The 278,964-nt window shown below is 35.7% G+C and overlaps 8 protein-coding genes and 153 non-coding genes across 169 annotated transcripts; 157 read left to right on the forward strand and 4 right to left on the reverse strand.

Annotated features, from left to right (window-relative positions):
• Positions 1-794: 794 nt before the first annotated feature.
• LOC123716166 (unc-112-related protein-like) lies at positions 795-43,600 on the reverse strand. 3 transcript variants are annotated; one of them, XM_045671771.1, is made up of 13 exons: positions 43,347-43,600; positions 24,289-24,294; positions 9,951-10,184; positions 9,566-9,801; positions 9,156-9,379; positions 8,459-8,672; positions 6,873-7,069; positions 5,770-5,793; positions 4,620-4,758; positions 3,289-3,387; positions 2,765-2,989; positions 1,798-2,034; positions 796-1,683 (listed from the first exon to the last, which is right to left on the reverse strand). In XM_045671771.1, exons 1-13 carry the CDS (start codon positions 43,486-43,488, stop codon positions 1,483-1,485), a joined length of 2,178 nt encoding a protein of 725 aa, XP_045527727.1. In that variant the 5' UTR covers positions 43,489-43,600; the 3' UTR covers positions 796-1,482. The 3 variants fall into 3 exon arrangements, with proteins under 3 accessions (XP_045527729.1, XP_045527727.1, XP_045527728.1); XM_045671773.1 differs by lacking the exon at positions 43,347-43,600 and having other exon boundaries at positions 795-1,683; positions 24,255-24,289; XM_045671772.1 differs by lacking the exon at positions 5,770-5,793 and having other exon boundaries at positions 798-1,683.
• A 213-nt stretch (positions 43,601-43,813) lies between these two features.
• LOC123716180 lies at positions 43,814-46,000 on the forward strand. 2 transcript variants are annotated; one of them, XM_045671787.1, is made up of 3 exons: positions 43,814-44,090; positions 44,151-45,188; positions 45,508-46,000. In XM_045671787.1, the coding sequence occupies exons 1-3, from the start codon at positions 44,036-44,038 to the stop codon at positions 45,861-45,863; spliced, it is 1,449 nt and encodes a 482-aa protein (XP_045527743.1). In that variant the 5' UTR covers positions 43,814-44,035; the 3' UTR covers positions 45,864-46,000. The 2 variants fall into 2 exon arrangements, with proteins under 2 accessions (XP_045527743.1, XP_045527744.1); XM_045671788.1 differs by having other exon boundaries at positions 44,166-45,188; positions 45,508-45,999.
• Positions 45,593-50,784, reverse strand: LOC123716182 (mast cell protease 1A-like). 3 transcript variants are annotated; one of them, XM_045671790.1, is made up of 6 exons: positions 50,441-50,784; positions 49,881-50,069; positions 49,565-49,707; positions 48,228-48,320; positions 47,681-47,849; positions 45,593-45,711 (listed from the first exon to the last, which is right to left on the reverse strand). In XM_045671790.1, exons 1-5 carry the CDS (start codon positions 50,705-50,707, stop codon positions 47,687-47,689), a joined length of 855 nt encoding a protein of 284 aa, XP_045527746.1. In that variant the 5' UTR covers positions 50,708-50,784; the 3' UTR covers positions 45,593-45,711; positions 47,681-47,686. The 3 variants fall into 3 exon arrangements, with proteins under 3 accessions (XP_045527746.1, XP_045527745.1, XP_045527747.1); XM_045671789.1 differs by lacking the exon at positions 45,593-45,711 and having other exon boundaries at positions 47,549-47,849; XM_045671791.1 differs by lacking the exons at positions 45,593-45,711; positions 48,228-48,320 and having other exon boundaries at positions 47,549-47,849; positions 50,441-50,778.
• Positions 46,496-47,490, forward strand: LOC123716183 (ATP-dependent Clp protease proteolytic subunit). The gene has a single exon (XM_045671792.1). The coding sequence runs from the start codon at positions 46,753-46,755 to the stop codon at positions 47,488-47,490; it is 738 nt and encodes a 245-aa protein (XP_045527748.1). The 5' UTR covers positions 46,496-46,752.
• Positions 50,785-50,898: 114 nt separating the features above from the next.
• LOC123716616 (neuroendocrine convertase 2) lies at positions 50,899-96,791 on the forward strand. The gene is made up of 14 exons (XM_045672450.1): positions 50,899-51,536; positions 77,037-77,141; positions 79,607-79,841; positions 80,271-80,308; positions 80,819-80,895; positions 82,197-82,285; positions 86,558-86,733; positions 90,053-90,165; positions 90,625-90,825; positions 92,133-92,208; positions 92,620-92,777; positions 93,906-94,070; positions 95,273-95,390; positions 95,563-96,791. Exons 1-14 carry the CDS (start codon positions 51,381-51,383, stop codon positions 95,734-95,736), a joined length of 1,881 nt encoding a protein of 626 aa, XP_045528406.1. The 5' UTR covers positions 50,899-51,380; the 3' UTR covers positions 95,737-96,791.
• Positions 96,792-99,538: 2,747 nt separating this feature from the next.
• LOC123716394 (putative epidermal cell surface receptor) lies at positions 99,539-140,419 on the reverse strand. Of its 2 annotated transcripts, none has more exons than XM_045672116.1 (18): positions 140,291-140,419; positions 127,611-127,730; positions 115,649-116,100; positions 113,945-114,125; positions 112,943-113,072; positions 112,440-112,581; positions 110,676-111,042; positions 109,704-109,920; positions 109,112-109,320; positions 106,229-106,520; positions 105,471-105,669; positions 104,694-104,839; positions 103,642-103,832; positions 103,200-103,419; positions 102,523-102,626; positions 101,603-101,770; positions 100,840-100,911; positions 99,539-99,803 (listed from the first exon to the last, which is right to left on the reverse strand). In XM_045672116.1, the coding sequence occupies exons 2-18, from the start codon at positions 127,711-127,713 to the stop codon at positions 99,796-99,798; spliced, it is 3,201 nt and encodes a 1,066-aa protein (XP_045528072.1). In that variant the 5' UTR covers positions 127,714-127,730; positions 140,291-140,419; the 3' UTR covers positions 99,539-99,795. The 2 variants fall into 2 exon arrangements, with proteins under 2 accessions (XP_045528072.1, XP_045528071.1); XM_045672115.1 differs by having other exon boundaries at positions 100,840-100,923.
• A 1,246-nt stretch (positions 140,420-141,665) lies between these two features.
• Positions 141,666-141,784, forward strand: LOC123716936. The gene has a single exon (XR_006754761.1). It is a non-coding gene; the product is annotated as a 5S ribosomal RNA (ribosomal RNA).
• A 136-nt stretch (positions 141,785-141,920) lies between these two features.
• Positions 141,921-142,039, forward strand: LOC123716777. Its single transcript, XR_006754617.1, has one exon. It is a non-coding gene; the product is annotated as a 5S ribosomal RNA (ribosomal RNA).
• A 136-nt stretch (positions 142,040-142,175) lies between these two features.
• Positions 142,176-142,294, forward strand: LOC123716789. The gene has a single exon (XR_006754628.1). It is a non-coding gene; the product is annotated as a 5S ribosomal RNA (ribosomal RNA).
• A 138-nt stretch (positions 142,295-142,432) lies between these two features.
• On the forward strand, positions 142,433-142,551 carry LOC123716843. The gene has a single exon (XR_006754677.1). It is a non-coding gene; the product is annotated as a 5S ribosomal RNA (ribosomal RNA).
• A 137-nt stretch (positions 142,552-142,688) lies between these two features.
• LOC123716863 lies at positions 142,689-142,807 on the forward strand. Its single transcript, XR_006754695.1, has one exon. It is a non-coding gene; the product is annotated as a 5S ribosomal RNA (ribosomal RNA).
• A 136-nt stretch (positions 142,808-142,943) lies between these two features.
• LOC123716828 lies at positions 142,944-143,062 on the forward strand. Its single transcript, XR_006754663.1, has one exon. It is a non-coding gene; the product is annotated as a 5S ribosomal RNA (ribosomal RNA).
• Positions 143,063-143,200: 138 nt separating this feature from the next.
• On the forward strand, positions 143,201-143,319 carry LOC123716802. Its single transcript, XR_006754639.1, has one exon. It is a non-coding gene; the product is annotated as a 5S ribosomal RNA (ribosomal RNA).
• A 137-nt stretch (positions 143,320-143,456) lies between these two features.
• Positions 143,457-143,575, forward strand: LOC123716814. Its single transcript, XR_006754650.1, has one exon. It is a non-coding gene; the product is annotated as a 5S ribosomal RNA (ribosomal RNA).
• Positions 143,576-143,710: 135 nt separating this feature from the next.
• Positions 143,711-143,829, forward strand: LOC123716826. Its single transcript, XR_006754661.1, has one exon. It is a non-coding gene; the product is annotated as a 5S ribosomal RNA (ribosomal RNA).
• Positions 143,830-143,967: 138 nt separating this feature from the next.
• LOC123716847 lies at positions 143,968-144,086 on the forward strand. Its single transcript, XR_006754680.1, has one exon. It is a non-coding gene; the product is annotated as a 5S ribosomal RNA (ribosomal RNA).
• A 136-nt stretch (positions 144,087-144,222) lies between these two features.
• On the forward strand, positions 144,223-144,341 carry LOC123716840. The gene has a single exon (XR_006754674.1). It is a non-coding gene; the product is annotated as a 5S ribosomal RNA (ribosomal RNA).
• A 136-nt stretch (positions 144,342-144,477) lies between these two features.
• LOC123716838 lies at positions 144,478-144,596 on the forward strand. Its single transcript, XR_006754672.1, has one exon. It is a non-coding gene; the product is annotated as a 5S ribosomal RNA (ribosomal RNA).
• Positions 144,597-144,731: 135 nt separating this feature from the next.
• On the forward strand, positions 144,732-144,850 carry LOC123716850. Its single transcript, XR_006754683.1, has one exon. It is a non-coding gene; the product is annotated as a 5S ribosomal RNA (ribosomal RNA).
• Positions 144,851-144,986: 136 nt separating this feature from the next.
• On the forward strand, positions 144,987-145,105 carry LOC123716862. The gene has a single exon (XR_006754694.1). It is a non-coding gene; the product is annotated as a 5S ribosomal RNA (ribosomal RNA).
• Positions 145,106-145,243: 138 nt separating this feature from the next.
• Positions 145,244-145,362, forward strand: LOC123716874. The gene has a single exon (XR_006754705.1). It is a non-coding gene; the product is annotated as a 5S ribosomal RNA (ribosomal RNA).
• A 136-nt stretch (positions 145,363-145,498) lies between these two features.
• On the forward strand, positions 145,499-145,617 carry LOC123716842. Its single transcript, XR_006754676.1, has one exon. It is a non-coding gene; the product is annotated as a 5S ribosomal RNA (ribosomal RNA).
• A 136-nt stretch (positions 145,618-145,753) lies between these two features.
• LOC123716886 lies at positions 145,754-145,872 on the forward strand. Its single transcript, XR_006754716.1, has one exon. It is a non-coding gene; the product is annotated as a 5S ribosomal RNA (ribosomal RNA).
• Positions 145,873-146,010: 138 nt separating this feature from the next.
• LOC123716884 lies at positions 146,011-146,129 on the forward strand. The gene has a single exon (XR_006754714.1). It is a non-coding gene; the product is annotated as a 5S ribosomal RNA (ribosomal RNA).
• Positions 146,130-146,265: 136 nt separating this feature from the next.
• On the forward strand, positions 146,266-146,384 carry LOC123716897. The gene has a single exon (XR_006754726.1). It is a non-coding gene; the product is annotated as a 5S ribosomal RNA (ribosomal RNA).
• Positions 146,385-146,522: 138 nt separating this feature from the next.
• On the forward strand, positions 146,523-146,641 carry LOC123716901. The gene has a single exon (XR_006754729.1). It is a non-coding gene; the product is annotated as a 5S ribosomal RNA (ribosomal RNA).
• A 136-nt stretch (positions 146,642-146,777) lies between these two features.
• LOC123716903 lies at positions 146,778-146,896 on the forward strand. Its single transcript, XR_006754731.1, has one exon. It is a non-coding gene; the product is annotated as a 5S ribosomal RNA (ribosomal RNA).
• Positions 146,897-147,034: 138 nt separating this feature from the next.
• On the forward strand, positions 147,035-147,153 carry LOC123716904. The gene has a single exon (XR_006754732.1). It is a non-coding gene; the product is annotated as a 5S ribosomal RNA (ribosomal RNA).
• A 135-nt stretch (positions 147,154-147,288) lies between these two features.
• Positions 147,289-147,407, forward strand: LOC123716905. Its single transcript, XR_006754733.1, has one exon. It is a non-coding gene; the product is annotated as a 5S ribosomal RNA (ribosomal RNA).
• A 136-nt stretch (positions 147,408-147,543) lies between these two features.
• Positions 147,544-147,662, forward strand: LOC123716829. Its single transcript, XR_006754664.1, has one exon. It is a non-coding gene; the product is annotated as a 5S ribosomal RNA (ribosomal RNA).
• Positions 147,663-147,800: 138 nt separating this feature from the next.
• On the forward strand, positions 147,801-147,919 carry LOC123716906. Its single transcript, XR_006754734.1, has one exon. It is a non-coding gene; the product is annotated as a 5S ribosomal RNA (ribosomal RNA).
• Positions 147,920-148,057: 138 nt separating this feature from the next.
• On the forward strand, positions 148,058-148,176 carry LOC123716907. The gene has a single exon (XR_006754735.1). It is a non-coding gene; the product is annotated as a 5S ribosomal RNA (ribosomal RNA).
• Positions 148,177-148,311: 135 nt separating this feature from the next.
• On the forward strand, positions 148,312-148,430 carry LOC123716869. Its single transcript, XR_006754700.1, has one exon. It is a non-coding gene; the product is annotated as a 5S ribosomal RNA (ribosomal RNA).
• A 135-nt stretch (positions 148,431-148,565) lies between these two features.
• On the forward strand, positions 148,566-148,684 carry LOC123716864. Its single transcript, XR_006754696.1, has one exon. It is a non-coding gene; the product is annotated as a 5S ribosomal RNA (ribosomal RNA).
• A 136-nt stretch (positions 148,685-148,820) lies between these two features.
• Positions 148,821-148,939, forward strand: LOC123716883. The gene has a single exon (XR_006754713.1). It is a non-coding gene; the product is annotated as a 5S ribosomal RNA (ribosomal RNA).
• A 138-nt stretch (positions 148,940-149,077) lies between these two features.
• LOC123716908 lies at positions 149,078-149,196 on the forward strand. Its single transcript, XR_006754736.1, has one exon. It is a non-coding gene; the product is annotated as a 5S ribosomal RNA (ribosomal RNA).
• A 137-nt stretch (positions 149,197-149,333) lies between these two features.
• LOC123716771 lies at positions 149,334-149,452 on the forward strand. The gene has a single exon (XR_006754611.1). It is a non-coding gene; the product is annotated as a 5S ribosomal RNA (ribosomal RNA).
• Positions 149,453-149,587: 135 nt separating this feature from the next.
• Positions 149,588-149,706, forward strand: LOC123716909. The gene has a single exon (XR_006754737.1). It is a non-coding gene; the product is annotated as a 5S ribosomal RNA (ribosomal RNA).
• A 138-nt stretch (positions 149,707-149,844) lies between these two features.
• LOC123716910 lies at positions 149,845-149,963 on the forward strand. Its single transcript, XR_006754738.1, has one exon. It is a non-coding gene; the product is annotated as a 5S ribosomal RNA (ribosomal RNA).
• A 137-nt stretch (positions 149,964-150,100) lies between these two features.
• Positions 150,101-150,219, forward strand: LOC123716913. Its single transcript, XR_006754740.1, has one exon. It is a non-coding gene; the product is annotated as a 5S ribosomal RNA (ribosomal RNA).
• A 135-nt stretch (positions 150,220-150,354) lies between these two features.
• Positions 150,355-150,473, forward strand: LOC123716914. The gene has a single exon (XR_006754741.1). It is a non-coding gene; the product is annotated as a 5S ribosomal RNA (ribosomal RNA).
• A 138-nt stretch (positions 150,474-150,611) lies between these two features.
• LOC123716848 lies at positions 150,612-150,730 on the forward strand. The gene has a single exon (XR_006754681.1). It is a non-coding gene; the product is annotated as a 5S ribosomal RNA (ribosomal RNA).
• A 136-nt stretch (positions 150,731-150,866) lies between these two features.
• Positions 150,867-150,985, forward strand: LOC123716841. The gene has a single exon (XR_006754675.1). It is a non-coding gene; the product is annotated as a 5S ribosomal RNA (ribosomal RNA).
• Positions 150,986-151,121: 136 nt separating this feature from the next.
• Positions 151,122-151,240, forward strand: LOC123716915. Its single transcript, XR_006754742.1, has one exon. It is a non-coding gene; the product is annotated as a 5S ribosomal RNA (ribosomal RNA).
• A 135-nt stretch (positions 151,241-151,375) lies between these two features.
• Positions 151,376-151,494, forward strand: LOC123716916. Its single transcript, XR_006754743.1, has one exon. It is a non-coding gene; the product is annotated as a 5S ribosomal RNA (ribosomal RNA).
• Positions 151,495-151,630: 136 nt separating this feature from the next.
• LOC123716917 lies at positions 151,631-151,749 on the forward strand. The gene has a single exon (XR_006754744.1). It is a non-coding gene; the product is annotated as a 5S ribosomal RNA (ribosomal RNA).
• A 138-nt stretch (positions 151,750-151,887) lies between these two features.
• On the forward strand, positions 151,888-152,006 carry LOC123716918. Its single transcript, XR_006754745.1, has one exon. It is a non-coding gene; the product is annotated as a 5S ribosomal RNA (ribosomal RNA).
• Positions 152,007-152,142: 136 nt separating this feature from the next.
• Positions 152,143-152,261, forward strand: LOC123716855. Its single transcript, XR_006754688.1, has one exon. It is a non-coding gene; the product is annotated as a 5S ribosomal RNA (ribosomal RNA).
• A 136-nt stretch (positions 152,262-152,397) lies between these two features.
• LOC123716844 lies at positions 152,398-152,516 on the forward strand. Its single transcript, XR_006754678.1, has one exon. It is a non-coding gene; the product is annotated as a 5S ribosomal RNA (ribosomal RNA).
• A 138-nt stretch (positions 152,517-152,654) lies between these two features.
• LOC123716919 lies at positions 152,655-152,773 on the forward strand. The gene has a single exon (XR_006754746.1). It is a non-coding gene; the product is annotated as a 5S ribosomal RNA (ribosomal RNA).
• Positions 152,774-152,908: 135 nt separating this feature from the next.
• LOC123716846 lies at positions 152,909-153,027 on the forward strand. Its single transcript, XR_006754679.1, has one exon. It is a non-coding gene; the product is annotated as a 5S ribosomal RNA (ribosomal RNA).
• A 138-nt stretch (positions 153,028-153,165) lies between these two features.
• On the forward strand, positions 153,166-153,284 carry LOC123716830. The gene has a single exon (XR_006754665.1). It is a non-coding gene; the product is annotated as a 5S ribosomal RNA (ribosomal RNA).
• A 138-nt stretch (positions 153,285-153,422) lies between these two features.
• On the forward strand, positions 153,423-153,541 carry LOC123716839. Its single transcript, XR_006754673.1, has one exon. It is a non-coding gene; the product is annotated as a 5S ribosomal RNA (ribosomal RNA).
• A 138-nt stretch (positions 153,542-153,679) lies between these two features.
• Positions 153,680-153,798, forward strand: LOC123716920. The gene has a single exon (XR_006754747.1). It is a non-coding gene; the product is annotated as a 5S ribosomal RNA (ribosomal RNA).
• A 138-nt stretch (positions 153,799-153,936) lies between these two features.
• LOC123716865 lies at positions 153,937-154,055 on the forward strand. The gene has a single exon (XR_006754697.1). It is a non-coding gene; the product is annotated as a 5S ribosomal RNA (ribosomal RNA).
• Positions 154,056-154,191: 136 nt separating this feature from the next.
• On the forward strand, positions 154,192-154,310 carry LOC123716831. Its single transcript, XR_006754666.1, has one exon. It is a non-coding gene; the product is annotated as a 5S ribosomal RNA (ribosomal RNA).
• Positions 154,311-154,448: 138 nt separating this feature from the next.
• Positions 154,449-154,567, forward strand: LOC123716921. Its single transcript, XR_006754748.1, has one exon. It is a non-coding gene; the product is annotated as a 5S ribosomal RNA (ribosomal RNA).
• A 137-nt stretch (positions 154,568-154,704) lies between these two features.
• LOC123716923 lies at positions 154,705-154,823 on the forward strand. The gene has a single exon (XR_006754749.1). It is a non-coding gene; the product is annotated as a 5S ribosomal RNA (ribosomal RNA).
• Positions 154,824-154,958: 135 nt separating this feature from the next.
• Positions 154,959-155,077, forward strand: LOC123716849. Its single transcript, XR_006754682.1, has one exon. It is a non-coding gene; the product is annotated as a 5S ribosomal RNA (ribosomal RNA).
• Positions 155,078-155,215: 138 nt separating this feature from the next.
• LOC123716851 lies at positions 155,216-155,334 on the forward strand. The gene has a single exon (XR_006754684.1). It is a non-coding gene; the product is annotated as a 5S ribosomal RNA (ribosomal RNA).
• A 136-nt stretch (positions 155,335-155,470) lies between these two features.
• Positions 155,471-155,589, forward strand: LOC123716925. The gene has a single exon (XR_006754751.1). It is a non-coding gene; the product is annotated as a 5S ribosomal RNA (ribosomal RNA).
• Positions 155,590-155,725: 136 nt separating this feature from the next.
• On the forward strand, positions 155,726-155,844 carry LOC123716926. The gene has a single exon (XR_006754752.1). It is a non-coding gene; the product is annotated as a 5S ribosomal RNA (ribosomal RNA).
• Positions 155,845-155,979: 135 nt separating this feature from the next.
• On the forward strand, positions 155,980-156,098 carry LOC123716927. The gene has a single exon (XR_006754753.1). It is a non-coding gene; the product is annotated as a 5S ribosomal RNA (ribosomal RNA).
• A 136-nt stretch (positions 156,099-156,234) lies between these two features.
• Positions 156,235-156,353, forward strand: LOC123716928. Its single transcript, XR_006754754.1, has one exon. It is a non-coding gene; the product is annotated as a 5S ribosomal RNA (ribosomal RNA).
• A 138-nt stretch (positions 156,354-156,491) lies between these two features.
• LOC123716929 lies at positions 156,492-156,610 on the forward strand. The gene has a single exon (XR_006754755.1). It is a non-coding gene; the product is annotated as a 5S ribosomal RNA (ribosomal RNA).
• A 136-nt stretch (positions 156,611-156,746) lies between these two features.
• LOC123716857 lies at positions 156,747-156,865 on the forward strand. The gene has a single exon (XR_006754689.1). It is a non-coding gene; the product is annotated as a 5S ribosomal RNA (ribosomal RNA).
• Positions 156,866-157,001: 136 nt separating this feature from the next.
• On the forward strand, positions 157,002-157,120 carry LOC123716893. Its single transcript, XR_006754722.1, has one exon. It is a non-coding gene; the product is annotated as a 5S ribosomal RNA (ribosomal RNA).
• A 136-nt stretch (positions 157,121-157,256) lies between these two features.
• Positions 157,257-157,375, forward strand: LOC123716930. The gene has a single exon (XR_006754756.1). It is a non-coding gene; the product is annotated as a 5S ribosomal RNA (ribosomal RNA).
• Positions 157,376-157,511: 136 nt separating this feature from the next.
• LOC123716931 lies at positions 157,512-157,630 on the forward strand. The gene has a single exon (XR_006754757.1). It is a non-coding gene; the product is annotated as a 5S ribosomal RNA (ribosomal RNA).
• Positions 157,631-157,768: 138 nt separating this feature from the next.
• Positions 157,769-157,887, forward strand: LOC123716932. The gene has a single exon (XR_006754758.1). It is a non-coding gene; the product is annotated as a 5S ribosomal RNA (ribosomal RNA).
• A 136-nt stretch (positions 157,888-158,023) lies between these two features.
• Positions 158,024-158,142, forward strand: LOC123716870. The gene has a single exon (XR_006754701.1). It is a non-coding gene; the product is annotated as a 5S ribosomal RNA (ribosomal RNA).
• A 138-nt stretch (positions 158,143-158,280) lies between these two features.
• Positions 158,281-158,399, forward strand: LOC123716934. The gene has a single exon (XR_006754759.1). It is a non-coding gene; the product is annotated as a 5S ribosomal RNA (ribosomal RNA).
• Positions 158,400-158,534: 135 nt separating this feature from the next.
• Positions 158,535-158,653, forward strand: LOC123716935. Its single transcript, XR_006754760.1, has one exon. It is a non-coding gene; the product is annotated as a 5S ribosomal RNA (ribosomal RNA).
• A 136-nt stretch (positions 158,654-158,789) lies between these two features.
• Positions 158,790-158,908, forward strand: LOC123716890. The gene has a single exon (XR_006754719.1). It is a non-coding gene; the product is annotated as a 5S ribosomal RNA (ribosomal RNA).
• Positions 158,909-159,044: 136 nt separating this feature from the next.
• Positions 159,045-159,163, forward strand: LOC123716937. The gene has a single exon (XR_006754762.1). It is a non-coding gene; the product is annotated as a 5S ribosomal RNA (ribosomal RNA).
• A 135-nt stretch (positions 159,164-159,298) lies between these two features.
• Positions 159,299-159,417, forward strand: LOC123716871. Its single transcript, XR_006754702.1, has one exon. It is a non-coding gene; the product is annotated as a 5S ribosomal RNA (ribosomal RNA).
• A 5,952-nt stretch (positions 159,418-165,369) lies between these two features.
• Positions 165,370-165,488, forward strand: LOC123716891. Its single transcript, XR_006754720.1, has one exon. It is a non-coding gene; the product is annotated as a 5S ribosomal RNA (ribosomal RNA).
• A 135-nt stretch (positions 165,489-165,623) lies between these two features.
• Positions 165,624-165,742, forward strand: LOC123716872. The gene has a single exon (XR_006754703.1). It is a non-coding gene; the product is annotated as a 5S ribosomal RNA (ribosomal RNA).
• A 138-nt stretch (positions 165,743-165,880) lies between these two features.
• Positions 165,881-165,999, forward strand: LOC123716938. The gene has a single exon (XR_006754763.1). It is a non-coding gene; the product is annotated as a 5S ribosomal RNA (ribosomal RNA).
• Positions 166,000-166,134: 135 nt separating this feature from the next.
• On the forward strand, positions 166,135-166,253 carry LOC123716873. Its single transcript, XR_006754704.1, has one exon. It is a non-coding gene; the product is annotated as a 5S ribosomal RNA (ribosomal RNA).
• A 136-nt stretch (positions 166,254-166,389) lies between these two features.
• On the forward strand, positions 166,390-166,508 carry LOC123716939. The gene has a single exon (XR_006754764.1). It is a non-coding gene; the product is annotated as a 5S ribosomal RNA (ribosomal RNA).
• A 138-nt stretch (positions 166,509-166,646) lies between these two features.
• Positions 166,647-166,765, forward strand: LOC123716940. The gene has a single exon (XR_006754765.1). It is a non-coding gene; the product is annotated as a 5S ribosomal RNA (ribosomal RNA).
• Positions 166,766-166,903: 138 nt separating this feature from the next.
• On the forward strand, positions 166,904-167,022 carry LOC123716941. Its single transcript, XR_006754766.1, has one exon. It is a non-coding gene; the product is annotated as a 5S ribosomal RNA (ribosomal RNA).
• A 135-nt stretch (positions 167,023-167,157) lies between these two features.
• Positions 167,158-167,276, forward strand: LOC123716772. The gene has a single exon (XR_006754612.1). It is a non-coding gene; the product is annotated as a 5S ribosomal RNA (ribosomal RNA).
• A 136-nt stretch (positions 167,277-167,412) lies between these two features.
• On the forward strand, positions 167,413-167,531 carry LOC123716892. Its single transcript, XR_006754721.1, has one exon. It is a non-coding gene; the product is annotated as a 5S ribosomal RNA (ribosomal RNA).
• Positions 167,532-167,667: 136 nt separating this feature from the next.
• On the forward strand, positions 167,668-167,786 carry LOC123716773. Its single transcript, XR_006754613.1, has one exon. It is a non-coding gene; the product is annotated as a 5S ribosomal RNA (ribosomal RNA).
• Positions 167,787-167,921: 135 nt separating this feature from the next.
• LOC123716875 lies at positions 167,922-168,040 on the forward strand. The gene has a single exon (XR_006754706.1). It is a non-coding gene; the product is annotated as a 5S ribosomal RNA (ribosomal RNA).
• A 5,952-nt stretch (positions 168,041-173,992) lies between these two features.
• LOC123716894 lies at positions 173,993-174,111 on the forward strand. The gene has a single exon (XR_006754723.1). It is a non-coding gene; the product is annotated as a 5S ribosomal RNA (ribosomal RNA).
• A 135-nt stretch (positions 174,112-174,246) lies between these two features.
• Positions 174,247-174,365, forward strand: LOC123716876. Its single transcript, XR_006754707.1, has one exon. It is a non-coding gene; the product is annotated as a 5S ribosomal RNA (ribosomal RNA).
• Positions 174,366-174,503: 138 nt separating this feature from the next.
• LOC123716774 lies at positions 174,504-174,622 on the forward strand. The gene has a single exon (XR_006754614.1). It is a non-coding gene; the product is annotated as a 5S ribosomal RNA (ribosomal RNA).
• A 135-nt stretch (positions 174,623-174,757) lies between these two features.
• LOC123716877 lies at positions 174,758-174,876 on the forward strand. The gene has a single exon (XR_006754708.1). It is a non-coding gene; the product is annotated as a 5S ribosomal RNA (ribosomal RNA).
• A 136-nt stretch (positions 174,877-175,012) lies between these two features.
• On the forward strand, positions 175,013-175,131 carry LOC123716775. Its single transcript, XR_006754615.1, has one exon. It is a non-coding gene; the product is annotated as a 5S ribosomal RNA (ribosomal RNA).
• Positions 175,132-175,266: 135 nt separating this feature from the next.
• Positions 175,267-175,385, forward strand: LOC123716879. Its single transcript, XR_006754709.1, has one exon. It is a non-coding gene; the product is annotated as a 5S ribosomal RNA (ribosomal RNA).
• Positions 175,386-175,520: 135 nt separating this feature from the next.
• LOC123716776 lies at positions 175,521-175,639 on the forward strand. Its single transcript, XR_006754616.1, has one exon. It is a non-coding gene; the product is annotated as a 5S ribosomal RNA (ribosomal RNA).
• Positions 175,640-175,775: 136 nt separating this feature from the next.
• On the forward strand, positions 175,776-175,894 carry LOC123716861. Its single transcript, XR_006754693.1, has one exon. It is a non-coding gene; the product is annotated as a 5S ribosomal RNA (ribosomal RNA).
• Positions 175,895-176,032: 138 nt separating this feature from the next.
• On the forward strand, positions 176,033-176,151 carry LOC123716778. The gene has a single exon (XR_006754618.1). It is a non-coding gene; the product is annotated as a 5S ribosomal RNA (ribosomal RNA).
• A 136-nt stretch (positions 176,152-176,287) lies between these two features.
• On the forward strand, positions 176,288-176,406 carry LOC123716780. The gene has a single exon (XR_006754619.1). It is a non-coding gene; the product is annotated as a 5S ribosomal RNA (ribosomal RNA).
• Positions 176,407-176,544: 138 nt separating this feature from the next.
• LOC123716781 lies at positions 176,545-176,663 on the forward strand. The gene has a single exon (XR_006754620.1). It is a non-coding gene; the product is annotated as a 5S ribosomal RNA (ribosomal RNA).
• Positions 176,664-176,799: 136 nt separating this feature from the next.
• Positions 176,800-176,918, forward strand: LOC123716782. Its single transcript, XR_006754621.1, has one exon. It is a non-coding gene; the product is annotated as a 5S ribosomal RNA (ribosomal RNA).
• Positions 176,919-177,054: 136 nt separating this feature from the next.
• On the forward strand, positions 177,055-177,173 carry LOC123716888. Its single transcript, XR_006754718.1, has one exon. It is a non-coding gene; the product is annotated as a 5S ribosomal RNA (ribosomal RNA).
• Positions 177,174-177,309: 136 nt separating this feature from the next.
• LOC123716783 lies at positions 177,310-177,428 on the forward strand. The gene has a single exon (XR_006754622.1). It is a non-coding gene; the product is annotated as a 5S ribosomal RNA (ribosomal RNA).
• A 136-nt stretch (positions 177,429-177,564) lies between these two features.
• On the forward strand, positions 177,565-177,683 carry LOC123716784. The gene has a single exon (XR_006754623.1). It is a non-coding gene; the product is annotated as a 5S ribosomal RNA (ribosomal RNA).
• A 138-nt stretch (positions 177,684-177,821) lies between these two features.
• LOC123716785 lies at positions 177,822-177,940 on the forward strand. The gene has a single exon (XR_006754624.1). It is a non-coding gene; the product is annotated as a 5S ribosomal RNA (ribosomal RNA).
• Positions 177,941-178,076: 136 nt separating this feature from the next.
• On the forward strand, positions 178,077-178,195 carry LOC123716786. Its single transcript, XR_006754625.1, has one exon. It is a non-coding gene; the product is annotated as a 5S ribosomal RNA (ribosomal RNA).
• Positions 178,196-178,333: 138 nt separating this feature from the next.
• LOC123716787 lies at positions 178,334-178,452 on the forward strand. Its single transcript, XR_006754626.1, has one exon. It is a non-coding gene; the product is annotated as a 5S ribosomal RNA (ribosomal RNA).
• Positions 178,453-178,588: 136 nt separating this feature from the next.
• LOC123716788 lies at positions 178,589-178,707 on the forward strand. Its single transcript, XR_006754627.1, has one exon. It is a non-coding gene; the product is annotated as a 5S ribosomal RNA (ribosomal RNA).
• Positions 178,708-178,845: 138 nt separating this feature from the next.
• On the forward strand, positions 178,846-178,964 carry LOC123716791. The gene has a single exon (XR_006754629.1). It is a non-coding gene; the product is annotated as a 5S ribosomal RNA (ribosomal RNA).
• A 135-nt stretch (positions 178,965-179,099) lies between these two features.
• On the forward strand, positions 179,100-179,218 carry LOC123716792. Its single transcript, XR_006754630.1, has one exon. It is a non-coding gene; the product is annotated as a 5S ribosomal RNA (ribosomal RNA).
• A 136-nt stretch (positions 179,219-179,354) lies between these two features.
• LOC123716832 lies at positions 179,355-179,473 on the forward strand. Its single transcript, XR_006754667.1, has one exon. It is a non-coding gene; the product is annotated as a 5S ribosomal RNA (ribosomal RNA).
• Positions 179,474-179,611: 138 nt separating this feature from the next.
• Positions 179,612-179,730, forward strand: LOC123716885. The gene has a single exon (XR_006754715.1). It is a non-coding gene; the product is annotated as a 5S ribosomal RNA (ribosomal RNA).
• A 138-nt stretch (positions 179,731-179,868) lies between these two features.
• Positions 179,869-179,987, forward strand: LOC123716837. The gene has a single exon (XR_006754671.1). It is a non-coding gene; the product is annotated as a 5S ribosomal RNA (ribosomal RNA).
• Positions 179,988-180,122: 135 nt separating this feature from the next.
• Positions 180,123-180,241, forward strand: LOC123716880. Its single transcript, XR_006754710.1, has one exon. It is a non-coding gene; the product is annotated as a 5S ribosomal RNA (ribosomal RNA).
• A 135-nt stretch (positions 180,242-180,376) lies between these two features.
• LOC123716866 lies at positions 180,377-180,495 on the forward strand. Its single transcript, XR_006754698.1, has one exon. It is a non-coding gene; the product is annotated as a 5S ribosomal RNA (ribosomal RNA).
• Positions 180,496-180,631: 136 nt separating this feature from the next.
• Positions 180,632-180,750, forward strand: LOC123716833. The gene has a single exon (XR_006754668.1). It is a non-coding gene; the product is annotated as a 5S ribosomal RNA (ribosomal RNA).
• A 138-nt stretch (positions 180,751-180,888) lies between these two features.
• Positions 180,889-181,007, forward strand: LOC123716793. Its single transcript, XR_006754631.1, has one exon. It is a non-coding gene; the product is annotated as a 5S ribosomal RNA (ribosomal RNA).
• Positions 181,008-181,144: 137 nt separating this feature from the next.
• LOC123716912 lies at positions 181,145-181,263 on the forward strand. Its single transcript, XR_006754739.1, has one exon. It is a non-coding gene; the product is annotated as a 5S ribosomal RNA (ribosomal RNA).
• A 135-nt stretch (positions 181,264-181,398) lies between these two features.
• LOC123716794 lies at positions 181,399-181,517 on the forward strand. Its single transcript, XR_006754632.1, has one exon. It is a non-coding gene; the product is annotated as a 5S ribosomal RNA (ribosomal RNA).
• A 138-nt stretch (positions 181,518-181,655) lies between these two features.
• On the forward strand, positions 181,656-181,774 carry LOC123716852. Its single transcript, XR_006754685.1, has one exon. It is a non-coding gene; the product is annotated as a 5S ribosomal RNA (ribosomal RNA).
• A 136-nt stretch (positions 181,775-181,910) lies between these two features.
• LOC123716795 lies at positions 181,911-182,029 on the forward strand. Its single transcript, XR_006754633.1, has one exon. It is a non-coding gene; the product is annotated as a 5S ribosomal RNA (ribosomal RNA).
• Positions 182,030-182,165: 136 nt separating this feature from the next.
• LOC123716796 lies at positions 182,166-182,284 on the forward strand. Its single transcript, XR_006754634.1, has one exon. It is a non-coding gene; the product is annotated as a 5S ribosomal RNA (ribosomal RNA).
• A 136-nt stretch (positions 182,285-182,420) lies between these two features.
• On the forward strand, positions 182,421-182,539 carry LOC123716797. Its single transcript, XR_006754635.1, has one exon. It is a non-coding gene; the product is annotated as a 5S ribosomal RNA (ribosomal RNA).
• Positions 182,540-182,677: 138 nt separating this feature from the next.
• LOC123716881 lies at positions 182,678-182,796 on the forward strand. Its single transcript, XR_006754711.1, has one exon. It is a non-coding gene; the product is annotated as a 5S ribosomal RNA (ribosomal RNA).
• Positions 182,797-182,931: 135 nt separating this feature from the next.
• Positions 182,932-183,050, forward strand: LOC123716868. Its single transcript, XR_006754699.1, has one exon. It is a non-coding gene; the product is annotated as a 5S ribosomal RNA (ribosomal RNA).
• A 136-nt stretch (positions 183,051-183,186) lies between these two features.
• On the forward strand, positions 183,187-183,305 carry LOC123716835. Its single transcript, XR_006754669.1, has one exon. It is a non-coding gene; the product is annotated as a 5S ribosomal RNA (ribosomal RNA).
• A 138-nt stretch (positions 183,306-183,443) lies between these two features.
• On the forward strand, positions 183,444-183,562 carry LOC123716798. Its single transcript, XR_006754636.1, has one exon. It is a non-coding gene; the product is annotated as a 5S ribosomal RNA (ribosomal RNA).
• Positions 183,563-183,699: 137 nt separating this feature from the next.
• LOC123716799 lies at positions 183,700-183,818 on the forward strand. The gene has a single exon (XR_006754637.1). It is a non-coding gene; the product is annotated as a 5S ribosomal RNA (ribosomal RNA).
• Positions 183,819-183,953: 135 nt separating this feature from the next.
• Positions 183,954-184,072, forward strand: LOC123716800. Its single transcript, XR_006754638.1, has one exon. It is a non-coding gene; the product is annotated as a 5S ribosomal RNA (ribosomal RNA).
• Positions 184,073-184,210: 138 nt separating this feature from the next.
• On the forward strand, positions 184,211-184,329 carry LOC123716853. The gene has a single exon (XR_006754686.1). It is a non-coding gene; the product is annotated as a 5S ribosomal RNA (ribosomal RNA).
• A 136-nt stretch (positions 184,330-184,465) lies between these two features.
• LOC123716803 lies at positions 184,466-184,584 on the forward strand. Its single transcript, XR_006754640.1, has one exon. It is a non-coding gene; the product is annotated as a 5S ribosomal RNA (ribosomal RNA).
• Positions 184,585-184,720: 136 nt separating this feature from the next.
• On the forward strand, positions 184,721-184,839 carry LOC123716804. Its single transcript, XR_006754641.1, has one exon. It is a non-coding gene; the product is annotated as a 5S ribosomal RNA (ribosomal RNA).
• Positions 184,840-184,974: 135 nt separating this feature from the next.
• On the forward strand, positions 184,975-185,093 carry LOC123716805. Its single transcript, XR_006754642.1, has one exon. It is a non-coding gene; the product is annotated as a 5S ribosomal RNA (ribosomal RNA).
• Positions 185,094-185,229: 136 nt separating this feature from the next.
• On the forward strand, positions 185,230-185,348 carry LOC123716806. Its single transcript, XR_006754643.1, has one exon. It is a non-coding gene; the product is annotated as a 5S ribosomal RNA (ribosomal RNA).
• Positions 185,349-185,486: 138 nt separating this feature from the next.
• On the forward strand, positions 185,487-185,605 carry LOC123716807. Its single transcript, XR_006754644.1, has one exon. It is a non-coding gene; the product is annotated as a 5S ribosomal RNA (ribosomal RNA).
• Positions 185,606-185,741: 136 nt separating this feature from the next.
• Positions 185,742-185,860, forward strand: LOC123716896. Its single transcript, XR_006754725.1, has one exon. It is a non-coding gene; the product is annotated as a 5S ribosomal RNA (ribosomal RNA).
• A 138-nt stretch (positions 185,861-185,998) lies between these two features.
• LOC123716808 lies at positions 185,999-186,117 on the forward strand. Its single transcript, XR_006754645.1, has one exon. It is a non-coding gene; the product is annotated as a 5S ribosomal RNA (ribosomal RNA).
• Positions 186,118-186,255: 138 nt separating this feature from the next.
• On the forward strand, positions 186,256-186,374 carry LOC123716809. Its single transcript, XR_006754646.1, has one exon. It is a non-coding gene; the product is annotated as a 5S ribosomal RNA (ribosomal RNA).
• A 135-nt stretch (positions 186,375-186,509) lies between these two features.
• On the forward strand, positions 186,510-186,628 carry LOC123716882. The gene has a single exon (XR_006754712.1). It is a non-coding gene; the product is annotated as a 5S ribosomal RNA (ribosomal RNA).
• A 5,952-nt stretch (positions 186,629-192,580) lies between these two features.
• On the forward strand, positions 192,581-192,699 carry LOC123716810. Its single transcript, XR_006754647.1, has one exon. It is a non-coding gene; the product is annotated as a 5S ribosomal RNA (ribosomal RNA).
• Positions 192,700-192,838: 139 nt separating this feature from the next.
• LOC123716895 lies at positions 192,839-192,957 on the forward strand. Its single transcript, XR_006754724.1, has one exon. It is a non-coding gene; the product is annotated as a 5S ribosomal RNA (ribosomal RNA).
• Positions 192,958-199,359: 6,402 nt separating this feature from the next.
• On the forward strand, positions 199,360-199,478 carry LOC123716811. Its single transcript, XR_006754648.1, has one exon. It is a non-coding gene; the product is annotated as a 5S ribosomal RNA (ribosomal RNA).
• A 138-nt stretch (positions 199,479-199,616) lies between these two features.
• LOC123716813 lies at positions 199,617-199,735 on the forward strand. The gene has a single exon (XR_006754649.1). It is a non-coding gene; the product is annotated as a 5S ribosomal RNA (ribosomal RNA).
• Positions 199,736-199,874: 139 nt separating this feature from the next.
• Positions 199,875-199,993, forward strand: LOC123716858. The gene has a single exon (XR_006754690.1). It is a non-coding gene; the product is annotated as a 5S ribosomal RNA (ribosomal RNA).
• Positions 199,994-205,937: 5,944 nt separating this feature from the next.
• On the forward strand, positions 205,938-206,056 carry LOC123716815. The gene has a single exon (XR_006754651.1). It is a non-coding gene; the product is annotated as a 5S ribosomal RNA (ribosomal RNA).
• Positions 206,057-206,195: 139 nt separating this feature from the next.
• On the forward strand, positions 206,196-206,314 carry LOC123716859. The gene has a single exon (XR_006754691.1). It is a non-coding gene; the product is annotated as a 5S ribosomal RNA (ribosomal RNA).
• A 5,923-nt stretch (positions 206,315-212,237) lies between these two features.
• LOC123716836 lies at positions 212,238-212,356 on the forward strand. The gene has a single exon (XR_006754670.1). It is a non-coding gene; the product is annotated as a 5S ribosomal RNA (ribosomal RNA).
• A 139-nt stretch (positions 212,357-212,495) lies between these two features.
• Positions 212,496-212,614, forward strand: LOC123716860. Its single transcript, XR_006754692.1, has one exon. It is a non-coding gene; the product is annotated as a 5S ribosomal RNA (ribosomal RNA).
• A 5,923-nt stretch (positions 212,615-218,537) lies between these two features.
• On the forward strand, positions 218,538-218,656 carry LOC123716816. Its single transcript, XR_006754652.1, has one exon. It is a non-coding gene; the product is annotated as a 5S ribosomal RNA (ribosomal RNA).
• Positions 218,657-218,792: 136 nt separating this feature from the next.
• LOC123716817 lies at positions 218,793-218,911 on the forward strand. The gene has a single exon (XR_006754653.1). It is a non-coding gene; the product is annotated as a 5S ribosomal RNA (ribosomal RNA).
• A 136-nt stretch (positions 218,912-219,047) lies between these two features.
• LOC123716818 lies at positions 219,048-219,166 on the forward strand. The gene has a single exon (XR_006754654.1). It is a non-coding gene; the product is annotated as a 5S ribosomal RNA (ribosomal RNA).
• A 137-nt stretch (positions 219,167-219,303) lies between these two features.
• On the forward strand, positions 219,304-219,422 carry LOC123716819. The gene has a single exon (XR_006754655.1). It is a non-coding gene; the product is annotated as a 5S ribosomal RNA (ribosomal RNA).
• Positions 219,423-219,560: 138 nt separating this feature from the next.
• LOC123716820 lies at positions 219,561-219,679 on the forward strand. The gene has a single exon (XR_006754656.1). It is a non-coding gene; the product is annotated as a 5S ribosomal RNA (ribosomal RNA).
• A 6,496-nt stretch (positions 219,680-226,175) lies between these two features.
• Positions 226,176-226,294, forward strand: LOC123716924. The gene has a single exon (XR_006754750.1). It is a non-coding gene; the product is annotated as a 5S ribosomal RNA (ribosomal RNA).
• A 136-nt stretch (positions 226,295-226,430) lies between these two features.
• LOC123716854 lies at positions 226,431-226,549 on the forward strand. The gene has a single exon (XR_006754687.1). It is a non-coding gene; the product is annotated as a 5S ribosomal RNA (ribosomal RNA).
• Positions 226,550-226,687: 138 nt separating this feature from the next.
• LOC123716821 lies at positions 226,688-226,806 on the forward strand. The gene has a single exon (XR_006754657.1). It is a non-coding gene; the product is annotated as a 5S ribosomal RNA (ribosomal RNA).
• Positions 226,807-226,941: 135 nt separating this feature from the next.
• Positions 226,942-227,060, forward strand: LOC123716822. The gene has a single exon (XR_006754658.1). It is a non-coding gene; the product is annotated as a 5S ribosomal RNA (ribosomal RNA).
• A 6,468-nt stretch (positions 227,061-233,528) lies between these two features.
• Positions 233,529-233,647, forward strand: LOC123716824. The gene has a single exon (XR_006754659.1). It is a non-coding gene; the product is annotated as a 5S ribosomal RNA (ribosomal RNA).
• Positions 233,648-234,750: 1,103 nt separating this feature from the next.
• On the forward strand, positions 234,751-234,869 carry LOC123716825. Its single transcript, XR_006754660.1, has one exon. It is a non-coding gene; the product is annotated as a 5S ribosomal RNA (ribosomal RNA).
• Positions 234,870-235,005: 136 nt separating this feature from the next.
• LOC123716827 lies at positions 235,006-235,124 on the forward strand. Its single transcript, XR_006754662.1, has one exon. It is a non-coding gene; the product is annotated as a 5S ribosomal RNA (ribosomal RNA).
• A 136-nt stretch (positions 235,125-235,260) lies between these two features.
• LOC123716887 lies at positions 235,261-235,379 on the forward strand. Its single transcript, XR_006754717.1, has one exon. It is a non-coding gene; the product is annotated as a 5S ribosomal RNA (ribosomal RNA).
• A 311-nt stretch (positions 235,380-235,690) lies between these two features.
• LOC123716085 (chromosome-associated kinesin KIF4) lies at positions 235,691-259,724 on the reverse strand. 3 transcript variants are annotated; one of them, XR_006754513.1, is made up of 22 exons: positions 259,551-259,724; positions 258,831-259,182; positions 258,370-258,471; positions 258,053-258,244; positions 253,858-254,017; positions 252,597-252,808; positions 252,063-252,225; positions 251,363-251,876; positions 250,203-250,391; positions 248,415-248,588; positions 247,833-248,036; positions 246,648-246,802; positions 244,042-244,190; positions 243,482-243,726; positions 242,481-242,606; positions 241,896-242,078; positions 240,881-241,108; positions 238,500-238,549; positions 238,016-238,135; positions 237,676-237,759; positions 236,592-236,671; positions 235,691-235,873 (listed from the first exon to the last, which is right to left on the reverse strand). XR_006754513.1 is itself a non-coding variant. In XM_045671631.1 (21 exons), exons 2-20 carry the CDS (start codon positions 259,072-259,074, stop codon positions 236,599-236,601), a joined length of 3,483 nt encoding a protein of 1,160 aa, XP_045527587.1. In that variant the 5' UTR covers positions 259,075-259,182; positions 259,551-259,724; the 3' UTR covers positions 235,691-235,873; positions 236,592-236,598. The 3 variants fall into 3 exon arrangements, 2 of the variants coding, with proteins under 2 accessions (XP_045527587.1, XP_045527588.1); XM_045671631.1 differs by lacking the exon at positions 237,676-237,759; XM_045671632.1 differs by lacking the exons at positions 237,676-237,759; positions 238,016-238,135 and having other exon boundaries at positions 259,551-259,723.
• Positions 259,725-260,056: 332 nt separating this feature from the next.
• On the forward strand, positions 260,057-263,786 carry LOC123716396. The gene is made up of 3 exons (XM_045672125.1): positions 260,057-262,402; positions 262,693-262,896; positions 263,263-263,786. Exons 1-3 carry the CDS (start codon positions 260,285-260,287, stop codon positions 263,341-263,343), a joined length of 2,403 nt encoding a protein of 800 aa, XP_045528081.1. The 5' UTR covers positions 260,057-260,284; the 3' UTR covers positions 263,344-263,786.
• The last annotated feature ends 15,178 nt before the right edge of the window (positions 263,787-278,964 follow it).

Below are 278,964 nucleotides of genomic sequence, written 5' to 3' on the forward strand. Positions count from 1 at the left end.
TAAAATATGGTTCTAGAAAAATCATCCATCCTTTGTTATCAAATAATATACTTAATTTATGTAGTTCTTGTCTTTATTATTTCGAGACGCCAATTCTGAACAACTTCAATATTCTCTTTAAGTACATTGATGACTCGTTAGTAAAGTGATCTCTCCATATAATTTTGATTAACTTTGTATAATCACAGAGTATGCTCCAAGAGTGATCCTAATATTGAGATATTGTATATGTTTGCAATGTCAGTTCTTATATTCTTTATAATTTATTAATAACTTGACTAATACTGTAAAGAGTGAGTTCAGTAACATCTAAAAGACTAAGCCATAAATGTTGTAAACTAATGATAATTGAATATTCTGTGTACATATAAATATATTTATGTTTATATGCAAACTTATAAGTGATTATTGTAATATTTTTTTAAGACTTTTAAACCAATTAAAAATATTGAAAGAACTTACATCAAATTTTTTTCTTAGTTCAATGAAATTAGGGAATGAGTGCCAAAGACAGCTAATTCATTACTATTGAAAACAATTAGTTTTACACAGCGCAACGCTGTTTTAACATTCAATTCAATTCTTGTTTATGGCTTTTATTTGTGCCAACTGGGCACAAGGTAATTTGCCAGATGTACGACATGTCATGTAGATGGAGAAGGCACAAAGGAGATTGATCGGTGAAAATAATAATAAAGTTATTTTTTAACCTTAAGTAAATATTTATTTTATGACATTGATAAATGTCAGCAGTAAAAAATAAAACTAAATTTGATATTAATTTACATTTATTTTAACATTCATTTACAAACATAATGTATTTATAATTTGTAGTGTACATATATTTTGTACAATAGTTCTATATTAAAAATAGGCGAAATATTGTTAATTCTTAACTATGCAATTCATTATAGCATTTTATGCGATGGAGACAATATCTCAAACCTTATTCTACAGTATACAATCTCTGAAAAGCTGTTAACCTTAGCGTTAGATTCAACTTAAGATGGCAAACTTATTAAGGCCACACATTTAAAAATAATTTTGAAGCACCATTTGTCTTGTCCTAAAAGGCATTAACATCGGTCATAGTTTGTTAAGAGCTTATTTCTAGAGAAGTGTGTTCAATAAATGTAAAGTATAGAAACATTTGTTTGGTAAACTCTGTGAATGTATGAAGATAGTTTTGAGATTCAACACTGGACTATATCCTTAAAAACTGCTAGCCGTGATGTGTAAGTGGAATTCTATTTGGTATTAGACGCTTAAGACAATTATTGGAAGCACTATATAGTAAGTATATCTAGTAGAATATATTATCGTAATTCATATTGTGCTTTTGCAACACAAAATAAAGTTTAATTCAAATGTCAGTGTACAAAAATATATCCACATAAAAAAAAAGTGTAGTCATAAATTAAAATTGCTAAGACATTGGTAAAATTCAAGGCACATTCATATAAATCTGTATAAATCAATGGCTTATGTCCATCCACCTGTCAATTTATGGAATAATTCTTCATCTAAATTCTGGTTAGCGTCCTTAGAACGCATAGAGAGGAATATGTATCCTCCAATAAACTCGTGGACCACCTTGCAGTCAGCCGATTGAACCGAGAAGATGATACTTCCTTCTTCAAATTGTACCATCATGTGTTTGATCTCCCAGTTGACATTCCAAGCCTGAATATAATAGATATTTTAATTTATATATATAATTTGTATTATTATATAATTTGTAATTTTATTTATATATATAATAAAATTACAAATTGTTCAAACATTTATCAATATTACCTTCATAGTACTGAATCTCCAAGTCTTAATATGGTCTCCGGTACTGGGATCAAGTCTCATAATACGGTTATTGGCGATGCTGATGATTTCATCTTTACGGTGCCCCATGAAACGGACAACAAATAAAGTTTGTCCGTAGTCTGGAAGATTTTGCCAGGTCTTGATGTATTGGAGCTTCGCCTCCAGCAATGGCAAGTCTTTTACGTTCGCATGACTTTCCAGGACGCGTTGGGTGAACTATTGATTAAATATTTTATATTAGAAATATCTTATATCATTTAATTGTTGTCTTTATTTTTACTACACTGTAAACTTTAAAAATATTAATAAAGAATATAGAGTATTTAAGCCTATATAATATAAAATAAATTGCCAAAATTTATTCATTAAGGTGAATTTCTATTGATTCTTTTTGCCAAACTGTCACAAAAATATTTAATAATTGTTAATAAATTTGCATTTTCCAGACCAGTCGAGCAATTGCGGCCGTAGTTTTTACTCGATAATAAGAATACTTGATTTTTTTTTAGAAACTATATAATGTTTTATATCATATAGATTTTTGTCAATTTAAGTGTCTCTGAGGGCAATTAAGAAGAGCAGTGTTGGCCTAGTGGCTTCAGCGTGAGAATAGGTGATATTTTAAAGGCATTGGGATATGCTAAATATCCGGTTAAAAAATCATGTGGTATATATTTTTATAGCTGACCCGGCAAACGTCGTTTTGCCATGTAAATTATAGAGGGGTGACAATTAAGGGTTGTATATATTTTTTTATATTGTCATAAAAAAAAATTAAATTTTGGGGTGGAGAATGACGAGAATGTTATATATATATATATATATATATATATATATATAGATAATGTAGTTTACACGAACCTAAATTAACGAATATGAACGAGTGTGTCACAACTCGAAACAATTATAATGATTAAAGCTCGTATTGATTTTCACTAAAACTTACCTTGCTCTTGAGTTTCTTAAGAAATCTCGGCGCCAAATAATTCTCCGGCTGCAAATGGTCCAGATGTGGGAGGCTGTGTTGGTTTAAGGCAGCACCTGGTTGCGGCCTTTGGAGGGCGAGTAAAGACTTGACTGTCGCCACTTCGCTCGAGAAAGACGCATCTGCTAAAGACCGACCACGTGAGCCCAAACGGCAGGCTGCCACCCACTCAGCGTATTGGTCTTCCTGTTTTAATAGATATGTTCCACTCAAAAATACTATTAAATAAAATAATTTTTATTAACAAAATATATATACTAACAAAAATGTCCAACAACACAAATACATATATAACAATATGTTCATGTTAAGAGTACTAAAAAACTATTTTTCTATTTATTAAAAAAATTTCTCTACCGATATAGATAAGGTTTTTTTTCGTCGGGCATCATATGAAGTTACTCGACTACTGTATAGTAAAGAAATTAATATTTTTAATATACTAGTATTTTGTAAAATAAATCTCCCCACTGTACAGTACTAACATTTTCACATTTCAGCCAGACTTCCTGCATGGTGTCTTCGGAAGGTACCTCCAACTTGATACCGTATCGACCTGAAGCGGGATGTGCATCTGGTGTCACCTGTTAACAATTATGTTTGATAAATGAACGTGATAAAACAGTATGTCAAGAATAAATATTTTAAAAATAAAAAGTATCCTTAACTTCGGTCCTGAAGTATTTCCATAATATTTATCTTAATATAGTCAGCATTAAATTGTATAATATATAAAAATAAAATAAAGTCGACTCTCGATAATTTGATAATAACCAGCGTTTTAAATAATATTTTGATCAATATTCATGATTTATTATTATTAGGTATTAACAATGAAATAAAATTTCATAATTTTTTTTCGAAGAGTCCATAATCTTTTTTTGTGTGAACCACTTCAGGCTCTCATAGTCCAAAGAATTTTAAACACCAATTGACAGGTCTATGCATGATATATATATGTCGCAGTAAAGTAGTTAAATTAGAGAGTTAATTGAATCTCTAGACAGTTAATAAAATGTCGATTTAAGATTATATAAGAGATTCAATTAACTCTCTAATTTAACTACTTTACATTACAGGAATTTATTATTCTGCCTCGACGTCCGATGCTGAAACTCAGCTGCAGGTATTAATCCGAACAACTCCTCTGAACACTCTCCATGGTAAATGCGGTATAAGATGCAGAGTGACCCCACATCTCTACGCAACGCCAAAGGATCGAGCCGCTCGGAGAGGGATTGGTCATCGACGATTCGAACCACTCTTCGCTGGATACGGTCAAGTGGAAGGAGCTGGTACTGGGGAGCTCCCGCCCAGAGGTGAGAACAGTATTCCATGTGGGGCCGAATTTGTGCTTTATAGAGTTGCAAGCGGTAGCCCGGAGTGAAGTACCGTCTCGCCTTGCAGACCACACCAAGCCTTCTGGAGGCTAATTTAGCCTTTCCCTCCAAATGACCGCGAAACTGAACGTCGTTCGATATGTCGATTTTACATTTACTGCCAGTTCTCAAATCAAGGGCGTAGAGCGGAAGAGAAGAACTGGCAATAAACTCTCCGCCACTCTTTTTAATCGCCAAGTTTTTTTTGTATTACACGTGTGTAAAGGAGCTGCAACCATCACACCATGTTCCACATGACATCAGCAGGAGGCATGGTGAAATAGGAACACACACTTACATTCTCGTGGGAACAACACGCAAATACATAGTCAAAATTACTCAACGAAACTCAGCTGCAGAAATCCGTATTTTCAAGGGTCAGGAACAAAATTTCAAACTATCGAGAGTAAACTGTAGTAACTATAAAAAAAACAAACCTCAGCCCCCCTCAACTCGAACTTGTATGACGGCGCGTCGCCCTTAGCGGCGGAGTCAGAGGAGCTGTGTATGCGCAACTCGCCGTCCCTACACGACACCCAACCGCGCTTGTACGCGCGCAACGTGAAGCGCTGACGACTGGAATAAAAAAAATGAGTTAAATACAACACTAGGAGGCCAATAAAGTTTTTAGATCAGATAAGACTCAAAAAAGTTCACTTTTTCATACAAATTTTTAGTTCCCGTGTGTCGTTTCAATGATGTATTTTGTTAATAAATAAATGTATGTTACATATGCATTAGCACTCCCTTCGTATCCCCCTCCCCGCATAATCAATAGCAGTACATCTTTGACGCAACACCGTTATAAAAGGAAATGGACATCAGATGTCGGAAGCGATGCGAAAACCCCATCGCAGCCCTCATCAAGGGCTATATGCCCGCCCCCGTACCGCCCTGTATCAGCAGGGCGCGAACCATCGCACCACCTGAAGGGGGCCTACGCCCCGAACAGGGAATAACACCCCCCTCGCGAGGGAGGGTGTAGCATTAATATCGGAAGCTTTTGATCGGATACCTCACATCAGACCGGTCAATTCTCAATTAGGAATAAGTCTCTAATATAGATCATTGAACGTGCATCTCATATTGGAAAGATTCAATTTTCATATTTTTTTATATAATAGGGGGCAAACGGACAGGAGGCTCACCTGATGTTAAGTGATACCGCCGCCAATGGACACTCAATGCCAGAGGGCTCGCGAGTGCGTTGCCGGCCTTTTAAGAATTTGTACGCTCTTTTCTTGAAGGACCCTAAGTCGAATTGGTTCGGTAATACTTCAGTGGGCAGTATTATATTACTTATTTAGCTAAGTCTTAATTATTGTTGTAATTTAATTAAAGCTATTTAAATACATTTTGTTTTTTTTGGATTCACCGCTGGCCCTCACTTAATTTGTATGTAAACCTGAATATATATGTATACACTATAAGCTATACACATATTTACATAATTACAAACAATACAAAAAAGGTTAGTAACATTAAAAAAATCACTCAAAAATGTTAAGTTAATTTTGTCGAAATAAAAATAGTTTTAGTGTTAAATTTTGTATGGGATACATAGAGGGGAAAATAAATAAATCTTACACACAAGACTCGCTGTGAAACCTTCTGTGGCACGCCGCAATTGGTCAATGTAAAAATATATAAAATAAATACATATATAATATACGAAAATACGGGGTGGTTTGGCTTGCCTGCCAGATTCATAAAAGTCACTTTAATTCTAACCATATTTCCTAACCAAAAGATGTAGAAGATTTTTGTATCAGTTTTCTAATCAGTCTTTTAAATAGACTAAGTCTAAGGCTTGCCAGTTTCCGCACGATGGTTTCCTCTTGGGAAGAGAAATAAAAATCTATTGCAGCGATCACACCACCTCAGAATCAAAATTATAAGTACTTACAGCCAGATTTTTTTTCTAAAAAAAGCATCAATAAACTTTATATATGACTACACCGTCTCATTCGTGATATGAAATAAAACTAAAGAACAATATTGTATTGTGTATGAATTATTAAAAATAACTAAAGGCCTTATCACACTGGCGATTAGCGAGCGATTTGAAAGCGACGCGATTGCGCAGCGTGCACGCCGCCACGACATCGCGCTGAGGAAACACTACTACTGTAAGTGTACGATTAAAATTGTTGCTTATAAAGAAAACACTTTTAAACGGATTGAAGCTATGTATTATTATTATAAACTAATAATTATTTACATAACATCCGTTTAAAAAGTGTTTTCTTAATAAGCAACAATTTTAATTATACACGTACATATGTAGAAGCTATGTTAACAAAAGACAATACAATTGTTGCCTATTTTATTTTAAAAAGTACCTTAAATTGAATTTTTTATTGAAAAACTAAAAATTACTTTAACTCGTATGCAGAACAGCTAATAGTCGCTGGTCCCAGTCGATTGCTTGATAATGGATTCTCCCATATTTGTTGTTGTATCAGTTTTCGCTTTCCCTTCCTGCGTCTACGAAGTAACAAAGCCAGCACTAGTGTTTCCTCGTCAAAATCCATTTTGCCACTGAGTGTACAGAACGCGGAAAGTACGTCGCGGCGTGCACGCTGCGCAATCGCGTCGCTTTTAAATCGCTCGCTAATCGCCAGTGTGATAAGGCACTTACACTTATTTATCAACGCTATCTTGTGGTCGATAAAAAAGTAATAACTTACCCTCTATACTTCAAATAGCCAGCTAACTCGGGCACATGAGTGATATCAGGTCTGGTTGGTGGTCCACCTTCGAGCTGAACCTGCAATTCGCTTAGTGCTGCATCGATTTCGTCTTCGGGCGCCACCGACACATTCGCGTTAGTCCCATCTGCTGCTTCCAAACCGCCACCTGCGAGGGTCTGCAGCTCTATTTGCAGCTGTAAAAACAAAGACGTGGTCACGATCCTGGTAACAATATCAATAATCCGTCTGGGGCCCGATCAAGTATAATTGTACGTTCATTTATTGGGAAGCTGGTTCCACATAGTTATTAAGCAGCAGAACTGCAGTTGTGGAACGACGGCCGTCGAGGTGATACGGGCGGAATTTCGTATTCTGGCTTAACGTCAAATGATCAACAGCTGCAGGTATTAATGCGAACAACTCCTTTGAACACTCTACATGGTAAATGTGGTAGAAGATGCAGAGTGACCGCACTTGTCTGGGATCAAGCCACTCTGAAAAAGATTGGTATTCTTCGATTCGAACCGCTCTTCGTTGGTTACGGCCAAGTGGAAGGAGCTGGTACTGGGGATCTCCCGCACAGAGGTGAGAACAGTATTCCATGTGGGGCCGAATTTGCGCTTTATAGAGTTGCAAGCGGTGGCCCGGAATGAAGTACCGTCTCGCCTTGCTGAGCACACCAAATTTTTGAAGGCTAATTTAGCCTTTGCCTCCAAATGACCGCAAGCAGAACGTCGTTAAATTAGAAGTAAAAGCATCTTGAGCCTATACCAAATGCATTCCTAACTTGGGATGCATCTGATACCGATATATGGGCCATTTTCCGATGCAACGATAGTTTTCAAATTAAAAAGGAATGTAAACGCACAACTGGTTTGATCTAGTTCAATGCAAACGAGGCACAGACTATCTATGTCCGGGGAATCACCGCTTTTCATTCAGTTTGTTGTCTCTCTCACTCGCTTTGTCCCCGTGTATTCCATTTCGCTAGATACTTTACTTGGCTTTAACTAGTATCGCGGGTAGTATTTTTTCGATACCAATTTAAACAAAATACAGAATTACAAAAAAAATTACAATGTTAATTTTAAGTATTTATTTTATTATAATTTAATTATTATTCTTAATTTTGATAACTAAACCTTTAATCTTATTCAAAGTTTGTCACAGTTTATATTTTGTTTAAAAAAAAATTAACTGATTTTAATTTTAATTCAATTAGTATCGATATCGGTTTATTTATTGCCAGCTCTTCTCTTCCGTTCTACGCTCTCTGAGAATTGGCAGTAAATGTAAAATTACAAGAATTTAATGTAATTTTTATGTTGTTGTGTGTGATGTTCATAAGTGTACACTGTGTTACCTATATGAATAAATGATTTTTGACTTTGACTTCGGGTATCGGCAAAAAGGGGTACCGATGCATCCCTATTCCTAACATTGACAGTCATTACAAATGTAACCTTTATCTGTGGCAATACGCTCTGCGTGAAGCTCTATAAAAAAAATCAAATGTTACATTTACTATTTAAGTCCTAATCATACTTGTAAGTCAGATAAAATAATGATTGTGAAAATTTTACCTGCAGAGCTGCGAATAAGAGCATCTCCTCTTCGGTACAATGAACCTCCTGGTTCAGGATCTGCCAACGGGCCTGTTGGTACAACTGGTTCAGCCTTGAAGCGTCTTGGGCTCGTGGGGTCAAGTCAAAGAATGAATAGAACTTGAAGCGGAGCTGAAGGGTGTCCCACTCACGGACATACTGTTCCATTATGGAGAGGGATGAGTCGAGCCAACTGGAAGATATTATGAAGTCTATATAGTAAATAGATTTTGTATATATTTAAAAAAATCCTTTGAGTAGATTTTGTTATAAAACCAACGGACAGGTTTTAATTTAAGGACATTTAATATTCAATGATAAACAATGGAAACTACACAAGACTCACGAGTGCGTTGTCAGCTTTTTCAAAATTGGTTCGCTCTTACATTTTGCTTAAGGGAGCGTTCAAGTATTACGGCACGCAATTTTTGGAGATTTTTGCCTCCCCCCATGAAACGTTTCTGTATCCAATAGTAAAACGTTTCGTGACCATCCCCAGTGACACTTTATACCCAAAACTTACCATTATGTGGTGTAAAGTACTGGAAAGTGGAAAATAATATTAACAATAACGCGTAATTCAATCTCCGCCCCGCATCGTAACGTTGTACAAATGGACCCCCCCCCCCAAAATTGAACGCTCCCAATGACATTAATGTAATAATTAGAAACTTACCCAACATTCATTCTGGCGCGTTCCATCAGGCTTTTCGGTGTGAGGAGCGACTCGCGCGACTGGCTGTCCGGTTCTAAGGGTGAATCAGCCAGGGACAGATCTGCTAAAGAGTCGAGGGCATCCATTGAGGCTGCCCTGGGCGGAGTACCACAGTAGCCTCCGTCGCTGGAGCCGTCGCTTTGTGTACTGTAGATGTGCCCACCGTAGCGGCGTAAAGTGCCATTCTGAAAAATTTGGCTTGCATTTGAAGAAGAGAAGAAGAAGTATGTTGTAAATTTTGTATGAGTTCGCTTGAGTTCGTGCTTATATTCATTGACGATACATAAACAGATAAAAGCAAGCAATTAGAAAAGGGTCGTAATAATCTAGTGGAAATTGAAAGTAGTGGAATTCGAAATTCAAAAAAATACCTGTTGCGAAGCTACAGGAGTAGCGGATAGTGATCTCGGTGGGGGTGGAGTAGCAGGACAGGCCAGGGATCTGTCCAGGCTATTTGACGAACCACGGGTGGCCGCTATAAACGTGTTTGTGTCAGGTGGCTGCGAAGCCTTTATCTTCTTCGCCTCTTTCAAGTTCTGGTAGTTTTGCTTCAGGTGGGACGGCTCTAGGGGGTAGCACAGTGATAGTTCTTCTGGGTGCCTTATACCTGGAAGCGTTAGATATTTCTATTTACATTTGTTACTAAGACTTTTATCACTTTGGATCCGGATACACTAAATAAATGGATGTCTCTGACCACTGACCATGTGCTGGGTAAAGGTCGGGGACCTGTTATTGATATCATAACGATCTTACCTAGACTCTTGCACAACTGGACAACAGCGCTAAATGTGTCAATTGAGAAATCAATCTTGCAGTCAATGTATCGTAGGTCCGGTAACTGGATCCGCAGTGGTTTGTGCATCGGCGTAAAGTGTAGTGCCGCGTCCGCGTGAACTCCGTACTGGTCCAATGTGTGCTTGGGACGGGATAACCATTTGTTACGTGTGGGCCACCATAAGGCGTGGTCGGACCAATCCTTTTTGAAATCTGAAACGAAAAAATTCAAAAATGAAAATTGTCTTAATCCAATATTATACAAATACCTCAGGTCCCAGTTCTTATTGTTAATCTATCTTTTAACTAGTACTAGTTAATACTTATATTATTATCCTGAAACCTCTCAGGCATCAAAAGCATATCCACCAAGCCATCATTGATACCGCTAACAAAATATAAAACTTTATCTGTCGTCAGTGCTTAATTTGTTAAAACGCAATACAAAAAACAAAACACGCATCCGGTCTCGGGATAAAACACGCAAAAAGTGCACTGGAGCTTCGTCACACATGACTTACGACCAGAGAGAGAGCCCCCTTTGTGTCACTCTGATACGTAACGCGGAGGGAGGCGTGGTTCAACGTACGCTGGCTATTTCATGACTCATCAGATTGAATTCTAACTTAATACATAGATGAATCACAACATGAACTAAAAATCTGTCTGCTTACTCGGTTACTTTCATTGAGAATGTATAACAATGTCAGCAAGGTTTAAAAAAAACTAACAGTTTACAAATGAAATATGTCTTTAGGTATATAAGAATTTGTGTTTTGGTATAGGATATGGTTTTAGTTTGGGTAGGACTCAATGGCCCTAATGTCAGTGGTAATATGCGACAATGGTGGAATGACGAAACTCGTAATATAGGGGTACGATTTGCCTACACACGAGGCGATCTAGCATCCTAACACTTCCCCGTTATCGTGTCTAAATTTAGGTCCGCATAGACGCTTTTAGCAAAAATAGCAAACTACTAAAAATAATGTATACAAAGTAAATGTTTTTGAATAACATCAAAAATAAGTGGTGTCTTGACTATGAAATTTTCATTTTAATAACTTCCGATGCTTGGTTGCTAAACCCTTGGTTCGATATCAGGCAAAATATTGTTTGCCTTGTTGAAAGGCATCTACCTAGTTGCTCGAAAATATGAATCAAACAAAGAAAAGGTATCACAAGCGGGCCTATGTGACTTCTTAAATTTGACAAATATTAATTATCACACACCTCGTAATCAACAAATATGACAGTACTATATTTAATTAAAAACATAAATATTTTTTACAACTTCCAAAGACATGGGGAGAAATTGGTTATGTCAAAAAATTTCTGGAATTGTACAGGAAAAACACTTTTTGTATGGCAATTAAGGTTTCTAATAATTTTCACTTAATTTAATTTAAAACATTCAAAGATCTTCCTTTTAGATAATAAAAAAAATAATTAATATTATTTTAATAATGTACTATGCATGATTGATAATTTAATGTAACTACTAAGTAAAATTCTACCTTTTATTGATGTAGTTCAAATGTGCAAAGTTTTGATTGTACCACCATAATATTTTTGTATTAAATTCTTGCAAATAAACTATTATTATTTTGATAAACATTGCAACTTACCTTCAATATATTCAATATCTATCTCTTAAGCTTTTTATTAGGCTATAAAAATGTTTACGACTCTGTGATAACTGATTTCAATGCCAGCCAGAGTTATAGACGAACATTTGCTAGTGTAATGTACAATGTAGTCTGAACATAAAACATATACTAGCCCACCCAAACCACAAATTTATTTGCCAATTAAAAACACGCCTCCAAGCTTTTAAGCTTTAGAGGTTCTATTGCTACTTGCACACGCACCTTTATGCTTATGAAAAAAATATATTGTCAATAGAAAAATTATGACGGCTTGAAGTGCACGGTCGCTCTTAGCTTATAATACCGGTTGATTGTAAGTACCTAGGATTATACATAGATTTTATACTAGCGTCGTAAAAATAGCTGAAGTAGAAAAATGGCGTCATACTCGTAGATCATACAATGTATATATCGCAGCCAACTAGCTTAATAAGCCGATCAATTAACAGCCAAGCCTTTTAACTAAACAGCTCCGTATAACTAGCGTCCAAAATATTGTAAATATACAATAATGTAAAATGAGTTTTGACTCTCTTGTCCATTCTTCTCCATATGCAACCTTTTGGACGGGGTAACTAGTTATTTATTTTTAAAAATTTTAACTTGTAATTTTGACTTTCAAAAGTGTATTTTTATCGTCCAAATTGATATGAATGATTTTATCTTATGTGCCGCAGATGGGGGTCTAAGAAATAGAAAGAAGAGTCAATGCGCTCGTAATTTGAACGCACGACCTCAGAATTGAGAGCCACTGTAGCCCTTTTAACTAACGTGTAGTATAAAAATATCTGGAAGATTTACAACGCCATTATATAATAATAATGGCCATGAGAAAGCCGCTCCACAAGCGTGACTCATACGCCAAAAATATTGCAGTTTTGTTCATTATAAAAAGGTCAATATATAAGGTCAACCAGACAATACCTAATACCTAAACTAAAACTTTTATACAATATTTTCACATTTATATGATGGAGAAAACTTTATTTTACTTTAAAATAATATAATAGTTATTTCTTTTATAATCCAAAATCATCGAATTAAAATTTAACACACATAGCGTCTTTTCCTCAGACTAACAAACAAATCAAATGATACATCAGTTAATACACAATAGATAATTAATCTAAAGAATCTAATCTAAGAAATATATTTATTATTTTACACCGTACAACAACAACATACAATTTTTTTAGGATTCTATGCACCTAAAAAAAATTAAAATCAACACAATTTTTCGACAAAATCTTATAAATAAAAAATATAGTATAAATATAATAAAATATGTATAAATTTCCTAGTAATATCTTCCGGCGTCATCTATAAATTACGACTGGGACATCCAATAACTATTCAAAGCTTATAGTCGTGTATGAGTGTATCGTTATATCGTTTGGTTTATAATATGTGTATGTCAAGCCATGAATCACTTAGCCAGTTACAATATATTATTTAAGTATTGGCTACTATATTACATATATTATTATTTATATATATAAAAATGAATCCATATCCCTTGGTCACGGCATCACGCGTGAACGGCTGGATCGATTTCGAAAAAAATAAGAAAATGTAAGAATACTTAACCAACATATTAGGTTATGTTATTGTTGTATATGTATGTTATTATGACTTTTGTTTCGATAGCAATTTTTTTTTCGGTGCATAGCGCTTATACAATTCAAACTTATTTCATGTACTTATGGCGTTTGACATTGACAGAATGCGTGCTGCATATATTGTCAAAGAAAATGTAAGAGAAATGGATATCGTTATATTAATAAAATAGACATAAAATAATTACAGTCGCTAATTGTTTGTGGCATTAATCTTGAAAATCCATGTTTTTCACATGGCCTGTTCCCATGTCGGAATACCAACAAAACTATTTATATACTCGCCAGAAAAACAAACAAAGAATGTTGTATATCATAAAGCATTTTTAGTTAATTATAACAATTCGAAATCAATATTCATAGTTAAGACAGGACAACGTCTGCCGGGTCCGCTAGTTATAGAAAAAAAATTCAGTATTTGTCCAATATTTTATTAATTATTTGCTATTGCGAACTAATTAATTTTTTTACTATGCCTACCTTTTTGTTAACTATATACATATACCAATATATTGAACATTTTGCCGGAAATAAACATACTATACTAAATTTTCTCTCCATAAAACCTACTCTGAATTGCAGTCTTCGATCGCATACATGCATATATGCTTATTCATTTTTATTGATTCAGATACATAGTATTTTAAATTGTATGTTTATTATTACAATGTAGGTTAAGAAAATTGTAAATACTGTATATTTGATTGTAAAGATTACTAATAAAAAAACATATAAATAATTAAATTTTACATAACATCTAGATGAGATTTATATAGGTTTTCTAAACCAATTTATAAGTTGCCCAATAACCACCACCTGTAAATCACTCGAAACGTTATTAAATCACTGTGAGCAAATCACATTTATATTCGTTAATGTTTTATTTTTGTCTCATACATGTCATATTAATTAATTGCAATATGTAGACGGTTATGCAAATAATACATTGAAGGCTCATAAATACTTCACATACCACGGAAAAAAACCACAGATACTCGAGTATATGATGCAGTTGACTACAATACAATAATGTTGTTTTATGTATTGTATGAAAATATATATATAGTACAGCCTGTTAAGATATGCCACGCTCCGGTCTATAATTTATTTATAGATGCACAAATGTGTCCCTTCGTGCCCCATTTGGGTCTTCAGTTGCAGTTCAAAATACGACTTAAACGGAATTTAATAAAAATATATGAACACGAACTGTCGTAATATAGAAAAAATTTTGTAGTAAGCAGGCTGTACTGTAATTGTATGTAATTTTTCATAATTTAGTTAAAGTTAAATAATATTATCATTTTCACTTATTTATTTGCTGTTTACAATACGTAGTTAATTAATCAACGAATAAGTATCGCAAGACAGCGAGGAAACGATGCATCAAAGGTACACTGCCCCATGGACCAAACTTTTACAATTTCTTTTAATTATCACTATGTAGGTAAGAAAATTGTAAACACTTTATATATATGATCACATATAGTCGATGTCGAGTATTTTAATTGGTGCTTATGTAATTAACAGTCGTTGTTGACTCGAGATTAATTAATTATTCCAACAGTCGTTTCTTATATGGCAACACTGTCAATGTCGAAGTGGCAAGGCGAGCCATAATGGACCACCGCCTAGATTCAATTTCTATGCATATTAAGTTACTTAAAGAGACGTACAAGGTTTCTTAGAAAGTGTAGAATGACTTTTTATCTAAATACTCGGTATGACCATAACCGAGTTGGCGATTTATTTCAGTGCGAAAGTTCTTCTTTGAATTCCGGGAATTAAATTTGAAGCCACTAAGGGAGCTGTATTTTTTGTTTATTTAGTTAACGTTGACTATGCAGCAATAGGTTATTAAAGAAACTCTGTTTACATTTGCTGATAGCGTGAAGCAGGACATCGGCCTAAAATCTTTATAGAATTAAATTAAATTTCTTAAGAAATCGTTTATAAATAGGAATATCTTCTACGGCCTTTACCATGGAGAGTGTTCAGAGGAGTTGTTCGGATTAATACCTGCAGCTGAGTTTCATCAGGACGTCGAGGCAGAATACAAAATTCCACCCGTATCACCTCGACGTCTGTCGTTCCACAACTGAGCGTTTTCTAAGGTCACGCACCACCGCTATGTGGAACTAGCTGCCCACTGAAGTATTTCCGAACCAATTCGACGTAAGGTCCTTCAAGAAAAGAGCGTACAAATTCTTAAAAGGCCGGCAACGCACTCGCGAGCCCTCTGACATTGAGTGTCCATGAGCGGCGGTATCACTATTATTATTAAATTAATAAGAGCTGGATTTACAAAAGTTAAACAGAAACGAAAATTCTAAGTCTAACATTCCACTCTCTTATTTATTCTACTCAATTTAAATTTTACAATCATTCAACTAATTAAACACCATTACACCGGGAAAATCGTCACGTGTCAACCATAACCATAAAATTAAGCCTCATAGAATTTGTATTTAAAATATACGAAATTTATTTTTTTCAAGGAACTCTTAACCTGGCTGACTCTCTCTCTATCTTGATGTTTCTCCCAACCTTCCCCATCAACTTCCACTTAGAAGGGCATTCCACATACTCCTGTGTGAGTTGGAATCGACTGTTTTTGCGTAGTCTATAAACGCCAGATACTATATAAAAATCTTTATTTTTATTTTCAATAATTACCCACAACATATATATGATCAATTGTTTAAAATCCTCGATAACCAGCTTATTCTGTGGTCTGTGGCACGAAGCAAATAATTTATAGAGATTATCGGTCTAACCAAATGAAATAATGATATATATTTACTTTACATATATTTTATACATTCGTCGGGCAAATGATTTTCTTTTCTATCTATTAATGTATTAAATTTCATCTAAACTTCTATATAATTAATATTCCGTTCTACATAACGATCATTTAAATATAAAACTTATTTATTCACACTATAGTAAAAAAAAAATTGGTCATAATTTTCTAATAAAAGCAAGCTTTTTTATAATAAACTGTTGATCAACCACAATTGAACACAGCAATACATGTAATATGCATAGTATTATTGTCTTTACGAAGGCATATGTATGTAGGACACTCGATTTATTTCTGTCATCAGACAATTCAGCCAGACTTACGACTCCACTTTACAAATTATTTCGCAACATAAGTCGATAGTAACTGCGGTTGGATTTACACAAACAAAATTTCAATCAAGCGTAATTTTCGTCTGGAATATTTGGCCATGGAAGTTCGCGTATATTATTTGCATCATTTATAAGACACAATGGTTGGTTCTCTGTAGGCGTAATAGAGATAAATGATTATATTAGAAAATTATTTATACAAATTGTGCCATACGGATATACAACAATATGGTCCATTGTAAATTTGTAAACAACATCATAACTCGGCGATATATTTTATACAATTCCGATGTACCGATTTGAGGTTTCGCACGGCTAAACATTTGTTTTGCCCCCCAACGTGGGGCCCACGACCCACAGGGGGCAATTTGATTGTTAAGGCGCTATTCAAAAATTTCTTAAAATAATTTAAGAGTTTAAATTTAAGTTCATTATATGTTTATAATAGTTATTTACTGAGTTTCGTTAACAATTCCAAGTAATTTCCTCCTAAACAAATAAAAGGCCTCAGATTTCTGTATCTGCTTCATGATCATTTGTTAATCTAATAGGCAAGCGGTGATCAGCCTTTTGTGCCTGACCCTCGCTGTCAAGTGTTGACTCTATGGGTCTAAGGCAAGTCAAGTAAGTCAAGCATCACCGTTCGAGCGAACGTTAAATTTATTTCTAAAACCGCAAACAAATCAATTATTTTAAATTAAAAAATTTGTACGTTACATTAGGGTTATAAGAAATTTAGTAAGGCTGAGGAATGGAACCAAAAAGTTATACTCCAGCATTATACTTGTGAAAGAATTTTCGAAAAATATGACGTTTGGATAACCACATACAATCTTTATACTACTCTTATCTTAATTACTTCACCGATACAAATGTTAATTGAGCTTCGTTGCACACCAAGACGGCTAATACAGCAATCACAATTATTCATGGTCATTTTTTGTGACCGCCCTTCTAAATTTACTCTTGTAAATGTACAACAAATGTTATTTTTATTGTAAATTTATTGGAGTCTAGTGTATTTGTAAGTCTTTAAACGTGAGGTATATATCAATACTATGTTAATATTCCATTGTATTCATTTTTAATTTAATTATTTATAATTACTATTTAATATCTGCTATTCAGAGACTGGGTGAGGAATACCCACTAAAACCACCACCACCTCGAGTAGTTCCTACAGAGACGCAATACAGAGGCTCCAAGGTCGCTCCTGGATCCTACCGTGTACCTCAAGTGTTACACTCTAAAACCTCTGATGCCATAAACACTATATTGGAGGTAGGAGATTATTATAGGCGTAACTTTACTGTGATTCCAAAATATTTCCAAAAAATCAGTGCACTGCAACGAATAAAAACATCGAATGGGACTTTCGTTTTAGAATACCTGAGTATAGACCAGCAGCCTTGCATTGCTTACCGATGCTTCCATTGCTTGCCCGTTACGGTTATCATCTGACCAGCGAGCTACCAGGTATTACTCTATCGCCAAGTCACAAAAGTTTGATGCTACTGAAACCTATCCGACGCACTGCGCCCTTAAACCAAAACCCTCTTGAATACTCAGTGTATGGTAACAGTAGTGTAAACAAATGGGTAATTAAACGAACCGTTATCTGTAGAAATAAACAAATCTCGCACAACACAGCAAACAGGCTACACAATGTTTACTTTCACGAGTGTTTGACATTTATTTTGCAGTCGAACGTGCAAACGAAATAAAAATCATCGTGTCACAGATAAATGAGAAACAAGTGTTCGATGTCATAGAATTAATAATAGCGATTGATTAATAGTTTATTTTTATTTCCGATTCGACTAAGGGTCCTTTTAGGAATTGGTACTTTAGAAATGTACTTCAATGGACAACTGATGTGTGGTAGTGCGCGGCATAAACTGCCTTAAAAAACGCTCAATTGTGGATCGACGGTGATACGGGTGGAATTTCGTATTCTGCCTTTACGTCCGATGATGAAACGAATGAAAAATATTCAAGCACAGTGAACACAGTGTATTGCCTTATTCAATACATTTAATAAATTCGAAATACACGATCACGACCAACTAAGGTGAAAGACAGTTCCTATTGTATTTTTCAATGTCCTTATTTGATGAAAAATGTATGACATAAGCGATGCGTGGGCGCGCAATAGATCTCTGATCTCCACCCACCGCTTCCGTCGCGGAGGCGGTCCACCACCTGATGAAGCAATCCTCGGTTAAAAATGTCTTTGTCGATTCGGATTACCATTACTATTACAAACTAATGTTAGCATCAAGAATGTTTGTTACTATTTAACGTTAAAAATACGAGTAACACATAGTACCTATATGTTAGTTAAGCTATTAATATTTTTACTGATATATTGGTAAAAGAACTACACTATACTATCTTTAATGTGACAAACACTTATAGGCAAATATCACATCCACGATGAGATAACACAAATATTAAATAAAGCAATAAAAATTACAAAAACAAAAATATTTTAAAGTGGAGGGTCCAACTATGGATATCTGGATCCAGACCTAGCTCGTTTATCAGAATGCTCTATCTGAGTTTTGACCAAAACGCGTACAAGTGTAATGTCTTTGAATAATAGTGTTCGAGCCAGACCTTTATATCTAACTAAGACAGCTTTATCTTAGTTTTAGAATGGCATTGAAGCCGCTATTTGCTCTAAACAATAAGCCTTATATTGTATTCTTAAGCTACAAAAAGATCAAATTCAATTTCACTTAACTAGCTTAGGTAATGTCTCAGCAAAGACAACTTGCAACTTGCAAAGTGCAAGTGTAATCTGTGTTGTATATTTGAATATAACAATGGGTGCGATTGACGGTTACTGGATTGTTAGAAAAACTCAAGTTAATATCCAAGTACGTTTCTCGACATTGATTGATGTTAATTATTAAAACAAAATTACTTCGTTTGAATTGTATCAAAAAAGTTTTGAGCAGCGTTGGCTTAGTTAGTGGCTTCAGCATGCGACAAACGTAGGTTCGATCCCCAGTTGTGCACCAATGGACTTTCTTTCTATCTACGCATTTAACAAACGTAAGGAAACCATAAAAGACCCAAAAACTCGGCGTGTGTCCATACTTATCACCCACTTGCCTGTTAGATTGATAAATGGTCATACAACAGATACAGATATCTGAGGTCCATACCTAAAAAAGGTTGTAGCGGCACCGATTGTCAGTCTTATCTAGCCTAACAATAATTGAGACACTCAAAAAGACATTTTAAAATACATGTTGATGATATCATATATAGGTGGTTACATTAGGTAAACAATTTCGTATGTTACGTACATACCACACCATCCGTTTGAATTAAACACTAATTACCGAGTTATGTAATCATATTTTTAGGGCATCACACCCATCCTGGCCAAGTGAATATTGGATGTTTATCGTTGTCAACTTAGCGCGAACTATGACATATAATTATTGAGTCATGTCGTACGTACGTGTTATATCTCGACTCTGATTCATCCAAGAACCAGTACTAAGGGAGCGTTCAAGTGTTACGTAACGAATTTTGGGGGGGGGGGTCCGCTTGTAAAACGTTACGCTGCGGGGCGGGGATTGAATTACGCGTTATTTTTTATATTATTTCCACTTTCCAGTACTTTACACCACATAATGGTAAGTTTTAGGTATAAAGAGTCGCTGGTGGTGGTCACAAAATCGTTACGGTGCGTTTCATGGGGGGGGGGGGGTGGTCAAGAATCTCCACAAACTAACGTTCTAAATTAAGATTCGAGACTTACACTTCTGACTCCCTCCCAAACTTACGTCAAAAATGTATTAAATTATTGTTATTTGCCTAGCTATTTCATCAAATGGGTGATTACCAGTTAGTCCCAGAAAAAGTACGGCGCTGTTTAATAACGAAACTAGGCTGTTGATTCAACTGTTAATACAACATAAACAAAACATAATTTCAAATAGATAGACCGACCTTTAGTCAGCCTCGACCATTTTATCTCGCCAATGCATACTAACCTAGTCCGCATATATTATTATGAATTCCTTTTATGATCTCATCAATAACTACTTCCATGTTGCATACATCGTGGACTCGTGTCCGCTTAGAGCTTCTACTACTACATATTATTTATTTATCAATAAGGAAACATGACGGACACATCACAATACAAAATATGAAGAAAAAAAACAAAATATATATTTCAGTGGCGCTACAACCTTTTTAGGTAAATATATATGTTAAAGTATATGTGCAAATTCCACTGATTTATTTATTTCTATTAAAGAGTGTCGGGGAGTGTCTAATTTATTAGTAATCTAACCGCTAAGTGCTAACAAACATATTATAAAACACACACAATATACGACTACAATACATTGATAAACAATATACAGACAAACATATGTACATTGATAGACAAAAAGAGATGCTAGATTTTTACTGCTAAACAATCTCAAAGTCGTCCCACCTCTTCAAATATGGTTAGAAAGTTAAATGTTAGAAAAAATCCTTGAAAGAATTCAACTTAGCGAGCGATATTTATTAGCGTTTATACATGAATCCCTATTTCCCTTGGTCACGACCTCACGCAACGGCTGGAGCGATTTAATTATTTTTTTGTTGCGTTTGTTATTGTCAGGGGAAGGTTCTTATGAAATAAAGACAATTGAGCGGAAATGTAAGAATACCTAACCACCATATTAAGTAATCATAACTTTTACAATTCAAACTTTTTTCATATAACCTTATGGCGTTTGACATTACATTGACAGAATGCGGCCAAAAAAACCAACAAAGAATGTTGTTCAAACACTTTCCTTCTGAAATATTTTTTTAGTTATTTATTACAATATTGATAGTTGAGACAGGACAACATCTGTTGGGTCCGCTAGTTTATTTATAAGATCAGGTTAACGCTCGCCACACTGAGTCATATTGGTACAGGAACAATTTTTAATGAGCCTTATGACAAGCGCTTGTAGGAAATCTTGACATACACGAAAATATTATATAAATATTAAACAAAACAATTAAAATTACAAAAATTAAACGAATATCAATTTTAAAGTGTAGCATCTAAGGGTATCTTAGCTCGTTTATCGGAAAGTTTAGCAATGTTGTTCATGACGTAAACCGCTTAATCAAAAGCCTCGACTGTCCTACACCTATATTAAAAAAAAATATCAATGGCGCTACAACCTTTTTAGGTCTGGGCCTCAGATTTCTGTATCTGTTTCATGATCATTTGTTAATCGAATAGGCAAGTAGGTGATTAGCCTTCTGTGCCTGACGCACGCCGTCGACGTTTTGGGTCTAAAGCCGGTTTCCTCACGTTGTTTTCCTTCACCGTTCGAGCTAATGTTAAATGCGCACATAGAAAGTCCAGTCAAACTTGAGATCTCAGGGGTGAGATCTGGCTGAAGCCACTAGGCCAACACTGCTGCACCTATACCTATATAGTAGGTCTATAACTTGATCAAAGTACTTAATTTAACCATTACACAAAATGTTACGGTAAACTAAATTTCTTTATTACCATAGATAATGACCACACATAATGTCAACGGCAAATCGGAGACCACAAAACTAATAAAATGGATATCCATTCGAATGAGTTTTGCTACACGCAATCATGGATCTTAAAACTTTGTTATTAGGATTCGATATTGTTTAATTATGAAACTACTTAAGCAAGATAGTTGTAATAAATACAGTATTTTATTAGTTGGATCGATAACACGCAGAGGAATTGTCAACAAGCTCACAACAACAAAAAAGAGATCATCCTCTTGCACGGTGGGCTGACAAGATTCAAATAGTCGGTGGAGAAGATTGGTAGAGAAATGCTCATGATAGAGAGAGATGGACCCAGTTGGAGGAGGCCTATACTCTATGTCGGATAGCCCGGGTCCTTTGGGTGGAATGCCTTGGCAAACCCCGAGGGCCCATCCTAACAGCTTGTGGAGGATTGATGTGTTTTAAGTGCGTACGGTCTCGCTATACCTCTGAATACCAGAAGGCCTTGAGACCCAGCCCCACAGCCGCCGCGTCATGCTCGACATGGCGCGGGCCTAAAGCGGCGGGCGTAAGGAGCCGTTCAAGTATTGCGTTAGCAGATTTACTTGCAATTATTCCCCCCCATTCCTCCTGTAGCAAAAGTTCTCAAAAACATTAGTACATACAACGTATTTGTTTTTTGTAGGAATCCTCAATAATGCATTTCGTTTTCAAGCATGAACAGTGTGTAAAAAAGTAAATAATTACTTTTGATTAATTCATAGACCCATAGTGCTTGCGTAATATTTGTACGATACCTAAGGGCAATAATAAACCACATTAAAAAAAAAACAAAGGCCCATACTCTATAATAGGTCTTTAAAAAATATTATTAGAAAAGGAACTTATTATTACAATTAAAACGGTGCAATAACAACTCAGAGCGTGATAAATTTCTACACGTGTGTTAAGGTGTTTCATAATATTTTCAATGAAGAAAAATTATATTAAAAACAGGTTATTTCGTAAATCCCCATTGTAAAACACGAGCACGTATATTGTTACGAAACGGAAAACAACATTATTTAAATAATCCTAGGTGTGAATCCTAGGAGCCAAGGCTGTACATTTTGCTCACTCAGGCTTTCTTAGTTTTATAAATGTGGCGTTTGCTGAAACGTCGGAGTTACGCCCCGAGAGTATAGCCAAGCGCAGGCTCTCTCTTCAACTGTTACATTGCATTCATTCGTTTCACACCAATTAAAATTAAAAGGCCGGCAACGCACTCGCGAGCCCTCTGGCATTCAGAGTGTCCATGGGCGGCGGTATCATTTCACATCAGGTGAGCCTCCTGCCCGTTTGCCCCCTGTTTTATAAAAAAAAAACTATCATGGGAGTTACGTTATGACCCAATAGAGCAAATCTATTTAAAAATAACCCAACCTTAGAAAAAGGAGATATTATAAAATGACGTCTAAGGTACTTTGAAATATATTTAAATTATATAAGGTAACAAAACTAAGATATATGAGCAATGTTGGCCTAGTGGCTTGATCGTGCGTGTTTGTATCCGTGAGGCCGTAGTTTTAATCTAAAGTTTATTACCTAAACAATAAGGTTACACAGAAGGATATCGTCGCAAGGCAGAAGTCGCTATTTGCTACATTCTTGGTTTCTTGCATCTTTGCAGCTGATTTTATGGACAAAAGTTGTTAATTTTAAAATGTTACAATAAAACTTTTTTGATTGTTATAAATTATATAAAGCAAGTGATGACAATAATTTAACAAAAGTTTGACGTCCAATTCAACCTGGAGTCTCAGTTCAGACAGGTCATAGGATTGGACGGTGAAGGATTCATCAACATCGTAATTCAGGCACCAAGGGCTGAACATCTACTTGGCCATTAATAAAATATTACGCCAGGATTAGGACACACGAGTCACAATGTGTTACAATTAGCAAATTACATCAGTGAACGCGAAGCGGTACAGAAATATCATAAACAGTCATCTTAATTTGACCAAATAATATCTAAAAAAAACCCTGCATCAATGTAAAGCTCTGCGTGATCTTACTATATAACAAATTATAGACCACACAGGCAGTGTCCTGAGAGCCGTCCAGACGCACCCAATATTACAGTCATCAAGATTTGTTTTGCGTCGACCATATATGAAATTAAGTCTAAGTTTACTTACACTCAATACATTGTGTTTATACTGTGATGGACACAGACAAAAGAGCCATATAAATTACCTTTCAATTATTTACTGATATTCCAACGTTATTTTGTACTAAACCTTTATAGCCTGATGTGTTCATATCATCAAAACCAATAATAATTACCAATAAAACGGATAAATAAATATGTTATTTGCTGTTACCTTCATTTTGAGTATGTAATTTCGTTCTGCATACCTTTTCCTGTAACAAAAACAAAAATAAATTAATACCGCGCACGCAAAATATTAATTAACCTAAGTAAATAGCGGCCTATGCCGGCCTCGCAAGGCTGGACATTTTGTTAAATAATTTGAAAATTGAAAGCCTCAGAGTTACTCAGAGATAATGTAGCATCCTGTCCATGGGTAGAATGCCTGGCGAACTTCAAGGGTCCATCGAGACGTAAGACGTGTGAAGATCTGAGGTGTTTTATGTGGGTCTCGCTACTCCTCCGAATAGCAAAGGGCTGTGAGTGACCCACAGTCCCCGTGTTTGAGTTTGAGTTTACATACATTCCAAGCTATTCGTTGAAAACTAAAATGTAATCTATAATAATATGTCAAGTCAGTCTAAATAGGAATTGACCAAAAATGTCGAAATTTTAAAATAATAAGATGCAGTTCCTCTATACTATAGACGTTAGAAATACCAATAGTATATATATAGTATATATAATATAGTCTATCTCTATAGACTGCATTAAATAGGTCTTAAGTAAATCTTGATAAACATATAAATTTATTCATTAAACATATTTTTAGACGCGCTGCATATGTTATATTATTACTTATTGGAATGCACGCCCACAATGCAAATAGTGGGTGAAGAGTGAAAGTGGTCTCATGTATTATGAATTCATAGATTCCACTTTAGAAGTAATAGTTCTAAATGTTACGAGATAAAACTACATTTAACAATCCACATTCAACGCCAAGAACGCCTTCTATATTAATAAATCCAGATTGATGGACCGATTTCGCTACTTATGATTTTGAAATATTTGTGAAAGTTCAGAGGTTTAAACGGTTATATAAAAAAAAACAAAAGCATGCATTATTTAACTTTTAACACTGTCTTTTGCTTTGTTAGAAATAGAAAATTGTCACGTGCCAAATATGCTTAGGCTCATTCAGAAATTCGTGTTTTCCATAGACATTTTACATAACTATAAGTAAGAGTCACCGAGTCATCTAGATGTGAATCGCATAAACATCGCAAATCATTTCCTAATTGTAATATTTAGTCTCTACATACAAAAATTAAAAAAAAAGAAAATTATAACATTTGGTTATTTATGATTATGACAAATATTACCTAGGTAACATTGAAAATGTTTAGAAAATTAAAAACGGCTTGATGTATAAAGTTGCCGATACTTTTATTGTTTTTCGAAGTAATCTCCGTTCCTCTCTACACATCGTCGCATTCGATGGAACCACTGAGAAAAGCAGTGGGCCTATTCTTCCTTAGGGGTCTATGCTATGGCATTTTCGTACGTTTTTACCGCAATTAATTAACAATGTTTCTAACTGGCGGGTTTTAAATATTTTCAGTGCTACCAATGTATAAAGTATGTATCAAAAAATATAAAATACAGTTCTATAGGTTGTTTAGTATAACCTTCATTGCGAGATCACTGACCGTATTCCAACTAATTATACAGTCTGCAATTAACAATTCTAGAGCAATTATCAATTGAGGCGCGATCTTCGAAGCCATAAGCTAACCAATCATCCCCGCGAAGCCTCAAAACCAAGTCAATGAACCAAATATAGACTAATTTATTATAAGCTCAATGAAGAAATCTCGGCCAAGTCAATCTGTCTGATAAGATGAAAGTGGAGCGGCAAATTATCTGTTTCTCACGTTGTCATCTATTTTTTTAACATCATATTTTGAATAAATATAGCATTTAACAACAGGATTTTGATAGAGTACTGCGGTGTCCTAACATAAATAAAATAAAAAGTCTCTATTCGAGTGCTAAAAAAAATGCAGAGTGAAGGTCTCCTGAAGGAGAATATTCGTTTTGACATATTCATCCATTTGTCTCTCATCTTCACTTCTATTCTCTAATCTTTTTTATATGCCCGATATCTCTTTCATTACTTCTTCCCAGGTTTCTGGTGGGCGTACTTTCTGTTTTCTTCCATTGGCCACTGGCCATAGGAAGAAAATTACGTCTTTTTGGAGCATCATGACAAACGCGGGCAATGTGACCTTTCCACTTACTGTATTGAATATGTTTTAATCACACACACGGCGTGTGTGTCACATTCACGCACAAAGCGTGTGTGTTGTGTGTTATGTTTGTAAACCTTTGTATTACATTGTTTTTTACTTTCTGTAAAATTTTCAAATAAACACATACTAAATAAAAATATTACTTAAGTGAAATAACTAAACATCCAATAAACATCTCATTTTAATAAGATCGCAAACAAACAAACAAACTTCAATTAAAATCGCGCGGTCTTCAGTAAATCAAACAAATTAATGGCATGCAAAGTGCATCCAATTAACTTTACCACATTGACGTCATTAATATGGTTACCAGCTGCTGCAACATATGTTATTGCCGCATCATCTAAGATCATAAAATAATAGTTGCCTCAGAGTTCTGTATCCGTTTTCTTAATTCTCCTTTATTTATGATTCCTTTTTCCTGTCGTATAAACGTACGCAGATATCTGGATCAATATTTCTGGACAGAGTCTGAAGTCATTTCGCTCATTTTTTTTTATAGAACAGGGTCCAAACGGGCAGAAGGCTTAACTGATTATTTCAGTATAATTGGTATTATTATTATTTTCTTATGCAGCCAAGTTCACATTTCAAAGATCGTCATGCTCACTTAAATGTCATTGCTTGTGGCGGCGTCCATGCATCGTGTTCTCTCTCTCCTTAAAATATGGCGAGGGGGCTGATGACTTGCCATGCGTGATACTAGTCCGTACTTGAATTCGTGTATGCGGTGATGTTAGTTATTTCGACTATGTATTTGCGTGTTGTTCCCACGAGAATGTAAGTGCGTGCTCCTATTTCACCATGCCTCCTGCTGATAGAGGATCCTTGACAAATCTTTGTTTTTAATTTATTTTATTATTATTTATTACTTAAGATGTTACGTGGAACATGGTGTAATGCAGCTCCTTACAAACGTTTTGTAATACAAAAAGAAACTTGGCGATTAAAAAGAGTGGCGGAGAGTTTATTGCCAGTTCTTCTCTTCCGTTCTACGCTCTTGATTTGAAACTGACAGTATTTGTAAATTAGAAGCATTATTTCTTTTTTTGGCGTTCATAAGTGTACATTGTTACCTATATGAATAAATGATTGTTGACTTTGACTGATATTAATTGATACCGCCTCGTCCATGGACACTTTTCATGCCAGCGGACTCGCGAGTGCGTTGCCGGCCTTTTCCTTCCATTAGTTTAGAGATTCGCTAGGACTTCATGAGTTGCACTTCGAAGTGGATGAACTGAATTAAGATTTATTTGATTCATCAATATTTTTTTATGTCCAATACGTTACCTACACGAACAGGTTTAATAAATTTTGAAACCCAGGCCCTGCAGATACGCCATTTTTATTACTACCACACACCGTAATGATGACATAATGATTATGGGCAGCTTTCACTATTAATTACATGGCTTCGAAGCAGCAACGACAAGTAATATTTAAATTTGGAACAGTCATTATCTTGTTGTTAATGTAATTTTAAAGGCTATGGTAAAATGTCCCTAAATTTCTACTTCCTGGCCAATAAAATCGATCAAAAATATTTAAATTAAGAAATAGTTTCGGAGCTATTGACATGGTCAAAAGGCTATCTAAAGACTTAATATTAAATATTATAATTAATATTAATTTGATAACGTAATGATGTGATGATATGATTGACATTGTAGTAACTACTATGTAAAATTGTACCTTTGAATGATGTAAGACAAATTTACACGCCATTATGTGTGACAATATGCGAACCTTAGATCGTACCACTACAACATTTTCGTACCATATTCTTGCAAATAAATTATTATTATAAACATGGCAATTCCGTCAATATTATTAATGAATAAAATTGAATTACGAAAACCTAGTTCTTATTCTCGTTAGCAGTTATATCCATAGAAGTATATATATAACGTTATGAGGAAAGCTGTGTTTGTATGGTGAAAACGCAAGTAGTATGTCAGCAACATAGCTAAAAAGGTGAGAAAGGTCCAACTCAATCTGTGAGAGAAACCGACACAAATTCCTTTCATGTTCGTAATTGATGTCTTGATACAACTGACAAGTAGCTCTATAGAAGATTGTCAAAGATGAAAAAAAAGACAATGGCGCTAGCATTGACCTAAGGAGTTTTTAATAGGTACCTGAGTCACAGAAGACATTAAAAGGTGTAACGAACTTGCCAACAATTTTCTTTTACAAGATGCTTTCAAGACGCTGCAACCATAATCATTACACCTTGCTCTACAGAAAAACAAATAAATAAGTGGCGCTACAACCTTTTTAGTTCCTCTTCAGATTTTCGTATCTGTTTCATGATCATTTGTCGATCTAATATGCAAGTAGGTGATCAGCTTGTGCGTGACACACGCCTTTGACTTTGTTTGCTGCGCACGTTGGTAGTTGGCCTAGTGGCTTCAGCGTGCGACTCTCATCCCTAAGGTCGTAGGTTCGATCCCCGGCTGTGCACCAATGGATTTTCTTTCTGTGTCCATTTAACATTAGCTCGAACGGTGAAGGAAAACATCGTGAGGAAACCGGCTTGCCTTCGACCCAAAAAGTTGACGGCGTGTGTCAGGCACAGGAGGCTGATCACCTACTGAGACACATAGATTGAGAAATATCTATGTGTCTCAGTAGTCATCATGAAACAGATACGAAAATATGAGGCCCGCACCTAAAAAGGTTATAGCGCCATTGGTTTATTTTTTAGTTTGCTGCGCACAAATAAATGCGCATATAGAAATTTCATTGGTGCACAACAGGAGATCGAAATAACACCTCTGCCTGGCCAAAATATAAAAGCAAATCAATTCTCGGCAAACAACTCCTAGACACTGGACTTCAGCCTTTGCAGTAATAAGTGCTTTCGATTCGTTTCATTTATTATAACTAGGCCAACCAAGATGACCACCAGTTCTGACTTGAATATTCATTCTGAATCATCGTTATTTCGATTTGACATCATTCGTACTTCGTCCGTTCGTGACGTCAATAAAAGAATCCAAAATAACAAGAACCGTGACCTAATTTTAAATAATGAGAAGCAAACTACTTTATAATCTCCAAATTGTAAGTTTAATACGACAGTAACAGTAAATGTAATTATTTTTTTTTTACTTAATAGTACGCGCACTTCATGTATTACATTATTTAATTTAATATTTAAGTTATATTTCGTTTAATTTATTGCAAACAACACCAGATGGCGTGTTCAATGTCACCGAGTTGAAATAAACAGTTTTAACTTTGTGATTACATCATTTCGGGGCGAGCCTTGTATGTTTTACCTTAACGGTTATTATATATTTACAAGCGACATTTAATTCTCTCGATAACTTTAAGGTATTGCAATTTTTATCTAAAGTCGCTGTCATGTTTGTTTTGTTCATTGGCAAACTTCAAACAGATAACGACCCGGTGGGTCGTTATTTAGAAACTTAGCTTCTAGAGTTTTACAAAAGCCAATATTTTAAAGTATAAGCCTCAGATTTCTGTATATATTCCGTAATCTTTTGTTTCTGTTAGTAGGATCAGCCTTCTCCCTGAGGTTGTAGGTTCGATCTCCCGCTGTGCTTCAATGAAATTTCTATTTGCGCATTTAACATTTGTGCGCAGCAAGCTGCTGACACACGCGGTCGACTTTTTGAGTCTTTACGCGCAAATGTTAAATGGGCACATAGAGAGAACTCCATTGATCCATAGCTGGGATTCGAACCTACATCCTGAGGGATGAACTTACCCAAAAAAAGGTATTGTGCAAAACCTTTGTTGCTGGAATTAGACCATAAACCTCATTATCAGAGTTATACGCTTTTCTTCACAAACGCAGTCAGCCTAATTGCGTCGTTCTAATCATCTGTGTCTTTTCTTTACAGGGTCAATATAATTCGATAAAAAGATACGAAAGAGAAGTTCGTCAATCGTGCAATTCGACTCATAATTTGTATGAATTAAGTTAAAGGCATTACTTTTCAAATATGGTTCAATTTAGAATATTTCAAGGCTAAGAGCTGGCTGAATGAAGCTACAATCCCCACAGATCGTAACCAAGTTCACATAAGGACAATACTATTGTACGATGAATATTATTAACCACTAGAAAACAAGTGTTTATACGGTAACCGATTTGTTAACTTTTGTGCAGACCCAATTTTGTAATGTTTTCTGAACATATTAGAACGCTTAGAGCAAACAACGCTAAGTGTGGGAAAGGGCGTGAGTGTATAACCGGAATATCAGTTTTCCATCAAGCATGATTGATGTTTTGCATCCGTGAATGGCTTTTAGTAAAAGCAGTCCAACTTACAATCACCATACGGCGAAATTAAGTTCAGCAAGAGAAGGTCATTATAACATAAATCAGTGGCGCTACAACCTTTTAGGTCTAAGCCTCAGATTTCTGTATCTGTTCCATAATAAGGTGTCAATCAAAGGCGACTTTTTGGGTATAAGATGAGATGTTGTCCTTAACCGTTCGAGCGAATGTTAAATGCATATAAAGAAAGCCTAATGGTGGTCATCCGGTGATGGAACCTACGACCTCAGGGATGAGAGTCGCACGCTGAAGCCAAGAGGCCAACACTATGCATCAGAAGCAATACTAGACTATAGATGGCGATACAATTTCGATGTTTTCTCAATATTCTTATATCGCAGCCTCAAGGCGATCAATCACGAGTTAAAAACTTAGTATTGAAGTTCAATCTCAACCGCTATTGGAAATAAGAGTACGTTGTGTTTAGCGTGCCTACTTTTGAATCAATGTTATTTAATAAAAAAAACTAGGCTTATAGGTAAAAATATTAAACGCCTGATTGAGTCGAATCAAAGGATTCATATCGAGTGGAAGGCGAGATGATGATTGACAATATTGTTAAGAACTACTCTTTAAAATAGTTTAAATACATGTACATAGACTTTATTTACATCACAATAACACAAGACAGGAGAAGTTCCCAGTTCCAGTTCTGGTAGTATATACCTGCAGTATATATACTAATCGCGATACAACCTTTTTTTAGATTGGGATTAAGATTTCTGTAGGTATCTGTTACGTGATAGTTTCTAATAGGCAAATGGGTGATCAACTGAAGTCGACTTTTTAGGTCTAAGGCATGAGCGGTGTCACGTTTTCTTTCACCATATCAGCAAGTCTTAAATGTGCACATAGACGGAAAGTACATTGGTACACAGCCGGGGATGGAACCTACGAAGTCAAGTAAGACAGTTGCAGTTGAAACTAGCCCAACACTGCTGCAATACCTGCAGTATACATACTGTATTTGTCTCTTCAAAGCCTTCAACCATGTTCCTTTTAGCTAGTATTCCATTAGTAATAATCACATAAACAAATTATTAATTATTATTGATCGTTTAACATCCGCCGAGCCAACAAGGAAATCCTAGAGGAAGTATCCACAACCATAAACGTCTAGTTTTATCGATTATGCATAGATCCAATTATAATGCCCCAAGTGTACCTACAGCAACACCACGGCGCCATATTTACGCGTTCGGCGCGTGCGCAGAACGGATACACAGAGTATAAATAGACGTTTGTCTATTTTGGAGAGCGCCACAGGGCGGCCATGTGCCACTAAAGATGATGTCTGGGATCCTATTTATTGTAATTAGATTCTGTACCAATGACGCATTTATGTTTTTAATGCGTTGTGTCGATTCAATTGCTTCTATTAAGAGGTGGAACATAAAAATCAAACAGATGTTTTAGTACAATTATTTAAATTACATACAGTCGACTCGATAATTTGAAACTCAATGGACCAGAGATAAATTTCAAAATAACTAAGAAATTTTATCGAACACAAAAACTATCTACAAAATCATTAGCAAAAACATGTTTGTCTTGCATTCCAAGCATTCCATTCAATGAATGCAAACCCACGCGCACAAATCCATAATACCATTCAAAATACGTTGCTTTGTGGTAGGTTGTTAAGTAACTAGGTATCCTTGTGCCTACTTTATAGGATCTAACATTGGTCATGGTAGTGTAACGAATTTTATAAACATAAAATTCCACTGATAAGGGTGAGTCGAAACATGCAGGCAGTTTTTGCCGCGCACCACCAATGTGGAACCAATTGCCCACTGAAGTATTTCCGAACCAATTCGACTTAGGGTCCTTCAAGAAAAGAGCGTACCAATTCTTGAAAGGCCGGCAACGCACTTGCGAGCCTTCTGGCGGTGTGAGTGTCCATGGGCGGCGGTGTCGCTTCACATCAGGTGAGCCTCTTGCCCGTTTGCCTGCTATTACATAAAAAAAAATGCATCATAGCTCACTCTTTACATTTTTTAAATTATTTTTTTTACATGTACAAAAACATTTCAACATCATCAATGGCTGTACAGCACCTTATTGTTCTTAACAAGAATCTTTCGCTATATCAATCTATCTCGTGCATCCAATTTAGAACACATTGTTTCGAGTTCTTTGACAACTCCTTTTCCCACCAACGCAGCTTCAGTCTACCGGGTTTTCTCTTACCAATAGTTTGTTCGTTCAGTTCTCTCGTCCGCTAATCGGCGCAAATGTCCCAACCATTTGAGCATGTTGATTCCTATGAATTGTTGTATTTCTGTGATCAAGCACCGTCATCGCAATGAGGGTCAATTTTTTCTTAAAGAAACTTACGCACGAATATATAACCTTCTTGCTAAGGTTTCAGAATGATAAGTAAGCACTGGTCGTACTGAGTTTTGTACAGAACAAGATGTTCTTTCTGAGAAGTTACGATCGGAAGTATTTACTAACGCCAAACTAGCAGCGATTTGCGTTCATGATGCGCCTACTGGTGAACATTTAATGATTCTTGATTAAGCGCTTAAACACTATCCTATGCAATACTATCGACTATTTCTTCAACACCTAAAATAGTTTGGATGCGATGACACATCTAAGAATATACTTATTACTTATGCTTATTCTATGCATAACTTGCATCTATTTACAGTAATGGCGCACTAGTGTAACTTGAAAGGACTCTAGATAGGCAAGTATAAAATGTATTTATAGTTTTATCATCAATTTATATACTTTAATATTACCAATCTCAATGTAACCCAATCCCCATCATCTAGAGAGTACTGGACTATAAATATGCTATTATGAATTTTGTTATATATTCAATTGCACGTTAACAAAGCCGTGTATAAATAAATAAATAAAAATAACAGGGTGTGTAATTTTTTTTATCTACTAATTTCTCATTGGTGAAATGTAAACAAACATGAATAGATAAAAAACATTTTCCATAGATTATACAAAGACAGTAAACATCTGTTTTCATTTGGTATAACATGACACGTCACAAGTGTATTCGAGGTATATTTAAACAGAGATCAATGACCTTACATCGACCCCTGTCTGCAAGAGGGCTCCGCAGATTACTTACGAATTTTATTAGAAAGAAACAAATATAACTATTCCGTTATACGATTTAATTCTTTATCTTTCAGAATCAAGACGATATTTGAATTTTGATATACAGGATTCCACTTAGCGCAATCTGTCGCCTCTTATCCAAGCTTTAGTACTGTAATGTTGTGACTTTAAATCCCGGCTGCGAAAATTGAATCAGTCGAGAAAATTTAACAATTATTTTTTGGGACGGCCGAGTTTATTATTACTTGACAAATAATAAACTAGTGCTAGTTTTATACATTTACGATACCTATACAATAATTATGGCTAATAAGTAATATTATGTTGACTTAATTTTCTACAATACTAATAAATAGGTTAAACTAAGGTAATGTTCATTAACAATCTTAGTGTTTTATAATGTTTTGACACTATGTTCGTGTGTCCGAGATACCTAATTTACTTAGTTTATACTCACTACACTAGTTTTAGTAACTCAAAAGGTTTAGACGTCTCGCTGCCGTTGTATCAAGAAGTTGGATTGCCTCATTCATGGGTTATGAATTATAGCAAAGCATCACATGGCAGCATAGATATTCTTAGTCTTAGAAACGTTGCAGTTTCCTTATCGTATCGTTAGAGGTAAAATTGTAACGATGCCCGATGTCGCAATGCTAGTTACGAAATTACGGCACCACATCGTAAATGCGTCGGCGCACGTTAAATTAGAGCAAGGCATCTGGTGAGAAAATCAACTTGTAACCAGGACATTACCGTTTCTATATACTTCTAGTGTTATCACTTATGGCTTACGCCTATGGACTTCACAATGCCAGTGTGCGTAAGTGCGTTGCAGGCCTTTTAAGAATTGGTACGCACTTTTCTTGCAGGACCCTTAGTCGAATGGGAATCAGATTCACGTGAGTTTAGTGATAAATAACATGAGCTATCTATCACGCAATGTAATGAATTACAGTGATGTACGAGTCCATTTAAGCATAGAAGTTGTGCCTAATCACTCAGTAATATTCAGTCAGTCAGTCAGCTTAGATAACGTATGCTTTTTCCTCCTACGTACGCATAAACATGACTGGAACATAACCTTATAATACGTTTACGTACTCACGTACGCAATGTGAGCTTAAAATCATTTTTTTTATTAATAGAACACGGGGCAAACGGGCAGGGGGTTGACCTGAATTTAAGTGACACTCAATGCCAAAGGGCTTGCGAGTTTATTGCCGGCCTTTTAAGAATTTTTAGGCTCTTTTCTTGAAGGATCCTAAGTTGACATCTTTCGGAAATACTTCAGTCGGCAGCTGTTTCCACGTAATGGTGGTGCGCGGCAAAAAATGCCTTAAAAAACGCTCAGTTGTATAACAACGGACATCGAGGTCATACGGATAGAATTTTGTATTCCACCTTGACGTCCGATAATGAAACTAGGAATGTATGGAATATTTAAACAATACATTTCTTGTCCACAGGTACATATTATCTCTTATTTACGCACGCATTACATTTAATTATATTCTACATCCTGACATGCTAAACTGGACTATTTTGTAATAATTCAAAACATTTTATCACATAACGTGCTATTTTTACTGCAAAAACTAACGTTGAATATACGAACACAGTAGAATAAATTTATTGGTCTCCTGATAACGAAGATAATGATGCATAAAAAGGATGTATTCAAGAAACTTTGCGAACAAAGGTCTGGACAATTGAACTTAATGGATTGATAAATAAAAGGAGTGGCGGTGATGCTATGAACCTCGACCTATAAAATGGTACAAACAAATAAAAAATGATACGCAAATTACGTAATGATGTACGTTACTTGTTGTGTTTTACGAGTTTGAAGACGAGATACGGTCTCAAATATGCGTCTGCACCAAAGTCAAAAATGGAAATTTTGCGCTTTCTATGTTTTACAAAGACAATATTAGTGATAAATAGTATTCGCCACCGCAAATCGATATTTAGTGCGCAAGATACAGTTTGCATAATGGCGCTTTCAGGCGATATTTTGAGACTTATACAATGCCTCTCACTCATATAGGCGATGTATAATTTTATTACACACTTGTATTTGTGACTACAATTACGCTGACGATAATTATTTTATGAAATTAAAAGTTCTATAACCCTCCGTTATTTACAAAATCATGAACTTAAAGTTCATAAATGAATCTGACAAAGGAACACTATTATATACATTATCGTTATTATAGTTTCATTACGTTACGTATATATATACCTTCGTAATTTAAAATCTGACAGTTTTGAAATTTTTCATAAAATATAATTGTGGAATTCCTTTTGATATGATTTATAATATAGCGACCATAGTGGCTGTTTCGGCGCAGAGGAATCAGTCACACACGTAATCCTATAATACGAGGCTGTGGCGTGTAATGTATAGAAATTCTCGGACCACTGAGGTCGCTCCGTGAAATCTACGAAGGGCCGAGGAGACTTATGGTGACTCAGCTGGGTGAAACACCGCTTAAAAATAATACTAATAATAATTAATATACGGTTACTATATTATTAACCAAGCTCAGAAATGAGGGAATAAAGATATGTGTGGAAGCATGTATTTCGAGTGAGTTGTCAGAGTATTATAAATAGGAATTAGAACAACTCACGCGCAATATGACTAACTACCAAATTAGTTACGAGGTAATAAACATCCTTACAAGAGGAATCATCTAACAGTTACAAATTTTCAAATCAAAACATAATATTCGCATACATATTTTGTTTTATATTTTAGGTACTTGTAATATTGATATTGTCCTGTCAATGGTGTATTATTAATCAAATTTGTAGGAATAATTTATAAAAACACACCTTAAACAATGGGTTAGGGTATGTATGTGGGGTGTGCTCATGATGTAGGTGATGTTACAGATCAAAAATTTCATCAAAAGACGCGTTGTATAATGTAACTAAGAAAAGTAGGTATTTACAATTTTACGGTGACATGACTTTGTGTCTCCGTTTATACGTTGAAACAGTTTTAGTATTTACCAAAAAGGTCGAATCTTTATAAGGTTGTCGTTACAACATTGACCTTTATGTGTCAGCGAATTGCAAACTGTTTATACACAAGTGTAAAATATTTGCGCATAACGTCTTTGGTAAATTTAACAGCGTTTCAAATGTATGGTCCAGCCGTCGATGTAAAATTAACATACTATGACAGAGAATTTTATTATAAACTGAACATCGCAATAAAATATTTTATTTCCTTGGAGTTCAAGAGCTTGAGTAAACGCTGGCTTAGTGGGTACTAAAAATAAAAATAAACAGATAGCTAAATGACCTTTGGACACGGTCATAGGTGACGTCATCAATAGCAGAAAAACCGGTCCAGATCATGCGTGACCACGGACGCTTGCGCACTCCTGAATCATCCGATTGTGGTTAGCTCACGTAACATAAGTCTCAATACGATATAATTTCAATGGGAATAACAAATCTGTGCTCTTTCATAGACTTAATCAAGGAAACCTTAATCGTTTTCAATGAGTTTTATTTAGTGTAATTTATCCCCCCCCCCCTGTCAGCAATAGTAAGCAAAGCTCTCAAAAATAATAGTCCATAAAGGTGTTAATTTTTTGTAGGAATCCTCGAAAATGCATTGCGAAATTTCGTTTTCAAACAATATGTGGGTAATACGTGTAAAAAAAGTAAATAACATAAAACCTCTTGACATAATCACCAAATAAGCAAATCAAAGACCTTTTAACATATACTGTAGATATACCACCAAACTTCAAACATTTACAAAATGAAAAAAAAACAATACAAAATATTCAATACATTTAACTAAGTAATACCAAATTCGGCTGTGTTATGTGATGGTGTATAAGTGAGGGTATGTACGTATGTAGTACGTGTGGGTACTAGGGATGTGCAAGCATAATGCAAGTGATTTAGTACTATATATATTCTTAGTACTTTTAAGCATATTCCACGATAGCTTAAACAAGACAAGGCTTAAATATTGGTCGTTGATGGGTGTATGCACGTGTGTGCGTGAATCATACGAAAATGGCTCCCGTCACCGTAGAACGTCTCACCTCAAACCATTTAAGTGATATTATAAGTTAATAAGGCAAATTATGTTGAACGCGACAATTATTATAAATACCGGTCACCATTACTTCGTAATTTGAATTGCAACATGGGATTACTGGTTGATTATGATTTTGTAATCAATATAAGTGGGAAGAAATTACTTTAGCTTTCAATCACTTTCTGTCAGTTTCGTATTCCTCTGTCTCACTGTCATAATTTTTTATAATGTTTTTTTTTCTTTCTCTGTTTTGATAAGTTTATAAGTTATTATTTGTGTTAATTAATATTAAGATGTCATTGTTTGAATTATCATTATTATTAGTCTTATATTAAAAATTGGATTGCGCTTCTTCTTCATGTAGCGACACGCGTTGCACCATGTTCCTCTTTTTTTTCAGTGTGTAAAACGTGTAAATAAATATATATATTTTTTTAATTACTGAACGACACGGATTTCCACTTCACGCCAAAGTTGTGGATATCTCCTGGATCCTTCTCCTCTCTACGCCCATTGTTGGTTTGACGATTCTTGCCACAGCATGTATCCTTACAGATAGCTAGGAAGATCGGGTCCAGTACTTGCAGGGATGGGTCACCATCTCTTTTCAATAGGTCCGCAATTTTTTTTAATGAGGTGAAAATGCACTTAAGCAGGCCCGCGCCAAGGATATCGAGCTTGAAGCGGGGCTGTGGGGCTGGGTCTACACTCATATCCCTCTGCTATTCAGGAAGGTAGCGAGACCCCACCCACAAAAACATCTCAGCCACACGTCCTTGAGATGGTCCCTCGGGGTTTGCCAGGCATTCTACTCAAGGTCTCAATAGGTCCGCTGTGCCAACCCAGCCAAACTCCTTCCAAAAGCACAAAACACTGGGCGACCTCACTGTTCCGTAAAAATATATTAGATCATTGGATATATGAAATAGATAGTCGTCTCGTTTCTGATCCTACTAAGGTGAGTTTAAAAATAATTTACATACAACAAAAAAACGTGTCGAGAAGGAAATAATTAGATTAATAGCTCTATTATACATTCGCTGACTAAAATGGTTAGAGATTTGTGCATAAGAAGCAATTAGCCGGTAAGGCGAAGGGAAAGGGGGCGGAATGCGAGATACCGTTAGTGTCCGGCAACAGCCCTAGTTGGTCACTCCTTCCACACTGCAGCTCGATTTTGTTGACAATACAACAATTTTCCGTTTATGTTACTAAGAAACAATTCACATAAAACAGCTCGTTGACTTCTTCATAACATAGGTTTGTTAATTAAGGGTTTATTTAAACAGATTTAATCACTAATAGGAAAAAGGTTCACGGCCCTGTGACACAAAATATGTGCATCACAAAAACTGAATGAAAAATGTTGACCAAATATCGAAACCAATTTCTCTTTTGGCAACGCATAAATCAGCCAGTACGAAAGAATTAATCCTGGGATTACCCGTTGTCATACGAGTGAGTGGCCGTCACTTGACATGCAATAATGCGGGCTTTGACGTAGGGGCTTATGTCCCGAGTGTCATTCAATATAGCCAACCTTTTAAGATAAATCACGATCACCCCATCAGTGATCCCCAACGATTCGACTTTCTATATAGATGACATTATCTTTTAAATTACAAAAAAATGCCCATCAATCGATATAAAACCAAGGTTTACATTTATACAATTAATGAAAATCTAAAAAGTTTGTATATGTGCGCAAATTACTGGCGGAAATAAAAAAAAATATTGTGTTAGTGCATTTATGGAGGACGACTACCATCGACTAAAAAGGGTAAATTGTAAGAGATATCTCCACAGTATAAAAGAAATCTCGCTTCCCGCCGTCTTTACACAAGACAATGAGACATGAACGACCTTAAATATCGTAGATATTTTGCATTCGATTTTCAAAAAATTCTAAAATCGAGTATTCACCATAACAATATATTTTCTTATATACATGTGTCTTCACTACGACATCATGGAACATTACGATCTAGCCTAGCTTAAGACTAATAAGTAATTTAAGTCGAACCTAATTAACTAAAAAGGATTGTTATCATAAGTAAGTGTCCAATAACACTACTTATAATCTCTATTAAAGGGAAAACATCCTGTCCTTGTGTTAATTTTTTTTCATTCACTGCTTAACACTTAACATTAAAGTCCACTATAATAATATGACAAGAAAATCAACAGGTAGCGGGTATATTAAAAGATTGGCGATTTGCGCAAGACAAGAGACATCACACTTTTAGCAATTAATTAATTAATTTCCAATACCTATATGGCAGCTTCGCGTTTTCAATTTAATTAAAATAATTAATATGACGTATTGCCTTTCTTTCAAAATATGTATTATGTTACTTAAGGAGATTTTTTTAAATCCATTCTTTCGATTGGCATCATTAAAAAAAATGGGGTTTTTTTCACATTTGAGTCGGTCCGTTTCCCAAACGAAACAAATATTTTTTAGATAGCCATTGAATGTAGTTATTCATACTTGTTTTTTAAAATAAAATAAAGTTTTCATTCAGTAAAATATCCTATCTAATGGAACTTCTTTCCCTTGATGTCCGATAGTCTCTCAATACTAGGCAGTATATATATGTATATCTAATACATTTTTAACATACGAAAGACATCTAAGTCACGCAAACTCTCGACTCTGGATCAGAGTTAGATGTTTTTCTCTTTCCATGTGCACAAAGCCTACCGAGTTATAGTTTTTAGATAAATCTTTTATTTTGACAACAGCTAATGTCAGCATATGTACGATTGAAAATAATTAGACTAATATACAGCATCATAGGGGCTAGCCGAGGACTCTCAACCCTGAGGTCATGTGTTCAAAACCCAGTACTCAAATCAGCTTGTACACCGATGAGTAAAAAAATATTTTTCCCAACTAACAAGATTGACAAAACGTTTAGGGAGCTAATTGCCTTTGATAAGTTATTATGCAGTACCAAATGGAAAATAGTCATGATAAACTCGCCAACTCATAAGATGTACGTCTGCTAATTTTACTCAAGTCAGCGACCCGGAGCAAGCATCAAGTCCCTCGTGCATAGAGGAACAATGAACGGATGATAACGTTATCTATGTCTGGCGGGGAGGAGGCGCCGGAAGTGTACTCGATATAACTCCTGGTAATACATATCGAGCAAGAAAAGGGACATATAATAACATAAATATTTTAACTGTTTAGTATAAGTCTCGTCAAAACGGAATCGATTTTGAGAAATGTCAACTGTCAAAGTTAGGTTACGCTCATAGGGGACAGGAGGCTCACCTGATAATGTGATACCGCCGCCCATGGACACTCAATGCCAGAGCGCTCGCGAGTACGTTGCCGGCCTTTTAAAAATTGGTACGCTATTGTCTTGAAGGACCCTAAGTCGAATTGGTTCGGAAATACTTCTCTAGGCAGCTGATTCCACATAGTGGTGGTGGAAGGTCTTAGAAGCGTCGTTAGCTTACATACAATCTTTTTCAAACGGTAACACATTAAAAATTCATCTTATTTTCAACGAAACTGCAAAATAAGATGAAGTGGCAACATAGTGTAGGAGTATATAGAATTAATTTTTTTTTCAACATTTTTGTTAGTAATCTGAAATAGTAACAATTAATGAGAGACGTGAATATTGAGCAAGAAGATACTGTTTTCTAAGTTTATTGTAAAATAATATTATAAATATAGTTTATAAAAAAATATATGAAAACTTCCTTTGCAGTGGTAGTTATACAGTATTACCTCTTTATGAATCAGGTACAGATTATGTAAGTGTTAATATTATCTGGGGCCTAGACCACGCAGTTCTTTTGCTTGTAAATTACGATACTAATTGATCGACAAGGAATATTAATAAATACTTTACTTAAATTTAGAATATCAGAACAACTACAATTGGAAATGATAGGGTACCTATAGCAGTTTACAAAGACCATAAAGTAAACAAGAATGAGTTCGATTTTAAAAAAAACGGCTTCCATTCCATATTTCATTAAATTTTGATGAAGTTTTTGAAATTAATCAGATTTTATTTATGATTAAAATAATATGTCTAGTTCACACACACTGTGGTTTAAAATCTTGGATAAATAACCGGAGCTGATGTACTCTAGTTGATTGATATCTTCCGTACGTCCATAAACGTAGCGTCTAACACATGAGACCCTCGTTTGTTAGGAAAATGTAATTTATAAACGACTGCTAACTTTGTAGGTAACTATAAAATGACGGAACTCGAAAAATCAATTTGACTACCCTCACAGTGGAAGAGAGTAACTGGGGTTCTGCGTCTTTTATCAATAGCCAATGGCACAACTAAAACCCCGTACTTTATGAGGTAAATAGTAACTTTTGTATAGGAATTATAGTAGATGCTTTATGTGACGTCAATTGATTTTAAAATGCTGTAACTGTTTTCCTTTTTTGGTACAATAAACCACAATTCGATTTCCAATTGAATGAACACGCGTAACGCGTTCTAGACACACATGATTATTACGTAGTGATTCGAGATTAATATTATCAGATAGGGGGACCAATTAAGTGTTGCTATGTACAACACAGGTAAAACTATTCAAGCCACTAAAAACCAGGTGTATGGCACTTGATAATCAAGCCGTAATCAACCAATTAACATATAAACCCTATGCATGATCCAAGACGTGTCTTATCTCCGGCAATTATCATGTCACCATCGGTAGTTCACCTGTGCTGGTGGAAAAAACTTGCTCAGTATAAAAAACTGTCCGCGAAGGACGCGTGCCTGCGTACGCACATCTTGCGTCTCTTTCACACGGTAGCCCTTGCAAATCAGGTATTGGTGTTGCTTTTATTACTGACAAACCTGTTAGGTCTTTCCCTATCAAATGATTATGCATATTAATAAAGATATTTTGTGACAACATTTTCTTTTCTAATCCTAAATATTTGGGCTCGTGGAAACTCAGCCAATAGGAAAATGTTTGAAAGAATGTTGTCAAATTGGGCGAAGTTTGTAATTATGTTTTAACTTTAATGAGACAAATTGCATAAGATTGCTAGAGGTTAATTTTTGTACATATTAATAACTCTTGTTAAAACACACAATGATGATAAATCCTGTTTCATTCAAAACAAACATGCTCATTATTTGGTGTGATAATCGCCACACAAAATATTACTAGTAAATAATACGAAACTGTTTTACAGTCAAGTTTATAACACTTGCAGATTCTTATATTGCTTCATTATCTTGTTATCAATTCATATCAACTTTGAAGATGTCTTGCAGTTTAAGACAATTATTTGGTAGTTTGTTGTCTTGACATAATAGTGAACTGATGATAAAATGCTACGCGCAAATTGATCATTCACAGATAGTTGATAAAATTTAGTTATTTTATCATGAGTTTTACTTAATACACGAATTCATAGACTTTATCCAATTAAATATTACCTACAAATCACAACTTAAACAAATGCTAACAACATAGCAGCTTTAAGATGATATGAAAAATATTTGAGTAGATGAGTAATGCCTTTCTTACCGAAACTCTCTGTTAATTTTAGCATAACCCCGCCGATATGCATGTCACCCTTCACAACCATTGTACGCTTTTCATTCATGTCCGTCACGTAAATGGTGAGGTTCCACGAACCATCCCCAACTATTTCACCGTCTGCCAACATTTTGCACTAGTTTTGTACACTTAAACACCAAAAAAGTTTTTTCTTTTAGCACATCGCGATGGAAAGAACACGTTCAACTGTTTATAGAAATGACATTCGACTGTTGTTAGTCAATCTACAATCGGAATTCGTTCTGACTGATTAATGATGAATCATCACTCATCGTTCCCAACTTCACATATTATAGTTCAATAAAACTCACATCATTGACCGATTTGATGCTTGTCAGTTGTCAAATTGGAAGTAGCAACTGCTGTTTCATGTCACTGCCAGTTTTGAAAATTAACCTTTTTATACTTCATATTTCATACCCAAGTTACGAGTAGGCAAGTAGATGTGTTGTGGTTAATACTAAATAACATTAAGTATCAGTAAAACAATTTTGGCTTTTGCAACACCTAACTTATTTGTATGAAATAACATTTTATCAAAATATTCAGTACAATTATTACTTTGTTGTGATGTAGATCAGTTAATATGCCTTGGTGATCAATACCATAAGGATATTTTATAAAATAGTATAGGTTTGTGTCTTGTTCTTGTCTCTATGAGCAAGAGAAAAGTTTCAACAAATGAGATGGTAGCTAAAAGTGAAAAAAAAGGTAGGTTCTGGAGTGTCTAAAATGGATAGGTATGCGTGTTCATTAATCGAGATTTTAAAGCCTTTTTCCTTTCAGTGCTAGCGTGTTCTACGCCAGAACATAGATTAGAGTCGCCGTCAAGAGACAGCGATTCCATTTGTGATTCAGACGCTGGGAGTCCAGTGCCTTTTTTGTGTACTCAAGATGGAGCAGAAGGAGAAACTGATGTTGTGTGGAATTTCTACACACCTAAATCTGATAAAGGTACATCTCGATCAAAAAATACAACTCCCCTTAGTAGAAAACCAAGAAAGACGAGAAAATTAATAGAAAAACCATTACCTAAACGAAGAACAGTAAGACCATCACAAAAGAAGACTGAATTGTTTCAAGATCTTATTGAATTAAATCAAAATTTACATGAAATAATAGGGAAAAAATCTAAAACAAATTCTAATAAACCAACATCATGTAGTGAAGAAGACATTTTTAGTGATACCAGTGAAAGTTCTCCAAAAAGTGGCTTAAAGACAAATAGCAGATGCCTTAGAAAAAATGTTTTAAGTTCAAAATTCAAAAAACAAGAGCCTGAGAATTGTTTAGAATCAGACGATTCTATGAATGAGTGTCTTTTAAAAGCCAGCCAGGTTGTTGAAGAGAACATAATCAACTATGATCATTCTGCACCAAAAAGGCCGTGCCGGGCAATATCTAATGAAAATAGTTTTAAAACCAATGTCAATACAACAATTGATCAAGTTTGTATGGATACAATTTTAAGTAACATTAAATTAGAGTCACCTTGCCTGATTAAAGCTAAGAAATGTGGATCTCCAAGATTTAATAATGATTCTTTTGATAATCTGCTTGGAGATTTAAATGATAGTGCTTTAGAAAAATTATCACAGATGCCTGTCAAAGATACAAAGAAATCAAATGCATATGATTCAATTTGGGCATTACAAGATGAAAGTCTGTCCTTTAAATCTATGTTTGCCCGACATAATTCAATGCCAGAGTCCCCATCTGTAAAAGAACTAAATCAACCATCAACTAGTGGTATGGCTTTTGGTAGATACAGTTCAATGCCTTTTAACAAAAGTGATGAAAAAATCATAGGTAAGCAATCAAAACTGTCACTTACACATTAGTGTAACATATTAATGTTATGCTTAAAGGTACTATAAGCATAGTAAATTTGTTGGATAATGTTTTGTTACATTTATTAAGAAAGATAAGGTTCTATCTATCTAACATTTTCATGTTTTTTTTAAGCGTTTTTTTTTATTAAACTAACATCAAGAATTAGGTAAATTTTTAAACCATTACGGAATAAGGTTACAATAAAATACTATATATTTGAACCAACCTATATTTAATTTACATTTAAATGTATCTAAAATAAAATGTGTGGATTGATACATAATTGACTTTTTAGTTCCAGGTGATTCACCAATAAGATGTACTCCTGATGAAATAAAGAAAAAGCATCAGCTGGCACGGGAGAGATTGTTGGCTAAGAGACTTCTGCCATTTACAGCATCGCAACAATGCTCCCAATTAGCAAATAGTCTCACTCAGCAATCTATAGATACCTTGCCAACAAAGAAATCTGTCTTCCAGCCAAAAGTTGCAAGTGCACCTACAAAATTATTGAATCAAAAAAATATTCCTAATATGAATGATAGAAAACCTAAACTACATGTAAAAGATGATGCTGCTGACCTTAAATTATTAATTGAAAAGAAAAGACAAGAAGCACTAATGAAGCTGAGACGAAGGCAACCAAAATAAATACACTACTATTGCTAAGCTCAATTTGTTAATGAATCAATCAATGTGATAATGGTGTGTTATATTTTACAAAATATATGTTTCAATAGGTATTATGTAGATATAAATATTTTAAATTTTAATGAAGACAATGTGATTTTTATCTGAAAAATGTTTTATTTTGCCACACATATTTCATAGTAGTTTGGTATAACATAAACATACAGATATAATTATAATGAGTATTATTTGCTGCAAGCTGAATACGCCTTAGCCTAATTCTTTATATAGTATGTAACATTTTTTAAAAAATATTGGAGTATTGATCATTTATGCATTTCATGTATGGCTTTGACCTTTAGCTTTGTTGGAATTTGATGGTAGGTTTAATGTAGCCTTAACACATCTTAAAGTGACATCTAGCTTCAAAAGTAGTAGTTTTGAAGTGCCAAATCATTCACCATTCTGTAGATAAGAAGACGCTGATTTTAAAACAATATTTTTGAACTGCCAAAAAGATGGTATAGACTTCAAATATTGCAATAAATATAAAATAATTAAATAATGGTCAATAAGCTCAGGCCTCACAATCTATCTTCTTTGAAGTATTCGGTTATCTGCAATTTCCAAATCTGGGAAATGACAACGACAAGTGCCGATTTGTCTAATAAAAATTCAAGTGCCAACCAGATACCAAGGTTAAATTCAGAAATTTAAAAATCTTGAAATAAATTCTATTTAGAAACTGTTCGATTTTGTTAATAAAAGCTCTGGGAGAATATCATCATAGCAACACAAGATAGATCACGTAGTATGATACTACCCATAGTATCAAGGAGAAATATTTTACGTTGAGTCTATTTGCCACTGGTTTATATTTCCCATTTATTTATATATATTAATCTATAAAATGGCGTTAAAAATGGTACGTAAAGCTGTCAAAACTATATGTTTACGAGAAAAATGTTGTGGATACCAAAGAACTTTAAGCACTAGCGAACCCGTAAGGTTGGGTATGATCCCTATTGTTGTGGAGCAAACTGGAAGGGGTGAGCGTGCATACGATATTTACTCTAGGCTCCTCCGTGAACGAATAATATGCCTAATGGGACCCATAAATGACGAAATAAGTTCATTGGTTGTGGCGCAACTTTTGTTTTTGCAATCAGAATCTAGCAAGAAACCTGTTCATTTGTATATTAATTCGCCAGGTGGTAATGTAACAGCCGGGCTTGGTATATATGATACTATGCAGTATATAACTCCACCAGTTGCAACTTGGTGTGTTGGTCAAGCTTGTAGTATGGCATCTCTACTTTTGGCTGCAGGAGCACCAGGTATGCGCCATGCCTTACCTAATTCTAGGATTATGATACATCAACCATCAGGTGGTGTAAGGGGTCAAGCTACAGATATACAGATACAAGCTGAAGAAATTTTAAAACTAAAAGCTCAAATTAATGGCTTATATGTTCGTCATACTGGTTTGTTAATTGAGAAAGTGCAGTCATCTATGGAACGTGATTACTTTATGTCTCCAGTTGAGGCTAAGAGCTTTGGCTTGATAGATAATGTTTTAGAGCATCCACCATCACATGCTTTGGAGAATGAAACTGGTAATTCAGGTGGTACAGCAACAAGTGATTAAGTATGTGATAGACTCATATTGTTTTTAATTAGTGAAGATATAAAATATATTTCTTATATAATAACATGACAGTTTATTTTCCCGATAATATAACACATAATTGATAATATATTTACATGTTTTTTAATTGTTATCATTCATGGTACTTGTTTAAAATAAATTCTCTCAAATAAAACAAACAATTTCTCACATCGAGTTATTCAATAGGACATAATATTTTTGCTGCCTTCTGATGTATCCAGGAATAATAGTGAGATACATTTGTATAGACAATAATAGCTGGATAAGAGGTGACCAAATGTGATACAATGCCAACTATTTGATAATCCTTGCCAATCAGTCCGCTGCCAGAGTCGCCTCTGGAAAAATATTTTAATTATTAAAACCTATATTTAATCCATGAAGTTTGAATTAAATAAAAACTTAACTACCCTATTTCTTTATAGCGTAACCACAGTTTGACAAAATGAATGAGAGTGTAAGTAGTTGAAATGATACAGTTTTTATGACTATTATTGTTTATGTCCTATATGAATAAAGTATAACATGAGGGAATGAGATTAGAACAAGCTAATTTAGACTAGGGAAATTATTACTTATATTAATTCATGTTTCTTTTTATGCCTTAATTTCACAAAAACTGTTAAAATTAACCCAAGAAACAAATATAATTATATTTATTTTTGGGGTTTGGTCAGTCCACATGCATTTGTAGATTTCGTAATCATTAGTTTTACCGTATGACGCCTGGTGGGGCGTATTTCACTTCTGTTTGATCTACTTTCATGGCGCCAGAAGCTGAGATTGTTGCACTTGCTTGAGACCGGTGGCTACAAAGACGACGTAAACAGATAGGACTAGCCCTAGACTAGACTAGGATTATGTACCCTGCATTGTAGTAAAAGCACTCCTTAGAATTTGGATAAGACTCCCCGAAGAGCAAGCAGTGAGACAACGTATGTATAGGGAAATAGAGGCCTAAGAATGGTGGGACAGGGTGGAAGAGGGTAGCCAAGGAGACCGCGAAGTATTATAGCGCTATTGTATGTTTGCATAACAGCGTAAATGATTTATTTAAAATTCACTTCCCTTTTAAACAAAATTTGTCTGCTTCTAACTTTAAAATAGCTGGATAAAATATAAACACTTCTACAAAAAACAATAAAGAGCCAATCCTGCGAACTTCGATTTTGAATCGTCAAATTTCAATAAAAAAATTACATTATCATATAGTATACAGATTTCGATTACGTAAGACAATTAAACTTCCTTAGTTCCCCGAGTTTTTACAAAAGAATATATAATTACTATAGATAAGTCTCAGCCAACTAGCATAATCAGCCGTTTAATCAACAGCCTAGCGTCTTAACTAAACATCGTTTAACTAGCGACCTGAAAGATATTAAGCCATGTTAAATTTAGTTACACTTTATACTCCATCTTACGAATCGTATCGGTCTTAACATATGCCAGTTTATTAAATGCTATAACAAACAATATAATTTAATTTGAATGGTTTGATTGTTATAAATTTACAGTTTATATGTCACTGGCCTTAGTATATATATATATATATGTGTGTTAATGATTTAATTATGTTCGACGTCCTGATGGATAGAAAAACTGTGCACAGTTTGTGTTTCCACCACATCAACTTCCTTTATATTAAGAACACTTATACAATAAATAAATAAATAAACGGCTAAATATCTTTCAGGCCTTTAGTTAAACGGCGCTGTTTAGTTAAAAGGCTAGGACTGTTAATTGAACGTCTAATTAAGCTAGTTGGCTGCGACAGCTATTATATTTAAGCTATTGTGACCTAGTGGCTTCAGCGTATGACTATAACCTAAGGTTGTGCGTTCAAATCTCATATCTATGGATAATCAATCAATCGTAATGGTGTATCATTGGACATTTTAACGGTAACGCTAAACATCCTGATAAACCCGGCATGTATACCTATATTAGATCGTCTACTTGTTTATACTAAAAAAATATCAAAGGAACGGTTTCAATCTGAAGCCAAGGGGATGAAGCTCCGTTGGATTATTACTATTAATTTGTTAATTACTTTGATGGCCTTGAATGATTAGAATTGAAACTTCCGGCACATATCATTCCCTTGTGCAATGTACCAATTCGTGAACAGTCATCTTTGGACCTCAACTTCTGCGAGACACACTTCAGCTTGTAATCAAATTCACTCATCTGGCTCTAGAAAATTATGTTTGTATGTATTTTACTTGTTTCCTAATAACCAGCAATTTAATAGATTTTAGTTTTATTTCTATTAATCCTGGGCCTTCCATTCAGCCCTCTATGTTCTCCCATCCGCCGGGAATCAAGTTCAAGACTAGCCATAGTGTGTTTAATTCATACAAACTTACATTCGTTGCTCCCCACCCAGCCAATATTCCGACTTCCTTGTGGATATTTGGTCGCAAAATCACACGCTTAATAAACTCCCCAAAAGGTAAGGCGTGCTTAAGTTTTATCAAAGCAATGTCATTAGCTATGGTTTCGGAGTGGTAAGATTTGTGACGATATACAGTTTTCACCAGTCTCACTAGTTTCACCTATAATTCACACAGTAAACATCAAAACAATTTACTCAATATTCACTTGTCCGAAACATGTACTTAATTGGAACAACGCGAAAGAGGTACAGACTAATTGTGTTAACTAATTTGTTTTATTTCTTACGATTGTGTTTAGAAACGATAGCTTTGGGGACACACGGGCAGAAGGCTAATCTGATGTTAAATGATACAGCCCCCGTCGCAACTCAATGCCAAAGGGCTCGCGAGTGCGTTGCCGGTATACCTATAAATACCGAGCAACACATATTATATCAGGAACTTTATGCTTATTTTAAAAATTTATTATTATTTTATGTGTTTATCATTGCATGCCTCAAATCTCAATAAATATCACCAGAAACACATACCTGAAAAATGTCATGATGTCCCGCATACACACCTATAATAGTACGTTTATCTATTAGCTCAAAACAATGTGCGGCAGACACTAACAATAGTTGATTCAACACAGAAGATCCACAAATATATGCCTCATAGTCTACGTTTATTTTCAAAAATGCTACATGAGGAAAATTTTTAATTGTTGCATATTTCCCACCAATAACTTTCCCCTCAAAACTACTGCCTAAAGAAAAATCGACTATAAGCAACAGTATAACAACGTCAGTACTCATATTCAAATATAAAATGGGCCAATAAAAGAAGATTAAAAGTTTTTATAGGTTTAATTCCGTTGTTATAGGACCGTAAAGTTTGCAATGACGAACAATAATTGAATGAAAATCTTGGTACGCAGCTATGTCGTAACTTCGATTTGAATTTTAATTGTGATTTATTTGGTAAAGGAAACAAAGTTCGAAACTATATACAACAGAGCTTGCTTTTAAGAAAACGTAAACTACAACCGTAATTACCAGTGGCGTCTGCGTGGAATGAATTGGTGGAACTAAAAGTAGCAAGTGCCAAATTTCATCGAAATTGGTTAGGTAATTTAAGGCTAAAATAATAATTAGTACACGGAAGCGTAATTTAGTGCCGTATATAGAATCTGAATGCACTAGTTTGGATTATTTGCATAGTTTGCACTTAAGATTATGTGTAGGAGTTTACGCGATGGCAATCTATTAGTATACTATTTTAATATTTACGGGGGCAGTTATTAGTCCCTTTGAACTTCACGCCATGTCAAGATACATACAAACAAGGTCGACACATGTGGGCTGCTACATCAAAACAATATTCCTTTATAATCTGTGAATTATATGGCGCATGCGCGGTTCCTGGGTCGATATTTAGTGACGTCAACGGGAGTCCGACTTCAGTCAGCCGCCGGTGGTCACAGAGATCATGTGGCTGCAATGTATCACCGTTACTGTACTGATCGCCGCGACTTGCTCCCGCGAAGTTTTCACCAACTCCTTTCTGGTGCGATTCAAGAGGTCCCTTCGTCACGAGGAGGCCCACAATATCGCCCTTCATCATGGCTTCGACAATCTTGGCCCGGTAAGAGCATGTGATTTATGTAAACATAAGCATAGTTAGTACAATGGTAGCGGGAAAGTTATGATTGAGCGGATACGTTACTTATCATTTTCGTGGGAACCTTACAGGGGATTCCTATATCTTTATACAAGTATTTTAAATAATATAATTAATTGTATATAAAACAATTTTGGATGTATAAACTCAAATTGAATTGATCAAAACCAATTCTTTTATGTCAGGAAAAAATCGAATTAAACAACGAAAATTCTAATATTCTAAATTCGGCATCAATAACATAATATATTAAACAAAATGAATTCAATCAACACAAAAACTTTTACACGGTCGAGTGTGATATGTTGTGAATTTGTTTGACGGATTTCATTCTTAAGGATTTAAAAAAAATTAGTTAATTATGCGTGCATTAAAAAAAATTTTTTTAAAATATCTACATGTTATATTAACGATCCTTAAATTTTATCCTTGATCTTCAATTTAAATAAAGAATAGAAATAAAACTGCACAGATTATACAATCCGCTTGTCACGAGGTAATATGGATGACGTATGTCACCCCAATTCGTCATACCATAATATTCATTACCTCGATAACCTGTTGAGTGATAAGCTCATGTATCGCTGTATTGGACAGCTTTGATAGCGAAACAATCTGAGCGATACATATTAATTATTCATAAAGAGGTAAAGGCCCAGTTATTCATTTATTTATAATTAAAATGTCGTGGCGTCTAGTACGTTTTATTACTCCCCTAATGTGTGAGTGTGAGAGTGTGTACGGGTTACTTTCCCTCACACAATTGGGTTAATAGGTTGACACAACAGTGGCCGTTTCATATTTTTCTATTAATACTATATACAGTCGACTACACAGTCGAGGGACCAAAGATAAATTTCAAATTACCAAGTAAAGAAGAGTTTGATCCTTAACATTACAATTATTCACCAATTTTTATTTCGAAAAGAAGGCCGTAACCTCTTTTGAGTGAGCGACTTCAGCCTTACATTATCCAAAGAATTTTAAGAAATTGGCAGGTATGATAAACACTTCAACTCATAGTGTGTAGGGAAGCCCGATCTTCTGAAATGTAAAAGTTAGAGGACTTTCGAATTGAATCTACTTACCTAACGAATTTTTCAATATGCCAGCATTTGCCTGCGTCATACTTGATTGAACGTTGCTGGATAAAACTAAACTTATATAATAAGAAGTCTGTTAAATTCAATAAATAAAAACTGTTCTATATGCAACAAACATAAGTCACTAATATTTACGCTCTAAAAGTTAATACGAATCTACTTTTGATACGTTATTTAAAAATGTAACATGGACACCTTGTGTTAAATTAAATAACTATAGCAGTTGAACATATAATAATGGTCACGAAACACTTCTGTATTGAAAGCTTGGGAAACGCTCAGAGCACGTATTATGAATTAAACGACAGAACGTACATGTATAATTCGAATAGAATTCCTTACTAAACCTTACTTATTGTATGTAAAGTAATATTAGTGTTACAATATACTTGAACCGTCAATTAGGCCGGGGTAAGGAACGCACGGAGTTGTCACAATTTAACTTGAATTCAATTGTATTGAATCGTAAATAGAATAAGTTTTGGTTAAGAGATACTATCAAAAATAAATGCCAATTGCCACACCCGACAATGTACATTGAACCGCCCGTATTAAGTACAGATCAATGTCACGGTGTCGTTAACTCGTCATCAATTTGGCCATTTGTATTTGCGATAAATAAAGACAATATTAGTGACTCTACATTTATGTAGAGCAGTGTTGGCTTAGTGGCTTCAGGGTGCGAGGGACTTATCTACTTACACCTTTACTTACTATGTACTTTCTATGTACACCTTTAACATTCGCTCAAACGGGGAAGAAAAACACGTGAGGAAACCGTCTTGCCTTAGACTCAAAAAGTCGACGGCGTGTGTCACGTACAGGAAGCTGATCACCTTTACTTTCTTACATTGACAAATGATCACGATGCAGATGCAGAAATCTGAGGCCCCTACTTAAAAAGCTTGTAGCGCCACTGATTCATCCATTCATTCCCATTTATCTCCACTCGAACAAATTCAAGAAAAGAGCGTACCAATTCTTAAGAGGCCGGCAACGCACTTGCAAGCCTTCTGGCAATGTGTATTTGGTGAGCGTCCTGCCCGTTTGCCTCCTATGACATTAAAAAAACGCAATTGATTTGTTTCAAACTGAGAAATTTGTTTCATTACCTTCAACAACGGCATTGCCTCAATACAATACAATACAAGTATAGAAAAACTCACGCAATTCGCATAATCGACTTATTGTAAGTGGTAACTGTGCATTTATGGCTATTGCCTAACTGGGTTATGTGTACAATATGTAGTATATTCTGACCTAAATCCGTCCTCCCATGGGAATAAAGGCTATATGAACGCGGTTTTAACGAACGAAAACGCTCATTATATGTCACCTATAAATACGGTGATTTCCAATCGTAACTGGGGCATGTTTTGGAGGCTGTATCGTAACTGAATATTACTAATAATACTATATTTTTATTTTGCTTAATACCATGCGGTTCAAATTTGATGCGGTCATAGCGTAAACAGATGATCCTACACAGAATTATAATCAATAGTTTGAACTTATTGTTTCGTATGAGTAAGCACAGCCTCAAAAGATATGTTTAATATAAAATTAAATTTCATTTTTTTTTGTATATGCTATATCCTATCTACCTCCAGTACCGTCGATCGTAACTTCCAAATGACTCTATCTCTGGCTTTCTTTCTCCATTCGCTCCCTGCTTCCGTTTTTATTTCTATACACCTCTTTTTGGTGCGCCCTCTTCTCCTTCTTCTCCTTGGTCCTTTCCATATGTATACTATATATCTATATACCTTTTATCTGTGTATCTTGCTATATGCCCCGCCCATTGCCACTACAAAAAAATACTTAAAATAAAAAGCTCAAAATACGACGAAAAACAGAAGTGAGCCTTACATCATGTTCTCATCGTTATTATTTCACAAATAAGCACTTTAATGTACGTCTTAAGGGTATTTTTTTTCAAGACTTTCACGAAAATATAAAAGTCTTAAGACTTTGATTACATGAAGATAAGAAGATTAGCTTTCTACGATGTATTTTCAGTTCATATGAATGAACCACATTAGGATTGTGTACGCTTTGCTGAGTGCCTTATTAATCCTTTGATTTCTTTTGAGTGAAATGAGATATTGTATGTCAAACATTATTTTTGTGTACTTACATATTATTTGGCTTTGATCGAAATAACTACGATGTCTAGAGATTGGAGGATTCGAAGATTTTAGTTCTTTGCTGATTAACGATAATGTGTGCGTGACTCCAGAAACACAAAGCAAGCGGTGATGCGAAAACCTATCGAAGGTATTCAATATTAATAGAAGCCTTATATTTCAGAAACTAGGTACCTTAAAATAGATTTATCATTCTATTATCTATGTAACACTATGTATTCCTTGGTATCCTTTTTTGGCTAATTCCTCCCCCAAATCTCGCCTTTTCCGACTGCACTTGTGGACTCTGACATTTGCTTCGCACTGTTTTCTTAATCTGGAGAAACAGAAAGAAGCCTAAAAAGACAACTAAATAAAACAGACGCCCTTGCGCCATTTTATAGGATTCCATACTCAATGTCTGCTTATTCACGTATTTCTTCATAAACAGTTGGCAGTCGTTATTTTTTAAGTATTTTTCGCATACTGGGGGCAAACATTCCTGCGTCTAATTCATTGATCAGCGCGGGTAATCTGTAACTCCTAAAGCGGTAACGTACCAGACCTAAGTATTGTACCGTGTCTTGTGTCTGTATCGCGCGATCCCATTTTTGCAATAACCGCCCTACAGGAAACTGTAATTATGTACCCTTCAAAATTTGGGTACAATCTATTGATTTTTTGGGCATACAGCGTTTCTAGCATCATTTTATAGAACTAAGCATTTATAAACTTCAATACATCGTTTAACTGAGCGATAAATAAGCAAAGTTATTGAAATTTTATTTAAAATCAAGACTATTTTGATCTTTATTTTAACAACTGTAAAAAAATAGTCATTTTAGAACAATTCATTATAATGTGTCATATTTGGGTACCCTTTTAAGTAAAAAAATATCTCTGCCAAGATGGCCAGCTTTTCCATACCAAACTTAATAAGTAATTCTATAAAAAATATATATGTATATTATTAAACTTTTTTAGAAAAATATTTTTCTTTTTTCAACTGTGAGTGTGGATGCATGTGAGTGTGAGTGAATGAAATGTATAACTACATATTTGGTCTCATTTCCAAAATTGCGTAAGGTGTTTTCATGTCTTTAACATTAATCGAACCCGACTTGCCTAAGACCCAAAAAGTCGATGGCATGTCTGAAACAGATACAGAAATTTGAGGCCCAAACTTAAAAAGGTTATAGCGCCAACGTTTTTTTTTGCTGTTCACAATGAACTCCAAACAAATTTATCACCAACTTGTACTATGCAAATTGAACCCTTTTTCGAGTGAATAGCTGAACAGCTGAAGCTGAACTTTATAAACACATTTAAGGAATTGACATTTATAATTTGTTGACGTGATGGGATATGGGTTCACGCGTTTTTCTTTTTGTTTGTGTCTCTTCATACAAGACAATTTTTACCAGGAATCCAATAAGGTGGATTTTGTAGTAATTGTGAAATTAATGATTAAGTGACGATGCTGCTGTTATACGTAGTCGGTCCCAAAGTTCGGTCATAACGATATAAACAAAAGTACTGATCAGTTTTGAATGAGTGATATATCAATTTATAGTACATTAATAAGGGATAGACATATCATTATTTTTAATACAGGCCCTTAAAAAGGCAGCGGCCAGCTGTCTATTGCAACACGCACCATATTCCACCTGACTTTAGATTCTCCAAATTTTTATGGGGTTTATCACAGACCTTCCTCTCTAAGACTTTCCAAATTTTATAGTCCAAAGGACCGGGCCGAACTGGAGGAAGGCTCATGTCTATCTATGTCGATGTTTTGACGCTCAAACCAGGCTTGAGTGGTCTAGGCTTTGTGTGCAGGCGCAGAGTCCTCTTGGAACACGAAGTAATGTCCCGCAAATAGCGTGTTGGGTCTTTGACCAGCCGGTCCAAAACCGTCTCTTGGTACACTTTTGCACTGGTTATGACAATGTAATAGGACCCTCCCAACCAGACCATTACTGATGATGGATGATGTTCCAGCTTCTTCAGAACATTCTATCTGTCTATTGTACTTCTCTTTATTATCGATAATGATGATTCCGATAATGTATGTTAATTAGTTATTTTTTTTATAAAGAATAATGTAAAACCTATAGTTGCAATATTTGTAAATATGTGTGAAAACCATGTATCTACATAATAAGATTATCTACTGTATTGTTTATTATAATACCATGTGCCTATTTTATTTTAGTACGTATATAGTAGGTTTTTTTTGTCCTAGGTACGTTCTTCACATATAATTATCAAATCAATGTATACAACATATTGTAAAAACTGTTTGAAAAGAGTAAGATGGAGTTTCTTGCCTTTTCTTTCCCATATGAACCTTTTGGAAGGGCCAACTAGAGTCAATTTTTAAATATTTTAAACTTGTAATTTTGACTTTCAAAAGTCCCTTTTTGGCCTAGACATAAATGATTTGACATTGACTTTGCTGCGACATCGTAGACGCTCTACGCTCGTTGTAGAACTACGAATATATGAAATTTCTAATATAAATGTGAACACCACATCTTAATCTACATATTTACAAATTTATTTATCTTCGTTTATCTCGCTAAAACTCGAGAATGGCTGAACTAATATGGCAAAACATGAATTTGAAATATTTGTGGAAGTTCAGGGAAGGATTAAATGGGAAACAAATAATAAGGAAAATACTAAAAACGACAATTGTATTTTCCAATAAAAATTGTTCTTCTTTTTGTTTTTTAGTTATAAATATTGTCACTTAATTGTCATATATATATATATATATATATATATTTATATATATAAATATAAATATATCGTATATATAGCCTTCAGAAATTTGTGTTGTGTAGCTGTAGTATGATAGATCTCTTTGGTCTTTTAAAAGCTTAAATGAAAATCGTTATTTTTACAATTCTTGTCTAATCTATTAAATATCATGTTACTGTAATATTGAAGTATTACCTATTTTTTTATCACTTAAGGCGTAAATATGTCATCCTGGTGATTTGATTGAATTAATTGACGAATGATTGTCTCTCGTCTCGTACGTATTTCAAAAAATATCTATGCAACATGCAGCAACGTCTCTACTATTAACCATTTAAGATGTTTTGGAACGTGAAGAAAGAACTGCATTGTATTTGGTAAAGTAAATAAAATTGCCACACATTACACAAAATGATACAGTTGTTAAAATAAAAATAATATTAGTTACTGTATTATTATACCTTCCAGTTGAACTACAAGACTTAGTTATTTCCAAGTATCCTTTGTATATCGTCAATGAAAATTACCAAAGTTGTACCTTTACACGTTTCTGAAAAGTTTTAGCAATTCCCTTGTTAAGAATTTAAATTACTCAAGAGTTTGACGTTTGACCTTTTATTGGATATATCAAAATAATCTTTATTTTAATAAATTTTCTGAGTTCTCGATAAGTTAAACGATGTATGCTTTGTGTTCCCAAAAAAATCATAGATTCGATGCCAATTTTCAACGGTAATAATTACGGTTGAGTTCGTTCAACAGAGCGGAGGTTGCAAACTTGGAATCGCGCGCTACAGAAACTCAATACCGAGGTCGGGGTTGTTATCGCTATTAGGTGTTACAGAGACTTGACGCTGAACAATGAAATAGACTCTGGAATACGTTTGCCCCAGTTTTATACGGAAAATAAACAACTTAAAAATGCGATTAGTTATTTTTTATACAAATACGCCAATAAGTTACCACATTACTTGTATGACACCCCGTAACGTAATAGGGCATGTAGGTGACACATTTCTGTCTGTTTAATTTTTTTGCCATCTTTCACCTCATTAAGGAAACACCGCGAAACATATGTCATATGTATATCCGCACAGTGCAGATGGAAAAGGCGAGATTTGTAAGAGGAAGTTGTCAAAAAAGGACACACGATAAATAGTGTTTATGTAACACACTCTATATAGTATAATGATAAATTTATTTGAATATACCTAGTATGAGAAAAATAAGGCTTCTTTTAATGTTGAGTATCTTCGAAAGGTTTTCGGATCACCGCTTCCAAGTTTGTATTTCTGGAATCACGCACTTATACACTTATTATGTTAAAATGATCGGTAATTCAGCAAAGTAATAAAAATCTTTGAATCCTCTGATATCCAGACACAATGGTTATTTCAATAAAAACCTTACCGATGTAGTACACAAACGTTATTATTGACGTACAATATCTCATTTCACATAAAGGAAGTCGAAAGTATGAATAAGGCACTCGGCAAAGCGTACACAATCATAATGTGGTTCATTCATATGAACTGAAATACATCGTAGATGTGATCAAAGCCTTAAGATTTTTATAATAACACTACACTGAATGTTTTACAGTAAAATCGAGACAAAGGCCCAACAGCCACATCTAATTTAACTATATATTATTTATTAATTATATTATTAATAAAAACGTTTTCATTCTGTATTGTATAGGTTCTAAATTTGATATGAATAGTTTGAAAAAATGTTAAGTAATTAACATAATCGAAGGCCAAAATCATTTTCAAAGTTATTTATAATATTAGTTTGTATTAAATATTCAATGAGCATAAGCATAAATTAACATTGACGCAAACAACGTTAATGCTATTAATAAATCGAGATATACCTACGTTTATGTCTAGACAGATGTCAATAATTGAGAAGCCATTGTAAACATCAGAGCGTAGATAACAGTGGGTTGATATAAGAATATGCCTGTGACGTCTATACCACGACATATTTTGGTAAACAGGTTTTAAATATTCAAAAGAATCCTGTTTCAGCTTCTAAAGCTAACAAAAAGGCTAACTAAAAGCTGGACATTTTATTAGTTTAAACGTTTTTACTTTGATTTTGTTCCCTTGGGAGTAGAGACTCTTGGGATTCAAGTCACACAATTTAAGATTTAATTTGGCTCCTGGTAGATAGTACCGGTGATTCCAGAGCTGGTGCTAACGAATAAGTATAGCTGTATTCAGCAAGGAATTGCTGCCAGCGTTATAGGTACACCGATAGTTTAAATTTGTTTTAAATTTCTTCATTTTTAATTATTTTTATTGTTACTATGCGTGTTCTGTGTATTTGATTGATATGTTTAATAAACTATGTTCTTTGTGTGTTAATTTAATAATATATCAAATAAATATTATCTGTGTAATCATGGATTACTAGTTTACTTAGGATACACTTACTAGTTTTCGTATTTAGATGTGTTTATAACCAATGATACATTGGTTATGAACACATCTAAATACATAAAATCCTTTTCACTAATTATAAAGTTGGCCTCTCCAATATTTGCAATTTAGAATATTGTAAACAAAAAAATATTACCGATGTAGCCGGGGAGTATCTCGCGAGACGCGTGACACACCATTTCGGAACTATTGCATTTTACTGGTATATATGTTGCAGATATTGTCCATGTTTGTGATGGGCAAGATTGTTTCCCAAGTTTTCATCACAAATGGAAAATATACCAAGTGATGTCTATATACTATGATTAAACTAAAGTAACAAACAGAACACTAACGCATAAGTGTGTGTGTGAATATGTGCAGCATACTTCATGAGCACGTAGGTATGTCTCGATTAATTAATAGCATTAATGTTGTTTGCGTAAATTTTATTTTCTTATTGGATATTTAATACAAAGTATTATTATATTACCTTTGAAATTAGAAGATGATATTGGTCTTTGATTTTGTTAATTAGTTATAGTTTTATTTAGTAACAATAATAATAAGCCTTTTTATTAACTGTTTTACAATAGTTGGTAGTTGCTATATTACAGTAAAAGTATTGATTTTTGTTAGTATGTTAGCTTAGTTTATGTTAGTAACATTATTTATTAATGAATTAACAGGAACCCCGGTTTGTCGGTCTTGTGCCAGTTTATGCCAGCTGATTTTTTCAGATCATCTTCCTAGTGGTCTAAGGGTCTCCCCTTCCGCCTCTTGCCTGGTGATCCTTTCCATTAGGTAACTCGTTTGGTCCACTTTCTACTAGACATTCTCGCTACATACTCGCCACCCCAATGCCATTTGAGCAAAAGTTAAAGCGTTTGTAACTTAGTGACGGCTCTTATCTTTGTGTTTTTCCAGGTAGGTATAATTTTCTACATATTCTAAAGGGTTACCATTGATAGTTATAGGTCTTATTCGTGTATTAGTCAATATATAAGTCTTCGTTAGAATCATCTCCAATCCAACTTCCGCACTTGCTTGTTGTAGAGATTCTATCATGAATTGCAGCTCGTTGACAATCAAATAGTATCAACATTAAAATCTGGAAAATATTACAGATAAAGCGTTTTCTTATAATTCAATAAATAGCTCAGATAGTGAGGCACATCTGCCTCATGGACCAAAGGCATCTCGCGTACTTGAGGTACAAAATATAGTAATGGAAGATTTTACTAGAAGGAAATAATTTCGCAGAGAACCATAACTTCTTTCAACATAAATATTCGGATTTTAGATTTTCGATGGGAGTAATGAAAGAGGGCTGTCATATATATTGGCTGTTAAATATTTATCCGTGCGTTAAGAAATTATTTTGTAAAATTTAAACTACCTTAAATATACCATTTTTTTATGTATGTGTAAACTACAAAATATTTATTTTGTATGCATCGTATCACTTTCATAAAATTATATATTAGTCTGCTAACCGGTGATATTTAGGCGTTATTGACTTAGGCGGTACCAAGTTCGCCGTGTCTGCTAGTTAAATAAAAATATACAGCAAATGTTACTTAAAATTTGAATTGATGCGTTGTATGACGTACGTCCTACGTTATACCTGATGACTAAGGCTTATGTCATCAATGGTTAAAGATTTTTTTAATGAGTCCTGGGGGCTTAGTCCAGATGCCTTAACTAAATTTGTATGAAAATGACAGTTCGTGTTGACATATTTTCATACATACATACATACTGTTAAGGCATCTTGACTAAGCCCCCTGTACTTTTCGAGCTTAGTCAATTAAAACAATCAAATCTTACTTCTTTATAATATTAGTGTAGATAAAAAAATATACATAATGATTTTCCTAAATATGAGTAACGTCTTACAGATTAAAAGAATATTAAGGTTTTCCGTTTACGTTTCCCTTAGACGTATTACGCGTTCTGTATGTGTCAAATGTAATTTATGTTCTTCGAAAAATACAAGCACATACAAGCGGGGCCAATCTCCATAGTATATATAATTTTGATTTCAAACAATTATGGCAGTATAACATTTTTCTTAGAAATAAATATTATGTGCAAACTAGACTATTGGGGATGGATGCTTCATGGTGTTAGACGTTCACAGCTAGATTTATGAAGCGCCGCTTTATTTATGCCTGCGCATATTATTATTTTTGAAGTGAAACTTCTTTATCGGCATTGGAAAAAAAATTACCGTCACATTTTTCGGTTACGCGTCACGTTTTTCCGTTACACGCCATCTTTTTCTTGTCCCTACCACGGCTGATTCGAAGGGATTCGAAGCCATTAATAACAAAAATATATATGAAATAATTGTATTATTTGTATTCATGTCTATGACAATAAAAGCCTTTTGTTAAACTTTATCTAATTTAACTTTATTTCACCAATTTCTGTAAAGTTGCATATAGCAGATCATTTTTCGAAAGATAAGGTCATAAAGAAGTTTCACTTCTTACGTGTATACACTAGTATAGACACACTTTTTTCATAAATAAAACTTTTTCTTCATAGGTTATACGAGTTTCCTCACCTTATAACCTGTGTTATTTCCCACAAATAATGGCCTAAATAAACGAACCATTAAGCTAATTAAACTTTCGCTTTTAGTAAAGACCACATATTGTGGCGTATTATTTGGCTTGTGTTTACATTCGAAATGCACATTTAACGCTTAACAAAACAAGTTAATTCTGTAGATTAAAGTTTTAGCTACTTCGGACATGGCGTGGGTTTTCACTGAAATAAATAAACATGTTTTGATTGTTTAACAAATTAATAAGGATGTTTAGAGGTAGATATGCAGGGATTAGTACTTATGAAAGTCACGTATTGGATAAAACATATAATTAATTTCAAATATATTTTGTAACTTGGCCTATATTCAACAACTTCCGCGGCAAAAATAATCTGGTGAGAAGACTATCCTATTTTCCTACCAATACGATCCCTATATGTATAAGTGCGTACAAAGTACACATGTCATAAGTGAAACCTCTTAGTAAATTAATTATCACTAAGGTAAAAGCCCCAATAAATGATCATGGACCAGTATATGATCACTCCATGCATTTGTATATCTATATTCACACTGTTTACACACTATATACGTGCTAATAATAATATAAATAAATAAAAAATCTGCGTTTACTGCATCTTGTGCGTTATGCGAATTGCCATCTAAAGTTCAAATATGTAACTAAACGAATACATAAACAAATAGCTTGTATTTTTTCTTGATCTCCCTTTCTCATTCTCACTCTCTCTCAATCGGGCTCTATCGCTCTCTCCCTTTTCTTCGACAAAACGCTGCGCTTCTACGTGACGTTTTATCCGCAAAAAAATTACCCTAAAGAAGTTTCACTGCAAAGCGCGAAACAAGCTTTTTTCGTCCAAAACTATCAATATTTCAGAAATCTATACTGGACTATTAAGAATTTAACTATCAAAGCCATACAGAGTCTTCCGAATATCGGCTTAGATCATTGATAATCTGGTTGCGTCAAGACCGCATGTTCTGAACGTGCCCGCATGACCAAAGGGGAGATTACATTTTGATTGCATCCTTTGTCCTCACGTTCTGTGGTTGTGAAGCTCAATGGAGTTAATATTTGCTTAACGAATTCTACATGCGGATATATATATCCAATTGTTTTAAAAGGGGTTTCATTGTATAAAGAGTATAGGTGCGCGTGGCGAGCACCACATACTAAATGTTTCAAATGTGTCTTAAACATTTATATTGAATTTAACAAATCGCAATAGTGCGCACAGCTTCCGCGTTTGGTAGATAATTTAGCACTTTCCGCTGCTCGGGTTGCGACTGGCTGCATGCTCCATCCACCGTGCTCGTGTCGTCACGCGTAGCGGTAAAATCACTGACGCGGTGGCATTATTGTTCGCTACAACAGCCTTCTGGTTGACCGGAATAGCAGTAATTAAAAAAAAAAACAACCGGTGAACTTATGACAACTTATAACTCAGATCGTGGTATATTTTTCTCCTCGATACGTTATACAAAATGCGTGGAAACCCATATTTTAAATAAATGCATTAAGAGTACTGGTTAACCAATTTTGATAATACTTGGGCTGGTGGTTAAGTTGCAATATCTTCCTTGACGTGTCTTTTTGTTTTCGAGATATTTTTGGACAAATTAACAAAAATACACTTACGAATCACGTTATATTTTGTTATTCACGTGGTTCAGGTGAAGCTGATAGCATCCTTTTACGTATCTGTGCTAAAATGGTCATGATTCATTCAGGTCATAAGCTAGTGTACCAATCTAGAAATACTGTTTTGGAGTACCTACTCCTACCTAACGGTTAAAAAAGTACGTTTGTATAGCATTCTTTATTTTCATAAAAAGAAAAGAGCATAATAATTTTTAAAAGGCCGGCAACAAACTCGCGTGTGACAATAGGCTGTAGTGGTGAGCCTACTACAGCCTATTGTCCCCTTGTTCTATAAAGAATTCTTAAAATCTTAGTTAAAAATGGCTAAAAATCGAATATCTAAAGCAATCATTCAACTTATCGGGGAGAACTCTTTAAAACAAAATAAAATATTCGATACTTTGAAAAGCAATACATATTAGTATACCCCATAAGGGGGTGAAATATTGAATTCATATTCACAACTTCGTTAGTTTGTTCGTTTTCGATGTTCGTTTAATTTTATAGCCATTTTGAAAGTCTTAAAACAGATTTTGTGTGTTGTCAGTTAAACGCCGAGTCGCCGAGAGCTGTCAAAACTCGGCCTTTAACAAAAGTGCTAAGTTTATTGAGTAAGATGACAACCCCCCCCCCCCAGCTATATATTCACAAATAGATATTTTGTCCTCACGAGAGAACCAGCCGGACGCAACATATATATATATGAAGCTGGGAACTTAGCTTATATCTTATCTTATTAATATGTCGCGTTGTTACAAAGTGTTTTCTTAATGTGTAAAAGCTATGTTAACAAAAGACAATACTATTTCGTTACAGCTTTCTAACCTGGCGTCCATTTATGATACGAGCAAATACCAAGAATTCTTATTATTGTAACCTGCTCCCCCGAAACTTGACCGATTTTCGTAATATTAAAAAAAAATATCAACCGTAATTTTACTTCTACCCTCATTTATTAATTGCGGTATTAGTACTGTAAAAATCTTTGTACAGCAAATAACGTTTGCCGGTTTAGCTAGTATATATAATAGTACATATAGTATATGCTTTTACGAAAGGTTCTAAGGATTTATATAAATGTTTAGGTCACCGAAAATCCGGGAGTACTTAGGTTGCCTTAATGGAATAAATTATGATGCTACATTTTGTAGGCCTCTTGAATAATTATGTAAATTTAGGGTCAAAATTTTGCAATAAAAAATAAAAATGTATTTTTTTTCCGAATACAAAGGCGTGTAGAGTCTAGAGCAGTGTTTCCCAAGGTGGGGCCACAGGAGGGCAATTTGATTGTTAAAGGGGGCTTTTCGAAAATTTTATAAAATTTGGTATTTATATTTTTAAAATTTACTTACTGTGTTTCGTCAACGATTTACTAGTAATTTCTTCCTAAAAACTTTCTTAAGTGAACAATTCATTTTTCTCGGTCTAGCTTCGTGTTCTCACGCTCCATATACCACAGCTTTGTTTAGCTGCCGCTTTCGTTGAGGATTTTAATTGAGAACATACAAGTTCAGTCTACTATAAGTTCGACAAAAGGATTAAACACGAAAATCTATTAAAAGTATATAAAAACAGTGCCTGGTATACCAGTGCAAATCAATCGAACATTTCGTTCTTATGTACTTATTAACAGATTCTAGATTTAATGTATTAAAGGATTTCGTTAACGCGAGTTCGTGAACAGTTTTGCTATTTCTATTTTTGTAAGGAAACAATTTAAAAGAAACATTGTATAACAAACGCAATTGTTCTCAGGTTGCTTTGAAGCGACGACAATTGTGAGACTCAATAATCTCGATTGAAACTTTATCTCTCGTTTTACACTTGGATAAAGCTATTTCATAGATGCCTTATACATTGTTGTAGCCAACAATAATTTATATGTTGTTTTAAATGTAATGTTTTTATAGGATTTATTATTTTATAGGATGGTGTATTTTACACATGAGCAGCGTAGCAGGGTTCAGTTTATGAAATATCAGTTTTTCAGTTTCAAAGTGTAAAGTTTAATAATTTGTATACTAAGTTTTTTTTTAATGTAATATCAGGCAAACGGGCAAGAGGCTCACCTGATGTGAAGCGATACCGCCGCCCATGGACACTCACATTGCCAGAAGGATCGCAAGTGCGTTGCCGGCCTTTCAAGAATTGGTACGCTCTTTTCTTGAACGACCCTAAGTCGAAGTGGTTCGGAAATACTTCCGTGGGCAGTTGGTTCCACATAGTGGTGGTGCGCGGCAAAAACTGCCTTAGAAAATGTAACAGTATTTAAATTAAGCTATAAGAAGACAGTTAGTATAAGTGAACGTAAAATATTTGTTGAAAAGCATTGTGTTTTGTTTCTTAATAAATGTTTTTTATTTTTAATTTTAACCCACAATTTCTAAAATATGGTATGATATGGTTGTCTTCACGATAAATATTTTTTGTATAATTCCTGTGACTCACTGAAGCGTTTTGACGTTGTATCAGACAATAAAACAGACTGTTGATTAAGGAGCTATTTGATTATTATATATATATATATATACGATTATATATGTCGCAGTAATTTAGTTAAATCAGAGAGATAATTGAATCTCTAGACAGTTAATTAAATGTTGATATTCAATCAAGTCGCTAAAGAATTTTTTTATCACATGATGCTTTACTTTAACGATGATTGAAAATCATCAAATGTTGTATAAGCGATAAACTTGACATCAAATCAATCAATCAAAATCAATTTATATATTTATGTCGTTAATTTCTCTAAAAATCCCTCCACCGTATGCGACAGGATATATATGTACGAATACGAATTACCTGCATAATTCGTCAATATTTCGTGTTTTATTTATGACAAATTATGAGAATGTTGATATTTTCCACCTCACCTAAGAGGATGTGAGGAAATATTTGAAGAAATGGGAGCACTTTGACTTTAGTTTTTTCTTTTATTATTTAGTATTAATTGTTTTCTTATATTTTCGTCTTTTTGTATATTAATGTACATACTTATGTTTCATATAAATTGTTTATCAATAAAACAAATACACCTAAAAAAACACTCCAAGTATCTTGTTGTACTCCAATAAGCATTGGATTTTCGCATAAATTAATAAAGTAGTTTTCAACTACTCGTCATGTCAGTTCTTAGATTAGTCGTTGACTAATAACATTTTAAATGTTTTCAACAGTTAATTAGTTTCCCAAGTGACAAGAGAGACATACAATTATAGCTTTTATGCTAAACATTGTATTGCAAACGTTATTGTAATACAAAACTAACTCTTAAGTTGCGTATTTACTAGCAGGCTAATTAGGCTGGTATCTAGGGCAGAAAATTTGGGGAGCGATTTTTTTCTACCTCTTCGAAATCAAACAGATTTTGACGTTTTCTCATGTTTTTGTGACCGAGAACATGACAATTGTAGAGGCAAGGGCGGCACAAACTTCACATACTCTACCTTGTAAACCCGCCACTGTCTTAAACAGTTGAAGCCTAGTTTTTTGCACTTACAATTTAAGTCCGTACTTAGTTGCCGAGAACCGATAATCCTCTTAAAACTAATAGCTTGTTGGTAAGAGGTTTCTTGTAGTCATTCTCTAGCTTAGCTCTCTTAAGACTGAATGAAAACGTTTTTATTTACGTTTAAACAAGGAACTCTGTTTTTCTTTAGCTGGTTATTATAACGTTAGGAAAGTTACGAAAAAATCACTAACTATGCTTTTATTATAACAAAAATAATCGAGCGTGTTTTCGAACTTGTTTGATAAAAAATGAACAAGTACTGAGTGACATTGAACCCTCAATGTTATGACAATAAGAGAAACATCTCTCATTGTGTAGCTTATTAGACATTAAAACAAAAGAGAGAAAAGGACAAAAGGATGTTTATTTTTCATTTATTTAACGACTTGGCTCAACGAATGCTTTGTTTAGATTAATTAATAGATTACCAAGTCGTCTTGAGGTATGGTGGTTTATGAATGTATTTAATTTAATTAGAAGTGTTTTCAAAAGCGACACGACCGTTTCATGAAGACTATTAATTCGTATTCAAAGCATATTTATGAATAAATGTATTTCGATTCAAATTCTATACGACTATAAAATCTGGCATTCATGAAAGCGAGCAGTCAGTCAGCCTTTGCAAAATTAATATCAAATATATAAATACTCTTTCTACACCTATGAACGGTATGTTAACGGTAAACTAAATTTGTATTAAAATTACAGTTTGTGTGGACAAAATTTCATACAAATTTAGTTTCGACATCTTTACTCAGTCCTCAGTTCTTAAATCCTCCGCTCAGCGCTGCCAACTTCGGGGGTTTCCCCCCAAATTTAGGGGGAATCAAGATGTCTTCGTTATTTAGGAGGTACGTTTATTTAGGGAGATTTTAAGAGGGTACATACAAGATTATTTTTTCTTACAAAACGGACAATTTTTACAATTAATATTAAGCCTAGAACCCAACCAAAAAAATAAACCAAATATGAACTCCAAGCGTGGTTATAACTGAAATATCAAAAAATCCAAGATTTTATACTATTTTATATAATACATATTTGAAATTACCTCTCAAACCTAGTGTACAACGAAAACTTTAGGGGTGTTTAATCGAAATTTAGCAGTATTTGAAGTTGATTCTAGGGGGAACATTCTGTAGGCATCACTGGCTCCGTCACTCCCTTTAATTGCAGACGTTTAGTTCCATTCCATTTTATTGCGAGCACTTGGCTGCGTACCTACACACACATGTGCTATATATTCTGTTAATGGCCAATATATTAATTTAATAAATATTTCTTTATCAGAATTTACTTAAAACTGTAGCTTTACAATGAGATTGTGTGACAATTTAACCTAGACGTAACGATAACACTCACCGGTCCTTTGCCACCGTCAAAGCCAAGTCTACTTAAGCCGACTGGTATTGAAAGAGACGATGGCAATAGACCGGACGGTATGAGTTTGATTCCATGGAAGATGGGCCGGGTGCTGGTATGTGATGCAACCTGTTGAGACACGCTGGCCCCTTCCCATCTACATGGAACTAACAACAGAATTGGTGCGGCTTATGAAGCGGCTGTAAAAGTTAAAGCATGCAAATACAGGGGTCTAGGGTGATTTTGTCCCATTCGGTGTTCGAAATCCTTGGTCCGTGGGGTCCTAGCGCTATATGGCTTTTTAAGGAAATAGCTAAAAGGCTAGTTGACATCACAGGAGCTGGCAGTTTCCTCAAACAGAGAATTAGTCTAGCTATCTAGCTAGGAACGCTGCCGTTCCCCCTTTGAATCTTCGGAACCTTTCCTAAAGAGACTCCATTTAAAAATATATTCTAGTTATTACGTATATATTATATTTTTTAAGTTTTTGATTCAAAGAATGTTATTTTTACGTTGCATAATTAACGTTGTATTTAGATAATATCTAGTTAATAATTGAATAAATTTATCTAGTTATTGATACATATATTGTTAGATAGCATGGTGAGATATTGATAATGTAAGAATGTTAAAGTTATGGTACTGAAACTTTAAAACCCAGAACCTAGATTCTGTGACCTATAACTTAAGAATTATGGCGATGGTCCTATGCGTAATTGCGATTTTATCAACCGTATAATTAATAAGTCTGTCGTGACATTTTGAAAGGACCTCCATTAATTATTGCGGAGCGTCTAATGAACCATCTCAAGTTGTTCATTATGAACTTAATCTCGACCGACGGCAAAACGATTATCATTTTGTAATACAAAGATTTTGTTTTTGGTAATGGCTTTTAGTTTTTTTTTTATAAACGGTAAACTTGAATTTGTTAAGAGCTTTATATAATCAATGAGTTCATTACAGTCACGTGATTTCAGTGTCTACACGTGAACTTCTGAGATATTAAATGTCTTAAGTGACAGAACAAATAAAATTTTATATTTATTTATAAATTGTTTAACTTTCGCTCCTTTGTAGCATATCTAAAGACAACTATAACTCATATATAACTAGTTATATTTATTTTTTGTTATATTTATTTAGTTTTTGAATACTTGAAACTTATTAAATAATAAGTTTCAAGTATTCAACTTGTACACGTGCATAGAAATAGACGGCCACTACTAAATTGAAATTCAGTACTTTTCTTTACTTTCACCATTGTCCTTGGCGTCTTAAAATAACGTGCTTACTTTAAGTGTAGAATGCATTAATAATAAACATTATAATATTGTTATTTTATGTTTATTTTTGATTAGATGTATCATAAATGTATATGTAAATAATTATTGATTTTTTCCTTACGTAAATGTTTAAACCCTTTTTCAATATATAATGTATTCCATCTTTGGCTATTTCTTTAGTATAATTGGTTTTGTTATATATAATTTATGTGAGCTATATGATTACGAAATGAAAAATATTACCTAAAGCGAAATTAATATGCATCCATATAATCATGGAAACATTTATACCGTGAAATTGGAACGTCGCTTGCCATAGTAACTGACTTTGTACGGAACATTCAACCTTATCAAGAATTTTGGGCGTAACATCCCCTGACAAACCACGTCAAGCGCGAACATTATGATAATGTACAGAATTACATTTTCATTCACCAAGCAGACGTCTGACCCTGAACTTATTCTATTTACGTGGTTTTATCTGAAATATATTTGCTTAATATGTAAATGAACGCTTTGATCATGTTTATCTAGACCAATCTATTTTAGTCACCTCAAAAAGTGCTTGTAAGACAAAGCGATCGGGAAATATTTTATGTTAAAGGTCGATAACGGATCTGCGAGTGTAGCAATTATGTATATAATGTTTAAAGAACTTTATTTTCTCATTACAAAATTGTAGTTTATTTACATGAGAAACATTAACATTACATGAGAAATTTTAGTCTAGTAGATTCATTACATGTATTTTTAATATAATTATGTAATAGCAGCTATTAGCATGGTTGTAAGAACATAACCTTTATTTATTTACGCAACTAAATAACGATTTTAATTACTTCCCGTTGCGACCGGAAAAAACAAAATGACCTTCATTTTTAAAGTGCAGTGCAAAACGCTTTATTTTAGAAAAGTTCCGAATGTCTTACAAAGAGCTTTTTGTATTGCAACTTGCCAACACAAGACATTCCTAACTAAAAGTTGTTTATACTTTAATGAAGTTTCATGTAACTTGACTCTCATCTTGTACAAGACAAAAGACGTCATTTATAGATAGGGCCGCGCCGACCTCCTGCAGATACTGTGTGCGAAACCTGTGCGCCTCTTTTTTCACGAATCTTCATGTTTCAACATTAAGAAAAACACTTTTTGAACGGATTGAACCTATGTATTATTATTAAAAACTTACAATTATTTACATAATTTTAATTTTTTTCCGACGTTTCGCGTGCTTTTCAGCGTGCGTGGTCACGGTGACCATAATTGTAAATAATTGTAAGTTTTTAATTATAATACATAGCTTCAATCCGTTCAAAAAGTGTTTTTCTCATTGTGTAAAAGCTATGTTAACAAAAGACAATACTATGTTTCAACGTATTTTTTTACTATTTGTTATTTGTTAATGTTGACTCAATAGAATGTTCTCCAGTTTTATATACTTAGATTAAATTTTCCTTAATAGGTAAAACCAGTTGGCTTCCGCTCCCTTATTCAGGTAGAGGACGGCGGCATCATCTTATATTGAAGAGAGACACACAAAGTAAAATTAAACCACAACTGTAAATATATGTTTTGTTATTTACATTTGCGCCTATTTAACCTACATATCGATACTCCACTAATGTAACAAAAAATATTTTGGTTTCCTTATTGTATTGGCGCCTGGCGCGTACACTACACACACAGGGGCGGCTCGGCCCTGCTTATAGACCAAGGATATCAAATCAAAGTATAATTTATTCATATAGGTAACACAATATACACTTCAAACATCAATAAATAAAATACTTCTAAACCTAAGGCATCGAATGGACGAGATCTCCATTACATATTAAGCAAGATCCTTTTGTATTGATGTCTAGCAGGAGGCAAACAGGCTGGAAGCTCCCCTGATGTTAAGTTCCCATGGACACTCATATAGTGGTATAGTTGTTGCGCGGCAAAAAATACATCAAGAAACGCTCAGTTGTGAACGAAGTTACGCTACCTTATGCACCAGACCAGTTTTTTTCGAAATATACTAAAGTCAAACTTTAGTTTGTTTATATAAATACTTTTACGGGTTAATGTAAGATTGATTCCCAAGAAATAGTTTGTTTTTAAATGTCATTAAATCATTAGAAAACCACTATTATTTGTTAACATGTAACCATAGCAGTCTTGTTTAGGAGCGCGACAAATGAAAGTAGTTTTCCAATTTACTTATGTTCGTTAACGTAAGACTCACTAATAACTGACTGGGTTTTCCTTCATTAGCCGCGGTAGCCTCGACGTTCTCTGGCCATGTACGTTGTTTGTACACGATGTACAGAGCCTAACTTGCTTTACCGCTCCGAGCGTGTACGTCATGCTCAACTCGATTTTTTATGTCATCTCGTTATTTTGATATTACTTGTCTGTTACCCGAGACACAAGCTTACCGCAAGCAAACAAAATAACAATAGATATTTGCTCAGCTTTCAAACAGTACGGCAAATTTAATGTAAATATTATGAAGGTTGGGTATCAGACAAAACACAACACAATATAATTTAATTATGTATATATATGAGCAGTGTTGGTCTAGTGGATTTAGAGGGCGACCCTCATCCCAGAGGTCGTTGATACGAACCCCAGCTGTGCACCTATAATCTTTCTGTTACGTTATCATCTAATTGTCGCTCATACGAAATAACACATCGTGAGGAAACCAATGTGTCTTAGACCCAAAAAGATGACGGCGTGTGTCAGACGTAGACTGCTGATTGTTGTGACTGACAACCCTATGTAGTGTTGCTAAAAAGTAAAATCTCTCGGCAATATTTTTTATTGAATAAAAAAATAAATTCAGTTCAGGTATTTTATTCAATATTTACGTTCAATTTATGACGTAAGCAACAGAGCAATTTAGATATATTGCCTATAAATCTGAAAGCCTCTTGGACTTTACTGCCCAGTAATAAAGTTCGTTTTCATTTAGCACTGTCATAAGTGAGGCTCTATAAATCCGGGCAAATTGCGGAGGTAGATTTCAAACGCTATTCAAGAGAATATTACCAACGCAACGCACTTTAATATGCTATCAAATAAATAAGTGCTTACAAATCATATAATGTTTATTAGTATGAGTATACAGTATATAACAGTTTTATGTTCATGAGAGCTTAATAATTACTTAAGTGTGCATCGCTGAGGCAGGTTCGATACCTGGTTGTGCGCCAACCACCGTGAAATCCCGAAAAGCTGGCCAAAATATGATGATGATATGAAGATTCCATGAATTTTGGTAAATTTACGATTTCGGGGTCAAAATTTAGAAAAACATAATAAGGCAAAGAATTTCCAGAAGCCCTGAGATTCTTTTCCTTCTCGGTTTTGACCGATCACCCAAATCACCCCAGCTCGTGCAAGGATGCCCTTGTGTCTTCCGCTGAAGTCTTCGAACCGTCATTTTCAATTGTGACACAGGACGGTTGAGCCATTCGCCGAATTTTTGGAAGATTTTAATTTCGTTCCTGCTCACTTGTTGCCACCTCTTTCTAAATTCCGATAAAAATTTACTCACAGCATCTTTCAGACGCATGAATGACAAATATAATAGGCGATGTATTTAAAATTATTATAATTTAATTTTGTTCATGAAGTTCGAAACCTAGGCTGGAAACGGTCCACATAAAGGTACCAAAAGGATGTTTTTATTTTAGTATTTTTAAAAGTAATAATACGAATGTAAGTATTGCCATGCATGTCAGTCATATGTACTAATAGTAAATAATTGAAGGTGGCTGGATGGCTGGCTTTTTCATAGTTTTAGTTAATTTTGGACTACGCACACATTTATTAAATGTTCTGTTTATGACCCATATGAATTTTATTATAAATAACCTTCACACAAATCCTGTCTGGCAGTCACGGATGTTGACGCGTCGAATTAAGAATAAGTATAATTAAATATTTGGATCCAACGTCAAATCTGAACTGCCCTATGGTTGTACGACGCGGAAGGTCAATGACATCTCGCACCAATGCAAATGGAACTGGATAGGCCATACACTACGAAAGGATCCCAATCATATTCCCAAGCAGGCGTTTGATTTCAACCCGTAAGGAAAGCGGAAGCGTGAATGTCCCTGACGCCGTATAGTTGCAGATGAGGCGGAAGAGAGCCGGAAAGACTTGGAGCGAGATGAAATATGAGGCGCAAGACCGAACGCGATGGGAATCACTGTGAACGCCCTCTGCCTCCTTTTGGGGTTTCTGGACTTTATATCCACAGTGTTTGGGATTTTATTTAAAGGCAAAGTACTTATTGTCAGTCTTCTCACTATATGTCCCTTAACTATTATTTTCTTATTGATATTGACCGAAAATTGTGTGCATTTTTTTTTGTTATTTAATTCAATATATATTCTTAGGGTTTACTATTTATTGATAACGGTCACCGAACCGTTCTTTTTACTCATTTGTCAAAAATATACTCGAGTACAACAGCTGAAGGGGCTAAAATTGAATTTCTCCCGTATTCGACCGAATTGTTGTGTATTTATGAAGAAAATAGCTTGACAAGTTCACTATGAATTCACTAGGGAGTTCACTGGAATGTAATTGATATTCTAGGAATGCTTGGAATGTTATTCTGTTGTTTGATTTTGTGTGTCGTCTCTCTCACTATTCCTACTAGCACATTCTTACCTAAAGTACATCTAGTGGTTCTACTTTTTGTTGTAAAATGTTTCCTGATATTTTTTTCTAAATAGGCAATTTAGTGATCATACTTATGTGCCTGTCACACTCCGTCGACTTCTCGCTCTTGTTCATCTAGTTTTCCTCACGATGTTTTCCTTTTTAGAAAGTTACATGCGAACATAGAAAGAAAAATGCATTAGTGACAAAGCCATGATCCGAGCACATGATGAAGCGACCAACACGCTACTATAACATACGTACCTACTTTTGTTGTCAACGGCCAAGTTCGTTATTAACAATATATCATTATTAATAATAACTTTGTCAATAGACAAGAAGATGGATACCATAACGTATTCGTTAATAAACTCGTACTTAGAAACATAAGGTTGACACCATGACTGTCAAAAATATTCTACACTACGTTACTTAGTTTTTAGGTGTTGTAAAATAAATTAAACAATTGAATCGTTATTAGCGAATACGCTATAAAGGAAAGAGACAGGTGAGTAATTCAGTTATATCGGTGCGACAAGCAGAATTATTCTTTTTGAATAAAAAATAAATCAGATTTCTGTATTATTCTTGATCTTTTTTCAAAATATTAGGCAAGCCGGTCTCCTCACGATTTTTTCGTTCGCCTTTCGAGTGAATGTTTAATACCCTCATAGAAAGAAATTCCATTGGTGTATCGCTATGACCTCCGGAACTAGGCCAACACTCTATTATTTTTAAAATTTATTGAAACAACTTTATATTCAGCCAAACTACACTCAAACAAAGAAAATAAAATATGATGTTAGGATCGTAAAAGTTCGTCGTTAACGGAAACTTTCACAACCGAAAACTACTTCCAAGAAAATCCATTAACTAATATAATAAAAGTGTAGACTTTATGGCGATAACACATTTTTGTAGGTTACCCCATTCATTTGCGTGGATGGAGTCACTATGAGGAACCAGCTGCCCACTGAAGTATTTCCGAACCAATCGTCTTTGGGTTAAAATAGCGTACCAATTGTTCAAAGAGTCTTCTGGCAGTGCGAGAGCCATGGGCTGTATCACTTAACATCAGGTGAGCCTCTTGCCCGTTTGCCTCCTGAGACATTAAAAAAAATACAAATACCTAATATATTGTTAAGTCAGCAACTTTAAGCTTATAATAGAACCAATTGTAGCGTGCTCTGTAACATAAGTCCTTTATAAGAATGGTAAATTCATTAAAATTAAATAACAATATTTGCTGTTTGTATTGATTTATTACCAAGAGTTTATGTCAATAAGTATTAAAATTATGTAGTAAATAAATAAAACATAAGTGCACTAAGAAAACAGCAGCAAAACATGGCAGACAGTGGCACACTGCATATAGTAATGGCGGGATTCAAATCTCATCAAAAAAATCATATATCTAAAAAAAATATGTGATAGAAATATGTGTTTAAGTGTGAAAGTATCTGAATTAAAAGGGTTTATAAATATTATAACCAAGAAAAAAGTTAAATCATAAATTCGCAGGTGAGTAACCTGTCTAGTTTTTGAAGATCTATCAAAATAAAATGCGTGTTAACAAGTAACTTGTATAAAAAGTGAACCTATTTTCTGGAAATCCGAATAATTTAACCAACCAACAACCATGCAGATCGATAGAACTTGAAAATACACAAAAAAGTTACACACATAACCTCCTTTTTCAAGATTTTTTCAGACTGATAAGACACTGATAAACATTATTCATGACAAAAGGATTGTGATAAAATTCTCCATCACTAGTCCCGACATAAGGGACTGTGTAGTCCCTGTGTTGTGAGTAACTAGATAACAATTATTACGTGGTACATGTTTAAAACAATTATAGTGTTACAACTAAGTCTTAGGACATTAAGTACGCGAGAATGTGTGAGTGTGTGAATGGGAGTGTAAGCGCATGTGTTTGAGAGAGTAGCAGAGCTATTCAACTGCATTGAATATAGTAAATTTTCACGTTTCATTGTTTCAGGTCCTAGGCTCTGATACAGAATGGCATTTTTCGCATCGTGGGCTGCCACACGCCCGCACTCGACGATCCATTGCCCATGCGCGATTACTAAAACGCCACCCTCTTGTAAGTATAATCCAAGGCAATAGAAAATGTCTTTGTATTCATATTTATTTATGATAAGTGAAAAATCATTTATTTAAATTAGACCTATTCAGGAATATTAAAAAGAAATGACTAGTTGCCCCTTCCAAAAGGTAGTTTTATATGGAGAAGAATAAGGAAAAAACTTCAAACTTACACTTTTAAAATAGTTTTTACAATATTTTGTATGCATTGATTTGATATATATATGAAAACCACGTACCTAGACTAAAAAACTACTATACTAAAAAAATATTATTCTTATGTAAATAAAACTATTATAAGAAATAGATTCGATGTTGAAATCACCCTACAGTCTCTGAAAACGTTTCGGTACTGATTTCGTACAAGTGTTTACGTATACATATATATACGTATAGTGGTAGTATACGTAGGTTTAGATAAGGGCTTTCTCTGTGCATAATTATGTATATAATAAAGCGCAAGCCACATTAATAAAAATTAAACTAAGCTTAACGTTCTTTTGTGTTATTGTATTGTATTAACTATATATGTCACTAACGGACCCTACAGACATCGTGTATCCGTCCCAAATACAAAAAAAAACTTGAAATTAATAAATATAAACCAATATCACAAAAAATATCATCATAATCTGTCCAGCAGTTTAATATTATTATTATTTATTTAGTATAAACATCATTATGTTGGTATAAACTTACAGACTAGTATTAGTATATTATTATTAAAAAGCTCAAAATAAAAACATAAAAGTCATGAAGATACATGCCACCAATCGATCTGAACGCACAATACGCACAAAATTCCTCATCAAAGGCGAAGACAGGTCATCTGCCACAGTTCCCAAGATGCTGTTCCGACCGCCCCGTACCCGGCTCAACAGAGATCCTGATTTAATTCTAATAATAGCCCAGAAATTATTTGTACGGGTTTGGGCGAACATCTCCGAGCACTGCAGAAACGGAGCATTCCCATAAGGATCCTAAAAACATTATTGTATTGAATACACATAACAATTAGCGACCTGACAGTATAGTCGACCCATAGACTACTCTTGTATAAGTATTGACAATAAGCCTTGAAAAGGGTGTTTTTCAGTTGTTTACTACAACGATTAAATCTACGATATTACCTCTATCAATTCAATATCAATATTATTTTATACGTTTTATCTATAGCATATGCCTGAGATATTTAAATTACTTCACTCTCTGCCAAGACTATTTATTTATAACCATATATATAAAGGATAAAGGTTTATTCAAACCTAAAAATAAGCTTTAGACTGACCAACATAATTAGATAGACGCTGGATGGGAAAACAGACTATAAATAGATTACGTTAAAAATAACTTGTACTTGTATTATTATCGCTTAATAATAAGTTAACTCTAAGCATATTTATTAAACGTGTGACTACTAAAGAGGTAGAAACATCATTAACCGGACACAGTTGTTTCAAAAATCTAGTCTAGAACTTCCAGGCGCAGAGCGTGTAACACTTAATGAGCACGTTTTGGCTGTGGTATAAAAATTTACATACAAATATAATGCACATATTTCAAGCACAATAGGTATTTACCAAGCTAGGAAAATTAAATAATTCCTACAACAAAGGTCTGCATAGCACAAAGCAGTCTTTTGTGCAAAAGGCTTTCATAGCATTCTCAAGAATTCCTTGATATATCAAAGGGATGTACAACTTACTTGCTTTAATGTGGGATGTAGTTCATTATATCTATTTATGAAAACGTAAAACATACCAGTATATATATAGTTCTACTGTACGTGTATATGTCGCTGAACTCCTCTTAAACTGTTGGACTGATTGGAATGATATTTTTATTTATCTGGATAAATAAACAGATGGTATATATATAAATCTTATAACTTGGATAGATTTTGATTTGGAGTTGACAATGATTTACATTATTACATATTTCTTTTTTTATGTAAGACCTGTGTACAGGGCAACGTCTGTCGGATCTATTAAAAATTATGCATAACAAAAATTATACTAACCAGACTTTATCATTTAATACATATTCGAATATAGGAACTCATCCTGTATGCGAATGAGAATTCTCGACAAGAACATGTTTCTTGCATCGGCTATCTATGGCGCGCAATTTTAATCGTTTGAATGGTTTTAATATATATATATGTTAATGATTTAAATATGTTCGTCGTCCAGGTGGACAGAAAAACTGTGTACAGTTTGTGTTTCTACCACACCAACTTTCTTTATATTAAGATTATTTATACAATAAATAAATAAAATCCGCTAGTTTTTTTTTATAAACTGTTAATTTTTAGCAGTAACGCTTACAAATGATTTGGCGTGGCTTTGAGTTATAATAATTATCCCTGCGATGGCGTGATAAATATATAACACACACATGCACGCAATACGATTAATATGATAAAATTGTATATTAGACTTATTATTTTAAACTTATCAACAGGTCCACACTGCAGTACAGCAAACGGGATTTAAGCGTGTCAAACGCGGCTACCGGCCACTGCGCTTACCGGAAACACAACCTGCAGTTGACCCTCGCGATCCCTACTTCCCTCTTCAATGGTACTTAAAAAATACAGGGCAGAATGGTGGCAAGCCCAAGCTGGACCTTAACGTTGAGGCTGCGTGGGAGCAGGGATACACCGGCATTAATGTCACCACCGCTATTATGGATGACGGTAATTCTATTATGAATCATCAAGTCACTCGATTATATGTCACTCGATTATACGTCACTCAATTATACGTCAAAACCTACGTGGGTTAAAGGTCGAAATTACTCCGTATAGCTTGATTTGTAATCCACATAAATCCAACAAATTGTGTATGACGAGCAGTATGTATGTATATATGTTCAATGCTGTTAAGTGTTTACGGGAGCAGTCACGTGGTCTTAAGCTTATTAAGCTAGTTTCGTTATGTGGCGTTTCAATCACTCACGTGGTCTTTCGTGATTACCAGTGAAACAACTCTCTAGTACACTGATAGCATACTTTAATGTTGAGAGTCGTTTCGCTTTGCTATTGGAAAAATTATATTTATAACTTCATTGTAGACACTATAATATCGAATCTATAGTATTTAAATATGCTAATATTTGTCTACAGGTGTTGACTACATGCATCCGGATCTAAAATATAACTATGTAAGTATTTACAGAACCCCTAACCCGCATTCTTTATGTACTCCCAAGTATTTTAAATGAGAAAAAGGGATCTCATTAATGAGATTGTGTTTTCGAAATGTTTCTTTGAGATTTTAAACGAGCGAGTTTAATTATAATGAGAAAAGCTTTTAGGACGAGCCAAGAAAAGCTTTCAAGAAGGCCATCAGAGGTAAGTTAAAGTGAGGGACTTACGATTTATCTTACAGTATCTGTGTCTGTTTGAACTTTTTAACAATCAATTGGGGATTAGAGAAAATGATTTGGAGAATTCATACATTTTCACGTACATACACGGTTAGGTTTCATTAATAAGGTTAATTTGTGAGTTCAGAAATAGAACCTACCTTTAAACAAGGTCCCATTAATCTTGAAGCACGTAAATATTCATTTATTACGTCCGACACGCAAATTCCTCAGCGTTATTTATGTGTTAAAAAGCTTTTAGATTAAACACAGGTTTTTAAAGACTACTAATGTTAATTTTTTTAGAACGCGGAGGCCTCATATGACTTCAGTAGCAATGACCCGTTCCCTTATCCAAGATACACTGATGATTGGTTTAACAGGTATATAATTTATTAGTATATGTACATCATTTTAATCCATACAGTAAACAATATTTATTTGTTTAAACAAGTTGACGTTTGTGCAAAAAGTGCCGTTTTAACGACTTTTGCGTTAAATAATGCGTTTTTTTATAATTATATTTTCGGGGGTGTTTTAAAAAATAGAGGAGCGTTGTTAGTGATTATCAGCCATGTTGTAGGTTCGAAACCTGGCTGTGCACAAATAGACTTCTATGTGCTTGATACTCGCTCGTACGATGTAGGCAATCGTGAGGAAAATATGTCTAGAAAAAGTCAACAGCGTCTGGCACAGAAGATTTACTTGTTTATTAGAAAATAATGATTACGAAACTGATGCAGGAATCTGGCTTTTGGATTATGGCGCCACTGGTTTTTTTATGAATTTTTTTGCATCGTCTTAGCTTAAGTATATTATTTAATACAGAAAGTAACTACAGAAAGAGACGGAAAAGCTCTTCAGACTTTTTTTTAAATTAGTGCCTTTTCTTTCTTATTAACACACCTAAAATAAAGCTAAGCGTGTGAATGAATTCATTATTAAAAAAAAAATCAGACAAAAGTTTTAAACAAAACTTCGATGCCGTAAGTAAAACAAAAACACAATGACAAAATGTATAATATTTTTAAATACGGATCATTATACTGTCAGTCATCTAAACAATTTTCTTTAAAAGATACATCGAAAAAGTATCAGTTCTATAGTGTACGAGCAAGTGTCCGTTGAGACAGAACTTCAAACGATACAAAATGTTGAAACGTGTTGAAAATTTATACGCGCTTGCAAATAAGGCATATTCACGTGTTTAATTTCAAGTTGTTTACCTTTTAGTGTTAAACTCTATTAAAACTTTGCAAATCCAATTAATCGGAATTTACCTTGGTATTGGGGAAAATAGTTCTTGTGTTTCTTAGATTTTCTTTAAGTTAAATTTTGAAATTTAACTTAAAGAAACCACCCTTATAAAAATATTATAAATAACTTGCTTGTATTTAGTTATACTGAATTTTTTATCGGAAGTGTAGTTTTGATTACCATTAAACTAAAATTAAATTTAAACAGCCAGTTGCTTTTAGGTTTGGGTTTCAGATTTTTTAGATATTTTTTTCTCGAATGCGTTCTATGACACTTTGTTTATAGCGTAAGATAAAAATGTATTATTTATAAAATTACTTGAGGGTGTGAGCTTGTGTGTGTGTTAATTCGATAAAGACAATAAATAATTATCAACTTCATCTAATTTTATACGTTAATATAAATGTTAATGTAAATTGGTTTATAGCCATGGAACCAGGTGCGCAGGGGAGGTAGCCGCAGCTCGGGACAACGGGGTGTGTGGCGTGGGCGTGGCATACCATTCTAAAGTCGCCGGTGAGTTTAATTTTATATTTGGAACTTCCGTTTCCGGCTTACCTTCAAACAGAGTATAATTTGAAATTTAAATACAGAGAATAACAAGCATTAATTTGGAATAATATTGACTTTTGTTGAATGGATATTTCAATTGTAATGTATATAAATACAGATTTCAATATTTTCTTTTATTAATGAATTACGAACAATCATAAGTAAATAATAATATAATTTGAATGAATTACATTAATTATCACTCGCTGTTTTCTCTCATTTGAACCCAGAGTCTTAAAGGTAGTTTATTTTAATAAATAAAATATTGATCAAAAATGTTAAATATTGACCTAAATCTTATTTATGAATATAAGGCCGCCTGTTGCGTAATAACTTATGTAACCTACTAACTTTTTTTTTGTATAACTATGTATATTACGGTAACAAAGTATAAGTAAATAAAATAAATATTTACGTGGAAAGCACATTATATTCAAAAGTCTAGTCAAAGTAACAATAAGAGCGTATTCCATTATAAAAATACAAAAACATATTCTCCACAAGGGCTTCGTGAAACATCTCACTCGGTACATTTTTGTGGGTATTGAATCGTTCAGAACGTGTATCAAATAACGGATTTTCCATTTTATCTCGGTTCGGTCGGTGCAAATTTTTTTTAAATTTTGGCCTACAAAGAGAAACCACATCCAACAAAATATTTTCAAGTTTAATATGAATAAAAACAGCGGCGATAATAATTTTAAAATTGACATTAATTTTGCGTAAAAATTGTGCGATTTATTTTAATAAATGATGAATTTATTGTACATTATTTCCATATTGTCATTGGAATAAAGTAATACAATTTACTGTATCTTTCCTTCCTTATCTTTTTTAATAAGCTTAAATAAAAGTTACAACAAGGTTAATTAATTTTTTTCGCTAAGAGATCCCCTAAAAGCGATAATACCGCCAGTTGTCCTCCTTTTCCATTTGAATATGTCATTAAATAAATAATTATCAACCTCCACATTAATGAGCCGTTAATACGTCTAAGAATAAAATCGTCAAAAAATGGACCTACCGAATAGATAATTGGTCGGGTAGTATTTTCTTATTCGACAAGACGAATTCGCAAGTTGCAACATATATTTATCTCTACACTAATATTATATTATTATAACTATTATTTGTTTTTGTATTAAACTATTCAGTGTGATTGAAGCGATTATAACTCACGCTACCATCAATAATACATCATAAAGATAATACAAAATAGGAGTTATTCGTACCTTTTGTTAGCTGCCCTCGGTTTCTTTAGACGCGTTATTTCGAGGTCTTTGGGATGGTTCATTTATTGAGAAAGTCCGTTTGGTTATATAAACTCAATTGTAATAACTCAGGTGAATAAAAATGTTGAAGACAAAATTATTGCCTGATATTAACAAATATTTTTCTTGGTATCACCGCTATCCCTAAGGATTTCCAACACCTGTGTACTAAAATGGCTTACGACCTTCAACTGTTTTCGAGGGTAAAAGTAATCTCAAATATATTGTATATAAAAAGTATAACTTTTGTTGGGAGTTCGGGAGTTAGAGTAATTACTGTAGACGGGTCGAAATGAAAATTATAGGTTTAGTCATGAACTATAATTTTCATCTATCCTCAAGGAAAGTTTATTTATCAATTTTGTCAGATTTTCTATAATTTTATATATTAATAATATATACTATAACTTTCGTCTATCTTAAATCTATCTCGATGATGATAGCAATTTTTATTTGTAAATTTTCTAAATATGTTTCTATAGTAATTACAGTACATACTAAAAATCATTAATTTTATTTAAAATAACTATTTTATCTTTTGTTAGATTTACGTCACTTGACGTTTCGACTTTTAGGTGTTACAGTGAGACGTACCTAATAAACTAGAGATGATATCATAATTAATTAACAGACTGCCAGAACTATTGAAAATGGGAATAATAAACAATTCTTGGTACACAAGAAAAACTATAAACATATACGTATTTATTTTTTATACGACATACGAGCAGGATAACCTGATGTTAAGTGATACTACCGCCCATGGATACTCCTAATGCCAGAGTGCGCTGCAGGCCCTTCAATAATGGGTACGCTCTCTTCTTGAAAGACCCCACTTAGTTCGAAAATACTTCAGTGGGCAGCTGGTTCCACATAGTGGTGGTACGCAGGAGAATCTGCCTTAAAAAACGCTCAGTTATGGAACGAGACTCGAAGTGGTACGGGATGAATTTTGTATTATGCTTCGAAGATTTTTTAAGGCCGTTGTTATGAGAATAAAGACATCTAACCGAAAATATAAAGTAATTTGGAATAAAGAAAGCTGAAATTTCCATGTCACGTAGTAGCAGTCAATCGCAAATCTTTTCATCTTGCTACATTTCGAAGAAAACGAAAACATAATCTTAAATCTTTTCGTTAACAAAGACCTCGGTAATCGAAAGTACGCCTGGAGCTTTCTGCGTGAATACGTTTTCGTAATTTCGATAATCCTCAAACGAATGTATGAACACACTTATTCGTTTTAAATGGACTTAGTCCACTACTTGAGAATTATTTAGGGGTGATAAAATAACGAACGAACGAAATAATACAAAATGTGCGAACAGAGCACTGCTCGCTTATTGAACCTACATTTTTAATGCAATAAAAAGTACGAAAACACTTTAAAAAATATTAAAATTATAACATACCATATAATACGTGATACTGATACGTAAGCGTAAGCACAATGCTTTGTGTCACGCGTATTGAAACTCTTCAATTCAGAAATATTACTATTAGTACCTCGCGTAAAAGCTCATCCACGCGCAGCCCAATTGCTAAAAGAATATGTGAACGAAACGTCACGGTTGGCTTATAATTATGCCACAGTAGGATTCTAATCACCTTCCAAGTTGTAGTTTCTTCCAAAAGCAATGTTTGTATACCGGACAGTATCAAAAAGCTAGAAACTTTGTTATGACATTTACTTTAATCTAATGATATAACGTTAATTTTGCTAAACGTGATGCCGAACTCATTGTCATATTGTGTAATGTTGGGTTTGATCAAACAGGTGCAGCCTATAATGTCAATATTTCATATTCATCATTACGCTAATTGAATTAGATAATAGTGGTTACATAATTACTGGAATTAACAGTTCCTGGACTTGTTTTAATTTTCTTTTTATTATTTATGTTTACTATGTCGGTTACGAAAATTGTAAATACTGTATATTTGATTGTAATGATCAATATTATATTTAGAACATTCATTTCATTAGTGAAATTGGAATTTGATATTCTGGATTTGGATTAGTAAATTACTATCTAAAATTAGTGTTGAAGCATGAAAACCAATTTGTGTACGAAATTAATTAAGTCTGATTTAATATTAATTAAATTTCATTTTGAACAAGCAATTATATCTAACTGACAGTATCTAAAATGTTTATCAAATTTAAATTTAGACTTCATTTTGGATAATTGGTTTGTTTATGAAGTTTTCCATTTTAAATGGCAATACAAGATTGTTATTTGTGAAAAGCTTTGCAATACACAGTTACATCACCAAGTGTAGTTTGACACCGCATGGAATATATTTGATTCCATTCATCACAATTCATCACACTCATCACATTCAAAAACATTTTCTTGTAATATCTCACTGAGATATGCTCCCGGGGCTCCAGCCTTGTGGTGAAGGGTTCGGTTGCTCGGGACAGGACACTGTAACATAGTAGACTGGTTCCCACCACCGTTGAAGTCATGATCCCCAACTGTCACTTTCATTAATGATCTGGAATTAACCTTGGTACAGCAAGGGCCATACTCAGATCTGCTTAATCGACCGTGTTTCTAAAGCTGGGGGGTGTTGTGCATGCTTGCAAAGATGCGTCAGTATCCATCACGCCTTTATACCGCTGCCCATGGACACTCACATAGCCAGAAGGCTCGCAAGAATTTTAAGAATTGGTACGCTCCTTTCTTGAAGGAGTTAGTTGAATTGGTTCGAAACTACTTCAGTGGCCAGCTGCTTCCACATAGTGGTGGTGCGCGGCAAAAACTGCTTTAAAAAATGCTCAGTTTTTCCATCCCGTATCTTATCACCAAGTCTTTTCAGTAAATCAACCTCCCATCTCATTTATCAGCATATTTTCTATTAAATGTGTTTTTATATTCATTATAAACCAATATAGTGAAATATATCGCAAAATCTATTTCAATTTGTCGCTTATCATATTTATTCCGTTTTGTAACAGGTATCAGAATGTTGGATCAACCCTACATGACCGATTTGATAGAAGCAAACTCTATGGGGCACGAACCAAACAAGATTCACATCTACAGCGCCTCGTGGGGACCCACAGATGACGGCAGAACTGTTGACGGACCCAGGAATGCCACCATGAGGGCTATAGTTAGGGGAGTCAACGAGGTATGGTAGTAGCTTTTCTTGTTTTTTTTATAGAACATGGAGCAAACGGGCAGGAGGCTCATCTGATGTCAAGTAATACCGGCCGCCCATGGGCACTCTCACTGCCAAAGAGCTCGCGAGTGCGTTGCCGGCTTTTTAAGAATTGGCACTCTTTTCTTGAAGGACCCTAAGTCGAAATGTTTCGGAAATACTAGTGTTTCATAGTGATTGTCCGCGACATAAACTGCCTAGAAAACGCTCAGTTATGGAACGACTAACTTCGAGGTGATACGGGTTTATCGTTAAGCCAATATACTTCTCTTATATCTAGTATATGCAAAAGCAAAACACATCCGGGCGAAGTTATAAGCTTAACTATAACTAGTCTTGATAGCTTAATAAAGGTCAGCAGTAATTTAATTCGAGCCACTCAGGATGGAAGCCTTGCCAATCAAAAATCAATTAAATGAATTACATTATTCTCTTAGAGGACTTCTAAGAAAATGTTTTAGTTCGATTTTATTTCAATGTAATAAACGAAGTCTCCGCTATAAGAATTCTAGAAATCTATAAGATACAAAGTCCTGGGACGACAGATGTCTACATCTATTACTTTTGATCTTGATCATATTTAGATAGGTAAGTCAACTGTGACTTCTGCTACACTTTAGTGAGAGTTACGCTGGCCATAGATGGCATGTTGCAGCCGAGACCGACTACTCTTGAGCGGTCACCGCACGGCGATCTGCAGTTTCCATACTATATTCATATCCGGAATACACGGACCGCTCGAGCAGTCCTGAGCGGTAGCAGTCTGCGGTCATAGCAGTCGCTACGCGGTCGAGTTTGTCAGGCAGTATTGCCGTGTGGTCGACTGCTAAGAGCTGCCGGACCTACCATACACCGCTACAAGCGTTTGCCGCTGACCGGGTGCCAATACCTCCCCGCTCCCCGCTAAGTACCTTCCTCTCGGCAGGCAAACTAGACCGGGAGATAGTGACACAAAATATTGGGTCATTTGTACCATAATACCATTGTAATGTTACTGCGATCCTTCCTTCAGGTGCAATGCTCTTCCTCATTTTGGAATCAATCCGTTGTATTTTATGGCTTACAATACTAAATAATTCTTCAAATGAATACACGGACATACAAAAGTAGTAAAACATTTTTTTAATGTCTTCTCGCAATTGGGGATACAAATTATGAAATATTTCATGCTGTTCTCTTGATTGTAGTATTGTACGCACCCACATACTACGGTGTTTTCTACGCCTACGCTTGCGTAATAGTAGTACAAGAAGCGGTGTTTCTTCATCAAAATCCATCTTCTAATATCTCGCATCAATATTATTTTTCGGTCGAAACCAACTGATCCAAGCAGTCGTAGTGGACTGCATTATGCGGTCGTGTTGCAGTCATGTATGACTCCATTGCGACCGCTATACAGAAGTTGGTCTCCACTGTAACATGCGGTCCATCTATGGCCAGGGTTAGGCCCACAATCATTCGCTGAATGTGTTAATGGTGCACATAGTAAAACCAGGATCGGGATACATGACCTCAGGGCTGAGGCTGAGACCATTATTAACCGCTTCCTGTAAACGTGTAAAGTGTATTAATATTGGCACTATCTAAATATTTATAGTAGAGTCTCTCTTTTAAATATTGTCTAGAATAATAATATTCTATATTATATAAGCTATAAAGCTTACCAACGCCATTTTGAATTTCAGAAAACGTTTATCTTATACATAAAATTCGAGATTATAATTTCTTTTTCATACTTATCAATAGTTTGCTATGAATGTATTTTCATATAGATAGTCTCTAATATCGTTAACGGTTGTTTGAGCAAGGAAATTGGATTTTGTGGGCGTTTATGCGATATCAATAATATTGTAACAATCTATGTTATACAACACCGAGTTCGCAAACTTATAAATGTTTTCAAACGCCTCTGATCCACATACAATCAAGATAGTGTATACTGCAGTATGCCTGTTGATATTTTAACTTTAATTAGAAACTGTGAACAGGGAGTGTTCTTGTCCATAAATTAGTTGAAAACAATTATAAGCATAATTTTCTTTCCGTCTTACTAAAAATTACAACATGGTATACTTTAGAATAACATCTTCCACAAAATACCAAGCAATAAAGCCTCAAGACGCTACAAATACAATTGTTCAACGAAGTCAAAGCCATTCACAATATTAGAATAAACATAGAAAAATATTTAATTTCAAACGCAAATAATAACTAAATTTGCTTCAATGTGTTTAAGATAGAAATTTTCTTGGATGATATTAAATTTGTTCCATGTTTTCAGTTTGATAAGTTCAGTTTTATTTAATGAGATAGCTTATTGAGCTTGAATTGGCGCTCAAAGCTTATAAAAGCTTTCTCGCCTTAGGTACGCGCTATTTCCGTTTGCTGAAAGCTGAAAAACAACCATGATGAAGTTTCCTGTCTGAAATGAAAGTCTGAAAGCCGTTTATATAATTTTAACTTTGCAGCAATGTGTTTTAGATAGAAATTTTATTGGATAATATTAAATTTGTTCCATGTTTTCAGTTTGATAAGTTCAGTTTTATTTAAATTTTTAAAGCAAATTCTACATTTTATGTACTGCTCAATCGATCACACCACTTATTCGTTAACCATAACGTTTATTAAATGACCAGATGTCATAAAGTAAATTTCGACCACAAAAAATTATTGTATTACGGCACATGAGTTTTTTTTAATAGTATTATTAATATTAGCGATAGTTGCGTAAAGCAGATAATGATTTAAATGACTTTCAACTTAACAAGTATCAATCATTTGTCATCTGTCAGAGCCAAATGTCAGCTGCCAAAGTTATTAAAAGCAGGTGAAGCGCAAAGGCTGGTGCAATCACATTTTGATTAAAAGGTGCTATCCGACTATTTGATAATTTAAACCAATCATGATGGTAATTGCTATTAAATAAGAATACAACTTCTTACAAGAATATACTAAAATTGTAATAATTCATGGGCTTCATAGAACGATACAGAAGTAATCTTATATAAATATGAATACAAATAAAGTTAATATACACACAAAAAATAAAAATAAATACAAAATCCTATAATTGTGTCGGCTCAATGAACTATAATAGATTAGAAGTAGAGATGAAAACAATGCTGCATGAGCGGCTCTATATCATTCTTCTTTCGTAACCAAATACATAATAATGTTACATGAACATTTAGGTTATTCAACAGGATAAGCTTAGCGATTGTAGTTGGGTAATGATTATATCATACAAACTGTTTTTGACTGAAATGTGCATATGTGTGGATTCATTCAGGGTCGGAACGGGTTGGGCAATATTTACGTGTGGGCAAGTGGTGATGGCGGTGAAGATGATGACTGCAACTGTGATGGTTACGCGGCCTCAATGTGGACAGTTTCTATAAATAGGTATTTTTTTAATGCCCCACGACAAAAAGTTTTTTCTAAAGCAAATTTAACATACAGGAAAAGATCAATGGCGCTACGACCTTTTTAGGTCTGAGCCTCAGATATCTGTATCTGTTTCATGATCATTTTTTAAACTAATAGGCAAGTAGGTGATCAGCCTTCTGAGCCTGACGCCGTCGACTTATTGGGTCTAAGGCAAGCCGGTTTCCTCACGATGCTTTCCTTCACCGAGTGTTAAATGAGCACATAGAAAGAAAATCCATTGGTGCACAGCCGGGGATGGAAGTTCCTCGATATGACCTCAGGGATGAAAGTCGCACGTTATAGCCACTAGGCCAACACTGTTTTCTCTTAAACATAACCAACTAACTACTATATAAGTAGTTATATTTTACTATAGTTAAGACCAAACACGAGGGAATTTTGTTTACTCTTATTAATTTTAAACATATGTTATAGTGCTATAAACGATGGCCAGAACGCCCACTATGACGAGTCCTGCTCCTCAACCCTGGCTAGTACTTTCAGCAACGGAGCTAGGGATCCCAATACTGGTGTAGCGACCACTGACCTGTATGGAAAGTGCACTGCCACGCATTCAGGCACTTCCGCCGCGGCACCGGAAGCAGCAGGAGTTTTTGCATTGGCCCTACACGCTAAGTTAGTTTGTATATTACTAAGAACATATATTAAATATGTTAAGGTACATTCTTCAAGTTCTTACTTTTTATCTTCATGTAAAATAATTGGGTTTACGATTTGCAGAAAATATTTATATTGTTGAAATTATTATATATATTATTAATGAAAGACCTACTATTGAACTAATTGTCATCTTTATTTCCTTAAGATGTTTTTATAAGGTAAAAATAATATGGTTTGTAGTAAGGTAGGAGGAGGCCTATACTCAATAAGAGGTCGTTGAAAAAAAAATGGAAAATATATATATATATATATATATATATATATATACATATATATTTTATGTGTGTGTTTATTTTGTAAATTTTCAAGGAATAAATGAGGCTTAATAATAATAATAATAATTGTATTGAAGGTAGTAACCGTAGACAAAGTTTTATAGTGAAGATAAAAAAAATATAAGTATATAAGTAGAAAAATGTTATTTAAGAACATATCATTTGCAATTAATAGAAATTCGCGATTAGTTTAAACATAACGAAAGACATGCTAACAATGATTTCTCCATATAATACATCGAGAAAACCTGAAAAGTATCTAATCATGTATATAATATTGCTTCCATTAAGTCAGTAACGAAATATTTTAGTCAATATTTCGTTGCCACTATAAAGTTATACAAAGATATTGATTAATTTTGTGTTATAAGATTTCCTTGTAATTAAGAAATTGTGAAAATGTTCCACAAATTGATTTCAAAATGTTTTTAGACCTAGTCGTTTATAAAGCTTCAATTTCTTAATGAAAAACCTCGCTAGTGACAGACAGTTTGAATAGAAAATATAATTTATTAATAGCGGCCCGGAGTATTCATAAAATGGAAACTAATTTGAATATCTTTCACAACTTTCCTTTGCAAATAAATTCATTTAAATTTACTTAACATATTTTTTCATATAAAGCTTATTTTAAATGCAGTCAACTGAGCCAAGTCGTTTAATTTGATAGACCTTAGGTGACTGAGGAGTGAAAATTTTCCGCTGTAGTCCCATTTTTGCGTCATCAAATCAGTATGCCTTAAAAATGTTTTAAAGGCGTGGAGCTTTTAATCTTTATGTATAGAAGGTAACTTTTAGGTGACAAACAATATTCAATACATAATGTAATTGTACATATACATGTATTAAACAAAACGTAATATATAAATAGGCAATATTCTTGCTATTTTAGAAAAATGTTTATTGAGTTACAATATATTATAGGTACGTACTTTAATATAAAGGAAATTTCCATTTGGTGTTATGAAACGTACTCGTTTTTTTCAGCGCGAACCTCACATGGCGAGACATACAACATTTGACTGTATTGACGTCGAAAAGGAACTCATTGTATGACGCAAAGGTAAATCACAGTTTATTATTACTCACAGGAAGTTTATTAAATTTAGTCACAACCCTATTCAAAAGGTTAGAAGCAGTATTGTATATGTGGTGAGACACGTATAGCTCTGTTTATGTGTAACATCATCAGGTTTTATGATGAATTAGATTGATCAAGTACACAATATACAATTTTATAATTTAAATTATTTTCGTATTAACGTGGTAACATTGTATATGTAAATAGCCGTTGCCAGTGATCGTTCTCGAGGAATCGGGAAAACATATAATAATCAAATATATAGTCACTATCGTCTAACAAAACTGGTGAATAAAATTACAATCTGACTTTTACTTGACCTTCGTAGAAATGCTAGGCATTTTTATGGGTAAGGTTTGTAAAAAACTTATTATTATGAAATTTTGATTAAAGGGTCGTTTTCATTGGACAATGAACGGTGTTGGGCTAGAATTCAACCATCTATTTGGTTTTGGAGTGCTCGATGCAGGTGCCATGACAGCTTTAGCCGCGAACTGGCGATCTGTGCCGCCTCGGTATCATTGCGAAGCTGGCTCTGTTAAAACGCATACGTAAGTAATTTAACCAAATACATTCACTAGCACAAGGAGGACCTAATGTATTTGGTAGCATATCAAGCGATTACTATACTATAAAATAAAATCTAAAATAGACTTAAGGAATATTACTATGTGCTTCAGATATTTGAATGTTGTAATGGATCCTTTTGATTCTGAGTTTATTAGATATAAAACTATAACTCTACTCTTCATAATATTGATATTTGTTTATTGAAGTTTACCACATCATACATCCGACTATATCTACGCTATATCTCAGAAGCTCGTTTATCTAAAAAATATGTCAATTTTGGTAAACATAAATGTTACAAAAAATATAATATACAAAATACAGTACATTTTTTTTTTACTAAAACAGCTGACTAAGTATGAGATAGGCTCTGTGCCTTCTTTGTAATGCTTTCTTTAGAACTGATCAGCCCACTACCGCATATTCAGCTCCGGATGAGTACTGGAATACTGTAATAAACTGTACTAATAGTACTGGATATAAAACAATTAATTGAAATCAAATTTATCTGATAAAAAAACACGAATTTATTACATAACTTTCGTAGCGCCCCGTATCGCGTGACTTACAAATCGTGGGGAGTGCTAACAAATCTGTTTTAAAAAGCCTTCGATATGCAAGCTGATACTAAATGTAAATTTCAATTTTCCATTTATGAACGAGCAATATGACTAAACAAATTTGGCTTGGATTCAATTTGGAATGAATTACGTAGGCCACAGGCGAAGGTTACTAAAAACCAAATGTTTAAAAGTAATTTAATTTAAATAAAAATTACAATTAACATTACAAATTACAAAAACAATCAGATGTTAAAGACAATATGTGAAATATGAGGCTCCAAGTGGTAATAAATGCCGTGCAAAGTGCCAGTAAATTACGAAAGGTATTGGTCGCTAGGCTGCAGATTCCATGATATACGGATATATAACTAACGTATGTGCTCAATCTGGATATCGGAGTTTTAATTCGATACCACAAAAGGGATGATGTGAAATTTAGGTAATCTAGACGGTACACGAAATTTAAATTTAGTTAAAAGGTTGGATTCTCCAATGACATCTTAAAGTTCACATATTAATATAGTCCCGTATTTAATATTGTTTCAGTGAAATACCAACTGATGGCAGTGTGACCCTTCGCATCGAGACCACGGCGTGTTCCGAATCGGCGAGTGAAGTGCGATACTTGGAACACGTTCAGGCGGTCGTTAGTGCGAATGCTTCTCGACGTGGTGACCTCGAATTCTTCTTAACAAGTCCAATGGGAACTAGGTAAACTCTATGCTTTGTTTTATGTCAGAGAAAATGTATATTATCAGTGCTTTGGCTGGCTTAAACGTTTATTTCCGAATTTTAAGTCCTTCGGACAAAACATGGGAACATAAATAAAAATTAAAAAAAAGCTAAAACCTATATACAGTGAAACCTGGTTAATTGGGATCTCAAGGGACCAATACATATGTACCAATTATTGAGGGTTTTCAATAATCCAGTTTTCCAATTAAACAGGTTTAAATTTATAGTTGTCTCATTTAAAGAGGTCCCCGCTTACAGAGGTCGAAATGTGCCGTTATTCCATTTTTAGAGGTTGTTGGTTGGGTTGAGGGTGTGGAAATGTTAATAAAAATGCGTATTTTTGATGTTATGAATTTAATGTAGGTATGAATGTACATGCATAATGTATTGCGTCAAAAATACGGTAAAGTTTATGACTTAAAGTAATCGGTTATGTTTGTTTGTATTTGATTGCTAGTTGCTAGCAAAACATGAGATATGTAGTACTGACAATCAAAGCATGCGCGAAAGACGACGAGAAATTTACGTAAACAAACACGTCAAAACGTGTTGAATCCTGCTTAATTTGTCTCACTTATACAGGTAATTGAGCTACAGAGTCTCAATTATAGAGGTAAACATCGAAAAAGTCTTAGAATTCAAATCTTATTTAACCAGGTTCAAAAAGTCCCAATAACAGAGGTAATTTAATGGAAAAGAACCGAGACTTCGTTGCAACTCTCAATAATAGAGGTTTCTCATTTATCCAGGTACCACTTAACCAGGTTTCACCGTATAATAATATACAAAATACAACGACAATAATCTTGATAATTATATCGAAAAGCCTTTGTGTTATGTACCCTTGATTAAGTTAACTTCTGTATGCTTTGAAAGAAAACACTTTTTTACCGGATTGAACTTATAATTTTTTTACATATTTTTAATGTTTTTCCGACGTTTCGCGTGCTTTACAGCGTGCGCGGTCACGATGACTGAAGACAAAAGGTGTTGAATGTCTAAAAGTATCACAGCTGTAGAGAAAGTTGTATTATCTGAGTTTTCTTTCAATGTGTAGAAGCTATGTCAACAAAAGACAATATTCTGTATGCTTCACAATAAAGTATTTTCTATACATAGATTGCATGAAAAAATAAAAAGCCGGAAATAAGACACAAATCAATTTCTTATGTTCTCAGATCAATGATACTAAGCAGGCGTTCAAACGACGATGACATGCGAGATGGTTTCATCAAGTGGCCTTTCATGACGACACACACCTGGGGAGAGTATCCACAAGGCACTTGGACTTTAGAAGTAAATATATTTGTATTTCTGTGTTATCTTGCCGTTGTTTTGAGCATGACTGTAACTCATGCAAGAATACATTGCTGCACCGATGACTAGCAGCATGCAAGAATACATTTCTGCAATGAAGAAAACATTTAATGTATTGATAATACGACGTTATAATATCTATCTTTCAAAGGCTCGATTCAACGGTGGCTCAGGACCCAGTTCAGCGTCAGGTTGGCTTCGGGGTTGGTCTTTGGTCCTTCACGGATCCAAGGCGCCACCCTACGCCCAGCTACAGCCCCAAGATCCATATTCCAAGCTGGCTGTCGTCAAGAAAGCACACGAAGACAACGCACATACGAAATAAGCATTTCCCTTTTATTTGGCCTAGCACGTGAGAAAAATGGGGCCAATTTGTTTGATAATCAAATACTTAGCCATTGTGTGAAGGAATATAAAAATGCTTGATTTGTTTATATTTTTAAATCGTCTAGTAATAATCTATTTGGGGGAAGAGGGGAGGGGAACGAGGAATTCATCATTACCTGTATATTTTGATACGCTTTATTTTATTTATATTAACGGAGAAACAAAAAAATCTTGTCTTGTCACGTGCTAGAACAAAACAGAGAATTGTACCACAGACGTCTTTCATTCAAAAGTTTTTTAGTGATTTAATTATTTAATTTTTGGATATAGAACACATGCCAAATTTTGTACTTATTGTCCTTAGTTACGAAAGTTTTTAATGCTTTAATAATTTTATATTTTAAGATATAAAAAAATATATTTTTATTCACGCAATTGTGAACAGTTAAACATTATAGATATCGATTCAATATAGTATTTGTAATTCATACGGGTTTATTATAACGGATCTAGTCATACAAAGAGCAAATATAATTTCACTTAACAACCAAACAAACACAAAGAAAACAATATCGTCAGTATTATAACTATTTAGTATTTGAGTTTGAAGATAACTTCGTAAATGTACTTTTTCTCTATGATATATTTAATTCATCTTAAAAAAAAACTAAACAACATATCACACTATGATATATACAATCTTTAATCACCAAAAATATAGAATTCAATCTGTTATGCATACATATATTATTTTATAACTATTTTAACTCAAAACACATATAGCGCACCTTAATTCAAATATACTTCTTTAAACCCAGCTAAAAGAAGTATATTTGGAGTTTCTTGTAACTGCTATAGGATGTATAAAAATATTATAGTTAAAATATAAATATGAAAAAAAAACTTCCTTTTGGGCCCAGCATGAAATTTTAATTACTAAAATAATAAGCTTCCATAATAACAAAAGTTTTATATTGGGCAAAAAAAGTAGTAAATACAAATTAATAGAATAAGCGCAGTTAAAGAGAAATATTATGTATTACTATATTAATAGAAAATATAATGTGATATGGTGTTGTATTTGAATTAAAACAAGTTTTTCTAATCAAATCCTTTACCTTATCAACCAATTTACTTCAACCCTAATATTTAGGGCGGGTTTCACACGTAGGCGTAGGCTCATTGAATTGTTTTAGTATTAAAAATAGTATATATTGAAGAGTTGGATTGAGACTGCAAAACAAAAGACGACACGACAGTGTCTTCAGTTTGATTAATTTAAAAACGCACGGCATTAAAAATAATTAAATCAATCAGTGGCACGACAACCTTTTTTAGGTCTGGACCTCAGATGTCTGTATCTATTTGTCAATCTAATAGCCAAGTAGGTGATCAGCCTCCTGTGCCTAACACACGTCGACTGTTTAGGTCTACGACAACTGGTAAGCCAGTTTCCTTGCGATGTTTTTCTTCACCGTTCGAGCGAAATTTCAATGCGCACATAGAAAGAAAGTCAATTGGTGCACAGACGAGGATTGAACCTACGATCTCTGGGTTGAGAGCCGCACGCTGTAGCTACTAGGCCAATACTTCTCACAAACACAAGGCATGACCAATCCGTGTGACCAATCGTAATTATCTACATATATATTTACTGGCGGCATTGATTGGCTATGTCACAACGTTGTCGTAGTTGAAGGAGGAACATTCTGGAAAAGCCTAAGGGCTCCATCACACCCTCTGACGCTGCCAATGTGTGGCCGGGGACTCCATGAAGAATCTAACCGTAATATCTTACCGTCGTTCCAATATCCGCTAGCTCTAGACCTCAGTGAGCACACCTAAGCCCTACCTAGTTCCAGGCTCCAAAACCTAAATTTTTATTTTACAAAGAAAAATTTAGGTTTTGGATCTGTGTATAGTGACATCTATATTCTGTGTAATGATACGCGTTGCGATTATAATATACAACATCAGGACATCAACCACTAAGGCTTTAAGGCTTACCAGTTATTGGTTCAACTGGTCACGGATCCGTCTTTTAGGTTGGAGGAAGTGCACACGTTTCTTTATATACATTAGACCCACAGCCGCTATAAAATCACGAACAAGTTTCATTAAAATGAATTTAAGAATCTGTTTTATTGAATATATGAATATTTCAACGTAAGGAAGGATAAAGTGCTGGTATTCTGCAACAACTGTAACTCTCAATAGTGATTCCAGTAATGTACTTAAATGAATTGTGTGAATTGTTTTTTACAATAATAAATTCAATGTGTGTCATGTTAATAATGCTAAGCATAGATGGTATGTAAATTTATTATGTCATAATATGTTAACCAAATGTTTTTATTATTCGTTAACTTATATATTAACACAAGAGCAGTGTTGGTCTAGTAGCTTCAGCGTGCGACTCTCATCCCTGAGGTCATAGGTTCGATCCCCGGCTGTGCACCAATGGATTTTTTTTATGTGCGTATTTAACATTCGCTCGAACGGTGAAGGAAAACATCGTGAGGAAACTGGCTTGCCTCGGAACCAAAAAAGCTTCAGGCACAGAAGGCTGATCACCTACTTGCCTATTCGATTCACGAAACAGATACAGAAATCTGAGGCTCAGACCTAAAAAGGTTGTAGCGCCATTATTTTTTTTAACTTATGTATATTATGATGTGAGTATCAAGCAGTTAGCATAAGCTAACTTGACGTATATCAGCGCCATCTGTTTTCAATGAATATAAACTAATCAAGGTTGGTGTAATCGAATTGTAGAAAGTTTTTCAATGGTTAACTTAAAAAAACGACGACTTATGGACATTTAATACATTTATAAAATTGGGACACTATAAAATATTAATATAATAAGTACACATTTTTCGAAATAAATAAATTTATTGCTTATAAATGTAACAATGTGGCTGTAACAATTAAAACGATAATTACACGAAAAACCTATGTATGTATAAGAAATACTGAATGCAATTTTGGCTCATCTGATGTTAAGTGATACCGCCACCCATTGCCACTCACAATGCCAGAGGACTCGCGAGTGCGTTGCCGGCCTTTTAAGAATTGGTACGCACCTATCTTGAGGACCCTAAGTCGAATTCGTTCGGAATTACTTCAGTGGGCAGCTAGTTCCACATAGCGGTGGTACGCGGAAAAAAATGCCTTGAAAAGGCGGACGTCGATATTATTTAAAAGTATTATGATTAATTAATTGAAAAATATCAGTTTGAGGTGTTATCAATTAAAAATGACAACTATTACGACAGCATTCTAAAACTTGATTAAATTAATTTCTATTCAAGAAAGTACTGTTTTAGGATTAAAAAAAAAATAATTAACATGATAACTAGTACATTAATGTATTTAAGCAAATTTCCTTATTATATAACACTATTTACAATTATATATTACTAAGAGGCACTTATTTTGAAAATAATAACATATGCAATTACAAGCTATATTACAATGCATTAAAAACATACAATTCGTTGTTCAGACATAGTCCATATGTACAAATTTATGCCCGGGTTAATAACCACAGTTAGAGCGCGATACGGCGGTTGTACCCAGAGTCTTTTATTAAATTCTCTAAAGTTATGATAACAGAAGTTCGCAGCTCTTGGTTTCAAGATAATGAGACGAATGTAATTTTAATTTATAATAAATAAAAACTACAATGATTTCATTTAATATACTTTCAAATAACAACGAATCCAAACAAGTTTTCACGTCAAAAATGAAAGGTCCTTAGAATCTATTAATATAAATATTTATAAACTTGTAAATTTCTAACTCTGGAACCTTGGACATAAACTGAGTATACCACAGATGTCACTTTCTACTTAATCCGCTGAAAATGTCATCCGTTGCTATGGAGATGTTGTGACAAGCTGGTTGTCATAGCAACGAATAAACGTCCATCTTTAGTCTGGTTCATACATATTTATAGCCCCACTTCATTATAGGATCGGCCATTCGGTCCGACATCAATGGCCCTTTCCGAAAACCCGTTGAGCATATTGCTGTGCTCACGGGAACTTAACTGTCAGAGGTCTGTAAAAATATATTTTATTATTAGCTTTAATAAATCGTTAATTTGTATAGGGACATTCTGATTAATGATAAAGAAACGCACAATCAGCCATATAGAAATAAGCATGTAAACGTCATATTAATTATCATAATGTCATAATAATAAGATCAGAAAATATAGTTATTACTATTGTCAAAACTTTTGGTCTAACAACTCTCTCACGTTATAAAGGCACCTTACTAAAAATAAATCTAATCACCTCCAAAGAAAGCATTATACGGCAATGATCTATAACTTCTGGATTGGTGATTAAGTAGTTTGATATCTATGGTATAACTTTTGAAGTGAGTCCTTTGGCGCGTCAGAGAAAAATGATGAGAGTAAATTTTTACGATGCGCACGCACACCGTCACAAAAAACCCACACCCCGAAGTTAGCTATACTTAACATTTTAGTTTTTTTTAGGGATGTTTTTATTGTTAGTATCGTTTTGTCTACAAACGTAGAATAAGGCGAAAGTTAAAAAATTTAAAAAGATTTTTAACATGTTACGTCAAAGTTGTATAACTTCCAACGCATGTACATAAATAGACACACGTTTTATTTAAATACATCGTGATGCAGGCACCCACAGCCGTATGAGGTTTTAGCTGCGTTAAACGAACATGAAGGAAGCTCTCGAAATAAATGTTCGTTGATATTCCGCTCCTAAATATCGTAGAGCGATGATATTTAGAAAATTAAATGTGATGGAAATACACATTGACAAATATAAAAGTATGATTCAGTAGTCTTTGAGTGTATCCATAAAGAAAATATCTTTCCGCTGTATAATATATATTAAAAAATACCTAGAAGAATTTAGCTGAAATTAAAGACTGCCGTACTCTTGGCACTGGTTTAATACTAATTGGACAAATACTTTTTGTAATAAGACCCAAATACGCCTAAAAGTGGAATCTACTTCTTGGGCATGTTTTTATAATAGAAGCTTTTTAATTTTTTTTTCTATAATCTACTAGTTACTGCAAATTTATTGGTAAAATTATTACTTACCCATAGTTTCCTGCTGCAACTCGAGTTTGTAGGCAGGGTTGTCGTAAGGAGGCAGTGATGACTCGCGGGGCGCTGTTGGCACAGCTGAAACGACATCTAGTCAATGCAATTCCAAACATTTGGTATTTTAACCTAAAATCGGATCACCAGCCGATAAAATATTTAACAGAATTTTACATGTAACGTTTCATCTATTAATTGTTATCTTAAAAAAATTCAACATATTGTAACAGCGTTTGATATAAATTTCTTTGCAAACGAGATGGCGCTGCATCAAATCGTGCTCCAACAAAATACCATCCGTATCACCTCGACGTCCGTCGTTCTACAACTGAGCGTTTTCTAAGGCAGTTTTTGCCGCGCACCACCACTATGTGGAACCAGCTCTCCACTGACTGAAGTATTTCCGAACCAATTCGACTTAGGGTCCTTCAAGAAAAGAGCGTACCAATTCTTGAAAGGCTGGAAACGCACTTGCGAGCCTTCTGGCAATGTGAGTGTCCATGGGCGGCGGTATCACTTAACATCAGGTGAGCCTCCTGCCTGTTTGCCTCGTATTACATAAAAAAAAACATAAAATGTATCATTCTCTATAATTACGGATGTCTTAGGGTCCCTCGAGAAAAGAGCGTACCAATTCTTGAAAAGCCGGCAACGTACTTGCGAGCCTTCTGGTAATGTGAGTGTGCATGTGTAATCACTTAATATTAGGTGAGCCTCTAGCCAATTTGCCTTCATACATAAAAAAAGCATATATACTCACGCGTTATAGGCACAGAGTGCGGTCGATGTCTGCGTATGACCACAAGCAGTAGAAGCACAGAGGATAGGGCTCCAAGGGCCGCAATGACGCCTACGATCACTAACGCGCCGTAGTAATCGCCGCGCGGAGCATTCCGGCTCCCAGCTATAGATGATGCTTCTATTTCATCTGGAATTTGAGGTACTTTTGTTATAGGTGGCAATTAAAAAGAACAGTGAAAGGTTTCTTCGTCCTGCCGCTCTACGCTTTTGATTGGGGATTTGTTGTTAGTAAATTTAAAACCTTCCCATTTTTTATTAATATTGACTGAACCTATGAATTTAATTGTGATGTATAGTACGAATGCATGGTGAATGTCATGAAAGTGGTATATCAGGACCGTAGCAAGTGGAAATGAGTATTCTCTGCCTATCGCTTCGGGAAAAAAGTGCGAATGGGGAAAATATGCATTTCGGGGTCTGGATCGCTCTTGAATTCTAACGGGACCTCAACGCCATGTTACGCTCAAAAAGCTCCGGTTTGGTACACACTAAATAGGAGGTTGTAACTATATCTTCAGTATTTACTCCACGTCTTCTAACCCTAGGATTCGTCCTAAAGGACGAGGAAGCGCCTCACACGTTCTGCTGTCTCCTTTTGTAGCATTACTTCCTTACAGAAGGATACAACTGAATTCTATACCTCATCTATGTTGACCTCTTTTGGACAATACAATGGAACAAGGTTTATTATCCATCACAGATCAAAGATTATGACTTCTGCGGGCAATTCTCCAACGTACACGATTTTTATACATATTTGAGCTTAAAAATATTACATTCAATTGAGTCAGGTACTACACTAGTACTACCTGATACAGAAATAATTTCGGGTCATCCTTAATAGCTGTATATGTAAATGTATTGCAGAAAAATACTTACTGTCGACTGGTTCAGGTGAATCTAATGATTTTGTGTTGATTTCCAGGACATTGCTGGTCTTAACTTTTCCATTTGTTAAAAATAGTTCAAGCCATACACGACACCTAAAAAATATTGAAAATCGAGTAATGTAGCGGTATTAGGCAAGAGGAACAAAAATCTGCAGGAAGAAAGTACTGTTCTTCAAGGTTCAATGCAAAAGAGTAAGACAACTTAGATGATGGGTAGATTTGCCAAAAATATCACATATATTTAAAAATAATGAGATGATAGAGATATAAATGTTTTTAAGTATAAAAGTGTCTGAATTAAATTATTAAATTAAATTATAAAAAAATTATATTATTATTAAATGTAGCGCCATATAATAATGCTAAGGTACCAATGATTTTAAGATCTGCATGCATTTTGGATGCTGTGCTGATATTATTTCTTACATAATCGATAAATTTGAAACCTTGTTTTTATAAAACTAAAATTCGTTCTTAGAACCCTTGTCAGTAGTGTTTAGGTGAATGACAAACAATTTGTGCTATATCTGATTTGTCTTATTTTTTACATAAGGTAGAAAACCTTTACCTATAATAAATTTGATAAAAAGGAAAAACCCTAAAGGATTTTCAAAAATATGTTGGGATCAAAAAGGGGATAGATTTGACTTCCACTGTGAAACATACTTAGCACTCGGTTGCAATCCCATCAAAGTGATGGCTGGTGGTAAGTCCCTTGTGGCGAGTCTGAAGTCGTCGTGTTCCTTTCTACTCGTACCACAGGCGTGTGCTGCTCGGTAGACCCTCACCCAACGCTCTGCGGGAGACGGTACTCCATGCCACGTGACTTCAGCGGCTTCTGAACCAACGGCACGAGCCTCGACTGTCACGGACCAGTTGTATGGATCTGAAACATTTATAATTAAGTCATGAAGCATTATTAGAAGGTTCTTTTGAGAATCTTAGGCTATATCACTCTTTAGATTAATAGTTTCAATATACGCTATTAGATGGCGCTAATCCAAATAATTTCAAAATATATAAAAAAATTCATGATAGAAAGTAAATAATTTCAACTGTTGGAATCCAAAAAAATATATTTTCAATGCGTTTAATATTAAACACTTACCAATGTATGGAGCTGTAGTGAACTCAACATGCCCCGAGTCAACTAATTCAGTGACAGCTCTTGTGGGAGGAATGAGAACCAGTGAAGCTTCGTATCTGGTCTCCGGTCTCAGGTCCTGAAGGTATGCTGCTGATCGACTATGGTGTAGCAGCTCAGTCATGCTGTAAATAGGAGTTCCTACTGGTCGATACCTAGAAAGGAAAAAAACTATATAGGATTTCCCAAAATGGTCGATTCGTGAAAACTATTTGGGTATATATGGATGTGGTCGGTATTTTGGAGATCCACGGATATTCTTTGTCCACCCAATAGTACACAAAAAGAGTAATGCTGTCCATTTATGTCCCATGTAAGAAGAATGAAGCGTTAACAAAGTTACTTTTTAGTCAATAGTTGATTATCATGCCGATCAATATATGACAGTTGTCGTTTCTGGAAACGCGGTATTGTTTTACTTACCATAGCGGTGACTGTTTATTATACCGAAGTGTATTATTATTACGCCACTTCGATAAGGCTAAACACCATCCCAATCCGCTGGTGCGTAAAATCATCAACTACTACCCCTTCCCGACAAAAAAGGCTCGTAGGAGGCCTCGACGTACATTAACGGATCCGGACGATCCAATGAGCGTAGCTAACAATAAATTAAGCCGCCCGCGCGGCCAATAATAATAAAAATAGCCAATCACAGATTAGGGTAAGAAACCGCCTTCACCGGGGAAGGCGAGGACCTATACTTCGCACTTCGCACACTCCAGTGAGCTTCCGTCCTGCCCTTCAGGCGATTGACCACCCCTCGACGGCCCAAGCCGAGGTTCGAGTCTCACAGGAGACGCCGGAGATTCTGGCCGAGCAATGCTCGCCAAAACAGCCCGAGCTGAGCTGTAAAGCCCCTTAAGGCCAATAGGGAGATTCGATTTAAAAAAAAATCTATTATTATCTCTACACGCGGAGCTTGGAAAGTAAATTTTATGTATTTCTTTTTCATCGCAGGCTCATACACAGAAGAGGTTGTCATTAAATTCGAATTACATAACATGCCGTCCTACCGAACTTGAACTCCATCAATGAATTGCAGCTCATCCTCGGTGAAGTGTCGCCAAGTGACTTGCGCTGTAGTGTCATTCACCTCTACCACTGACAATTTACAGTCGATATCTCTTCGTTTCTCCTCTGGTTCCGGTTCCTCAACATTCTACAAAAATATTTTGTAAACTAAGTTATTCAACAAAAACTGTTTAATAATTGCCTTAAAGAGACCGCTTATAGCGAGGCCGCCAGTTTCATTTCAGCCTTTAGATTTATAATCGAATTATATTTTATTAGTGTTTTTTGTATAGAACAATGGGCAAACGGGCAGGAGGCTTACCTGATGTTTTGTTTACATTATCAATGCCAGAGGGTTCGCGACCGCATTGCCGGTCTTTCAAGAATTGGTAAGAAGTTACACAGATTATTATATTTTTTGCTCATTTATATATATATGACTTTTTACTTTGTATTTAGTATACCAACATATGGAACTATTTGCTATGATATAGATACATAGTTTTTTTAAGAATAAAAAAGTAAGTAAAAATTTTTTTAATGAATTTTGTCTGCACAATGACACACTTACTAATAAAAGGATTTTTAACATAAGGTGTCCTTTAACACTACTTACGGTCTCTATTAAGGGGAAGAAACTGTTCGTGTTATTTTTTGGACTTTTCCAACCTTCCTCAGAAATCACATAAATAAAAAAATCAAATTAGCCCAGCCATCATCGATTTGCACTTAGCAACATATTTTCCGAATGATTTTTATTTATATAGAGATTTACTTACTGTCGATTCACTTTGAGTTCGTATTGTATAAATTTTACTCTCAGGTTCCACTGGCAGATTATGTAAGAGTAGTTTGCCACGTATTTTGTACGTTGTCTCCGGTTTGAGTCCAGCTAAACGGAACTCCAGCCGAGGAGTGGTCAGTATCTCATCAGCTGGTGCAAATACTTGAGAATACCAATGTGAAACGTCATCATCGCTAAAAAATGTTAATTCATATTTTAATATATACATCCTTTTCGGCATATACATTTGCCAAGCTTAGTACATAGCATTAAGCGAAATGTATATATAAAAGTATTAATAATGCGAACTGTCCTAGTATTTCGAATAATTTACACCAGATTTTACAATAATATATGAAATTTCTCAAGTCTAATTAATAAGTGACGATCACTGAATAAAAGTTGGTAGTACAGCTATCATAAAAAAATAAATGGCTCTACAATCTTTTTAGGTCTTGGCCTCAGAGTTCTGTATCTGTTTCATGATCATTTTTTAAACTAATAGGCAAGTAGGTGATCAGCCTTCTGTGCCTGACACACGCCGTCGACTTTTTGGGTCTAAGGCAAGCCGGTTTCCTCACGATGTTTTCCTTCACCGTTCGATCTAATGTTAAATGCGCACATAGAAAGAAAATCCACTGGTGCACAGCCGGGGATCGAACCTACGACCTCAGGGATGAGAGTCGCACGCTGAAACCATTAGGCTAAAAATGTAATAAGTCAGATATAAATATGTGATTAATATATACTTACTCAGTATCTGTGTATCTTAAGTCGACACTTCCTCGTAGCCCAACCAACACAGGAGGCAAACCAAACAACATTTTAATACTTGTCGGCGAGTCTGATTGTAACGAAATAACCGTTAATTTTCTATTTTCCTCTCCAAAACTTGGTATTTGTAACCCAGGTGGAAGACCAGCCAACGGAGGCCCCAACGGATTAGAAGGTCTATGAATATCATTTTGGTTGTCTGAAAATATATCATCTGGTGGCGCGGTTGGGAGAAATGCTGGACTGCCTGGGAATCCTGGCGGTAGTTGACCTGTAAAATGCTCGGATTTGGACACATGACAACTATAATCAACTGTAAAACTAAATATATCACAAAATAGTTGTTAAATAAGTATGAGAAATGTGCGACAGTTGATGATAGTGTGTACTGATGAGTATATTTGGAAGACTGAAAATGCCTGAAAAGAAAAGTGTGTCGTAAAAAAAGGTTATAGAAATGAGATACCAAGGCGAGGTCACTGACCTGCCGCGGTCGCTCGATTCTTTTCAGCTGATCGTCCAAGGTTTCGGTTCACATCGGTCTCTACTTCCATCTGACTTAAAATATTTTCGAGGTCGAGGGTTGAATACTTTGAAGGACTTTTTTGACTTTTCATTGGTTCATTGATTGTTGAATGGAGTCTTGTGTTAGGAAGAGCTCTAAGGAGAACCGTTTCATAAGGACTAGGAGCTTTGAGAAGCAAATGCTTACGAATGTCTGGCTTCCATGCAGTTTTTTCTACTGAGTTTGTCTTTGACATTTGCAGATCTTGATTTCGTAATACGGTAACATATTTCCCTTGGTTATTTTGTATTATGTGATCGATTTGATTCACATCTATCGGAATTGTGTTTTTAGGAATAGGATTAAAAACTATATCAGATTCATTGTTTTTTAAAGGAGCAAACATATTATCTCTGAAATATTGACTTGGATCTAAATGACTAAACTGTTGATGCTGAATCATCAAATCTTTAGGTGCATATGCTGGAGTAAAATATTTAACATTTTCTTTAGACGTTGGAACATTTAAATCGTTAACATAATGATCGGGTATTCTTTGTTTAATACCATTTGTATCCCACATATTAGTTTTCTCTTTTTGGCGATCATGAGTCGCAACTACGATCCCTGAGTGGAATTTTTTTGTAGGGATTACATATGACATTTGATCTGCACTCTTAGTTGGTTCTACTACTGGTTGGTTATTTAAATTCTTAACGGAATCTACATCATACATTGTAAAGGCTGTTACATTTTTATGCTCATCTGCTTCTCTATAAGTATTATTCAGCATGACTGGAACTAAGGACTTCAAATATTTAGGTATTCCGGTTTTAATAGGACGCAAGTGTTTAAAAAAATCCAAATTTGCTGAATGTAATCTTTTGAAGTTCATTGCTTCTGTGGTAAGTGATGGGGTGGGTAAAACAAATCTGGGTGTTGTCAATGTTGATGGAGTGACATAGTTATTTTTCGGATAAGTTTTATGTTTTTGAGTCGATGCGTTCATTCCAGCTGTAATGAGTGAATGATTAGCATGCAATGGTTATAATGATAAGCGTATGACAAGCTTATGGTTTTAATGAAATGATAATAGTGCCAATTTTAATATACAACCATTAAACTCAGGTAATACAAATTCTATTAAATGATTATTAGATATGTTTTTACAGCGAGATTAATATTTATGAATTTATATTTGTACGTCAATATTAGCACTGTTTTGCGTTATATAAAAATATATATAATTATTACAATGATACCTAGGTAACACTGAAAATGTTTAGTTAATGAAAAACGGCTTAATGTAGAAAGTTGCCGATACTTTTATTGTTTTCTGTTCCTCTCTACACATCGTCGCATTCGATGGAACCACTGAGAAAATCAGTGGGCCCATGGTTGCTTAGGGTCTCTTCTATGGCATTGTGGTACGCTGCATTTTCACGGCTCGTAAAGCGAATACCTCGAATTTTATCTTTAGTTCTTGGGTATAAATGAAAGTCACAGGGCGCTAGGTCAGGATTGTATGGCGGATGACTCATTATCTAAACACCTGCCATAGTCAAATATTCACCAGTCCATGCGAAGGGGAATCCATCTTGTACAAAGCTTCCTGTCGCCTAAATATTCGTGTAATATTTTTTGAACTTGACTTATACCAATGCCTAGGCTTGCCCGTATCTGCTGATAGGTCACTCTCTTATCTTCCTCTATCATGCATCGCTCAGCACTGATGTTATCTTTAGTAGTCACTGTTAAAGAACGTCCCTCACGCGGATCATCATTGAGATTGCTACGTCCACTCTTAAACTCGGAAAACCAATTGGAAACAGTGGCACGAGATGGGGCTTTATTAAGAAATGCTAATCACAGCCTATCATAGCTTTGCTTTGTTGAGCCCACAACGAAAGTCATAATAAATCATAGGCCGAAAATTTTCTCGTTAGGTTCATTTTCACGTGTAACATGAGTTTTAGATTTGCCGCCAATTAAAAAAACAAATGAAAAATGAATGCAATTTACTACATTAGGTTACCACAGAGTTCTAAAAATGAAATTCAAAATAAGTTTTCATTAGCAATGTTTCTAACTGGCCAGTTCTAAACATGTTCAGTGTTACCCACGTATTATCAAAATATTATGATATTATGCATTAAAATTTTGCTGACTGACTAATCAATATTTTAAAACCTACCAATATCTATATCCAAAACACGGATCGTAATGGTTATATATCGTGATGGGAATTTTGATATCTTTAATTCAAAATTCAATATAATTAAAAAATAGCAGTAGCTATTTGGATTCCGATCGCGGATTCATTTAATATTTTTTAATTGAAAATGGTATAGACTTACCATGCGGAGCACAACCCCACTCCTTACAACAGTCTTCGTCGGACACATTAACAGGTGCTGGCCGGTGCATCGGAGGGCATCTCAGGTTCTGAGGCGGCAAGGGCGGAAGAGGGTTGCAAGCTTCTTGACAATCTAACTCGCCGTTCTCACAGAAGCAGCGCTGTTCGCAACCCGTCAAATGAAGTGGGACCTCGCTCCAGTTTGGGATTCTTGAATAGATAATTAAAATCAGTTCGGTGTTCAACGACACTCATATTTAAAGCGTGGCTTGTACTGACACATATACAATACTTTTAAGCCTTATGTTAGAAATCGATGAGCTGGTTGTTTAACAAGTTGGTATATTTCCATCTGATACAAAAAGATAAAGTAGAACCTACTGTAAATTTACCAAAAAAAAATTACAATATTTCAAGGGAATTAATTATTTTAAACGATAATTTATTTATTTATGTACAGGTATGAAGATATTGATATTTTTCGCAAGTACCAAGTTCATAATAATCATAATTCATCGTTTTGATTACAAGATGTGCTTCATGACAGATTATCAGTTAGATAATTGAGCAAACGTTTAACAAACAGCACTTACGCAATGCCTTTATAATGGCAGGTACCGTCGCTCAGACAACGGGCAGTCCGTGGGCAACAATTGGGCGGCTGAGGGGGCGGACTTGGCGCCCATCGGACGCAACCTTTGGACACTAATTCGAGCCCAACATGGTTAGGACAGACCAAAGGAGCACACTCCTTTGTATCAGGTCCCGTACATTCACATAACTCGGTGCATCCTATGTGGATTTCTTCCCCTGAAAGTTATAAGTCATAACTAGCAAATATACAGTATTAACAATTTTCTTAACCTAGATATAATATATATAATAACAATAGTATTGTTTTTTGTTAACATAGCTTTTACACATTAATACCGTCACCGTGACCACGCACGCTGTAAAGAACGGGAAACGTCGGAAAATTTTTAATTAAAAATTTTGTAAATAATTATAAGTTTCTAATAATAATACATAGCTTCAATCCGTTTAAAAAGTGGTTTCTTAATAATAACAATAATTACTAAATTCAAAAAATGATTGGTCCCTGTGGCAGTGTACATTATATAAAATATATATAATAATAATAAAATGTTTCCCCCGAAAATTTTAAATAAGAATATAATATTATTCGTCCTAAATGAAAATTTTATGAATTGCATTTGACTCCATTTGTGACTTGTGTTTATAATATTTAATTTTAACGAAATTATTCGATTTATAAAATAAATATGCATATTTGGCCTTGACTTATAGACATCGGAGCGAAATAAACACATAAAACGAATATTGCGAAAGTGAATTTCCAATGTATTTCAGAGAAAACGAAATTCATTGAAAAATATTCAATTTCATCTATGGAATAAACCAAATTGGTATAAAAATGTGATTAGCACCTAAATCTTTGTTAAAATAACTAAATTATGACGCAGTAACCTTGTGTTGCTTTAATACCATAAAAAAGCCTACACATTACACAGATAATACTTAAACAATAGTGTAAAATATCTCACCAACTGCATAAAACTGTCCATCGTGATAACACCCCTCTCTTGTAATATCAGATCTTTCTTCGAGTACTTCATTGTCATCAGACGCTGTTATCGTGAAATTGAACTTTGTCCCAGTTTCCTTAGTTTTAAGAATATAATCTCGTCCACCTTCTAGATTTAAAATGAGGTTTTTATATTTCAATTCAACGTCAGTGTATGTTCGGCCACCATCGCTGCTGAGTTCTAGATGTATAGGATCCATTGAGTCGTTTGGATGGATTAGATTGACTTGGACACTGTTGTTCTGGAGGACCTTTATAGATCCAATTGGTTCGAGAAGAACCAGGGGTCGTGTCGCTTTTGCTTCAATTGCATCGTGTACAGGTTTCTAAACAAAAACAAATTAAATAGATTATAATAGATTTCTTATCACCGCTGTACTATTTTCGATTCTTATCCTTTATACCATATACTATAGATGTATATAGTTTCCAATAAAAATATTACAGTGTATTTATTTATTATTTATGACACTTCGTTGCAAATATCAGTACAAATTATAATAGTTAAATAATAATAAGGACGGGCGAGCTTACGTTAGCCTTTCAGCTAATCTTTATCAGTCAAAAACTACAGCTTTTAAGAATTCCTTTGATGCGTTTAATGTTACGGCATGTTACATTGTGTGGACACAGTGTAACATGCAGTTGTTGTTAATATAATGTAATCCATCCATTTATCTCGTCTTAGTACTCTTAATCAATCAATAAAAAAATAGATACAAACAAACTTCTCTCTAGGTTGTCAAATATAGGTGTTCACAGCAAGATTGAATTAAAGATTAGAGCTTCACAAAGAGCTATGGAAATAACTATACTAAATATAGAAGATAAACAAAGTCAAAAAGAAAAAGCAACCAATTCTCTATCATAAGCTTTTAAATTATAATGGCAATGAACTGGCCAAAAAGATGACTTGATGCAAATAGCAAGAAAATATTCACTTACTGTTGGCAAAGATAGAGACAACTAGAAAGGGTTGGGGCAAACCCCAGAGGGGCCCATATCTACAGGTGACCAGCATTTTGCTATAAGTAATTACTAACAAGAGCAGTGTTTGCCTAGTAGCTTTAGCCTGCGCCTTTTGTCCCTGAACTCATATGTTCGGTCCCCGGCTGTGCACCAATAGACTTTCTGTCCATCTGCGCATTTAGCATTCGCTCGAACGGTGAAGGAAAACACCGCGATGAAACCGGCTTGCCTTAGACCCAAAAAGTCGACGGCGTGTGTCAGGCACAGAAGGCTGATCATCTACTTGCCTATTTACAAATGATCATGAAACAGATACAGAAATCTGAGCCAACCTAAAAAGGTTTTAGCACCATTGATTTTTTTTTATTAACACATAATTTATCTACTTTGTTTAATATAGATAAACAAAAAGAAAACCTCTTACTCTTGAAAGCAGAAACAATATTATACTTGTTTGGTTTTTTATTAGCAAAACACATCGTTTGCTTTCACTTGCCTATTAGATTAATAAATTACCGTGAAACAAATATTATATATAATCTATAATTTAAATTGTATCTTCAATTAAGGTTCTTATGTAAGTGACTATTGTCTGCTATGAGAATAACGTATTTAAACCTAATCAGAGGCCCCTAAAAAGGTAGTAGCGCCGGATTAATTTATATTTAATTACTAACAATATTCGATATGGAATTTAAAAAGTCTTGATATTACGGCACTATAATATCGTTGGCTAAATGTAAATTTTACTTACAGCAGTAGTTGATGTAACAGTTCCATTGTCAATTGGCTCCTCATGCACGTCTTGGGAAACATCGCATACTTGAATTTCGCAACACGCGTCCTTTGGGTCTTGTACATTGATGCACCTATCCGATTGTGGCATACGGTTACATCTGTGAATATTGCAATTGTTAAATTTAATCAAAGTAGAAAATTAGAATATTTAACATAAACATAGAAACAATTATAAAAATAATATCCAAAAAGAGATGAGAAACAAGTAACTACAAATTTTTGTTCATACCCAGTAATTACCTACTTAAACAAACTTTTTATCAGCCCACTACAAATATTTCGATCTCTGCATAAATAGCTTTCATTCTACAATACGCCGTCACAAAAAAGTCGTTACCCTGAAGTTAGCTATAGTCAACAGTTTAATTTTTTAGAAGTTATACTTCTTTTGGCGGGTTAAACGGATTTTGTTCTAAAGCGTGTATATAACTTACACACGGTTGTGACCCTGTGACTTACCTGGGTTTACAGGTGACGATAGACATTCTTTCGCAAGTGCATATTTGTTCGCACCCAATATCCCATTTCGCACCAACGTGGTAAGATTCGTTGCCGTACCGACAGACTTCTGAGGTCGTTGGTTTTATTTCTGAAAATTATGAATGTTAATTAGATGGAATTATTTCTCCGAATTAATTTAAATAAATAATTTTATCAACTACGTTGATAGGTTTGTTCCTGCTGATAAGTAATGTTGGCATCGTTAGTATTCCTATATTTATATCCAGGGTTAGATTCAATTATAATAATTTTGATTAATATATCATATTAATGAAATACAGTATTAATTATAATGTTTCACGCAAGTAATCATTAAATGATTTTTTTTTCAAAAGTAGTTCATTAAGTTCATTTATTCATAAGGGTTATGGCCTCCCTGTGTCACTTTATATGTGCTTGAAGATGAAAGTTGAACCTGTATTTTGAAATATTCAATTAAAAATGTGTGTTTATTAAAACATGGAGCGTTGGCCTAGTGGCTACAGCGTGTGACTCTCATCTCTGAGGTCGCAGGTTCGATCCCCGGCTGTGCGCCAATGGATTTTATTTCTATGTGCGCATTTAACAGTAGCTCAAACGGTGAAGGAAAACGGTTTATAACCAAAAACTCGATATCGTGAGGAAACCGGCTTGCCTTAGTGAGTCTAAGTCGACGGCGTGTGTCAGGCACAGAAGGCTGATCACCTCCTTGCCTAATAGATTTACAAATGATCATGAAACAGATCAGAAATCTGAGCCAACCTAAAAAGGTTTTAGCGCCATTGATTTTTTTATTAACACATAATTTATCTACCTATTTTTAATAGATAAACAAAAAGAAAACCCCTCGCTCTTGAAAGCAGAAACAAGATTATACCTGTTTGGTTTTTATTAGCAAAACACATGGTAACTCCAGTATTATTTTTGTATTCATTCAGCATAGCAAGAAGAACATCAAACGTGTCATTGTGATAAACTCACCGCCATTCGCGCACGCCACTATAGAGCAGCATTCGTCAACCGGCGATTCAAAGCACAGGGGATCATTGAGACGTCTTCCTCTTCGTATGTATGGATGTTTGCATCTCGGCGAACATTCAAATAAGCCACCCGAGGCACATTCGCATGATTCGTCGCAGCCTCTGTCCATTTTCTCTCCGAGCTTAAACAAAATAGACGGTACTACCGTTAGTAATTATGTAATATTTCTTCTGTACAAACATTACCTGTCCACATCGTATCCCTGACTTTCTTACTAACTGACGTGAGACTTATCTTAAATTGTGGTGATTTATGTGTCTGTTTACTTACTATTTTTAATGTATCATCTTTTAGTTTAGTTTGTTCTTTTTTGTTTTAATAACTGTGTATAACACGTATTTTTGCACTACTTGCCTGTCTTATGTAATTTAATACATTTTTATTTATTTTTTCTTTATTCACAGTGGTTGCCTGGAAGAGATCGCTCGTAAGCGATAAGTTGCCCAGTTGCCCTCCTTTTGATTTTATTATGTTATTTTTTATATTGTAGTGTAACGAAGTGTAAATAAATAAATAATATCGAAGTCTCCAAATCTGGTTAATCATCTATTGTGAGACTCCAGGATGCCTTTACTCGTGACGAAGATACATTTAATGATTGATTAGGATTTCGTTTTTATTTTATTTTATATTAATATTTTTTTTAGGTATCTTTCGCTATCACTGATTCTACTAGCAGTTGATTTTAACAAATTGTTCCGATAATGAAATATAATATATCTTAATAAATAAAAATGAATCCCTATTTCCCTTGGTCACGGCATCACGCGTGAACGGCTGGACCGATTCCCGAGAAGGTTCTTATGAAAGAAAAAATTAAGAAAACAGCGCGGAAATTAGAAAATTTAAGTATACTTAACCACCATATTAAAAATCATTAAAAGTAATGCTTCGATCGGAGTAATTATATTGATAAAATACATATACCATAATTACAGTCGCTAATTGTTTGTGGCATTAATCTTGAAAATCCATGTTTTTCACATGGCCTGTTCCCATGTCGGAATACCAACAAAACTACTTATATACGCGTCAGAAAAACAAACAAAGAATTTTGAATGTCATAAAGCATTTTTAGATAATTATACCAATTCTAAATCAATATTCATAGTAAAGACTGGATGACGTCTGTCGGATTCGCTGGTACCTAATAATATACAATAGCTATGTCATGATCAATCCCTCCTGCCTCGCTTCAACACCGTACGAGCTGTATCAATTCAAAATTCTATCAGCATCACCTTGATGGCTGGAAGTCTTTCACAAGGAACTTTCTTTTGCGAACTAGCGAACTATGGAAGCGACTCCTGGTGGGGGTCTTTCCTGAGAGATACGACCTCCACCTATTCAAAGTTAGGTCTACTCCTCCCGCAAAGGCCGGCAACGCACCCACTAATAATAGATGTCCATGGGCTGCCATGACTGCCCTTTTTGGGAGCAGGCTCGTTTGCCCTCCTATTATATAAAATAAACAATAAATAGTCAAATGAAAAGAATTATATACTATTTAGAGAAGTCGTATTTTGTCAATAAACAGCGTTTTTGATACGATTCAGCTATTATGTTTGCCTGTTTATAAACAGAATATTTAGGATGTTTAGAATACTCAGCAACACAGTTATGCAGTTATAATAGCATACAAACCTTGTATGTTATTTCATTCTCCCTGCACGTTTCCTCTTCAGACTTGTCTATTGCCATTAATGGATTAAATGGTACTTGAAGATTTGAATAGAATTTATCTGATATATGTTTTTGTTTATGCTCAGAAACTTTGGGTAGTTCATCTTCTTCGTCCATATTAACATCACTGAGGTCAACGTTCTTTGGTTCTTTCTGGTTAGTTTGATTATGTAGTGCATTTGCGAAATTTTGTAATTCATCTACGCTTAAATTGAGAAGTCTAGGTTTCGGTTTGATCATTGATTCTACTGCAGTTGTCTCGGTAGTGACGGTCGTTTCTGTTTTAACTTTTTCAGTTGTTGTTGATCGTGTTGGTGGTACAGTGCTGGTAGTTGTTGTTGTTGTGGGAGGAACAACATCTATTGTTACTTGTGTTCCTGCCTGTCCTTCGTCATCTTCGCTCATTAATTTACCTGTAATTAAAACACTTATATTAAAAAAAATGCTTGCTTTGACACTACATACAATTAGTAAACTTCTTTCTGTTTAAGAGAAATCTTTGCGTCTGTTAGATAGTTGGGCCTAAACTTGTACGTATTATAAAACATTACAAAATCGTGGTCATATTACAATGAAAGTGAGGTTGCAATAGTTTAGATGTAATAGTGTTTTCTTTTTATTGACTCTCGGTTGAATTATGAAATAGATAACAATGGAACGTGAACAATAAAAACTTTTTCTTTTTGTAAGTTTCACGAATGACTTTTCATGACAACATTACGATAAGCATAGCTCACACAAAACGCTATGCATACAGCCATTTGTAATATGCGGACTAAAGTAAGTAAAGTAGTTACATCAGAGAGTTAATTAAATGTAGATATTCAATCGAGTCGCTAGCATTTTAATTTAAATAAAGCAGCGTCGAAAACGTTTAACTATTTGTCTGACCGAAAGCCAGCGTGTTGATTAATAATGTGAAACAAGACTCCACCATGATTATTTCATTTGTTGAAGAACTGAAGAACTGAGACCTTGGAAATTCCGTGTTTTGCTTTATTGTAAATGGTTAGGTTAGGTTAGTCTTGTGACATATGAACGTTTAGGAAACTCGTTAAATGTTTCATTCACTCAATTGTCTGACGGAACTTTAGCGACTTGGTTGAATATGGATTTTTAATTAACTGTCTAGAGATTCAATTAACTCTCCGATTTAACTACTTTACTGCGACATATACATGATATAGTGTATTATTATGTTGATAAACACACTAGCAGCTTAACAAGCTAAAACGCGCGTATTTGTCTAGGTATTTGGCCATGTGCCATTCAAATAAATAAAAATGTGTTTATTCATTCGAAAACAATTCATTATAATGTGCAAGATTTGGTAACCCTTTTATATACTATTTAAAAACATATATTTTTAAATTATTTTAGATTTATCAACTGTTCCCAACCCGCTAGTGCATGCACTAATTTCTGAAAGCCTATTTCAGTCAGCCACTACTCGGTTTTAAAGAAAGTTCTTTAGGGAATTTGTATTATTAAGTTAAGTTCTAATAATCGCCCCTAATAACAATATAATGCCTGTGTGGACATATGGCATTCAGCTTTGTGGCCGTACAGCGGAGAGCAATTTAAAAATAATACAACGGCTTCAGAACAAGATTCTTCGGGACATTGTCAATGCACTATGGTACATTAGAAGTAGTGTATCCACAAGGATTTTACTGTGGATACAGTCCTAAATACGGCGAAACTGTTTGCCTTAGCTTACTTAAACAGGCTACATAGCCAATGCACTATGGTACATTAGAAGTAGTGTATCCACAAGGATTTTACTGTGAATACAGTCCTAAATACGGCGAAACTGTTTGCCTTAGCTTACTTAAACAGGCTACATAGCCATGTGAATGTTGAGGCAAACCAACTTCTAGACACGACAGGAATTAGACGCCTAGAGAACTAAACCTTTCGAGTTAATAACACACATGAACATAGTGTCAAACATAGAACATTAAGAGTGTTAATGAAAATAACCTTAGTTTAAGCTATTCATTAGTATTGTAGAAAATTAAGTCAACATAATATTTCTTATTAGCCATAATTATTGTATTGGCTAGATTGTAATTAATGTAAAGTCGCGCTATTTTTTGAGTTGTCTTCGGTTTCATAAAGCAACCTGTCAAATGTGTTGTCACTCTAAAGAGCTTCTCAACTCTTGGAACATTATAGTGGCCAGTAAAGATTTTATAGGTTTCAATGAGATTACCTTTAAAGTATGTCCATTTATTTTTGGACTATTTGATTCAAGATTATATGATATAAACGTGTTCTAGTTTAAAAGTTGGCCGATTGCTACGGATCCGTTACGTCAAATTAATTACGCCGTTATCATTGAATATAATCTTTGAGAATTGAAACAATAAACGATTTGTTATCAAATCAATTTTTTTTAACTGTACTTTAAGAGAAAGAAAACACTTTTTTAACGGATTGAAGCTATGTATTATAAAGTTATAATTATTTTACATAATTTAAAAAAAATCCAACGTTTCACGTGCTTTAGAGCGAGCGTGGTCACGGTCACTGAAGACAAAAGGTACGGGAAAATGTACGTTTAGAAACTGTTGTCTGTATCGACTGAACGAAATTCAAAGAGAGAAGGCACCAAAAAATTATATTAGTTAAATATTAGCGGACCCAACAGATGTTGTCCTGTACACACGTGATACATACAAAAAATAATCTAATAATGTAAATGATTGTCAACTCGATATTAAAATCTGTCCAGTCGTTCAGAAATGTAATTACGAACACATGCACAGAAGATTTGTATATAGATACCGGCTGTTTATTTGCTGTATAAAAAATCATTCCAATCGGTCCAGCCGTTTATGAGGGTTCATTGACATCCCATGTATACTAGATTTACGTATGTATATAAAGATGCGGCGTTGAAAATTAGTTCAAGTTGATTTCCTTGGTTTATTTTAATCAGCGTTCTTAATCTAGTTAACTAATTTTTAACTAGCATGGTTTGCTACGTTTACTACAGCTGATTGTAGTTCAGCGAGTACTGCAAAAAAAATATTTTTAACCATAGATTTTGTGTTTGTAATTTTTTTTTATGAAATTAAAAACGAGGGGGCAAACGAACCTACGGGACGCCTAAAAAGGGCAGTCATCGCAGCCGATAGACAGCCATTTAGTGCGTGTGTTGCCGGCCTTTCAGAGAGAAGAGTACACTCTAACTTTGAATAGTTGGAGGTCTCATGTCTCAGTGAAAATATACACACATATATATACCTGATAATTATATTAATGACACAGTCATACTTCATGCTGTGCATCATTACAGTTTATAATCACATCATTGGCCTCATTAATTCCTGCAATAGCTGTCATCACGACGCTTTAAGGTCATGTTATTATGTATCATTATCAATTGATATATCGAGAATTTATTTATTGACACACTATTAGGACAAACAGATACCAAATATTTCTTTTTTAATTTAATATTTATCACATCACACAAATATACAGTATTTACAATTTTCTTAATAATAATAATTAATAAACAGACAATTAAAACAAATTTAAAAAGTTTGGTTTCTGTGGCAGTACCATACAGGCAGGTACCTTTAACGCTGGCAGCATTTCATTTCCTGAAATCTGGCCACTACATAACAGGTGCCAACTTAAATCTTTAATTAGCGAAAGTGCACTTCAAGCGGCCCAAGAGTCTGTACTTCTAAGGGAACAAAATCGAAATTGGAGGCAATGCTGTTGTATATTAAGCCGTTTATTAGTTTCCGCCTGCACTGCGGCCGCGCCAGCTTATTTCCTTGTAAGATGGATGTGAGACAGTGCTAAGGTGTCCACACAAGTAGCATCCCATAGCGAACCCCGTCCCATCTTCCAAGGGAACTAAGATTTATTTTAGTTTTCTATTTATATATTTTTTGTTATTATTACTATGTAGGTTAAGAATATTGTAGATACTCTATATTTGTGTTCTAAATAATCTTATGTTAATTACAACAAATAGACATATATAAACATATAAAAATGTTTCCCTTAAACGGACACGACAATCGCAATCAATAATGCAAAAAGGCTTAACAAAGACAACAAGTAAAAAAGTAAGAAATTTAAACAAATTTCTATTACACATACAAAAATTAGTTTACACAGTTATTTATATATAGTATAATGATCGTTTACGATCATTATCATACACTATTCGACATATATTATCGAGTATTTATAGTTCAGTATGATATTTTTTTGAATTTATGAACACATCGAATTTCCATACATTTGGTTTTGCTTACTACAAAATATTTGTACTTCCTTTAAGTTTCAAATAACATAAATAAATACTAAATTATCCGTGTTTTTCATAGTTAACGTACGAAGGATGAAGGTCATCGATACATATGTACTAAACAATATTAGTCGTTTTACTATTTAAATCATTAAAGAACGTGTAATGATCTAAAAATATTCATGGATGCTTAGTGAAACTAAGTGGAACTAGAAACAATTAATATTTCGCTTCCTCATCTTTATAATTGAGGATCTCTATTATATAATGAGCTTGTTACGGATGCATATAGCAATTAAAACATAACATGTAGTTGCATGAAAATGCTAATTCATAAATACCGTCTTATTCATATTCAAATATCGAGTAAATAAAAATGACGTAAGTATAACCCCCAGATCCTATTGATTTGGTCCAAACTTATTTCGAAATAGTGAAAACCATGACGAATGATTGTATGAGCAATATATGTTGCGTAAAGTGGTAGGTTTAGCATTCTTAAAAAATTTCGAGAATGCCTTCAGAAATGATCTTAAATATTCAGCAGCGTTTATTGAAACCTTTTTAAGTAAGAAAAATAATAATTAAAATTTTCCCCTTAACGCTTTAGTATGGACGTTTTTACACATGGCCGGTCCTTTATTAAGTGTAAGCCCATATCTTTATTTCTTAAAATAACATAAACCAAACAAAATCTTGACCAAGCCTGATATTTTGTTTTGTGTAATAAGTTCTTGCGTTTCTAATTGTATAGATGTAATTTTTGTTATACTCCCTTAAACTGAAAGAAACGGAGGATTTGTGTTTGTGAGCCTTACATATAGGGTACAAATTTTACAAAACAAAACAAAATCCAGAATACGGATGAGCCAGAGTGTGATAGAAGAACTCTTGGAATTAAAATAAGTGGCATATAGTTGTACAGATGGTAGATTGCCAAGAATGGTAACCCAAAAGGATAAACAAAGGAAAAAGTTGGAGGAGGCTTTCTCGCGGAGAGGTCCTGCATCTGAGAGTAATGAAATATTTGTATGGTGTTAATATTATTATTATATTACAGCTGTAATATTAAATAAATAACTTATTTCCCCCGTAATAGTTTTGACTAAACAATTGAAACCTTTCATTAAAACGGGCAATTATTGAGTCGCTGAACTTGGAATTGTTTAACGGAAAACCTAATTTTCCACTTCAATAAGGACGGGAAGCCATATTTTATATCCGAAGCTTCAATCAATTTCCAATAACTTAATATAAAAGTTTCTCCTTTCGGAAGCCAAAAAATTTTATATTGCAGAGTCAGCCGAGTGAGCGTAATATGTGCATTTTTTTCCAATAAAAATAAACAATATTTTGCATTTATTACATGTCACCGATGTTGTGTTTATCCAATTATACCGGGTTTTTATTAGACTAAATCAAACTAGATGAAGACTGTGACATTTCCAGAACAGACATATACAAAAATAATGTTTTATTTCTTATACAGAGGGAAGATTTTTATGTTTTGTTTGTTTGAATAAGCATTCTTAAAGTCATCATCTAAAATATGTATTATATTAAAAAAATATAAGCAATCTGTGACTCGAAACCCGTTCCTGCGAGTCACATATACAGATTCTTAATCATTTATTTTAGTAGTTTTTTCCTATTTCTAATACGAAATGTTGTGTTTGCAACTCAATGTATCGTGACTGACACTGACATCGTTTCTTAATCTCGTCTTGAGGGAACAAATTTGTCAAACTTCATAAAGAAAAAAAGGACAGCTCTTGAAGTTAGATTTAAATTTGATTGACCTTCAAGAATATAACTGATAGACTAAAAACAATATTTTATATTCAAATTCAAAATCATTTATTCATATAGGTAACACAATGTCCACTTATGAACGTCAATAAAGAAATAAATATTAAATGCTTCTAATTTTACATTTACTGCAAGTCAAGTCAAAAATCATTTATTCATATAAGTAACACAATGTACACTTATGAACGTCAATAAAGAAATAAATATTAAATGCTTCTAATTTTACATTTACTGCAAGTCAAGTCAAAAATCATTTATTCATATAGGTAACACAATGTCCACTTATGAACGTCAATAAAGAAATAAATATTAAATGCTTCTAATTTTACATTTACTGCAAGTCAAGTCAAAAATCATTTATTCATATAGGTAACACAATGCCCACTTATGAACGTCAATAAAGAGATAAATATTAAATGCTTCTAATTTTACATTTACTGCAAGTCAAGTCAAAAATCATTTATTCATATAGGTAACACAATGTCCACTTATGAACGTCAATAAAGAAATAAATATTAAATGCTTCTAATTTTACATTTACTGCAAGTCAAGTCAAAAATCATTTATTCATATAAGTAACACACTGTACACTTATGAACGTCAAAAAAAGAAATATACATTAAATGCTTCTAATTTTATATTTAATGCCATTTCTCAAATCAAGGACGTAGAACGGAAGAGAAGAACTGGCAATAAACACTCCGCCATTCTTTTTAAACGTCAAGTTTTTTTGTATTACACAACGTTTGTAAGGAGCTGCAGCCATTACACCATGTTCCACATGACATGAGCACGCACTGACATTCTCGTGGAAACAACACGCAAATACATAGTTGAAATAACTAACATCACCGCATACACGAATTCAAATACGACTAGTCATCAGTTCCACCACTGCCAGTTCTCAAATCGGGCGAGAAGAACTGGCCGACTGTAGCCTTTTAGATCTTCCTATTGTGATTATTGATTAGATTACAGTAGATTAAGTTTAACTGATAAACATCTCTGAAACCACTTCTTCACATTTACACTGACGTAGCATTGAGTCTAATTTCTGAATGTTACCTAAATTTTCAAATAAGTCGTTAGAAATCGACATAAGCTTATATGAGCTTCTCAAGACTTTATCACGGTCTTTAACTTTCGCTTACGCGTTGTCTCGGTCGATCACATCTTTAAGAGGGACAAGGTCATATAAACACGACTGCACGAGTGTCAAATGGTGTTCGTAAATCACTAAGTACTTCAAATCACTCCGGATCTCACAATACCAATATATCGACCTACTAAATACATTTATAGCCTACAATGCTGTATGACTAAACTAGTCACGGCAAAAATATATGCTCAATTATATTTTTTATGAGTGGGACACATGGGTTACACTCATATAATATGACTGTTAGGGTCCTTCAAGAAAAGAGCGTACCAATTCATAAAAAGCCGGCAACGCACTCGCGATTCTGGCATTGAGAGTGTCCGAGGTATCACATAAGCCCGTTTGCCCACTGTTCTATACAAAAAATTAAAGTCGTGTGAGGCCAAGTACCACAGATTTTTTTCATATCAAGTAAAGGGTGGAATGACAATGATACGAAAGATAATACTTAGATGGTTTGGCTATGTAGAACGGATAAATAAGGTGTAGGATATACAAGGCAATCACGGATGGTGAAGTCGGAACATACCTGGCCCAAATCCGGACATACTAGAGAAGGGACATGTTAAAAATACCCATAACGGACAGGAATGGTGAATGTCATGAAAGTGGATGAAGCGAGACTGGTATGTCAGGATGGTATCAAGTGGAGATCCGTAGTCCCCACCCCTTATAAATAAAGAAAATAATTATTTACAAAGAAAGATAGAAGCTCACTTTTTAGGAATAAAAGATATTTGGTGACAACTCTGTTAATAAAATATTTATAGATAGATTTAGTAAAAGTTTAGTTTCCGAAGCGAGCATCTCTAATATCTCTTAATTCACTTTGATAGTCCGATCCGGTCAGAATACCGCTACAGTCACGGTCCATAGAGCTTACATCACCTGTTAACTTTAGTATTTATTGTGAATGTGTGGGTAGTGTTACTTTTTTAAAACCTTTCGGTCTAGCTCACTCGTGTTGCTTGTACCCACCTTAAATTATTTTTCTAATTAAAACTTCTTCTTTCTTTAGCGGATGCGTGGCCCTTCCAGGCAAACCTGGCGCCGTGCTGTTGCAGATGAGGCAAAGAGAATCGGAAATACTTGGAACGAGGTGAAAAACGAGACCGAACGCGATGAACACTCACTGTGGACACTGTGGGGTTCAAGGACATTAAGCCAAAATAAGTAAGTAGTAGTGTATTGCATTGCAATTCATGAATCCGGGAGATTAACTTTTTAGTTTTTTTAATGTTATTTTTGTATATTTTAGATTAAAGTTGGTGATGCTAATTTTATAACATTTGGTTATGTACTTTTTGCACTGTAGCCATCATAATTCTAATTTTTTTTCCTTACTATGGTTGCATGGAAGAGATCGCTTGTTAGCGATAAGACCGCCTGTTGCATCCCTTATAATATTAATGTGTTATGTTATCTGTTCTACATTCATTCAGAAAATGCTTAATGAACTAATTCCTGTAACTTACTGTTACAAATTAAATTCTAATCAATCATGCGTAAAGCCGGTGTTAGTTATTCCTCGCGAACTTTTTCATACCTCACATTATGGTCAAATTAGTACAGATTCTATAATATTAATTTTAACGATCAAACTGTTTTTCTCTATTTATTATCTTTGCTATGAGATGCTACTTGTGTGGACACGTTAGTCCCATCTCACCTTCCTCAAGCAAAAAAGCAAATGTAAGAGGCTTTCCTTCAACTTCGATTTTGTTCCCTTTTGAGTAGAGACTCTTGGGCCGTAGGGTTCAAGTCTACAGGCGCTAATTAAACATTTATGTTTTTTTACCTATGTAATATTTCACATAGACGCTTTAGTTCAACAAAAAGCAATCAAACAAAACGAGCGCCGTTTATGGAATGTGTTGATACCCGAAAAGGTAGCGGTGAAGTCACGACTACGAGGCCGGTTCCGCTACGTTTAAACGTTCAATAAATTGGAAAGATTTCGTCTTAATCAGCCAGGTTTTAATATTAGGTAGGATGATGCAACTACGATGGAATCCTAAGACAGTCTCACTATTACAGTATTTGAATTTTAATAAATTTTACATATATCCAACACAAATATATATTATATTAGTTCATAACCTACATAGTAAACTAATAAAAGTAATTAAAATTGCCAGTGGCAGCATTTTCTATGTCTTTCGATACATAGTCGTTTAGCGAGAAAAGTACCAGCTCTTGGATCACCGGTACTATTTATCAGGCCCTAACTTAAATGTTTAATTAGCGCCTGTACACTTGAACCCCACGGCCCAAGTGTTTCTACTCCAAAGGGAACAAAATGTAATCTCAAGTTAGCCTTTAATAAAAACTAATATGTATTATGACGGTGTGCGCGCGCATCGTAAAAATTTACTCTCATAATTTTTCCCAAACGCGCCAAAAGAAGTATAACTTCAAACGTTAAATTAATAACCTAGCGTATTGGTTGGGAAAAGGTTATCAATAAAGCTTATGTACGTACGTAAGGGTATATAACAGAACGACCCGTGTTTAGATATGACTCACGATCTATATCACGTTTCCATAAAGAAACACTTGTTTCAAAACCTGTTGCGCTATCAATATACCTGTTGAGATGGGCGATCATAATATTGAGCCAGATAAACATAAAAAAAAAATATCTTACCAAGAAGCTTTATAGGAAGTTATAATATTTTCTATATATGTTCGTTTTACATAAATAATGTGTTAAATCTATTTCTCATGGATTAAAATACAAATTATTACAGTATTTTTATCGCAGGATTTGAATTAAGATTTTATATGTAAAATAATCTACAGATTCATATAAAAATATAAAATCTTACCAAGAACCAATGAACCTTTCACAGGATGTTCCAATTTTTAATTATGACTAGAAAATTATGTTTGTTTCAATAAGTTATGTGTTTAATACATTTTCATATAATGCAAATTCTTATAATCAAGAAGAGTGTAAGAAAGCGTTGTATTCATTTAAATAACTCGTGACTTTCTCGTTATGATATAGAATATGAGGCATCAAAATAGTGGCTACGTTATGCATAGTGATCAGTCTTCTGTGCCTGATACAAGAACTGTTGTGGTCTAAGGCATGCCAGGTTCCTCGCGTTTCCTTTCAGCGTACGAGCAAGTGTCAAATGCACGTAGGCCATTGGTGCCTAGCCGTGGATCGAATCTACATCACGCTGAAGCTGGAGTAATACTGCTTACGTATCTCAAGCCGTAGTTAAATTTGAGAGAGTTTCCAGAACTTCACATTTACTTTTTATCAAATTGTTCATAAGTAACGCATTTATCGATTTAAACATATCAATTCAAAAGGCATGTTTTAATAGTGACTTCAATTACCTTGACATCTGCGATAAATTTATATCGTTTTTCTCGTGTGATGTAACCATTATAGGCATTCATTGCTAAGGTGTATGCCACACAGGTCAAGAAATATTAATATCATATATACATTATGACATGAAAATAATATAGGTTTACATTTTTGAATGCTTTCGACGAGTTCACATATAAACGTTTCTCGCTAAATTTTATCAACATCAACTTGATGGCTGGAAGTCTTCCAGTCCGTTTCATAAGGCACTTTCTTTTGCGAACTAGTGAACTGTGGCATCGACTTCTACATCCTCCTTGAGAGATACGTCCTTCAACTATACAAAGTTAGAGTGTGCTCATCCCTCAAAGGTCGGTAACGCATCCACTAAAAATGGGTGTCCATAGGCTGCGATGACTGCCCATTTTGGGCGTCCCGTTTGCCCCCCTATTATAACAAAAATAAATACTATTGCTGAAAACTTTGAGTTATGTGAATAAAGTGTTAGTAATAGAGAGTTAATGATTTTCTTTTATATCCTTTAAAGACAACCCATTTTAGTGGGTGCGTTGCGGCCTTTGAGGGAGGAGTATGCTGTATTTTAAAGGGGAGGTCGTCTCCTAGAAGACCCCCCCCGGTAGTCTATTCCACAGATTGATAAGTCGCAATAGAAAATGTCTTGTGTCGCTTCACAAGACCGCGGAAGTCGAACCTTTCCAGGTAGATCGAGATAAAAATATGTCCTTTGCAGAGGTCATTGGGTCTGAAATTGGATCCACCGTTTTAAAACCATTTCCCAAGAAAATGGTTTTAAACTTAAAAGCCTCTTTGATTTGTTTGTAAAAATCAGATACTAACCAATTTTAACAAAATTGGTTAATCATTAGGTCTATTAGTATTTACAGTTGCCGATTAAACTATTTAGATGATAAGCGAGATACTTTAAAAATACTAATATGTATGTAAACTTAAAAACTAGGCCTATTCCAATTCGTTCTCCATAAGAATGCAGCGGCTGTTTCAGCGCAGAGATCAGTCATACACATAGTCCTGGAATGCGAGCCTGTAGCTAACCAACGAACAGAAATCCTGCAGTGAGATCGCTCCGTGAAACCTGCAAAGTACCCAGGAGACTGTGCTTCTGGAAGGAGCTAGGCTGACTTAATTAGCCAGGACTTTACGGAGCTACTGAGTGTCTAAGTGCGGAAATTGAGTCCACCAACATTTTGAAGGCTATATATATATATACATTGAACAAAGACTATGTTTATTTCCGGAGTATAAATGTCCGAATATGTGAGACTTGCAAATCACTAGGCGATTCAATATATCTCCCATACAACTCGTTACTTACTAAGTTCAGTATCGCAGTCTGTGTACTCGTGGTTGCAGTCGATGGTGTAACACGCGGCGCCGGCCAGCAGCACCGCGTATATGACTACATAAACTCCTGCCATCACCGCTGGTACGCCATCTGTGTAAGCATATCACAAATGTTAAAAAACCATTGTCCAATTGTAAATAATATTTATTAGCTTAACGATATCATGGCTTAGAAAACCCAGAGGCTAATGGATTAAACTAAACGAAAACGTGACTCATTCACTTTCGTAATGTATACTTAAACTAACTTTGTTTAAGTTTTTTTTATATTAATAATGTTCTCGATGTAACAACTCCAAGCGCAAAAATGCCAAACTGACTCCGCTGATGATGCGTATTTTTAACTACTTTACTAACAACTAATTTTCATTAACGTTTCAAAACTTTATACATTCACTAACAATCTTAAACATAGTATTGTCTTTTATTAACGTAACTTTTACACATTTAAAGAAAACCCTTTTTAAACGGATTGAAGCTATGTATTATTATAAACTTATAATTATTTTACATAATTTTAAATATATTTCCCGACCTTTCGCGTGCCTTACAGCGTGCGTGGTCACGGTGACTGAAGACAAAAGGTGTTGAATGTCAAAAAGTATCACAGCTCTAGAGAAAGTTTTATTATCTGTATTTATTTCCCCGGAGTTGATATTTACCAAATGATGATAATTATAAGTTTATAATAATACATATTTTCAACCTGTTCTATGCTGAAGCGGACCAAAAGTTTAATTTTAAAATTGTAAGTATTATGTTAATATAAAAGTAAAGTATTACGTCAACTACTGTTTGGGCCGGTTTTAGAGGTCTGGAGGCCTCGGAGCAACAAAGTAGTGGAGGCCCCCTCGCCCCAAATCATTTTCTAAATAAAATTAACAATTTTTATCAATCGAGTTTTTCAATTAATAATATAAATTAAAATCGAGTAGATTATTTTAGTAGAGTTGTTAGAGAATCCTAGAGTAGGGGCTAGCGGAACTATCTTCTTTTTTCATTTTTTTTATGTTAAAGCTTTTTCTATTCGTATCGAAAATGTTAAGGTTTGATTTTTTGATTCTTGTACAAGATTGTCTTCGAGTAATCTGTTTGTTACATTAATTACATAAAACGCATAATGTTCAATTAAGTTTAGAAAACAAAAAAAAATGCAATTATCTCTAATAGAACAGAAAAGATAAATTCTGCCTTCGCCCATATTTACTCCCCATAAGTGTTCCTGTCCCTTTGCAGTAAGTCGCCTTGAACACCATGGCTTGCATTGCCAAAAGCCGCCGCGTTTAACGACATCATACGCCGCTCTCTGGTCTTTGTCAATGTTCCTGCCATTTTGGAGCCAAAACGTCTTTTATTCTACTTGTTTGGACACCCCTGTCTCACCTCCCTCGGACAAGCACAAAAGCTGACACGGTATATAATAAACAGTTTTCGTTCACATTGGAGTAGAGCCTCTTGGGCCGTGTGGTACAAGTGCACAAGTGTAATTAAAGATTTAAGTTGTCGCCTGGTTGATAGTACCGGAGACTCCAGAGCTGGCGCTTTTCACGCTCAACGATTAAGTAACTTACACTTTTTAAAATTGTTTTCATCAATTTTTTATTATTATTTCCGTTATGTAGGTAAAAACCCGAACTTGTATATTAAAAACTTCAGAACCTTTGTTTGAAGTAATGAACTATTTGGCTCACTGTAACTAGTCAATGAAAGGCTACAACCCTTAAATTAGCGACTTACCTTGAAATTAAATATATGAATGTTTTATAACTAACTTTTGTGTTTGTCTTGGGGGAGATAACAATCTAAGTTACACGTTTAAAAGCCCTACTGAACTCTATGAATAGAACTGTTTTAAATAATTTTATGAATTTTTAAGTTTTTGTCATTGAGGACAATGTTATATGTTGGGCATGCAGATCATAATAGTTCAGTAGTCATATAATTTTTTTTAAATAATTAGTTTTTGTGCCAGCCATAAGGGTACACTGCCACACTTAAATATTTTTATTATAACTATATAGGTTAAAAAATTGTAAATGCTGTATATTTTATTGTATTAATTAATATTTTTTTACCAATTAAAATTATGATATCGATATTTATAAAAAATAATACAAGTTCGTATTTTTCTTTCACATAACTTTTTTATACAATAGTGTTCATCATTATGTCAGGGAATACTGAGATTATCAGTGAATATTATAATCGAGTCAATTTGGTTTGGTTAATCATTGAGATTCCATATATTACTTTTAAAAGTCATGTTTCATAGTTTACAATCATTACATAACATAATGTACGAATATTACGACCGTTAAACCTGCTGACGACAAAATCGATATTGACGAAGTGAAAAGATTACTCCGACGTATACATAAGTATATATATTTTGCTTTTGAAAAGCTTTACATTGTAAAAACAAAGCAATAAAGACAATGTCCTAGTAGAGGTCGGTGAAGTACCGCCAACGTACAAATTCAATTTTCCGTCCATGTTTTCAAAACTATTTAAAACACAGAACATGTACTTGAAACCGCATGAACATAACACTAGCTTGTACAAGTAATATAGGTGTAAACAGTAAATACAGTTATAAGTGCCTCCGGCTTGGTAGAAGCAGTTTAATGTTTCATAGCGATTAGCATATAGCATATAACTTCTAAAGAGACAAGGATGACGCTAATGGGTTATGAAAAGATCCTGTTTCTAGTCTGTATAATTGTGTATGACGTAAAATTGCATATTAATGTAATAACTGTTTGTTTAAGTCCTGCGACGCACTCGCCTTCTAACAATGTTGATGTGATTAAAACAAAATCAACGATTATAAACGCACTATGTGAGATACAGTTTATACTAAATTTAGCACTTAAACGAAAAAGAATTTTCAGTTTCGTTTAAACACAATCATTACGTATTTATTTACGCAGTTTTGCGTACTCACAACAGACGTTTTGGGACTAGTGGCACATTATTTATATACTTTGTTAACCTTAAACGTAAATATAAAAAAAGAATTTACAAAAGTTATTAGGTGACGGGCGGCCGTAACAAGCGTACTTCCTGGCAACCCTAGTACGTATTAAAAAAGAAATACAAACTGAGGTAAAAAACATTCGAAATATTAACGAAAACTAAACTGACATCTAAAAAGAAAAAATGTTAGGGTTTACCCTAACTAAAGTTATTATTATATTTTATAGTTTTGAAAGTGTGAAGATCGCTTTGCGAGAATAATTTCCAGCTTCCACTTGACCATATTTAACGAAGAACAGTTCGAATCGTCGACGAGCACGGAACTTGTGCCTTGGCGTTACATAGAGATGTGGGGTAACTCTGCATCTTCTACCACATTTACCATAGAGAGTGATCAAAGGAGTTGTTCGCATTAATACCTGCAGCCTTTGATCATCGGACGTCGAGGAAGAATATAAAATTCCACTCGTATCACCTCGAAGTTCGTCGTTCTACAACTGAGCGCTTTTAAGGCAGTTTTCGCGCACCACCACAAGCAAAATTTTCTAATATATATTTTCTAAAATAATTCCGAACCAATTCGACTAAGGGTCCTTCAAGTAAAGAGCGTACTAATTCTTTAAACCCTGCCCTAGGTCATGCAATTACGTTGGTGGCGGAGAAATTAGTGTCCATGGGCGGTATCACTTAACATCAGACGAGCCTCCTGCCCGTTTGGACCCTGTTCTATAATATAAATTATGCTCTGAGCCACACAATTTTAGTAATAGAACTAATATTATTCAAATGCTTGATAACGCAACGCATTTTATTCCCTCAGACCTCTGTTGTACGAACTACTGTTGCGAATTAGATTCATCTTTTTATTTTCAATAGTCGATTTCTCGATGATATAATCTATAAATATATCATGCAACCAATATCGCTGGTCACCGCGTACTCCTACATACTTTCTTTGATAGCTTAATATGTATCTAGTACATGTACTTTATGTTAATAGAAATCGATATGACGATGTTCTGACGTAACATTAGTATTACGTGTCCTTCTATTGTATATAATAATGTCGCTTTCATACGGGGCCGTATAGCAAAAAACCGTTTAGTCAATCAGATAACTGTATGCGATAATATTTACTAAGGATTTGTTTATTGTGAGGTCCTTTTGACGATGGTCCAGTGGCGGATTTACAAATGTTTCTCGCATCTACAATTGTTATGTCCAAGCTTATATTTCCTTAAAAATAACGATATTTTATCAAAACTTTTCATTGATTGTAAAACGTAAATTAGTATGAAGAGTAAATTGGTTTCAGATTTATAATATTTTGCGTTAAGCGTTAGAAAAGATTGTCATTAGAAAGGAATACAACGAGTATCCAGTCGCTGTCGTGGATTTTTGTATTGCCAGTAAATAAACATTAACCAATATAAGGGGAATAATTTGAAGTTAAATTAAGTTAGCCTAACTTAATAACTTATTGAAATGACTTAATAAAAAAGAAAATACAATACTGACTTAAAAAATATGTAACACTAACTCTGGAACAAGTGGTATGATTGGTTTTGTTACCTGTACCATTAATATAATACCTTTTAAGATTAATAAAGACACTTTTTGAACGGATTGAAGCTATGTATTATGATGAAAAACTTACAATTATTTACATAATTTTAAAATTTTGGTCACGGTGACCACGCACGCTGAAAAGCACGCGAAACGTCGGAAAAAAATTAAAATTTAAAATTATGTAAATAATTGTAAGTTTTTAATAATAATATATAGCTTCAATCCGTTCAGAAAGTGTTTTTCTTCATGTGTAAAAGCTATGTTAACAAAAGACAATACCTTTTAGGATACCAAGCAGAACCGTTCGATAAATAATACTTAGCCATTGTAATTGATAATGCAAGGAATATTAATATTCCTTACATTAGGTGGATTTTTGTTTCATCTAAGCAAAATGGCGACTGTCATAGCAATTTCAGCCTCCAGCCAAATTAGTCTTTACCTTGAAGTAAATTACGATCCAATTGAAACAATTGTTTACCTCGTAATCAAACAGCGCGCCTTCGGGTTATGTAATACATAAATAAACGGCCACTAAAGTAAATATCTGAATGGTTATTGCGCTGGATACCGATAAGTTTATCTAAGCAAAAGACGATATAAAAAATAATTTAATCACTACAATCTTTTTAGGTCTGGGCCTCAGATTTCTGTATATGTTTCATGATCATTTGTAAATCTAAAAGGCAAGTAGGTGATCAGCCTATGACCCACACACGCCATCGAGTTTTTGGTTATAAACCGTTTTCCTTTACCATTCGTGCGAATATTCAATGCGGACATAGAAAGTATAGAAAGAAAGTCCATTGATGCACTGCCGGGGATCGAACCTACAATCTCAGGGATGAGAGTAGCACGCTGAAGCCCAAACATTGCTCTATGAAAAGACGATATTAAGTCTAAATGGCTGACATTAAAACCGTTGTCGAATGTTCGTTAACACACGAAAAGTAACATACAAAAAAATTTAAAGCGAAACAGTTTCTCACAGTTCAGTAAAGTGGCTCGTTGAACCCAGTACACGTGACGTGAAATCGCCAACTACACATTTCCTCATGTATTCTCAAGCCATTGTTTACTTTACCGCAAATTTATGGTGTTAAGTTTTTTACTGTATGTCTAATTAACATTTGAAATACTTTTATTTATTTTAGTCTACATGTTTAAAGGCAATGTGCCTTTATAGCGTTTGAGAGTATTTACAACATTTTTTTTTATACAACAGAGAGCAAACGGGTAGGAAGCTCACCTGATGTCAAGTGATATCTTCTCTCTACTCTTGAAGGACCCTAAGTCGAATTGGTTCGGAAATACTTCAGTGGGCAATTGGTTCCACATAATGGTGGTGCGCGGTAGAAACTTGAAAAACGATCAGTAGTCGGACGTCAAGGTGGAAAAACGTATTCTGGCTCGACGTCCGATGATGAAACTCATCTGCAGGTATGAATCCGTTCAACTCTGAACACTCTCCATGGTAGTCTTCGTTAAATACGGTTAAGTGGAAGGAGCTGGTACTAGAGCTCCTCATAGCCACATTTATAAATAACTTGACCGTTGCTTATGACATTATGATTAGTAAAAGACGATATAAAAAGTAATTTAATCAGTGGCACTGCAATATTTTTAGGTCTGGGTCTCAGATTTCTGTATCAGTTTCAGGATCATTTGTTAATCTAATAGGCAAGTAGATGATCAGCCTTCTGTGCCTGACGCACGCCGTCGCATTTGGATCTACGGCAAACTGGTTTCCTCACGATGTTTTCCTTCACCGTTCGAGCGAGCACATAGAAAGAAAATCCATTGGTACAAAGCCGGGATTGAACTTACGGCCTCAGGGATGAGAGTCGCACGCTGAAGCCACAAGGCCAACACTGCTCTGTGCAAATAAACGATTTACTAATATTATTATATCCAGTTCCCAGATCAATCGCGAGAATAACTGGCAAGAACTGGCACCATGCTTAATCTCAAAAATTCTTCTCTAGTGTATATACAATGTGGAACAGAGAACCACGCAAATACAGTAAGCTTAATAATACTTAAAAACGAAGAGTTCAAGAACATCGAGTTGAATAATCGATTCGGGCCGGCATCGAGTAAGACTTGACCAATTTTATCAAGTAAAACAAAACGATTTCCAAGCAAATTAAGGCTTCGACTTTCAACGTACGAATTCACACGGCTCAAAGGCTGCCGAGGTTTTTCATCTAATCGCCGTTTCGTAACTTATTGTTTGGAAATAAGCATTGTTAACGTGATTGCTTGTTACTCAATCGAATTAATGCAAAATGTGTATAAAAATTTACTCACACTTGTTATGTAAATATTAATTACATCGAAATACAAAGTCACTTGTCTTACGATCATAACTACCGGCGGATCCGACAGACGTATAATAAATAATAAAAATAATAATGTTAATTCTCAACTCCACTCGAAAACAAAAAATTTCATCAAACTCTGTCCAGCCGTTTAGGAGTTTAATTACGCACATATACACCAAAGATTTATATGTATCGGCTGTTTATTATCTTTATAGATAAGATACCGACTGCAGCGCCATCTGTCGGGCTAATTTCTGAATCTAAACCACCTAAAACGTATACGAAAATCCTCATTCAAATCGCTCCAGCCGTTAAGAGGAGTTCAGTGTACACACGCGCAGTAGCGTTAAATATATAAAGATAGTTTAGTTTGAAAAGGTTCCATTACATAAAGAAAATACGATAAAAAAATAAGTTTAAGCAACTATAGTTTTGTCAATGGTATACGAGAATGTTTGATGTAGATTTATAGTCTGATAAGCGATTTCAACCCCGTCGTGACCTACCTGAATTTTGTGACTGCGGTGAAAGATATCTTTGTCGAATCACAGCTCCACTTAAAAATAGTTCAATTTTTTTTCTACCGTCCTTTACTTGTAGTAAGTACTCCAAGTAATATTAAGGTAGTGCATGGTACATCCTTGTGCATGGATGTACCATGCTTAAAAATAAAAAATAAACTGATAATATTACATGCATGATGTAAATGATATTGTCTCAGTGCCCAGTGGGTTAGGTTAGGCTAGATTTTTTAAAATTCTAAGTGGCGTTTGAGTGGAAAATAATTGTTATTTGGCTTTAATAAGGTTAGGTTAACCTAACCATTCATTTCACATCACTTTTCAATGATGTTTTAATTAATTTCTATGAGGTTAAAGAGCATGCGCCACCACATTATTGCATGGTCCACCACCGACTGAGAAAATATGTAGGAAAAAAATAGGAAAAAAACTGTAACACAAACAAAAAATAATTCAAATTAAGTCTTTTAGATGGGCAAAGTAAGGGTCTTCTAAATATATAGGCATTTGTAAAGCTTCTATGGCGATAATTAAACACTGTATGTACTGAAAAACACAAACAAAAACATCTAATTGTAAATAATCTGAACTATTCTCGAATCCACTAAAACACTCATCAAAATCGATCATTGTATTACGGCTTTGTCGGGAAAGATTCGATTGTCTTGGTCGTGGCTTTGTTGATGATAATATCGCCACGATAAGCTAATAGAAACTGGAAATAAACAAATCAACAAAACCCAAATGTTTTATCATACTTAACCATAGATAAAATTCGTTTACTTGACAATAGCGTTTTGTTATTCCATTTTTAGCAAATGACCGACTAGACTGATGTTTCGAGTGACAGATTTTTAGTTTTTCTGTTTGTTGCGTTTTTATACCACGTTTGATGTCCATCTCCTGGTTCTAACCTACCTATCAGCCAAATCGGTTTATCCGTTCAGTTACAATAGTGTAACTAACACAACTTTGTTTTATATATATATATATATTTATGACAATTTGATTATTTTATACGATTTGAGTTCAATATGTATCTATATAATCCAATAAATATTAAAATTAATATTCAAATATGCAAAATGAAGTATCGTGGAAAATTGTAAATTGGTTAAATTATTCAAAATTAAACAAGTTATTTGCAAATAGCTCAATGCAACAAGGTCACTTTCTCTGAACCGCACACTTTCAATGCTCGCGTGAACGTTAGACGGAGTTAAAGTCTTGAAGGCATACATAAAGTTTGTTATAAAACAGTTTTTAAATTTGTATCTGTGACTTAAAAGTGTCGCATTATATAAGTAATCTGTGTATCGACGAAAATATTCTAATTTGACTTTCAAACACCGTTTAATATATAATATAGTAGAATAACTTTTTAAATTTTTTGAAATTTGAAAATTAAGAGCGTTTAGACGTCACAATAATATATAGACATATAAATAAAATTGAAATATTAAAATTAACAATTTGAATAATTTCTGTTTATTTAATATATAGTCTGTTCCTTGTGTAAAAAATACTAAAGACCAAGAAGGTTAGTGCGCAAAGGTTTTATTAGGCAACAGTCTAAAGAAACGTAGGATGAGTCTGTAAATGTGATTGTAAGGCTAGTACGAAATAAAATATTTAAAAATTAAAATTGCTGGAGGGGAATTTGAAAAATTCAATCAATATTTTATATATTGAAAGAGAAGTATTGCAAATGTCTCAATAAGCAATGAATTTAGAAAGAAAAGATTTTATCGAATAAAGTGCGGATATCAATGTACGTTACGATCTATTTCGCAGTTAAAGAACTCTTGTGTAATACAGCAGTTACTACTATTTTTATTAATAAGTATTAAGTAGTAATACTTGAATTTGTGTAAGGACACACACTTTTGACTTGCTAAGAGGCACGTAACGTTTGTTATGTTAACTTGTGTGGAATAATGATAAGGCTATTGTATTCAGAGGGATTGATTTCGATGGAATTCATTTGTTTTTGGATCAATATTTTCGTGTCACAAATAAATATACTTACTTATTTACTATGGAGAGTGTTCAGAGGAGTTGTACGGACTAATACCTACAGCTGAGTCTCATCAAGGCAGAATATAAAATATCCGATCCGTATCACCTCTGAGCGTTTGCAAAGCTGAGAGTTACTTAAGGCAGTTTTTGCCGCGCACCACCACTATGTGGAACCGTATGCCCACTGAAGTATTTCCGAACCAAGTCGATTTAGGTTCCGTCAAGAAAATAGTCATAAAAGGCCGGCAACGCACTTAACATCAAATGAAATGTTTTATATAAAAAAATGTTATACAAAAATAATCATCTGTAACCATTTTGTATCACGTGACTGCAGTATAAAAATTAAAACTTTTCACTATCGATATTTTGGTTAAATTAATGTTTATTTACAAGACATTTTACTCCATAGTTACTTGTTAAAGCGTGTACAGATTACTCTTATAACACTTAATTTTTCACATTGTCTATTGTAGAAAGAACTGCGCAGCAAAATCTGGATTTTTGTTGATAGGAAGTGCTAAACACCATCAAGATAGGATCAGCAATGCGGTGTCGACCTTTAAAGAAGTGGTGCAGACGCCTACCAGACAACCAGAGGTCCTGGATTCAATTTTAAATAACATCCGGATGTGTAGGCTTATAAATAATTATTCATCGAGTATTTTTTCTTAATATTCATGATACATTCATGAGCCCCATTTTCCATTCCACGAGACAGTACACAACGTAATTAAAATTAATAAAAATAATACTTTAATTACCTTAAAGTTGTAACCAACATCTGTTTAAATACACATATATTGTTATGTCTAACACAAAACTGTAGATATCGAATTTCAAATGCGATCATTTCGCGTTCATTACATTAGGCAAATTATCGAAAAAGAAAACATATTTAAGCCGATTCTTATAATACAATTATGGTATTAGCTACTTTGATATTAAATTATTTACGTAAAAAGGTCGCTAACTGCTAATTACATTATTCAAATTCCATTTTTTCTCGTCCGTACTATGACCTCTAATTTCAGACCACTTCGTTGAGCTTAGCGCATTTACGTAAATATTTTTTGATTTTTATAAGCCTTGATAATAAATTATCACTTAACACGTTTTTCCACAGATTTACAATATCAATAAAACCTACCATAACAGATAATCAAGAACAGAGTATCTTCCTACTAGAACTAGAACTAGAGACTGTAATCAGTCTTATAAGACCATTTATTATGTTAAAATTCCTTTTTTATTAGATTACTTTTAAATTACTTAATAGTCTTATAGGTTGGATCGCAATGTTAAATTGTGTCTATAGAAAAGTTATTAAAAATATGTATATGTGTAAAGAAATTATTATATTTCGTAGATTAGATTGTTTAGATATTAATTAAATCTAGTATGTGTTAACTTATGTTTCATTTAATTTGTTTATTAGTTGGAAAAGACACTAGCTTTGGCCTGTCATTTAAATTTTAATTCGAAGATTTTTGTTAGAACATATTTGACTATAAAAGTAATAGGATAAAAGGTATTGCTTTCAAGTATTTAACTAAAAAGTTATTTTTAATAAGCAGACCCTAATAATTAAATGTAATAGAAATGATGCTGCCAAAATACTGTCTTTTATAGAATAATAAAATAAATCAGTTTAATAAAAACTGAAATATTAAAAATCTATTTTTTTTTTAATTTAAAAATAATACATATTTATATTGTATACAAGAAGACATACGTATTCACAATTCTCAGTAAATTTTACGCATATTACAGTATGAAATATACGGTTTTATTCGAAAGCCAGGTCCTAATATCAGGTAAAAAGTCCTCCATATGGATAGAACGCAGTCCCTCAAATACCTTCGTCCTTAACCAGAAATTGGTGTAGTGCTGGGCTCAAAGGCCCAGGTTGCAGTCCTAACCTAACCACTGGCATAGTACTGATTTATGTAAATGTACTTGTATTGCATAATCTTTGTAACAACGTTGATCTGCATTGTGTTGTCCAAAAAATAGTCGGTAGTGACGAGGTATGGAATGCAGTGGTATCCTTCTGCGAGCAAGTAATGCTACAGGAGACTACCGAACGAGAAAGAGAGCGCTTTAGGACGAATTAGGGTTAGAAGACGCGGTGTAAATAGGAGAAGACATACCCAACTTCTACCTTCTATGTAGTGTGTACTGAGATGGAGGTATTTGAGCGTTGCATGCCGTTGAGGTCCCGGTGGAATACGAGAGCGATCCCGGAGCCTCTGTAAAATGGCTTTGTAGGAACTACTCAAAGTGGTTTTAATTGGTATTCCTCACCCGGTCTCTGAATAGCAGAGATTTTGGTGTAGATCCAGTGTCATTTGCAACATGCGCAAACAAAAATGCTTTTATATAATTTTCACAATATTTTTTTGTTAACGCTACCACGTTGAAACTTATAGCCACAGTTGAACTAATATGTATTCGAATGAACCGTTACTAAACGTCTTGACGAAGTGGGCTAAATATAAAATTATATGAACTATAACTCTATGAAAACATTTTAGTTTAGAATTTGGCTCATTCATCAAATTGGAGGCTTCTTAGTGAATAATCTGATTGTCCAATCAGATGGAACTTTAGGGGGAGTGCAACATAACATTTTAACAATTTTTTTTATGTAACAAGAGGTAAGTGGGTAGGAGGCTTACCTGATGTTAAGTGATAAATATCAACCATGGACACACATTTCCAGAACGCTCGCAAGTGCGTTGCCGATCTTTTAAGAGTTGGTGCACTCTTTTCATTAAAGACCCTAAGTCGACTTGATTATGAAATACTTCTCACCAAGGGTGCCACATAGTGATTGTGCGCGGCAAAAATTGCCTAAAGAAACATATATTATTAAATCTATATATTATACAATTTTCTCCGCCCTATATTTTATATAATACGAGGTGAAATTTCTCAACTCTACAATTGAAACCGCAGCCCATTCGTTGAACTCTATCGTACGGAAATGGTATCATAAACAATTTTCTTCCTACAACATACCGACATAGATATTAGTTTTAATTTTAACATTAATAATTCATTTAAAATATGGAAAAATAATAATTACGTTAAATGGTTGGAACGTTAAACATTTTTTAATTTACAAAGTTTGAATATAGAATCCAGGAAGCATTACAACATTCAAAAGCAGACGGAATGTCGGAACTATGAAAGCATAATGCCATCTTAATCCCGCTTTAGGTATTAATTGAACATACCTGTTATTGAAATAAGACAATCCTAATACACTCTTTATTTCAAAAGTTATTCACACACTTCACAACACAATATTTTTCGATTTAATAGGTCGGTAAAAGTTTTTTTAACATAAAAACACGTGTGGTTGATGTGAGCGGTCGCGCGGGACTGGCTTGCCGCTTGCTTGCCGACCGGTCGGAGATTTCTCGCCGTAAACATCAGAAACACGGCCTTTCTTCGACTGGCGAAACCCATCTTGGTTATTACCAATGGTTCTCGATCGCACTCGATATTTAACCTAGATATTTTTATTCATAAAAATACTGCCTCCTTAATAGCGCACGCTATATTTGGCCCGTGGTTTTTTGAGTTTTCAGTGAGAATTCTAAACATGAAAATGTTAAAATACCTATACAAAAACATAATACAGAGATAAAAAACGGCGGTAATTCAATTTCTTTATCATTCTATATTTGAAAGGTTGGTAATACATATTATTAATGATCTACAATAATGAATAACATGATTAATTTGGATTTGTAAGACAATATGTATTGCCACCTGCAACATACGGGCAATGACGCCATACCCTGCAACATACTAACAAACTTATTCCAACCGCGAAGGATATATGCTTGGGCCTTGGAATGCTTAGTCAATGGTTACTTGCTTGAAACAGAAACAGATATCTGAGGCCCAGACCTTAAAAGTTTGCCAAGCTTTATGTGTTAATGACCAAATTGTTATCAATAACATCCTTTTATTTCAACTGGAGAACACTGTCTTTCACGAATTATTATCACAAAAATAAAACAAAAGGTACAAAAAACACCTTGACTCACTAAAACGTCCTTCAATAGATACAAAGTGAATATATTCGATCGAATGGTATTAAAAACGATAGTAAGGGAAATCGAAGGCTTTCTTTTGACTCATTTATCGTGAGATGACGTCTGAAGTGGTCAGGATATAAGCTAAATGCGGTCAAGGTGTTTAGTATTTGGAATAGGATGCAGGTTGATTCATTCAAAGGTGTTACGGATAGTATGTGTGTATTTATGTCGAAAATTGCGAATATTCAATTTCTACAAATAATTTTTGATAACAAAACTAACCTTAACCTATTTTTATTATAAAGAAACATAATTATGTATTTATCAACTTTTTTTATATTCTTGTATCAAGTATACCTTTTTGGAATACTGAAGATATGCAATTGCTTTCTGGGTGACCGCCTGGGAACACCGCGTGATGTTGGCTTTTTGTTTTTTCAGGTACATGCAATATGTGTGCTTAGTTTTGCGAGACAAAAGCAGCGGTCGGCAGTTTTTCACTCGTATTTTGTGAAATTTTAGGTTTTATTAAAATCAGTCGCACCCCTTCGATCGGTTCCTCGCCAACGTCCATACCACGTTGAATACACCGGTTCTCGTCCGATCACCGAAGTTAAGCAACGTCGGGCGCGGTCAGTACTTGGATGGGTGACCGCCTGGGAACACCGCGTGATGTTGGCTTTTTGTTTTTTCAAGTACAAGCAATATGTGTGCTTAGTTTTGCGAAACAAAAGCAACGTTCGGCACATTTTCACTCGTATTTTTGTTAAATTTTAGGTTCTATTAAAATCAGTCGCACCCATTCGATCGGTTCCTCGCCAACGTCCATACCACGTTGAATACACCGGTTCTCGTCCGATCACCGAAGTTAAGCAACGTCGGGCGCGGTCAGTACTTGGATGGGTGACCGCCTGGGAACACCGCGTGATGTTGGCTTTTTGTTTTTTCAAGTACAAGCAATATGTGTGCTTAGTTTTGCGAAACAAAAGCAACGTTCGGCACATTTTCACTCGTATTTTTGTTAAATTTTAGGTTCTATTAAAATCAGTCGCACCCATTCGATCGGTTCCTCGCCAACGTCCATACCACGTTGAATACACCGGTTCTCGTCCGATCACCGAAGTTAAGCAACGTCGGGCGCGGTCAGTACTTGGATGGGTGACCGCCTGGGAACACCGCGTGATGTTGGCTTTTTGTTTTTTCAAGTACAAGCAATATGTATGTCCTTAGTTTTGCGAAACAAAAGCAACGTTCGGCACATTTTCACTCGTATTTTTGTTAAATTTTAGGTTCTATTAAAATCAGTCGCACCCATTCGATCGGTTCCTCGCCAACGTCCATACCACGTTGAATACACCGGTTCTCGTCCGATCACCGAAGTTAAGCAACGTCGGGCGCAGTCAGTACTTGGATGGGTGACCGCCTGGGAACACCGCGTGATGTTGGCTTTTTGTTTTTTCAAGTACAAGCAATATGTATGTCCTTAGTTTTGCGAAACAAAAGCAACGTTCGGCAGTTGTTCACTCGTATTTTGTGAAATTTTAGGTTTTATTAAAATCAGTCGCACCCATTCGATCGGTCCCTCGCCAACGTCCATACCACGTTGAATACACCGGTTCTCGTCCGATCACCGAAGTTAAGCAACGTCGGGCGCGGTCAGTACTTGGATGGGTGACCGCCTGGGAACACCGCATGATGTTGGCTTTTTGTTTTTTCAGGTACATGCAATATGTGTCCTTAGTTTTGTGAAACAAAAGCAACGGTCAGCACATTTTCACTCGTATTTTTGTTAGATTTTAGGTTCTATTAAAATCAGTCGCACCCATTCGATCGGTTCCTCGCCAACGTCCATACCACGTTGAATACACCGGTTCTCGTCCGATCACCGAAGCTAAGCAACGTCGGGCGCGGTCAGTACTTGGATGGGTGACCGCCTGGGAACACCGCGTGATGTTGGCTTTTTGTTTTTTCAAGTACAAGCAATATGTATGTCCTTAGTTTTGCGAAACAAAAGCAACGTTCGGCACATTTTCACTCGTATTTTTGTTAAATTTTAGGTTCTATTAAAATCAGTCGCACCCATTCGATCGGTTCCTCGCCAACGTCCATACCACGTTGAATACACCGGTTCTCGTCCGATCACCGAAGTTAAGCAACGTCGGGCGCGGTCAGTACTTGGATGGGTGACCGCCTGGGAACACCGCGTGATGTTGGCTTTTTGTTTTTTAAAGTACAAGCAATATGTATGTCCTTAGTTTTGCGAAACAAAAGCAACGTTCGGCAGTTGTTCACTCGTATTTTGTGAAATTTTAGGTTTTATTAAAATCAGTCGCACCCCTTCGATCGGTCCCTCGCCAACGTCCATACCACGTTGAATACACCGGTTCTCGTCCGATCACCGAAGTTAAGCAACGTCGGGCGCGGTCAGTACTTGGATGGGTGACCGCCTGGGAACACCGCGTGATGTTGGCTTTTTGTTTTTTCAGGTACATGCAATATGTGTGCTTAGTTTTGCGAAACAAAAGTAGCGTTCGGCAGTTTTTCACTCGTATTTTGTGAAATTTTAGGTTGTATTAAAATCAGTCGCACCCCTTCGATCGGTCCCTCGCCAACGTCCATACCACGTTGAATACACCGGTTCTCGTCCGATCACCGAAGTTAAGCAACGTCGGGCGCGGTCAGTACTTGGATGGGTGACCGCCTGGGAACACCGCGTGATGTTGGCTTTTTGTTTTTTCAAGTACAAGCAATATGTATGTCCTTAGTTTTGCGAAACAAAAGCAACGTTCGGCACATTTTCACTCGTATTTTTGCTAAATTTTAGGTTCTATTAAAATCAGTCGCACCCATTCGATCGGTTCCTCGCCAACGTCCATACCACCTTGAATACACCGGTTCTCGTCCGATCACCGAAGTTAAGCAACGTCGGGCGCGGTCAGTACTTGGATGGGTGACCGCCTGGGAACACCGCGTGATGTTGGCTTTTTGTTTTTTCAAGTACAAGCAATATGTGTGCTTAGTTTTGCGAAACAAAAGCAACGTTCGGCACATTTTCACTCGTATTTTTGTTAGATTTTAGGTTCTATTAAAATCAGTTGCACCCATTCGATCAGTCCCTCGCCAACGTCCATACCACGTTGAATACACCGGTTCTCGTCCGATCACCGAAGTTAAGCAACGTCGGGCGCGTTCAGTACTTGGATGGGTGACCGCCTGGGAACACCGCGTGATGTTGGCTTTTTGTTTTTTCAAGTACAAGCAATATGTGTGCTTAGTTTTGCGAAACAAAAGCAACGTTCGGCACATTTTCACTCGTATTTTTGTTAAATTTTAGGTTCTATTAAAATCAGTCGCACCCATTCGATCGGTTCTTCGCCAACGTCCATACCACGTTGAATACACCGGTTCTCGTCCGATCACCGAAGTTAAGCAACGTCGGGCGCGGTCAGTACTTGGATGGGTGACCGCCTGGGAACACCGCGTGATGTTGGCTTTTTGTTTTTTCAAGTACAAGCAATATGTGTGCTTAGTTTTGCGAAACAAAAGCAGCGTTCGGCAGTTGTTCACTCGTATTTTGAGAAATTTTAGGTTTTATTAAAATCAGTCGCACCCATTCGATCGGTCCCTCGCCAACGTCCATACCACGTTGAATACACCGGTTCTCGTCCGATCACCGAAGTTAAGCAACGTCGGGCGCGGTCAGTACTTGGATGGGTGACCGCCTGGGAACACCGCGTGATGTTGGCTTTTTGTTTTTTCAGGTACATGCAATATGTGTCCTTAGTTTTGTGAAACAAAAGCAACGGTCAGCACATTTTCACTCGTATTTTTGTTAAATTTTAGGTTCTATTAAAATCAGTCGCACCCATTCGATCGGTTCCTCGCCAACGTCCATACCACGTTGAATACACCGGTTCTCGTCCGATCACCGAAGTTAAGCAACGTCGGGCGCGGTCAGTACTTGGATGGGTGACCGCCTGGGAACACCGCGTGATGTTGGCTTTTTGTTTTTTCAAGTACAAGCAATATGTATGTCCTTAGTTTTGCGAAACAAAAGCAACGGTCGGCACATTTTCACTCGTATTTTTGTTAAATTTAAGGTTCTATTAAAATCAGTCGCACCCATTCGATCGGTTCCTCGCCAACGTCCATACCACGTTGAATACACCGGTTCTCGTCCGATCACCGAAGTTAAGCAACGTCGGGCGCGGTCAGTACTTGGATGGGTGACCGCCTGGGAACACCGCGTGATGTTGGCTTTTTGTTTTTTCAGGTACATGCAATATGTGTCCTTAGTTTTGTGAAACAAAAGCAACGGTCAGCACATTTTCACTCGTATTTTTGTTAGATTTTAGGTTCTATTAAAATCAGTCGCACCCATTCGATCGGTCCCTCGCCAACGTCCATACCACGTTGAATACACCGGTTCTCGTCCGATCACCGAAGTTAAGCAACGTTAGGCGCGGTCAGTACTTGGATGGGTGACCGCCTGGGAACACCGCGTGATGTTGGCTTTTTGTTTTTTCAAGTACAAGCAATATGTGTGCTTAGTTTTGCGAAACAAAAGCAACGTTCGGCACATTTTCACTCGTATTTTTGTTAAATTTTAGGTTCTATTAAAATCAGTCGCACCCATTCGATCGGTTCCTCGCCAACGTCCATACCACGTTGAATACACCGGTTCTCGTCCGATCACCGAAGTTAAGCAACGTCGGGCGCGGTCAGTACTTGGATGGGTGACCGCCTGGGAACACCGCGTGATGTTGGCTTTTTGTTTTTTCAAGTACAAGCAATATGTATGTCCTTAGTTTTGCGAAACAAAAGCAACGTTCGGCACATTTTCACTCGTATTTTTGTTAAATTTAAGGTTCTATTAAAATCAGTCGCACCCATTCGATCGGTTCCTCGCCAACGTCCATACAACGTTGAATACACCGGTTCTCGTCCGATCACCGAAGTTAAGCAACGTCGGGCGCGGTCAGTACTTGGATGGGTGACCGCCTGGGAACACCGCGTGATGTTGGCTTTTTGTTTTTTCAGGTACATGCAATATGTGTCCTTAGTTTTGTGAAACAAAAGCAACGTTCGGCACATTTTCACTCGTATTTTTGTTAAATTTTAGGTTCTATTAAAATCAGTCGCACCCATTCGATCGGTTCCTCGCCAACGTCCATACCACGTTGAATACACCGGTTCTCGTCCGATCACCGAAGTTAAGCAACGTCGGGCGCGGTCAGTACTTGGATGGGTGACCGCCTGGGAACACCGCGTGATGTTGGCTTTTTGTTTTTTCAAGTACAAGCAATATGTATGTCCTTAGTTTTGCGAAACAAAAGCAACGTTCGGCACATTTTCACTCGTATTTTTGCTAAATTTTAGGTTCTATTAAAATCAGTCGCACCCATTCGATCGGTTCCTCGCCAACGTCCATACCACGTTGAATACACCGGTTCTCGTCCGATCACCGAAGTTAAGCAACGTCGGGCGCGGTCAGTACTTGGATGGGTGACCGCCTGGGAACACCGCGTGATGTTGGCTTTTTGTTTTTTCAAGTACAAGCAATATGTGTGCTTAGTTTTGCGAAACAAAAGCAACGTTCGGCACATTTTCACTCGTATTTTTGTTAAATTTTAGGTTCTATTAAAATCAGTCGCACCCATTCGATCGGTTCCTCGCCAACGTCCATACCACGTTGAATACACCGGTTCTCGTCCGATCACCGAAGTTAAGCAACGTCGGGCGCGGTCAGTACTTGGATGGGTGACCGCCTGGGAACACCGCGTGATGTTGGCTTTTTGTTTTTTCAAGTACAAGCAATATGTATGTCCTTAGTTTTGCGAAACAAAAGCAACGTTCGGCACATTTTCACTCGTATTTTTGTTAAATTTAAGGTTCTATTAAAATCAGTCGCACCCATTCGATCGGTTCCTCGCCAACGTCCATACCACGTTGAATACACCGGTTCTCGTCCGATCACCGAAGTTAAGCAACGTCGGGCGCGGTCAGTACTTGGATGGGTGACCGCCTGGGAACACCGCGTGATGTTGGCTTTTTGTTTTTTCAAGTACAAGCAATATGTGTGCTTAGTTTTGCGAAACAAAAGCAGCGTTCGGCAGTTGTTCACTCGTATTTTGTGAAATTTTAGGTTTTATTAAAATCAGTCGCACCCATTCGATCGGTCCCTCGCCAACGTCCATACCACGTTGAATACACCGGTTCTCGTCCGATCACCGAAGTTAAGCAACGTCGGGCGCGGTCAGTACTTGGATGGGTGACCGCCTGGGAACACCGCGTGATGTTGGCTTTTTGTTTTTTCAGGTACATGCAATATGTGTCCTTAGTTTTGTGAAACAAAAGCAACGGTCAGCACATTTTCACTCGTATTTTTGTTAGATTTTAGGTTCTATTAAAATCAGTCGCACCCATTCGATCGGTCCCTCGCCAACGTCCATACCACGTTGAATACACCGGTTCTCGTCCGATCACCGAAGCTAAGCAACGTCGGGCGCGGTCAGTACTTGGATGGGTGACCGCCTGGGAACACCGCGTGATGTTGGCTTTTTGTTTTTTCAAGTACAAGCAATATGTATGTCCTTAGTTTTGCGAAACAAAAGCAACGTTCGGCACATTTTCACTCGTATTTTTGTTAAATTTTAGGTTCTATTAAAATCAGTCGCACCCATTCGATCGGTTCCTCGCCAACGTCCATACCACGTTGAATACACCGGTTCTCGTCCGATCACCGAAGTTAAGCAACGTCGGGCGCGGTCAGTACTTGGATGGGTGACCGCCTGGGAACACCGCGTGATGTTGGCTTTTTGTTTTTTCAAGTACAAGCAATATGTATGTCCTTAGTTTTGCGAAACAAAAGCAACGTTCGGCACATTTTCACTCGTATTTTTGCTAAATTTTAGGTTCTATTAAAATCAGTCGCACCCATTCGATCGGTTCCTCGCCAACGTCCATACCACGTTGAATACACCGGTTCTCGTCCGATCACCGAAGTTAAGCAACGTCGGGCGCGGTCAGTACTTGGATGGGTGACCGCCTGGGAACACCGCGTGATGTTGGCTTTTTGTTTTTTCAAGTACAAGCAATATGTGTGCTTAGTTTTGCGAAACAAAAGCAGCGTTCGGCAGTTGTTCACTCGTATTTTGTGAAATTTTAGGTTTTATTAAAATCAGTCGCAACCCTTCGATCGGTTCCTCGCCAACGTCCATACCACGTTGAATACACCGGTTCTCGTCCGATCACCGAAGTTATGCAACGTCGGGCGCGGTCAGTACTTGGATGGGTGACCGCCTGGGAACACCGCGTGATGTTGGCTTTTTGTTTTTTCAGGTACATGCAATATGTGTCCTTAGTTTTGTGAAACAAAAGTAGCGTTCGGCAGTTGTTCACTCGTATTTTGTGAAATTTTAGGTTTTATTAAAATCAGTCGCACCCATTCGATCGGTCCCTCGCCAACGTCCATACCACGTTGAATACACCGGTTCTCGTCCGATCACCGAAGTTAAGCAACGTCGGGCGCGGTCAGTACTTGGATGGGTGACCGCCTGGGAACACCGCATGATGTTGGCTTTTTGTTTTTTCAGGTACATGCAATATGTGTCCTTAGTTTTGTGAAACAAAAGCAACGGTCAGCACATTTTCACTCGTATTTTTGTTAGATTTTAGGTTCTATTAAAATCAGTCGCACCCATTCGATCGGTTCCTCGCCAACGTCCATACCACGTTGAATACACCGGTTCTTGTCCGATCACCGAAGCTAAGCAACGTCGGGCGCGGTCAGTACTTGGATGGGTGACCGCCTGGGAACACCGCGTGATGTTGGCTTTTTGTTTTTTCAAGTACAAGCAATATGTATGTCCTTAGTTTTGCGAAACAAAAGCAACGTTCGGCACATTTTCACTCGTATTTTTGTTAAATTTTAGGTTCTATTAAAATCAGTCGCACCCATTCGATCGGTTCCTCGCCAACGTCCATACCACGTTGAATACACCGGTTCTCGTCCGATCACCGAAGTTAAGCAACGTCGGGCGCGGTCAGTACTTGGATGGGTGACCGCCTGGGAACACCGCGTGATGTTGGCTTTTTGTTTTTTAAAGTACAAGCAATATGTATGTCCTTAGTTTTGCGAAACAAAAGCAACGTTCGGCAGTTGTTCACTCGTATTTTGTGAAATTTTAGGTTTTATTAAAATCAGTCGCACCCCTTCGATCGGTCCCTCGCCAACGTCCATACCACGTTGAATACACCGGTTCTCATCCGATCACCGAAGTTAAGCAACGTCGGGCGCGGTCAGTACTTGGATGGGTGACCGCCTGGGAACACCGCGTGATGTTGGCTTTTTGTTTTTTCAGGTACATGCAATATGTGTGCTTAGTTTTGCGAAACAAAAGTAGCGTTCGGCAGTTTTTCACTCGTATTTTGTGAAATTTTAGGTTGTATTAAAATCAGTCGCACCCCTTCGATCGGTCCCTCGCCAACGTCCATACCACGTTGAATACACCGGTTCTCGTCCGATCACCGAAGTTAAGCAACGTCGGGCGCGGTCAGTACTTGGATGGGTGACCGCCTGGGAACACCGCGTGATGTTGGCTTTTTGTTTTTTCAAGTACAAGCAATATGTATGTCCTTAGTTTTGCGAAACAAAAGCAACGTTCGGCACATTTTCACTCGTATTTTTGTTAAATTTTAGGTTCTATTAAAATCAGTCGCACCCATTCGATCGGTTCCTCGCCAACGTCCATACCACGTTGAATACACCGGTTCTCGTCCGATCACCGAAGTTAAGCAACGTCGGGCGCGGTCAGTACTTGGATGGGTGACCGCCTGGGAACACCGCGTGATGTTGGCTTTTTGTTTTTTAAAGTACAAGCAATATGTATGTCCTTAGTTTTGCGAAACAAAAGCAACGTTCGGCAGTTGTTCACTCGTATTTTGTGAAATTTTAGGTTTTATTAAAATCAGTCGCACCCCTTCGATCGGTCCCTCGCCAACGTCCATACCACGTTGAATACACCGGTTCTCGTCCGATCACCGAAGTTAAGCAACGTCGGGCGCGGTCAGTACTTGGATGGGTGACCGCCTGGGAACACCGCGTGATGTTGGCTTTTTGTTTTTTCAGGTACATGCAATATGTGTGCTTAGTTTTGCGAAACAAAAGTAGCGTTCGGCAGTTTTTCACTCGTATTTTGTGAAATTTTAGGTTGTATTAAAATCAGTCGCACCCATTCGATCGGTCCCTCGCCAACGTCCATACCACGTTGAATACACCGGTTCTCGTCCGATCACCGAAGTTAAGCAACGTCGGGCGCGGTCAGTACTTGGATGGGTGACCGCCTGGGAACACCGCGTGATGTTGGCTTTTTGTTTTTTCAAGTACAAGCAATATGTATGTCCTTAGTTTTGCGAAACAAAAGCAACGTTCGGCACATTTTCACTCGTATTTTTGCTAAATTTTAGGTTCTATTAAAATCAGTCGCACCCATTCGATCGGTTCCTCGCCAACGTCCATACCACCTTGAATACACCGGTTCTCGTCCGATCACCGAAGTTAAGCAACGTCGGGCGCGGTCAGTACTTGGATGGGTGACCGCCTGGGAACACCGCGTGATGTTGGCTTTTTGTTTTTTCAAGTACAAGCAATATGTGTGCTTAGTTTTGCGAAACAAAAGCAACGTTCGGCACATTTTCACTCGTATTTTTGTTAGATTTTAGGTTCTATTAAAATCAGTTGCACCCATTCGATCAGTCCCTCGCCAACGTCCATACCACGTTGAATACACCGGTTCTCGTCCGATCACCGAAGTTAAGCAACGTCGGGCGCGTTCAGTACTTGGATGGGTGACCGCCTGGGAACACCGCGTGATGTTGGCTTTTTGTTTTTTCAAGTACAAGCAATATGTGTGCTTAGTTTTGCGAAACAAAAGCAACGTTCGGCACATTTTCACTCGTATTTTTGTTAAATTTTAGGTTCTATTAAAATCAGTCGCACCCATTCGATCGGTTCTTCGCCAACGTCCATACCACGTTGAATACACCGGTTCTCGTCCGATCACCGAAGTTAAGCAACGTCGGGCGCGGTCAGTACTTGGATGGGTGACCGCCTGGGAACACCGCGTGATGTTGGCTTTTTGTTTTTTCAAGTACAAGCAATATGTGTGCTTAGTTTTGCGAAACAAAAGCAGCGTTCGGCAGTTGTTCACTCGTATTTTGAGAAATTTTAGGTTTTATTAAAATCAGTCGCACCCATTCGATCGGTCCCTCGCCAACGTCCATACCACGTTGAATACACCGGTTCTCGTCCGATCACCGAAGTTAAGCAACGTCGGGCGCGGTCAGTACTTGGATGGGTGACCGCCTGGGAACACCGCGTGATGTTGGCTTTTTGTTTTTTCAGGTACATGCAATATGTGTCCTTAGTTTTGTGAAACAAAAGCAACGGTCAGCACATTTTCACTCGTATTTTTGTTAAATTTTAGGTTCTATTAAAATCAGTCGCACCCATTCGATCGGTTCCTCGCCAACGTCCATACCACGTTGAATACACCGGTTCTCGTCCGATCACCGAAGTTAAGCAACGTCGGGCGCGGTCAGTACTTGGATGGGTGACCGCCTGGGAACACCGCGTGATGTTGGCTTTTTGTTTTTTCAAGTACAAGCAATATGTATGTCCTTAGTTTTGCGAAACAAAAGCAACGTTCGGCACATTTTCACTCGTATTTTTGTTAAATTTAAGGTTCTATTAAAATCAGTCGCACCCATTCGATCGGTTCCTCGCCAACGTCCATACCACGTTGAATACACCGGTTCTCGTCCGATCACCGAAGTTAAGCAACGTCGGGCGCGGTCAGTACTTGGATGGGTGACCGCCTGGGAACACCGCGTGATGTTGGCTTTTTGTTTTTTCAGGTACATGCAATATGTGTCCTTAGTTTTGTGAAACAAAAGCAACGGTCAGCACATTTTCACTCGTATTTTTGTTAGATTTTAGGTTCTATTAAAATCAGTCGCACCCATTCGATCGGTCCCTCGCCAACGTCCATACCACGTTGAATACACCGGTTCTCGTCCGATCACCGAAGTTAAGCAACGTCAGGCGCGGTCAGTACTTGGATGGGTGACCGCCTGGGAACACCGCGTGATGTTGGCTTTTTGTTTTTTCAAGTACAAGCAATATGTGTGCTTAGTTTTGCGAAACAAAAGCAACGTTCGGCACATTTTCACTCGTATTTTTGTTAAATTTTAGGTTCTATTAAAATCAGTCGCACCCATTCGATCGGTTCCTCGCCAACGTCCATACCACGTTGAATACACCGGTTCTCGTCCGATCACCGAAGTTAAGCAACATCGGGCGCGGTCAGTACTTGGATGGGTGACCGCCTGGGAACACCGCGTGATGTTGGCTTTTTGTTTTTTCAAGTACAAGCAATATGTATGTCCTTAGTTTTGCGAAACAAAAGCAACGTTCGGCACATTTTCACTCGTATTTTTGTTAAATTTTAGGTTCTATTAAAATCAGTCGCACCCATTCGATCGGTTCCTCGCCAACGTCCATACCACGTTGAATACACCGGTTCTCGTCCGATCACCGAAGTTAAGCAACGTCGGGCGCGGTCAGTACTTGGATGGGTGACCGCCTGGGAACACCGCGTGATGTTGGCTTTTTGTTTTTTCAAGTACAAGCAATATGTGTGCTTAGTTTTGCGAAACAAAAGCAGCGTTCGGCAGTTGTTCACTCGTATTTTGTGAAATTTTAGGTTTTATTAAAATCAGTCGCACCCATTCGATCGGTCCCTCGCCAACGTCCATACCACGTTGAATACACCGGTTCTCGTCCGATCACCGAAGTTAAGCAACATCGGGCGCGGTCAGTACTTGGATGGGTGACCGCCTGGGAACACCGCGTGATGTTGGCTTTTTGTTTTTTCAAGTACAAGCAATATGTATGTCCTTAGTTTTGCGAAACAAAAGCAACGTTCGGCACATTTTCACTCGTATTTTTGTTAGATTTTAGGTTCTATTAAAATCAGTCGCACCCATTCGATCGGTCCCTCGCCAACGTCCATACCACGTTGAATACACCGGTTCTCGTCCGATCACCGAAGCTAAGCAACGTCGGGCGCGGTCAGTACTTGGATGGGTGACCGCCTGGGAACACCGCGTGATGTTGGCTTTTTGTTTTTTCAAGTACAAGCAATATGTATGTCCTTAGTTTTGCGAAACAAAAGCAACGTTCGGCACATTTTCACTCGTATTTTTGTTAAATTTTAGGTTCTATTAAAATCAGTCGCACCCATTCGATCGGTTCCTCGCCAACGTCCATACCACGTTGAATACACCGGTTCGCGTCCGATCACCGAAGTTAAGCAACGTCGGGCGCGGTCAGTACTTGGATGGGTGACCGCCTGGGAACACCGCGTGATGTTGGCTTTTTGTTTTTTCAAGTACAAGTAATATGTATGTCCTTAGTTTTGCGAAACAAAAGCAACGTTCGGCACATTTTCACTCGTATTTTTGTTAAATTTTAGGTTCTATTAAAATCAGTCGCACCCATTCGATCGGTTCCTCGCCAACGTCCATACCACGTTGAATACACCGGTTCTCGTCCGATCACCGAAGTTAAGCAACGTCGGGCGCGGTCAGTACTTGGATGGGTGACCGCCTGGGAACACCGCGTGATGTTGGCTTTTTGTTTTTTCAAGTACAAGCAATATGTATGTCCTTAGTTTTGCGAAACAAAAGCAACGTTCGGCACATTTTCACTCGTATTTTTGCTAAATTTTAGGTTCTATTAAAATCAGTCGCACCCATTCGATCGGTTCCTCGCCAACGTCCATACCACGTTGAATACACCGGTTCTCGTCCGATCACCGAAGTTAAGCAACGTCGGGCGCGGTCAGTACTTGGATGGGTGACCGCCTGGGAACACCGCATGATGTTGGCTTTTTGTTTTTTCAGGTACATGCAATATGTGTCCTTAGTTTTGTGAAACAAAAGCAACGGTCAGCACATTTTCACTCGTATTTTTGTTAGATTTTAGGTTCTATTAAAATCAGTCGCACCCATTCGATCGGTTCCTCGCCAACGTCCATACCACGTTGAATACACCGGTTCTCGTCCGATCACCGAAGCTAAGCAACGTCGGGCGCGGTCAGTACTTGGATGGGTGACCGCCTGGGAACACCGCGTGATGTTGGCTTTTTGTTTTTTCAAGTACAAGCAATATGTATGTCCTTAGTTTTGCGAAACAAAAGCAACGTTCGGCACATTTTCACTCGTATTTTTGTTAAATTTTAGGTTCTATTAAAATCAGTCGCACCCATTCGATCGGTTCCTCGCCAACGTCCATACCACGTTGAATACACCGGTTCTCGTCCGATCACCGAAGTTAAGCAACGTCGGGCGCGGTCAGTACTTGGATGGGTGACCGCCTGGGAACACCGCGTGATGTTGGCTTTTTGTTTTTTAAAGTACAAGCAATATGTATGTCCTTAGTTTTGCGAAACAAAAGCAACGTTCGGCAGTTGTTCACTCGTATTTTGTGAAATTTTAGGTTTTATTAAAATCAGTCGCACCCCTTCGATCGGTCCCTCGCCAACGTCCATACCACGTTGAATACACCGGTTCTCGTCCGATCACCGAAGTTAAGCAACGTCGGGCGCGGTCAGTACTTGGATGGGTGACCGCCTGGGAACACCGCGTGATGTTGGCTTTTTGTTTTTTCAGGTACATGCAATATGTGTGCTTAGTTTTGCGAAACAAAAGTAGCGTTCGGCAGTTTTTCACTCGTATTTTGTGAAATTTTAGGTTGTATTAAAATCAGTCGCACCCCTTCGATCGGTCCCTCGCCAACGTCCATACCACCTTGAATACACCGGTTCTCGTCCGATCACCGAAGTTAAGCAACGTCGGGCGCGGTCAGTACTTGGATGGGTGACCGCCTGGGAACACCGCGTGATGTTGGCTTTTTGTTTTTTCAAGTACAAGCAATATGTATGTCCTTAGTTTTGCGAAACAAAAGCAACGTTCGGCACATTTTCACTCGTATTTTTGCTAAATTTTAGGTTCTATTAAAATCAGTCGCACCCATTCGATCGGTTCCTCGCCAACGTCCATACCACCTTGAATACACCGGTTCTCGTCCGATCACCGAAGTTAAGCAACGTCGGGCGCGGTCAGTACTTGGATGGGTGACCGCCTGGGAACACCGCGTGATGTTGGCTTTTTGTTTTTTCAAGTACAAGCAATATGTGTGCTTAGTTTTGCGAAACAAAAGCAACGTTCGGCACATTTTCACTCGTATTTTTGTTAGATTTTAGGTTCTATTAAAATCAGTTGCACCCATTCGATCAGTCCCTCGCCAACGTCCATACCACGTTGAATACACCGGTTCTCGTCCGATCACCGAAGTTAAGCAACGTCGGGCGCGGTCAGTACTTGGATGGGTGACCGCCTGGGAACACCGCGTGATGTTGGCTTTTTGTTTTTTCAAGTACAAGCAATATGTGTGCTTAGTTTTGCGAAACAAAAGCAACGTTCGGCACATTTTCACTCGTATTTTTGTTAAATTTTAGGTTCTATTAAAATCAGTCGCACCCATTCGATCGGTTCTTCGCCAACGTCCATACCACGTTGAATACACCGGTTCTCGTCCGATCACCGAAGTTAAGCAACGTCGGGCGCGGTCAGTACTTGGATGGGTGACCGCCTGGGAACACCGCGTGATGTTGGCTTTTTGTTTTTTCAAGTACAAGCAATATGTGTGCTTAGTTTTGCGAAACAAAAGCAGCGTTCGGCAGTTGTTCACTCGTATTTTGAGAAATTTTAGGTTTTATTAAAATCAGTCGCACCCATTCGATCGGTCCCTCGCCAACGTCCATACCACGTTGAATACACCGGTTCTCGTCCGATCACCGAAGTTAAGCAACGTCGGGCGCGGTCAGTACTTGGATGGGTGACCGCCTGGGAACACCGCGTGATGTTGGCTTTTTGTTTTTTCAGGTACATGCAATATGTGTCCTTAGTTTTGTGAAACAAAAGCAACGGTCAGCACATTTTCACTCGTATTTTTGTTAAATTTTAGGTTCTATTAAAATCAGTCGCACCCATTCGATCGGTTCCTCGCCAACGTCCATACCACGTTGAATACACCGGTTCTCGTCCGATCACCGAAGTTAAGCAACGTCGGGCGCGGTCAGTACTTGGATGGGTGACCGCCTGGGAACACCGCGTGATGTTGGCTTTTTGTTTTTTCAAGTACAAGCAATATGTATGTCCTTAGTTTTGCGAAACAAAAGCAACGTTCGGCACATTTTCACTCGTATTTTTGTTAAATTTAAGGTTCTATTAAAATCAGTCGCACCCATTCGATCGGTTCCTCGCCAACGTCCATACCACGTTGAATACACCGGTTCTCGTCCGATCACCGAAGTTAAGCAACGTCGGGCGCGGTCAGTACTTGGATGGGTGACCGCCTGGGAACACCGCGTGATGTTGGCTTTTTGTTTTTTCAGGTACATGCAATATGTGTCCTTAGTTTTGTGAAACAAAAGCAACGGTCAGCACATTTTCACTCGTATTTTTGTTAGATTTTAGGTTCTATTAAAATCAGTCGCACCCATTCGATCGGTCCCTCGCCAACGTCCATACCACGTTGAATACACCGGTTCTCGTCCGATCACCGAAGTTAAGCAACGTCAGGCGCGGTCAGTACTTGGATGGGTGACCGCCTGGGAACACCGCGTGATGTTGGCTTTTTGTTTTTTCAAGTACAAGCAATATGTGTGCTTAGTTTTGCGAAACAAAAGCAACGTTCGGCAGTTGTTCACTCGTATTTTTGTTAGATTTTAGGTTCTATTAAAATCAGTCGCACCCATTCGATCAGTTCCTCGCCAACGTCCATACCACGTTGAATACACCGGTTCTCATCCGATCACCGAAGTTAAGCAACGTCGGGCGCGGTCAGTACTTGGATGGGTGACCGCCTGGGAACACCGCGTGATGTTGGCTTTTTGTTTTTTCAAGTACAAGCAATATGTGTGCTTAGTTTTGCGAAACAAAAGCAACGTTCGGCAGTTGTTCACTCGTATTTTTGTTAGATTTTAGGTTCTATTAAAATCAGTCGCACCCATTCGATCGGTTCCTCGCCAACGTCCATACCACGTTGAATACACCGGTTCTCGTCCGATCACCGAAGTTAAGCAACGTCGGGCGCGGTCAGTACTTGGATGGGTGACCGCCTGGGAACACCGCGTGATGTTGGCTTTTTGTTTTTTCAGGTACATGCAATATGTGTCCTTAGTTTTGTGAAACAAAAGCAACGTTCGGCACATTTTCACTCGTATTTTTGTTAAATTTTAGGTTCTATTAAAATCAGTCGCACCCATTCGATCGGTTCCTCGCCAACGTCCATACCACGTTGAATACACCGGTTCTCGTCCGATCACCGAAGTTAAGCAACGTCGGGCGCGGTCAGTACTTGGATGGGTGACCGCCTGGGAACACCGCGTGATGTTGGCTTTTTGTTTTTTCAAGTACAAGCAATATGTATGTCCTTAGTTTTGCGAAACAAAAGCAACGTTCGGCACATTTTCACTCGTATTTTTGCTAAATTTTAGGTTCTATTAAAATCAGTCGCACCCATTCGATCGGTTCCTCGCCAACGTCCATACCACGTTGAATACACCGGTTCTCGTCCGATCACCGAAGTTAAGCAACGTCGGGCGCGGTCAGTACTTGGATGGGTGACCGCCTGGGAACACCGCGTGATGTTGGCTTTTTGTTTTTTCAAGTACAAGCAATATGTGTGCTTAGTTTTGCGAAACAAAAGCAACGTTCGGCACATTTTCACTCGTATTTTTGTTAAATTTTAGGTTCTATTAAAATCAGTCGCACCCATTCGATCGGTTCCTCGCCAACGTCCATACCACGTTGAATACACCGGTTCTCGTCCGATCACCGAAGTTATGCAACGTCGGGCGCGGTCAGTACTTGGATGGGTGACCGCCTGGGAACACCGCGTGATGTTGGCTTTTTGTTTTTTCAAGTACAAGCAATATGTATGTCCTTAGTTTTGCGAAACAAAAGCAACGTTCGGCACATTTTCACTCGTATTTTTGTTAAATTTAAGGTTCTATTAAAATCAGTCGCACCCATTCGATCGGTTCCTCGCCAACGTCCATACCACGTTGAATACACCGGTTCTCGTCCGATCACCGAAGTTAAGCAACGTCGGGCGCGGTCAGTACTTGGATGGGTGACCGCCTGGGAACACCGCGTGATGTTGGCTTTTTGTTTTTTCAAGTACAAGCAATATGTGTGCTTAGTTTTGCGAAACAAAAGCAGCGTTCGGCAGTTGTTCACTCGTATTTTGTGAAATTTTAGGTTTTATTAAAATCAGTCGCACCCATTCGATCGGTCCCTCGCCAACGTCCATACCACGTTGAATACACCGGTTCTCGTCCGATCACCGAAGTTAAGCAACGTCGGGCGCGGTCAGTACTTGGATGGGTGACCGCCTGGGAACACCGCGTGATGTTGGCTTTTTGTTTTTTCAGGTACATGCAATATGTGTCCTTAGTTTTGTGAAACAAAAGCAACGGTCAGCACATTTTCACTCGTATTTTTGTTAGATTTTAGGTTCTATTAAAATCAGTCGCACCCATTCGATCGGTCCCTCGCCAACGTCCATACCACGTTGAATACACCGGTTCTCGTCCGATCACCGAAGCTAAGCAACGTCGGGCGCGGTCAGTACTTGGATGTGTGACCGCCTGGGAACACCGCGTGATGTTGGCTTTTTGTTTTTTCAGGTACATGCAATATGTGTCCTTAGTTTTGTGAAACAAAAGCAACGTTCGGCACATTTTCACTCGTATTTTTGTTAAATTTTAGGTTCTATTAAAATCAGTCGCACCCATTCGATCGGTTCCTCGCCAACGTCCATACCACGTTGAATACACCGGTTCTCGTCCGATCACCGAAGTTAAGCAACGTCGGGCGCGGTCAGTACTTGGATGGGTGACCGCCTGGGAACACCGCGTGATGTTGGCTTTTTGTTTTTTCAAGTACAAGCAATATGTGTGCTTAGTTTTGCGAAACAAAAGCAGCGTTCGGCAGTTGTTCACTCGTATTTTGTGAAATTTTAGGTTTTATTAAAATCAGTCGCAACCCTTCGATCGGTTCCTCGCCAACGTCCATACCACGTTGAATACACCGGTTCTCGTCCGATCACCGAAGTTATGCAACGTCGGGCGCGGTCAGTACTTGGATGGGTGACCGCCTGGGAACACCGCGTGATGTTGGCTTTTTGTTTTTTCAGGTACATGCAATATGTGTCCTTAGTTTTGTGAAACAAAAGTAGCGGTCGGCAGTTTTTCGCTCGTATTTTTGTTAGATTTTAGGTTTTATTAAAATCAGTCGCACCCATTCGATCGGACCCTCGCCAACGTCCATACCACGTTGAATACACCGGTTCTCGTCCGATCACCTGTAAGATTGGGAAGTGGAGCCGAATGAAACGAACGAAGTCTTTATTAGAACTGCTCCTTTATTAGCAATAATATTGATTAAATATGAATAGTACAATAGGTATAATATGTTATGTCTTACATCTCCCCCTTATAAAGAAAAAAATGTATGATTACAAAGATTACATTTTTTTATTTTTTTTATTACATTTTTTTTATGTAACTTCACTTTTATAGGTGAATGAATATCATCATTATAATCCTAAAATACGTAGTAAATAATATATTGATTACATTGCTTATGTACTAATAATAAAATTCACTTTCATTTATGATGTATTTTAGTTCTATTTTTATGAACTACATAAGGCTTTCCGTCCTTTAAGATTTCAACATTCGGAGAAACATCTCTGATTACAGTGAAGGGACCTGAATACACATCACTCATTTTGTTATTATTTTCATTTTTTAACACAATCAAATCGTTAGGTTTGTAAGAAACTGTCTTAACATTTTTGTCATAATTTAATTTTCGTTTACATTTGCTTTTGAGTAAGTTGTCTCGTGCCTCTTTTTGAGAAGTTTGTATACGGTATTTCAGTTCGCATGGGTAATTATCATGATTGTATAAAGGTTCTACGCAAGTACCAGATAAATTGCTCGGAAGAACGCATTTCCTTCCAAAAACTAATTCGAATGGTGTAAATTTATGTTCTGAATGTACTGGAGTGTTATATGAAAAACAACAAAATGGTAACCAAGAACTCCATACCTCTGGATGGTTATCGGTTTGAATTCTTAGAAAACTGTTTAGATGTTTATGGGAATTTTCAAGAGAACCAATACTTTCATGATGGTATGCGGTCGAATTTATCTGTTTTATATGAAGAAGCGTACACATTTCCTTAAATAATGAAAAGAAATAAATTCTTTACCTTGGTCTGTGGCGATCTCCCTTGGAATTCCATACCTTAATATAAAATTACTTACCAATGCTCGACCGACTTCTTCAATTTTTTTAGAAACTAAAGGATAGGCTTCGACGTACTTACTCAGTTCACAATGAAGTGTTAGTATATAACTATAATTATTTTGATCTTGGTCTAAAGTAGTAATAGACATTGGTTCCTTTACTGGAAGAGAGTGTTTTTGAGTTTGACATTTATGACAACGTTGTACAAACGATTTTATATCTTTTTCCATGCTAGGCAACCCGCGTGGCCACTCGTAGGTAAGAGATGAAAATCATTAAGAATTACTCTTATTTCGTCTTTATCATTTATTCTTACCACATCAGGTAATATACAAATTCGTGGACCGGTCCATTTGCTATTTTTTTATCTCTTGTAATAATTTTTCTACGAAAATTTTATTATTTTTACTTTTTATAATATTCACTTCATTTATTTTTATCTTAGCACACAATTTTTCAAGCTCTTTCAAAAATTCAGCTCGTGACCTTTTTGATGAAGAGTCTAGGTATTTTATAAAAAGATTTTGCTTACTAGGCACATAACAAAATGTCTTTGTTTCTTTTTCAATAATGTTTTTACGTTTATACTCTTTTTATAAGTCTTTATTCATGAATTTTAATTCTATTGATTCTTTCGGTCTAATATGTGTCTCTACAACTTTTGGTTGATCAGGCCAATCGTCGGTAGTGATCATATTATCCGTAAGATAATTTTTTTTCACTTCATTTTAACGTTTACTTTGTGCCCTAGTCATTACACAAATATTTTCATGCATTTTCCTTAATTCATTACTAGTTATAGATACCCTAGATAACGCGTCCGCTACTGTATTTTCACTTTCTTTGACATACTCTACTGTAAAGTCATACTCTTCTATTTGAAGCTTAAATTTAGTAAGTCTACTAGAAGGATCTTTTAAATTATAAAGGTTCACCATCGAGGTCTGTCCTAATTATAAAATATCTGCCATATAAATAAGGTTTATAATACTTTATTGCCCATACAATTGCCAGCATTTCTTTTTCAATTGTTGAGCAATTCCTTTCGGCATTATTTAAAGATCTACTTGTATATCACACTGGTCTTCCGTCTTTATTACATAAAACTGCTTCTAAAGCAAAGTTTGAAGCATCTGTATAAAGTATAAACTGATTTTCCTCAGAGAAATCTGGATACTGTAATACTGGAGCTGATATTATACTTTCCTTTAGTAACTCGAATGATTTTTAACATTTGTCAGACCACACAAACGGTATATTTTTTCGACATAAATAATTTAGTTCATACGATTTCTCTGCAAAATTTGGCACAAATTTTCTGTAATAATTAACAAATGCAATGAAATGCAACCTCCAAGTGAATCTAGTATTTCCGTTATATTCGGAAGGGGAAATTTATCATTTTCGATGCAATTATTCAATTTTCTGTAATCTACAACAACTCGCCACTTTTTCTTACCACTGGAATCAGCCTTTTTAGGAATCAACACTAGTGGCACCTTCAGCAAGTAATTTATTAATTTCATTTTCTAAATCTTTTTTATGAGAATGTGGCAATCTATATGGTTTAACAAAAATTGGACTTACGTTTGGCTTTAATTTAATTGAATGCGTATAAATATCAGTAGTTGTTAATTTGTCCCCTTCAACGTAAAATACATCGTTATATTTAGCACACAAATTTTCTATCGTCATTCGCTCTTTGTTATTCAAATGACTGATTTGTAACTGAGATAAAAAAGTTTTAATTCTGTCTACATTTCTTTCAACTTTTTCAAAATTACAAATATTATATTTAGATAATTCATGTACGTCAATACTAAAATTTGATAATGTTAAAGGTTGATCTCTAGTATTTAATAATTTAATTGGTATAAGCCCGTTGATAGGTTTGACTATACAACTAGCTATAAAAACACCAGACGCTATCTCTGAAGCACATATAACTGACTCATGTTCTTTGTCTGTCTCTATAAAATGTATAGATTCACATCTAGGCGGTAAATTTATTTTATTTTCTTTTGTATGTAAATCTAAAATAATGGTTTTATTGTTTTGTGATTTCAAAGTTAAATTTTGATCTTTGAAGTCAATTATAGCTTCATATTTCTTTAAAAAGTCTTTACCAATTATACCTGAAGCGTGACATGGCAACTTTTCAAAACATAAAACTTGTGTACAAAGTGTACGCCACGTGTGTATAATTTTAAATAAACATATCCTATAACTTTGACTTTGCCCCCGATTCCATTTATTATTACATTATCTTTATGGATAGGAATGTTTAAATGTAATAACTGTTTATACTTAACAGCTGAAATTGACGCTCCCGTGTCAATTAGTCACGGACAAATTTGGTCATGTAATGATAAATAAATGTTACAGTTACTGTCGCTGGCTAAAACAGTCTCATTAGTCACGAAAAAATTGATATCGTCATTTTTAGGTATATTTTCTGGTTCAGTAACTACGCGGATTTGATTTTTGCCCATCCTTTGGTTTCCACTAAATCTATAATTATTGTACCTGCTTGTACCTCCTCGATAGCCGGCTCGTGACGAACCTCTGTCTCGAGCTGACGATGACGGCTGCTGGTATGCTAGTCTCGCGTAGCTATAGCTGGTGCTCGGACCTCGCGTGCGGTGCGGAAAGGCTCTATTGTTACCTCTGGCAAAGGCCTGTAGTAGTTGCCTCGCCAAACCCTGGAGTTGTTTTTCATATTCAGCACTTCTCCTGTCAAAGTTGATGATGACACTTCTTCATCAATTGCCGCATGTGCCGCGTCTTTTAAATATTCGAAATTTCTAGCCGCAACGATAGTGCTGAGCCTGCGATTTCTCAAGCCATCTGAAAATCTCTTTATTGCCATCTTTTCGTTTAAGGGTTTTAGCACCTCAAAATTTTATGAATCGTTATTCGCTTGAGAAATTGTAAGTTCATTCATCAATTCCGCAATTTCATCACCAAATTCTTTTATAGTCAAATTGTTTTGTTTTAAATTTTGTAACTTAATTTGAAGGGCTGTCGATCCCTTTTCAGGTATATCCTTTAACAATTCTGATACCAAAAGTATATGTCGTATTTAATTTTAATTTTGCTGACTGAGACAACCGACTCTTCAAAACAAAATTAATCAAATTCGCTTTACATTCTTTATTTTCTAGTAAACTGTCATAATATTCAATATTGTCTTTAATTTGTTTAATATTAATTTCATCATTTGTCATAATTGGGATAAGGCTTAATGCCCCACCTTTAAATCAAAAGTACTCATTTTGAAATTTTCCGTCTTTTCACTTTTTTTCTGAAGTTTCAATAGTACATAACTGCTTAATTTGTTCAAAAATAGATTCTATATCACTAAACGTCTTTTTATATAATTTCACATCCTCCTCTTTTACTTTACTACTACTTTTATTTTTTCGCACATATATCCTTTTGTCTTCGCTTAGCTCCTAATTTAATCAAATAAGTTCTTATACTTTTTAAATCATCGAATATAGTGGTTAATATTTCTGCCATAACATTAAACAACTACATTACTAAAATTATTTGAGTAAATATTTTTAATAAACAAACATTATGTTGCTATTTTAAAATATTGCAGTAAATATTTCTTATTACCTATATATTATTATGTATATATTTAATATGTTATATTTATATGCATCACAGTAAAATAATATGCATTAATACAATATTGATTATGCAACAGAGTACACTTCTAAACAAAATAATTACGAAACAATAAAAAATGATCATAGGAAATAAAGTTCGTAGAAATACAGGATACTCACTTTATCTTTTCACTATTTCATTTCCACTTACGCTTTTATAGCACTTTTCGCACTCGCACCATATCAACTTTTTCCGTAGGCACGTTGAAGACCATCCCAGCTGGAGCCCTCCGGGAAAAGGATCTGCGTAGGGCACTTCTTATCACCTCCTGTCGCATCCACGACTTATGGCACCTTCTATATGCTTTATACATGAACACCAAAGATACCAAAATTATGCATAGCAGTAAAATAGCCAACAGAATATTCATCGTGCTCAAATGGAAATGAACTTGATCCAACTTTGCGTAATTTCCACTTCCACCTGCTGCATTTTGGGCAATTACAATTTCCTCCTGTTTTGATTGTTGTCCACCCATTTTTTGTAATTATTTGGATAACTTTCCGGAACAAATACGAACGTAACTGCACTTGGAAACAGCACAATGCCAAGCGTTTTATAATGTTTTATTATTCGCACTGCACAAAATTTCACGAAACTCATCTTGACGCGATATTATTTTTAATACTTGCGCCTTAAACGGTAACCAGATCGGCGTCGGCGCGCTGTAACGCGATACCCCATGGCACGGGTCGCCATGTAAGGTTGGGAAATGGAGCCGACTGAAACGAACGAAGTCTTGATTAGAACTGCTCGTTTATTATTTTATAACATTATGAAAATTACAATTTTCTAATATGTGATTGACCCTCTCCTGAAACGGTCAGAAATCATATTACAGCCTGCTGAAAAGTTCTCTAAGTAGTGGAAAAATCTAGAAACATTGCAGTCGACCCGTCTTCGTAACAATATGTTATCTCTTACACACCGAAGTTAAGCAACGTCGGACGCGGTCAGTACTTGGATGGGTGACCGCCTGGGAACACCGCGTGATGTTGGCTTTTTGTTTTTTCAAGTACAAGCAATATGTATGTCCTTAGTTTTGCGAAACAAAAGCAACGGTCAGCACATTTTCACTCGTATTTTTGTTAGATTTTAGGTTCTATTAAAATCAGTCGCACCCATTCGATCGGTTCCTCGCCAACGTCCATACCACGTTGAATACACCGGTTCTCGTCCGATCACCGAAGCTAAGCAACGTCGGGCGCGGTCAGTACTTGGATGTGTGACCGCCTGGGAACACCGCGTGATGTTGGCTTTTTGTTTTTTCAAGTACAAGCAATATGTGTGCTTAGTTTTGCGAAACAAAAGCAGCGTTCGGCAGTTGTTCACTCGTATTTTGTGAAATTTTAGGTTTTATTAAAATCAGTCGCAACCCTTCGATCGGTTCCTCGCCAACGTCCATACCACGTTGAATACACCGGTTCTCGTCCGATCACCGAAGTTATGCAACGTCGGGCGCGGTCAGTACTTGGATGGGTGACCGCCTGGGAACACCGCGTGATGTTGGCTTTTTGTTTTTTCAAGTACAAGCAATATGTATGTCCTTAGTTTTGCGAAACAAAAGCAACGTTCGGCACATTTTCACTCGTATTTTTGTTAAATTTAAGGTTCTATTAAAATCAGTCGCACCCATTCGATCGGTTCCTCGCCAACGTCCATACCACGTTGAATACACCGGTTCTCGTCCGATCACCGAAGTTAAGCAACGTCGGGCGCGGTCAGTACTTGGATGGGTGACCGCCTGGGAACACCGCGTGATGTTGGCTTTTTGTTTTTTCAAGTACAAGCAATATGTGTGCTTAGTTTTGCGAAACAAAAGCAGCGTTCGGCAGTTGTTCACTCGTATTTTGTGAAATTTTAGGTTTTATTAAAATCAGTCGCAACCCTTCGATCGGTTCCTCGCCAACGTCCATACCACGTTGAATACACCGGTTCTCGTCCGATCACCGAAGTTATGCAACGTCGGGCGCGGTCAGTACTTGGATGGGTGACCGCCTGGGAACACCGCGTGATGTTGGCTTTTTGTTTTTTCAAGTACAAGCAATATGTGTGCTTAGTTTTGCGAAACAAAAGCAACGTTCGGCACATTTTCACTCGTATTTTTGTTAAATTTTAGGTTCTATTAAAATCAGTCGCACCCATTCGATCGGTTCCTCGCCAACGTCCATACCACGTTGAATACACCGGTTCTCGTCCGATCACCGAAGTTAAGCAACGTCGGGCGCGGTCAGTACTTGGATGGGTGACCGCCTGGGAACACCGCGTGATGTTGGCTTTTTGTTTTTTCAAGTACAAGCAATATGTATGTCCTTAGTTTTGCGAAACAAAAGCAACGTTCGGCACATTTTCACTCGTATTTTTGTTAAATTTTAGGTTCTATTAAAATCAGTCGCACCCATTCGATCGGTTCCTCGCCAACGTCCATACCACGTTGAATACACCGGTTCTCGTCCGATCACCGAAGTTAAGCAACGTCGGGCGCGGTCAGTACTTGGATGGGTGACCGCCTGGGAACACCGCGTGATGTTGGCTTTTTGTTTTTTCAAGTACAAGCAATATGTATGTCCTTAGTTTTGCGAAACAAAAGCAACGTTCGGCACATTTTCACTCGTATTTTTGTTAAATTTAAGGTTCTATTAAAATCAGTCGCACCCATTCGATCGGTTCCTCGCCAACGTCCATACCACGTTGAATACACCGGTTCTCGTCCGATCACCGAAGTTAAGCAACGTCGGGCGCGGTCAGTACTTGGATGGGTGACCGCCTGGGAACACCGCGTGATGTTGGCTTTTTGTTTTTTCAAGTACAAGCAATATGTGTGCTTAGTTTTGCGAAACAAAAGCAGCGTTCGGCAGTTGTTCACTCGTATTTTGTGAAATTTTAGGTTTTATTAAAATCAGTCGCACCCATTCGATCGGTCCCTCGCCAACGTCCATACCACGTTGAATACACCGGTTCTCGTCCGATCACCGAAGTTAAGCAACGTCGGGCGCGGTCAGTACTTGGATGGGTGACCGCCTGGGAACACCGCGTGATGTTGGCTTTTTGTTTTTTCAGGTACATGCAATATGTGTCCTTAGTTTTGTGAAACAAAAGCAACGGTCAGCACATTTTCACTCGTATTTTTGTTAGATTTTAGGTTCTATTAAAATCAGTCGCACCCATTCGATCGGTCCCTCGCCAACGTCCATACCACGTTGAATACACCGGTTCTCGTCCGATCACCGAAGCTAAGCAACGTCGGGCGCGGTCAGTACTTGGATGTGTGACCGCCTGGGAACACCGCGTGATGTTGGCTTTTTGTTTTTTCAGGTACATGCAATATGTGTCCTTAGTTTTGTGAAACAAAAGCAACGTTCGGCACATTTTCACTCGTATTTTTGTTAAATTTTAGGTTCTATTAAAATCAGTCGCACCCATTCGATCGGTTCCTCGCCAACGTCCATACCACGTTGAATACACCGGTTCTCGTCCGATCACCGAAGTTAAGCAACGTCGGGCGCGGTCAGTACTTGGATGGGTGACCGCCTGGGAACACCGCGTGATGTTGGCTTTTTGTTTTTTCAAGTACAAGCAATATGTGTGCTTAGTTTTGCGAAACAAAAGCAGCGTTCGGCAGTTGTTCACTCGTATTTTGTGAAATTTTAGGTTTTATTAAAATCAGTCGCAACCCTTCGATCGGTTCCTCGCCAACGTCCATACCACGTTGAATACACCGGTTCTCGTCCGATCACCGAAGTTATGCAACGTCGGGCGCGGTCAGTACTTGGATGGGTGACCGCCTGGGAACACCGCGTGATGTTGGCTTTTTGTTTTTTCAGGTACATGCAATATGTGTCCTTAGTTTTGTGAAACAAAAGTAGCGGTCGGCAGTTTTTCGCTCGTATTTTTGTTAGATTTTAGGTTTTATTAAAATCAGTCGCACCCATTCGATCGGACCCTCGCCAACGTCCATACCACGTTGAATACACCGGTTCTCGTCCGATCACCTGTAAGATTGGGAAGTGGAGCCGAATGAAACGAACGAAGTCTTTATTAGAACTGCTCCTTTATTAGCAATAATATTGATTAAATATGAATAGTACAATAGGTATAATATGTTATGTCTTACATCTCCCCCTTATAAAGAAAAAAATGTATGATTACAAAGATTACATTTTTTTATTTTTTTTATTACATTTTTTTTATGTAACTTCACTTTTATAGGTGAATGAATATCATCATTATAATCCTAAAATACGTAGTAAATAATATATTGATTACATTGCTTATGTACTAATAATAAAATTCACTTTCATTTATGATGTATTTTAGTTCTATTTTTATGAACTACATAAGGCTTTCCGTCCTTTAAGATTTCAACATTCGGAGAAACATCTCTGATTACAGTGAAGGGACCTGAATACACATCACTCATTTTGTTATTATTTTCATTTTTTAACACAATCAAATCGTTAGGTTTGTAAGAAACTGTCTTAACATTTTTGTCATAATTTAATTTTCGTTTACATTTGCTTTTGAGTAAGTTGTCTCGTGCCTCTTTTTGAGAAGTTTGTATACGGTATTTCAGTTCGCATGGGTAATTATCATGATTGTATAAAGGTTCTACGCAAGTACCAGATAAATTGCTCGGAAGAACGCATTTCCTTCCAAAAACTAATTCGAATGGTGTAAATTTATGTTCTGAATGTACTGGAGTGTTATATGAAAAACAACAAAATGGTAACCAAGAACTCCATACCTCTGGATGGTTATCGGTTTGAATTCTTAGAAAACTGTTTAGATGTTTATGGGAATTTTCAAGAGAACCAATACTTTCATGATGGTATGCGGTCGAATTTATCTGTTTTATATGAAGAAGCGTACACATTTCCTTAAATAATGAAAAGAAATAAATTCTTTACCTTGGTCTGTGGCGATCTCCCTTGGAATTCCATACCTTAATATAAAATTACTTACCAATGCTCGACCGACTTCTTCAATTTTTTTAGAAACTAAAGGATAGGCTTCGACGTACTTACTCAGTTCACAATGAAGTGTTAGTATATAACTATAATTATTTTGATCTTGGTCTAAAGTAGTAATAGACATTGGTTCCTTTACTGGAAGAGAGTGTTTTTGAGTTTGACATTTATGACAACGTTGTACAAACGATTTTATATCTTTTTCCATGCTAGGCAACCCGCGTGGCCACTCGTAGGTAAGAGATGAAAATCATTAAGAATTACTCTTATTTCGTCTTTATCATTTATTCTTACCACATCAGGTAATATACAAATTCGTGGACCGGTCCATTTGCTATTTTTTTATCTCTTGTAATAATTTTTCTACGAAAATTTTATTATTTTTACTTTTTATAATATTCACTTCATTTATTTTTATCTTAGCACACAATTTTTCAAGCTCTTTCAAAAATTCAGCTCGTGACCTTTTTGATGAAGAGTCTAGGTATTTTATAAAAAGATTTTGCTTACTAGGCACATAACAAAATGTCTTTGTTTCTTTTTCAATAATGTTTTTACGTTTATACTCTTTTTATAAGTCTTTATTCATGAATTTTAATTCTATTGATTCTTTCGGTCTAATATGTGTCTCTACAACTTTTGGTTGATCAGGCCAATCGTCGGTAGTGATCATATTATCCGTAAGATAATTTTTTTTCACTTCATTTTAACGTTTACTTTGTGCCCTAGTCATTACACAAATATTTTCATGCATTTTCCTTAATTCATTACTAGTTATAGATACCCTAGATAACGCGTCCGCTACTGTATTTTCACTTTCTTTGACATACTCTACTGTAAAGTCATACTCTTCTATTTGAAGCTTAAATTTAGTAAGTCTACTAGAAGGATCTTTTAAATTATAAAGGTTCACCATCGAGGTCTGTCCTAATTATAAAATATCTGCCATATAAATAAGGTTTATAATACTTTATTGCCCATACAATTGCCAGCATTTCTTTTTCAATTGTTGAGCAATTCCTTTCGGCATTATTTAAAGATCTACTTGTATATCACACTGGTCTTCCGTCTTTATTACATAAAACTGCTTCTAAAGCAAAGTTTGAAGCATCTGTATAAAGTATAAACTGATTTTCCTCAGAGAAATCTGGATACTGTAATACTGGAGCTGATATTATACTTTCCTTTAGTAACTCGAATGATTTTTAACATTTGTCAGACCACACAAACGGTATATTTTTTCGACATAAATAATTTAGTTCATACGATTTCTCTGCAAAATTTGGCACAAATTTTCTGTAATAATTAACAAATGCAATGAAATGCAACCTCCAAGTGAATCTAGTATTTCCGTTATATTCGGAAGGGGAAATTTATCATTTTCGATGCAATTATTCAATTTTCTGTAATCTACAACAACTCGCCACTTTTTCTTACCACTGGAATCAGCCTTTTTAGGAATCAACACTAGTGGCACCTTCAGCAAGTAATTTATTAATTTCATTTTCTAAATCTTTTTTATGAGAATGTGGCAATCTATATGGTTTAACAAAAATTGGACTTACGTTTGGCTTTAATTTAATTGAATGCGTATAAATATCAGTAGTTGTTAATTTGTCCCCTTCAACGTAAAATACATCGTTATATTTAGCACACAAATTTTCTATCGTCATTCGCTCTTTGTTATTCAAATGACTGATTTGTAACTGAGATAAAAAAGTTTTAATTCTGTCTACATTTCTTTCAACTTTTTCAAAATTACAAATATTATATTTAGATAATTCATGTACGTCAATACTAAAATTTGATAATGTTAAAGGTTGATCTCTAGTATTTAATAATTTAATTGGTATAAGCCCGTTGATAGGTTTGACTATACAACTAGCTATAAAAACACCAGACGCTATCTCTGAAGCACATATAACTGACTCATGTTCTTTGTCTGTCTCTATAAAATGTATAGATTCACATCTAGGCGGTAAATTTATTTTATTTTCTTTTGTATGTAAATCTAAAATAATGGTTTTATTGTTTTGTGATTTCAAAGTTAAATTTTGATCTTTGAAGTCAATTATAGCTTCATATTTCTTTAAAAAGTCTTTACCAATTATACCTGAAGCGTGACATGGCAACTTTTCAAAACATAAAACTTGTGTACAAAGTGTACGCCACGTGTGTATAATTTTAAATAAACATATCCTATAACTTTGACTTTGCCCCCGATTCCATTTATTATTACATTATCTTTATGGATAGGAATGTTTAAATGTAATAACTGTTTATACTTAACAGCTGAAATTGACGCTCCCGTGTCAATTAGTCACGGACAAATTTGGTCATGTAATGATAAATAAATGTTACAGTTACTGTCGCTGGCTAAAACAGTCTCATTAGTCACGAAAAAATTGATATCGTCATTTTTAGGTATATTTTCTGGTTCAGTAACTACGCGGATTTGATTTTTGCCCATCCTTTGGTTTCCACTAAATCTATAATTATTGTACCTGCTTGTACCTCCTCGATAGCCGGCTCGTGACGAACCTCTGTCTCGAGCTGACGATGACGGCTGCTGGTATGCTAGTCTCGCGTAGCTATAGCTGGTGCTCGGACCTCGCGTGCGGTGCGGAAAGGCTCTATTGTTACCTCTGGCAAAGGCCTGTAGTAGTTGCCTCGCCAAACCCTGGAGTTGTTTTTCATATTCAGCACTTCTCCTGTCAAAGTTGATGATGACACTTCTTCATCAATTGCCGCATGTGCCGCGTCTTTTAAATATTCGAAATTTCTAGCCGCAACGATAGTGCTGAGCCTGCGATTTCTCAAGCCATCTGAAAATCTCTTTATTGCCATCTTTTCGTTTAAGGGTTTTAGCACCTCAAAATTTTATGAATCGTTATTCGCTTGAGAAATTGTAAGTTCATTCATCAATTCCGCAATTTCATCACCAAATTCTTTTATAGTCAAATTGTTTTGTTTTAAATTTTGTAACTTAATTTGAAGGGCTGTCGATCCCTTTTCAGGTATATCCTTTAACAATTCTGATACCAAAAGTATATGTCGTATTTAATTTTAATTTTGCTGACTGAGACAACCGACTCTTCAAAACAAAATTAATCAAATTCGCTTTACATTCTTTATTTTCTAGTAAACTGTCATAATATTCAATATTGTCTTTAATTTGTTTAATATTAATTTCATCATTTGTCATAATTGGGATAAGGCTTAATGCCCCACCTTTAAATCAAAAGTACTCATTTTGAAATTTTCCGTCTTTTCACTTTTTTTCTGAAGTTTCAATAGTACATAACTGCTTAATTTGTTCAAAAATAGATTCTATATCACTAAACGTCTTTTTATATAATTTCACATCCTCCTCTTTTACTTTACTACTACTTTTATTTTTTCGCACATATATCCTTTTGTCTTCGCTTAGCTCCTAATTTAATCAAATAAGTTCTTATACTTTTTAAATCATCGAATATAGTGGTTAATATTTCTGCCATAACATTAAACAACTACATTACTAAAATTATTTGAGTAAATATTTTTAATAAACAAACATTATGTTGCTATTTTAAAATATTGCAGTAAATATTTCTTATTACCTATATATTATTATGTATATATTTAATATGTTATATTTATATGCATCACAGTAAAATAATATGCATTAATACAATATTGATTATGCAACAGAGTACACTTCTAAACAAAATAATTACGAAACAATAAAAAATGATCATAGGAAATAAAGATCGTAGAAATACAGGATACTCACTTTATCTTTTCACTATTTCATTTCCACTTACGCTTTTATAGCACTTTTCGCACTCGCACCATATCAACTTTTTCCGTAGGCACGTTGAAGACCATCCCAGCTGGAGCCCTCCGGGAAAAGGATCTGCGTAGGGCACTTCTTATCACCTCCTGTCGCATCCACGACTTATGGCACCTTCTATATGCTTTATACATGAACACCAAAGATACCAAAATTATGCATAGCAGTAAAATAGCCAACAGAATATTCATCGTGCTCAAATGGAAATGAACTTGATCCAACTTTGCGTAATTTCCACTTCCACCTGCTGCATTTTGGGCAATTACAATTTCCTCCTGTTTTGATTGTTGTCCACCCATTTTTTGTAATTATTTGGATAACTTTCCGGAACAAATACGAACGTAACTGCACTTGGAAACAGCACAATGCCAAGCGTTTTATAATGTTTTATTATTCGCACTGCACAAAATTTCACGAAACTCATCTTGACGCGATATTATTTTTAATACTTGCGCCTTAAACGGTAACCAGATCGGCGTCGGCGCGCTGTAACGCGATACCCCATGGCACGGGTCGCCATGTAAGGTTGGGAAATGGAGCCGACTGAAACGAACGAAGTCTTGATTAGAACTGCTCGTTTATTATTTTATAACATTATGAAAATTACAATTTTCTAATATGTGATTGACCCTCTCCTGAAACGGTCAGAAATCATATTACAGCCTGCTGAAAAGTTCTCTAAGTAGTGGAAAAATCTAGAAACATTGCAGTCGACCCGTCTTCGTAACAATATGTTATCTCTTACACACCGAAGTTAAGCAACGTCGGACGCGGTCAGTACTTGGATGGGTGACCGCCTGGGAACACCGCGTGATGTTGGCTTTTTGTTTTTTCAAGTACAAGCAATATGTATGTCCTTAGTTTTGCGAAACAAAAGCAACGGTCAGCACATTTTCACTCGTATTTTTGTTAGATTTTAGGTTCTATTAAAATCAGTCGCACCCATTCGATCGGTTCCTCGCCAACGTCCATACCACGTTGAATACACCGGTTCTCGTCCGATCACCGAAGCTAAGCAACGTCGGGCGCGGTCAGTACTTGGATGTGTGACCGCCTGGGAACACCGCGTGATGTTGGCTTTTTGTTTTTTCAAGTACAAGCAATATGTGTGCTTAGTTTTGCGAAACAAAAGCAGCGTTCGGCAGTTGTTCACTCGTATTTTGTGAAATTTTAGGTTTTATTAAAATCAGTCGCAACCCTTCGATCGGTTCCTCGCCAACGTCCATACCACGTTGAATACACCGGTTCTCGTCCGATCACCGAAGTTATGCAACGTCGGGCGCGGTCAGTACTTGGATGGGTGACCGCCTGGGAACACCGCGTGATGTTGGCTTTTTGTTTTTTCAAGTACAAGCAATATGTATGTCCTTAGTTTTGCGAAACAAAAGCAACGTTCGGCACATTTTCACTCGTATTTTTGTTAAATTTAAGGTTCTATTAAAATCAGTCGCACCCATTCGATCGGTTCCTCGCCAACGTCCATACCACGTTGAATACACCGGTTCTCGTCCGATCACCGAAGTTAAGCAACGTCGGGCGCGGTCAGTACTTGGATGGGTGACCGCCTGGGAACACCGCGTGATGTTGGCTTTTTGTTTTTTCAAGTACAAGCAATATGTGTGCTTAGTTTTGCGAAACAAAAGCAGCGTTCGGCAGTTGTTCACTCGTATTTTGTGAAATTTTAGGTTTTATTAAAATCAGTCGCAACCCTTCGATCGGTTCCTCGCCAACGTCCATACCACGTTGAATACACCGGTTCTCGTCCGATCACCGAAGTTATGCAACGTCGGGCGCGGTCAGTACTTGGATGGGTGACCGCCTGGGAACACCGCGTGATGTTGGCTTTTTGTTTTTTCAAGTACAAGCAATATGTGTGCTTAGTTTTGCGAAACAAAAGCAACGTTCGGCACATTTTCACTCGTATTTTTGTTAAATTTTAGGTTCTATTAAAATCAGTCGCACCCATTCGATCGGTTCCTCGCCAACGTCCATACCACGTTGAATACACCGGTTCTCGTCCGATCACCGAAGTTAAGCAACGTCGGGCGCGGTCAGTACTTGGATGGGTGACCGCCTGGGAACACCGCGTGATGTTGGCTTTTTGTTTTTTCAAGTACAAGCAATATGTGTGCTTAGTTTTGCGAAACAAAAGCAGCGTTCGGCAGTTGTTCACTCGTATTTTGTGAAATTTTAGGTTTTATTAAAATCAGTCGCAACCCTTCGATCGGTTCCTCGCCAACGTCCATACCACGTTGAATACACCGGTTCTCGTCCGATCACCGAAGTTATGCAACGTCGGGCGCGGTCAGTACTTGGATGGGTGACCGCCTGGGAACACCGCGTGATGTTGGCTTTTTGTTTTTTCAAGTACAAGCAATATGTGTGCTTAGTTTTGCGAAACAAAAGCAGCGTTCGGCAGTTGTTCACTCGTATTTTGAGAAATTTTAGGTTTTATTAAAATCAGTCGCACCCATTCGATCGGTCCCTCGCCAACGTCCATACCACGTTGAATACACCGGTTCTCGTCCGATCACCGAAGTTAAGCAACGTCGGGCGCGGTCAGTACTTGGATGGGTGACCGCCTGGGAACACCGCGTGATGTTGGCTTTTTGTTTTTTCAGGTACATGCAATATGTGTCCTTAGTTTTGTGAAACAAAAGCAACGGTCAGCACATTTTCACTCGTATTTTTGTTAAATTTTAGGTTCTATTAAAATCAGTCGCACCCATTCGATCGGTTCCTCGCCAACGTCCATACCACGTTGAATACACCGGTTCTCGTCCGATCACCTAAGTTAAGCAACGTCGGGCGCGGTCAGTACTTGGATGGGTGACCGCCTGGGAACACCGCGTGATGTTGGCTTTTTGTTTTTTCAAGTACAAGCAATATGTATGTCCTTAGTTTTGCGAAACAAAAGCAACGTTCGGCACATTTTCACTCGTATTTTTGTTAAATTTAAGGTTCTATTAAAATCAGTCGCACCCATTCGATCGGTTCCTCGCCAACGTCCATACCACGTTGAATACACCGGTTCTCGTCCGATCACCGAAGTTAAGCAACGTCGGGCGCGGTCAGTACTTGGATGGGTGACCGCCTGGGAACACCGCGTGATGTTGGCTTTTTGTTTTTTCAGGTACATGCAATATGTGTCCTTAGTTTTGTGAAACAAAAGCAACGGTCAGCACATTTTCACTCGTATTTTTGTTAGATTTTAGGTTCTATTAAAATCAGTCGCACCCATTCGATCGGTTCCTCGCCAACGTCCATACCACGTTGAATACACCGGTTCTCGTCCGATCACCGAAGTTAAGCAACGTCGGGCGCGGTCAGTACTTGGATGGGTGACCGCCTGGGAACACCGCGTGATGTTGGCTTTTTGTTTTTTCAAGTACAAGCAATATGTATGTCCTTAGTTTTGCGAAACAAAAGCAACGTTCGGCACATTTTCACTCGTATTTTTGTTAAATTTAAGGTTCTATTAAAATCAGTCGCACCCATTCGATCGGTTCCTCGCCAACGTCCATACCACGTTGAATACACCGGTTCTCGTCCGATCACCGAAGTTAAGCAACGTCGGGCGCGGTCAGTACTTGGATGGGTGACCGCCTGGGAACACCGCGTGATGTTGGCTTTTTGTTTTTTCAGGTACATGCAATATGTGTCCTTAGTTTTGTGAAACAAAAGCAACGTTCGGCACATTTTCACTCGTATTTTTGTTAAATTTTAGGTTCTATTAAAATCAGTCGCACCCATTCGATCGGTTCCTCGCCAACGTCCATACCACGTTGAATACACCGGTTCTCGTCCGATCACCGAAGTTAAGCAACGTCGGGCGCGGTCAGTACTTGGATGGGTGACCGCCTGGGAACACCGCGTGATGTTGGCTTTTTGTTTTTTCAGGTACATGCAATATGTGTCCTTAGTTTTGTGAAACAAAAGCAACGGTCAGCACATTTTCACTCGTATTTTTGTTAAATTTAAGGTTCTATTAAAATCAGTCGCACCCATTCGATCGGTTCCTCGCCAACGTCCATACCACGTTGAATACACCGGTTCTCGTCCGATCAGCGAAGTTAAGCAACGTCGGGCGCGGTCAGTACTTGGATGGGTGACCGCCTGGGAACACCGCGTGATGTTGGCTTTTTGTTTTTTCAGGTACATGCAATATGTGTCCTTAGTTTTGTGAAACAAAAGCAACGGTCAGCACATTTTCACTCGTATTTTTGTTAGATTTTAGGTTCTATTAAAATCAGTCGCACCCATTCGATCGGTCCCTCGCCAACGTCCATACCACGTTGAATACACCGGTTCTCGTCCGATCACCGAAGTTAAGCAACGTCGGGCGCGGTCAGTACTTGGATGGGTGACCGCCTGGGAACACCGCGTGATGTTGGCTTTTTGTTTTTTCAGGTACATGCAATATGTGTCCTTAGTTTTGTGAAACAAAAGCAACGTTCGGCACATTTTCACTCGTATTTTTGTTAAATTTTAGGTTCTATTAAAATCAGTCGCACCCATTCGATCGGTTCCTCGCCAACGTCCATACCACGTTGAATACACCGGTTCTCGTCCGATCACCGAAGTTAAGCAACGTCGGGCGCGGTCAGTACTTGGATGGGTGACCGCCTGGGAACACCGCGTGATGTTGGCTTTTTGTTTTTTCAAGTACAAGCAATATGTATGTCCTTAGTTTTGCGAAACAAAAGCAACGTTCGGCACATTTTCACTCGTATTTTTGCTAAATTTTAGGTTCTATTAAAATCAGTCGCACCCATTCGATCGGTTCCTCGCCAACGTCCATACCACGTTGAATACACCGGTTCTCGTCCGATCACCGAAGTTAAGCAACGTCGGGCGCGGTCAGTACTTGGATGGGTGACCGCCTGGGAACACCGCGTGATGTTGGCTTTTTGTTTTTTCAGGTACATGCAATATGTGTCCTTAGTTTTGTGAAACAAAAGCAACGTTCGGCACATTTTCACTCGTATTTTTGTTAAATTTTAGGTTCTATTAAAATCAGTCGCACCCATTCGATCGGTTCCTCGCCAACGTCCATACCACGTTGAATACACCGGTTCTCGTCCGATCACCGAAGTTAAGCAACGTCGGGCGCGGTCAGTACTTGGATGGGTGACCGCCTGGGAACACCGCGTGATGTTGGCTTTTTGTTTTTTCAAGTACAAGCAATATGTATGTCCTTAGTTTTGCGAAACAAAAGCAACGTTCGGCACATTTTCACTCGTATTTTTGCTAAATTTTAGGTTCTATTAAAATCAGTCGCACCCATTCGATCGGTTCCTCGCCAACGTCCATACCACGTTGAATACACCGGTTCTCGTCCGATCACCGAAGTTAAGCAACGTCGGGCGCGGTCAGTACTTGGATGGGTGACCGCCTGGGAACACCGCGTGATGTTGGCTTTTTGTTTTTTCAAGTACAAGCAATATGTGTGCTTAGTTTTGCGAAACAAAAGCAACGTTCGGCACATTTTCACTCGTATTTTTGTTAAATTTTAGGTTCTATTAAAATCAGTCGCACCCATTCGATCGGTTCCTCGCCAACGTCCATACCACGTTGAATACACCGGTTCTCGTCCGATCACCGAAGTTAAGCAACGTCGGGCGCGGTCAGTACTTGGATGGGTGACCGCCTGGGAACACCGCGTGATGTTGGCTTTTTGTTTTTTCAAGTACAAGCAATATGTATGTCCTTAGTTTTGCGAAACAAAAGCAACGTTCGGCACATTTTCACTCGTATTTTTGTTAAATTTAAGGTTCTATTAAAATCAGTCGCACCCATTCGATCGGTTCCTCGCCAACGTCCATACCACGTTGAATACACCGGTTCTCGTCCGATCACCGAAGTTAAGCAACGTCGGGCGCGGTCAGTACTTGGATGGGTGACCGCCTGGGAACACCGCGTGATGTTGGCTTTTTGTTTTTTCAAGTACAAGCAATATGTGTGCTTAGTTTTGCGAAACAAAAGCAGCGTTCGGCAGTTGTTCACTCGTATTTTGTGAAATTTTAGGTTTTATTAAAATCAGTCGCACCCATTCGATCGGTCCCTCGCCAACGTCCATACCACGTTGAATACACCGGTTCTCGTCCGATCACCGAAGTTAAGCAACGTCGGGCGCGGTCAGTACTTGGATGGGTGACCGCCTGGGAACACCGCGTGATGTTGGCTTTTTGTTTTTTCAGGTACATGCAATATGTGTCCTTAGTTTTGTGAAACAAAAGCAACGGTCAGCACATTTTCACTCGTATTTTTGTTAGATTTTAGGTTCTATTAAAATCAGTCGCACCCATTCGATCGGTCCCTCGCCAACGTCCATACCACGTTGAATACACCGGTTCTCGTCCGATCACCGAAGCTAAGCAACGTCGGGCGCGGTCAGTACTTGGATGGGTGACCGCCTGGGAACACCGCGTGATGTTGGCTTTTTGTTTTTTCAAGTACAAGCAATATGTATGTCCTTAGTTTTGCGAAACAAAAGCAACGTTCGGCACATTTTCACTCGTATTTTTGTTAAATTTTAGGTTCTATTAAAATCAGTCGCACCCATTCGATCGGTTCCTCGCCAACGACCATACCACGTTGAATACACCGGTTCTCGTCCGATCACCGAAGTTAAGCAACGTCGGGCGCGGTCAGTACTTGGATGGGTGACCGCCTTGGAACACCGCGTGATGTTGGCTTTTTGTTTTTTCAAGTACAAGCAATATGTATGTCCTTAGTTTTGCGAAACAAAAGCAACGTTCGGCACATTTTCACTCGTATTTTTGCTAAATTTTAGGTTCTATTAAAATCAGTCGCACCCATTCGATCGGTTCCTCGCCAACGTCCATACCACGTTGAATACACCGGTTCTCGTTTGATCACCGAAGTTAAGCAACGTCGGGCGCGGTCAGTACTTGGATGGGTGACCGCCTGGGAACACCGCGTGATGTTGGCTTTTTGTTTTTTCAAGTACAAGCAATATGTGTGCTTAGTTTTGCGAAACAAAAGCAGCGTTCGGCAGTTGTTCACTCGTATTTTGTGAAATTTTAGGTTTTATTAAAATCAGTCGCAACCCTTCGATCGGTTCCTCGCCAACGTCCATACCACGTTGAATACACCGGTTCTCGTCCGATCACCGAAGTTATGCAACGTCGGGCGCGGTCAGTACTTGGATGGGTGACCGCCTGGGAACACCGCGTGATGTTGGCTTTTTGTTTTTTCAGGTACATGCAATATGTGTCCTTAGTTTTGTGAAACAAAAGTAGCGTTCGGCAGTTGTTCACTCGTATTTTGTGAAATTTTAGGTTTTATTAAAATCAGTCGCACCCATTCGATCGGTCCCTCGCCAACGTCCATACCACGTTGAATACACCGGTTCTCGTCCGATCACCGAAGTTAAGCAACGTCGGGCGCGGTCAGTACTTGGATGGGTGACCGCCTGGGAACACCGCATGATGTTGGCTTTTTGTTTTTTCAGGTACATGCAATATGTGTCCTTAGTTTTGTGAAACAAAAGCAACGGTCAGCACATTTTCACTCGTATTTTTGTTAGATTTTAGGTTCTATTAAAATCAGTCGCACCCATTCGATCGGTTCCTCGCCAACGTCCATACCACGTTGAATACACCGGTTCTCGTCCGATCACCGAAGCTAAGCAACGTCGGGCGCGGTCAGTACTTGGATGGGTGACCGCCTGGGAACACCGCGTGATGTTGGCTTTTTGTTTTTTCAAGTACAAGCAATATGTATGTCCTTAGTTTTGCGAAACAAAAGCAACGTTCGGCACATTTTCACTCGTATTTTTGTTAAATTTTAGGTTCTATTAAAATCAGTCGCACCCATTCGATCGGTTCCTCGCCAACGTCCATACCACGTTGAATACACCGGTTCTCGTCCGATCACCGAAGTTAAGCAACGTCGGGCGCGGTCAGTACTTGGATGGGTGACCGCCTGGGAACACCGCGTGATGTTGGCTTTTTGTTTTTTAAAGTACAAGCAATATGTATGTCCTTAGTTTTGCGAAACAAAAGCAACGTTCGGCAGTTGTTCACTCGTATTTTGTGAAATTTTAGGTTTTATTAAAATCAGTCGCACCCCTTCGATCGGTCCCTCGCCAACGTCCATACCACGTTGAATACACCGGTTCTCATCCGATCACCGAAGTTAAGCAACGTCGGGCGCGGTCAGTACTTGGATGGGTGACCGCCTGGGAACACCGCGTGATGTTGGCTTTTTGTTTTTTCAGGTACATGCAATATGTGTGCTTAGTTTTGCGAAACAAAAGTAGCGTTCGGCAGTTTTTCACTCGTATTTTGTGAAATTTTAGGTTGTATTAAAATCAGTCGCACCCCTTCGATCGGTCCCTCGCCAACGTCCATACCACGTTGAATACACCGGTTCTCGTCCGATCACCGAAGTTAAGCAACGTCGGGCGCGGTCAGTACTTGGATGGGTGACCGCCTGGGAACACCGCGTGATGTTGGCTTTTTGTTTTTTCAAGTACAAGCAATATGTATGTCCTTAGTTTTGCGAAACAAAAGCAACGTTCGGCACATTTTCACTCGTATTTTTGCTAAATTTTAGGTTCTATTAAAATCAGTCGCACCCATTCGATCGGTTCCTCGCCAACGTCCATACCACCTTGAATACACCGGTTCTCGTCCGATCACCGAAGTTAAGCAACGTCGGGCGCGGTCAGTACTTGGATGGGTGACCGCCTGGGAACACCGCGTGATGTTGGCTTTTTGTTTTTTCAAGTACAAGCAATATGTGTGCTTAGTTTTGCGAAACAAAAGCAACGTTCGGCACATTTTCACTCGTATTTTTGTTAGATTTTAGGTTCTATTAAAATCAGTTGCACCCATTCGATCAGTCCCTCGCCAACGTCCATACCACGTTGAATACACCGGTTCTCGTCCGATCACCGAAGTTAAGCAACGTCGGGCGCGGTCAGTACTTGGATGGGTGACCGCCTGGGAACACCGCGTGATGTTGGCTTTTTGTTTTTTCAAGTACAAGCAATATGTGTGCTTAGTTTTGCGAAACAAAAGCAACGTTCGGCACATTTTCACTCGTATTTTTGTTAAATTTTAGGTTCTATTAAAATCAGTCGCACCCATTCGATCGGTTCTTCGCCAACGTCCATACCACGTTGAATACACCGGTTCTCGTCCGATCACCGAAGTTAAGCAACGTCGGGCGCGGTCAGTACTTGGATGGGTGACCGCCTGGGAACACCGCGTGATGTTGGCTTTTTGTTTTTTCAGGTACATGCAATATGTGTCCTTAGTTTTGTGAAACAAAAGCAACGTTCGGCACATTTTCACTCGTATTTTTGTTAAATTTTAGGTTCTATTAAAATCAGTCGCACCCATTCGATCGGTTCCTCGCCAACGTCCATACCACGTTGAATACACCGGTTCTCGTCCGATCACCGAAGTTAAGCAACGTCGGGCGCGGTCAGTACTTGGATGGGTGACCGCCTGGGAACACCGCGTGATGTTGGCTTTTTGTTTTTTCAAGTACAAGCAATATGTATGTCCTTAGTTTTGCGAAACAAAAGCAACGTTCGGCACATTTTCACTCGTATTTTTGCTAAATTTTAGGTTCTATTAAAATCAGTCGCACCCATTCGATCGTTTCCTCGCCAACGTCCATACCACGTTGAATACACCGGTTCTCGTCCGATCACCGAAGTTATGCAACGTCGGGCGCGGTCAGTACTTGGATGGGTGACCGCCTGGGAACACCGCGTGATGTTGGCTTTTTGTTTTTTCAGGTACATGCAATATGTGTCCTTAGTTTCGTGAAACAAAAGTAGCGTTCGGCAGTTGTTCACTCGTATTTTGTGAAATTTTAGGTTTTATTAAAATCAGTCGCACCCATTCGATCGGTCCCTCGCCAACGTCCATACCACGTTGAATACACCGGTTCTCGTCCGATCACCGAAGTTAAGCAACGTCGGGCGCGGTCAGTACTTGGATGGGTGACCGCCTGGGAACACCGCATGATGTTGGCTTTTTGTTTTTTCAGGTACATGCAATATGTGTCCTTAGTTTTGTGAAACAAAAGCAACGGTCAGCACATTTTCACTCGTATTTTTGTTAGATTTTAGGTTCTATTAAAATCAGTCGCACCCATTCGATCGGTTCCTCGCCAACGTCCATACCACGTTGAATACACCGGTTCTCGTCCGATCACCGAAGCTAAGCAACGTCGGGCGCGGTCAGTACTTGGATGGGTGACCGCCTGGGAACACCGCGTGATGTTGGCTTTTTGTTTTTTCAAGTACAAGCAATATGTATGTCCTTAGTTTTGCGAAACAAAAGCAACGTTCGGCACATTTTCACTCGTATTTTTGTTAAATTTTAGGTTCTATTAAAATCAGTCGCACCCATTCGATCGGTTCCTCGCCAACGTCCATACCACGTTGAATACACCGGTTCTCGTCCGATCACCGAAGTTAAGCAACGTCGGGCGCGGTCAGTACTTGGATGGGTGACCGCCTGGGAACACCGCGTGATGTTGGCTTTTTGTTTTTTAAAGTACAAGCAATATGTATGTCCTTAGTTTTGCGAAACAAAAGCAACGTTCGGCAGTTGTTCACTCGTATTTTGTGAAATTTTAGGTTTTATTAAAATCAGTCGCACCCCTTCGATCGGTCCCTCGCCAACGTCCATACCACGTTGAATACACCGGTTCTCGTCCGATCACCGAAGTTAAGCAACGTCGGGCGCGGTCAGTACTTGGATGGGTGACCGCCTGGGAACACCGCGTGATGTTGGCTTTTTGTTTTTTCAGGTACATGCAATATGTGTGCTTAGTTTTGCGAAACAAAAGTAGCGTTCGGCAGTTTTTCACTCGTATTTTGTGAAATTTTAGGTTGTATTAAAATCAGTCGCACCCCTTCGATCGGTCCCTCGCCAACGTCCATACCACGTTGAATACACCGGTTCTCGTCCGATCACCGAAGTTAAGCAACGTCGGGCGCGGTCAGTACTTGGATGGGTGACCGCCTGGGAACACCGCGTGATGTTGGCTTTTTGTTTTTTCAAGTACAAGCAATATGTATGTCCTTAGTTTTGCGAAACAAAAGTAACGTTCGGCACATTTTCACTCGTATTTTTGCTAAATTTTAGGTTCTATTAAAATCAGTCGCACCCATTCGATCGGTTCCTCGCCAACGTCCATACCACCTTGAATACACCGGTTCTCGTCCGATCACCGAAGTTAAGCAACGTCGGGCGCGGTCAGTACTTGGATGGGTGACCGCCTGGGAACACCGCGTGATGTTGGCTTTTTGTTTTTTCAAGTACAAGCAATATGTGTGCTTAGTTTTGCGAAACAAAAGCAACGTTCGGCACATTTTCACTCGTATTTTTGTTAGATTTTAGGTTCTATTAATATCAGTTGCACCCATTCGATCAGTCCCTCGCCAACGTCCATACCACGTTGAATACACCGGTTCTCGTCCGATCACCGAAGTTAAGCAACGTCGGGCGCGGTCAGTACTTGGATGGGTGACCGCCTGGGAACACCGCGTGATGTTGGCTTTTTGTTTTTTCAAGTACAAGCAATATGTGTGCTTAGTTTTGCGAAACAAAAGCAACGTTCGGCACATTTTCACTCGTATTTTTGTTAAATTTTAGGTTCTATTAAAATCAGTCGCACCCATTCGATCGGTTCTTCGCCAACGTCCATACCACGTTGAATACACCGGTTCTCGTCCGATCACCGAAGTTAAGCAACGTCGGGCGCGGTCAGTACTTGGATGGGTGACCGCCTGGGAACACCGCGTGATGTTGGCTTTTTGTTTTTTCAAGTACAAGCAATATGTGTGCTTAGTTTTGCGAAACAAAAGCAGCGTTCGGCAGTTGTTCACTCGTATTTTGAGAAATTTTAGGTTTTATTAAAATCAGTCGCACCCATTCGATCGGTCCCTCGCCAACGTCCATACCACGTTGAATACACCGGTTCTCGTCCGATCACCGAAGTTAAGCAACGTCGGGCGCGGTCAGTACTTGGATGGGTGACCGCCTGGGAACACCGCGTGATGTTGGCTTTTTGTTTTTTCAGGTACATGCAATATGTGTCCTTAGTTTTGTGAAACAAAAGCAACGGTCAGCACATTTTCACTCGTATTTTTGTTAAATTTTAGGTTCTATTTAAATCAGTCGCACCCATTCGATCGGTTCCTCGCCAACGTCCATACCACGTTGAATACACCGGTTCTCGTCCGATCACCGAAGTTAAGCAACGTCGGGCGCGGTCAGTACTTGGATGGGTGACCGCCTGGGAACACCGCGTGATGTTGGCTTTTTGTTTTTTCAAGTACAAGCAATATGTATGTCCTTAGTTTTGCGAAACAAAAGCAACGTTCGGCACATTTTCACTCGTATTTTTGTTAAATTTAAGGTTCTATTAAAATCAGTCGCACCCATTCGATCGGTTCCTCGCCAACGTCCATACCACGTTGAATACACCGGTTCTCGTCCGATCACCGAAGTTAAGCAACGTCGGGCGCGGTCAGTACTTGGATGGGTGACCGCCTGGGAACACCGCGTGATGTTGGCTTTTTGTTTTTTCAGGTACATGCAATATGTGTCCTTAGTTTTGTGAAACAAAAGCAACGGTCAGCACATTTTCACTCGTATTTTTGTTAGATTTTAGGTTCTATTAAAATCAGTCGCACCCATTCGATCGGTCCCTCGCCAACGTCCATACCACGTTGAATACACCGGTTCTCGTCCGATCACCGAAGCTAAGCAACGTCGGGCGCGGTCAGTACTTGGATGTGGGACCGCCTGGGAACACCGCGTGATGTTGGCTTTTTGTTTTTTCAAGTACAAGCAATATGTATGTCCTTAGTTTTGCGAAACAAAAGCAACGTTCGGCACATTTTCACTCGTATTTTTGTTAAATTTTAGGTTCTATTAAAATCAGTCGCACCCATTCGATCGGTTCCTCGCCAACGTCCATACCACGTTGAATACACCGGTTCTCGTCCGATCACCGAAGTTAAGCAACGTCGGGCGCGGTCAGTACTTGGATGGGTGACCGCCTGGGAACACCGCGTGATGTTGGCTTTTTGTTTTTTCAAGTACAAGCAATATGTATGTCCTTAGTTTTGCGAAACAAAAGCAACGTTCGGCACATTTTCACTCGTATTTTTGCTAAATTTTAGGTTCTATTAAAATCAGTCGCACCCATTCGATCGGTTCCTCGCCAACGTCCATACCACGTTGAATACACCGGTTCTCGTCCGATCACCGAAGTTAAGCAACGTCGGGCGCGGTCAGTACTTGGATGGGTGACCGCCTGGGAACACCGCGTGATGTTGGCTTTTTGTTTTTTCAAGTACAAGCAATATGTGTGCTTAGTTTTGCGAAACAAAAGCAGCGTTCGGCAGTTGTTCACTCGTATTTTGTGAAATTTTAGGTTTTATTAAAATCAGTCGCAACCCTTCGATCGGTTCCTCGCCAACGTCCATACCACGTTGAATACACCGGTTCTCGTCCGATCACCGAAGTTATGCAACGTCGGGCGCGGTCAGTACTTGGATGGGTGACCGCCTGGGAACACCGCGTGATGTTGGCTTTTTGTTTTTTCAGGTACATGCAATATGTGTCCTTAGTTTTGTGAAACAAAAGTAGCGGTCGGCAGTTTTTCGCTCGTATTTTTGTTAGATTTTAGGTTTTATTAAAATCAGTCGCACCCATTCGATCGGACCCTCGCCAACGTCCATACCACGTTGAATACACCGGTTCTCGTCCGATCACCTGTAAGATTGGGAAGTGGAGCCGAATGAAACGAACGAAGTCTTTATTAGAACTGCTCCTTTATTAGCAATAATATTGATTAAATATGAATAGTACAATAGGTATAATATGTTATGTCTTACATCTCCCCCTTATAAAGAAAAAAATGTATGATTACAAAGATTACATTTTTTTATTTTTTTTATTACATTTTTTTTATGTAACTTCACTTTTATAGGTGAATGAATATCATCATTATAATCCTAAAATACGTAGTAAATAATATATTGATTACATTGCTTATGTACTAATAATAAAATTCACTTTCATTTATGATGTATTTTAGTTCTATTTTTATGAACTACATAAGGCTTTCCGTCCTTTAAGATTTCAACATTCGGAGAAACATCTCTGATTACAGTGAAGGGACCTGAATACACATCACTCATTTTGTTATTATTTTCATTTTTTAACACAATCAAATCGTTAGGTTTGTAAGAAACTGTCTTAACATTTTTGTCATAATTTAATTTTCGTTTACATTTGCTTTTGAGTAAGTTGTCTCGTGCCTCTTTTTGAGAAGTTTGTATACGGTATTTCAGTTAGCATGGGTAATTATCATGATTGTATAAAGGTTCTACGCAAGTACCAGATAAATTGCTCGGAAGAACGCATTTCCTTCCAAAAACTAATTCGAATGGTGTAAATTTATGTTCTGAATGTACTGGAGTGTTATATGAAAAACAACAAAATGGTAACCAAGAACTCCATACCTCTGGATGGTTATCGGTTTGAATTCTTAGAAAACTGTTTAGATGTTTATGGGAATTTTCAAGAGAACCAATACTTTCATGATGGTATGCGGTCGAATTTATCTGTTTTATATGAAGAAGCGTACACATTTCCTTAAATAATGAAAAGAAATAAATTCTTTACCTTGGTCTGTGGCGATCTCCCTTGGAATTCCATACCTTAATATAAAATTACTTACCAATGCTCGACCGACTTCTTCAATTTTTTTAGAAACTAAAGGATAGGCTTCGACGTACTTACTCAGTTCACAATGAAGTGTTAGTATATAACTATAATTATTTTGATCTTGGTCTAAAGTAGTAATAGACATTGGTTCCTTTACTGGAAGAGAGTGTTTTTGAGTTTGACATTTATGACAACGTTGTACAAACGATTTTATATCTTTTTCCATGCTAGGCAACCCGCGTGGCCACTCGTAGGTAAGAGATGAAAATCATTAAGAATTACTCTTATTTCGTCTTTATCATTTATTCTTACCACATCAGGTAATATACAAATTCGTGGACCGGTCCATTTGCTATTTTTTTATCTCTTGTAATAATTTTTCTACGAAAATTTTATTATTTTTACTTTTTATAATATTCACTTCATTTATTTTTATCTTAGCACACAATTTTTCAAGCTCTTTCAAAAATTCAGCTCGTGACCTTTTTGATGAAGAGTCTAGGTATTTTATAAAAAGATTTTGCTTACTAGGCACATAACAAAATGTCTTTGTTTCTTTTTCAATAATGTTTTTACGTTTATACTCTTTTTATAAGTCTTTATTCATGAATTTTAATTCTATTGATTCTTTCGGTCTAATATGTGTCTCTACAACTTTTGGTTGATCAGGCCAATCGTCGGTAGTGATCATATTATCCGTAAGATAATTTTTTTTCACTTCATTTTAACGTTTACTTTGTGCCCTAGTCATTACACAAATATTTTCATGCATTTTCCTTAATTCATTACTAGTTATAGATACCCTAGATAACGCGTCCGCTACTGTATTTTCACTTTCTTTGACATACTCTACTGTAAAGTCATACTCTTCTATTTGAAGCTTAAATTTAGTAAGTCTACTAGAAGGATCTTTTAAATTATAAAGGTTCACCATCGAGGTCTGTCCTAATTATAAAATATCTGCCATATAAATAAGGTTTATAATACTTTATTGCCCATACAATTGCCAGCATTTCTTTTTCAATTGTTGAGCAATTCCTTTCGGCATTATTTAAAGATCTACTTGTATATCACACTGGTCTTCCGTCTTTATTACATAAAACTGCTTCTAAAGCAAAGTTTGAAGCATCTGTATAAAGTATAAACTGATTTTCCTCAGAGAAATCTGGATACTGTAATACTGGAGCTGATATTATACTTTCCTTTAGTAACTCGAATGATTTTTAACATTTGTCAGACCACACAAACGGTATATTTTTTCGACATAAATAATTTAGTTCATACGATTTCTCTGCAAAATTTGGCACAAATTTTCTGTAATAATTAACAAATGCAATGAAATGCAACCTCCAAGTGAATCTAGTATTTCCGTTATATTCGGAAGGGGAAATTTATCATTTTCGATGCAATTATTCAATTTTCTGTAATCTACAACAACTCGCCACTTTTTCTTACCACTGGAATCAGCCTTTTTAGGAATCAACACTAGTGGCACCTTCAGCAAGTAATTTATTAATTTCATTTTCTAAATCTTTTTTATGAGAATGTGGCAATCTATATGGTTTAACAAAAATTGGACTTACGTTTGGCTTTAATTTAATTGAATGCGTATAAATATCAGTAGTTGTTAATTTGTCCCCTTCAACGTAAAATACATCGTTATATTTAGCACACAAATTTTCTATCGTCATTCGCTCTTTGTTATTCAAATGACTGATTTGTAACTGAGATAAAAAAGTTTTAATTCTGTCTACATTTCTTTCAACTTTTTCAAAATTACAAATATTATATTTAGATAATTCATGTACGTCAATACTAAAATTTGATAATGTTAAAGGTTGATCTCTAGTATTTAATAATTTAATTGGTATAAGCCCGTTGATAGGTTTGACTATACAACTAGCTATAAAAACACCAGACGCTATCTCTGAAGCACATATAACTGACTCATGTTCTTTGTCTGTCTCTATAAAATGTATAGATTCACATCTAGGCGGTAAATTTATTTTATTTTCTTTTGTATGTAAATCTAAAATAATGGTTTTATTGTTTTGTGATTTCAAAGTTAAATTTTGATCTTTGAAGTCAATTATAGCTTCATATTTCTTTAAAAAGTCTTTACCAATTATACCTGAAGCGTGACATGGCAACTTTTCAAAACATAAAACTTGTGTACAAAATGTACGCCACGTGTGTATAATTTTAAATAAACATATCCTATAACTTTGACTTTGCCCCCGATTCCATTTATTATTACATTATCTTTATGGATAGGAATGTTTAAATGTAATAACTGTTTATACTTAACAGCTGAAATTGACGCTCCCGTGTCAATTAGTCACGGACAAATTTGGTCATGTAATGATAAATAAATGTTACAGTTACTGTCGCTGGCTAAAATAGTCTCATTAGTCACGAAAAAAAAATATATCGTCATTTTTAGGTATATTTTCTGGTTCAGTAACTACGCGGATTTGATTTTTGCCCATCCTTTGGTTTCCACTAAATCTATAATTATTGTACCTGCTTGTACCTCCTCTATAGCCGGCTCGTGACGAACCTCTGTCTCGAGCTGACAATGACGGCTGCTGGTATGCTAGTCTCGCGTAGCTATAGCTGCTATATGCTCGGACCTCGCGTGCGGTGCGGAAAGGCTCTAGTGTTACCTCTTTGCCTGTAGTAGTTGCCTCGCCAAACCCTGGACTTGTTTTTCATATTCAGCACTTCTCCTGTCAAAGTTGATGATGACACTTCTTCATCAATTGCCGCATGTGCCGCGTCTTTTAAATATTCGAAATTTCTAGCCGCAACGATAGTGCTGAGCCTGCGATTTCTCAAGCCATCTGAAAATCTCTTTATTGCCATCTTTTCGTTTAAGGGTTTTAGCACCTCAAAATTTTATGAATCGTTATTCGCTTGAGAAATTGTAAGTTCATTCATCAATTCCGCAATTTCATCACCAAATTCTTTTATAGTCAAATTGTTTTGTTTTAAATTTTGTAACTTAATTTGAAGGGCTGTCGATCCCTTTTCAGGTATATCCTTTAACAATTCTGATACCAAAAGTATATGTCGTATTTAATTTTAATTTTGCTGACTGAGACAACCGACTCTTCAAAACAAAATTAATCAAATTCGCTTTACATTCTTTATTTTCTAGTAAACTGTCATAATATTCAATATTGTCTTTAATTTGTTTAATATTAATTTCATCATTTGTCATAATTGGGATAAGGCTTAATGCCCCACCTTTAAATCAAAAGTACTCATTTTGAAATTTTCCGTCTTTTCACTTTTTTTCTGAAGTTTCAATAGTACATAACTGCTTAATTTGTTCAAAAATAGATTCTATATCACTAAACGTCTTTTTATATAATTTCACATCCTCCTCTTTTACTTTACTACTACTTTTATTTTTTCGCACATATATCCTTTTGTCTTCGCTTAGCTCCTAATTTAATCAAATAAGTTCTTATACTTTTTAAATCATCGAATATAGTGGTTAATATTTCTGCCATAACATTAAACAACTACATTACTAAAATTATTTGAGTAAATATTTTTAATAAACAAACATTATGTTGCTATTTTAAAATATTGCAGTAAATATTTCTTATTACCTATATATTATTATGTATATATTTAATATGTTATATTTATATGCATCACAGTAAAATAATATGCATTAATACAATATTGATTATGCAACAGAGTACACTTCTAAACAAAATAATTACGAAACAATAAAAAATGATCATAGGAAATAAAGTTCGTAGAAATACAGGATACTCACTTTATCTTTTCACTATTTCATTTCCACTTACGCTTTTATAGCACTTTTCGCACTCGCACCATATCAACTTTTTCCGTAGGCACGTTGAAGACCATCCCAGCTGGAGCCCTCCGGGAAAAGGATCTGCGTAGGGCACTTCTTATCACCTCCTGTCGCATCCACGACTTATGGCACCTTCTATATGCTTTATACATGAACACCAAAGATACCAAAATTATGCATAGCAGTAAAATAGCCAACAGAATATTCATCGTGCTCAAATGGAAATGAACTTGATCCAACTTTGCGTAATTTCCACTTCCACCTGCTGCATTTTGGGCAATTACAATTTCCTCCTGTTTTGATTGTTGTCCACCCATTTTTTGTAATTATTTGGATAACTTTCCGGAACAAATACGAACGTAACTGCACTTGGAAACAGCACAATGCCAAGCGTTTTATAATGTTTTATTATTCGCACTGCACAAAATTTCACGAAACTCATCTTGACGCGATATTATTTTTAATACTTGCGCCTTAAACGGTAACCAGATCGGCGTCGGCGCGCTGTAACGCGATACCCCATGGCACGGGTCGCCATGTAAGGTTGGGAAATGGAGCCGACTGAAACGAACGAAGTCTTGATTAGAACTGCTCGTTTATTATTTTATAACATTATGAAAATTACAATTTTCTAATATGTGATTGACCCTCTCCTGAAACGGTCAGAAATCATATTACAGCCTGCTGAAAAGTTCTCTAAGTAGTGGAAAAATCTAGAAACATTGCAGTCGACCCGTCTTCGTAACAATATGTTATCTCTTACACACCGAAGTTAAGCAACGTCGGACGCGGTCAGTACTTGGATGGGTGACCGCCTGGGAACACCGCGTGATGTTGGCTTTTTGTTTTTTCAAGTACAAGCAATATGTATGTCCTTAGTTTTGCGAAACAAAAGCAACGGTCAGCACATTTTCACTCGTATTTTTGTTAGATTTTAGGTTCTATTAAAATCAGTCGCACCCATTCGATCGGTTCCTCGCCAACGTCCATACCACGTTGAATACACCGGTTCTCGTCCGATCACCGAAGTTAAGCAACGTCGGGCGCGGTCAGTACTTGGATGGGTGACCGCCTGGGAACACCGCGTGATGTTGGCTTTTTGTTTTTTAAAGTACAAGCAATATGTATGTCCTTAGTTTTGCGAAACAAAAGCAACGGTCAGCACATTTTTCACTCGTATTTTTGTTAGATTTTAGGTTCTATTAAAATCAGTCGCAACCCTTCGTTCGGTCCCTCGCCAACGTCCATACCACGTTGAATACACCGGTTCTCGTCCGATCACCGGAGTTAAGCAACGTCGGGCGCGGTCAGTACTTGGATGGGTGACCGCCTGGGAACACCGAGTGATGTTGGCATTTTGTTTTTTCAGGTACATGCTATATGTGTCCTTAGTTTTGCGAAAGAAAAGCAGCGGTCGGCAGTTTTTCACTCGTATTTTTGTTAAATTTTAGGTTCTATTAAAATCAGTCGCACCCATTCGATCGGTCCCTCGCCAACGTCCTTACCACGTTGAATACACCGGTTCTCGTCCGATCACCTGTAAGGTTGGGAAGTGGAGCCGAATGAAACGAACGAAGTCTTGATTAGAACTGCTCGTTTATTAGCAATAATATTGATTAAATATGAATAGTACAATAGGTATAATATGTTATCTCTTACATCTCCCCCTTATAAAGAAAAAAAAATGTATGCTTACAAAGATCACATTTTTTTATTTTTTTTATTACATTTTTTTATGTAGCTTCACTTTTATAGGTGAATGAATATAATCATTATAATCCTAAAATACGTAGTAAATATTGTATTGATTACATTGCTTATGTACTAATAATAAAATTCACTTTCATTTATGATGTATTTTAGTTCTATTTTTATGAACTAAATAAGGCTTTCCGTCCTTTAAGATTTCACAACATTCGGAGAAACATCTCTGATTACAGTGAAGGGATCTGAATACACATCACTCATTTTGTTATTATTTTCATTTTTTAACACAATCAAATCGTTAGGTTTATAAGAAACTGTCTTAACATTTTTGTCATAATTTAATTTTCGTTTACATTTGATTTTGAGTAAGTTGTGTCGAGCCTCTTTTTGAGAAGTTTGTATACGGTATTTCAGTTCGCATGGGTAATTATCATGATTGTATAAAGGTTCTACGCAAGTACCAGATAAATTGCTCGGAAGAACGCATTTCCTTCCAAAAACTAATTCGAATGGTGTAAATTTATGTTCTGAATGTACTGAAGTGTTATATGAAAAACAGCAAAATGGTAACCAAGAACTCCATACCTCTGGATGGTTATCGGTTTGAATTCTTAGAAAACTGTTTAGATGTTTATGGGAATTTTCAAGATGGTATGCGGTCGAATTTATCTGTTTTATATGAAGAAGCGTACACATTTCCTTAAATAATGAAAAGAAATAAATTCTTTACCTTGGTCTGTGGCGATCTCCCTTGGAATTCCATACCTTAATATAAAATTACTTACCAATGCTCGACTTCTTCAGATTTTTTAGAAACTAAAGGATAGGCTTCGACGTACTTACTCAGTTCACAATGAAGTGTTAGTATATAACTATAATTATTTTGATCTTGGTCTAAAGTAGTAATAGACATTGGTTTCTTTACTGGAAGAGAGTGTTTTTGAGTTTGACATTTATGACAACGTTGTACAAACGATTTTATATCTTTTTCCATGCTAGGCAACCCGCGTGGCCACTCGTAGGTAAGAGATGAAAATCATTAAGAATTACTCTTATTTCGTCTTTATCATTTATTCTTACCACATCAGGTAATATACAAATTCGTGGACCGGTCCATTTGCTATTTTTTTATCTCTTGTAATAATTTTTCTACGAAAATTTTATTATTTTTACTTTTTATAATATTCACTTCATTTATTTTTATCTTAGCACACAATTTTTCAAGCTCTTTCAAAAATTCAGCTCGTGACCTTTTTGATGAAGAGTCTAGGTATTTTATAAAAAGATTTTGCTTACTAGGCACATAACAAAATGTCTTTGTTTCTTTTTCAATAATGTTTTTACGTTTATACTCTTTTTATAAGTCTTTATTCATGAATTTTAATTCTATTGATTCTTTCGGTCTAATATGTGTCTCTACAACTTTTGGTTGATCAGGCCAATCGTCGGTAGTGATCATATTATCCGTAAGATAATTTTTTTTCACTTCATTTTAACGTTTACTTTGTGCCCTAGTCATTACACAAATATTTTCATGCATTTTCCTTAATTCATTACTAGTTATAGATACCCTAGATAACGCGTCCGCTACTGTATTTTCACTTTCTTTGACATACTCTACTGTAAAGTCATACTCTTCTATTTGAAGCCTAAATTTAGTAAGTCTACTAGAAGGATCTTTTAAATTATAAAGGTTCACCAAAGGTCGATGGTCTGTCCTAATTATAAAATATCTGCCATATAAATAAGGTTTATAATACTTTATTGCCCATACAATTGCCAGCATTTCTTTTTCAATTGTTGAGTAATTCTTTTCGGCATTATTTAAAGATCTACTTGTATATCACACTGGTCTTCCGTCTTTATTACATAAAACTGCTTCTAAAGCAAAGTTTGAAGCATCTGTATAAAGTATAAACTGATTTTCCTCAGAGAAATCTGGATACTGTAATACTGGAGCTGATATTATATTTTACTTTAGTAACTCGAATGATTTTTAACATTTGTCAGACCACACAAACGGTATATTTTTTCGATATAAATAATTTAGTTCATACGCTTTCTCTGCAAAATTTGGCACAAATTTTCTGTAATAATTAACAAATGCAATGAATCGTTTTAGCTCGCCAACATTTTGTGGACGAGGGTAATCTTTGACAATTTTTCTGGATCCGGATGTACTCCTTTTTCTGATACAACATGGCCCAAATACATCAATTCTTTTTTTTAGAAAAATGCACTTCGAGGTATTTAATATTAAATTTACTTTTCTAAGCCGATTAAATACATCTTGTAAGTTTTTATTGTGTGAAGCCAATGTTCTTCCAAAAACAATTAAATTGTCTAAATAAATAAAGCATTTTTCGTAATTCAACCCTGCCATACCCATTGTCATCATACGAGAGAATGACCCTGGACTTGTTTTTAAGCCCATAGGTATCCTGGTCATCTGGTATTGCCCTGAGCAAAATGCAGTGTATTTTCTCGATTCTTTATCAAGAGATACATTATAATATCCTTGATAAAGATCTAGATGACTAAAATAAATGCAACCTCCAAGTGAATCTAGTATTTCCGTTATATTCGGAAGGGGAAATTTTTCATTTTCGATGCAATTATTCAATTTTCTGTAATCTACAACAACTCGCCACTTTTTCTTACCACTGGAATCAGCCTTTTTAGGAATCAACAGTAGTGGACTCGACCACTCACTGTTGCAAGGTTCAATGACACCTTCAGCAAGTAATTTATTAATTTCATTTTCTAAATATTTTTTATGAGAATGTGGCAATCTATATGGTTTAACAAAAATTGGACTTACGTTTGGCTTTAATTTAATTGAATGCGTATAAATATCAGTAGTTGTTAATTTGTCCCCTTCAACGTAAAATACATCGTTATATTTAGCACACAAATTTTCTATCGCCATTCGCTCTTCGTTATTCAAATGACTGATTTGTAACTGAGATAACAAAGTTTTAATTCTGTCTACATTTCTTTTTCAAAATTACAAATATTATATTCATATAATTCATGTACGTCAATACTAAAATTTGATAATGTTAAAGGTTGATCTCTAGTATTTAATAATTTAATTGGTATAGGCCCGTTGATAGGTTTAGGTAGGATAGGATAGGACAACTAGCTATAAAAACACCAGACGCTATCTCTGAAGCACATATAACTGACTCATGTTCTTTGTCTGTCTCTATAAAATGTATAGATTCACATCTAGGCGGTAAAATTATTTTATTTTCTTTTGTATGTTAATCTAAAATAATGGTTTTATTGTTTTGTGATTTCAAAGTTAAATTTTGATCTTTGAAGTCAATTATAGCTTCATATTTCTTTAAAAAGTCTTTACCAATTATACCTGAAGCGTGACATGGCAACTTTTCAAAACATAAAACTTGTGTACAAAGTGTACGCCACGTGGGTATAATTTTAAATAAACATATCCTATAACTTTTACTTTGCCCCCGATTCCATTTATTATTACATTATCTTTATGGATAGGAATGTTTAAATGTATTAACTGTTTATACTTAACAGCTGAAATTGACGCTCCCGGGTCAATTAGCCACGGACAAATTTGGTCATGTAATGATAAATAAATGTTACAGTTACTGTCGCTGGCTAAAATAGTCTCATTAGTCACGAAAAAATTGATATCGTCATTTTTAGGTATATTTTCTGGTTCAGTAACTACGCGGATTTGATTTTTGCCCATCCTTTGGTTTCCACTAAATCTATAATTATTGTACCTGCTTGTACCTCCTCGATAGCCGGCTCGTGACGAACCTCTGTCTCGAGCTGACGATGACGGCTGCTGGTATGCTAGTCTCGCGTAGCTATAGCTGGTGCTCGGACCTCGCGTGCGGTGCGGAAAGGCTCTATTGTTACCTCTTTGCCTGTATTAGTTGCCTCGCCAAACCCTGGAGTTGTTTTTCATATTCAGCACTTCTCCTGTCAAAGTTGATGATGACACTTTTTCATCAATTGCCGCATGTGCCGCGTCTTTTAAATATTCGAAATTTCTAGCCGCAACGATAGTGCTGAGCCTGCGATTTCTCAAGCCATCTGAAAATCTCTTTATTGCCATCTTTTCGTTTAAGGGTTTTAGCACCTCAAAATTTTATGAATCGTTATTCGCTTGAGAAATTGTAAGTTCATTCATCAATTCCGCAATTTCATCACCAAATTCTTTTATAGTCAAATTGTTTTGTTTTAAATTTTGTAACTTAATTTGAAGGGCTGTCGATCCCTTTTCAGGTATATCCTTTAACAATTCTGATACCAAAAGTATATGTCGTATTTAATTTTAATTTTGCTGACTGAGACAACCGACTCTTCAAAACAAAATTAATCAAATTCGCTTTACATTCTTTATTTTCTAGTAAACTGTCATAATATTCAATATTGTCTTTAATTTGTTTAATATTAATTTCATCATTTGTCATAATTGGGATAAGGCTTAATGCCCCACCTTTAAATCAAAAGTACTCATTTTGAAATTTTCCGTCTTTTCACTTTTTTTCTGAAGTTTCAATAGTACATAACTGCTTAATTTGTTCAAAAATAGATTCTATATCACTAAACGTCTTTTTATATAATTTCACATCCTCCTCTTTTACTTTACTACTACTTTTATTTTTTCGCACATATATCCTTTTGTCTTCGCTTAGCTCCTAATTTAATCAAATAAGTTCTTATACTTTTTAAATCATCGAATATAGTGGTTAATATTTCTGCCATAACATTAAACAACTACATTACTAAAATTATTTGAGTAAATATTTTTAATAAACAAACATTATGTTGCTATTTTAAAATATTGCAGTAAATATTTCTTATTACCTATATATTATTATGTATATATTTAATATGTTATATTTATATGCATCACAGTAAAATAATATGCATTAATATAATATTGATTATGCAAAAGAGTACACTTCTAAACAAAATAATTACGAAACAATAAAAAATGATCATAGGAAATAAAGTTCGTAGAAATACAGGATACTCACTTTATCTTTTCACTATTTCATTTCCACTTACGCTTTTATAGCACTTTTCGCACTCGCACCATATCAACTTTTTCCGTAGGCACGTTGAAGACCATCCCAGCTGGAGCCCTCCGGGAAAAGGATCTGCGTAGGGCACTTCTTATCACCTCCTGTCGCATCCACGACTTATGGCACCTTCTATATGCTTTATACATGAACACCAAAGATACCAAAATTATGCATAGCAGTAAAATAGCCAACAGAATATTCATCGTGCTCAAATGGAAATGAACTTGATCCAACTTTGCGTAATTTCCACTTCCACCTGCTGCATTTTGGGCAATTACAATTTCCTCCTGTTTTGATTGTTGTCCACCCATTTTTTGTAATTATTTGGATAACTTTCCGGAACAAATACGAACGTAACTGCACTTGGAAACAGCACAATGCCAAGCGTTTTATAATGTTTTATTATTCGCACTGCACAAAATTCCACGAAACTCATCTTGACGCGATATTGTTTTTAATACTTGCGCCTTAAACGGTAACCAGATCGGCGTCGGCGCGCTGTAACGCGATACCCCATGGCACGGGTCGCCATGTAAGGTTGGGAAATGGAGCCGACTGAAACGAACGAAGTCTTGATTAGAACTGCTCGTTTATTATTTTATAACATTATGAAAATTACAATTTTCTAATATGTGATTGACCCTCTCCTGAAACGGTCAGAAATCATATTACAGCCTGCTGAAAAGTTCTCTAAGTAGTGGAAAAATCTAGAAACATTGCAGTCGACCCGTCTTCGTAACAATATGTTATCTCTTACACACCGAAGTTAAGCAACGTCGGACGCGGTCAGTACTTGGATGGGTGACCGCCTGGGAACACCGCGTGATGTTGGCTTTTTGTTTTTTCAAGTACAAGCAATATGTATGTCCTTAGTTTTGCGAAACAAAAGCAACGGTCAGCACATTTTCACTCGTATTTTTGTTAGATTTTAGGTTCTATTAAAATCAGTCGCACCCATTCGATCGGTTCCTCGCCAACGTCCATACCACGTTGAATACACCGGTTCTCGTCCGATCACCGAAGTTAAGCAACGTCGGGCGCGGTCAGTACTTGGATGGGTGACCGCCTGGGAACACCGCGTGATGTTGGCTTTTTGTTTTTTAAAGTACAAGCAATATGTATGTCCTTAGTTTTGCGAAACAAAAGCAACGGTCAGCACATTTTCACTCGTATTTTTGTTAGATTTTAGGTTCTATTAAAATCAGTCGCACCCATTCGATCGGTTCCTCGCCAACGTCCATACCACGTTGAATACACCGGTTCTCGTCCGATCACCGAAGTTAAGCAACGTCGGGCGCGGTCAGTACTTGGATGGGTGACCGCCTGGGAACACCGCGTGATGTTGGCTTTTTGTTTTTTAAAGTACAAGCAATATGTATGTCCTTAGTTTTGCGAAACAAAAGCAACGGTCAGCACATTTTTCACTCGTATTTTTGTTAGATTTTAGGTTCTATTAAAATCAGTCGCAACCCTTCGTTCGGTCCCTCGCCAACGTCCATACCACGTTGAATACACCGGTTCTCGTCCGATCACCGAAGTTAAGCAACGTCGGGCGCGGTCAGTACTTGGATGGGTGACCGCCTGGGAACACCGAGTGATGTTGGCATTTTGTTTTTTCAGGTACATGCTATATGTGTCCTTAGTTTTGCGAAAGAAAAGCAGCGGTCGGCAGTTTTTCACTCGTATTTTTGTTAAATTTTAGGTTCTATTAAAATCAGTCGCACCCATTCGATCGGTCCCTCGCCAACGTCCTTACCACGTTGAATACACCGGTTCTCGTCCGATCACCTGTAAGGTTGGGAAGTGGAGCCGAATGAAACGAACGAAGTCTTGATTAGAACTGCTCGTTTATTAGCAATAATATTGATTAAATATGAATAGTACAATAGGTATAATATGTTATCTCTTACATCTCCCCCTTATAAAGAAAAAAAAATGTATGCTTACAAAGATCACATTTTTTTATTTTTTTTTATTACATTTTTTTATGTAGCTTCACTTTTATAGGTGAATGAATATAATCATTATAATCCTAAAATACGTAGTAAATATTGTATTGATTACATTGCTTATGTACTAATAATAAAATTCACTTTCATTTATGATGTATTTTAGTTCTATTTTTATGAACTAAATAAGGCTTTCCGTCCTTTAAGATTTCACAACATTCGGAGAAACATCTCTGATTACAGTGAAGGGATCTGAATACACATCACTCATTTTGTTATTATTTTCATTTTTTAACACAATCAAATCGTTAGGTTTATAAGAAACTGTCTTAACATTTTTGTCATAATTTAATTTTCGTTTACATTTGATTTTGAGTAAGTTGTGTCGAGCCTCTTTTTGAGAAGTTTGTATACGGTATTTCAGTTCGCATGGGTAATTATCATGATTGTATAAAGGTTCTACGCAAGTACCAGATAAATTGCTCGGAAGAACGCATTTCCTTCCAAAAACTAATTCGAATGGTGTAAATTTATGTTCTGAATGTACTGAAGTGTTATATGAAAAACAGCAAAATGGTAACCAAGAACTCCATACCTCTGGATGGTTATCGGTTTGAATTCTTAGAAAACTGTTTAGATGTTTATGGGAATTTTCAAGATGGTATGCGGTCGAATTTATCTGTTTTATATGAAGAAGCGTACACATTTCCTTAAATAATGAAAAGAAATAAATTCTTTACCTTGGTCTGTGGCGATCTCCCTTGGAATTCCATACCTTAATATAAAATTACTTACCAATGCTCGACTTCTTCAGATTTTTTAGAAACTAAAGGATAGGCTTCGACGTACTTACTCAGTTCACAATGAAGTGTTAGTATATAACTATAATTATTTTGATCTTGGTCTAAAGTAGTAATAGACATTGGTTTCTTTACTGGAAGAGAGTGTTTTTGAGTTTGACATTTATGACAACGTTGTACAAACGATTTTATATCTTTTTCCATGCTAGGCAACCCGCGTGGCCACTCGTAGGTAAGAGATGAAAATCATTAAGAATTACTCTTATTTCGTCTTTATCATTTATTCTTACCACATCAGGTAATATACAAATTCGTGGACCGGTCCATTTGCTATTTTTTTATCTCTTGTAATAATTTTTCTACGAAAATTTTATTATTTTTACTTTTTATAATATTCACTTCATTTATTTTTATCTTAGCACACAATTTTTCAAGCTCTTTCAAAAATTCAGCTCGTGACCTTTTTGATGAAGAGTCTAGGTATTTTATAAAAAGATTTTGCTTACTAGGCACATAACAAAATGTCTTTGTTTCTTTTTCAATAATGTTTTTACGTTTATACTCTTTTTATAAGTCTTTATTCATGAATTTTAATTCTATTGATTCTTTCGGTCTAATATGTGTCTCTACAACTTTTGGTTGATCAGGCCAATCGTCGGTAGTGATCATATTATCCGTAAGATAATTTTTTTTCACTTCATTTTAACGTTTACTTTGTGCCCTAGTCATTACACAAATATTTTCATGCATTTTCCTTAATTCATTACTAGTTATAGATACCCTAGATAACGCGTCCGCTACTGTATTTTCACTTTCTTTGACATACTCTACTGTAAAGTCATACTCTTCTATTTGAAGCCTAAATTTAGTAAGTCTACTAGAAGGATCTTTTAAATTATAAAGGTTCACCAAAGGTCGATGGTCTGTCCTAATTATAAAATATCTGCCATATAAATAAGGTTTATAATACTTTATTGCCCATACAATTGCCAGCATTTCTTTTTCAATTGTTGAGCAATTCTTTTCTATTCGGCATTATTTAAAGATCTACTTGTATATCACACTGGTCTTCCGTCTTTATTACATAAAACTGCTTCTAAAGCAAAGTTTGAAGCATCTGTATAAAGTATAAACTGATTTTCCTCAGAGAAATCTGGATACTGTAATACTGGAGCTGATATTATACTTTCCTTTAGTAACTCGAATGATTTTTAACATTTGTCAGACCACACAAACGGTATATTTTTTCGACATAAATAATTTAGTTCATACGATTTCTCTGCAAAATTTGGCACAAATTTTCTGTAATAATTAACAAATGCAATGAAATGCAACCTCCAAGTGAATCTAGTATTTCCGTTATATTCGGAAGGGGAAATTTATCATTTTCGATGCAATTATTCAATTTTCTGTAATCTACAACAACTCGCCACTTTTTCTTACCACTGGAATCAGCCTTTTTAGGAATCAACACTAGTGGCACCTTCAGCAAGTAATTTATTAATTTCATTTTCTAAATCTTTTTTATGAGAATGTGGCAATCTATATGGTTTAACAAAAATTGGACTTACGTTTGGCTTTAATTTAATTGAATGCGTATAAATATCAGTAGTTGTTAATTTGTCCCCTTCAACGTAAAATACATCGTTATATTTAGCACACAAATTTTCTATCGTCATTCGCTCTTTGTTATTCAAATGACTGATTTGTAACTGAGATAAAAAAGTTTTAATTCTGTCTACATTTCTTTCAACTTTTTCAAAATTACAAATATTATATTTAGATAATTCATGTACGTCAATACTAAAATTTGATAATGTTAAAGGTTGATCTCTAGTATTTAATAATTTAATTGGTATAAGCCCGTTGATAGGTTTGACTATACAACTAGCTATAAAAACACCAGACGCTATCTCTGAAGCACATATAACTGACTCATGTTCTTTGTCTGTCTCTATAAAATGTATAGATTCACATCTAGGCGGTAAATTTATTTTATTTTCTTTTGTATGTAAATCTAAAATAATGGTTTTATTGTTTTGTGATTTCAAAGTTAAATTTTGATCTTTGAAGTCAATTATAGCTTCATATTTCTTTAAAAAGTCTTTACCAATTATACCTGAAGCGTGACATGGCAACTTTTCAAAACATAAAACTTGTGTACAAAATGTACGCCACGTGTGTATAATTTTAAATAAACATATCCTATAACTTTGACTTTGCCCCCGATTCCATTTATTATTACATTATCTTTATGGATAGGAATGTTTAAATGTAATAACTGTTTATACTTAACAGCTGAAATTGACGCTCTCGTGTCAATTAGTCACGGACAAATTTGGTCATGTAATGATAAATAAATGTTACAGTTACTGTCGCTGGCTAAAATAGTCTCATTAGTCACGAAAAAAAATTATATCGTCATTTTTAGGTATATTTTCTGGTTCAGTAACTACGCGGATTTGATTTTTGCCCATCCTTTGGTTTCCACTAAATCTATAATTATTGTACCTGCTTGTACCTCCTCTATAGCCGGCTCGTGACGAACCTCTGTCTCGAGCTGACAATGACGGCTGCTGGTATGCTAGTCTCGCGTAGCTATAGCTGCTATATGCTCGGACCTCGCGTGCGGTGCGGAAAGGCTCTAGTGTTACCTCTTTGCCTGTAGTAGTTGCCTCGCCAAACCCTGGACTTGTTTTTCATATTCAGCACTTCTCCTGTCAAAGTTGATGATGACACTTCTTCATCAATTGCCGCATGTGCCGCGTCTTTTAAATATTCGAAATTTCTAGCCGCAACGATAGTGCTGAGCCTGCGATTTCTCAAGCCATCTGAAAATCTCTTTATTGCCATCTTTTCGTTTAAGGGTTTTAGCACCTCAAAATTTTATGAATCGTTATTCGCTTGAGAAATTGTAAGTTCATTCATCAATTCCGCAATTTCATCACCAAATTCTTTTATAGTCAAATTGTTTTGTTTTAAATTTTGTAACTTAATTTGAAGGGCTGTCGATCCCTTTTCAGGTATATCCTTTAACAATTCTGATACCAAAAGTATATGTCGTATTTAATTTTAATTTTGCTGACTGAGACAACCGACTCTTCAAAACAAAATTAATCAAATTCGCTTTACATTCTTTGTTTTCTAGTAAACTGTCATAATATTCAATATTGTCTTTAATTTGTTTAATATTAATTTCATCATTTGTCATAATTGGGATAAGGCTTAATGCCCCACCTTTAAATCAAAAGTACTCATTTTGAAATTTTCCGTCTTTTCACTTTTTTTCTGAAGTTTCAATAGTACATAACTGCTTAATTTGTTCAAAAATAGATTCTATATCACTAAACGTCTTTTTATATAATTTCACATCCTCCTCTTTTACTTTACTACTACTTTTATTTTTTCGCACATATATCCTTTTGTCTTCGCTTAGCTCCTAATTTAATCAAATAAGTTCTTATACTTTTTAAATCATCGAATATAGTGGTTAATATTTCTGCCATAACATTAAACAACTACATTACTAAAATTATTTGAGTAAATATTTTTAATAAACAAACATTATGTTGCTATTTTAAAATATTGCAGTAAATATTTCTTATTACCTATATATTATTATGTATATATTTAATATGTTATATTTATATGCATCACAGTAAAATAATATGCATTAATACAATATTGATTATGCAACAGAGTACACTTCTAAACAAAATAATTACGAAACAATAAAAAATGATCATAGGAAATAAAGTTCGTAGAAATACAGGATACTCACTTTATCTTTTCACTATTTCATTTCCACTTACGCTTTTATAGCACTTTTCGCACTCGCACCATATCAACTTTTTCCGTAGGCACGTTGAAGACCATCCCAGCTGGAGCCCTCCGGGAAAAGGATCTGCGTAGGGCACTTCTTATCACCTCCTGTCGCATCCACGACTTATGGCACCTTCTATATGCTTTATACATGAACACCAAAGATACCAAAATTATGCATAGCAGTAAAATAGCCAACAGAATATTCATCGTGCTCAAATGGAAATGAACTTGATCCAACTTTGCGTAATTTCCACTTCCACCTGCTGCATTTTGGGCAATTACAATTTCCTCCTGTTTTGATTGTTGTCCACCCATTTTTTGTAATTATTTGGATAACTTTCCGGAACAAATACGAACGTAACTGCACTTGGAAACAGCACAATGCCAAGCGTTTTATAATGTTTTATTATTCGCACTGCACAAAATTTCACGAAACTCATCTTGACGCGATATTATTTTTAATACTTGCGCCTTAAACGGTAACCAGATCGGCGTCGGCGCGCTGTAACGCGATACCCCATGGCACGGGTCGCCATGTAAGGTTGGGAAATGGAGCCGACTGAAACGAACGAAGTCTTGATTAGAACTGCTCGTTTATTATTTTATAACATTATGAAAATTACAATTTTCTAATATGTGATTGACCCTCTCCTGAAACGGTCAGAAATCATATTACAGCCTGCTGAAAAGTTCTCTAAGTAGTGGAAAAATCTAGAAACATTGCAGTCGACCCGTCTTCGTAACAATATGTTATCTCTTACACACCGAAGTTAAGCAACGTCGGACGCGGTCAGTACTTGGATGGGTGACCGCCTGGGAACACCGCGTGATGTTGGCTTTTTGTTTTTTCAAGTACAAGCAATATGTATGTCCTTAGTTTTGCGAAACAAAAGCAACGGTCAGCACATTTTCACTCGTATTTTTGTTAGATTTTAGGTTCTATTAAAATCAGTCGCACCCATTCGATCGGTTCCTCGCCAACGTCCATACCACGTTGAATACACCGGTTCTCGTCCGATCACCGAAGTTAAGCAACGTCGGGCGCGGTCAGTACTTGGATGGGTGACCGCCTGGGAACACCGCGTGATGTTGGCTTTTTGTTTTTTAAAGTACAAGCAATATGTATGTCCTTAGTTTTGCGAAACAAAAGCAACGGTCAGCACATTTTTCACTCGTATTTTTGTTAGATTTTAGGTTCTATTAAAATCAGTCGCAACCCTTCGTTCGGTCCCTCGCCAACGTCCATACCACGTTGAATACACCGGTTCTCGTCCGATCACCGAAGTTAAGCAACGTCGGGCGCGGTCAGTACTTGGATGGGTGACCGCCTGGGAACACCGAGTGATGTTGGCATTTTGTTTTTTCAGGTACATGCTATATGTGTCCTTAGTTTTGCGAAAGAAAAGCAGCGGTCGGCAGTTTTTCACTCGTATTTTTGTTAAATTTTAGGTTCTATTAAAATCAGTCGCACCCATTCGATCGGTCCCTCGCCAACGTCCTTACCACGTTGAATACACCGGTTCTCGTCCGATCACCTGTAAGGTTGGGAAGTGGAGCCGAATGAAACGAACGAAGTCTTGATTAGAACTGCTCGTTTATTAGCAATAATATTGATTAAATATGAATAGTACAATAGGTATAATATGTTATCTCTTACATCTCCCCCTTATAAAGAAAAAAAATGTATGATTACAAAGATCACATTTTTTTATTACATTTTTTTATGTAGCTTCACTTTTATAGGTGAATGAATATAATCATTATAATCCTAAAATACGTAGTAAATATTGTATTGATTACATTGCTTATGTACTAATAATAAAATTCACTTTCATTTATGATGTATTTTAGTTCTATTTTTATGAACTAAATAAGGCTTTCCGTCCTTTAAGATTTCACAACATTCGGAGAAACATCTCTGATTACAGTGAAGGGATCTGAATACACATCACTCATTTTGTTATTATTTTCATTTTTTAACACAATCAAATCGTTAGGTTTATAAGAAACTGTCTTAACATTTTTGTCATAATTTAATTTTCGTTTACATTTGATTTTGAGTAAGTTGTGTCGAGCCTCTTTTTGAGAAGTTTGTATACGGTATTTCAGTTCGCATGGGTAATTATCATGATTGTATAAAGGTTCTACGCAAGTACCAGATAAATTGCTCGGAAGAACGCATTTCCTTCCAAAAACTAATTCGAATGGTGTAAATTTATGTTCTGAATGTACTGAAGTGTTATATGAAAAACAGCAAAATGGTAACCAAGAACTCCATACCTCTGGATGGTTATCGGTTTGAATTCTTAGAAAACTGTTTAGATGTTTATGGGAATTTTCAAGATGGTATGCGGTCGAATTTATCTGTTTTATATGAAGAAGCGTACACATTTCCTTAAATAATGAAAAGAAATAAATTCTTTACCTTGGTCTGTGGCGATCTCCCTTGGAATTCCATACCTTAATATAAAATTACTTACCAATGCTCGACTTCTTCAGATTTTTTAGAAACTAAAGGATAGGCTTCGACGTACTTACTCAGTTCACAATGAAGTGTTAGTATATAACTATAATTATTTTGATCTTGGTCTAAAGTAGTAATAGACATTGGTTTCTTTACTGGAAGAGAGTGTTTTTGAGTTTGACATTTATGACAACGTTGTACAAACGATTTTATATCTTTTTCCATGCTAGGCAACCCGCGTGGCCACTCGTAGGTAAGAGATGAAAATCATTAAGAATTACTCTTATTTCGTCTTTATCATTTATTCTTACCACATCAGGTAATATACAAATTCGTGGACCGGTCCATTTGCTATTTTTTTATCTCTTGTAATAATTTTTCTACGAAAATTTTATTATTTTTACTTTTTATAATATTCACTTCATTTATTTTTATCTTAGCACACAATTTTTCAAGCTCTTTCAAAAATTCAGCTCGTGACCTTTTTGATGAAGAGTCTAGGTATTTTATAAAAAGATTTTGCTTACTAGGCACATAACAAAATGTCTTTGTTTCTTTTTCAATAATGTTTTTACGTTTATACTCTTTTTATAAGTCTTTATTCATGAATTTTAATTCTATTGATTCTTTCGGTCTAATATGTGTCTCTACAACTTTTGGTTGATCAGGCCAATCGTCGGTAGTGATCATATTATCCGTAAGATAATTTTTTTTCACTTCATTTTAACGTTTACTTTGTGCCCTAGTCATTACACAAATATTTTCATGCATTTTCCTTAATTCATTACTAGTTATAGATACCCTAGATAACGCGTCCGCTACTGTATTTTCACTTTCTTTGACATACTCTACTGTAAAGTCATACTCTTCTATTTGAAGCTTAAATTTAGTAAGTCTACTAGAAGGATCTTTTAAATTATAAAGGTTCACCATCGAGGTCTGTCCTAATTATAAAATATCTGCCATATAAATAAGGTTTATAATACTTTATTGCCCATACAATTGCCAGCATTTCTTTTTCAATTGTTGAGCAATTCCTTTCGGCATTATTTAAAGATCTACTTGTATATCACACTGGTCTTCCGTCTTTATTACATAAAACTGCTTCTAAAGCAAAGTTTGAAGCATCTGTATAAAGTATAAACTGATTTTCCTCAGAGAAATCTGGATACTGTAATACTGGAGCTGATATTATACTTTCCTTTAGTAACTCGAATGATTTTTAACATTTGTCAGACCACACAAACGGTATATTTTTTCGACATAAATAATTTAGTTCATACGATTTCTCTGCAAAATTTGGCACAAATTTTCTGTAATAATTAACAAATGCAATGAAATGCAACCTCCAAGTGAATCTAGTATTTCCGTTATATTCGGAAGGGGAAATTTATCATTTTCGATGCAATTATTCAATTTTCTGTAATCTACAACAACTCGCCACTTTTTCTTACCACTGGAATCAGCCTTTTTAGGAATCAACACTAGTGGCACCTTCAGCAAGTAATTTATTAATTTCATTTTCTAAATCTTTTTTATGAGAATGTGGCAATCTATATGGTTTAACAAAAATTGGACTTACGTTTGGCTTTAATTTAATTGAATGCGTATAAATATCAGTAGTTGTTAATTTGTCCCCTTCAACGTAAAATACATCGTTATATTTAGCACACAAATTTTCTATCGTCATTCGCTCTTTGTTATTCAAATGACTGATTTGTAACTGAGATAAAAAAGTTTTAATTCTGTCTACATTTCTTTCAACTTTTTCAAAATTACAAATATTATATTTAGATAATTCATGTACGTCAATACTAAAATTTGATAATGTTAAAGGTTGATCTCTAGTATTTAATAATTTAATTGGTATAAGCCCGTTGATAGGTTTGACTATACAACTAGCTATGAAAACACCAGACGCTATCTCTGATGCACATATAACTGACTCATGTTCTTTGTCTGTCTCTATAAAATGTATAGATTCACATCTAGGCGGTAAATTTATTTTATTTTCTTTTGTATGTAAATCTAAAATAATGGTTTTATTGTTTTGTGATTTCAAAGTTAAATTTTGATCTTTGAAGTCAATTATAGCTTCATATTTCTTTAAAAAGTCTTTACCAATTATACCTGAAGCGTGACATGGCAACTTTTCAAAACATAAAACTTGTGTACAAAATGTACGCCACGTGTGTATAATTTTAAATAAACATATCCTATAACTTTGACTTTGCCCCCGATTCCATTTATTATTACATTATCTTTATGGATAGGAATGTTTAAATGTAATAACTGTTTATACTTAACAGCTGAAATTGACGCTCCCGTGTCAATTAGTCACGGACAAATTTGGTCATGTAATGATAAATAAATGTTACAGTTACTGTCGCTGGCTAAAATAGTCTCATTAGTCACGAAAAAAAATTATATCGTCATTTTTAGGTATATTTTCTGGTTCAGTAACTACGCGGATTTGATTTTTGCCCATCCTTTGGTTTCCACTAAATCTATAATTATTGTACCTGCTTGTACCTCCTCTATAGCCGGCTCGTGACGAACCTCTGTCTCGAGCTGACAATGACGGCTGCTGGTATGCTAGTCTCGCGTAGCTATAGCTGCTATATGCTCGGACCTCGCGTGCGGTGCGGAAAGGCTCTAGTGTTACCTCTTTGCCTGTAGTAGTTGCCTCGCCAAACCCTGGACTTGTTTTTCATATTCAGCACTTCTCCTGTCAAAGTTGATGATGACACTTCTTCATCAATTGCCGCATGTGCCGCGTCTTTTAAATATTCGAAATTTCTAGCCGCAACGATAGTGCTGAGCCTGCGATTTCTCAAGCCATCTGAAAATCTCTTTATTGCCATCTTTTCGTTTAAGGGTTTTAGCACCTCAAAATTTTATGAATCGTTATTCGCTTGAGAAATTGTAAGTTCATTCATCAATTCCGCAATTTCATCACCAAATTCTTTTATAGTCAAATTGTTTTGTTTTAAATTTTGTAACTTAATTTGAAGGGCTGTCGATCCCTTTTCAGGTATATCCTTTAACAATTCTGATACCAAAAGTATATGTCGTATTTAATTTTAATTTTGCTGACTGAGACAACCGACTCTTCAAAACAAAATTAATCAAATTCGCTTTACATTCTTTATTTTCTAGTAAACTGTCATAATATTCAATATTGTCTTTAATTTGTTTAATATTAATTTCATCATTTGTCATAATTGGGATAAGGCTTAATGCCCCACCTTTAAATCAAAAGTACTCATTTTGAAATTTTCCGTCTTTTCACTTTTTTTCTGAAGTTTCAATAGTACATAACTGCTTAATTTGTTCAAAAATAGATTCTATATCACTAAACGTCTTTTTATATAATTTCACATCCTCCTCTTTTACTTTACTACTACTTTTATTTTTTCGCACATATATCCTTTTGTCTTCGCTTAGCTCCTAATTTAATCAAATAAGTTCTTATACTTTTTAAATCATCGAATATAGTGGTTAATATTTCTGCCATAACATTAAACAACTACATTACTAAAATTATTTGAGTAAATATTTTTAATAAACAAACATTATGTTGCTATTTTAAAATATTGCAGTAAATATTTCTTATTACCTATATATTATTATGTATATATTTAATATGTTATATTTATATGCATCACAGTAAAATAATATGCATTAATACAATATTGATTATGCAACAGAGTACACTTCTAAACAAAATAATTACGAAACAATAAAAAATGATCATAGGAAATAAAGTTCGTAGAAATACAGGATACTCACTTTATCTTTTCACTATTTCATTTCCACTTACGCTTTTATAGCACTTTTCGCACTCGCACCATATCAACTTTTTCCGTAGGCACGTTGAAGACCATCCCAGCTGGAGCCCTCCGGGAAAAGGATCTGCGTAGGGCACTTCTTATCACCTCCTGTCGCATCCACGACTTATGGCACCTTCTATATGCTTTATACATGAACACCAAAGATACCAAAATTATGCATAGCAGTAAAATAGCCAACAGAATATTCATCGTGCTCAAATGGAAATGAACTTGATCCAACTTTGCGTAATTTCCACTTCCACCTGCTGCATTTTGGGCAATTACAATTTCCTCCTGTTTTGATTGTTGTCCACCCATTTTTTGTAATTATTTGGATAACTTTCCGGAACAAATACGAACGTAACTGCACTTGGAAACAGCACAATGCCAAGCGTTTTATAATGTTTTATTATTCGCACTGCACAAAATTTCACGAAACTCATCTTGACGCGATATTATTTTTAATACTTGCGCCTTAAACGGTAACCAGATCGGCGTCGGCGCGCTGTAACGCGATACCCCATGGCACGGGTCGCCATGTAAGGTTGGGAAATGGAGCCGACTGAAACGAACGAAGTCTTGATTAGAACTGCTCGTTTATTATTTTATAACATTATGAAAATTACAATTTTCTAATATGTGATTGACCCTCTCCTGAAACGGTCAGAAATCATATTACAGCCTGCTGAAAAGTTCTCTAAGTAGTGGAAAAATCTAGAAACATTGCAGTCGACCCGTCTTCGTAACAATATGTTATCTCTTACACACCGAAGTTAAGCAACGTCGGACGCGGTCAGTACTTGGATGGGTGACCGCCTGGGAACACCGCGTGATGTTGGCTTTTTGTTTTTTAAAGTACAAGCAATATGTATGTCCTTAGTTTTGCGAAACAAAAGCAACGGTCAGCACATTTTCACTCGTATTTTTGTTAGATTTTAGGTTCTATTAAAATCAGTCGCACCCATTCGATCGGTTCCTCGCCAACGTCCATACCACGTTGAATACACCGGTTCTCGTCCGATCACCGAAGCTAAGCAACGTCGGGCGCGGTCAGTACTTGGATGGGTGACCGCCTGGGAACACCGCGTGATGTTGGCTTTTTGTTTTTTAAAGTACAAGCAATATGTATGTCCTTAGTTTTGCGAAACAAAAGCAACGGTCAGCACATTTTTCACTCGTATTTTTGTTAGATTTTAGGTTCTATTAAAATCAGTCGCAACCCTTCGTTCGGTCCCTCGCCAACGTCCATACCACGTTGAATACACCGGTTCTCGTCCGATCACCGAAGTTAAGCAACGTCGGGCGCGGTCAGTACTTGGATGGGTGACCGCCTGGGAACACCGAGTGATGTTGGCATTTTGTTTTTTCAGGTACATGCTATATGTGTCCTTAGTTTTGCGAAAGAAAAGCAGCGGTCGGCAGTTTTTCACTCGTATTTTTGTTAAATTTTAGGTTCTATTAAAATCAGTCGCACCCATTCGATCGGTCCCTCGCCAACGTCCTTACCACGTTGAATACACCGGTTCTCGTCCGATCACCTGTAAGGTTGGGAAGTGGAGCCGAATGAAACGAACGAAGTCTTGATTAGAACTGCTCGTTTATTAGCAATAATATTGATTAAATATGAATAGTACAATAGGTATAATATGTTATCTCTTACATCTCCCCCTTATAAAGAAAAAAAATGTATGATTACAAAGATCACATTTTTTTATTAAATTTTTTTATGTAGCTTCACTTTTATAGGTGAATGAATATAATCATTATAATCCTAAAATACGTAGTAAATATTGTATTGATTACATTGCTTATGTACTAATAATAAAATTCACTTTCATTTATGATGTATTTTAGTTCTATTTTTATGAACTAAATAAGGCTTTCCGTCCTTTAAGATTTCACAACATTCGGAGAAACATCTCTGATTACAGTGAAGGGATCTGAATACACATCACTCATTTTGTTATTATTTTCATTTTTTAACACAATCAAATCGTTAGGTTTATAAGAAACTGTCTTAACATTTTTGTCATAATTTAATTTTCGTTTACATTTGATTTTGAGTAAGTTGTGTCGAGCCTCTTTTTGAGAAGTTTGTATACGGTATTTCAGTTCGCATGGGTAATTATCATGATTGTATAAAGGTTCTACGCAAGTACCAGATAAATTGCTCGGAAGAACGCATTTCCTTCCAAAAACTAATTCGAATGGTGTAAATTTATGTTCTGAATGTACTGAAGTGTTATATGAAAAACAGCAAAATGGTAACCAAGAACTCCATACCTCTGGATGGTTATCGGTTTGAATTCTTAGAAAACTGTTTAGATGTTTATGGGAATTTTCAAGATGGTATGCGGTCGAATTTATCTGTTTTATATGAAGAAGCGTACACATTTCCTTAAATAATGAAAAGAAATAAATTCTTTACCTTGGTCTGTGGCGATCTCCCTTGGAATTCCATACCTTAATATAAAATTACTTACCAATGCTCGACTTCTTCAGATTTTTTAGAAACTAAAGGATAGGCTTCGACGTACTTACTCAGTTCACAATGAAGTGTTAGTATATAACTATAATTATTTTGATCTTGGTCTAAAGTAGTAATAGACATTGGTTTCTTTACTGGAAGAGAGTGTTTTTGAGTTTGACATTTATGACAACGTTGTACAAACGATTTTATATCTTTTTCCATGCTAGGCAACCCGCGTGGCCACTCGTAGGTAAGAGATGAAAATCATTAAGAATTACTCTTATTTCGTCTTTATCATTTATTCTTACCACATCAGGTAATATACAAATTCGTGGACCGGTCCATTTGCTATTTTTTTATCTCTTGTAATAATTTTTCTACGAAAATTTTATTATTTTTACTTTTTATAATATTCACTTCATTTATTTTTATCTTAGCACACAATTTTTCAAGCTCTTTCAAAAATTCAGCTCGTGACCTTTTTGATGAAGAGTCTAGGTATTTTATAAAAAGATTTTGCTTACTAGGCACATAACAAAATGTCTTTGTTTCTTTTTCAATAATGTTTTTACGTTTATACTCTTTTTATAAGTCTTTATTCATGAATTTTAATTCTATTGATTCTTTCGGTCTAATATGTGTCTCTACAACTTTTGGTTGATCAGGCCAATCGTCGGTAGTGATCATATTATCCGTAAGATAATTTTTTTTCACTTCATTTTAACGTTTACTTTGTGCCCTAGTCATTACACAAATATTTTCATGCATTTTCCTTAATTCATTACTAGTTATAGATACCCTAGATAACGCGTCCGCTACTGTATTTTCACTTTCTTTGACATACTCTACTGTAAAGTCATACTCTTCTATTTGAAGCTTAAATTTAGTAAGTCTACTAGAAGGATCTTTTAAATTATAAAGGTTCACCATCGAGGTCTGTCCTAATTATAAAATATCTGCCATATAAATAAGGTTTATAATACTTTATTGCCCATACAATTGCCAGCATTTCTTTTTCAATTGTTGAGCAATTCCTTTCGGCATTATTTAAAGATCTACTTGTATATCACACTGGTCTTCCGTCTTTATTACATAAAACTGCTTCTAAAGCAAAGTTTGAAGCATCTGTATAAAGTATAAACTGATTTTCCTCAGAGAAATCTGGATACTGTAATACTGGAGCTGATATTATACTTTCCTTTAGTAACTCGAATGATTTTTAACATTTGTCAGACCACACAAACGGTATATTTTTTCGACATAAATAATTTAGTTCATACGATTTCTCTGCAAAATTTGGCACAAATTTTCTGTAATAATTAACAAATGCAATGAAATGCAACCTCCAAGTGAATCTAGTATTTCCGTTATATTCGGAAGGGGAAATTTATCATTTTCGATGCAATTATTCAATTTTCTGTAATCTACAACAACTCGCCACTTTTTCTTACCACTGGAATCAGCCTTTTTAGGAATCAACACTAGTGGCACCTTCAGCAAGTAATTTATTAATTTCATTTTCTAAATCTTTTTTATGAGAATGTGGCAATCTATATGGTTTAACAAAAATTGGACTTACGTTTGGCTTTAATTTAATTGAATGCGTATAAATATCAGTAGTTGTTAATTTGTCCCCTTCAACGTAAAATACATCGTTATATTTAGCACACAAATTTTCTATCGTCATTCGCTCTTTGTTATTCAAATGACTGATTTGTAACTGAGATAAAAAAGTTTTAATTCTGTCTACATTTCTTTCAACTTTTTCAAAATTACAAATATTATATTTAGATAATTCATGTACGTCAATACTAAAATTTGATAATGTTAAAGGTTGATCTCTAGTATTTAATAATTTAATTGGTATAAGCCCGTTGATAGGTTTGACTATACAACTAGCTATGAAAACACCAGACGCTATCTCTGATGCACATATAACTGACTCATGTTCTTTGTCTGTCTCTATAAAATGTATAGATTCACATCTAGGCGGTAAATTTATTTTATTTTCTTTTGTATGTAAATCTAAAATAATGGTTTTATTGTTTTGTGATTTCAAAGTTAAATTTTGATCTTTGAAGTCAATTATAGCTTCATATTTCTTTAAAAAGTCTTTACCAATTATACCTGAAGCGTGACATGGCAACTTTTCAAAACATAAAACTTGTGTACAAAATGTACGCCACGTGTGTATAATTTTAAATAAACATATCCTATAACTTTGACTTTGCCCCCGATTCCATTTATTATTACATTATCTTTATGGATAGGAATGTTTAAATGTAATAACTGTTTATACTTAACAGCTGAAATTGACGCTCCCGTGTCAATTAGTCACGGACAAATTTGGTCATGTAATGATAAATAAATGTTACAGTTACTGTCGCTGGCTAAAATAGTCTCATTAGTCACGAAAAAAAATTATATCGTCATTTTTAGGTATATTTTCTGGTTCAGTAACTACGCGGATTTGATTTTTGCCCATCCTTTGGTTTCCACTAAATCTATAATTATTGTACCTGCTTGTACCTCCTCTATAGCCGGCTCGTGACGAACCTCTGTCTCGAGCTGACAATGACGGCTGCTGGTATGCTAGTCTCGCGTAGCTATAGCTGCTATATGCTCGGACCTCGCGTGCGGTGCGGAAAGGCTCTAGTGTTACCTCTTTGCCTGTAGTAGTTGCCTCGCCAAACCCTGGACTTGTTTTTCATATTCAGCACTTCTCCTGTCAAAGTTGATGATGACACTTCTTCATCAATTGCCGCATGTGCCGCGTCTTTTAAATATTCGAAATTTCTAGCCGCAACGATAGTGCTGAGCCTGCGATTTCTCAAGCCATCTGAAAATCTCTTTATTGCCATCTTTTCGTTTAAGGGTTTTAGCACCTCAAAATTTTATGAATCGTTATTCGCTTGAGAAATTGTAAGTTCATTCATCAATTCCGCAATTTCATCACCAAATTCTTTTATAGTCAAATTGTTTTGTTTTAAATTTTGTAACTTAATTTGAAGGGCTGTCGATCCCTTTTCAGGTATATCCTTTAACAATTCTGATACCAAAAGTATATGTCGTATTTAATTTTAATTTTGCTGACTGAGACAACCGACTCTTCAAAACAAAATTAATCAAATTCGCTTTACATTCTTTATTTTCTAGTAAACTGTCATAATATTCAATATTGTCTTTAATTTGTTTAATATTAATTTCATCATTTGTCATAATTGGGATAAGGCTTAATGCCCCACCTTTAAATCAAAAGTACTCATTTTGAAATTTTCCGTCTTTTCACTTTTTTTCTGAAGTTTCAATAGTACATAACTGCTTAATTTGTTCAAAAATAGATTCTATATCACTAAACGTCTTTTTATATAATTTCACATCCTCCTCTTTTACTTTACTACTACTTTTATTTTTTCGCACATATATCCTTTTGTCTTCGCTTAGCTCCTAATTTAATCAAATAAGTTCTTATACTTTTTAAATCATCGAATATAGTGGTTAATATTTCTGCCATAACATTAAACAACTACATTACTAAAATTATTTGAGTAAATATTTTTAATAAACAAACATTATGTTGCTATTTTAAAATATTGCAGTAAATATTTCTTATTACCTATATATTATTATGTATATATTTAATATGTTATATTTATATGCATCACAGTAAAATAATATGCATTAATACAATATTGATTATGCAACAGAGTACACTTCTAAACAAAATAATTACGAAACAATAAAAAATGATCATAGGAAATAAAGTTCGTAGAAATACAGGATACTCACTTTATCTTTTCACTATTTCATTTCCACTTACGCTTTTATAGCACTTTTCGCACTCGCACCATATCAACTTTTTCCGTAGGCACGTTGAAGACCATCCCAGCTGGAGCCCTCCGGGAAAAGGATCTGCGTAGGGCACTTCTTATCACCTCCTGTCGCATCCACGACTTATGGCACCTTCTATATGCTTTATACATGAACACCAAAGATACCAAAATTATGCATAGCAGTAAAATAGCCAACAGAATATTCATCGTGCTCAAATGGAAATGAACTTGATCCAACTTTGCGTAATTTCCACTTCCACCTGCTGCATTTTGGGCAATTACAATTTCCTCCTGTTTTGATTGTTGTCCACCCATTTTTTGTAATTATTTGGATAACTTTCCGGAACAAATACGAACGTAACTGCACTTGGAAACAGCACAATGCCAAGCGTTTTATAATGTTTTATTATTCGCACTGCACAAAATTTCACGAAACTCATCTTGACGCGATATTATTTTTAATACTTGCGCCTTAAACGGTAACCAGATCGGCGTCGGCGCGCTGTAACGCGATACCCCATGGCACGGGTCGCCATGTAAGGTTGGGAAATGGAGCCGACTGAAACGAACGAAGTCTTGATTAGAACTGCTCGTTTATTATTTTATAACATTATGAAAATTACAATTTTCTAATATGTGATTGACCCTCTCCTGAAACGGTCAGAAATCATATTACAGCCTGCTGAAAAGTTCTCTAAGTAGTGGAAAAATCTAGAAACATTGCAGTCGACCCGTCTTCGTAACAATATGTTATCTCTTACACACCGAAGTTAAGCAACGTCGGACGCGGTCAGTACTTGGATGGGTGACCGCCTGGGAACACCGCGTGATGTTGGCTTTTTGTTTTTTCAAGTACAAGCAATATGTATGTCCTTAGTTTTGCGAAACAAAAGCAACGGTCAGCACATTTTCACTCGTATTTTTGTTAGATTTTAGGTTCTATTAAAATCAGTCGCACCCATTCGATCGGTCCCTCGCCAACGTCCATACCACGTTGAATACACCGGTTCTCGTCCGATCACCGAAGTTAAGCAACGTCGGGCGCGGTCAGTACTTGGATGGGTGACCGCCTGGGAACACCGCGTGATGTTGGCTTTTTGTTTTTTTAGGTACATGCAATATGTGTGTTTAGTTTTGCGAAACAAAAGAAACGTTCGGCAGTTTTTCACTCGTATTTTTGTTATATTTTAGGTTATATTGAAATCAGTCGCACCCATTCGATCGGTCCCTCGCCAACGTCCATACCACGTTGAATACACCGGTTCTCGTCCGATCACCGAAGTTAAGCAACGTCGGGCGCGGTCAGTACTTGGATGGGTGACCGCCTGGGAACACCGCGTGATGTTGGCTTTTTGTTTTTTTAGGTACATGCAATATGTGTGTTTAGTTTTGCGAAACAAAAGAAACGTTCGGCAGTTTTTCACTCGTATTTTTGTTATATTTTAGGTTATATTGAAATCAGTCGCACCCATTCGATCGGTCCCTCGCCAACGTCCATACCACGTTGAATACACCGGTTCTCGTCCGATCACCGAAGTTAAGCAACGTCGGGCGCGGTCAGTACTTGGATGGGTGACCGCCTGGGAACACCGCGTGATGTTGGCTTTTTGTTTTTTAAAGTACAAGCAATATGTATGTCCTTAGTTTTGCGAAACAAAAGCAACGTTTGGCAGTTGTTCACTCGTATTTTGTGAAATTTTAGGTTCTATTAAAATCAGTCGCACCCATTCGATCGCTCCCTCGCCAACGTCCATACCACGTTGAATACACCGGTTCTCGTCCGATCACCGAAGTTAAGCAACGTCGGGCGCGGTCAGTACTTGGATGGGTGACCGCCTGGGAACACCGCGTGATGTTGGCTTTTTGTTTTTTCAAGTACAAGCAATATGTATGTCCTTAGTTTTGCGAAACAAAAGCAACGGTCAGCACATTTTCACTCGTATTTTTGTTAGATTTTAGGTTCTATTAAAATCAGTCGCACCCATTCGATCGGTCCCTCGCCAACGTCCATACCACGTTGAATACACCGGTTCTCGTCCGATCACCGAAGTTAAGCAACGTCGGGCGCGGTCAGTACTTGGATGGGTGACCGCCTGGGAACACCGCGTGATGTTGGCTTTTTGTTTTTTCAGGTACATGCAATATGTGTCCTTAGTTTTGTGAAACAAAAGTAGCGGTCGGCAGTTTTTCGCTCGTATTTTTGTTAGATTTTAGGTTTTATTAAAATCAGTCGCACCCATTCGATCGGACCCTCGCCAACGTCCATACCACGTTGAATACACCGGTTCTCGTCCGATCACCTGTAAGATTGGGAAGTGGAGCCGAATGAAACGAACGAAGTCTTTATTAGAACTGCTCCTTTATTAGCAATAATATTGATTAAATATGAATAGTACAATAGGTATAATATGTTATGTCTTACATCTCCCCCTTATAAAGAAAAAAAATGTATGATTACAAAGATTACATTTTTTTATTTTTTTTATTACATTTTTTTTATGTAACTTCACTTTATAGGTGAATGAATATCATCATTATAATCCTAAAATACGTAGTAAATAATATATTGATTACATTGCTTATGTACTAATAATAAAATTCACTTTCATTTATGATGTATTTTAGTTCTATTTTTATGAACTACATAAGGCTTTCCGTCCTTTAAGATTTCAACATTCGGAGAAACATCTCTGATTACAGTGAAGGGACCTGAATACACATCACTCATTTTGTTATTATTTTCATTTTTATCACAATCAAATCGTTAGGTTTGTAAGAAACTGTCTTAACATTTTTGTCATAATTTAATTTTCGTTTACATTTGCTTTTGAGTAAGTTGTCTCGAGCCTCTTTTTGAGAAGTTTGTATACGGTATTTCAGTTCGCATGGGTAATTATCATGATTGTATAAAGGTTCTACGCAAGTACCAGATAAATTGCTCGGAAGAACGCATTTCCTTCCAAAAACTAATTCGAATGGTGTAAATTTATGTTCTGAATGTACTGGAGTGTTATATGAAAAACACCAAAATGGTAACCAAGAACTCCATACCTCTGGATGGTTATCGGTTTGAATTCTTAGAAAACTGTTTAGATGTTTATGGGAATTTTCAAGAGAACCAATACTTTCATGATGGTATGCGGTCGAATTTATCTGTTTTATATGAAGAAGCGTACACATTTCCTTAAATAATGAAAAGAAATAAATTCTTTACCTTGGTCTGTGGCGATCTCCCTTGGAATTCCATACCTTAATATAAAATTACTTACCAATGCTCGACCGACTTCTTCAGATTTTTTAGAAACTAAAGGATAGGCTTCGACGTACTTACTCAGTTCACAATGAAGTGTTAGTATATAACTATAATTATTTTGATCTTGGTCTAAAGTAGTAATAGACATTGGTTCCTTTACTGGAAGAGAGTGTTTTTGAGTTTGACATTTATGACAACGTTGTACAAACGATTTTATATCTTTTTCCATGCTAGGCCAATAATAGTATTTCTTAATGTTATTGTACATTCTTCTCATACCCGTGTGGCCACTCGTAGGTAAGAGATGAAAATCATTAAGAATTACTCATATTTCGTCTTTATCATTTATTCTTACCACATCAGGTAATATACAAATTCGTGGACCGGTCCATTTGCTATTTTTTATCTCTTGTAATAATTTTTCTACGAAAATTTTATTATTTTTACTTTTTATAATATTCACTTCATTTATTTTTATCTTAGCACACAATTTTTCAAGCTCTTTCAAAAATTCAGCTCGTGACCTTTTTGATGAAGAGTCTAGGTATTTTATAAAAAGATTTTGCTTACTAGGCACATAACAAAATGTCTTTGGTTCTTTTTCAATAATGTTTTTGCGTTTATACTCTTTTAATAAGTCTTTATTCATGAATTTTAATTCTATTGATTCTTTCAACTACAAATTCTACAAATTTTGGTTGATCAGGCCAATCGTAGGTAGTGATCATATTATCCGTAAGATAATTTTTTTTCACTTCATTTTAACGTTTACTTTGTGCCCTAGTCATTACACAAATATTTTCATGCATTTTCCTTAATTCATTACTAGTTATAGATACCCTAGATAACGCGTCCGCTACTGTATTTTCACTTTCTTTGACATACTCTACTGTAAAGTCATACTCTTCTATTTGAAGCCTAAATTTAGTAAGTCTACTAGAAGGATCTTTTAAATTATAAAGGTTCACCAAAGGTCGATGGTCTGTCCTAATTATAAAATATCTGCCATATAAATAAGGTTTATAATACTTTATTGCCCATACAATTGCCAGCATTTCTTTTTCAATTGTTGAGTAATTCTTTTCGGCATTATTTAAAGATCTACTTGTATATCACACTGGTCTTCCGTCTTTATTACATAAAACTGATTCTAAAGCAAAGTTTAAAGCATCTGTATAAAGTATAAACTGATTTTCCTCAGAGAAATCTGGATACTGTAATACTGGAGCTGATATTATACTTTCCTTTAGTAACTCGAATGATTTTTGACATTTGTAATACACGACGACATAAATAATTTAGTTCATACGCTTTCTCTGCAAAATTTGGCACAAATTTTCTGTAATAATTAACAAATGCAATAAATCGTTTTAGCTCGTCAACAATTTGTGGACGAGGGTAATCTTTGACAATTTTTCTGGATCCGGATGTACTCCTTTTTCTGATACAACATGGCCCAAATACATCAATTCTTTTTTTAGAAAAATGCTCTTCGAGGTATTTAATATTAAATTTACTTTTCTAAGCCGATTAAATACATCTTGTAAGTTTTTATTGTGTGAAGCCAATGTTCTTCCAAAAACAATTAAATCGTCTAAATAAATAAAGCATTTTTCGTAATTCAACCCTGCCATCCCCATTGTCATCATACGAGAGAATGACCCTGGACTTGTTTTTAAGCCCATAGGTATCCTGGTCATCTGGTATTGCCCTGAGCAAAATGCAGTGTATTTTCTCGATTCTTTATCAAGAGATACATTATAATATCCTTGATAAAGATCTAGATGACTAAAATAAATGCAACCTCCAAGTGAATCTAGTATTTCCGTTATATTCGGAAGGGGAAATTTATCATTTTCGATGCAATTATTCAATTTTCTGTAATCTACAACAACTCGCCACTTTTTCTTACCACTGGAATCAGCCTTTTTAGGAATCAACAGTAGTGGACTCGACCACTCACTGTTGCAAGGTTCAATGACACCTTCAGCAAGTAATTTATTAATTTCATTTTCTAAATATTTTTTATGAGAATGTGGCAATCTATATGGTTTAACAAAAATTGGACTTACGTTTGGCTTTAATTTAATTGAATGCGTATAAATATCAGTAGTTGTTAATTTGTCCCCTTCAACGTAAAATACATCGTTATGCACACAAATTTTCTATCGCCATTCGCTCTTCGTTATTCAAATGACTGATTTGTAACTGAGATAACAAAGTTTTAATTCTGTCTACATTTCTTTTTCAAAATTACAAATATTATATTCATATAATTCATGTACGTCAATACTAAAATTTGATAATGTTAAAGGTTGATCTCTAGTATTTAATAATTTAATTGGTATAAGCCCGTTGATAGGTTTGACTATACAACTAGCTATAAAAACACCAGACGCTATCTCTAAAGCACATGTTGCTAATGTTGTTTGTCTGTCTCTATAAAATATATAGATTCACATCTAGGCGGTAAATTTATTTTATTTTCTTTTGTATGTAAATCTAAAATAATGGTTTTATTGTTTTGTGATTTCAAAGTTAAATTTTGATCTTTGAAGTCAATTATAGCTTCATATTTCTTTAAAAAGTCTTTACCAATTATACCTGAAGCGTGACATGGCAACTTTTCAAAACATAAAACTTGTGTACAAAGTGTACGCCACGTGTGTATAATTTTAAATAAACATATCCTATAACTTTGACTTTGCCCCCGATTCCATTTATTATTACATTATCTTTATGGATAGGAATGTTTAAATGTAATAACTGTTTATACTTAACAGCTGAAATTGACGCTCCCGTGTCAATTAGCCACGGACAAATTTGGTCATGTAATGATAAATAAATGTTACAGTTACTGTCGCTGGCTAAAATAGTCTCATTAGTCACGAAAAAAATTTAAATCGTCATTTTCAGGTATATTTTCTGGTTCAGTACCTACGCGGATTTGATTTTCGCCCATCCTTTGGTTTCCACTAAATCTATAATTATTGTACCTGCTTGTACCTCCTCTATAGCCGGCTCGTGACGAACCTCTGTCTCGAGCTGACAATGACGGCTGCTGGTATGCTAGTCTCGCGTAGCTATAGCTGTTATATGCTCGGACCTCACGTGCGGTGCGGAAAGGCTCTATTGTTACCTCTTTGCCTGTAGTAGTTGCCTCGCCAAACCCTGGAGTTGTTTTTCATATTCAGCACTTCTCCTGTCAAAGTTGATGATGACACTTCTTCATCAATTGCCGCATGTGCCGCGTCTTTTAAATATTCGAAATTTCTAGCCGCAACGATAGTGCTGAGCCTGCGATTTCTCAAGCCATCTGAAAATCTCTTTATTGCCATCTTTTCATTTAAGAGTTTTAGCACCTCAAAATTTTATGAATCGTTATTCGCTTGAGAAATTGTAAGTTCAGTCATCAATTCCGCAATGTCATCACCAAATTCTTTTATAGTCAAATTGTTTTGTTTTAAATTTTGTAACTTAATTTGAAGGGCTGTCGATCCCTTTTGAGGTAATAGGTGCTTGCGCATATCCTTTAACAATTCTGATACCAAAAGTATATGTCGTATTTAATTTTAATTTTGCTGACTGAGACAACCGACTCTTCAAAACAAAATTAATCAAATTCGCTTTACATTCTTTATTTTCTAGTAAACTGTCATAATATTCAATATTGTCTTTAATTTGTTTAATATTAATTTCATCATTTGTCATAATTGGGATAAGGCTTAATGCCCCACCTTTAAATCAAAAGTACTCATTTTGAAATTTTCCGTCTTTTCACTTTTTTTCTGAAGTTTCAATAGTACATAACTGCTTAATTTGTTCAAAAATAGATTCTATATCACTAAACGTCTTTTTATATAATTTCACATCCTCCTCTTTTACTTTACTACTCGATATCTCTTTATTTAAGTATTGAAAAGTGTTCAAATACTCATTATAAATGATAGAAGCTTCACTTAATTTTTTCGCACATATATCCTTTTGTCTTCGCTTAGCTCCTAATTTAATCAAATAAGTTTTTATACTTTTTAAATCATCGAATATAGTGGTTAATATTTCTGCCATAACATTAAACAACTACATTACTAAAATTATTTGAGTAAATATTTTTAATAAACAAACATTATGTTGCTATTTTAAAATATTGCAGTAAATATTTCTTATTACCTATATATTATTATGTATATATTTAATATGTTATATTTATATGCATCACAGTAAAATAATATGCATTAATATAATATTGATTATGCAACAGAGTACACTTCTAAACAAAATAATTACGAAACAATAAAAAATGATCATAGGAAATAAAGTTCGTAGAAATACAGGATACTCAATTTATCTTTTCACTATTTCATTTCCACTTACGCTTTTATAGCACTTTTCGCACTCGCACCATATCAACTTTTTCCGTAGGCACGTTGAAGACCATCCCAGCTGGAGCCCTCCGGGAAAAGGATCTGCGTAGGGCACTTCTTATCACCTCCTGTCGCATCCACGACTTATGGCACCTTCTATATGCTTTATACATGAACACCAAAGATACCAAAATTATGCATAGCAGTAAAATAGCCAACAGAATATTCATCGTGCTCAAATGGAAATGAACTTGATCCAACTTTGCGTAATTTCCACTTCCACCTGCTGCATTTTGGGCAATTACAATTTCCTCCTGTTTTGATTGTTGTCCACCCATTTTTTGTAATTATTTGGATAACTTTCCGGAACAAATACGAACGTAACTGCACTTGGAAACAGCACAATGCCAAGCGTTTTATAATGTTTTATTATTCGCACTGCACAAAATTCCACGAAACTCATCTTGACGCGATATTGTTTTTAATACTTGCGCCTTAAACGGTAGCCAGATCGGCGCCGGCGCGCTGCAACGCGATACCCCATGGCACGGGTCGCCATGTATGGTTGGGAAATGGAGCCGACTGAAACGAACGAAGTCTTGATTAGAACTGCTCGTTTATTATTTTATAACATTATGAAAATTACAATTTTCTAATATGTGATTGACCCTCTCCTGAAACGGTCAGAAATCATATTACAGCCTGCTGAAAAGTTCTCTAAGTAGTGGAAAAATCTAGAAACATTGCAGTCGACCCGTCTTCGTAACAATATGTTATCTCTTACACACCGAAGTTAAGCAACGTCGGACGCGGTCAGTACTTGGATGGGTGACCGCCTGGGAACACCGCGTGATGTTGGCTTTTTGTTTTTTCAAGTACAAGCAATATGTGTGCTTAGTTTTGCGAAACAAAAGCAACGTTCGGCAGTTGTTCACTCGTATTTTTGTTAGATTTTAGGTTCTATTAAAATCAGTCGCACCCATTCGATCAGTTCCTCGCCAACGTCCATACCACGTTGAATACACCGGTTCTCATCCGATCACCGAAGTTAAGCAACGTCGGGCGCGGTCAGTACTTGGATGGGTGACCGCCTGGGAACACCGCGTGATGTTGGCTTTTTGTTTTTTCAAGTACAAGCAATATGTGTGCTTAGTTTTGCGAAACAAAAGCAACGTTCGGCAGTTGTTCACTCGTATTTTTGTTAGATTTTAGGTTCTATTAAAATCAGTCGCACCCATTCGATCGGTTCCTCGCCAACGTCCATACCACGTTGAATACACCGGTTCTCGTCCGATCACCGAAGTTAAGCAACGTCGGGCTCGGTCAGTACTTGGATGGGTGACCGCCTGGGAACACCGCGTGATGTTGGCTTTTTGTTTTTTCAAGTACAAGCAATATGTATGTCCTTAGTTTTGCGAAACAAAAGCAACGTTCGGCAGTTGTTCACTCGTATTTTTGTTAGATTTTAGGTTCTATTAAAATCAGTTGCACCCATTCGATCGGTTCCTCGCCAACGTCCATACCACGTTGAATACACCGGTTCTCGTCCGATCACCGAAGTTAAGCAACGTCGGGCGCGGTCAGTACTTGGATGGGTGACCGCCTGGGAACACCGCGTGATGTTGGCTTTTTGTTTTTTCAGGTACATGCAATATGTGTGCTTAGTTTTGCGAAACAAAAGCAGCGTTCGGCAGTTTTTCACTCGTATTTTGTGAAATTTTAGGTTTTATTAAAATCAGTCGCACCCCTTCGATCGGTCCCTCGCCAACGTCCATACCACGTTGAATACACCGGTTCTCGTCCGATCACCGAAGTTAAGCAACGTCGGGCGCGGTCAGTACTTGGATGGGTGACCGCCTGGGAACACCGCGTGATGTTGGCTTTTTGTTTTTTCAGGTACATGCAATATGTGTGCTTAGTTTTGCGAAACAAAAGCAGCGTTCGGCAGTTTTTCACTCGTATTTTTGTTAGATTTTAGGTTCTATTAAAATCAGTCGCACCCATTCGATCGGTCCCTCGCCAACGTCCTTACCACGTTGAATACACCGGTTCTCGTCCGATCACCTGTAAGGTTGGGAAGTGGAGCCGAATGAAACGAACGAAGTCTTGATTAGAACTGCTCGTTTATTAGCAATAATATTGATTAAATATGAATAGTACAATAGGTATAATATGTTATGTCTTACATCTCCCCCTTATAAAGAAAAAAAATGTATGATTACAAAGATTACATTTTTTTATTTTTTTATTACATTTTTTTATGTAACTTCACTTTTATAGGTGAATGAATATAATCATTATAATCCTAAAATACGTAGTAAATATTGCATTTATGATGTATTTTAGTTCTATTTTTATGAACTAAATAAGGCTTTCCGTCCTTTAAGATTTCACAACATTCGGAGAAACATCTCTGATGAAGATCTCTGGTGAAGGGACCTGAATACATTTTGTTTTTTTATTATTTTCATTCAACTCATTTTGTTATTATTTTCATTTTTTAACACAATCAAATCGTTAGGTTTATAAGAAACTGTCTTAACATTTTTGTCATAATTTAATTTTCGTTTACATTTGATTTTGAGTAAGTTGTGTCGAGCCTCTTTTTGAGAAGTTTGTATGCGGTATTTCAGTTCGCATGGGTAATTATCATGATTGTATAAAGGTTCTACGCAAGTACCAGATAAATTGCTCGGAAGAACGCATTTCCTTCCAAAAACTAATTCGAATGGTGTAAATTTATGTTCTGAATGTACTGAAGTGTTATATGAAAAACAGCAAAATGGTAACCAAGAACTCCATACCTCTGGATGGTTATCGGTTTGAATTCTTAGAAAACTGATTACTGACTTAGATGTTTATGGGAATTTTCAAGAGAACCAATACTTTCATGATGGTATGCGGTCGAATTTATCTGTTTTATATGAAGAAGCGTACACATTTCCTTAAATAATGAAAAGAAATAAATTCTTTACCTTGGTCTGTGGCGATATCCCTTGGAATTCCATACCTTAATATAAAATTACTTACCAATGCTCGACCGATACTTACTCAGTTCACAATGAAGTGTTAGTATATAACTATAATTATTTTGATCTTGGTCTAAAGTAGTAATAGACATTGGTTCCTTTACTGGAAGAGAGTGTTTTTGAGTTTGACATTTATGACAACGTTGTACAAACGATTTTATATCTTTTTCCATGCTAGGCCAATAATAGTATTTCTTAATGTTATTGTACATTCTTCTCATACCCGCGTGGCCACTCGTAGGTAAGAGATGAAAATCATTAAGAATAACTCATATTTCGTCTTTATCATTTATTCTTACCACATCAGGTAATATACAAATTCGTGGACCGGTCCATTTGCTATTTTTTATCTCTTGTAATAATTTTTCTATTTTTTATATATTTTATATCTAAAATTTTATTATTTTTACTTTTTATAATATTCACTTCATTTATTTTTATCTTAGCACACAATTTTTCAAGCTCTTTCAAAAATTCAGCTCGTGACCTTTTTGATGAAGAGTCTAGGTATTTTATAAAAAGATTTTGCTTACTAGGCACATAACAAAATGTCTTTGTTTCTTTTTCAATAATGTTTTTGCGTTTATACTCTTTTAATAAGTCTTTATTCATGAATTTTAATTCTATTGATTCTTTCGGTCTAATATGTGTCTCTACAACTTTTGGTTGATCAGGCCAATCGTCGGTAGTGATCATATTATCCGTAAGATCAATTTTTTTCACTTCATTTTAACGTTTACTTTGTGCCCTAGTCATTACACAAATATTTTCATCCATTTTCCTTAATTCATTACTAGTTATAGATATAGGTATTTTCACTTCCTTTGACATACTTTACTGTAAAGTCATACTCTTCTATTTGAAGCCTAAATTTAGTAAGTCTACTAGAAGGATCTTTTAAATTATAAAGGTTCACCAAAGGTCGATGGTCTGTCCTAATTATAAAATATCTGCCATATAAATAAGGTTTATAATACTTTATTGCCCATACAATTGCCAGCATTTCTTTTTCAATTGTTGAGCAATTCTTTTCTATTCGGCATTATTTAAAGATCTACTTGTATATCACACTGGTCTTCCGTCTTTATTACATAAAACTGCTTCTAAAGCAAAGTTTGAAGCATCTGTATAAAGTATAAACTGATTTTCCTCAGAGAAATCTGGATACTGTAATACTGGAGCTGATATTATACTTTCCTTTAGTAACTCGAATGATTTTTAACATTTGTCAGACCACACAAATGGTATATTTTTTCGACATAAATAATTTAGTTCATACGCTTTCTCTGGAAAATTTGGCACAAATTTTCTGTAATAATTAACAAATGCAATGAAATGCAACCTCCAAGTGAATCTAGTATTTCCGTTATATTCGGAAGGGGAAATTTATCATTTTCGATGCAATTATTCAATTTTCTGTAATCTACAACAACTCGCCACTTTTTCTTACCACTGGAATCAGCCTTTTTAGGAATCAACAGTAGTGGACTCGACCACTCACTGTTGCAAGGTTCAATGACACCTTCAGCAAGTAATTTATTAATTTCATTTTCTAAATATTTTTTATGAGAATGTGGCAATCTATATGGTTTAACAAAAATTGGACTTACGTTTGGCTTTAATTTAATTGAATGCGTATAAATATCAGTAGTTGTTAATTTGTCCCCTTCAACGTAAAATACATCGTTATATTTAGCACACAAATTTTCTATCGTCATTCGCTCTTTGTTATTCAAATGACTGATTTCTAACTGAGATAAAAAAGTTTTAATTCTGTCTACATTTCTTTCAACTTTTTCAAAATTACAAATATTATATTCATATAATTCATGTACGTCAATACTAAAATTTGATAATGTTAAAGGTTGATCTCTAGTATTTAATAATTTAATTGGTATAAGCCCGTTGATAGGTTTGACTATACAACTAGCTATAAAAACACCAGACGCTATCTCTGAAGCACATATAACTGACTCATGTTCTTTGTCTGTCTCTATAAAATGTATAGATTCACATCTAGGCGGTAAATTTATTTTATTTTCTTTTGTATGTAAATCTAAAATAATGGTTTTATTGTTTTGTGATTTCAAAGTTAAATTTTGATCTTTGAAGTCAATTATAGCTTCATATTTCTTTAAAAAGTCTTTACCAATTATACCTGAAGCGTGACATGGCAACTTTTCAAAACATAAAACTTGTGTACAAAGTGTACGCCACGTGTGTATAATTTTAAATAAACATATCCTATAACTTTGACTTTGCCCCCGATTCCATTTATTATTACATTATCTTTATGGATAGGAATGTTTAAATGTAATAACTGTTTATACTTAACAGCTGAAATTGACGCTCCCGTGTCAATTAGTCACGGACAAATTTGGTCATGTAATGATAAATAAATGTTACAGTTACTGTCGCTGGCTAAAATAGTCTCATTAGTCACGAAAAAAAATTATATCGTCATTTTTAGGTATATTTTCTGGTTCAGTAACTACGCGGATTTGATTTTTGCCCATCCTTTGGTTTCCACTAAATCTATAATTATTGTACCTGCTTGTACCTCCTCTATAGCCGGCTCGTGACGAACCTCTGTCTCGAGCTGACAATGACGGCTGCTGGTATGCTTGTCTCGCGTAGCTATAGCTGCTATATGCTCGGACCTCGCGTGCGGTGCGGAAAGGCTCTATTGTTACCTCTTTGCCTGTAGTAGTTGCCTCGCCAAACCCTGGAGTTGTTTTTCATATTCAGCACTTCTCCTGTCAAAGTTGATGATGACACTTCTTCATCAATTGCCGCATGTGCCGCGTCTTTTAAATATTCGAAATTTCTAGCCGCAACGATAGTGCTGAGCCTGCGATTTCTCAAGCCATCTGAAAATCTCTTTATTGCCATCTTTTCGTTTAAGGGTTTTAGCACCTCAAAATTTTATGAATCGTTATTCGCTTGAGAAATTGTAAGTTCATTCATCAATTCCGCAATTTCATCACCAAATTCTTTTATAGTCAAATTGTTTTGTTTTAAATTTTGTAACTTAATTTGAAGGGCTGTCGATCCCTTTTCAGGTAATAGGTGCTTGCGCATATACTTTAACAATTCTGATACCAAAAGTATATGTCGTATTTAATTTTAATTTTGCTGACTGAGACAACCGACTCTTCAAAACAAAATTAATCAAATTCGCTTTACATTCTTTATTTTCTAGTAAACTGTCATAATATTCAATATTGTCTTTAATTTGTTTAATATTAATTTCATCATTTGTCATAATTGGGATAAGGCTTAATGCCCCACCTTTAAATCAAAAGTACTCATTTTGAAATTTTCCGTCTTTTCACTGAAGTTTCAATAGTACATAACTGCTTAATTTGTTCAAAAATAGATTCTATATCACTAAACGTCTTTTTATATAATTTCACATCCTCCTCTTTTACTTTACTACTACTTTTATTTTTTCGCACATATATCCTTTTGTCTTCGCTTAGCTCCTAATTTAATCAAATAAGTTCTTATACTTTTTAAATCATCGAATATAGTGGTTAATATTTCTGCCATAACATTAAACAACTACATTACTAAAATTATTTGAGTAAATATTTTTAATAAACAAACATTATGTTGCTATTTTAAAATATTGCAGTAAATATTTCTTATTACCTATATATTATTATGTATATATTTAATATGTTATATTTATATGCATCACAGTAAAATAATATGCATTAATATAATATTGATTATGCTTCTAAACAAAATAATTACGAAACAATAAAAAATAATCATAGGAAATAAAGTTCGTAGAAATACAGGATACTCACTTTATCTTTTCACTATTTCATTTCCACTTACGCTTTTATAGCACTTTTCGCACTCGCACCATATCAACTTTTTCCGTAGGCACGTTGAAGACCATCCCAGCTGGAGCCCTCCGGGAAAAGGATCTGCGTAGGGCACTTCTTATCACCTCCTGTCGCATCCACGACTTATGGCACCTTCTATATGCTTTATACATGAACACCAAAGATACCAAAATTATGCATAGCAGTAAAATAGCCAACAGAATATTCATCGTGCTCAAATGGAAATGAACTTGATCCAACTTTGCGTAATTTCCACTTCCACCTGCTGCATTTTGGGCAATTACAATTTCCTCCTGTTTTGATTGTTGTCCACCCATTTTTTGTAATTATTTGGATAACTTTTCGGAACAAATACGATCGTAACTGCACTTGGAAACAGCACAATGCCAAGCGTTTTATAATGTTTTATTATTCGCACTGCTCAAAATTCCACGAAACTCATCTTGACGCGATATTGTTTTTAATAGTTGCGCCTTAAACGGTAACCAGATCGGCGCCGGCGCGCTGCAACGCGACACCCCATGGCACGGGTCGCCATGTAAGGTTGGGAAATGGAGCCGAATGAAACGAACGAAGTCTTGATTAGAACTGCTCGTTTATTAGCAATAATATTGATTAAATATGAATAGTGCAATAGGTAAAATATTGTTACGAGCTAGGGGATCGGTTAGAAAATGCCGTGGATTTATTCAAGGGTTTATTTCTTGAAAAATCAACGAGGAATTTTTGGGCACAAATTAATCGCAGAAATGCACCTATAACACGCACAAATACAGTCACTAATAACTTCACTTATGCACACTTCACACTGTACTTTGTCTCTTTCGCACGTTGCTCCGTCCTTGTCGTACGGCGTTCTAGAGTGCTCAGTCTAGTTTCGAGAAAGTTCTGATCTTCTCTCTCTCTCTCTCTCTCTCGTATCATTTCGTCCTTGTCTCACACCTAGAAAGTTTGGTCTAGAATATTCCTTCTTCAAAGGGGTATGTATACCTAGGCCTGAAAACGCCTGAAAACGGGTCCCCTGAAAACTGCACCACTCTACTACACATGTTCTGAACCGACTGAAAAAAGGTTTCAGCTTCCTGAAAACTAGGGTAACGTTATAGAAAATACAATTTTCTAATATGTGATTGACCCTCTCCTGAAACGGTCAGAAATCATATTACAGCCTGCTGAAAAGTTCTATAACTAGTGGAAAAATCTAGAAACATTGCAGTCGACCCGTCTTCGTAACAATATGTTATCTCTTACACACCGAAGTTAAGCAACGTCGGGCGCGGTCAGTACTTGGATGGGTGACCGCCTGGGAACACCGCGTGATGATGGCTTTTTGTTTTTTCAAGTACAAGCATTATGTGTGCTTAGTTTTGCGAAACAAAAGCAACGTTCGGCAGTGTTTCACTCGTATTTTTGTTAAATTTTAGGTTTTATTCAAATCAGTCGCACCCATTCGATCGGTCCCTCGCCAACGTCCATACCACGTTGAATACACCGGTTCTCGTCCGATCACCGAAGTTAAGCAACGTCGGGCGCGGTCAGTACTTGGATGGGTGACCGCCTGGGAACACCGCGTGATGTTGGCTTTTTGTTTTTTCAGGTACAAGCAATATGTGTGCTTAGTTTTGCGAAACAAAAGCAGCGGTCGGCAGTTTTTCGCTCGTATTTTTGTGACATTTTAGGTTCTACTGAAATCAGTCGCACCCATTCGATCGGTCCCTCGCCAACGTCCATACCACGTTGAATACACCAGTTCTCGTCCGATCACCTGTAAGGTTGGGAAGTGGAGCCGAATGAAACGAACGAAGTCTTGATTAGAACTGCTCGTTTATTAGCAATAATATTGATTAAATATGAATAGTGCAATAGGTAAAATATTGTTACGAGCTAGGGGATCGGATAGAAAATGCCTTGGATTTATTCAAGGGTTTATTTCTTGAAAAATCAACGAGGAATTTTTGGGCACAAATTAATCGCAGAAATGCACCTATAACACGCACAAATACAGTCACTAATTACTTCACTTATGCACACTTCACACTGTACTTTGTCTCTTTCGCACGTTGCTCCGTCCTTGTCGTACGGCGTTCTAGAGTGCTCAGTCGAGTTTCGAGAAAGTTCTGATCTTCTCTCTCTCTCTCTCGTATCATTTCGTCCTTGTCTCACACCTAGAAAGTTTGGTATAGAATATTCCTTCATCAAAGGGGTATTACCTAGGCCTGAAAACGCCTGAAAACGGGTCCCCTGTAAAACTGCACCACTCTACTACACATGTTCTGAAACCGACTGAAAAAAGGTTTCAGCTTCCTGAAAACTAGGGTAACGTTATAGAAATTACAATTTTCTAATATGTGATTGACCCTCTCCTGAAAAGGTCAGAAATCATATTACAGCCTGCTGAAAAGTTCTCTAACTAGTGGAAAAATCTAGAAACATTGCAGTCGACCCGTCTTCGTAACAATATGTTATCTCTTACACACCGAAGTTAAGCAACGTCGGGCGCGTTCAGTACTTAAATGGGTGACCGCCTGGGAACACCGCGTGATGTTGGCTTTTTGTTTTTTCAGGTACATGCAATATGTGTGCTTAGTTTTGCGAAAGAAAAGCAGCGGTCGGCAGTTTTTCGCTCGTATTTTTGTGACATTTTAGGTTCTATTGAAATCAGTCGCACCCATTCGATCGGTTCCTCGCCAACGTCCATACCACGTTGAATACACCGGTTCTCGTCCGATCACCGAAGTTAAGCAACGTCGGGCGCGGTCAGTACTTGGATGGGTGACCGCCTGGGAACACCGCGTGATGTTGGCTTTTTGTTTTTTCAGGTACATGCAATATGTGTGCTTAGTTTTGCGAAACAAATGCAGCGGTCGGCAGTTTTTCACTCGTATTTTTGTGACATTTTAGGTTCTATTGAAATCAGTCGCACCCATTCGATCAGTACCTCGCCAACGTCCATACCACGTTGAATACACCGGTTCTCGTCCGATCACCGAAGTTAAGCAACGTCGGGCGCGGTCAGTACTTGGATGGGTGACCGCCTGGGAACACCGCGTGATGTTGGCTTTTTGTTTTTTCAGGTACATGCAATATGTGTCCTTAGTTTTGTGAAACAAAAGCAGCGGTCGCCAGCTTTTCACTCGTATTTTTGTTAAATTTTAGTTTCTATTAAAATCAGTCGCACCCATTCGAACGGTTCCTCGCCAACGTCCATACCACGTTGAATACACCGGTTCTCGTCCGATCACCGAAGTTAAGCAACGTCGGGCGCGGTCAGTACTTGGATGGGTGACCGCCTGGGAACACCGCGTGATGATGGCGTTTTGTTTTTTCAAGTACAAGGAATATGTGTGCTTAGTTTTGCGAAACAAAAGCAACGGTCGGCAGTTTTTCACTCGTATTTTTGTGAAATTTTAGGTTTTATTAAAATCAGTCCCACCCATTCGGCGCATCAGCCTTCGGTATAAAACCATAAGCGAATTGCCTCTTCCACGTCCATTCTTTAGCAATGTTGACGCCAGACTGCCTTGCGTACATATATGCCGTCATGTGAATCATGTCAATCAAGAAAAAAATATCCTCCAATAAAAATACTGGAAATATAAATAAAACAATTTTATTATATAGTTAAATTATATTTGTGGAACTCGTCGAATTATGCATAAAATCTTATACCTAATACTAATTTCAAAGAAATAAATTTCATACAACGCAATTTAAGACATACAAAATACATTCATAGATAATTTAGGACAAAACATAATTTACAGGAATTATAACTATCACTTCTATTCCTGGATCATGTCAATGTAAGCCTGTAAAAGAAAACAGGATGAGATTAGACAATACAAGGTTCAGCCCTGGATATGAAAATAAATTATAACGCTAGTGAAAGAAAACACTTTATTACCGGATTAAAGCTATTTGTATTATTATAAACTTATAATTATTTACATAATTTTAAACTAATAATTAACTTAACCGTCACGGACCGTGACCACGCAATTATGTAATTAATTATAATAATACAAATAGCTTTAATCCGGTTAAAAAATTGTTTTCTTTCAAGAGTTATGTTACCTTAATTTATTTTAATTAATTATAAGAAGTGTAAACCAAATGTAAGCAATCTTCGCAAACTTGAAGCCAAAATTATCCCTTTGTTTTTCTTACTCATAAATTGTAATATAACATTCCCGTCTCCAATAATGTACAAAAAGTCTTTTACACTTGTATTGAATTGTCAGTTAGATTTAAGAACTCAATTTAGTTTTATAATTTTGTGTCAGTTCTATTTTAAGCAATTAAAACTAGTTGCCATCCAGCTTCAAACAAAGTGTTTCATTAAACATATATTTGAGCACCGAAATTAACTCTTTAAAAAATTGTTTCTTTATAATTCATTAACAAATCTAGACCAAGAAAAAAATTCGTTTATAACTGAAAAAATTATGAAAATATGTGGGTACATCTACAATTCAAGGTTTAAGAAATAAATTATAATGAATATTTCATTCTTTATGTTAGTATTACCTTAATATCACTCATCACTCTCTTTTTCAAAGAAGAAACTCCTTGGTTTTTTTACAAATGTCGAGTCAGGGTGAAGATCTCTGTAACAAATAAATTTTATATCAATATTTTAAAATACATTTTATATAGTTGTTAATGAATGTGTTTTAATGATTAATGGTATGAATATATTGAAACAATTATATATAAGGAGCCGTTAAAGCATTACGGCAGCAATATATAAAAGAGGGGGGCGGAGGTGCTTGTCTTTTTATTTACTGATTACGACAACAGTCATTATTTACTTTTTTACACATATTAACCGAGGATTCCTACAAAAAGTTAATACTTATATGTACTATTATTTCTGAGAGTTTTGCTTACTTTTTCGGACAAGAGAAAAGGGGGAGGGGGGGGGGGGGGTTTGTTGTCGTAAAGCTGCTTACGTTATACTTGAACGGCCCCTAAGGATATATGTAAGGATCTAGGATTATGGACACTAAATTTTTTGATGAAACATAAATACATGTGACTATTGCCTTTTTGGTGGGGACAGAAAATTAAAACCATACCAACTGGTTGTTAATTTGTTTTTCATGGGCAGTTCGAAATGAAAACACTGCACCCTTAACAAAATTCGTAATTTTAACTTTAACAGAAATTTGACTTTCGACTATATATTTGCGTCCTATTTGGTATATCCTATTTCACCATGCCTTCCGCTGATAGAGGATCTTTGACAATCTCAGACAAATCTTTGTTTTTAATTTTTTTTATTAATATTAATTACTTAAGATGTCATGTGGAACATGGTGTAATAGTTGCAGCTCCATACAAACATCGTGTAAAACAAAAAGAACTTTATTGCCAGTTCTTCTCTTCTGTTCTACGCCCTTCATTTGAGAACTGGCAGTAAATGTAAAATTAGCATTGTGTTACCTTTATCAATAAATTATTTTTGACTTTGACTTTTGAGATATGTTAACGTATACGTACGTGCTCGTTACGAATATCGAGTGTCGTCTCGGTAAGGGTACAGTGAAGCTAGTCTAGAACTAAAATCTGAACAAATCTACGACAACGCTTTGCAGAACTATGCACTTACAAATTGGATTAAAATGTTTCCCTCCTTTTAAAAATGTGCCAGATTCCAGACAGGTTTTTATAGAAAGTATACTTTTCCGTATGCCTAGTAAAAAAAACGTAATAAGCCATTTGTCCAAATTTTCTAATTATATCAGTTAAAAATATTGGTAAAAGACTGTAGTTAAAAGTTTTTGTAAGAGCATAGTTCGCATAGGATTAGAATAACCTCTTTCAGTACGAAGTCGATAAGGTTCGATACGACATTATACTTGGCAGCGTCCATCCCGTACTGAAGTATGCTATTAGCGCAATATTGGGACATTGGGGCAACACATGTGTTATATAACAGGAGTGCTAACATCCATTTCTGGGTGCGATTGGGATTCTTAGCCACGGGTTCGGACATGGGACGCGTGGGACGTTTAGTTTCCACTGCGGGTTCGTTCAAGGCATCTTTCAGCTCCTGCGACATTTCAAAACTAAACTCGCGTTTAGTATGCGGTGTTATCAATCCGGTTTCTATATAAATACTCGTAGCAATTACGGCTGGTATGAATATAGAAACCGGTCGTGCGTACATACATTGCTTGAATGCTTCAATTAAAAGAGAAGTTTAATATAATAAATATTACCTTAATCTTGGATACACCATTGTCAAACGGATGTAAAAATAAATAGATAAACTATTGTTTCTACTATATTGGGAAAATCAGTTAAGTACCTTAAGAAATATATATATATCCTCGGATACCTTTTATTCGTTAATTTCTTATTAAATATTGAATAAATTATATTTTAACAGTAAGCATTCAAGCAATGTAAAAGTTATAATATAATACTAACCGTTTGTCAAAATACACTGGAGTCGTGTCTGAATGTGAATCTGAAGCGGGCTGTAATAGAAAAGAAATATATTAATGATAATATTTTTAATGATTATGTACAAACACTATTTTATCTAACAGCATACATAGACTCAGTGTACGTTATGGTACATAACAGTAACTTAATTATAATTGAATGCTTGTATTAGTGCGTTATGTCTTAGTATGATATATTTTGAAGTGTTCTTATCAATAAAAAAAAATTAAGAAGTCATCTTTAGGCGCATGAGGGTGAGGGTAAAAAATTTACGGTTGCAACTCAATTATAATAATATTAACGTCACGAAGATGTGCAGCGTTATTATTGAAGAAAAGGGAGAGAGCGATTGAGAGTGAGCGAGAGAGGTAGCATGAAGCAAATAGCCATGGAGCGAGAGTAAAACGACAATAGATGCTATTTTTACACAGATATTTAGATAATTAATAAACTTATAATTATTTACATAATTTTAAATTTAATTTTCCGTCGTTTCGCGTGCTTTACAGCGTGCGCGGTCACGGTGACTGAAGAGAAAAGGTGTTGAATGTCAAAAATATCACAGCTGTAGAGAAAGTTGTGTTATCTGTATTTATTTCCCCGGAGTTGATACATAGCTTCAATCCGTTTAAAAAGTGTTTTCTTAATGTGTAAAAGCTATGTTAATAAAAGACAATACTATTTAGATGATGTTAAAAAACAAAGTTATATTTCATATTTTACTTATTATAATGCTTTAGTCACAAAAATATCAATCGAATAATGTAAATAACGAATTTTAATGACAATTAAGTTCCTAACATATATTCCTTCCTGTCGTATATTTACAGGTTCAGGGTTAGACAAAGTGCTGCCTTGTAGCAATACAGCTGAAGAGACGGTGTTGCATGTTCTGACCGACTGTCCAATGTATGGATGCGACAGGTATAACACTGAACAAGCTATGGGCATAGAGGTAACAGTGACGAGTTTAAGAGAAATAATGTTCAACATTAGGTTAAGAGGCATCTTTCTGGGATTTGCTGTTAAAGTCATACAAAAAGTTGTTAATAGAAATTGATAGTAGTGTTTAATCATTCGGGTTAGCAATACCATACGTAAGCTATTCAATACCTTCGACGACTACATAGTCAGGAAATTATCTATAATTATATATATATATCAAAAAACATCTTCCTTTCTACCTCTAGTCTCGGAAATGTAAAGGTTTATATTTGTTTATATATGAACAAGACTTAAATATTAGTTTGCAAAGAAGTTTCACTTTAATAAATTAAAACTTCGACCGGATTTTGTTTGAATAGATTATACAATATAATTGGTATTAATTCAAGAAACGTAAATAAATGCTTTAATCGCAAATAATTTTTAAATATTCATTATAACTAAACCAATATGAAATTGTAATGTTATAAAGTTAAAAATGGCGGTAGTATGTGCACTAGTTTTTAAATATATTAATTTATCAATATGTCCGAGTCTTGTGGTGCGGGGCCTTCTTTTATACAAATATATATATTACTATTTTATATTTATAGGGGACCCGTTTCTCCGCCTCTGCTACGCTCTTGTTGTATAACAGACAGAAATTTAACTATACTAACCGCTTACTACAGTATATCCCAACGTTGGGCCCATGCCCCACACTGGAGCAATTTAATTTCTAAGGTTTCGAAATTTTCTTAAATTTATTTGGAATTTAAATTTCGTTATATGTTTTGAAAAATTAATTACCGTGTACTATGAACCTATCATTTAACAAGACAGCAAGTAAGTTTCGAAAAGTGAAAAATTCAAGTATTTTATGTTAAGAATTATATATGTTACATATAATTATATATGTTATGTATAATAAGAATTTTAGAAAGATGGGTCTAGCACAAAAAATATTGGGAAACACGGGCTTACTGTCTCTAGTAACGTTCTAAATTACTTTCGGCGAAGAATCAATGTTTCGTGATAAGTAAAGGTTAAGTGTTCTATATTGTAAGAACCAAAATATTGCTCACCTCCTCACGTAGACCATTAACAATATTTTTTTCGAGTTAAGCAAAGCCTAATTGGAATTATACATCAAAAATACACAAAGAGCGATTTCCCATACCCAATTGGTACGAGAACACGGGCATATTTAAATCAGAAATTAATATTTTCTAATATCGTCTCAGGAATATTTTGGTCCTTCGATCCGGATTGATAATAATTATTTATTTTTATTTACTATGAATGTCGTATCCAAATGAATTAAAAATAACTACACAATTAGCTATAATTTAAAACTACTTAATTATTTGTCATAATATATAATAAATAATTCAATATTATACAGGCCGTAGGACATTAATATGTGGGACTATACATACATTATTTTCCTTATCTTCGCTATCGGATGACAGACGCCGATTCTTGCAGAGCTGCTGCGAACATCTGCATTTGGGATGGCATCCGCGATCAGTCTTCACACACCCGCAGAGTTTGCTGCTGCAGCTACCTCTACAAGTGCAGTAGGGGAGAGTTTCACTACGCCGTATCGCCGTAGGATTACCGTTGGAGTCTCTAGGCGGACCGAAGTTCATCGTCAGGCGTTGACCCTGCAATCAATTTTAGAGTATGTCACACAAAAATACACATTTTTTTTTTCTATGAAAAATATAATTTGACCCTATATAAAATTACATTTAAACATTAAATAAATGATGTTGCATTTCTTCTAAAAATATTTGATCGTTACTAAAGACCTATATAGTGGGGCTTGAGTTATGTACGTTTTTTATAAGTAAATGCAATAGGCACAATTTTGGAAGTGTTAAATTAATAAAGTTAAACACATTGGTAAGATTACAACACGACCCCACCACAAATATTTATAATTTATGACTTGATGATTTAACTGATTATATTTATTTATTTACGCTTCGTTACCATAATATGCATATAAGAAACAAAAAAAGCAGGTTACATAAGTTATTAGGCAACGGGCGGCCTTATCGCTGACAAGCGATTTCATCCAGGCAACCCTAATATGGAACAATAAATAATAAAAAAAAACCTACAGAGGGTAAAGTACAAGGAGTGCATAATTAATTAACAAACAAAAAAACTCAAAATAACATGAACTATATCTATAAATAAAGTAAAATTATTATAATATACGTAAGAATATTTATATCACAGGAAGCTTCGATTGCTAGAAGGCCATGAAGTTTTTGGTAAATAACGAATGAAAGCCATTCAAATCAAAATATAATGACTACTTTGTGTGTTAATCGAATCGTTGTATCGGTGAAAGAAAATAAATAGAAAAAATCAAATAAAGTAATAACGATTAATATAACTCGCGAAAAACATTTTCAAAGCGCGTTTTAAACAATTTCTTACCCGAATCCGCTTGGTAAGAGGTGAGGCACGCCAGTCCGGGTCGTTATCAAAGTCCTCAACTTCCTCTTCCTCATCAGTTGGTTCAACGTATTCCACTTTCTTCACAGTTTCAAGTGTCTTATTGCGTTTCTTCGCTTTGCAACTGGCCGCACGTAGCTGGTCCAGCTCATCGGAAAGCTTTTTCTAGAGATACAAGAAAAATATATGTAGGAAGAATTAGCCTTATGGTTTCAAGCAATTTTAAGTGTGGACTAAGAATTTTTTAATATAAAAAAAAACAACTAACAAATTTGTTTGTACAGTGAAAACAAATGTCATAAGTCTGACCTTAGATTCAGTGTCGAGACTTAGCGGACAATGACATCCGTATGTCAAAATTCAATACGTTTGACATACATTATAATTAGCGATATGTCTCCATTATGAATCTTATTTCTCCTATTCTTCTGAAGAAACTCAATAAAACGATTAACAGCGAGTGTTGTACTCGCTTAACGGAAGGACCAAAAATATTATTTTTTAAACCCTGATGAACACTTGTTTAACCATGGCCAATATGGAACATGGAACATTAAATTCGCTTACATTCTCCTGCTCCAATAACTCCAGCTTATCTTGCTGGAACTGCAATACCGTTTGCAAATTGCGACACGCTTCCGTCCTGTCCCCACGGCCCATTACCCCGCGCTGAAACTCGAAGAGGGCGGATAGCTGAAAGACCGATGTAAATTTTAAATTAACAAGGATTTAAAAAATTATGTGTCGACAATTTGTAGTTACATTAAGCTTGTAACGCAGGCACGACGCCTATATAACCAGGATTGGACATTATTTCTTTGACAAGTATCAGATTTCACATAACAAAATGTAAAAATATAACATATGTCGGAGCAATGGCGCTGGTATCAGCTGCGAATGTAATTATAATTTAACGACATCAAATTCAAATTACTTTAAAACTGATTTTTGATTTACCAATATTAATAGATCATTAACGGACTATTTGATAGTCTGTATTATTTGTAACTTCAGTGATTGTTATTAATGTCGGAGCAATGGCATTAGTGTCAACTGTCATTGTCATAATTTAATAACATCAAAGTCAAATTAGTTCAAAATTGTTAGTGGTTTATTTGAACCGAACCCGAATCGACTACAGTCAAAACGGCAATCATTGGAACGAGTGTCAAAGATTACCTTAATATTTATTGTCATTAAGTTTTGAATGTTTAATGATATGGTAAATTATTTTTAATAATATAATAATGACTGAAATTTTTATACATGTGTCGCCTCCGCTAGTAATAATATAAACATAAATGTAAATTAAAAGATACGATACAAAGTAGCATTAAAAACTTAGATTAAGAAATTAATAAGATATCTTATATGCTAATAATTGCCATAAACAAAATTTTCTAGACATGTAAAAAAATATTTAAAATTATTTAAAAAAATTACTTTATTTTCTTCAAAACCTTGTACGAGTTACAAAGCCACCTTCACAACTATATTTCAAACATTTAAAAATTTAAGAAATTCTTAAATTTTTAGACTTCACCGAAAAATTAGTTTGCCATATATACCTTTTCATCATTTTCAGCCTTGATACCCGCCAACTGCCGCTCAAAGTCCGCTTCTCTATTCTCATACTCCACTTTGAGGCGATCGTAAGTGTCCTTGATCTCTTCGTATCTCGCCTGGAAGCCTTTCTCACTCTGGCTTTGAAGATCTCTCTTCGCATCCACGAGTAACTCGAAGAGGCATTTGAGAGCCACTTTGGCCTCGAGCATCGACTGGATCTTGTCCCATTGGGTGCGAGCTTTGTTCTCTAAAAAAAAATAGATAAAAAAAATATATATATCTGTATAAAACCTCGTCCTTTACTATTATAATACCTTTGTATTATTTTCAAGTTTAGGTATCATATTGCATTTTTTTAAATGAAAAATAATAGAAATAAAAAAAAAATTGTCTTAACGGAGCTCCTGCCACACGTTATAAAGTTTATATTAATTAATTCCTAAGATTACTTATTAAAAAAATAAAAATGCTTAACAAATGTCAGTCAATATATCAATCAGACTTAACCAGTAATCAAACCGACGACAAAGCCTTCGAAGATGGATAAAATATTTATGCCTACCTTGGTCAGCGGTAAGAATTTTTTGCTGCAGATCAGAAATCTGCGCTTTGCGCAAGGCCAAATCATCTTCTAATTCCTCAAGCTTCTTGCTATTGGCCTCAGAGTCTGTACTATTGCGGATGAACTCGATTTGCTCAGTTATCCACGCTCTGGAGACAAAAAAACATTAAATATCGATAAATTATAAAAATAACAATGAAACAGTCAAAATAAGCATCGGCATGCGACAGACCAGTGACCCAAATATATAAACAAGAATTACAGTGACAAATATATTCCAGATCAAGGCCTTCGAAAGTACTAAAAAGTTAAGCCGTCAACACAACGCCGTATTCGTCTTTATCCTTTCAACTATAAAGGCTAAAAGCAACTACATTAACCATAGCTTATATGGAATACTAGCGACTATGTATGTGTCGTTCGCGATTGATCGGTTCAAAAGAACCAGATCTTCAAATCCTCGCGAACGAATGGCTCAATGAGGTCGCGACTCGCGGTGGGTCGTAGCGATCAATGGGAAACTGAGCTATGAGACGAAGTAACGAACGAACAAAGCGGGAGCCGACGATGCGGTATTTAAAATTTACGAGAGAGACAATCGAATATGATTCTTAAATGTAGGTAAATTGTAGCTAGAATCTATTTTATACTTTTAGTTTGCTTCTACTTCAGTTTAATAAGATATTCTATGGCGGTACAAATAAGGTTCAACCTTCAATATAGGTCGCGGTTATATTATTGTTGAACTACTTGAACTAGCCGATATATTTTGAAAATTTACTTTTATTTTTTAAAACAAAAAAGGTCCCATTTCAATTTTATTTTTTAGTGCCATAGCCATCCATTACGGTTTGATTGTTAACGAAGTGGCGCGTGAAAATAATGTATTACGAAAGTTTCTCTTAATTAAAATAATAACAAAATAAGTTTAGAGCTAATATTTATTAAGTAAGGTATTTCAATAATTTATATTTGTACAGTTTAAGTAGGTAGTAGATACTAGGTAGGTACACTCTACTTAAATTAAGTGAGGTAAATTAATAATTAACATGTGAAATGCAAAATGATGCCAAGAAGTACGAAGTGAAAAGATAACATAACTAATAATATTTTCAAATCTGACCCGATACAACCCGAAACGATTCAGTTCGAAATGACCTTTGGTTCGTATGAACTATGAAATTGAATCAATCGTTTGATTGAACGGGTCGAACGAACCAGATCATTTTGTCAATGGCTCAGTATTGATTCAGATCGAGCGAACGACACATGCATACTAGCGACCCATTAGCGATCTCACATCGTAATGCCCGTCATACATGCCATCACCGCTTTGGTGAAATCACATGTATGAAAATTATCGTTACGACTATAGCGGAGTCCGTAATGGGTCCGTTCAGCTCGCAGTGGAAGGCGAGCATTAAAGTGTACGATACAAGTTCTAGTTCGACCATTCTGCGACTTACTTTTACAAATACCACTACCACAAGTCTTCATTTGGGCTAATATATACAACCTCAAAAACTATACCTTTATAATATTCTATCATTGATTAAACTCAAACTCAAAATAACTTTATTCAAATAGGTTAACGTTAACTGTTAAATTAATTTCAAATTTATATTTACTACCAGTTCGCAAATCAAGGGCGTAGAGGCGTTCACCATGCCTATCGCTGGTAGACACCAAACCTTTTTTTCCTTCATTTTTTATTATCATTAAGTACTTAAAAAGTCATGTGGAACATGGTGTAATGGTTGCAGCTCCTTACAAAAGTTGTGTAATACAAAAAAAAATTGGCGATTAAAAAGAGTTGCGGAGAGTTTATTGCCAGTTATTTTCTCTTGATTTGAGAACTGGCAGTAATTGTGAAATTAGATGCATTTAATATGCATTTCTTTATTGACGTTCATAACGTGTACAAAATGAATAAATGATTTTGAATTAGAAGTTGAAAACTCGTGTCAAAGACGTTTTTCTTCAAGTTTTTTTAAAATTTATTTTAAAGAATAATATACGAAACTCATGTTACATTAGAAAACCGCTACCATTGTATTAATGTAAACATTGCAGTCTTGTTAAGGAACGCGACAAATGCATATAAAAGTAGTTTTTCAATTAACGTTAGGCCATCTAATAACTGACTGTGTAGTCCATTTATTAGCCGAGGTAGCAAATGACTCAACATTCTCTCGCCATATGCGTTTGCTACTCGTCTGTACGTACACCAACTCGTTTTTGTCATAAACAGTAGTTTATGTTGTAGTATATAAAGCTACTCATTTTTACCGCAGTATGGGCCTAATGGCAGTTAGACTCTGGACCTGTGTTTCCCAATGTGGGTTTGGGCTATTCGAAGATTTATTAAAATTATTTGTAATTTGAGTTTAAGTTTTTCATTATATACTTTAATTACCTAGTAATTTCTTTCTAAAAAGATATGATAGGTGTCATTTATTTTTCTTTAATTTAAAAATAAAAAAAACTTAAGTATTTCATGGCACAACAGTTTAGGAAACACTGCTCTAGACAACAGTCTTTTAGTTACTTCTAGGGTCCTTCATTCTTACAGCTCGTCTGGCACCAATCCCATAAAAAATACTCACCGGTACTCCATCAGTTCCTCAAGCGATTTCTCAGCCTCCACAATACTGAGATGCATCTCCAGCTCTTGTTCAATATATTGCTGTACAGCGCCACTCTTAACATTTCCCTTTGCATTACGTTTTATCGCAGTCAGCTTTTGGCGGTCTAGGGCTTCCTGAAAATTTTAGAATAATACATTACTACGGAGTGAAGTAAAAGACAAAAACGTCATGACTTTGAGTCTTATCTAAGAGATACATATGCGAGATAAGCGTGGGACCGACACTATGAGGCCCCGAGCTGTTATTTTGAAATATTCTTACTATGTATATAATTAGCACTTGGTTATGGTGAAGGCATCGTGAGGAAACCGGCACGTCTCAAATCCAAAAACCTTTGACATATCTGAGACACAAAGGGCTGATCACCTACTTTAATTAAGAAACCGCCTTAGATTGCATCTAATCTAACATAATTCCCCACATTATTAAGTGTGTGGGTGTGAGTGGGTCGGGATCAGTGTGTGTGTATGTGAGTGTGTGTGTGATAGTGGGAGAGGGTATGTTCGCGTGTGTGTGATAGTGGGAGAGGGTATGTTCGCGTGTGTGTGATAGTGGGAGAGGGTATGTTCGCGTGTGTGTGATAGTGGGAGAGGGTATGTTCGCGTGTGTGTGATAGTGGGAGAGGGTATGTTCGCGTGTGTGTGATAGTGGGAGAGGGTATGTTCGCGTGTGTAAGTGAGTGTTAGAAGGGTGTGTGTACATGGCTATCAAACTTTCCCTTTCGAAGATTTCCCAAGGTGATTAAATTGTTAAAGGCAAGATGCCTTTATAGCGTGGGAGAGTATTTAGACATCAAATTTTGACAATAATTATAAATAACTTAACTGTTGTTATTTTGACATCATGATAATTAATGACATTTGCCTGCCTATTTTTATAATAAATCTGAACTGAGTAACACTTTTTTTTATAAATTAATTAATCATTTTAATCAAACAAATTAACAATTCAACGGATTGCAATTACAGACTGAACATTGTTTTGAATTGTATTTAAGGTTAAAAATTACACAACGTTTAACTTTTTAATTGTCCACAGAGTACTTCACATCGGAACGACAAAATATAAGCGCAAATATTGCTGTTCCGATTTTGATTTTTATTCGCAAAAAAAAACCTGATTATATAGAAGAATATATCATACCTTGAGTCTCTTATTAACAGCCACGGCTTCCTCCATCTTCCTCTTCAGCACATTCTGCTGCTTCGCGTGTAAGGACTCCATCTTGGCCATCGCTGTTACCCGCTTGCGATCTTCCGTCTTGAGGCGCAACATCGCCCGTTCGTTGTCTGCCTTCCATTTCCGGAACTTTTCGCTTTCTTCACGCATTTTCCGAATTATTTGCACCTGTTTGATCATTTTAAAATCATTTAGGATCTCAATGAATTCCTGATGGCGGAACACTTATAGAGCTTAAATATAACTATGAAGATATAAAGTTATTAAGAGTTCACTGCACGTATTCCGTTAAAAACATTAAATACCTTACGTCAAAGCTCATTTTTTTTGTTATATAGATGTCGATGGCCATAAAAAGATGACGATAAATAGATGTCGATGAAAATGTGTCTATAAAGTTTTAATAAAATTCAATAAGATATGTAATTAATGCCAGTTTATTTTTTTGTTTTGTGAAATTAATAAATAATATTTATATATGCAAGTCTTAACATCGATTACCGTTATTTGTTATCTTGAAAAGAAAAAACATCAACCAACAATTACCTTAGCAGCCTTCATGGCTTGCAGTTCCGTATTCAAAGACTTAATCTTGGCTTCGTTCTTCTGCGTCGTCTTGATGACGTTGGCTTGATGCTGGCACTTCTTCTTCAGCTCGGTGATCTCTGCTTCCAACATCGACACTTGCTTGCGTGTCTCGTCATGGGATGGATCCTTGGTCTGAAAATATTATTATTAATTTTAAATTAGATTAAAGGATTATCAATATTAATAAAAAAAATTGGTTATTTTTTCATATTCCTGAAGGAAATTGAAAGCATTCAATGATCATTTCCTCGAAACCTTGATTTTAAAAGTACAGGATTTTCTCATAGACATCTGTATCAGCGACTTTAATACGACGTTCCGTTAATGTAAATTAATCAAAAAAGATTTTTATAATTTTGACGAATATGTAAATGATAGTGGATTGATTTGCTCCAGTTCATACAATTTGTATGACTCAAAACTTGACGATTAAAAATAGTGGCGGAGAATTTCTTGCCAGTTCTTCTAGACCTTTCTACGCCCTTGACTTGCGAACTGGTAGTAAATGTCAATTTAGTAACATTTTAACAAAGTGTACTTGGTTACCTATATGAATAAAGTTATTATAAGTTTGAGTGTCTAGAATCTGCAAAAAACAATCTAGTAGTTTGGACACCTCTTTCAAACTCTTAGCAATTATAACGGATTAAACAGTTCGTATCGTTCGTGGGCTGATTAATTATAAAGAAAAATTGTTAAGTACCTGACTCGCACCTAATCCACTGTTTTGCTAATAATTTATTCATTAATTATTTTTTGCTTAAAAAACAAATCTGGAATTTTTTGTTGTATCCTTGTATTTTTATATAACATTTATGTTTACCTAAACTGTCATTCATTTTAGATAAAAGACTTTGTAACGCATTGTTAGCTTCTAATATATATTGAATACTAAACATTTATATGAAACATATTCTTAAGAATCTTGCTGCAAGTGCGCATGTGCAAGTTATTTATTTGACACGTTCGGTTGTTTACGAATTAACTCGAACATCTCCCTGAAGTGGGATGGTCGCGTCGGAGTAGGGAGGTGATTATAAAAGAGGTTGTGACACATGCGCACGGGCAATTTCTTTGTACTAGTTTGAAGTTATACAGATCAACTACCGCTAACAATATATCGTAGATACGTATTATGATGTGGCGGTGGCCCGGTGAATTCCCAAATTGATTTGATAAGTTTTACAATGACAGTACATTTTGAAGAAAAAAAAAATACTTTTCAGAATGATAATAGATTATTCAAAATTCTTTATTTGTTCAGATATATGTACAATAGAATTCAGATTGAGGCCTCCCTAGTAAGTCAGAGACCTGTGACAGAGAAACTTCGCTCTTCTTTAAATTTACAAAGTTTCATCAACCAACACAATTGGTTTAAAAAAAATATATATGAATATATTATGATGACCATGTAATGTGTTTGTGAAAGACGAAAACAAATGTCGCGCACACAATGTTGCATGAAAAGATGGATTAAGGAAAAATTATTTTAGATGATTTAACAATGCTTCTGTTTCGTTGTAGTTGAGTGTTCCGAGCCAATGGTTTAAAGTTGTTTTACATTTGTTGTATGTAAGATTATGAACGCTAAGGGTTTTATTTAAACTATTATAGAGATAAGCTGATATTAAGATATCGGTATAAGTACCAAAAAGATACAAGAGAAATTAATTAAAATCCAAAGAGACATCAGAAGATATACATAAAATATAAATTAGTTGTTTATAAAACGCAATCACTCACCCTAGTATTCTTCAACTGTTGCAGCAACTCATCCTTTTCCTTTTCCAATTTAGAGATTCTGTCCTCATTCTCCCGGAGATTGTCATGACTCTTTAACATATCCTGGTTACTTCTAAGAATGGTTTGCACCAAACTTGCTTTAAAAGCCATTGCTCGATTTAATTCCTGCAATTCTTGATTCAATGCCACCTATATACAGATCTTTTGTTAATAATAACATTTTTGTCACATATTTATTATAGCTATCACTGGATAAGTTAAATCTCGGTTTAATGAGTTTAAATCAAAAACTTTATTAAAGAAAATAATTGTCTATTAAAATTAAGACATTCTTAAACGTTATGGATTTTGTATTACTGATGTACAACGAGAACAGATTACGTTTCAAAGAAACATTGCTGATGTATTTGGGTTTATATTTCAGGCATAAAAAATATATTGAATTAAGAAAATACAAAAATTAATGAAATGCAAGAAACTTGGAAATGGGGCCACATCGCTTGTTTGAACAATGACAGATAAGTAACAAGGGGGAAAGGCCGACCAGAGAAAAGAAAGACAAGACGCCTATGTGGCTGAGGAGCCTTTTTTTATGTAATAGCAGGCAAACGGGCAAGAGGCTCAACTTGTGTGAAGCGATACCGCCGCCCATGGACACACACATTGCCAGAAGGTAAAGAAATTGGTAGGGATGATCGACAGAAACTATTACTTGGTATTTTTGTATGGAGCTAGCGGACTCGAGAGACACTGTCCTTCATGATATTAAACAAAGTATGACTGCAGCGCTATCTGCCGAGCTGATGTGTGAATCTAAACCATCCAGGGCGCCACCCAAACGCATACAAAAAAAATCATTCACATCGGTCCAGCCGTTCAGTGACATATTTTAATTAACATATATATTTTATGTTAGATCAAACTGCACACGGTGTGCAAATTTGATTGAAATCGGTTAAGTATTTAAGGTGTCCATAGCGGACAAACAACGTGACGCGTAATATATATATATATATATATATATATATATATATATATATATATATATTAAGATTAAGAAGATATATACGTGTGTATCTTTTAAAAATATAGGGAATATATAACATGAAAATTCATTAAAAGAAACTGTTTAAAATATCAAATATAGTCAATAGTCATACTTGTCCCATAGCCCGCTTCTCCTCCTCAATCGCGGCCTGGTCTTCAGTCATCACTTCTTCAACACTGTTATCACCATTTTCCTTTATATACGACACTTTAATATCATGATCGATCATTTCTTCGTTGGTCTGCTTATTCAGAGTCTGCATATCTTCCAATCGCGTCTTAATCTCCTTCAAGTAGTCCATTACACTTGTTTTCTGTAAGTCATCTTCTTCTTTCTCCATCGTCAGATTTTCTATAGTCTGATTGCATTGTTCTGTTAGTTCGTTTAACTTTCTTTCAATTTTGTCCTTCGCCGCTTCAGCCAAAAGGGCCTTTTCGCATAAATTCGTGTTTTCAATGAGAATGTTGCCCAAATGTTCTGTGATTTGTTTGTTCTTTTTCAATAACTCTTGGTATTTGGCTCTTTCTCTTTCTAACTCCTCTTGTAATTGTTCGTTGTTTTGTTCACTTAGTGATGGGAGTTTACCAAGGAGTTGCAGTCTTAGGTCGTTTACTAAATTATTAAGGCTGAGAAATTAAAAAAAAAAAAGTCTCAATGACTCTTAAACCTAGTAAACAATTGTTTAAAAAACGTATAATGCGCACAAATTTATTAGTCTATGATCTATGTAATAAATATTTTCGTAGGAAAAATTATCAAAAATCACATTCCTAATTGGCATTTGTGCCTTGTACCACAGATTATAGACTTACCGAACAATCTCAGCGGCCTTAGCGTCCTGGTTAATAACGGGCTTGTTGCGTATACGCCTTGCGCGGTCGGCGTATCTCAGCGTAGACACCGTCTCGTCCAAATTAAAGTCCGCTGGACTCACACACGCTACCATCAATGTTAGGGAATTACCGCCGAGACTATCTGTAATCATTTATTGCTTTTAATATGTACTGTGTGTGTATTTCTTTCGGTTTAAGACAATATATGTGCTTAATATATTTTTTCTTTATAGCAAACATGACTTGAATCATAATTTTAAATTCACATATCATAATTCAACTTTGGTTTGGAATAATCTTGATTTTTAGAAAACTGTTGATACTAACGGAACAAAAAAAACATCTGTTACATAAATAAATATATCACAATTAATTACATGCGAATATTACGGAGAAAAAAACTACTGCACCAATTTCAAAGATTATTTCACGATTAGAATTCTACATTACAAGCCCTAGGATATACACATTAAAACCATAATAGTTTTTTTTTAATAATACCAAATTACTCACCCTGTAGTAGCCTCGTAAGCTTGCTGTCTCTGTAGCTAATAAAGCTCCTATTGGTGCCATCTCCCAATGCAGAGATCACATTACCAAGAGCCAATAAGCCCTGGTTAATTTTAACTCCTTCCTTAAGTCGCTCCCCGCTAGCCTTCGTCTTTTTTATGCGCTCGGAACCAGCCAAGTCGACGAGGTGGAACTTAGACGATGTTGCTAGGTTTCTATAATATAGTCACGGAAGTTGAGGAAGCTGATTTGGTAAAAAATAATTTATTGAATATCTTGTTGTTAGTTTTCCAAGAGAATTATTATTTTGAATAAATGATAGATATTTACTTTAAAATGTTAGAGATATTATTTGTTTTTATTGAAGGCATTTGTATATCTACAATACAGATTTCTTTAAATAATGCATTGCCTTTAAGACAAGGGTTGGTACGTAAACTTTCTATAGAAAAAATTACAAAACTATTTGCGGCTGGTAACACAGAATTCACAACATATTGTCATTTTTTTGAGATATATTTAAGCATGATTTATTGAAGATTTTTTTTTACACCAGTCATAAATGCATTTATGAGAACTTTCCATGTTTTGAAAATCGTTTCGATAGAAAATTAACAGACATACAAAACCAGTGGCGCTATCTTTAGAGTTGACTTTTGTTGACTTGAGTTTGAATTATTTTTTTGTGAATTTTCTCTTACCAGTCTGCACCTCAATGTCTGCGGTATGCCGGTTTTCTCACATACTTTCCTTCATCGTGTTACTAACCCACATAGGCAGAAAGGTCGATGTCAAATCCACGAATTCAATAGTCATGCACTCAAACCCTCAATACTTTATGAGATATCAAACACATAATTGAAGTGAAACTTCTTTATCGGCGTTGTAAAAAAAATTACCGTCACATATTTCCGTTACGCGCCATCTTATTCTTGTCTCTACCACGGTTGATTCGAAGAGTTTCGAAGCCATTATTAACAAAAATATATAATAACGATAACAATGATAGTAATAATTCCATTACAATTAATAAAATTATGTAAAAGTCTTAGTAGTAATAAGGTAAAATGAAATAATTGTATTATTTGTATTCATGTCTATGATAATAAAAGCCTTGTTAAACTTTATTTAACCAATTTCTGTAAAGTTGCATATCATTTTTCGAAAAATAAGGTCATTAAGAAGTTTCACTTCTTACGTGTGTACACTAGTACACGCACACATTTTTTTGTTTATTAGATGTTAACTGTTCAATGTTACTTACTTATCGTTTCGACTCTCCTTTAAGATGGTAATAGTGAATACGGCATGACTCCGACTGGAAGCCTGGTTCATAGCAGTGGAACCTGTCACACGGCCTGATGAACCTCTCTCTAGCGCCAACATTGTTTCAGCCGTTGACGAGACTGGAACTTCTGTTATACCTATAAATATTTTTATATATTTAACAAGTGAGTATAGTAGTGTAACCGATATGTATTAGACACAATAATCTTTATTTGTCTAATGATGGCTCAATACACAATAAAAATAAAAATTGTGTGGTAGAACTTGTAATCTAACTTCCGTCGTTTTAACGACGAACCCGTTAACCCCTAAAGCGTCGAAATCAATTGGCTTGGGTTGGTTTAGCTTGTCTTCCATTAAATGACATAGCATTACACCCAGTATCGACAACAATTCAGTAATAAAGAACTTTTTGAAGAAGTTGCTAAACTTAGTAAAAACTGCGCAGTTGTGTATTCTTTTGTGTACGTTCTTTTGTCGCTTTATTATCCTAGCCCGCAATAAACTCGACTGTCGGCATCGAGCATACGAACTTTCTAAAAATGCATTCTTTTGTTTACAAATTGGGATTGCTTGCCAGTGTAGATTGTTGTTAATCATGACTAATAAGTAGGAGTCATGGATTATCTATACATTATCATATTCTTAGTTGCTGATAAACTTTCATATCAAGTGGATTCAACAGTTCAACATGGCAGGCTTCACACACATAATAAATTTTGGATTCAGAGAGAAACACTACAGATCAAAAACCAAGGAGATGAAGATGAGACGGATGAGTCTGAGCCTCCGTCGAGCATTAAAGAAGCACTGGTAGCAGCTAAATTATTGGAAATATACTTCCATTATCACCAAGACGCCTCAATATATGAATAAAATAAGTAAAAAAATACAACAAAATAACTGGTGTAGCAACAGACATCAGACAAAAATAACAGACTATAATATGGTATAGCATTCAAATAAGATTCTTTTTTATGTACATAACTACTAATACTAGTCTAACATAAACTTTTTCTTTTTCTGAATATTGATCTCTCCATTTAATGACAACCCTCTAAACGAAAATATCGACGGCGTATGTGAGCAAACTGCTGAGCCGCATTCATATTTAAAAATATCACAAAAAAGAAACACAAATCTAGATATAGAAGTTCAATGCACTACTTCGTTTAAATATTAGCTGTGACAGCAACATAAGCTTGGTTGCTTTCAATTGGATTTTTCTATTTAAACCTTACAGTACCTAATGACATTTCACAAATGTCCCACGAACATAGTGTCAAAACATTTTAGAACACTTAGGGCCTGTGTCACATATGGATAAAGTACTAAATAGCTATGAAACACATAAATTATTTGGATGATAAAAGTTCCGAATAAGAAACTTTGCATTTCATCAGACTCATGACTTATGATGGACTTTATGTGACAAATAGTGCTGTCTGCATGTCTGCAAGCATGGCAACCCTACTCAGAAAGTGCCACCACCGACTCAGACTGGAATGTAGCTCACAAAATAATCACAAATGAAAAAGTAACATGGGCAATCAACTCCTTCCTACCATTCAAAGCGGCTGGCCTGGATGGCATCTTCCCAGGCCTACTAAGATGGAGTGGAAACCTTTTGGTGGACTATCTTGTCTCAATCTTCCGAGCATGTATAGCCCACCGCTACATACCCTTGAAATGGAGGGAAGTGAAAATAATATTCATCCCAAAACCAGGCAGAGAGGACTATACCCAGGCAAAATCCTTCAGACCCATAAGCCTCACATCTTTCCTGTTAAAAACAATGGAGAGGCTTGGAGATCTGGAAATACGTAGCCAGGTATCGCTATCCAAATTCCTGCACCCAAATCAGCATGCCTACAGCCCAGGCAAGTCAACGGATTCATCACTCCACAACGTTGTGTCTCGCATTGGCGACTCCCTGAAGTTAAAACAGTCAACCCTTGGTGCATTTATTGACATCGAAGGCGCTTTTGACAAAACAAACTTCACGAGCATTACCAGAGCACTCGTTACATGTGGAGTATCATCAACCCTGATAGGGTGGATAAACAACATGCTAAAACAACGAGCTATACAGTTCACTGTTAATTCCACGACACGGGGCATTGTCAGCAGAGGCTGCCCGCAAGGTGGTGTCTTATCGCCGCTACTGTGGAACCTCGTAGTTAACGAGCTCATCACAGAACTCAACGCTGGCAACCTCTACACAGTGGGTTATGCGGACGACATAGCTATCTTGATATCGGGAAGCTTTGAAAGTACCCTATGCGATCTCATGGGAAGGGCTTTCAAAGTAATTGAGAGATGGTGCAACAAGCACGAGCTATCTGTCAACCCATCAAAAACAGAGCTAATACTTTTTACAAACCGGAGGGTTCTGGGACCACACAGGCTTCCAAAACTCTTCAACACACAACTCACACTCAAAAATGAAATAAAGTACTTGGGTGTGATTCTGGACAGTAAACTGCTCTGGAACAAACACCTAGAACACAAACTGAGCAAAGCAACGATCGCCTTCTATCAATGCAAAAAGATGCTAGGCGTGAAATGGGGCTTATCGCCTAAAATAACATTATGGCTATACACTGCCATAATCAGGCCAATGCTGGCCTATGGAGCCCTGGTTTGGTGGCCAAGATCTGAACTTCAAATGGCGATCACGAAACTGGGACGCTTCCAAAGGCTTGCCTTGTCCGCTGCTAGCGGTTGTATGAGAACAACTCCGACCGCAGCAATGGAGATAGCCCTGCAAATCTTACCTCTAGACCTACACATACAGCAGGAGGCGGCACTTGCGGCCATCAGGCTTATGGTATTGGACCTATGGGGAAAAAACCACTACAGTTCACACACAGTGATTCTCAACAGGGCAATAGAGTACCAACCTCTTATAGCTGCGCCATGTGACAGAATCACTAATCAATTAATATTCAACAAGAAATATCTTATACAACTGAGAGAAGAGGAGCAAGATCAGTCGCCCCTGAATGAGCTACGTATATACACTGATGGCTCAAAAACAGGGTGTGGCTCAGGCGCTGGTATTTTCTCCTTTGATCTCAACATCAACATACACCTACCTCTGGGCACACAAAGCACAATCTTCCAATGTGAATGTGTCGCTCTAACCGAAGCAGCCAGAGCCGTACAGCGGATGGGAGTCAACGACTTTTACATTAAGCTCATATCGGACAGTGCATCCGTGCTGATGGCGCTCGGTAACGAAAACACAAACAGCAAACTAATACTGGAGTGTCACGAAGCACTGGAGGCAATAGCTCTAACAAATAGAGTTACCTTACAGTGGATTAAGGGACACAGTGGCTCTCTCGGCAACGATGCAGCCGACGAGCTTGCGAGAAGAGGCTCTGTTATGATACCTGCTGGCCCGCATCCGCTCCTCCCCTTGCCCTTCTCGCTAGTTCGAACCTGGATTCGCCAGAGATCCACTGTACTCCAGAATCAACGATGGTCGCGAAGTGTAGATTGCAAACAGTCCAAAATGGCTCTGCCGGCTGTGAACCCGCAACTTACTAAGCGACTTCTAAACCTGAACAGAACCAATCTCAAAACAATCATAGGGACAATCACGGGCCATTGTCTCCTTAACAAACATCTTTTCGTCCTAGGCGCAACAGACAGCCCCTTGTGCAGAGGCTGTTTCAGCGCAGAGGAATCAGTCACCCACGTAGTCCTGGAATGCGAGGCTGTGGCTAATCAACGTACAAAAATCCTCGGAACAGTGAGGTCGCTCCGCGAAGCCTGTGAAGTGCCCGGGAGACTTCTGTGCTTCTGGAAGGAGTTGGGCTGGCTAAATTAGCCAGGGCTTCTACGCACAACGGACCGACTACGTGTCTAAGTGCGGAATTTGAGTCCACCTACCTACCTACCTACCCTAGTGCTGTCTGACAGTAGCGAAACACATCAATAGTATTTATCCCACCAATAAGTGATAAATAGCTTATTTGGAACTTATGTAGAACTTATCCGTACATTGTGAAACAGACCCTAAGACTGTTTCACACGTGTGACTGTTTGTTGTTTAAGTCAATATAATATTACTTATTAGGCATCATTAAAGTATAGGCTGCATTGTAAGACATGTAAATTCACTCTTTTGAAAACTTTATTGTAGAATAAAATTTACGACATACCTGGCAAGATCACTCCCTTATTAACATCTTCTCGAATCTCAATAATACTGTGACCTCGCTCTTTCCCAGATAGTAAATCAAAGCATTGCTCTTGGTATAATTCCATAAATGATACAGATACTTTAAATATAAATTGGTCTTCGTGTGTTTCTATAAAGTCAAATATATCAGCAACAGCCTGAGGTATAACACCTGAAAAAAATATCATTCAATGTTTGAATATAACCAAATAGTAATGGAAAATAATAAGTACAGAAATATATATGGCCTTTGTAGTTCTGTTCAAAACTGAGTAGCATAAGTTTTATAAAAGTTACCTAATTTTGTTGAGTCCCCAAATGATCCAGAATAATTGGTCCCCATTGTATATGTCTTCCCTGATCCAGTTTGCCCATAAGCAAGTATTGTAACATTATAACCTGAAATGATTGTGTTTATAACACACTGAATAAAGAGCATAAGACAAAATTTAGGCAGTTAGTCTATAAAAACCTCACACACAATTTGCAATTGAAGCTTTTTAGTGCCTTTTATTATTATGCACCTCGCAAACTAATAACAATTACCATGTAAAATTAATGATAAGATTAATATAATAAATAGGATTTAGAAAATGACTAGATAATTCTAAAGAATTATTGATTATAACTGAAATAACTTACAATCAATGAATATGTGATAAACATTACGTACATAGCAAAAATACACATTCCTTATGTAGATGCTTGAAATTGAAATGTTTGTTGTCTAGGTGTTATAAGGTTTGAAACATACATACCTTGAAATAACTTTCCAATTAAACCTTTAACTGATGTGTCATAGAATTCTTGTTGTGTTATATGTTGTGGAAACACAAAATTATATGTAAATGCTAAGTCTTTAATTGTAACTTGTGGGGTTCCATTTATCATTTCAATGCATTCAACGCAGCCTCTTTCAATTTCTTGTTCCATTAAAGGCCTGATTCTTAAAGCGACTTGTACAGTGTCTATTGTACATTTATTGGAATCCCCGTCCACCATTTTGAGTTATTTATTATAAACCCAATAAATAAAATATGATCAGTTGTATGGTGAAATTATTTATGAAATTATCGTCTAAGATTTAACTACCATTGTTAAGTATTCTTCCTGAAATGTTTAGTGAATAGTTGATTAAAAAGTTTTATTTTATTAGCATTCAAATTGTAATCGGAAAGAGTCGGAAGTTCTGTTCCTTTTTAAATGTAGTGGAAAACTTGTACTTTTAATCGGAATTCGTCACGGATATATTAGTCTATAATGATTAAATGTATATTAAGAATGAAGATACCAAACGCTTTGTCCAAAGTAGAAAGATAACAAAGTTTTATTTAATATACGAACATCGAAATAAATTAAGTTGAATGATTATAAAGCCAGGGCATCTGCCAGAAACTAAATCACATCCAACGATAAGAAAGAAGTTCTTTTTCGACACATACTTTAGAACCACACAAATTAGAACGCTATATGCTTACCTCTATTGATTTAGAATGTGAAAATGTCTAGAAAACACTTGAAACAGTTTTTAATAACTAAACTTATAAGGCGGCAATTACAATAACTAAAGAAACATCAACGGGCAACCGCCAGCCAAATTTTTCAGAACTTTTTATTTTTGAAATCAACGGCTGGCTAATGTATTGCTGGCCGGTAAGTACCACAGATCACATCTAGTAGTACATTAGTACGTATGTAACCAGAGATGAACTCAAAGTTGATAAATATTACTTCTCGAATCTTGAACATCACATCATGTTAATGTTTCTGAATGTGTAGCTATTCGCAAAACTACAAGGAAACCTATTTTTTTAATAAATAAAAAAAAAGTGTGTGACCATTTATACCACAATAGATAAATTTTTCCCTCGAAATATGGTATATCGCCACAGGCTTACGCCTTTGATTTTGCCCGACTTATTCTATGTCTTACTTATGTCTATGAAACGATTTATTAGTAATCTGTGGTCTATCGCTACAATAACTTACTGTACCAAGAAAAAAACTTACTGTATAGTGTCTATACTAAATTGTCTTTATAAACTTGGTTGTTTTCAGTTTTTGTGGAAGTTGATAAATATTTGGTGATATCTAAAATAGCGAATATTGATCATCGATTTCGTGATAAACTAACACTATCACAGAAATGCATTTAAGTCAGTAATCCTTGCATTATTGTTGTAGCGAATGGATCAACTTTTGACGTTAAATTATGCCGCCTAAAACCAGAGGAAGTAAATCACTAAAAATATGTAAAGAAAATGTGGGGCTTACGAATAGAGTTAAACTTAAAGCTTTAGAAAATCCAAAAAAGCCTCAAAGAAAAGTGCTATCTGATAAAACAAACTCTGCTTCGGATGACAATGCCAACTCATCCCCATTAAAGAATGTTGAGACCTACAAATTTGAAGAAACTGAACTAAAGAAGCCTCGACGCAAAAGAAAACTTCCAGCGAGATATGTCGAAAGCCAAGCTTTGGTTAGTCTATCTAACAGCAACAATGAACAAATTTCTCCTACCTTAAAACCTGTCAAGTCAAAAACTAAGAAAACCTTACCTATTAAAAAAGATATCATACAAAAATCCCCACTTAAAACCTCAAAAATATTACCAAATAGCATATTAAAATCGCGTCCAAAAAGAGTTTGTAGAATACCATCAAAGTTAGAAGGTCACTCAGTGAGCCCAATCAAATATATTCCTTTGCAACCACTGAGTACCAGTACACCTGTTCCAAATAAAACTGTTAAAAATACCGCTAAAAATAAAAACACTTCACTTGTAAAAACACCCAGTCCTGTATTAAACAATGTTAGAAAACAACCCATACCAAAACTGAATAATAAGAAAAATGCCACTTCTGCAGCTGATTCTAATAATAATGGAAAGAAGCAACAACAGATTGATAAGTGTTTTGAAAAACAAATACAGTCTGGTAAATCTAAAAAGATTTCATTGAATTCTTTCAGAGTATTTGATGACATTAAAAAGTCTCATAAAAGAAATTCAGTAAAGAATGATCCATATGAGTTTACATTTGACCCAGATGAGGAACCACCTCAGAAAAAAAAGAAGAAGCGCCTTGCTAAGCCAAGACAGCCAAAACCTAAAACAGCCATCAAGGGTGCTTATGAGAAAAATTTGGCTAAAGCTTTAGCTACTTTAAAGAATACTTTGGCAACAAAGACTCCATCAGGTAGAGATGTGCAAGTACTTAATTCACAAACTGTAAACAATGTCAATAACAGTAGTAATAAAAATGATGACATATTAAAGACTCAAGTAAATGAGATAAACAATAGTATCCCGTGTGCAAATAATTTTAATTCTGTAAGAATTGAAGATATTGCAATGGACTTACAAGAGCCCGATCACACTTTAGACTATTCACCTGTGAATTCACCACAACATAGTGTACCCACAGTAGTGGCAGAAAATGTGTCAGCGAATGAAAAGGATCCTTTAAATCTGAAAGATAGTTTAAGTTTCTTTGATGATCAGCCTGTAGCCAGTAGTAGTATGAATGCATCAATTAGACATCCAACTGCTAGTCCTTGGAGAATAGAATTTGGTAGCTTACCAATAAAATGGCCAGTTAATGCTTATGTTAAGCCAAACATGACACCAGCCGTTGAAACTTCTTACATAAACTTCAATGATTCAAAAAAGAAGCATGTTTATACAAACATTGTACCTATAAATGACACATTGCCACAGGAAACAAGCCTCAAACAAACAAGCATTATTTCATTTATAAAGGAAGTTGCTGAACGAAATGCTAAGAAGAAAATAAAGTCAACTCCAGTCAAATCAAATTCATTGTTTGAAGATATCTCTAATAAATGTATAAATGTGAGTCCAACAAAAAGTGTATCAAAGAATAATTCAAAAGAAAGTAATTCTGGTCATGTTGATGTCATTGATGAGAATGTAGATAATTCAATAATAAAAACACCAGAAAAAAGTAATTCTACAAAGTGTGGAACATTCTTTGGTTTTGATGACACTGAGGAAGATCAGGAGAATGTTTCTCCACTTAAAAAAGACAAGAGACAAGCATTAAGACCACGAAAAAAGGTGGTTTTGCGGGATATTAATAATGTAAATGGACCATCCAGGGCTATCATACCAGTTTCAGTGAAATCTAAGCTGAATTCAGATCCTTTGAATCATGATTTTGAAGATCCTAAATTGGGGATAGAGCCACCACTATTTCCTGTAACAGAATCTCTTCACGTTAATGGTGAAATAACAAATTTGAATGTTGAAGATGACTCAAATTCTGTACATTTGTTTGAAGATATCGATATAATTCATCATTACCATCAGGTAATATATGACTTGCTAATAAGATTAATGGAATTATAATAATATTACTCATATGAAAGTTAGTAATGTACAGCATGAACATATGAAGTGAATTTATGGGCTGCTGTACATTGTCATATCACAACAAAGAATAAATATCAGATTCAGAATCATTGTTAGATGCACTAAATATGTATATTCATTTTGACTTAGCATCATAAAAAAACAATAATAAAAACATTGCTTCAGTAACCTAAAATTCTAAGTATAATTTTGTATTAAGATATCAAATGTTATGTTTATAATTTCAGCCACCTCGAAAAAGTTATGGAAAAGCAAAAAAAGTGACATTCCATCAAAATTCTGCCACGGATAGTGATGTTTCTAATGACGAGGAGCAGGTCTCCGAGAAAGAAGATAATCTTGATGATTTATCATTTAAGTTACCCAGCACTAAGCCGAAAAGGGTGCATAAGAAAAAGTTAACAAAGAAGCAAAAAATTTCAAAAAAGGAGGTAAATAGTCCTTTTTAACCAACTTAAAATACCAAAATGCTTTCAAGGGGAAAGGTGATAAAATTTTTAGGCAAAGGAAAGGCAAGATGGCCTAATAGCGTAGGAGAGTACTTAAACCATAAGTTTTGACAACAATTATAAATAACTTAACTGTTATTATTATGACATCATGACATTTCCCTCCCTATCTTTATATGGCTGATAGCGGTTTTTTGATAATTAATCAATCTGAATGTACCACAATTTGCAAATAATTTTTTTTTTATATAAAATTGGATCTCTGTCTCTAACCGTTCATATTTATTTAATTGTATGTATATAAACAAAAATACTTCGGAATTTTAACAATAATAAATGTTCTTACAGGAGCAGGAAGTAGAAAACTGGGCTGCTGGGTTCAACTCAATGTGTGAAGATATTGAAGAATTTGATCTAATAGTTGAATAGGTTCTAAGATTTATGTTAAAAATATAGCACTTAAGATTTAATTATGGTTTGGCTGCCATAAACCACATTTTAATTTATAAACATACTATGATCCTATATACAAATATCATAGTATTTAGTAATTATGTCGTAGCTATTAGAAGCTGGAAAAATATTATGAAAGCAGTCTAACTAATTTACCAAGCGAGGGACCATTTATTAATAAGTGCAATTTAACTGGAATTGAATAACTTTTATCATGGCGTCAGTATTTATTTGCATTTTTAATTCATACAATTATAAACTGAACTAAAATACTCTGTTGGCTGAGTAAAATTGTAAGACCACAAAGTTAATTTTTAATTTGGGTAATATAAATTGCCATATAATTATGCCATTTATTTAGGTTTATTTTGATATTAAGCCTAATTTTAATTATGTCGTAGATGCTACGTCATTTATCTTTTTGACTTTTTTCTTAGTTCTAAATATATTAAGAATACTCGTAAATTTTATTTATGACATAATATGCTTTAGATAGAGTAGTTTTGTTTTTAAAATATTTTTGTACATAGCTATAACTATTTTTATTTTATATGCATGACAAACATTTATTTTAAGTTCTAAATGATTGAAATTATTATCTGAATATAATGTATGTAACTTGGGGATTTAATAAATATTTTTAGTAAACTGGTATTTATTTACTTCATAACAGTTAGGTAAATCATGCTATTTACTATAGCGCCATCTGTTGAGTTAAATTTATATTATAAGTATTCTTCAAGAAATCAAAGAATGTTTCACAAAAACGAATAAAGTGTCAAATTTTTAATTTCGGTTTAGTTGTATTTTTGATAAAATTACGAAAAAAACATATGACAAAAGAGCGTTATTAACTTTTTGTTAGAACTAGATGGCGCGAATATAAAATTTTACAAAACTTTTCATAAAAAATATAGATGTCACTGCAAGTACCACTCCAGGCTACAGCATACCAAAATCCTCTGTAATTGGACATTACTAAGTGTGAACTTTTACATATGCTTTAAGAGTCAAGAATCCATATTTTTGGTTGTCGTTTTTCTAAGATTTTTGGTATTACTATGTATTTAGTAATTTATATGTTATTTTTATTCTAAAATATGTTTTGGTTTTCATTAAGCATTTAATTATTTATTATTGTAGTAATTTCATTAGCCTTTAGACTGCATCTCAAAAATCATTTAACCCAATTTTGACGGAACAAAACAACAAAACCCACGGACAATTCCCTTATTTGGAATACAAGGTGTAAAGGATCTTAAGCAAATATTAATTTCCGAGAAAATAGTGGTCACATAAGAATTGTAGATCAGGTTCAGGCTCAGGCTCTTCGAGATCTATACAGATAATACATAATAATAATAATAAAGCCAATTTAGTTCCATAATATAAAAATTACAAATTATCAGAAGGATATTAGTTTTGCTTTTATAAACTAAGCCTACGTTAGTTATAGTTAATTCCACTACTAGCGAATTCTGTCTTTTTCTTCTTTTTGTGGTCTTTCCACGTTTCCCCGGCTGGTGGCTTCGGTGGTTCATTTTCTGTCTGTACTCCTTGCAATATGGTAATTAAAATAATACGTACAATTCTAATTACTACACGCAGATCAAAGAGATAACCTCCCTTCTTTGAGGTAATTTAGAAGTAATTAGATTATTCTGATCGAATATATATTAAACTTTATGTTATACATTCAAGAGTATTTTTGTATATATTGAAAGAAGTATAATTGTTTTAATTAATATTTTACGTTACACGTTGTAATTGCAAGTTGGTTCGTTTAATTTTCATATCGTATAAAATTGATAAATATAGTTAGCGAGCCGCGTCTTCTTCTTAGTATTAGAATAGATTTGGTCCAAAGTTTATCGGAATGTATTTAGTACTTGATAAGCGCTCTGCTCGTACTGAAAAAAATACTGTAGGAATATCATTCATTTGTTCGGCTGGCGTACAAGACTGGAAAGTACAAAAATTGTATGATTCAGATTCTATAGTCACTTAATACTAAAAATACGAAAGAGATAATTATTATGCTTCGTGAGTCAAATCGTTCAATCTACTGTCTATATTCTGGACTATCTTGTACAAATGACAGACCTTCACGGTTTGATGTTGTGTTTCTCTAAAGTGAATTAATATATTCATTAGTAGAACAACACATCATACGATAGTAACGTTTATAAAGGGAAGGAAATGTTTCTAATTCATCCCGCAAAAGCTTAATTAAAATTGAAAAACGTAATCCATAAAACAAAGAGTATCCGGCTGGGCCCTAATGTGATGCCTGACGATATTAAAATGATTGCTCTTTGGCAAATATGGTGGGCGGCTGAATTATACAGCAAAAGCAAATATTACCCTCGCAAACATTCGTCCCGAGAGAGCTAGCTAGTTCGCGCACTCAAAATTAAAAGCACACAATGAAAATACTGTACTGAACCCCTACTAGATACCTATGTCGCGAAAGTGAGTGCCTACTTCAACCTCTCTCTTAACACTACGCGCACTTTGCATTGTTGTCAATGAAAACAGTCGCCGAAGTGTTTTTTTGTTTATGAACTCTTCGATGTTGCCACTCGAAAATAAATAGCGGCGGTAACGAGCAATATGCCCTAACAAGCTGTTACGTTTTATAACAACCGTTTGTTTGCTATTGTTCCGAAATTGCTGAATATATCTGCTTTTAGATCGACTTGATAATAATTGACGTACACGATTAATTGCCTCACAGATGAAATAACGCTACGTCATGAGTAAAGTTTGGAAATATGGAATACAAAAGACAGCTATGTTTTCCGCATTTATTTACTTAGCTACAATATTTACTAAAGTACATAGCAATACTATAATATCTTGCATACCAATGGTAATGTATATTGATTTATAATTACTGAATAATATATCTGTTAATAATTCTAACAAAAGAGAGTCAACAATTTGACTGTTCTAGTCATTTAATTAAAGAGCCGCGTACCGACCTGCCCGAGTTGGGAATATTAACCGCAATTCTCGGTCAACATTCACAAAATTGACACGTCAAATATTTGTAACTTCGTCCAGGGACCACGTTAGACTGCAAACAGAATCGTGTCTGGTCCACCCTTAATTTCCAATGTTTCTACTCTGCGATTCCGATAAACCAATTTCAGTTTTAATCCCCTGAAATCTGAGTTGAAATTAGTTCGGAGTGTTCGACTATGGAGCCGCTTGTCAAAACAAAATGGCGCTGACTATGTTTGAATTGGACCGTATCAGTCGCGGTGGAGATTCATTTTGTCGCCTTGCTTAAGATCGCGCCCGAGTCGCCTACATATTGTCTCAGTACACACGGTGAGTGTGTGTTGGGCTTGCATTTAAAGCTGGCTACAAATTTGTTGTTTCAGTACAAATACTATGATGATATTGTTTGCGGTTCGACTTTACGTTCGATCGAGGAGTTTACTCGAGGTAGTCTAACAATGTAGCCGCTCAAAACAAATAAATTCATTAAGAAAATCACTACTTTATTACTTGCTTTTAGCAAACACGGCGTTTTGATTTGTAAATTAGGATAAGATTTCACTTTCAACGTAAACCGACTGATTTAGTGTTTGGTCTCCAAATTTGCTTTTGATTAAAAATACGTTTATGAAGTAAATATTATAAACTTTTAAATAGGAGCATACTTGACAAATATTGTATTGTTAACATTGGCAGGGTAAATATTAAATAATATTATGTGTTCAGGTAAATAATACTGTCGCTAGCCAGTGCGCAGTCTACCTGATGCTCAGAGTTGCCATTATCATAAACCAAACATGTCAATATTTGTCCACACAAACAAGGGCGTAATTTTTAAATAAATTGTGGCATTTCGCGAAATTGTTTCACAAATAGATTGTGGGCGACGCTCGCGCGATTGTGTGATCAACTTTTTTTCATTTGGTTCCATCTCGTGAGCTAAGCAAATGGAGGGCGGTCGGATGTCCACAGATTATTCCTGATCTATTCTTTGCTGTCCAGGGTTTTGTTGAATCGATTAATAAAACGACTAAGCCCCGTTTGCGGAATATATTCGCAGTCAGCGGGTTTATTTAAATGTCAGCTAGCCTACTTCGAAAATTTTGCTTCTGAAATATCGACAGTATGCCTTAAGCAGCAGTGGTATATTGTAACCACACTTTTAAGACTTACAAATTAATAATAATTTTCATTTTCGGCCCGTTCTGCAATTAGGGGTGTAGAGAAGAACGGTAATAAATGGTTAGAAACTCTATCCCAATATTTTTATTCGCCAATTATTTTATTGTACAAAATAAAAATAAACAATCTTTCAATAACCAACAATTAACTAAATTTAATAATGTACGACCTATCGTATATTATTAAATTTTTAATAAAAATATTTTTAATACCTATTAAAAATATCATCACAGACAAACAAATTTTATTGTTAATTATTTTAGGCAGAATACCAAATTCTTCCCGTATCACCTCGATGACCGTCTTCCACAACTGTGCAGTTAAGGCAGTTTTCGCCGCACACTACCACTATTTAGAACCAGCTGCCCACTGCAGTATTTCCGAACCAATTCATGTCAGAGCCCTTTGAGGAGGAGGTAGAAGGAGGAAGGTGAGTATTCCTTCTTTCGCTTAGAAGCTCCTTTCTGCAGCGAGATCCCACGACTCGGCGCATTAGGCTCATGTATTGCCTAAATTGACATGTCTAAAAAATTCAATAAAATAATTATTTTTGGTTCTAAATTTAAAAATCGCTGTCTAGATCCGTATTGATTCGATCGTTTCAAGCTTCCACAGATTATGTCCTCTCGTCCCATCAGGGGTTATAAAATTTATACTAAATATTCTTATCGCCTAACGCAGACTCAGGTGACGACAGATGTGTGGATATTATTTACTTAGGTTGTATCCGTCCCATAGAATTGGAACAGATTATCGTACACGCCAGGCCCCTGAACATACCTTAGGAATTTTATTTACAGATTGACGTTGTCTGTTCGATTGTCTATGTCCACAGATTACATAACGGGAATTAAACAGTGTTAGCTAATGAATTAATTAAAATGCCGGCAACGCACTCGCGAGCCCCTTAGCAATGTGAGTATCACTTAACATCAGGTGAGCCTCCTGACCGTTTTCCTCCTAGGACATATAAAAAATAGACTTTTCATGACTGACTATCTAATTACTTACGCAGAACTTTAAACAACGGAAAGGTGCGTGCGGGTAGAAGGAAAAAATTATAGCTTCATAATGTTAGATAATGGGGAGTTGCTGCATCTGGCACAGAACAAGACACGCTGAACGTCAAAAAAAGAAATATACATTAAATGCTTCTAATTTTACATTTACTGCTAGTTCTCAAATCAAGGGCGTAGAACGGAAGAGAAGAATTGGTAATAAACTCTCTGTTACTCCTTTTAAACGCCAAGTTTTTTTTTGTTTCACAACAGTGACCTCACCAAAAGGAATAGAGTTAGTGAATGACAGGACAACATTGGTTTTCTTTTATATTAATCTATTATATTGATCATATCGACATAAGCTAAAAGAACGCCCCTGAGACAATGTCTTACCCACGATGCACACTGTTATTTGAAATAATTATAATCTGGTGATGCTACGACTCCGTTTTCACCTCAGTTCTTCTTCTATAAGGATACGCAACATATGCACACACGATATTGAATTTTGGATTTAAGATGACGTTTGCCTCACTATGTTTTCTTCACCGTACGAGTGTTAATTGCGTACGAAGAAATAAAATCACCCTTCGTAGATGTGAGTTTCGCTTTACCCTTGGGCCGACACTTATTTGTTATATGTATTATTATGTGTGATATATCTAAACGTTTATTTTCCAACAATTATATAAATATTGTATGTAAATATCTAGAAGTCTTTGCGTTCAGCAACCTGTCCTTCGGTAGGTGACTTTTTCGTACTTATCGACTACATTTGACGCACCCATTTCACATGGATGAAGTTTTTAAAGTGAATTTTTTATTTTGATTTGTTAATACAAATAATTGTTTATTTTTTTGTTAATACAAATAATTGTTTATGAATGAATTAATATTCATATACATATAAATTTAAGATTGAGGTCCGGATCGCTGTTAAATCCTAATCAATCAAATTTTTCCATTATTACCAGGCAGTATTCATTACCATTATTTTGGTAGGTTATATAAGATATTTATAGACAAAGCCTTTAACTTTTTTGTTAATGTAGTTCGTAATTAATAAATAACATAAACCACTACTTAGGACTAAACCTACAACAAAAAAACCAATATTCTCGTTGATGTATTCGGTAGAAGGCAAATCAATTAATAAAAGCGTTTTGTTAACCGGTACCTAATCCGCTCCGCGAAGCCTGTGAAGCCCGGGAGTGCCCGGGAGACTTCTGTGCTTCTGGAAGGAGTTGGGCTGGCTAAATTAGCCAGGGCTTCTACGCACAACGGACCGACTACGTGTCTAAGTGCGGAAATTGAGTCCACCTACCTACCTACCTACCTACCAGTATTAACGTTACAATTTCCCAGTACGTAACTTGGAATTGGTAATGCTAATTTAGCTGAAGAGCAGTGATGTCCTGGTGGCTTCAGCGTGTGACTCTCATCCGTGAGGTAGGTTCGCCGGCTGTGCACTAATGGATTTTCTTTCTTTGTGCGAATTTAATATTCACTCGAACAGTGGAGAACATCGTCACAAAACCGCCTGGCCTTAGACCTAAAAAGTCAACGGCGTGTGTCAGGCACAGGAGGCTCATTGACAAATGATCATAAAACGGATACAGAAGTCTGAGACCTAAATAGGTTGTAGCGCCATTAATTTTTAATTTATCTGAACAGTTAGTTTTAGTATACTAACTTTTAATTGTTTTCGCGTTCCTCCATTTATGGAGAAAACCTATAGGCTATACGATACATATGCTTGAACGCATAAACAATAAGGCCATTTATTATTTATTTATTCATAACCCGTAAACCTATCAACAAGGTTCAATTTAGTGTTCCAAGAATTCGTCGGGCAGACCTTCGTATGGAAATATTTTAAGATACGAGCGAGCCGAAGTTTGCTTAGCGATAAGCGCTGCGGCGGATGTAATGTTTACATATCATATACATATATACAGGTATAATATATTGCACTACACGTAACAAAGAGATGTTGTTTTCTGTCCTTACTGATCATCATGACACGAAGACCCTTACTTCGTTCCCCAGTTGTATCTGTCGCGTCCTATACGCTCTTTGTTAAAGTTAACTAACGCCAAAACTAAACTAACTAATTTACACCTTTCTCGTTAACTAATTAAATTACGTACTACCTTGCACCGTTCTTTATAAAATTAACAAAGTAATATATGACTCACAAGCGGTAAGTCCTTTAGTTTATAATGGAATTATTTCAAAACTACTTTGGTAATAGATTGTGTGTCCTTTACTCCTATAAGCAGGTGTGTGCAAAGTCAGAACCATTCTGTTTCACAGATCAAAGACGTTGCATCTACTAAATACTGCCTCCGGTACTATCGACAACACTGATTTCACAGTAGCGATATTGTATCTTATGTATTTAATAAGATATATTTTTTAAATAAATAAAAAAATATGTTTTGCCAACTAAGCCCTACCCTTTGAACCCTTATTTTTACCTATAATATGTTATATTATTTCGGCCAGTATGACGACGAGTCGGTACCTATTATAGTGCCAAATATATTGTCAAAATTATCGATGTCCACAGTTAGTTTGCCGTCGGCACGCAGTAGGTAACTGAATAATTCATAGATTCATGTGCACACACTAAGTGCTACTGACGTTTTGTTTTCTGTTCCCAACCGGGCGTGGTGTGTGGTTATGCAAATTATGCGAAATTTTCTTAAGTCAAATAATATGATCCACCGGTACTCGTTGGTAATTAATGCTTAGAGTTCAACTGGAGTTAGGTAGACGTTTTTATGTCTTTCTTTAGGTTTATGGAAACTAATAGGTTTGTTAAGGAATTATCAATAAATCAATAAAACATCTCATATGGTTAGTAAACGCACATACAACACAATAGTTTTATTTTTCCATCGTTTATCAGAACCGTCAAATCCTCGATGATTTAAAGATCTAATAAGCCTGATATCACTAAAATTTTTTAATTAGCAAAAATTCACATAAAACTATCTAGTTAACTGGACAAGGGAGCCCAATGTATTTGGTCTGAACTAAACTGACCTTATAACTATGATGTATAACAGTCAACCTATAATCCTTAATTTAGACTGTATCATCACGTATCATAGAATCTATGCAATACCGATTCAAATAGCAGCACTTCCTAGGTATACACTAAACGAAATGAGGCGTTCGAATAAAATTCTTAAAGTGACAAATTTTATTGAAAATCAATGGGTTCCGACTTGTATATAAAGTAAATTCAAGCTGTTCTCTTTAATTTTACCTCGGACACGTAAAACGTGGATTTTACTATGTTAGAATCTAATATAAATTACTATCACAAGGCTCTGCTATTTATTCGTAATTAACATCAATAAATGTCACGATAAATCGGCTTGTGCCAAGATGGCGGCCGTCACGTGACCGCGATGCGTTTTTAATTGCAATCATTCCGTGTTTTATGTTGTTTGCACACTTTCTATGTTTGCATTGGCTCGTTTATTTATGGGTTTTTATGGTCGGTGGGAATGTTGGGGCATTAAGGCTTACGTGGGTACCGGGGTAACGATTATTCCTCGCCTTTCCTGATTAAAGGCTTATCCGGCCTAATTTTGTTGGCTAATGAAATACGCATTAATGGAAACTTTGTTTTAGATATTGTGCTAAACTGTTTATTATTCGAAATAAACTGTATAAATACAAGTACGTTTAATATCTTTATAGGCTTTTCATACTATTTGTGCACTATATGTTACGGGATTTTATAAATTACTGCATTGACAACAAGTCAAGTCGTACTTAGAGTATCAAAACCTAACGTTTTGATTTCGACGTAATCGAATCTTTAACTGTCCGAATGTTTCACTAATCGGGCATTTAATTTTTGGTTGAAATTAAACAGTTCAAATATTATTACTAACATACCATTAAATATAACTCAACAACCAACACTGTATTACCGTTATTTATACGTAGGTACTAACTGAATCCCAAAGGCATAATGTTGTGTACAATTGCGGCGACTTCAAAAACATTTAAAAGCCGAGTAAAGTGGCTCTAAAATCATCACATATTACCCAATACCTAATCTACTTAGGTCTGAATACTGCTGAGGATTAACTAGTATGTTTGCACATTGGCAAACTTGTTTTACATAAATTGTGGATTCGCCCCGCTTAAGCCTCAACTTCGAAGGTAAACGTATAGTGTGTTAAGTGAGAATTCTTGAACTGTTTGGTACGTACTTATAATTAATAACTAAAATGGTTTGTGTAAGTATTGACTAAGATGTATTAATGTTTAAGCGTTAAGCCCCGTAACACTTTCGTGTTCGTTAGTAAGTGATTATAAGATATTTTAATGTTATTTGGATAACGGATGCGTGTTATTGTTTCAAGAGAAATTAATTTTGCGATTCGGTTCTTGAAAACAATGCTAAAATATACTTGGAAAAGTGGTTTAAAGATGAACGTTTTTATCTTTACATCTAAATAAGGCTTTGTGCCAGCATCATATTCAGATTTGTCCATTCAATTGTATTTAATATTAGTTTAAATAATTATAATTAGACCTGTAAAATCGCAGAACTTAGCAGCTAAACCTTTATACCTGCAGCTCCACATGGATTACTCTCCTCACCTCTGGGCGGGAGCTCGGCTGTACCAGCTCCATACGCTTGACTGTTTTAAACGAAGAGCGATTCGACTCGTCAAGGACCAGCCACTTTCCGTGCGGCTTGATCCCCTGGCGTTGCGTAGAGTTGTGGGGTCTCTCTCCATCTTATGCCGCATTTACCATGGAGAGTGTTCACAGGAGTTGTTCGAACTAATACAGCTAAGTTTCATCGTCGGAAGTCAAGGAAGAATATGACATATCACCCGTATCAGCTCGACGTTCGTTGTTCCACAATTGAGCGTTTCATAAGTCACTTTTTTCGAATCAAATCGACTTAGAGTCCTTTAAAAACGGCGAACCAATTCTTAAAAGGCTGGCAAAGCACTTGCGAGCCTTCTGGCAATGAGAGTGTCTATATGAATCAGTTAACATCAGGTGAACTTCTTGCCCGTTTGTTATACAAAAACACTATAGGTTTACGAAATATTTTTTACGACCTATATCAAAGTCCTACATCTAACATTTCCGCAAATAAATCTCACATAATAAACATTAGATGTACCGGTGCATAAAATGATACCCGCGGGCGCGGCCCAAACCCCAACGATCTTCGATATTAGCACCGCAGGCGATTCCGTATAAATAAAAAAATATTACAGTAGGGCGATGCATATGTAATGATTTTCTCATGAATGGATCATCCGATCTCTAGTTTTTATCGAATTTCGTATTGAAAACGTCTTCCATCCATTCATCTTATAATATGGCTGGTTTAGGAGTACGAGCAGAGCAGTGTTGGCATAGTGGCTTCAGCGTGCGACTCTCATCCCTAAGGTTGTAGTTTCGATCCCCGGCTGTGCCACCAATGAACTTTCCTTCTATGTGCGCATTTCACATTATCGAACGGTGAAGGAAAAAATCGTGATGAAACCGCCTTAGACCCGGAAAGATGAACATTAAATAAAAATCTGAGGCCCAGACCTAACTAAATAGGTAACTCTAAAGTATATAACTGAATCTTTTTTGATTCTATTAAAATATTCCTTCAGTACGTGAGTTACATCAATTCTTTATAGTAGTTATATATTTTTAGTATATATTGCGCTGTATACACAAGATGTCCCATTATCGGTGTATCTGAAATAACCTTAAAAAATTGTATCTTATGATCAACGCCGTCGATTTTGGGTCGAAGTCATGTCAGTTTATTCGCGTTTTCCATCACCGTACGAGCGACTGTTAAACGCTTGCATCAGTACATTGGAGCTCGAATCTACCACCACAGTGATGAGAGTCGAATTGTTACATAATTTATACTTAAAACTCAAACAGAAAGGTTATTTAGTAACAGTTAATCTGTTACTAAATAACATTATTTACCTATTATGTTCACCGTAACAAAAAAATTGTATATAACTTTGAATGCCCCAGTTGTAGTATTTTCGATATAGAATGCACTTGAAGCTATTTACTTTAATGATTCTCAAACAATAGGCGTATTCGCTGCTTCCGGACGCTAACAATGTTTGATCCTCTATTTAACTAATATTTGCTTCAATATTATGTAGGATTAATATTTCTATTCGATATGAATAGATGATATTGTTGCATTGATATATTACGTGATGATTTGTTTTATTCATTCACTTTAAACCTTTTAATTGGCGTGTTGATTTAAAGTTTTATTTTACTTAATATTAGAAAGACAACTAACTAAATAAATATAGATAGGCTTCGTTGTTATATATGCTCTATTGTCTTTTACATTTGGGATCCAATTAATATGTAATACAGTTTTTAGTTATTCGATGGCTTTCTTTATTAATTAAATTAATTATTAGGTAGGTTTCAAGGCGCTGTAAATGCGATATATCTTACACTGTTTATCTATTCTACATAAAGGGAAAATATTAAAAAGATTGCTCATTTAATAACCCTTATTATATGATATTGTAACGATTTTTCTTGGTCAAATACCTACCCCGTATAAAACGTGTCTGTGAAATTAATAGAGCACTTACCAACAGAGGACAAAAAAATAGAATTCTCGTGGCATGCACAATAGTTATATAGTTCCTGATAGTCTTTGGAAAGAGTTCGCAAAGTTTAAGGCCAGAAAAAAGTAATTTCTCATCATTCTGGTTGAGAAATATCTTTTTAATAATTATTATAGTAACATTTAGGTTAGATTATCAAGCACTCCTGGTGTCTAACCTGGGAGATACGATCTTCAATTGTTTAAAGTATACTCCTCAATTGCCGGCAACGCAGGCACTAAAATGGGTGTTCACGGGCTGCGATGACTGCCCTTTAGCATCCCGAAGACTCATTTGCCCCCCAATCCCATAAAAACATTATGTGAAATTAAATGCGTACAGTATTTGTATTAAATTTAGTAATTATAAACCAGTCGCGCTACATATGGCCTCAGATTGTATTCGTTTCTTTAATTATTATTTATTTTTTAGACACCGATTTTAGGTTTAAGTTAGTTGGGTTTCTTTACCATTACTGGGCCAAGACTGCTCTTTTTATTCTTAGTATCATCTGGTTTAATATCAAGACGTCAAAGCGTTTTCTAAAGGGGGTTTCATCAAACGTATTATCAATCATTCAGGCTTCAAAGGCAAGTAAAACTTCTCAGTTGCTATTAAAAAGTTCTATAAGAAAAGTACTGTGGCCGAGCCGGCTGGCAGACAAGCCTGTGTCAACATCCAAGGAATTAGTCCAAATTATGTGCACCCCGCACACCCCACTCCGCATACCAGGCTCCGAATCAATATTTGTTGTCCGTACTCTTCTGCCTTAATACAACACGCACTAAACCCACATAATTTTATCGAGGCTCAACTTTACAGTCTAACAAAAGCATATAAAGTCCAAATTGAAATAGCAATTTCGTGGCGGTTATAACGTTTCGTCACGTTCAGCTCAAGACTCATCCCCGCTATTGCTATCTCTTTACACGCAATGTCGTCTCTTTCTAACTAAATTTTCCGAGGGATACGTGGAGCAATTTGTACGAAATATAACTTATATTAAGCATGCAGCTCGTCAAAGGTTACAAAGAGTTTAAAGATTTATTTAGTCTTTAGAAAGGAAAATGTTTACACGTTGAAATGACTCACTTATTTTATTTGCTTTTAAATAAAAGCCTCCACACAATCAAACATTTACCTAAAGTAACTGTTAAGAAGCTATTACAACCCATGTAATACCTTCATTCAAAACCCCTAGTGAAAAGTTCTTATACTAAAAACACTGTTAGATCATCTGAAACATGTCGTATGTCAATTAATAAAAACTGGCCATTGAATATTCATAAAGAACTGTTAATTGCGCAAGGCAAATAGAAAACGACTCTACGGTTTCGACTTTCAAGTAACTCCCCAACTCTCCCCCTCGCAAAAGACCAACCCTGACACACACATGCGCACAGCACACACATACAGGAAGCGCGCGCAACCAGGAAAACTACAGCCTTTCCCGTTCCAAATGTGTATCTGAACGCAATGTATATGTAAAATTATTATATACTTCTTGTTCTATCTTAAAGCTTCTATTTTGTCTTTCATACTTCCGCAGCAGGTATCTATAGGCATGTACCTTTAGGACATATACACTGTGTTTAAAATAAATCTCTGGAGTTTTGATTTTCGTAAAAAAAAGATTGGTATGAAAGGTGTCTTAATTGTTTATCCAAAAACGTGATTCCAATTTACGATTTTAAGAAAACAACTTTATCAGTATATATAATGATTAAACATATTTTACTCTGACATCAAAATTTACATATACTAGACAGAACAAAACACGATCATTACATGACAGTTTTATCTGATGACATGACGGATACTGCGCAAAACGTTCCCGTGTGCGCATCTATTTACAGGACAAGTAAATATGTATTCTCGTTTGTGGAGGCTGCATTAATAATTCAATTCGCTCAGGTAGCGTTTAAACGATTTTTAACCCGCCGTTAACGGATTAATTGAAAGCTGCCGCATTGGAGGGCCGTGTTTTAATTTTATTGGCTGGATTTTGGATAACTATAAATCTTATAACACATTAGACAGTAAATATTTAGTTATTGATTTCCAACACTCAAATATACAGTTTTTACAATATACTTAACCTACATAGTAATTATAAATATAAATTTATAGATAGAAAATTAAAAAGTTTGGTCCCTGTGGCTGTGTACCTACGTTACCAGCATTTCCTCGCTGTATTGTGATACTTATTCGTTGAGCGAGAACAGCACCAGCTCTGGAATCACCACTTACATTAGTTATATTATTAAGGAAAAACACTAAGATTCTTATATTATTATCGTATTCATTTAGTACTGGTCGTCACGAGTGCCAGCTCCTTCAACTTCACCGTATTCAACGTAGAGTGGTTCGAATCTTCTACGACCAGTCTCAGTCCAGACTCAGTGCATCTTCTACAATATTTAACACGGAGAGAGGAGTTTTTCGGATAAACATTAAGCTGCAGGTAGCAGCTGAGTTTTATCACCGGTCGTCTAGGCAGAAGACGAAATTCCACCCGTACCACCTCAACGTACATTGTTTCATAATTGAGTTCCGAACTCAGTTTCCTTTAAGGAATGAGCGTGCCAATTCTTAAAAGGCTGGCAACGCACCTGCCTTCTGGCTATGAAAGTGTCTATAGGTGGCGGTGTCACTTAACATCAGGTGATCCGGCTTTCCGTTTGCCCCCTGTTATAAAAAAACGCTTTTCTTAGCGGAAAGTGTGTTGTCTTTTGTTTTGAGAATGTATATTATATGTAGAGAGGGAGATGCGATTTTTGTATACACATACTCTTTGTCTTTAGTTTTTTGTCCTTGTCTAGGAACGCAACAGTCGGAGACAATCAAGAACATCGGTTACATGTAAAACCGAGTTGATTGGGGTCAAACAGAGGGACAAACAAGTCGGCTCGCAGCTCCGTTTCTTTGCCAAACACCAATATTTGGGGACCACGCTCGCAACGATTAGTCAGCGATTTTTCTTTTCACCAATGTTTTTATATGGTTCTGTAATATTAGGGACTTTATATGCTTTCAAAAACTTTTTTTTTGTTTGATAATTTAATAAAAATGTGACAAACAGTGGTGGAGTTAAGGTGAAATAGTTTGGGTCCACGAAATGTTTCCTTTGAAAAATCCCACAAGGGTGTCTCTTATAACTCTGCAACCAATTAAACTGTATATTAATTTTTACCAGTTTTATAATTTTAATAAAATGCAGTCTATATTTTAACCTAAAAACAATAAAAATTAATCCCTATTTCCCTTGATCACAGCATCACGCGTGAACGGCTTGACCGATTTCGCTAATTCTTTTTTTGTTGTGTTTTTCATTTACAGGAGAGAAAATGATGAGAAAATCTATGATGAGAAAAAATAAGAAAATTGCGCGGAAAATTAGAAAACTTAATCACCATATTAAGTAATCCTGACTTTTATTACGACAATAATGTAAATTTTTCAGTGCATAGCGCTTTTACCATTCAAAGTTTTTAAATGTAACCTTATGGTGTTTGACAAAACATTAACAGAATGCATGCTGCAAATATTGTCAAAGAGGATGTAAGAGAAATGAATACTGTTTAAAACAAATGCTTCATCGGAGTTATTATATTGATAAAATACACATAAAATAATTACAGACCCTAATTGTTTGTGGCATTAATCTTGAAAATCCGTGTTTTTCACATGGCCTGTTCCCATGTCGGAATACCAACAAAACTATTAATATACGCGTCAGAAAAACAAACAAAGAATGTTGTATA

This window comes from Pieris brassicae, chromosome 11 (assembly GCF_905147105.1).
Source record: "Pieris brassicae chromosome 11, ilPieBrab1.1, whole genome shotgun sequence".
In the NCBI taxonomy this organism is placed as follows: Eukaryota; Metazoa; Arthropoda; class Insecta; order Lepidoptera; family Pieridae; genus Pieris; species Pieris brassicae.

Excerpts from the sequence above, each read along its gene's own strand:
- LOC123716180 (XM_045671787.1), top strand. The coding sequence starts at position 44,036 with ATGAGCAAGAGAAAAGTTTCAACAAATGAGATGGTAGCTAAAAGTGAA. Across the intron at positions 44,091-44,150 it reads AGCTAAAAGTGAAAAAAAAG|CCTTTTTCCTTTCAGTGCTA; the intron begins GTAGGTTCTGGA and ends GAGATTTTAAAG. Across the intron at positions 45,189-45,507 it reads AAGTGATGAAAAAATCATAG|TTCCAGGTGATTCACCAATA; the intron begins GTAAGCAATCAA and ends TTGACTTTTTAG.
- LOC123716394 (XM_045672115.1), bottom strand. The coding sequence starts at position 127,713 with ATGGCAGGAGTTTATGTAGTCATATACGCGGTGCTGCTGGCCGGCGCC. Across the intron at positions 106,521-109,111 it reads GTGGGGTTGTGCTCCGCATG|GTCAACTACCGCCAGGATTC; the intron begins GTAAGTCTATAC and ends AGCATTTTACAG. Across the intron at positions 103,420-103,641 it reads CACTACAGCTCCATACATTG|ATCCATACAACTGGTCCGTG; the intron begins GTAAGTGTTTAA and ends TAAATGTTTCAG.
- LOC123716085 (XM_045671631.1), bottom strand. The coding sequence starts at position 259,074 with ATGGTGGACGGGGATTCCAATAAATGTACAATAGACACTGTACAAGTC. Across the intron at positions 252,226-252,596 it reads GCTTACGAGGCTACTACAGG|ATAGTCTCGGCGGTAATTCC; the intron begins GTGAGTAATTTG and ends AAATGATTACAG. Across the intron at positions 238,136-238,499 it reads CCAGTGTATTTTGACAAACG|TTTTGAAATGTCGCAGGAGC; the intron begins GTTAGTATTATA and ends ACGCGAGTTTAG.
- LOC123716396 (XM_045672125.1), top strand. The coding sequence starts at position 260,285 with ATGCCGCCTAAAACCAGAGGAAGTAAATCACTAAAAATATGTAAAGAA. Across the intron at positions 262,403-262,692 it reads TAATTCATCATTACCATCAG|CCACCTCGAAAAAGTTATGG; the intron begins GTAATATATGAC and ends TTATAATTTCAG. Across the intron at positions 262,897-263,262 it reads AAAAAATTTCAAAAAAGGAG|GAGCAGGAAGTAGAAAACTG; the intron begins GTAAATAGTCCT and ends ATGTTCTTACAG.
- LOC123716616 (XM_045672450.1), top strand. The coding sequence starts at position 51,381 with ATGTGGCTGCAATGTATCACCGTTACTGTACTGATCGCCGCGACTTGC. Across the intron at positions 51,537-77,036 it reads GCTTCGACAATCTTGGCCCG|GTCCTAGGCTCTGATACAGA; the intron begins GTAAGAGCATGT and ends TCATTGTTTCAG. Across the intron at positions 77,142-79,606 it reads TACTAAAACGCCACCCTCTT|GTCCACACTGCAGTACAGCA; the intron begins GTAAGTATAATC and ends ACTTATCAACAG.
- LOC123716183 (XM_045671792.1), top strand. The coding sequence starts at position 46,753 with ATGGCGTTAAAAATGGTACGTAAAGCTGTCAAAACTATATGTTTACGA.
- LOC123716166 (XM_045671771.1), bottom strand. The coding sequence starts at position 43,488 with ATGTTGGCAGACGGTGAAATAGTTGGGGATGGTTCGTGGAACCTCACC. Across the intron at positions 9,380-9,565 it reads CTCCTGTAGCTTCGCAACAG|AATGGCACTTTACGCCGCTA; the intron begins GTATTTTTTTGA and ends CAAATTTTTCAG. Across the intron at positions 1,684-1,797 it reads GGAGATTCAGTACTATGAAG|GCTTGGAATGTCAACTGGGA; the intron begins GTAATATTGATA and ends TATTATATTCAG.
- LOC123716182 (XM_045671790.1), bottom strand. The coding sequence starts at position 50,707 with ATGAGTACTGACGTTGTTATACTGTTGCTTATAGTCGATTTTTCTTTA. Across the intron at positions 50,070-50,440 it reads GACATCATGACATTTTTCAG|GTGAAACTAGTGAGACTGGT; the intron begins GTATGTGTTTCT and ends TGTGAATTATAG. Across the intron at positions 48,321-49,564 it reads AATCATTCAAGGCCATCAAA|CCACCGGTCTCAAGCAAGTG; the intron begins GTAATTAACAAA and ends TCGTCTTTGTAG.